Raw genomic sequence first — 261,468 nt, 5'->3', positions numbered from 1 at the left:
CATGGCCTATTACAGCCAGATTCAAGGGCTGTGTATATCATAGAATCCAGCTACTCCAGTCCAGTCACTTACATTTAATTTCACAGTTGCAGGCCTGAAGCGTCCTTCGCTATTCATGGGTGAAGACTTTGGAAGAGGGAACCCAAATGATGCACCATCCCATTTCCCAGTAATCACTTATCATAAGGCACATTTGAAATGTGTTTTACATCTTGAATGTAGCATATCATGAGATAATTTTAAAAATTCAGTCTACAGCAGGGTTTTTGTTTGTATGTTTGTTTTAACTTGAAAGAGGAGCTTCAGGAATATGTGAACACACAAAAACTATATGAAAATGGAAATGATTAAGTGCAATTTTGTGGGAAAAGATTCTGTAACTTCATCAGATTCCCAGATACGTGACTTCCCCTAAAATGGTAAGAACAGCTTTATGTTTATGTGCCTGTAAACTGGTATTTCTAAAAATTATTTTAAGCTCCGGTTTTATTCCATGTGAAATAAAATTTTATTATTCCTCTTAATCTATTTTGTCAATAAACAAAAGTTCAAAATTAATCTATTTCTCATTTTCTCCTTCATTGACCCTGTCCCTCCTCTTAAACTTAAGAATTAGGGTACTCAGCAACTGTACTCCTAGGACTTTACACCCAAGGGACATATATAAGAATTTCATACCAACACTATTCATAGTTAGCCATATTAGCCATACGTTCATAATAGTACTGGAAACAACCCAAATATCCATCAACAAAAATTGTGGTATATTCATCTACTGGTATATTTAACAGCAATGAAAACAGAATAAACTACACTTACATGCAGCAACATAGATGAATTTCACGTTAAGGGAAAGAAGTTAGAAAAGAATATATATTGTGAATTTCCATTTATATACTGTTCAAAATGGGTAAAACTAAACTCACATTTAGGGATGCATACTTACATAAAATATACAGAAAAGCAAAAAAGTGATTTCCATGGAAGTCAGTGTGTTGCAGAACTATAGGTGATTATTTTCTTCATTACGCATTTCTCTAACCTCAAAATTTCATACAATGAACATATGTAATCAGTAGGGGAAAAATAGATATTATTTTTAATAGTGAATAGAAAGGACGAAGATAGAGTGCTACAATAAAACTGAAAAAAGAATTATCTTGTGAACAGCACTATATAACTATATCAAACCTATGACTTTAGTTTCTAGTCCCTCAATTCCCATCTTTGTTTCCTTTTTGAAATCTAAAGAATTTCAAGTTCTGAAGAAAAAATAATCTACCATTTATTTTTTATTACCTAAAAATTAATTTTTGTTTTATTCCCTATCATTTTCTTAGATTTATTTATTTTCTATTATCTTCTTGGTTTGGTTAGTTTATTTTCATCTTATTTTTCATACTAAGAAAATGTTTTTAAGACTGTGAGTCTGAGGACTTCCCTGGTGGCGCAGTGGTTAAGAGTCCACCTGCTAATGCAGGGGACATGGGTTCGAGCCCTGATTCAGGAAGATCCCACATGCCACGGAACAACTAAGCCCTTGCACCACAACTACTGAGCCTGCGCTCTAGAGCCCGTGAGCCACAACTACTGAGCCCACGCACCACAACTACTGAAGCCCACGCACCTATAGCCCGTGCCCCACAATAAGAGAAGCCACCACAATGAGGTGCCCGTGCACCACAACAAAGAGTAGCCCCCACTCGCCGCAACTAGAGAAAGCCCGCGCGCAGCAACAAAGACCCAAGGCAGCCAAAAATAAATGAATAAATTTATTAAAAAAAAAAAAAAAAGACTGTGAGTCAGCCTCTGAGGTCATACATTGGCTTCATCCTATGAATTTTTATGTATAGTATTTTCATTATTGTTATTTTCTAAATAATTTGCGTTTAAATTTAAAATTTAAAATTTAAAATTTTCTTTTTATGTCAAGAGTTATTTTGGAAGCCTTTTAAATTTCCAAGTGATTTAAAAGTTGTTTTTTCTGTTCTTATTTCCCAGTTTAATAACAACACAGTCAGAAAATATGATCTGTACAACTTTGGGGAATTTATTGGGGTTTTTTATGTAGCCTAAAATATGTTAATATTTATAAAGTTCCCATTGCTGTTTTCTGTAGTGTACAAAGTTTAGCATACACATACCTTATAAATCATTATTTAGAACATTCAATTCTTTTTTTCCAACTTAATGTTTTTGCCTTTTGATTTTTCCAAGAAATCAGAGAAATGTGCACTCAGAGAAATGTGCTTCTATCAGTTTCTCCTTGAATTTATGGCCACTTTTCTTCATGTTATTTAGTACATAAAGCTTTATGAAGATTGTATTTTCATGTATATTGGATCTTTTCTCAAAATGAGTCTCTTTATCACATTTAATGTTTCTTTCCTCCTTAAATTCTGCTTTAACTGGTATTATTATTGCTATTCCTTTTTACTGTTAACATTTGCATCTTATTTCTTTTACTTTTCTGTGTTATTTGGTTTACCTATTTTTAATAAACAGTGTGTAATTAAATTTTATTCCTTGTTAATTTCTTTTTAAAAAGGGATGCAAAACCTTTGTAGGTATAACTGACAGTCATCTTTTTTTAATGCTATTTTTCATGCATTTTTGTTGGGTTTTCTGTTTGTTTTATATCTTTTGATACATGGATTACATTTTCTTTTGTTCTCCTCTAGTGTTTTGGCAGGTACAGATACTTTTGTTAACTAAATAATAATAGAACTTGCTCGTTCTAATTGTCACAAATGAAAACTCTGCCATTTCTTCCACTTGGCAACTAATTCAATTTCTATTTCTACCTGCTTCCTTTTTACCACAGTCTATTGATTTATAATCTCATCCTATGTTTAAATTTTTAGCATTATAAAAATTATTTAATACTTGGGAAAGTTTGTCACACAACTAATACATAGGAAAAATATTGAATACCTTAAATTTATAAGTGCAAGTCAAAGAATAAGTTCAATTATCTAAGTTTATAAATAGGACTAAATGTTTAACAAACGCCCTTTAAAGTAATTTTTATAATTTACTACATTTATAAATCAAATAATAAGATTTGTAAGGCTATTCTTAAGATTTTTTAAGTATTCCAACCCTAAACTTAAAAGTTAAGCTTAAGATTATAGTCTACACAGATTATTTAGTTATACAATTTCAAGTACATTCCTAAAACTAATCAGTTAGACATATGAAAATGCCAAAACTCTCTTAAACATTTTTATACTTAATTCTAAATCTCTTGTTTTTGAAAGATGTTTACATGCAAAGGAAACAATGATATCAACACAATTTGGGGGTTATTTTTCCACGTAACTCTTGGGGTCAGTTTATTAGCTTTCTGCTGTTTCTTAATGAACAGAGAGACTCCTGGCCCAGACACCAACAGGATTCTTTTCCATGACCCAGTGTGAGGTGAGTTTCCAAAGCAGTAAATATCCTGCTGAATTTTTTTCTACTTGAATTTCACTGGATATAGGTGAGAATTTCATATTTTCTTCCAGCCTGACTTGTCCTCCTTTGAGTCAACAACCTTCTTTATTTCTTGAAATGGTATGCTGATTGAAATCTGCTCTGACTGGGAACTCCTCAAACATTGTTAACTCATTCTTTCTCTCTTGTTACTGGAATGAACATTTTCTTTCTTCTATACCATTAATCTTAAATGTGGAAATCAAGTTCTATTCTAAACTTCTAATTTTAAATATGGTGCTTTAAAAAATAATTTCTAAAGTTAACTCTCATTCCTTTTCTAGACGTGCCTAGCCACCAGGTGTCACAAATGTGCATGCATTTTTTTTTTTAATCAAAAGGCTGTAGGGTTAGCAATAAGAGCAGGATTTTACCAAGGTAATGGTGAATTTTAAGTGTAATCTACAACCCAGGCATGCAAAGTAGCATGTTTTAGAGTTGGCAAGGACTTTAGAGCTTCTGGAAACTGAGGTCACAGATGTTAACGTTAGTTGCCCACACAGCTATTACTTTATTAAATATTTGTAAGTAAATAATATTGTTTTCTTCCTATTAAGAAATCACTTATTCCCCACTCCTTGTACTCCATGTGAAATGAGATTGAAGAGGAATGGGTTATTGAAAGAATCAGTGTCTTTGTAGAGAGAAAGACAGTGCCACTTTCCAGATAGATTTCATGGTTAGTTTGTTTGTGTAACTGGGTTTTAACCCAAAACATCTTTGCATCAAGACATATTTGTCTGTTCTCTCCTTTCACTCTCTCTTTCTCCACCATTGAGACAAGATTAAACTAACTTATGACACTTTCAAATGGTTGGATCAAGTTGATTTTCTGTTGAATATTTTCTAGTCCTTAAGGACTTCAGTAAATATTTTTGGAGAGACACTATGCTTTGTATATGTTACCAGACACTGTGCCCTTTACATATATTCTCAGGTAATCCTCACAACAATCCTGAAAAATGGCATTAATTTCATTTTACAGTTGGAGAATCTGAGGCTCAGATGAAAGAATTTCCTAAGCACATACAGCTAATAAGCGATAGAGCAAGAGTTCAAATCTAAGATCTCTGGCTCTTAAATCCCACCTCCTTTCCACTGTACCACACTGAGTGGAAATTTGAAAAGAGCAAGTAATTTTCTTACCAAATTCCAAAAGTAGAGGTAGTTTATTTGTCAAAGTTTTAAGTACCTAACAATGAACCTTCATAAGTTCAGGTCTTTGACATTTTGTAAGCTAATTACTGTAGTTTCAGGGCAGTACTGGGCATTTGAAAGAGCTACTCAACAAATGCTGTGGACTTTAATCCAAAGAAATGATATTTTCTCTTGAACGATTAATTATTAATTTCCTGGCAAGAAAGCTACCATGTAAAAGTTTCCAGCATCTTCTCCATATAGTAAATGACCTAGAAAGAATCACTTGAGTAGTTCTGTATTTGCAAGACAAATATGCACCCAGTTCCCTAGGGGAAGAGTGTAGTGGTAAATTTTCCATGACTTAAAAATGGCTGGGGCTTTCCTGGTGGCGCAGTGGTTGAGAATCTGCCTGCCAATGCAGGGGACACGGGTTCGAGCCCTGGGCTGGGAAGATCCCACATGCCGCGGAGCAACTAGGCCCGTGAGCCACAATTACTGAGCCTGCGACTCTGGAGCCTGTGCTCCGCAACAAGAGAGGCAGCGATAATGAGAGGCCCGCGCACCGCGATGAAGAGTGGCCTCTGCTTGCCACAACTAGAGAAAGCCCTCGCACAGAAACGAAGACCCAACACAGCCACAAATAAATAAATAAATAATTTAAATTAAAAAAAAAAAAAAATGGCTGCATCTCCCAATACCCTCTTGTGTGAAAATCTTGACTTTGGGGAGAAAATGTGCACATTTAATCTAGAACCAATGTGCTTCCAAAGAGCAAGGAGTGGAAGGCCTTGACTAACTTTAGAGTCAATATAAAACTTCTCTGATGAACTGAGATGGTCCCCACCAGGATATGCTGGAAGGATAGCTCCCTGAAGGACCCCCAAGGATGAGCACAGTATAAAGGAAGAGAGAGTGTGGTGACAATGGCCAGCATCTATGCTCAGCCTGGCCTGAGTGTGGAAGCTCTTCCAGACAGTATGCGATTACCCTGGAGTTACAATGGGGCTGTGTAACCTTAGGAGCACAAGCTTGGAACAGAAAACTGGAGAAAAAGACTTCTCCATGAAGCTAGATGATCAGTGGCTCTATCACAAACATAAGCAAGGGTGCAGAGGTAATGCAGGAACTGCTGTTTCAGTGGTACAGTGGAGTGACAGGAGTGGCTTTGGCAGTGACAGACACATCGGCTGCAGAAAAGGACAGTCCACTAGTGTCCTGTATTTTTTGTTTGTCACCCCCACTTCCAAGGTAAAAGTTACAGAATATCTGGACAATTATGTCAGATTAGGCTTTAAACAGGGGTCATACCAATTAATAAGCCAAAATAGACTATAAACAGTATTTTGTCTGTAATCTCATAACATCTGTGCCTACCTCTATTATAGCACTTAACCCTGTACTGCAATCACTGATTTTCTTACGAGTCTCCGTCAGTTTTCTGTGAGCTATTTGAGGGAAGGCACTGTGTTTTCCCCATGTCTGCGTCCCTGAAGCTCAACATAAAACCCAAGATAGCCATATTTGTTAAATGCTAAATGAATACTTGAGAAATTAATTCGTTTCAATGAACTTGGGCAAATTGTCATTCTCTCCAATAGAGGGCAGCTGTGCACACAGTACTGTACAGAGCAATCTGTTCATAAGGGCAAACCAGCATTCATAACTTGAAAAATTGTATACCCCTGGCTCTGTAATTACAGCAGTGCTGGCCAATCCCCCACTCCCACCCTAACCCATGGCTGGGTCAATACACGCAGGATCCAATCAGTCTGTGGGAAAGGCTCACACATCCTACACAATTCTTAATGTTCCATTGAAAAGCTCAATCAAAATCTCCTCTTTAGAAATGCAGAACTCTCCTACATGAAAACATTTGGAAAAAAAAAAAATCCAGGGACTACTCTGGTGGCGCAGTGGTGAAGAATCCGCCTGCCAATGCAGGGGACACAGGTTCAATCCCTGGTCCGGGAAGATCCCACATGCCGCAGAGCAACTAAGCCCGTGCGCCACAACTACTGAGCCTGCGCTCTAGAGCCTGCCTGCCACAACTACTGAAGCCCGTGCGCCTGGAGCCTGTGTTCTGCAACAAGAGAAGCCACTGCAATGAGAAGCCCGCGCACCGCAACGAAGACCCAATGCAGCCAAAAATAAATAAATAAATAAATAAATAAATAAATAAATAAATAAATAAATAAATTTTAAAAACCTTGTGCATGAATGTTCACAGCAGCATTATGCAAAATAGCTAGAAAGTAAAAACAATGCAAATATCCATTAACTGATAAATGCATAAACAGAATGAGGTATATCCATACTATGGAATATTATTCAGGCATTAAAAAAAGGGAAGTTCTGATACCTGCTACAACATGGATGAACCTGCAAAACATCATACTAAGTGAAAGAAGCCACACACAGAAAGGTCACATGTTGTATGAGTCCCTGTATATGAAAGGTCTAGACTAGGCAAATCCATAGAGACCAAAAGCAGATTCGTGGTTGCCAGGGGCTGAAGGGAGAGGGGAGACCGTGAGTGACTGTTAATGGATATGGGTTTCTTCTGGGGGTGATGAAAAATATTCTGGAATTAGGTATTGGTGTACCACGTAGTGATTATACTAAAAGCCACCAAACTGTACAGTTAAAACGGTGAGTTTTATGATATGTGAACTGTATCAGTTTAAAAAATAGGCCATAAAAGTTAAATTTCTTATTCTGAGACATCTTTTCACCTACAAAATCACGACAATGTGATACAAAAGATTAAAGTTTTAGCACAAGTTTCTTTTTATATTTATTTAGAAATGTGTATTTCTTTTTCCATAGGGTCGTTTTTCATTTTTTGGAAAGAGACCTACTTGCATTGGTGCTTTTAGTTGAATAACTTTTGATACCCAGGGTACTCGGCATTTACTTGGCATCAAGAAATATTTTATTGATTGATTCTCCAATCCCTAGTCTAACCCATAAGTTATTGAAAAATGTATCAGGCCATATACCTAAGAACGAAGAGACAAGACATAAATCTAGGTCTAAGGAGAAGGTGACACATGAACTCCGAGATGGGTCCTTCTCTGGTTGGCTCTTCAGCAGGCATCATCTAGCTCTGCTCTCAGACAGATTCTCCAAGTGAAAGGTGGAACTTGGAGGCAGATCTCACACCAAAACTCTTCAGAGAACAAGCCCTAGCAAAATGCCATGAGTGTGTTTTCCCAGGAGTTATTTCTGTTCTTCTTCTGAACAGCAGTTTCGTTTGCCCAGGTCCAGTTTCTCTCAGAGTTTGGATTCTACCCTTAAACCCAGAATAACACATTCAGATTTTATTTCCTACCAGTTCTTATGAAACGGACACAAATTGGTTTGCCTTATCCTTTTATCTCCTTGGAATTTCTTTTGCTGACAGTAGTAATGACTGCTATGAAATATGTGTGTATTTGAATATATGTGTTCAAATACTAAATAGGAGATCAAAATCTGTAATCCCATACCACAGAGAAGATCATTGTTAAGACTTTGATCTAGATAGGGCCATACTCATCCCTACATCTATATCAGTGGTTCTCAATCCAAGGCGATTGTGACCTCCAGGGGACATCTGGCAATGTCTGCAGACATTTTTGGTTTTCACTGCTGGGTTGGGAGAAAAGTGACATTGGTAATGGCATTTGATGTGTTGGGGCCAGAGGTGGTGTTAAACATCCTATAATGCACACGACAGCCCCCTACAGCAAAGAATTATCCAGCCCAAAATGTCAACATGGCTGATGTTGGGAAACCCTGATTTACATGATCACACTTTATGTTCAGTTTTATAGTCATGCTTAATAATGTATCATGGACACTTTCTCATGTCAAAACCTAGAGTTTTACCATATCTCTTTGTATTCTTTTTTTTTTATAATTTTAATTAATTAATTTATTTATTTTTATTTTTGGCTGTGTTGGGTCTTCGTTTCTGTGCGAGGGCTTTCTCTAGTTGCGGCAAGCAGGGGCCACTCTTCATCGCGGTGTGCAGGCCTCTCACTATCGCAGCCTCTCTTGTTGCGGAGCGCAGGCTCCAGACGCGCAGGCTCAGTAGTTGTGGCTCACGGGCCCAGCTGGTCCGCGGCATGTGGGATCTTCCCAGACCAGGGCTCGAACTCGTGTCCCCTGCATTGGCAGGCATAGTCTCAACCACTGCGCCACCAGGGAAGCCCTCTTTTTGTATTCTTAATTCAATAATAAATTTTTAAATGAGAAAGGAATTTTGAATTTTATCCAAATGTTCCCATCTATTGAGAGAAACATAAGTTCTTTTCCTTTAATATATTAATAGTGTATACTATGAATTCATTTTCTAATGTCAAGTCATTCTTACAATTCTCAAATAAGCCTTTGTGATAAAAATTTTTAATCTCCAAGAACTCTTTCCTTTCTCAACTGCCTTTAAAAAAATTTTTATGGCATTTTGTATCTTTTGCAGATTCTTTGTGTCTTTAAATCTCTCTGAGGACAATAATTAGAAGTTTTTAGATGGTCTCTTCTATTCACGAAATATCTCTTTCTTCTAGAATGGGTTGCTCTGCTTTGTTTATCTTAAAGCTTTTCTCAGGCTCTTGTTTTGCTTTGAATATCTGGGGACTCTAACTTGTTCATGCATATTTTTCAATGACAGACTTGGTTGTGCAGCATTCAAGCTGGCCCAGGTACCCCAGGGTACCTCCACAGTCCTAAAGGTCTGTTCCACCATAGCTCTTCCCCCAAATAGGATAGCGGGCAGGAAAGTGCTGACAGACAGTATTCCTTTTGGAGTGAGTGCAGATTGCACAGGTGGGAAAAGCCCAGCTAAGTTCAAGCCCCTTATTTGCTGCAGTAAGAAAGACCTAATGTGGCATCAGAGTGGTATTGTGTATTTCACCCCCTGCTCTTGCTCTGCTTCCTTTTTTCTTTGTGTCTGCTGTGGGGTTGCAAAGCTGCCCTGGGTTCTACTCAACTTCTCTTTTGGACTCCAGTGATCTCGCTGGCAGTCTTCCCCTTTTATTTAGATTTTTTTTTTCTCATCATATCTAACTTGGATGCAAATGTCTCCACTAGGTATTCTATCTACAAACAGTACAATTAATTATCCTATTCCATGACGGACTCCCCAACTCCAACTCAGTATGAACTTGGAGTTCCTGCTAGAAACCACTGGGGAGAGTGGTGCTCAGCTGTGTATCAGACCTCGATTTTGGACAGCAGGTTTCTTATTTACAGGTTCTTCATTGGGCAAAGAACTTCCTTTTATGTATTTTCTATCCCCTCAGTGAGATTTTGGCAGGTATGAGAGATAAACACATTCGCTTAGGTCACCATCTTGAACAAGTTAATATACAAGTTTTAAATTTCAAAACATATATTCAAAATCAAATTTCCAAAATAAAATCTGCACCAGTTTACACTTCTATCAACAGTAAACAAGAGTGTCAACTTCCCCATTCCCATGCAACCTCCAGGCAAAATGTCGACTTTAAATTCTTATCTTCATATATTCAAAATATTTTCTTTTTCTTTTGATTTGTATTTCTTTGTCAGTGAATTTAATATCTTTTCATCTTTGTAATAACTTCTTAGTTTCTGTTTCTGTGAATTTTCAGTTTGTTCCCCATTTATTGTTCTATTGAAGTGTTTGTTGATTTTTATTGATTTGAAAAATATTTGTACATACTGAGTGTATTAATTATATCTCTGCCATGTTACATGTATTTTTCCCAGTTTGTCACTTGTATATTGTTTTTATGGATGGCCTATTTTGCTCTAGAAGTTTAAAAATAATTTAAAAAATAAGTTTGATAATCAAACTTGTCAATATTTTCCTTTATGGTTTCTAATTTTAGTGTAATACTTAGAACATTCCTTTATTCTACTTTCTTTTGTTTTCTGTTTCTTGAGATAAATTCATAATTGATCAATATTTCTTATTTATTCATATAAATATTTATAGCATTGAATTTTTCTCTGAAAAAGGTTTTAGCTATGTCCCAAAAGTTTTGATAAGTAATGGGACATTGCTGCTATATTCTAAATAATCTGTAATTTCAGGGGGTTTTTTTTCACTTTTATTGTGTAACTTCAGTTTTAATTTCTCCTTTACCTAAGAGTTATTTAAAGGTGTCATTTAATATTTCCAGGCAATTTCTTTTTTAAAAGTTATCTTTTAGTATGGTACTGGCACAAAAACAGAAATATAGATCAATGGAACAGGATGGAAAGCCCAGAGATAAACCCACACACATATGGTCACCTTATCTTTGATAAAGGAGGCAAGAATATACAATGGAGAAAAGACAGCCTCTTCAATAAGTGGTGCTGGGAAAACTGGACAGGTACATGTAAAAGTATGAAATTAGAACACTCCCTAACACCATACACAAAAATAAACTCAAAATGGATTAGAGACCTAAATGTAAGGCCAGACACTATAAAACTCTTAGAGAAAAACATAGGCAGAACACTCTTTGACATAATTCACAGCAAGATCTTTTTTGACCCACCTCCTAGAGTAATGGAAATAAAATCAAAAATAAACAAATCAAAAATAAACAAATAAACAAATTTTGATTTTAAAAATCAAAAATAAACAAATGGGACCTAACGAAACTTAAGAGCTTTTGCACAGCAAAGGAAACCATAAACAAGACGAAAAGACAACCCTCAGAATGGGAGAAAATATTTGCAAACGAAGCAACTAACAAAGGATTAATCTCCAAAATATACAAGTAACTCATGCAGCTCAACATCAAAAAATCAAACAACCCAATCCAAAAATGGGTGGAAAACCTAAATAGACATTTCTCCAAAGAAGACATACAGATTGCCAACAAACACATGAAAAGATGCTCAACATCACTAATCATTAGAGAAATGCAAATCAAAACCACCATGAGGTATCACCTCACATCGGTCAGATTGGCCATCATCAAAAAATCTACAAACAATAAATGCTGGAGAGGGTGTGGAGAAAAGGGAACCCTCCTGCACTGTTGGTGGGAATGTAAATTGATACAGCCTCTGTGGAGAACGGTACGGAGGTTCCTTAAAAAACTAAAAATAGAACTACCATATGACCTAGCAATCCCACTACTGGGCATATACCCTGAGAAAACCATAATTCAAAAAGAATCACGTACCACAATGTTCATTGCAGCACTATTTACAATAGCCGGGACATGGAAGCAACCTAAATGTCCATCGACAGATGAATGGATAAAGAAGATGTGGTACATATATACAATGGAATATTACTCAGCCATAAAAAGGAACGACATTGAGTTATTTGTAATGAGGTGGATGGACCTAGTGTCTGTCATACAGACTGAAGTAAGTCAGAAAGAGAAAAACAAATACCGTATGCTAACGCAGATATCTGGAATCTAAGAAAATGGTACTGATGAACCTAGTGGCAGGGCAGGAATAAAGACGCAGATGTAGAGAATGGACTTGAGGGCACAGAGCGGGAAAGGGAAGCTGGAACGAAGTGAGAGAGCAGCATTGACATATATACACTACCAAATGTAAAATGGATGGCTAGTGGGAAGCTGCTGCATCACACAGGGAGACCAGCTCTGTGCTTTGTGATGACCTAGAGGGGTGGGATAGGGAGGATGGAGGGACACTCAAGAGGGAGGGGATATGGGGATATATGTATACTTATAGCTGATTCCCTTTGGTGTACAACAGAAACTAACACAACATTGTAAAGCAATTATTCTCCAATAAATATCTATATATAGAAAATAAAAGTTATCTTTTTATTGATAGCTTCTATTTTTTACTTTGTTCAGAGATTTCTACTTTGTAGAATTTATTATTTATTGACAATATGATCCCTTAATCTCTATGCAATTTCATTTATTCTGAAAAACTCATCTCTAACCATCCTCATGAGATCACTCACACTAATCATTACCTCCATTCATGGAGCAGGTCTTTCCCAGTCTCACCCAATCTGCTGTAATTTGATTCTCACTGGCTTCTCTCTCTTCAGAATGACTCTTCCTTTATACTTTCTTTCCATTTCTATAAACATGTGTGAAATTATCTGAGGTATGTAGATAATGGTCTTTTGGAGCATTGGAAGAGTCTTAGTATGGATCCAGACCACAGCCAGGTGGAAGCTTATGCAGACCTTGAACTAGACCTGCAAGATAATATAGACCCTCCAACAACAGATGCAGCAACGTCTGCTGGGAGGTTGGGAAGAAGTCCAGTTCAAACGGGCAGAACAAAGTGTTTAAGAGATCTAGAAAATCCAACACAATTGATCTCAGATTAGTCCAAAAGCAGGGTAGCAAGAGCTTTAAGAGGCTTGTAGAACAAATAAAGGTGAATTCTGGAGGCAATGGAAATCAGAGATAGGCAGCCAGAGAGATCAACCATGGAATCAACAATTGAGAAGAATTCTGGTCTCCAATCCCCAAAAGATTGCTGACCTGGAAAGGTGACCAAGAATTAGAGCACAGAACATGGTAGAAGAATGCTAGGCACTGCAATTCAGGTAAAGTATCGGAGGTGTGAAACAGTAAATGTGATGACATCAAGTCCAGTGTTTTGGGGTTAATGCCTTCTTTCAAAGATTAGAATTGGCCCTAGTGATGAGGTATCTCTTGGTTTAGGGTAGCGAGTAGTGGCAGGAGGGAGTGATATCAGGCATAATTTGACATAGCATATGTAAAACTTAATTATCCCACTGAAAATATCCCTCTGTAAATGGTGCTACACAATGGATTTTTTTTTTTTTTTGCCACACTGTGTGGCTTGCAGGATCTTAGTTCCCTGACCAGGGATCGAACCCAGAACCCCTGCAGTGGAAGTGCAGAGTCCTAACCACTGGACCGCCAGGGAATTCCTGAACATTATCTTTTTTTTCCAGTTTTATCGAGATATACTTGACATACAGCACTATATAAGTTTAAGGTGTACAGCATAATGACTGTACATATGTTGTGAAATGATTACCTCCATAAGTTTAATTAACATCCATCATCTCATATAGATACAAAAAAAAAAAAAAAAGAAAGAAAGTGTATTTTTCCTTGTGGTGAGAACTCTCATGATTTACTCCCTTAACAACTTTCAAATATACAGCAGTGTTAACTATAGTCATCGTCTTGTACATTACATTCCCAGTACTTATTTATCTTGTAAATAGCAGTTTGTACCTTTTGACCACCTTCATCCAATTCTCCCACCCAAACTCCCACCCTGCCTCTGGCAACCACAAATCTCATCTCTTTTTCTATGAGTTTTTTCCCTTTTTTTTAAAGATTCCACATATAAGTGAGATCATACAGTACGTGTCTTTCTCTGCCTGACATTTCACTGAGCATAATGCCCTCAAGGTCTATTCATGTTGCAAATGGCAGGGTTTCCTTCTTTTTTATGGCTGAATAATATCTGGAATGTTATCTTTATTAAAAATAATTAAATGTTCAATTCGCACATTGAAATAAATTGATAATAGAACTGATAACTATTTTTCAGCTTTATTGAGGTCTAATTCCTGTATTAAAAACTGTGCATATTTAATGTATACAATTCGATGAATTTGGACATATGCATACACCTGTGATAACACTGCCACAATGAAGGTAGTAAACTTATATCCATCACTCCAAAAGTTTCTTTGTGTCCCTTTGTTTATTTGTTTTTTGTGGAAAGAACACTTAGCATGAGATCTATCTTCTTTTTTTAAAAATTTAATTTAATTTAATTTTTAAAATTTATTTATTTTGGTTGCGCTGGGTCTTAGTTGTGGCAGGCGGGCTCCTTAGTTGGGGTGCACCACCTCCTTTAGTTGCAGCATGTGTACTCCTTCGTTGTGGCTGGTGGGCTCCTTAGTTGAGGCTCACGGACTCCTTAGTTGTGGCATTAGAACTCTTAGTTGCGGCATGCATGTGGGATCTAGTTCCCTGACCAGGGATGGAACCTGTATCCCCTGCATTGGCAGGCAGATTCTTAACCACTGCACCACCAGGGAAGTTCCCATTTAACAAATTCTTAAGTGCACAATATCGTACTGCTAACCTTAGGCACTATGTTGTACAGAGCATCTCTAGAGCTTATTCATCTTATATAACTGTGACTTTCTACACATTGAATAACACCTCCCCATTTCCCCTTCTACCCAGCGGCTGGAAACCACCATTCAATTTTCAGCTTCTCTAAGCTTGACTATTTTATGTACCTAATGTAACAGGAATCATAAAAGTATTGTCCTTCTGTTACTGACTTATTTCACTTAGTGTGATGTCTTCCAGGTCCATCCATGTTTTTGCAAATCGTGGGATTTTCTTCTTTTTTCAAGGCTGAATAATACCCCATTGTATGTATATACCATATTTTCTTTACCTATTCATCTGTTGGTGAACATTTGGGTTGTTTCCATATCTTAGCTATCATGATTACTGCTACAGTGAACATGGGTGTGCAGATATCTCTTTGAAATACTGATCTCCCTTCTTTTGGGTATATACCCAGAAATGAGATTGCTGGATCATATGTTAGTTCTAATGATAACTTTTATCTTACTATTGTACCAAAGTGTAAACTAAATATTAATATAGTTCCCACTTGACTGAGTAAAGACTTGAATGTTTCTATGGACACATTAAAAAAAAATGTAAATGAAAACCCCAGATCCTAACACACTGTAAGCCCTCAATAAATATTTTTGAATTAATGAATGAATAAATGACTTCGTGTAATGTGTAAGAGGGAAAAAAGGGAGAAAAACTAAAGATCCAATAGTAAGGTCATAGAAAAGCATAATACATTCATATTTTGTAATATTGTATGATCATGAAAAAATAATCAGATAGAACTTTTTGTACTCACAATGAAGCATGTTTATGATTTTTTTAACCCAGAAATAAAGAGAATATGGCTCTCCATGTATCCATTATCCAGATTCAACAATTATCAACATTCCGCAGTTCTCATTTCATCTGTCTTCCTCTTTTGTTCATGACATATTTGATGAGTGAAACACACAAATACACATAGCATCATCCAATTTTTGTTTAAAAAGTAACACACTGAGAGAGAGAGAGAAGGTGTGTGGGTGCATGCAGTAAGGGATCTGGGAAAAACATATCAGACTGTTAAGTGATTATCCCTAGTGTGTGGGAATGAGGTAGTTAAGAGTAAGATAAGAAGATAAGATTTAGATTTTTTACTTTATACTCCTGTGTTCTTGGTTGATTGTTCTAACAACATCATGTATTACTTTTGCAACTATTGATAAAATATTTAATGAAAAAAAGGAAAGCATTTTATATAAAGAGCTTAACAAAATAACCAACATTATTATTTTTATTAACTTCAGTGCTCAAGGAAGAAATTTAACTTAGCATTTAGGTATGGCCTTTGTAATATTTTCCGTTTTCTACCACATCAGATACAAACAATCCACTACACCAGTTTTAGTATACATGCTGTCAATGTAACCGCATGTAGACAACTCGTACTATTGCCAGAAAAGAAAACTAAGCTATCCAGGGACTTCCCTGGTGGTCCAGTGGTAAAGAATCCGCCTTCCAATGCAGGGGATGCGGGTTCGACCCCTGGTCAGGGAACTAAGATCCCACATGCCACGGGGCAACTAAGCTGGCTCACCATAATTACTGAGCTAGCACATCACAACTAGAGAGAAGCCCACGCACCACAACAAAGGTCCCCGTATGCCACAACAAAGATCCAACGCAGCCAAAACAAAACAAAACAAACCTAAGCTATCCAGCGACAGCAAAGCCCTGAGCAAAATGATGTGTGCAGCTGGGAGTTGTTAATAACTGATTTGATCAGTGCAGAGTGGGTTGTCACAGAGATGATGAGCAGGAAACCCTCTAGATCGCATTCATATAGAATAGGAGGTGAATTCAGGTATTGTGTGGTCCCTGGAGGCTGACAAGCCCGTTACTCACAGTACACATTGTGTCATGATGGCAGAGCTGTTACCCTGACAAACACTAATTCTTTGTTGTCTCTCTTCTGTGAATACATGAGACAACGTTCAAGAAAAGGAGTGAGTTTAGTGCATAATATTGAAAAAATGCTGAGGAAGTGCCTGTTACGGACTGAACTGTGCTCCCCTCCCCACAATTCATATGAAGCCCTAAACTCCAACGTGACTATATTTGGAGATCAGATCTTTAAGGAGGTAATAAAGGTTAAATGAAGTCATAAGGGTGGGGCCTTAATCTGGTAGGACTGGTGTCCTTTTAAGAAGAGGAAGAGACACTGGAGATCTCTCCATCTCTTTGCACTCACAGAGGAAAGGCCATGGGGACACAGTGAGAAGGCAGCTGTCTACAAGTCAGGAAGAGAGACCTCAGCAGAAACTGACCTTGCCAGCACCTTGATCTTGGACTTCTAGTCCCCAGAACTGTGAAAAAATAAATTTCTATTGTTTACGCCACGCAGTGTGTGGTGTTCTGTTTTGGCAGCCCTAGGAGACAATGTTCTAGCATCTTTCTTTAAGACTCTCTTTTTATTAAACTGATATCCCCTGTTGTCTTTTTTCAAGGAATTCTATTCAACCTTCCAGTCTCATCTCTATCTTTTGTTCTCAATCTTGTTCTCTTTCAATTGTTTCTTATCATTTTCGTACTGCTGAGCTTTTATTAAAATATAGTCTTTTGCTCTTTAGATAAGAAACTGAGAAAAATGTAGTACAATGTGATTTCATTCTTTGAAAAAAACTATTTAAGAAAAATATAGCTTAAAACTCCGGTTTAGAACCAAATTGCCAAAATACCTTAGTTTCCATGCACATTTTTATTATCTTCTTTATACTCTCTATATTAACTTTATTCATCTGAATCTATTTAGAAAACGGTGACCCTCACTATCAGCCTATCAAGATTACCATTTCTATTCAAGAGTTGTTAAATATACTTAACAGCTCTTTTTTTTTTTTTTTTGGAAACACCAGGAGTAAAGAATTCTGTCTTAAATATCGTTGTTTCAATTCCTAGCATGATCCCTGATAGAGATCAGCAGATATTTTTAAAGTTGATTTTAATTGCGTACACATTAATCCTCAAAATTCTCGTACGTTGGTAATAAACCCAAGTTAACAGAAAAAAGATCCAAGGGAATGCAACTGTTAATGATATATAAAATATACTAAATGTTAGGCAATTAGTTCTTAATCATAACTTGCTGTAAGACCTTTGGTAAGGCACTTAGCCACTGAGTTTCTTGTCTGTGAAGAGCAGGCATCCACTGCTATTTGTGTTTTTCCCTTTTCAGAGAAAAGGTTGAGGAACACTGGAAAAGATAATCTTTTTTTTCTTTTTTTTTAAGATATTAAGTTTATTTATTGATTTATTTTTATTATTTTATTATTTTTTATTATTTTATTTTATTTTTGGCTGTGTTGGGTCTTTGCTGCTGAGTGCGGGCTTTCTCTAGTTGCGGTGAATGGGGGCTACTCTTCGTTACGGTGTATGGGCCTCTCATTGCAGTGGCTTCTCTTGTTGCGGAGCACGGGCTCTAGGCACATGGGCTTCAGTAGTTGTGGCTCACGGGCTCTATAGCGCAGGCTCAGAAGTTGTGGCGCACGGACTTAGTTGCTCCGTGGCGTGTGGGATCTTCCTGGACCAGGGCTCGAACCTGTGCCCCCTGCACTGGAAGGCGGATTCTTAACCACTGCGCCACCAGGGAAGTCCCAAGATGATCTTTAAGATTCCTTCCAGTTCTAATATCCTTTCAGTCATATGTCATAATTCACAGTCCGAGCTGCATGGCATGCTGGGACATTCCAACAAGCAGGATCAGGGAACCTGGGCCAGAAAGTGACAGTGTTGTGAGAAACCCCAGGAGCCGGAACTCCTCCTGGGGAAAAGTTGTGCCATCAAATCAGCAAGTCCATGGAGATGCGGCAAACTCCAGGTGACTCTAGGTCAACAGCACTCTCTAAGAGGGGAAATTTGACTCAGAAAAATGGGCACAGCAGTGTGTGCAGGATTTCTGGACAGCAATGATTCTCAGCATCAGGTGGGCTTCCAGGATCGTAAGTCAGGGAGGACTCAGAGTCAAGTTATTGCAAGGAATAGCAAGAGTCCTGGAGGGAAGTGGGAGGAATAAACTTGGTGAAGGGAACCTGGGTTATGGTCTACCAAGCTGGGATTCAGGGTCAAGCTTTGTTCCCAGTGGGGAAGCTGCATGGGGGCAGAGAACCCTGGTGGACAAACCAGACAGGCTGGCTATATGTGGAAGTGGTGAGTGTGTGTGAGTGTGTCTGTTTGCTGGGTGTGAGGATTAGAGGCATGCTGCTGCTCAGTGCTCACGTGGACATCCAGGACTCTCTGCACCTTTGGAGTATCAATTATTTCCATACCCCCTCTCACTCTCGGGGAAAGCTTCTCACTTCTTGCCAGACTGGGTTTTCACGTGTTTGAAAACTGGGTAGGGTGAGCCTGCAAAGAGGAGGATGTGAGCAAGCAGTGACACTGACATTTGGCAAGTGGAGGAGGGAACCACTTCTCTGGGGCCACCAGAGGCTGGAGGTTTCCTGTTGGTCTCACCCTATCCATAGTGATGCTTTGGGCTAGATATGCCTGGGGACACTCACATGGGCCCGAGGGGAGCGCCTGCAGACATTACCCCTTTCAGAGTTAATATTGTGGCTGGACCAACCCTTGTGGTTCTTATTCTGATTGCAAGACACTCAGAGGTTACCAGGGAGAGTTTAGGGGCGAGGGAATGGGAGTCAGTGTTGAGTGGGTATAGAGTTTCTGTTCAGGAAGATGAAAAAATTCTGGAAATGGATAGTGGTGATGGTTGTACAACATTGAATATTCTTAATGCCACGGAATTATACACTTAAAATGGTAGATTCTATGTTTTGTATACTTTACTACAGTCAGCAATAACCGTCAGGGAACCTTAGAAAAAAACAAGGTTTATTGGGACTTCCCTGGTGGTCCAGTGGTTAAGACTCTGAGATTCCACTGCAGGGGGCGCAGGTTCCATCCTTGGTTGGGGAACTAAGATCCTGCATGCTGCGCGGCGCAGCCAAAAAATTAAAAAACAAAACAAAACAAACAAAAGAACTCCCCCCAAACCCAAGGTTTATTACTCACAGGTCCTGGAGGGCACACGGCACACCTGTAACCACACAGCAAGGTCTCTGGTAAAGAGAGAGAGTGTGAACATGGGCCTGGAATTCTGCTTTCTTTGGGGGTTGAGGCTGGGGTACCTAGGATTTCACGGGTTCACTCTTTATTGTTGAATTTAAAGCAGGAATTAAAGATGGCAAAGGGAAAAACAAGCAGTCAAATGGGGTCTGTTATCTAAGTCAACCAGAGAGCTCGAAAGCAAAGGAACTTCAGGGGTGGGGCGGCCTGGCTCTTTAGTCATGTAGCTGGCAATGTGTTTATTCGAGAAGACAGTCTTTGAAATGGATGTCTCAGCAATCAAAAGCTTCATGTCAGGCACTGGTATGACAATCAAAACGGCCAACTGTCAGGTGCTTACACTACACTGAGCTAGGACCACGTGGCAGAGCCATGTGAGGCAGACTTAGCCCACCACAGAAAAGAAGGTTGTCAGTTAAACTGTCCAAAAGTGAATTCTCTATCACTTAAAAGTTAGTTGAATTAGAGTTGTCTGAAGATCTGTAAGGGATACTATGGAGGGAATTCTTACCTAAGCCCTTAGCAAGCTAGTCAGCTCTGCCTCCAAAGTCTATCTGCAGTCTGACCACTTTCCCCCACCCTTTCCCCAGTCCGGACACCATCATCTCCTGCCTTGACCACTGCAGACACTTCCTCACTGGGCTCCCTTTCTCAGGAAAGGCCTAAGCAGTCTTTGAAAGGCTCACCTGATTAGGTCAGGCTCACCTCAGATAATCACCTTTTAAATTAATTCAAAGTCAACTGATTAGGGACCTTAATTACAGCTGCAAAATTTCTTCACCTTTGCCATATAATGCCACTTGATTATGGAATGATGGAGCGATAGTCCATCATAATCACAGGTCCTGCACACACTCAAGGGGAGGGGATCATACAAGGGTGGGGTCATTGGCAGCCATCTTAGAATTCTGCCTACCACAGGTGTATTACCAGCCTCAGCATAACCCCATGCGGAGCTCTGGAGTATAAATTACACCAAGCTAAATCAGCCTTGGTGTGAGAAAGCCAATGCTGTTGGGCCCTACAGTGCCTTCATCTTGGTCATCTTTGTTCAGGTACTAGGTGGCTGGTGATAGAAGTCTGAAATTTTGGGCAAGTCCTTAGTTGTTTAACACCTCTTCTGCAATGACTCTACTCTGGTGGGCGTTCATGGGGATACAAAGATCCTCTCACTTTAGCCCACTCCTGTAAGCCCCCAGGCTGTCATGTCCCCAGTCTTAATCCTTCCAGACCTCTGACCAACCAACTGAATTATTCACCAGAACCTATGAGGAATGGTGAACTACGGGATGAATGATGGAAGTGGCCCACTCCTGTGCAAGCAAGAAGGGTCTGTAGAGAATTTACATAGAAATGCTTAAAAGACAGTTCACTTTGTATTATCACTGGGCAGTGGCAATTCTAACAATATCAGTATTAAACTATTTCTCCACACCGGGGTGGACTGTTCCCACTACCCCCCCACCCCAGCTTGGTATATCCTAATAGTATCTGCCCAACAGTCCACAATACCATTCCTCCAGTCATTTCTCTCTTCACACACGTAGATGACCAGGTGTACTGCTTGAAACTCAGCCCATCAGGAGGGCTTCCCCTCACCAGTGTCTTTCAAGAATACTCCTGCATGGGGTTGTAGTGCATCCCATTCTATCTGTGGTTCCCTCTGATGAGCTGACCCATCCAACCTTGCCAAACATTACAGTAATTAAGTTCACCTTGTTGCTGGTGGTTAAGGTCTGCCACCTGGCCTCTACTGTTCTGGAATCCTACCACCCCATTGTTATTAAAGAGAACAGTTGCATAACAGCCTCTGGAACAGTCAACCCTGAGCAATGGAGGACCCCACAACTGTGTGTCTCAAGAGTGCTCTGTTCTCCTCATTAGTACATCATCCCTCATTGTGTAAGTGAAAGGAACATCCTCCGTGCCTTCACAAGGAACAAAGTGGGTCCTTAAGTCTTAAATAATTGATTCATTCATCTCTGAGCCTTTAGCTACTGTCCTTAACACTCTGCCAAAGCATTTCTAACATCTCCACTTCTTTTAATGTGGGCCGTTTCCCCCCCACAAATTCTAAAAGCCATCCCAATAGCACATTAGGACTGGCTTCACTGCCAGGAAGTTAATTCTTGAGTCACAGGATATGGACCTCAGATTAACAAACTCTCCCTTATCCAGATTAGTGTGCTGTCCCCCACTCAGGTGCAGCACCCTCCTGACCCACTCCCAGACCTGTTAGCCAGGACTTGAAGCTCCTTCAGTGAATACTCTCTCTCTCTCTGCATCAGGACCAGCTCTTTCTTAATCAGGCCACAATGAGATTTGTCTCTCCTTATTGGTCTAGTGGTCAGGAGGGAAGGAGGTTGCTGAACTTGAGGAGGATGGCAAATATTGTCTTGAGGAGCACAGGGCAGCTGCCACACTTGAGGCTTTAAGTGGTCTTCAGGCAAGGGGTGGGCTGCTAGTCTCTAGCCAGGAACCTAGAGACCACTTCTGCAGACTCAGAGGGTTCGAGGTTCTCAAGTGCATCTACCCCTATGTCATCAATCCAAGTCTCAGGTTTATACTCCTTCCTGAATAAGGCCCTGACTCTGATCTAGGAGACTTGACGAGGCTGAAAATACAGCCTTCTCTGAAGTTCTGCTGCTCTTAAAATTAGGTCCTGGCCTGGTCTTTAGCATGCTATGTCCTCTGGTTTTGGAATGTGAAAGTCTCTTTTTTAGTGCTTTCTGTGCTAAGGAGGCCTTCTGACTGTCACATCTGAGCCTATTTTATCTTCAATGTCTGGAAACAGTCAACCAATTTCACAGTCCTTACAATTACCATTTCCTTCTTAACTTCTCAGACACCAGAGAAGTCACACAAGCCACTGGCTCTCCTCCCACTGTGTCCTATCAGTTTCACCACAGATGAAAGTCTTAGTGATTGCAGCTCTGCAGTGTGCCAGGGACTATCGACACTGCACTTACCCCAGGGAGGATGCTCTGGTTGCCATCTGGCTGGCAAGTGACCCAGCTTAGAACCTATACTTAGAGTCAGCTTCCTAGGACCCCCTTCAGAACCAACTGTCTTAGGCTCAATTCCCCCAACGCAGACACTGAGGCAAGGTTTTGTAATCAAGTCATTTAATAAAGAGGTGCTTCCAGGAGAATTCTATAAGGAAATGTGGAAGCAGGATGAAAGGGGAAGAAGTGAAGCAAGCGTGCACTTTGGGGCAGAGTCTCAGCCTCAGCCTGTCCTTTTGGGATCTGGAGTATAAACTACCCTTAAAGTTAGAGTCTCTCAAGACAAGGGAGGTGGGCTTTCATACACCACGTGGGGCAGTCACAGGCTAAGGCCTCTCCAGGGAGAGATGAACTCCCGGGCCCATCTGCTTCCCTGCAAGTGTGGGTCGACCGGCCCCACAAGGTCAACTACGCTGATCAAAGAAGCGTCATGGTACATCTGTCAGCTATTCCAAGAGACTTCCCAGATTACCTGGGTAGTTGGACCTCTGGGTGAGGGAGGAGAGCAAACCACAGGCATATGAACAACAGGGCCAAACCAGTAGGTTTTCTGCGCTGTGTCTATTGAATTGGGGCGATGAGAATTCTATTTCATGTGTGTGTGTGTGTGTGTGTGTGTGTGTGTGTGTGCTTTTTGACTCCTCAGTACTGGCAGGCTTCTTCTGGGCACATGCTTGTATTCCCCATTATTTAATTGCCATCAGGATTAATGTGTCCACATTCTAATATTAGCATCATAAAGGAAGGGTGTAGCTATTTCTGTCCTTTGCTTCACAGTGGATGAATGTCTACCTTGTCTACTTACAGAAACACAAAGCAAATAGAACAGTGGATATAGACCTGAGGATTAATGAGCACCCATCAGTTTAAGGCCTGATTTACAGGCACCTTAGATGGCTGCACATATAACCATAGCTTAAAAAAACTGTTCAACTCTTAAGAATCATCCAGAATGAGAACTTTCAGGAACAGAGCAAGGTTAACTAAATGATATTTATTTACTCAAACATCCTGCACACCTATTACTTGCCAAGCGTTTTGTCAGGGGAGAGGCACACGGTGATGAATAAGGCACATTCCTTCTCCTTGAGCTTACAAATGAGTGGAGGAAGCACACCAATATATAGTTACATAATAGGAACACATACACATACAACCTATAGTTGTGCTGGATGCAAAAACAGAGGTAGATACAGGTTAAAAAGAGGGGTAGAATAAAGTTGTTAGAGGATATCTTGCTTCAGCCTCAGGAATACTTGATAAAACTGTGATGAAAAATTGCAGACAAAGAAACCTACAGAGTCACTGAGTTTTCCACAACCGGAGATGTGGTGGGAGTATTATGTTGCATCTGCTTCTGACTCCTTCCCAAGCCTTGAGTATGATGCAAAGAAGATGACTTAATGAGAGTGCCTGAAAAATGATTGTTAAGTCTTGAAGGAGCTATCGTCATCACCCCCAACAAATACTTGTTTGCTCCTAACACAAGAGATGCTGGGGGTGGGGTGAAGGATAGAGAGGTTAAAGGCCACCTTTACAAAGACTTTCCTGCTCTCTCCAGCTAAATATTTACCTGCACATTTTACCTCTTCTTTGGCACTTATCGCCTTATATATTACCATTAGCTCTATCTCTCTAACTCAATGGTCTGATTTTTGGATGTGGAGGCTACGTCTCACTTATCCTTGGCTCTTTAATAGTGCCTAGTGCTATAGCTTACATGTGAGTGGCTTTTACTAAATGTTGGTGTATAAATGAATGAATGAGTGAATGCAATGCGAAGACCTCGCAGTGAAGATAAATTACATACACATGAAAAAGTAATTATAATATTATAGGTCTAGATCATCAGTAGTATAGAATAATAAGGAAATGCTTTGCAGCTATACCATCAAGGACGGGTAGAATTGAAAAAAAATGAAGGCAGACATTCCGGAATAATTAATAAATGAATGAATGAAGTGAGCATCTACTAATGCAAGGCATTGCGTCAGGGCCTGAAGATACAAGAGTGAGCAAGACTGATATAGCCCTGCCCCACATGAGAAGTAGATACAAAACAAAGAAATACACAAATAGCTATACAATGAAAATTGTTGTAACACCACAGAAGAATGCAGTGAGGTTGTGTATTAGGGGGACCTAATTTGGGGGACCTATATTAGGGTGACATTTACGCAGAGACCTGAAGAGTGAGTTGAAATTATCCGGGTGTATTAGTTTCCTAGAGCCACCTTGCCAAATAACCACAAACTTGGTGGCTTAAAACAACAGAACTTTATTCTTTTACATTGCTGGAAGCCAGAAGTCCAAAATCAAGGTGTTGGCTGGGCCATGCTCCTTCTGAAGGCTCAAAGGGAGAATGCTTATTTGCCTCTTCCAGCTTCTGGTGGCTCCTGGAGTTCCTCGGCTTGTGGCTGCATCATTCAAATCTTTGTCTCCATCTTCACATGGCCTTTTCCCCTCTGGGTCTCCTCTATCTGTCTCAAGTTTTTCTCTCCTTTCCCTTATAAGAACATCAGTCACTGGATTTAGGGCCCTCCCTAAATCCAGGATGATTTTATCTTGAGATCCTTAATTACATCTGCAAAGATATTTCCAAACGTGCTCACACTCACAGGTACTGGTTTGGATACATCTTTTGGGGGACACAATTCAATCTATGCACTACATTAGATGAATGGATATCCTGGAGGAAAGGAAGGAGGAAGAGCCTTCCATAGACAGAAAACAGCATGTCAAAGACCCTGCTATAGAAAGTAACACAATACTTTTATTCAAGCAATAGAAAGGAGGACTTATTTTTAAACATACTGAACAGGTTTCTTTATAGCTTCCTCTGAAGATCCCACTAAAGTGACAGAAAATGAATTTGAAATATATGAATTCACAAGAATAAAGAAAAAGAGGCAATACTGGACTAGTGATGTCAAATTTTTGGAAAATACTAAGGAGAGGGAGGAGTCATTAATAACCTTAGTAGAACAGAAAAAACTGAATCCTTAGGTGCCTGTGTAGGAGGACGACAAAAAAGAGCAAAGCCATCTCCCATAAAACCACAGAAAGAGTCAGTTACTGGAGGCGACAGAAGCAGTGGAAGGAAGGGTAAATGATGGGGTGAAACCAATGATTAGTTGAAAATCTGTATGTAAAACAGATTCCCATTCCTTTTCCCCACGTTTCATAGTTAGGCAGCAACCTTTCCTCCCGCCTCTGCAGGACCCCAGAGGTTTATAATCTGAAGAAACTGAATTAGACAAGTTCCACACTTGAGGACACCAGGCAGAATGGAGGGTAGGTGCAGGAAGGATAGAAGGCAGAATAAGGGAGAATTTGCACATTGAAAGGCAGAGACCCCATCCCTACCCCCACCATGCCAGCCACCCTTCCTGCTCATCTCTGAGTAGTAGCAACCAAGGTTATACTTTCTAGGCAAAAAACACAAGGTGCTTCTCTAGAAAAACAGAATGGTCACAGAGAGGGGAAAAAATAGTTACACAAACTGATGTTTTCAGTTCTCTTAATTCAATGGGATCCTTGCCCAAAGGCAATTTGTCAAACCAGTCCATGCACACAGAGCTCCAGTCAGCTCCTGTATTCCAACTAAATATGAGCGGACAACCAAGTGTCGCCGTACATTGAAAGAAAGTCAGTATTATGAAATACAGAGACTAGGAAAGCAACTCAGAGGAAACAGATATTACGAAGAGCAGAAGAAAACTTCATAATATCCCCAGAGAAATCAAAGAAGATACTCCCTTTGTGAAACAGTTTTCAATTCCTGTAAAAATAAAATCAGAAGAAAGTGTGGGTTTGGAAACTGGCCCCCTTACATGGAGGGCAAGGAGAGACCAAAGAAAGAGGCAGACCACTAACAGGTTTAATAAGCAAGGGAACATGTTTATAAGGCTTGTCTTGGGTGGTCACAAGACTAGTAGCTCTCTGCACTCACCTGCCAGAATCTTAAAGCTTATAAAGAGGCCTTAACTGAGTTCAGTTACGTACATTGTCCAGATGGTCTCAACAACACCTTACTCTCTTAAGCCTGCGTCCTTGAAAATGGTTCCCATTGTGAGAAGAGTGGGCACAGCATACATTCTAAGGACAGGGGAGGGGATGAGGAACCTCTGATTACGTGGGTCCAGCTTGAGGGTCAACCTGTGCTCATGTCCTCTTGAAAATCCTCCAGCAGAAAGAGCATTTGGAAATTTAAAATATGAGAGATTAAAAACTTTCAGATATGGGACTTCCCTGGCGGCCCAGTGGTTAGGACTCTGCGCTTCCACTGCAGGGGGCACAGGTTCAATCCCTGGTCCGGGAACTAAGATAAAAAAAAACTTTCAGTATATAGACTGGAACATAAGGTCTGGAAACTCTCAAATGTATACCGTTTTTGCAAACAGATAGAACACAGGAGAGTAAATCTTTTTCAGAAAGAGAAAAAGAAAATCTAGGGGAGCAAATTTTCAAAAGAATAATACAAGTTTAAATTTTAGTCTGAGCTGTTTCAAGAATGAAACTGCCCTTTAAATTCCCAGGATAATGAGTGAAGAAACACCTACAAAGCAGGAGGTGAACATGGGATGAAGGAAATAGGGAATACAACATAAAAGAAGGATGAGGGAACTCCAAGAAGATGAAAGTCTTTGGGATAACAGTTTTACCAAAAGCTTAGAGAACACTAGTTCAGGTTGGAGTAGAAGACTAGTGGTCTCTAAAATACACATATACCCTATCCAGAACTGACACATTTGATGATGTGAAAAATAATAAGTGAGTTTTATAATTCTGTAAGGAGTTGGGAAGAAAAAAATTATTGGGTACATCATTTACACTAAGCAAAGGAATGGAAGAATCAACAATTAACTGTAGATAAAACCAGAATGAAAATATAATCAAGTTATACTTTTGGTTTAGCAGTAAACAGTAATTATATAGTTACAGTAAAGAAATCACAGTACTGATTTCTTTATTTTTTTAAGTTTTGATATCTCTAAATTGGTGGTATTATCAGGGGAGAAGTGTTAGGAGTGATGATGCTAAATCTTTATCGTCCATTATAAGAAGTTAACAGATAATATCTAAAGTTAATAACTCAAGCATAGAGCATAAAATAATAATATCTGCAAATACCACAAGAAATACTTAAAAGAGCTGAAATGCTTGCCTAAGTGGGATTGGACTGTACAGTGAGTTGAGAATTCTTGTTTTGTGTTTTGAAAACTTGTAGTACTACTTGACTTTATTTTAAAAGTTTTTATTGAGATACAATTGACATATAACATTGTATTCGTTTTAGGTGTACAACATCATGATTTGATATTTGTGTATGTTGGGAAATGATTACCGTAATAAGTTTAGTTAACATCCATCACCACACAGTTACAAAAATATTTTTCTTGTGATGAGAACTTTTAAGATCTACTCCCTTAGCAACTTTCAAATATACAACACAGTACTGTTAACTGTAGTATCCATGCTGTACATTACATCCCCAGGACTAATTTATCTCATAACTGATAGTTTGTACCTTTTGACCACCTTCACTCATTCTGCCCACTCCCTCTACTTGACTTTTAAAAAATTATAAAGCCTTATTTTTATTAAATATGAAAATTAAATATTAAAATACCAAAGTGGCAGTAGCATAGTAAGTAAGGATGAGGGACACTTGAGATAGAGCTGGAAAGTCAGGGGGAATTAAGGAAGAAGTTGTGTGACAGTACAGGAACGAAACACACACCCATACAAGCTACAGCAAGGTGACAATATTAGTACCTTTCATTTGTATAATACATTGTGATGGTGAATTTTATGTGTCAACTTGACTGGGCTAAGGAATGCCCAGATAGCTGGTAAAACATTTTTTGAAGTGTCTGTGAGGATGTTTCCAGAAGAGATTAGCATTTGAGTTGATAGATCGAGTAAAGACTGTCCCCTCTCACCAATGTGAGTCTTATCCAATCCACTGAGGGCCCGAATAGAACAAAAAGGCAGTGGAAGGGCGAATTCTACTCTCTCTTTTTGAGCTGGGATGTCCATCATTTTCTGTCCTCGGACATCGGAGCTCCTGATTCTTGTGCCTTTGGACTCCAGGGCTTAACATCATTGGCCCTCCTGGTTCTCATGCCTCTAGAGTTGGACTGAATTATACCACCAGCTTTGTTCTACAGCTTGCAGACAGCGGATGGTGGAACTTAGCCTCCATAGCCAGGTGAGCCAATGCCTATAATAAATCTCCTCTTATATCGTTCTATACATAGCCTCTGGGTTCTGTTTCTCTGGAGAACTCTTAACTAATACATAATAAAACATAGTCATAAAGCAGAATTCAATAGACAGAGAACTTGGTTAAAAAAAAAAGTAGTAAAAAAAAACCACTGGCAGTTCAGTGGTTAAGACTCTGTGCTTCGACTGCAGGGGGCATGGGTTCGATCCCTGGTCAGGGAACTAGATCTCACATGCTGTACAGTTTGGCCAAAAAAAAAAAAAAAATTAGGTTAATGATAATTAGCCTAACTTCACAGATTCATTTATCATATATGTATCAGGAAATAATGATGATCAGAACAGACATGATCCCTGCCTTATGGAGTAGTGTAGCTGGGAAGGAGGACGTTAAATAAAAAATCATAAAAATATATAACTACAACTATGATAAACAGTATGCTTACAGAATATATAGCAGGGAGTCTGTGATCTAGTCTGGGTGACGCAGAAAGCCTTCTTTCAGAGGAAACAAAAGCAGGCCAGGGTGCTTGAAGAAGAGAAGGAAGGGGAAAGTGGCACAAGATGAAAAGTTTGAGAGACCATATCAGGCAGGGCCACATGGGATATAACAGAAATGGGAGGGCTTCCCTGGTGGCGCAGTGGTTGAGAATCTGCCTGCTAATGCAGGGGACACGGGTTCGAGCCCTGGTCTGGGAGGATCCCACATGCCGCGGAGCGGCTGGGCCCGTGAGCCACAATTGCTGAGCCTGCGCGTCTGGAGCCTGTGCCCCGCGACGGGAGGGGCCGCGATAGAGAAAGGCCCGCGCACCGCGATGAAGAGCGGTCCCCGCACCGCGATGAAGAGTGGCCCCCGCTTGCCGCAACTGGAGAAAGCCCTCGCACGAACCGAAGACCCAACACAGCCAAAATAAATAAATAAATAAATAAATAAATAAATAAATAAATAAAAAAAAAAAGAAATGGGAAATACTGAATAGTTTTGCACAAGGGAGTGATGAGTTTAGATTTTTGTCTTTAGAAGATCACTTAATGATGCCATGCCTGTTATTTTAAACAGTATATACATATATGCTCTTAACACACTAGGAATAGAGGGGAACTTACTCAACTTTGTAAAGAACATCTACAAAAGAACAACAGCTGGACTTCCCAGTGGCGCAGTGGATAAAGAATCCGCCTGCTGGGCTTCCCTGGTGGCACAGTGGTTGAGAATCTGTCTGCCAATGCAGGGGACATGGGTTCGAGCCCTGGTCAGGGAAGATCCCACATGCCGCGGAGCAACTGGGCCCGTGAGCCACAACTACTGAGCCTGCGTGTCTGGAGCCTGTGCTCTGCAACAAGAGAGGCCACGATAGTGAGAGGCCTGCGCACCGCGATGAAGAGTGGCCCCCGCTTGCCGCAACTAGAGGAAGCCCTCGCACAGAAACGAAGACCCAACACAGCCAAAAGTAAAAAAAAAAAAAAAAAAAAAAAAAAAAGATCCACACCAATATTTAAAAAAAAAAAAAAAAAAAGAATCCGCCTGCCAATGCAGGGGACACAGGTCTGATCCTTGGTCCGGGAAGGTCCCACATGCCGCGGAGCAACTGAGCCCGTGTGCTGCAAGTAAGGAGCCCATGTGCTGCGACTAAGGAGCCCTGCCTGCCACAACCAAGACCCGGTGCAACCAAATAAATAAATTATTTAATTAAAAAAAAAAAACAGCAGCTAATATCATACTTAATTGTGAGTGTCACGGGCTGACTTGTGTTCTCCTCCCTCCATTCATATGTTGAAGTCTTAACCCCTAGTACCTTGGAATGTGACTATATTTTGGGACAGGGTCTTTAAAGAGGTAATTAAATTAAAATGAGTTCATTAGAGTGGGCCCTAATCCAATATGATTGGTATCGTCATAAGAAATGGAAATTAGGACACAGAGAGGTACAGAGGGAAGACCATGTGAAGACACAGGGAGAAAACAGGCATCCACAAGCCAAGGAGAGAGACCTCAGAAGAAACCAACCCTCTGACATTTTTGATCTCAGACTTCTAGCCTCCGTAATTGTGACACAATAACTTTCTGTTTAAGCCACCCGGTCTGTGGTACTCTGTTACAGCAGCCCTAGCAAACTAATACAGTGAGAAACTAGATGCCTTCCTAATAAGATCAGGAATAAGGCAAGGTGTCCTCTATCATCACTGCTATTCAACATTGTACTGAAAAAACAACAACAAACATCGCACTGGAACTCCTAGCAATGCAATAAATAAGACAAGAAAAGGAAATATGTATATGGAATGGGAAGGAAGAAGTAAAACTGTCTTTGTTCATAGGTGGCATGCTTGTCTATGTAGAAAATCCCAAAGAATCAACCAAAAAACTCTGGGAACTAATAAGCAATTATAGCAAGGTTGCAGAATACAAGGTTAATGTACAAAAGTCAATTGCTTTCTTATATACCAATAATGAACAATCAAAAATTGAAATTTAAAACAGAGTCATTTACATGAGCCCCCCCAAAATTAAACACTTAGGAATAAATCTAACAAAATATGTATAAGAGCTATATGAGGAAAACTACAAAGCTCTGATGAAAGAAATCAAAAAAGATCTCAATAAGTGGAGAAAATATTCCATGTACATGGATAAGAAAAGTGTCTCAATATTGTCAAGATGTCTGTTCTTCTTAACTTGATCTATGGTTTTGATTCAATCTTAATCAAAACCCAGCAAGTTATTTTGTGGATATATGTATATGCTTTTGTGTATGCGTAGACTATATTCAGAAAGATTCATTAGAAACTGCTAACAATGTTTGCCTCTGAGGGTGAGGAGCAGGGGACATGGGGGGAGGCTTGCTTTTACATTTTTTGTATCTTTTGAATTTTGTACCACGTCCATGCTACACAGATGAAAAAAATTCAAGCTAGAAAAGAATTTGTACAAGGTCACACAGGTAGTAATGGATAAAAAGGGACTAAGGTGGAACTATAAGGTGGAAAAGAGAAGGGGTTTCTCTTTGTGCAGGTTGATAGTGACAGAGAAAGATGGAAAGAGGATTATCGTAGGATTAGGAGTGGGCTAGGCAGAGTGCCAAGCTAAGGAGTGTGGACGTCATCCTGCAGATCATGGAGAGTTGTCCAAGTTTTATGCAGAGGATAATCTGATCAAAGGAATATTAGGGACTTTACTGCTCTCCTCTCCGACCACTGCCCAGAATCCACCTAGTTAGGCTTCAGAGGGGTGAATTAGGAGAAAGAGGAATTCTCTAAGAATTGAAAAAGTAAGATATAGAATGATTCTCTCTTAATAGAAGCAGACAGCTTATTTAAATAAGCCTCCAAGGGCTGCAGGAGTGATGGGAACACGTGGGAGCACAGGAGGCCATATAGGAATAACCTGATAAGTAGCTAAGGAGACAGCATACACATAACCAGTGAGCAATTAGGAGACAGCAAGCAGTTCTGGGAAAAAGCGTCAGGAGTGACTCTAACATTCCTAGCTACCCTTCACAACGATTGCTTTTTCTCTTGGACAAAAAAAATTGAGTAAGGCTGTGTTCAGATTAGAATGACTTCTCAGTGTTACGAGAGAATAGAGGATCTAAAAGTCATTGCATTTGTACATGGAAGCCTAGCTGTAATGCAATCATTTGCATTTATATAGAAACATTCGTCTAAGGCAGAAACGTGCTTCCCAGCATTAACTTATTAATCCTCACAACATCCTTGCGAAGGAGCTGGTGACTATCTCCATTTCACAAATAAGAAAAACTGAGCTGCAGAGAGGGTAAGTGATTTGGGTGATAAAAGGTTGGGTCTATATAGAGAATTAATACTTGTATTAATACAAGTCTCTTGAAAATGAGTTATAAATGATCGGTTCAACACAGCTTAGTGTTCAGATTTCTCAAAAGTTTTTAATAAATGAATATCTTGCTTTGGCTTTATAACCAGCAGAATCTGATTATTGTTAAGTCTTTATTCGCTCTGATGAATAACAGAATTTGTCTCTTGGGATTCAAAGCCACATTTATCCCTGACTAATAACTTTAGAGCCCAGAAGTCATAGACTCTGTGAAAGGAATTGCAAGGTCAGGGAAGTAATGAGAGAAAGTCACTTGGCTTAATAGGTTATTAGCACTTAGTTTTAGTTTTTGAACGACAAGCTCCTCACCCTCCCAAAAAAAAACCCAAGATAAAGATTTGGGTGCAAGTAGTTTATCCAGAGGACATCCCGAGAAGCTTGTTGAAGGAGAGGTAAAATAAGACAGGGAAGAGAGGAAAGTGAATAAAGTGTTCCTGATTGAATAGCTTACCGCTGTGGGAATGGCTCTCTCTATTCCATAGGGACCTGCGGTGAGACTGTGTACAGCACACCTCGGAATTGTCTCATCCAGGAGCAAGGAAGTTGGGTTTTTTATCCAGTAACTCCTGCACCTCTTTAGTTGAGCATTATTCCTGCAGCACTTTGTGCCCAGGCTGAATACCTCCTGGAGCCCGAAAGTCCTGAGGCAGAGAAATGCTAGGAAGCTGCAGGTGAAGTGCCTGACATTGCCGGTTTCATTGCTGACGTATCCATTGCAAAGACACCCACCCTGAATAAACAAATTGCCAGCTGTATGACACAGCTACTAGCAAAACGACTAGGTAAGAAATCAGGCTGCCCCGACCCTTGGAAGTCCCTTTTAGAAAGCCCTGGGTAACTTAGGTAACTAACTACTGGAGTGTCCCGGCTTTTCTTTTCCAAAGCCCTAATTCCCAATCTTATGTTTGAAATTAGCCACTCAAGAGTGAAACCAGGGGGCTTCCCTGGTGGCGCAGTGGTTGAGAATCTGCCTGCCAATGCAGGGGACACGGGTTCGAGCCCTGGTCTGGGAAGATCCCATATGCCGCGGAGCAACTAGGCCCGTGAGCCACAATTACTGAGCCTGCGCGTCTGGAGCCTGTGCTCCGCAACAAGAGAGGCCGCGATAGTGAGAGGCCCGCGCACCGCGATGAAGAGTGGCCCCCACTTGCCGCAAGTAGAGAAAGCCCTCGCACAGAAACGAAGACCCAACACAGCCATAAATAATAAATAAATAAACTTTAAAAAAAAAAAAAAAGAGTGAAACCAGGGACTTCCCCGGTGGTCCAGCGGTTAAGACTCTGTGCTTCCAAGGCAGGGGACACTGGTTCAATCCCTGGTGGAGGAACTAAAATCCCACATGCTGCACAGTGCGGCCAAAAAAAAAAGTGAAACCGGGAAGCCCTTAGGAACCCCGCCCTGGACACAGTTCTGTGCTTGCTCTTCCTGCAATTGTAATAAGAACCACAGGGCTTCCCTGGTGGCACAGTGGTTGAGAATCTGCCTGCCAATGCAGGGGACACGGGTTCGAGCCCTGGTCTGGGAAGATCCCACATGCCGCAGAGCAACTGGGCCCGTGAGCCACAACTACTGAGCCTGCGCGTCTGGAGCTTGTGCTCCGCAACAAGAGAGGCCGCGATAATGAGAGGCCCGCGCATTGTGATGAAGAGTGGCCCCCGCTTGCCGCTGCCGCAACTAGAGAAAGCCCTCGCACAGAAACGAAGACCCAACACAGCCAAAAATAAATAATAAATAAATAATAAATAAATTAAAAAAAAAAAAAAAAAAGAACCACAAGGGGCGGTCCAGGTACAACGTTGGCTCCGGGGAAATGTCTGGGGGCTGCCACCAGTATAATAGTTGGGGCCCAGATGACAACACTACACAAGCCTTCAGCAAGTAAGGGGTGTCACACCTGAAACTGCTGGTGACCTCAGGGCAGGTCAAGAGGAAAAGATTAAAGCTCTGACCGCATCTGCTGCACTATTCAACGATTCAACATTTACTGAATACCTACTATGTGCCACTTTGCTAGGTGTAGGAATACAACATAAAATGGCATTTCTCTGAAACAAATTCTGATCATGACACTCTTTTGATGCTCTTTAGTAGTTCAGATCTACTTCAAACTGCTACTGTATTATGAGAGATGCAGAGAAAGTTGTAAGCTTGAGATGAAAATACATTGAATAGCTTTAATATATTCTGTTCAATTTGGGTTGACTGAGGGAGTGATTTCCCAGGCTGCTTCTCCAATCTTATCCCAATATTTAAGCTATAAGGCTTTGGTTTCATGCGGGAACATGGCAGAATCCTCTCGCTTTATGAACCCACTTTCACCACATTTCAATTACTTCTTCCTTAATAGGGACAATATCTATTTGGCTTCAGTTTTTGCATCTCTCCTAGATTGAATCACAAACATACCGGTTTGTCCCTTGTTAATTTCTTTGCCTGTTTTTTTCTCTTTTCGATCTGATCCTCCCTTTTAAAAACTCTTTCCGATGACAGTGAGTTCATTTTGAGCTTTCCTTCCCTATTCCAGTGCTCTCATAATGACTGCTCCTCCCTGACAATTTCTGGTCTCCATTTAAATTGAATGATATTATTATGTAATATTGAAATTCCATGCTCTTTTCTGATTTCCAAGATAAAGCTAGGTGAACTTTTCCCTGGGTTAGTAGATTGTGAATGAGAAAAGACAAGCTCTGTCTCTCTGCCTCACAAACATATCCTAATAGTATTCATGGATTTTAAGCATGGCTCTGCCGACTGAAAAAAAATGCACAATGTGAGAGTTATGAATTAAGTTTTATTTGAGGCAAAATAAGGACTATAGCCCGGGAGAAAGCATTTCTGATAGCTCTGAGAAACTGCTCCAAGGAGGTAGGGGGGAAGGTCAGTATTTATGTGATTTTGGTGAAGGGGGATTACACGTAATCAAGCACATATTTTTCGCAGAAGGTTTCTGCTAGTCTCGTGAAGATTACTGCTAGGCATGAGAAGCAGATGTCACCCTGAGGGATTTTAGTGCTTTTCTAGATATGAGGAGATGCAAGAATTGGGCTCATTAAAATCATCTCCTGAAAATATCTAACTATCTGAAGACCTGTTCTGCCAGTTTTTCCCAGAGCGCAGAGTGCCTCATTTCTGATCTCCACCCTGAACTCATTTCAGGGGGTGTTGAAGGTCAGCAGCTGCAGTGGCTCATAATTAATCCTTGTAGAGGTAGATGGCAAGTGCCAATTTGTAGGTGACAGCTCTCAGGAATCAACCTTCCCCTTCCTGACCATTGTTTGGCCCAATGGAATAATGATGACAAGACCCTCAGTTTAACGTGAAGGCAAAGGTAATATGTTTTCTAGACATAATGCTGTATCTGCTTAGGACTTAAATCTCATTGAGTATATTTCCAGATAGTCTTGTGAAGAAGTGAAATAAAGTAGTTTGGTGTGGTGGGGAGGATTCAAGTTATATTTCTGTTAACTACGTGGTTAGCATCTATGCTTACTGTCATGCAACTCTTTCCTTGGCCATTCGTGTGCGTCCTGGTCATTGTCAGACATTAAGCATGCATGTGTGTACACACACGTGCACAAGTGCTCAGTAATAATCCAACAACAAAGTCAAATGAGCCTTGAGTGTTAGCCGTTGTGAATTATCAGCACCACATTGAGGAACTCCAAAAGCTGGGAGTTAATGCTCCCTCTGCTTGATTTGTCTTAGTTTGGACTGCTGTAACAAAACACTGTAGGCTTGGTGGGTTAAACAACAGACATTTATTTCTCACAGTTCTGGAGGCTGAGATGTCCAAGATTAAGGTCCCAGCTGATTCGGTTCCGGTTCCTGGTGAGAGCCCTCTTCCAGGTTTGCAGATGGCCACCTTCTTGCTGAATCCTCATATGGCAGAGAGAGATCACCTCTCTCATGTCTCTTATCAGGGCATGAATGCCATTCATGACCTAATTACCTCCTAAAGGCCTCACTTCCAAATACCATTGCAATGGAGATTAGACATTCAACATGTGAATTCTGGGGGGCACGTTCAGTCCATAGCACTAATGTTAGTATTGCAGAAAAGTACCTGTATTTCCAATACAAGAAAAACTTTATTAAGTAATGAAACTAGACTAAAACTCAAAATCAGAGACACTAGTGGATGTATAAACACTATTGCATTCCCACTGGCAAATCAAACCACTCCAGGTCCTTGAGACTATGATTTGCAGTGTCCTCACTCTTCTGAGCCTTTAAAAATAATTTTGAAAGCATTTTAAAACTTGGATAAAAAGAAAAACAACTTGGAGCAAAGAGAGTACAAGGCACTGAAGTGAATTGTTGATGGGAAATACATATTAGAATGTATTAAGGTGACCTTGCACGCACGCGTGTGCGCGCGTGTGTGTGTGTCTGGTAGTAGGGTGGGGAGGTAGAATTTAGAGAAAGCTGAGAAAGACACCATCTCAAGTTCATCTGGGTAGACCAGCGGTAGCCTTCATTTAGCATCCTAAGGGACCGTTGGAGTCCATCTTTCACTGCCCACCCCTCAATTATGCCTATTTCCTTTTCTCTCCCCATTGCCCCTCTTCTCTTTGTTGAATGACTTTCCCTCCCACGTGTGCTCTTTTCTCTTGCTTCCTTTCCTTTGCCTCCATCCTGCACTCAATATCACAAGCAGTAACATATAACATTTAAACAAGTCCCCAAAGCCTCTTAGAAATCCAGAATGAATCCATTCAGGTCAAGAATCTCCTTAATTTCCCAAAGGAAGTCAAGATTTGCCCTGTTCTCATGGCTGGCTGCATGGGAGTTCAGAAGTATTCTCTGTTACACACGCATGAAATTTCCTTGTCGATAGTGGATTATTGTGATTTCTGATATTTCAAGCCCTCATGCATCCTTCACTGAAAGATTCAGGAGAAATGATAATAGTCCCAGCCATGAATTCCTATTAAAGCTTAGTATAATGTAAGTATAATTTTTTTCAAGTCCTAACTAAGGACAGTGGAAGGAACTAGAGATCAAAGGCAATTAGGAGTAATTCACAATGATTAAAACACCTGCCCTGCTTGTTACTCTACATATGATTCTTTTGTGATGCTAAGGTTACTGAATTAAATCGAGATTTGGTTAATATGTTGCAGATGTTGGGGAATCAGACAGCCTTGTAAATAGAGTGAAGGTTTTCTCTGAAGGGATCAATTATTTCTGGTGTCATTTATCCAGTTGGACTTAATAAATCAGAACTTAGAATGTATAGCAGGGAACATGTGTCCCATTTGAGGTCTTGTTCTTTTCAGAGATAGATTTTAAAGGGGGCTTTCAGGGAGGTGAGTGTCTGGGTGTGGGATCCTGAGTAAGAGATGCAAAGATGGTATCTGTAGTAAATTTGACAATCATCTCTTTCCCATCCACAGTGCTGTTTTCAATATATCGTTCCACCCACAACCCCTGGAAAACACCATCCCCCATCACAGCTTGTAGGACAGGTTGTGGATACCCAATACTAGATAACATCAATTAGACTTTTGCTTTTGAGAAGTTGGAATTGTGACAATGAGAGTTTGAGTCACTTAGATGCTCATGGGTATTTGAACTGAAAGGTCATGGACAGTCAGGGCTGAAGCTGAATTTAGGGAAGCTCCATGTTCAAGCCAAAATTATAGGGAGCCGAGAGTTTGTCTTCAAAAGGAAGCAGGAGACTAGCAGAGCAATGTAGCCGAAAAGAGACTAGAGCTCAGGCAGCATCCCTGATTACTTAGGGGAAGTAATGCTGGCTGTAGTTTAGTCCTTTTCATTGCTGAACAGTATTCCATTCAATGTACTACGCCATCCCATAGTAAAGCACAACTCACTTATCCATTAATGAACTCTCTAGTAAGAAAACTCATTATACACCCAATAGATGTACCAGGTTGTTCAGGTAGAAAGATTCATAGCGCAAAGGGATTCTTCACTTTCAGAAGGATTTTCCCCAGAGATCCTTTAACTAGAAATGACCCTAGCAGCACTTAAAATGCAGATCTATTTACCGAAAATCAATTTACATTTTTTTAATGTAAAGATTTTAATTTACATATTAAATTCCAGAAGACCCTTGGTAAAATTCCTTGTTCTAGTCCTAAAGCTTATTGATACTTGTTATACATTTAATGGTTTTCCCTCCTCTTTGGGGAAAAAAATAGAAATACAAAACTGTGACTAACTAGTTTTCTCAAGCAAGTCTCACCAAGATCCGTGTGCACGTTTCTTGGGAAAATAATTTGTATTTTCATCACAAACAGAACATGTAAAATTTGCAAAGTTCCTACAGGAAATCACTAATATTTGTACTGATATTAATATAAAGTATACCATATTAATATTATACTAATATTTGAACTAATATAAATACTAACACCAGTACTAAATTATGGAGAGCGACCCACGTACTGAATCCTTCTTAACTGAGATGAGGGAACTACGATTAGATGTCACCATTGCCCATCTTTTCTGCATCAGAAGTTTTAAAAAGGGCCAGAAATGGAATTCCCTTGTGGTCCAGTGGTTAGGACTCCGAGCTTCCATTGTCGAGGGCGCAAGTTCAATCTCTGGTCGGGGAACAAAGATCCCACAAGCCGCAGGACGCGGCCCCAAAAAAACAGGGGGGCCTGAACGTTTTTTCCCTTTTAAGGAGAGGAAAACCACTGCGGCTTGAACCACTGTTTTTGCCTCTTGGAGTGTGGGGAGGGTAACATCTGATTAAACACATGAAAAAAGAACAGAATTCCCACAGGCAGAAGGCTAAACCTAGTCTGGTCATACTTGAATGTTGTTTCATTTTGTTTTGGTTAGAGAATAAATAGGTATTAAAATTTCTTTTTACTGGTCTCAGAGTCTTTTGGCATTTTTTAACTTTTTCGTATAATTTATCTAAAAGAATCAAAATTAGGCCTACTCCAAAAAAAGGGAGTGCTTAGCATAGGTACTAATTGATCCTCTTACATTTGTCTTTAATAAATCATCACTTCTCCTGAGCAAGTAGAAAAATAGTAATTTGCAAGATTGCGTTGTCTGCTTACAAGTGCTCACCTGGAGTGATGTCTCTCTCAGAATTCTCTTTGATTAGGTACCCACATTGCACATATCTTTCTTTAAAAAATAAGAAATCATTCAGCATTATTATTTTTAAGTAACAAATACTTATGTGCTAGATGTCAAGGGTACGGAAGTGAAAAAGCAATAAGTTTATCCTGAAAACAAATTGAAAATACTGTGAATGAACAGTTTGCAAGTGAGAAATGTGTCAAGCTGAGATTTTGCTTTGGGGGAAAAGATGCAGAAAGTGAGGAATAAAGACGTAAGGTGACACTTCTTAAGGAATGACATTCACCCTCACCTCCACAGGTTTGAAAAGTCTGGAGTTTTCTAGCCCAGAAGCTCATGTTTGGGATTAAAATCATCCTCATTCAGAATGGTCCCTATTTCCTCTCCCCAACATGGAACATTGTTTCTAAGATACAACACACAAAAAGTGGCATTTTTTTAACTTAAAAGAGAGATGGAAGATGTAGCTTGGATTTTGTGTACGAAGTCCATAGATCAAAGAGCAAAATAAAATTTGCTTTATCTTCATAGAAAAAGTGAATTGTATTTGAAATCATCCTTTCAAGGTAAAAATGGACAGAAATTCAAGCTTGAAGAAATACGTTGGGTATTTTTTTTTCTTCAATGAATGAATTTTGTTAGCTCTAACACCTTTCTACTATTTTGTGATGAGTGAGAAAGCCTCAAATATAAATGCTAAGCACTGGCACTGACCTTTTTCTACAGCTACCTAATCAGCGGACTTTGTCCAGAACAAGCAGGAATTGCCCCGAAAGACAAGAGCCATCCCTTGCTGTTTAAGTGACTACTCCTGTTGGCAGTAATTTTCATAAAGAGAACACAATGGCTGGAAGCAAAGGAAAGTTCTTTTCCATCATCTATTCCTCTATAACGCCAAAAATAATCTGCTGAAAGGCGGTAGGGAAAAAAAATCATACAGACAACTTGTGCTTCGTCTGTACTAGGTCAAATGATTTTTTTTAAATGAATTGATTGCAAAGAATGGTTGTTTTTGCATTGGGTGGAAACAACTTAAGTTTTTAAGATTTACCAACTAGCAGACTCTGCTAGCCCAGTAATGATGGTGGTGGTGGTGGTGATAGAAGATATTATTTATTGAATGTTTACAACATGCCTGGCATTATTCTGCCCATGATCTAATCCCCAATAACCTAACGTCTTTGTTGTATGATGAGGAAATGTCCAAGATCACACAGCTAATATGAAACCTAGCTGGAATACGAGCTCACGTTAATGAGCTTGAAAATACATTTGTAAAATATACCATAGAAGGGCTCATCTTTGTGAAAATTTACTTTGCAAATGCCTACAAAAATAATGTAACTTGATATTAAAACCTAATAATAATAGGCCCCAAATGCCTTGGATTTAAATAACCCTTTTTTCTTGAATAGTCATCTTTAGAAAACAGATTTATCAACACTATTTTATACCACTTAGTCATCTCATTTTGAAGAGATTGCAGAAGACGATTTTTATGTCTGAAAGTTCCTAAAAATTGAAAGTGGTATTCATCCATTTATGTAATCTTTCACAGCGTGTGTAACATACTTTTGGATGATAATGGTGGTGAAGGTGGGGATGGGGTATGAGAAGAAAATAAATAAGTTTGGAATGAGAGTAAGAAATAATGTCTTGTATAAATCTAGGCAAGCCAACCCATTGCTGAGGGGTTCAACATATGTATACTTGGAGTAATATAGTAGCATAGATTCCTGGGTTATCTGACAAAGATACATTAAAACAAAAGAGATAATGTACAAGAAGCATTTAGAATGCCAAGTATAAAGTGACCATGGTGCTGTATTTCACATGTATGACATATAAAACTGCATTCTATTTTTAGATATATATCCTCTTTTTTTGATATGACGGGCTTCACCTTTCTGACAATTGGTACTCTTCTTCTTTCATATCTTACATATTACCCAAACCCTGTAGGCTCTATCTTCAGGACATGCTTATTGTCCTTCCATTTCTCACTATCTCCACTGCTCCCCTGGTTCAAGCCACTGACATCTCTTGCCTGGGTTACTGCAAAACCTCCTAACAGGTTTCTCTGCTTCCCCCTTGCCCTCTTGTGGTCTTTTGGATCCTATTAAAATGCATGTCAGGGGCTCTCCTGGTGGCGCAGTGGTTGAGAGTCTGCCTGCTAATGCAGGGGACACGGGTTCGAGCCCTGGTCTGGGAGGATCCCACATGCCGCGGAGCGGCTGGGCCTGTGAGCCACAACTACTGAGCCTGTGCGTCTGGAGCCTGTGCTCCGCAACAGGAGAGGCCGCGATGGTGAGAGGCCCGCGCACCGCGATGAAGAGTGGCCCCCGCTTGCCGCAGCTAGAGAGGGCCCTCGCACATAAACGGAGACCCAACACAGCCATAAATAAATAAATAAATAAATAAATAAATAATTTTAAAAAAATGCATGTCATATCGTGACACTGACATGCTTAAAACCCTCCGGTAGCTTCTCACTTCACTCAGAGTACAAGTCCTTATGATGGTCTACACATCACTACAGGGTCTGTCCCCTTTCCCCATCAACTCTTCCATCTCATCTCTTATTCTCTCTTGTTAACTCTGTTCCAGCCACACTTACTTCCCTGCTGTTCCCTGAACATGCCAGGAACAATCCTGCCTCATGGTCTTTGCGCTTGCTATTTCCTCTGCCAGAAATGCTGTTCCCTCAGTATCCATACTGCTCATTTCCTCACTTCCTTCAGGTATTTGTGTAAATTCAGCACATCAGAGAGCGCTTCCCTAAGGGCCACGACCTTTTTTTTGGCTGCACCGCACAGCTTTTCGGGATTTTAGTTCCCCGACCAGGGATTGTAGCCTCGGCAGTGAGAGCACGGAGTCCTAACCACTGGACCACCAGGAGACTCTCCCTCCCCTGCACTCCTTATTCTTCACATTCTGCTTGATTTTTCTCCTCCATTAATTCCTAGCACTTTTCATCACCTGACAAATTCTTGTTTGCTGATTGTCTCTCTGCTCTCGAATGTAAGCTTCTGAGGTAAGAACTTTTGTTCAGTTCACTGCTGTATCCCCCAGAACATAATAAACACTCAGTAAATAATTGTTAAAAAAAAATGAGGGGCTTCCCTGGTGGCGCAGTGGTTGAGAATCTGCCTGCCAATGCAGGGGACACGGGTTCGAGCCCTGGTCTGGGAAGATCCCACATGCCACGGAGCAGCTGGGCCCGTGAGCCACAACTACTGAGCCTGTGCGTCTGGAGCCTGTGCTCCGCAACGGGAGAGGCCGCGACAGTGAAAGGCCCGCGCACCGCGATGAAGAGCGGTCCCCGCACCGCGATGAAGAGTGGCCCCCACTTGCCGCAACTAGAGAAAGCCCTCGCACGAACCGAAGACCCAACACAGCCAAAAATAAAGAAATAAATAAATAAAGTAGCTATTAAAAAAAAAAAAAAAATGAATGAGTGAGTTCGTCCTCATGGTGGTTCAGGATTGAAAGTAAGATGGAAAGGATCTTCCCCTTTAAAAAACTGGCTTGAAAGCAGATTTCTGTAATACAAGTTATGTTTGCACATTACATAAACTCTTACATGATTTAGGAAAAGTGGTTCTAAGTTTCCAACAGTTTCCAGTTTGAGTTGCTGATAACCAAAGTGATAAAAGAATACGAGAGGGACGCGTTAAAAGTTTGAGGCTGTATATGTATAACTGATTCACTTTGTTATAAAGCAGAAGCTAACACACTATTGTAAGGCAATTATACTTCAATAAAGATGTTTAAAAAATAAAAAAATAAAAAAAATAAAAAATAAAAAGTTTGAGGCACATCTATGCAAGCTCTATGAAAGCAGAGACGTTTCCTGTTGTATTCATCACAGCTTTCCTAGAACTTTGAACAGTGCCTAACATAGTAGGTGCTCAATAAGTGTTTATTGAACAACTGGACACATTTTGTACGTTCCCTTTATGCAAGCAAATAGCAACCTAACTCTTTTCTTTTGCTAATGCCCTTAGGCTGCTTTCCAAACAGTGAGTTTTAGTAGGTACATCTACTAAAGTATTTGTTGAGCACCGTCTGTGTGCAAAGTATGGTTTGATGCAGTTATTGGGCTTTTTGCAGAGCCCCATGAGGGGCAATGGGCCTAAACTAGGCTACTGGCCATGAGGGTATGTGGAAGGGGCAGAATGTAACTTCATTATGGCAGGAGTATGGCCCGGATTCGACAACTGATTGAATGTGAGGGGCAAGAGGAAGGAGGATTGACTTTTCTTGACCTTGTTGCTGTTCATCCCGCCCTTCAAATAGCTGTATGGAAAATGTCCCTGAACTCCTTCAACTTGAGGCCCTGTGGAAAGCCTGCATGCTATGCATGGCGTGAGAAAGCTTACAAACAAGTCTCAGATAAGGACTTGAGACTCCAGGCACAGAAAAGTTTATGACGTGATTTTTATGTGAGGAGGTCTGTACTTTGCTTGAAGATAATTCAGCATAGACTGAGTGTTATTATGTGTTTGTTACTTACATTAAGCTACAGCCTCGTTGCAGCTAGCATTCTGATCAGAGATGACCAGGGATGGCTCTCCTACGCAGGTGGTGTTTCCGTGATTTCGTGTATCTTGATCCACTCGTGGTCACTCTGCTACTTAGCAGAGTGAATGTCAAAAAGGTCATTTTACTGAGGTGTTAACTAGCATGAAGAAAGGTAGAAATGGGTAATTTCAAGATATATTGATTGGTGAAATATTTTAGAGACATTCCCCACACTTGCGTATATAGGATACAAGAATCAACAGAATCCTGTAGCATGTATCCTTAGGAATGTAACTGTAGGCTAAGAGGATTCTTGTCTATTGTTCTGCCATGTCTGTCCAGAGTGGTAAGAGAATCTGGAAAAAAAGAAAAAGAAAGGAAGGAAGGAAGGAGAAAGGGAGAGAGGGAAGAAGGAAGGAAGGAAGGAGGGAAGGAAGGGAGGGAGGGAAGAAGGAAGGGAGGAAGGGAGGAAGGGAGGAAGGAAGGAAGGAAGGGAGGAAGGGAGGAAAGAAGGAAGGAAGGAAGGAAGGAATTTCTTTTGAGCTCAGAATGGGTTGTGTGAACGGCTTCACGCTTGCCTGTTTAGTGAATGGTTCAATAGTAAATGTGTGTGTGTTGGCAGAATGAGGTCTGAGGGCTCCTTTCTTCATACCCAGGCACCAACGTTGCGGTAGATCGCTAATCTTCATTCAAGGCAAATTTTTGGGCAGCTGCTGTCATCTTTCTAAAAGAACCCCAGTGTTCCAAAGTGCCTTGGATCAGCTTGCAACACCTTACCACCTTATGGTATAAAATAAAGCAATCCTAACATAAAATAAGTGTAAGTCAGTCCAATTATTTTAAAATTTGTACCAGGATAACTATTAGATGATTTTTGAAAACATTAAGCATATGATTATTTGTATTTCTTCTTGTCTGGCATCCCTGATGTTCTGAAGCCTTAATCAAGACTGTTTGCCAAGTGTACAGCCCAGCAAAGCCTGCAATGATGAGGCTGCCACTTTGAGCTTCTGGAGAAGAAAACGTCACTTGGGGAGCTTCCCTGGTGGCGCAGTGGTTGAGAATCTGCCTGCCAATGCAGGGGACACGGGTTCGAGCCCTGGTCTGGGAGGATCCCACATGCCACGGAGCGGCTAGGCCCGTGAGCCACAATTACTGAGCCTGCGCGTCTGGAGCCTGTGCTCCGCAACGAGGCCGCAACAGTGAGAGGCCCGCACACCGCGATGAAGAGCGGCCCCCACTCGCCGCAACTGGAGAAAGCCCTCGCACAGAAACAAAGACCCAACACACCCAAAAATAAATAATAAATAAATAAATTAAAAAAAAAAAAGTCACTTGGGCAGTTTGTGCCTGGTCACTTGCGTTATCTTTCTCTGTGCAAGGTGCACCTGGTGATACGGGAGCAAATCAAGGCCAGGGAGAGAAGGCAACTGAAAGTCAAAGGAAGGTTAGAGCAAAGAACCATGAAGGGACCTATGAAACACTGAGAAGAATTAGGGTGAATTGCTGAACGGTATCATTGCTGTCTGGTGCCCCAAGGGCAGCTGACAATCAGCATGATATTTTTCCTGTTTCTTTTACACAACAGAAAACCCATGATCTTGCTTTGTTTATGAGGCAACTGAATATTCTTACTCTAAAATGAGCTTTCAGACCTCTGGTATTTGATTAAAGGAAAGCAAACTCTTCATCTGTTTTCAAGCACCTATTTTCTCTGGCCCTTCAGCTTTTTTTGTGTGTGTGTGTGAATGGATTCAAATTATTAACTTTCCATAATATCTATGAATTTTGAGAAATGGAGAAATATCAAATCACCAAATTTAGGGTATAAAACATGTCTTGCTTACTTTAGTCTTTTTGTCTTTTTTTTTTTTTAATTTATTTATTTTGGCTGCTTTGGGTTTTTATTGCTGGGCATGGGCTTTCTCTGGTTGCGGCGAGCTGGGGCCACTCCTCGCCACGGTGCGCGGGCCTCCCACCGCGGTGGCCTCTCCCGCCGCGGAGCACGGGCCCTAGGCACATGGGCCCCAGCAGTTGCGGCACGCAGGCTCAGCAGCTGTGGCTCGCGGGCTCCAGAGCGCAGGCTCAGCAGCCGTGGCGCACGGGCTTAGCTGCTCCGCGGCACGTGGGATCCTCCCGGACCAGGGCTCGAACCCATGTCCCCCGCATTGGCAGGCGGACTCCCAACCACTGTGCCACCAGGGAAGTCCTAGTCTTTCTTCTTAATTATCATTTTCTAAACTTAAATTATACAGCTGTCTATAAAAATGTGCAAATAAAAAAAAACCGCACCTTGACACAATCAAAACAAGATATTTTGGTACCTAACTAAATTATATGTTTATCTTCAATATACCTTATTCATTACCTCACAAAGAATATTTTTAATTTTGGTGTATTAAAAAAGCCTTCTTTGTAAATGAAGTACTGATTCATGCTACAACATGGATGAGCCTTGATTCCATTTATATGAAATGTTCAGAACTGGCAAATCTATAGAGACAGAAAGGAAATTAGTAGTTGCTGGGAAGTGGGGCAGAAGGGAGGGGAGCGGGTTGGTGGGGATAGGGATTAACAGCTAATGGGTATGGGGTTTCTTTTATAAGGGATGAAAATGTCCTGAAATTAGATTATAGTGATTTTGTGAGCCACCTTTTATTTTCCTTTAAACCGCAACAAATTTGCACGTAGGAGCATATATCACGTTAAGTACTGACATAGCAAAATCACATAGTTGCATTTAGAGTTACTCAGTGGTGAGACACACTGTTTATACCTCATCTTTCACAAAGTTGGAATATGGCCAGTGATTTCAAATCCATACACAAGGTGCAACAGTTTTCCTGTGTAATTAACAAGTGAGAGTTTAAATGAAGGATGCTATGTATCTAGTTTTAGCTCATCTACAAACCATCTTTTAGAACCAGGAACTACAACATAAAGAAAGAAATTATATTTAAATAACAATGCTCCATCTGTAGGAAATCAAAGCCAATTACACTTACCCTTCATTTGCTCAGTCCTCAATGTTGAGGATCCAGGCAAGTCAAGAGGGATAAATCCCTGTTAGAATTTTTTTCTCCTGCTACCAGTTGTGCAATGAATGAATAAATGCACACACAAAAAAGAGATACAGTAAAGGAAATCACTTATGTGAAAGAAAATAACATTGTGTCTAGCATATGGTGCATATGTGATAAATGATATGGTAGTTTCTTAATAAGTAGGAGGGGGTGTTTTCTGCTAAATAGAAAGTAGGCTTCAGCTTGAAGCTCTTCACTAATACGTAATTGCTATTTCGCTATATGAGGGATTCAGAATTTAATTAGTGATTTTTCAATATTTAGACCTTTGCTTATTGGGCAAGAGTGAGAGTACAGAATGTAGAAAGGGGGCTTCCCTGGTGGCGCAGTGGTTGAGAATCTGCCTGCTAATGCAGGGGACACGGGTTCGAGCCCTGGTCTGGGAAGATCCCACATGCCACGGAGCAGCTGGGCCCGTGAGCCACAACTACTGAGCCTGCGCGTCTGGAGCCTGTGCCCCGCAACAGGAGGGGCCGCGATAGTGAGAGGCCCGCGCACCGCGATGAAGAGCGGTCCCTGCACCGCGATGAAGAGTGGCCCCCACTTGCCGTAACCAGAGAAAGCCCTCGCACGAACCGAAGACCCAACACAGCCAAAAATAAAGAAATAAATAAATAAAGTAGCTATAAAAAAAATTAAAAAAAAAAAAAAAGAATGTAGAAAGGAGATGATTTTGTTAGTATCTACACTTTGCAAGCATGGAGGAAAGAACATTTAATCTGTTTGGTAGGTGTGGGTGTTTTTAACCTTTCACTCTCTGGTCTCCTTGGAGAACTGTCAGGAAGTTTTAAAATTCTCACACTCTGCTTTGGGACCTACAAATCAGGAAGTTATAGAAGTCCTGTTCTGAGACACGAGCACATTTTCCAGTGTGGCAGACCAGCCGTCAAGCTGATTTGAGAGAGGTGTTGAGGGCACAGTCATCAGGCCAAATTGCTTTGAACTGTAATAGTAATGGGTGACAGAGAGATTAGAGAATTCAGAGAAAACACGAAGCACAGCAAGCCATCTCTGCAACATCATAAAATATCCCTGTGTTGTCCGTCTTTGTCTGTCCCATTCCTGGCACAGAGCTCCCAAAACCCTCAAAATTGCCTAAGTGCTAAGAGAAGGGATAAAGGTGTCTTTTGTTATTCATTACAAGCCTGTTTTAACCACACCTGGGTTTATGTTAATGACCTGACTTCTGGAAAGCCCAAGTGGAAGGGGGCTGGTTGCCAGGGGAACCAACCAGGCTGAAAGGGGCTGGAGATTGAGCTCAATCACCAATGGCCAATGATTTAATCCGTCATGCCTGTGCAATGAAGTGTCCCTAAAAATCCAAAACGACAGGATTCAGAGAGCTTCCAGGTCGGTGGACCCATGGAGGTCTGGGAGAGTGGTGGGTCCAGAGAGGGCATGGACTCTCTCCACACCTTGTCCCCATACCTTGCCCTTGAGTTTGGTCCAATTTCACTAGGAGTCAGATTGGAGAATTATTTAATATTTGAAGATGTATAGGGACTTCCCTGGAGGTCCAGTGGTTAAGACTCAGCGCTTCCACTGTAGGGGGCGCGAGTTCGATCCCTGGTCAGGGAACTAAGATCCCACATGCCACGTGGTGCAACCAAAAAAAAAAAAAAAAAGAAAAAAGTTGTATAATATGGATCACTAACCCCTACAACCTTTAGGTCTTTAGGGGTAGAATCAGTCTCTGCCATTCCTCCCTGGGATACGGTATTGTTTTTGATTTATTATAGTATCTTTGCTGGGGGAGGGGAGTAGTTTCAGAGACTTCCACTTGCCTTTTTCCATTAAAAAATTTTTTACCCCACAAACCAAGGAGCCAGTGTAGGATATTCTGCTAACTAGTAAGTATATCTAGTCCAATAATACATATGCATATAGATAGATAGATATAGACATTGGCAGGATACAAATTATAAAAATTCAATCATATACAATATATACAAATAACAGTTGTATTATAAACTAGGAATGGACAATAAGAAACAAATTACAGGAACATGATTTATAATATCAAAATTATGAAATACTTAATAAATTTGAAAAAAAGATGTGCAAGGCCTGTACATTTGAAACTGTAGTTCACAAAAGAAATTAAAGAAGAACTAGATAAATGGAGAGATACAAAATATTCATGGGTTGGGACACTCAATATTGCTAAAATGTCATTTCTCCCCAAATTGATGTATAGATTGAATTCAATCCCATCAAAATCCCAGCAGGCTTTATTGAAGAAATTGAGAAACTGATTCTCAAATTCATTTAGAAATGCAAAGAACCTAGAATAGCCAAAACCACTTTATAAAGAATAAGAGAGTTGGGATACTAACACTTCCTGATTTCAAGACTTATTAATCAAGACATTATGGTAGTGGCACCTAGATAGACAAATATATCAATAGAACAGAATAGAGTCCAACAACAGAGCCACATGTATATGGACAACTGATTTTTCAACAAAGATGCAAGGGTAAGTCAGTGGAAAAGAATAGTTTTTGCAACAAATGATGCTGGAACAATTGAATATTCTATTGCAACAAAATGAAATTTGATTCATATCTTACACCATGTACAAAAATTAACTCAAAATGGATCATAGACCTAAATGTAATACATAATACAATAAAACTTGTGAAATAAAATATTGGAGAAAATCTCTGAGATCTTGGGTTCTATAATATGGCACCAAAAGTATGATTCACAAGAAAAAATTGATATATTGGACTTCATCAAAATTAAAAGCTTCTGGGACTTCCCTGGTGGCACAGTGGTTAAGAATCCGCCTGCCAATGCAGGGGACACGGGTTCGAGCCCTGGTCCAGGAAGATCCCACGTGCCTCGGAGCAACAAAGCCCATGGGCCACAACTACTGAGCCTGCGCTCTAGAGCCCGCGAGCCACAACTACTGAGCTTGCGTGCCACAGCTACTGAAGCCTGTGTGCCTAGAGCCCGTGCACCGCAATGAAGAGTAGCCCCCGCTCGCCGCAACTAGGGGAAAGCCTGTGCGCAGCAACGAAGACCCAACGCAGCCAAAAAATTTTAAAAAATTAAAAAAAATAAAAGTTAAAAGCTTTTGTTCTTTAAAAGACATTGCTAAGAAAACGAAAAGGCTAGCTCCAGAATGGGAAAATGTCTGCACTCATACAGCTGATACGGGACTTGTACAAAGAACTCTTAAAATTCAAATAAGGCAAAAAAAAAAAAAAATTCATATAAGGCAATCAAAAAATTTGCAAATCAAAAATGGGAAAAGATTTGACACTTTACTGAAGATTCTATAGATAGTAAATAAGTATATGAAAAGATACACAGAGTCACTAGTCATTAGGGAAATGCAGATTAAAACCATGTGAGATACCCCTGCATACCTATTCAAATGACAAAAATTAGAAAAACTGATCATACTAAGTATTGGTGAGGATGTGGAGGAATTGCTGGTGGGAATGTAAAATGTCACAACCACTTTGGAGAACAGTTTGACAGTTTCTTAAAAAGTTAAACATACACTTACCATATGATCCAGTCATTCCATTCCTAGATATTTAGTAAAGAGAAATGGAAGCAAGTGTACATAAAATACTTGAACACAACTTTTCACAGCAGCTTTATTTTTTAATAGCTAAGGGCGGCAAACAACTCAAGTGTCCATCAACAGATTAATAAATTTAAAAGTTTAGTATATCCATACATTGAAATACTATTTAGTAATAAAAGGAATGAACTATTGATAGACACAACAATTTGGTGAATCTCAAAATAATTATGCTGAGTAAAAGAAGCCAGACAAAAAAAAGTATATATTGTATGACTCAATTTATATAAAATTCTAGAAAATGCAAACATCTATATTGATGGAAAATAGGTTGTAGTTGCTGGGGGATAGAGGAATGGATGAGGATGGGTGGGAGAGTGGAAAGGAAACTTTTGCAGATATGCTTATTATTTTGATTGTAGCGATGATTCCATGGTTGTATACAAAATCAAAACTTATTGAATTGTACACTTGCAATATATACAGTGTGTTGTTGGTCATTTATGCTTTAATAGAATAATTAAAACACTCATCTCTTTCAAACAAGTAACTTTACTTCTTTTACATATTTATTTGTAAAATATATTTAATGCTTCATTAGTTGAAATTGTAAGAGACTGAGAACAAAGCAATGTCCATTATTAAGGGATTAGTTAAATAAATTTTGATGCCTTCATACAATGGAATATTAAACAGTTTTAAAAAATAATTTTGTTAATCTTTAGACACAGAAAGATGCCCAGGATATTTTAAATATAAAAAGTAATTTGCTTGCTGGTGTTGATGTAAAATGGTGCCACTGTGGACAACAGTTCCTCAAAAAATTAAATTCAAAATTACCATATGACCCAGAAATTCCACTCCTAGACGTATATGCAAGAGAACTGACAACATATGTCTATGTAAAAACTTGTACACATATGTTCATAGCAGCATTATTCATAATAGCCAAAAAGTGGAAACAACCCAAATGTCCATCAACTGATAAATGGATAAACAAAATATGGTATATCCATACAATGGAATATTATTCAGACATAGAAACGAATAAAGTACTGGTGCACGCTATAACATGGATTAACCTTGATAATATTTTGCTAAGTGAAAGAAGCCAGACACAAAAGGCCACATATTGTATGATTCCATTTTTCTGAAATGTCTACAATAGGCAAATCCATAGAGATGATAAGTAGATTAGTGGCTAACAGCCCTGGTCCGGGAAGATCCCACATGCTGTGGAGCAACTAAGCCCGTGCGCCACAACTACTGAGCCTACACTCTAGAGCCCGCGAGCCACAACTGCTGACCCGGCGAGCCACAACCGCTGAGCCCGCAAGCCACAACCACTGAGCCCGCGCACCTAGAGCCCGTGCTCTGCAACAAGAGAAGCCACTGCAATGAGAAGCCTGTGCACCGCAACGAAGAGTAGGCCCTGCTCACCACAACTAGAGAAAGCCCGCGCGGAGCAATGTAGACCCAATGCAGCCAAAAACAAACAAACAAACAAACATAAACTTATTTTAAAAATATCTTTTTTAAAGTCTTAAAGTAGTTGCTTTTTTGCAGTAGAAATTTGACTATTGAGCTTAAGAGTACTCACGAACTAACACACCATTGTAAAGCAATTATACTCCAATAAAGATGTTAAAAAAAGTACTCGTGAATATTTTAACATTACTTTTATTACTTATGGTCAGTTCAGACTCCAATTAGGCTAATCCTTCTCCCCGAAATTTGAGTATAAGGATCAAAATTACCCCTCTCTCAAAATGAGCCAAATAAGCATCAACATTTCATCAGTGGCTGAGATGAGCTCTTTGTGATGCAAATGCCTCTCTGCAGTGGGGTGGCAGCCATGAGAATATGCCTCCCAGATCTCCTAAAGCAGAGATGATAATGGACCAAAGGCACCAGCTGCTGTGCTCTGACTTCCATCACTGTGTTCACGCCAAGACCCCATTCCCTTGGACTGTTCCCGGTGACTGCTTGTGGCAGGGACACGAAGGCAGGGACACGAAGGCAGGCCCATTTCTGAAATACACAGGATTCCTCTGAAGGGCACCTTCGGCTTGAGGTCTCCCTGTTGGTCTTGCCAAACTTTCTTGGAACAGTGTTGAGTTCTAAGATGTTCCCCCTCTCATTCCCAAGGGCTGTATCAGCATTGGTCTGAGGGTTCTGCCCGCCTCCTTCAGCTCCCCATTTTCCTTCTCCAGCATTTGCCCCAATAAATCTCTTACATCTCTAATCCTGGCTTAGCTTTTGCTTCTCAGATGACCTGGACTAACACAAGCAGTACCAAGAATGATCCAATACAAGACTGACGTTTGAGACTGGCCCCCTAACCATGCAGCGGGCACAGAGGATGATGACCTGGTTGATAGGTGGGGCACGGATGGCCCCTGGTGTAAGACGGTGACTCAAATGCTAAAGATTTCATTGATGGTGAGCTGGGGAAAGGTCCTGGAGGAGGAGAATGCTGTTGCAGATGCGATGATTCAAGTATTGGAAAACTCTGGAGAGAACAATATACTCAAAGACAGCAGAGTTGGCTGATTGATGCTAAGCTGTATTGATGCCAGCAGAGGGATAATGAGGGACTCAGAGCCATTAACAAGCAAGTAATGGCTAAGTGTGAGAGCCAGAGGGTCTCTTTGGTAGCTTCCAAAGAGGCCCTTACCTCCTGTAGAGTGGGAGAGCAGACACAGTTGAACAGGTCAAAGATCAAATAGAATTGTAGAGATTCCTAGATATTTGAATACTCAGCTGAGAGAGATCTGTTATACCAAGGTCAGGGTGCTGGTCACGGAAAACCTGGGACCCTGAAAACTGGGATGAGGACATGTAGATGGATGTCCCTGAGTATATTTTCTCTGCAGGACTACCCCTACCCCCATCCTTTAGGCTTGCACAGGTGTCCCATCCTTCCCTGGTAAGAGCTAGCACTTCTATCATGCCAGAAGATGCTCCAGAAACCTCACCCTTAGGGAGGAATATGAGCTTCCCTCAGTAGCCACCCTCACCTCCTCCCTGTCTGATAACCAAGGTTCAGTCTCAGCATAACCTGGGTGGGTACATATTGGAAATGATTAAGAAGGAAGGACACGATACACCAGGAGAGCTGCAAGAATTAGCTAGTGTGTACCAGCAGGAGCAGAGGTGTATACCTGGGACTGTATTTTGAGAGTGATTGGAAAGGGGCCTGAAATGTAACTTTCTTAGGACCTGAGATTCAACACCTTGGTAAGGACCCCAGGGAATGGGGCAAATTCACTGCTAGGGTGGTTCTTAGAAGTTTGGGTAAAGCAATGACAACACTCAGTGAAGTGGGAATTTCTGAGTTGCCCTCAGTAGGAAAGGCTTCTGCAAGAGGTCCAGGCTGCAGTGCCAGCAATACTGCTCACTGGTCCAGGGGATCAGAGGAAGGGATAAAGAGGCTGAGGGAAGGGGGAACTCCAGAATGCACCCTGTGAACATTCAGACTCCTGCCACTTCAGTGAAGTTTTTAGGGGGTCCAATGGTCAGGAGCATGCGAGGACATCTTCTCAAAGTAAAAGACATATTGTTGCATTTTGCATTCCTACTACATAAGGAAGGCCAGAACGCTTACGTGGCTTTTCTGGGCTCAGGAGACAACACATTCCACAGATGAAAATATTGCTCTGGCCCATATCTACTACATAGATAAATGCCAGCTTTGAGTAGAGATCAGAGCAGGAAATACTCTACACTAGGTACAGCAGCGCTGCTGCTTGGTCCATATGACTGGGCAAACCCTATGGCTTTGGAAGGTGTCAGCGTTGGGAAAAGATGCAGTGGGAAAAGATGAGTCAACTGCCATCGGCTGCCTCAGAACTGACATGAGGGAACGGGGTGGCCATGGTAGCAGAGACAGAGGCGTCCAATCAGAGGACCCACTTCACCCTGAAGGAGGTGGATGGAGTAGGCCTACGACATGAATATCACACTATCTAGAAGAAGCCAGCTTCACAGAATGCAGAAAGTCTTCTAAGGGCACAGTTGAAGTGCTAACTTGAGGCAATACTCTGGAAGCATAGCGTACAATCCTTCAAGAGGCAGTACATGCATGAAATCAGAGGCCTCCAATCTGGGAATCAAGAGGTGGAAGCAGGTAGCTCCACTTACTGATCTCAGAGAGGCATCAGTGGGTGGTGACGTGAAGGGAGTCTTAATTCCCTGCCCAGGAATTGAACCTGGGTAGCCTGAATGAAAATCAGGAATCCTGATTTTTACTGGGGGCAATGCATTTCTCACAGAGGCAAAAACTGTAAAAACAGGTACACCGTTTGTTATTAGAGACATAGCACAGCAACAAGTGGGAGAGCACACAGAGAAACAGTTTGTTTAGTTAAGACAGAAGCAAGGCAGAGATGCACACCCAGAGAGAAAGGGGAGGTCCTCCCTAAAGAGGAGGAGCCCATTTAAGAGGCGGTTAAGTCATTTACATAGGGCAGTTCTTCCAGGTCTTTGTTTACCTCTGGCCAGTTATCTGGTTTCTTTTCCCACACACGACCCTAGGACCTGCCCCAACACGTGTGCGCAACTTTTTTCCAAGATGGATTCCAGCCCAGAGGCCTTAGCATCACATATTATGGGGTGGTGCCCCCTCCTTTGTGACACCCCCAAGGAGCCTTTCTGCGCATGTGCAGTGTCTCCCTTGCCCCAAGGATGGGAAATATATGACTTCTTTTTTTTTTTAATATAAATTTATTTATTTATTTTTCGCCGCTTTGGGTATTCGTTGCTGCGCGCGGGCTTTCTCTAGTTGCGGCGAGCGGGGGCTACTCTTCACTGTGGTGCGCAGGCTTCTCATTGCGGCGGCTTCTCTTGTTGCGGAGCACGGGCTCTAGGCACGCGGGCTTCAGTAGTTGTGGCACGTGGGCTTCAGTAGTTGTAGCTCGTGGGCTCTAGAGCACAGGCTCAGTAGTAGTCGTGGCTCACGGGCCTAGCTGCTGCGTGGCATGTGGGATCCTCCCAGACCAGGGCTCGAACCCGTGTTGTCCCCTGCATTGGCAGGCAGACTCTCAACCACTGTGCCACCAGGGAAGCCCCTATATGACCTCTTGATCTTTTCCTCAAACAGGGTTTGGCCCCACTCTGTCCCTGCCATGACTGTTATCTTAAGGTGTCCACAAGAGACAAAGCCTGGCTATTTACCCTGTTTCTGTTGTCACTCCCATTTCAGAGAGCAAACAGGAGGCTGATTGTAAATGCCTAACCTGGAGCCCTCATATCTCTTGTCTCAGGAAATGCAAACAGGAGGCTAGTTGTAAGTGTCCGGCCTGAAGCCCACTTTTTTCCTGCCTCATTAACACTATAGGGGAGGAAAACTTTTCCCTTCTTCCCTTCCCTTTTCCCTCCTTTCCCTTTGGTTCCCTTCCCTTTGGGAACCAAAAAGCTGTCTGTTCATACCTGATTCTATTCCAGTCAAAGCCTTGGTAATATAACCAATGTTTCCAGCTGTGTCTTGTTACAAGGAGAACAGATTCTTTTGAACATATGTAAATAATTATATTACCATAAAAATAAGAACACTCATTAAGAGTTTTTGGATTCTAAAGGAATCAGGTAGGGAGAAAAAGATAAGTGTTTTTCATCTTTGTTCACAAAGATGTATTTTACCAAACTGCTGATTACTTAAGAGAAAAAGGTATCCTTAAATCTGGAAAAACAAAACATAAAAGAACCAACATTTCAAACAAAAAAATCATAAAAATTATAATCATCCTCATCAGTTCATTCAGTCCCATGTAATTAATTCTTCTTGATCTTGATCCTTTTTTAGCAGTTTTACAAAGCCATTAGTTTCTCCATTAGAGTTCTATAAATTCTTACTCAGTTCACTCAGTATGAAAGTTATTAGAAATCTGTATTCTAGAGTACTTGTCAGAGTCGTTTGCATGAATCCCTCTGAAGATGAAACACTTCTGCAAAAACATCAGAGTAAAACAATAACCTCTGTAAATGACAAAAGACTTTAAAGTGCCCATGGTTAAAGATCTGATGAGAGCTCATTAAAGTGTTATTGACAAGGAAATTTGGTTATTTCTGTGACTTACATCTCAAGATAATAACTAGAATTACAAATGATGACATTATACTAGGACATATCAGATTTCTAGGAATTTCATACAGTTTCTGGAACACTTACACACCTATACAAGTAAAACATAAAGAAATTTGATAATGCTTCCCATGTAATTTAACATATCAAATAAAGCTAATTAGTTTAACCCCTCACCCTCTCTCTCTTTTTTAATAAGGAGAGAGAGCAAATTTTGTTTTTGAGATGTTCCAGGGGCTCCCAGAACTAAATCCCATTAGTTAGAGGTCAGAAAGACTTCACTTAGAATTTAATTTTTTTTTTTTTGGAAGGGATAGAAGTTTGCCAAAAATTTTTTGATAAAAAGGTTTTAAAACAATTAAATAGGCTCATTGGTCACTGTGAAACAATACTTAGTTATCCATTTAACCAAAGTGACAAAGACTTAGCAGACAAATATAGAAAGTTACATAGTTGTCAAAAAAAACCCTTAGCTCTTTTAATAGAGAAGACTTGGTTTTATGTAATCAAAGACCTGATGAAGACAGTGTGAAGCATAGTAAATTTTTTCAGTAAGACATAAAATCTTTGCTTTTGGGCTTCCCTGGTGGTGCAGTGGTTGAGAATCTGCCTGCCAATGCAGGGAACATGGGTTCGAGCCCTGGCCTGGGAAGATCCCACATGCCGCAGAGCAGCTAGGCCCGTGAGCCACAACTACTGAGCCTGCGCTCCGCAACAAGAGAGGCCGCGATAGTGAGAGGCCCGCGCACCGCGATGAAGAGTGGCCCCCACTTGCCGCAACTAGAGAAAGCCCTCGCACAGAAACGAAGACCCAACACAGCCAAAAATAAATAAATAAATAAATTTAAAAAAAAAAAAATCTTTGCTTTCCAAGCAGATTACTTAAAAGGTAAAGAAAACCTTTCATAATCTTTTCAAGAACTGACCAATGGTCCAAGAAAATTTTGAGCTTTTAGTAGATGAAAGAAAATTAAATTTTAGTTTTACACAAGCATAAGTATACTATTGATATTAAAGCTTATTTAAAAACTATTATAATAAATTCATTACATTTTTCGCCAGCTTAAGTACACAAAGTAAAATTCCCTTTTTCTCTCTCCCTTTCTCTACCCAACTTTTTATATTTAGTTTGTCCTTTACTTTCCTCTTTCTCATTCAGAATTAACCAGTTTTACTTTAGGGCAATTTTAATTTCTTTTCTCTTAACAAAAATGCATCTCCAGGGACTTGCTTGGTGGCACAGTGGTTAAGAATCTACCTGACAATGCAGGGGACATGGGTTGGAGCCATGGTCCAGGAAGATCCCACATGCCGCAGAGCAACTAAGCCCGTGCGCCGCAACTACTGAGCCTGCGTGCCGCAACTACTGAAGCCTGCGTGCCTAGAGCCCGTGCTCTGCAACAAGAGAAGCCATTGCAATGAGAAGCCCTCACACCGCAACGAAGAGTAGCCCCTGCTCGCTGCAACTAGAGACAAGCCCGAGCGCAGCAACAAAAACCCAACACAGCCATAAATAAATAAATAAATAAATAAATAAATAAATAAATAAAACGCTCCCAATCTTTAAAAAAAAAAAATGCATCTCCATAACTCGTACATTTCTTACCCAAAAACACATCCTACTTTCTTTGCATACAGTTATTTCCCTTATTATTTCTAGTAGTTTTAATTACAGGTATTAATTAAGTCTTATTCCTTAAAACCTTAATTTCTAGTGAAAACTAAGAAGTAAGCAACTGTGAAGTATGTTATATAAACATTCTTTACATTGAAAAATTTATGAATACATTTCATAATTTCTAGATGCATACTCTTCCTCATAGTATAATTTTTCAATGTAGCACGAGGCACGTTTAACTAACAAAACAAGTATCTTTAGTTTCTCTGTTAATAGGCAGCCCAAAGTGGACAAGCCTATGTTCAATAATTAACATTCCTGTGTTTTATCTTATTTGGAAATGATCTAGGTATTCAATGAATTTCCAGCTTTGAAGTTAACTTAGCAAAACTCTAAGGGTATAAGTTACCAAAGAGATTTGGGAAACTATTTAAGCAGACATATCATAGGACATACTTACTGTTGAAAAGTTCACTTAAAAATTTTCATCCCACTTACATTTATTAAATTCAGTCTTTCCCACCAATCATATCTAGATTACTCATGAAAACTTCATGAGACATCAAAGCAGCCGGTCATCACCTTAAGTTATTTTTCTTGCTGACTAATTTGGCAACAGAGTATACATGAACTTACTTGACTTTCAGTAAACCTAGGCAGAATAAAAGTATTATACTAAATATAAGCTCTAAAGACATGCCTATTTAAGAAACCAACAAACTTAAATTAGCTTTTACTTTACAAAATTATTCTAGATCACATGAACTTGAAAACATTGGGTTATTTTTTATATTTCTGAGATCATAATTTATATAGCCCTTGTTTGTCTTTAAGCCAATTAAATAGAACTCTTTACAAATTAATTTTGGCAATACCACTCGAAGGTAGAAAAATATCATATATATAAAACATGTATCCATAGACATACATAAACACACAGACAGACACAGAGATCCTATAGCTTTTGTTCCAAAAATTTAGCTATGAATCAGGTACAACAATACAAAACTCATTAGTTTATAAATAACAATTGGAATATGTTAAGATTTCCCTCTCAGATGACTAAAGCTTTTTACTCTTTGTGGAGAAGACTTTTAAGATTTGTATTTTCCCTTGACAAACCTTATGGAGGCTACGGACTAGAGTTTGGGCAAAAGAGCTTTTATAGCAGTCTGCATATATCAAGGCCTTTTTTGCCCCCCTTCAGTCTCAGGTGTTTGTGGGCAGTGTTTTAGTTATCTCCTGGGATGTTTACATTTCAAAGACATGGTGAGATGTATATCTTCAGTGGTCAGAGAAAGAAGGTAAGTTTTTTCCTGGGAAGTTTGGAGTATATTTGTCTATCATCAAAAGTCTAGGAATAAAGAGGTAGACATAGAAAATGGACTTGAGGACATGGGGTGGGAGGGCGAGAAGCTGGGGCGAAGTGAGCGTAGCATCGACATATATACACTACTGAATGTAAAGTAGTTAGCTGGTGGGAAGCAGCAGCATAGCACAGGGAGATCCGCTAGGTGCTTTGCGATGACCTAGAGGGGTGGGATAGGGAGAGTGGGAGGGAGACTCAAGAGGGAGGGGATACGGGGACATGTGTATGAATATGGCTGATTCTCTTTGTTGTGCAACAGAAACTAACACAGTATTGTGAAGCAATTATACTCCAATAAAGATCTATTAAAAAAAAAGTCTAGGGTAATTACTATTCTAAAATGTCCATCTTTTTCTTACATGCAGGACAACTGTACTTCCAATGTCCTGATTTTTTTACAATATCTGCAGATGTCTGAAGGCAAAAAAGGGGGTGAGTGGACCTTGACTTGTTCTCAGAGTTGGGCTTTTGTTTCTCTAAAGGTTCAAATTGCAAATCAAGGATTTTTGATTTTAACTTCTTTTTTCTCTTGCATTCCTGCAAGCTATCTTCAAAGAACTGGGTAGCTGCTTCTGTGATAATGATAGCAGTTTGACTAGCCCACCCAACCACAGTAGTATGAATTTGCCTTTTTATATCAGGGAGAAAATTTCCTACTAAAGCAGAAATTAAAAGATTTCTATGCTCTGGAGCTTCACGGTTTAGTGCAGTATGCCTTTGAAAAGTCTGTACAAAGCATTCAACAAAGGCCTTTGGATATTCTTCTTTCTGAGTGCACAATTCAAACTTCGACCAACTCACCCTAAGGGAGAAATCTTCTATTATGGCTTCTATTAGATCCTGAACCTCGGCCTGCAGCTGATCCATTTCCCGATAATTTGAAGGAAGGAAGACCTTGGGAGAAATTCTGGTCATCTGTTTCCTCTGTGAAAGGGCTTTTGAATGGCCACTAATCTTTCTACTTCCTCTCTCTAAATTTGGTAGGATCTTCTGAAAGTGGAGGTAAAAGGGCTTTATAATTTAAAAGGTCTGTCACTGTCCAGGGTACATAAATTCTTGGTCAAAGATACATCTGTAAAGGATATTGCATAGGAAGGCCTGATGTTTGCAGAGCCTGATTTAGAGCCTAGGAAAATAGGAGGAGTTGTAAAAGACAGTCAAGTGAGCCTTACTGACCTTCCCAGGTGCTTTTGCTAAATTCACTTTCTGGCTTTGAGCATTGACATGAGTAACCTGTGTACCCTGGGCGTAGAGACCAGGCTAGAGGGCTGTCTGTAACTGGGTGTTTAAGGGATTTTCTGCGAAAGGTGGGGGAGTTTTGAGAATTTGCTAAGGAGACGGTACTGGATTTTAAGGAGGGGAATTTATTTTGGATGACAACTTTAATTTTTGTTCTAAGTCTATTTTCTGTTCTTTCAGCTTGTTAAGGGATTCCCTCAAGCTAGCCTTTATAGTCTTTTTTTCTGAAATCTTTTTCATTTGGTCTTTCCACAGATATCAATAAGATAATTGTTTAGGATGAGAGCTCGCTAAAAAATTTTTTTTCTTTCAGATGTGGCCAATTCACAGGATCCATCACCTGGCCATTGATGAATAGGATCTTACAGTAATCTCAACAGTGACTCAAACCAATAAGCCTTTTTATGGCTTAACCATGAACACAAGAGGTATCTCAAAGGACAGTGCAAAAGATGCAGCCCTCACAAGGTCCAGAAAGTTCATTCCCAGAGTTAGCCTAAGAAAGCAAAGGCCTTTGTTGTCACAGGCAGTAAGACACCTGTAGTGCAAACAGTGTCTTGGGTCTCCCATGAGAATGTGAGATGCCTCCAGTCACAAAACTGCTAATCTGTGACACTGGGCTGGTGCTACTGGAATGGGACATTTCCAGCAATAACAAGACAATGAAGGTTGAAATGACAAAGGTCCTTTATGGACTGGGACACCTTTTGACAAATTCCCCTGAGAGCTGGCACAGTCGGACAAAGAGAATGCTGAGACTTTGTGTCTCAGAACCCCTGTCTATTTGACTGGCCATCAAATGCAAGCCAGTACTTGCATCTTGCAGCTGGCAGAGACCACAGAGAATATTCTCACTGGTCACAAAGCCAAGCTCTCAGGACAAAGAACAAGATGAAAGGAAACTCTCCTCTGGTTTTTATATATATAGGAGAACCAGAGCAAAGTTTGCCCAAATAGATGCTGGTCTGGTGAGAACTGTGAACTCATCGCCTTGAACAACAGACTTATAGGACGTACACCTGTGTTCTGCCCTATGGTTTTCTTCCTTATGACAAATGACACAAAAGACAGAGACAAAAGAAAACAATGACCATCTCTGGGAGGAAAGGGATCAATCGAAAACAAGCGTACTCGTACCAAATCTCTACCAGAGTTGCTACACCCAAGTAACCAGTTCACACAAATATTTTCTCCTGCTAATCTAAATTTAAGAAAAAGAAAAGGACTCTCACACGCTCACTTCCAACAGACCCTGCAGGCAGAGATGAGGGAGACTGACATGGTAAGAATTCTTACCTTCTGCCGGTGCTTGTCAGAGGTCGTGGGATCTCTCAGCTGCTGCAGCCCCAGAGCAAACAACGACCAGCCTGTGGAGAGTCCCACGCCGGGCGCCAAAGCTGTAGGGGAGGAAAACTTTTCCCTTCTTCCCTTCCAGGTTCTTTGGCTGGTCTGATAATTAAAGTGACACAAGATAGATTAACAGGAGAAAAACAAATTTAATTTCATACGTTTGGGAGTCCATAAAAATATGAGACTCCAAGAAGTGACCAAAACAGGCAGCTTTTGTACCTTTTTAGACAAGGAAACAATTTGTGATGAATTGACAGAACAAAGGGATCTGGACTTGGGGTAGCACATTACTGAAGAAGTATCAAGATTTGTTTACATAGCCCTCTGAGCCTTGAATTCCCTACTCTGTTGATAAGGATGCCTTCTACACTCCTGCTACAGGGAGGGTATCTTCACGTGGGAGATTTCCTGCTTTCAGGGGACAAAGGAGGATCAGAATGTCCTTCTTGCGCTGGCTGTTTCTTAAGTAACTTTAATTCAAAATGATCGATATGCCAAAGTGGTACATTTTGAGGTGACATATTCAGCTCTCCTTCATCATCACTATCAATGACCCACTGGGGGAGTTCGCCTCCCTGTTCCCACAGCTCTGGTCTCCAAATGGGGCACGTTCTTGCCAAGGAACATAGCCAGGATCCATTGAATTACAATGTAACTAACAAGTTACAGCTGCTGTCCTGGCACTTTGGATTCCTTACGCCAAGGAACCAGCAGGTTAGAAGAGGAGTCACCACGTGGGCAGGGATCATTGACGCTGACCAGAAGAAGGAGATAGTGCTGCTTTAAACAAGGGGCCATGGCGGGAGGAATGTGTATGGAACCCACATGACCCACTCAGGCCCCCCCGTTTCTGCTCACGAACCTGGGCAGCAACCACAGCCTGAGAAAGGTATGCTGCTGCGTTTGATCTCAGGGCCACAGCTGGAACTCATCCCCTTCCTCTTCCATCATCCATTCTAAATTACCGCTCGCCCCAGCCCTCGCCTTGGCAGGAATCAGTGGCTTACCTGGTAGTAAGACTCAAACCTTCATTCCCAAGGGGTCTGATCTCTTGGTAGTCATAGCTTTCCGGGGTGACTGTTCTGATGAGCTGGTGTGATTATTTCCGTTTCCTTGGCAGGTTTGTATCATGGAGCCCATCATAACATGATGCTATTCATTAATATTACTCATTTCCTTCCTATCTGATTTTATACTTGTCAAGGAACATAGTTACTAGGTTTTATAAGTAGATTTTTCTACTAGAAAGAGAATTGCCAACTGGTCGACACAGGTATTCTAATCTATCTAGCATTTAAGTCCTTCCTTTAAAAAAATCATTTTTAAAATTATAAAAATAATATATGATTATCATGAAATAATTTAAAAAGTATAGAAGCAAAAATTGAAGTCCACTTCTTTTTTTAAAAAATCTATTTATTTATTTATTTTTGGTTGCATTGGGTCTTCGTTGCTGTGCGCAGGCTTTCTCTAGTTGCGGCAAGTGGGGGCTACTCTTGGTTGTAGTGCGCGGGCTTCTCATTGCGGTGGTTTCTCTTGTTGTGGAGCACGGGCTCTAGGCACGTGTGCTTCAGTAGTTGTGGCATGTGGGCTCAGTAGTTGTGGCTCACGGGCCCAGCTGCTCCGCGGCATGTGGGATCTTCCCGGACCAGGGCTCGAACCCGTGTCCCCTGCATTGGCAGGTGGATCCTTAACCACTGTGCCACCAGCGGAGCCCCTGAAGTCCAGGGGCTTATGCAGTTTCCTTTTAATCCTACTCCATAGGACAACACTATTTTTTGTTGTAAATTAATTGTTTTCTCCATTGGATATCTGACACTCAAGGTGTTATTTTAATGACCTTGTTTAAAAGGGATCTCTTGTGTATTTACCCAGAATGAACTAACAAAACTGAGTTTTTAAACACACAAAACTGAGGGTCAACTCTTTCATTCAGAGTCCTTTTTAATCTTCACAAGCCAATCTTTTAGTAAGTCTTTTAAGATGGCAAACATTATGCCTTGCAAAAAGGGTACACTTCAGTTACCACTCAGAATGAGAGATCATTTGGGGAGAATATGTATAGTGCTGTGCTTACTCCATTTCAAAGTTTATTCAGTCTTATGAACTATGACTCATTTGTTTTGGTGTTAAATTACTTTTTGCTTATTTTCTAGAAGTCTTTTCATTTCCCCAAGGATAAAGTGGGGGGTAAGAAAAGTGATTTTCTTTTTCAGTGTGAACTCAGCATGCACCTACTTCAATAGTTTTAAAAAGAATGGGTAAAGACAAGTCTGAAATAATTTAGGTTATAGATTGGCTTTTTAAAAAAAAGAAGGTCAAGGGAATTCCCTGGTGGTCCAGTGGTTAGGACTCGCACTCTCACTGCCGAGGGCCGGAGTTTGATCCCTGGTTGGGGAACTAAAAATCCCACAAACCTCGTGGTGTGGCCAAAAAGAAATAAAAAGAAAAGAAAAAAGAAGATTAATATTACTATCATTGGCCATTTTCAAACTCAAAGCAATTCCTGATGAGAAAAACTAGTTCCCTAAGATGAGTAAGGTTAGGCTGTTAGCGTACATGAAATTTAGCTCAAAAGATGTTCTTCAACGGAAAACATCTGGATCTTTATTAAAGTGTTTTCATTCAAGAATTTACAAATGACACGAGCTTAAGATCTCCGAGGGAAATTATTGTTTAAGGAACAGAAAAAGCAACTTACCAAAATAAGGTTGATAAAACTGTAAAGGCAAATATAATTTTGTACCTTTAAAAAAACCTCAATGATGGTTTCACTCAATGAGGGAGGGACTACATTATTCTCACAAACAGCCAAACTTAACAAAGTGTAGTCATTGTATTACTTTTCAGTTATAAAGGGCAAATGAGTTTTTGAAAATAATTTCATACTAAAAAGGCTGATAAAAAATTTGTGAGAACAATTTTTTAGGTGGGACAAACTGTGATGAACTGTGATTTATAACTATGGTTGACCATGGGGATAAAAATTAGAGATCTTTCCATGTAGATTAAAAAGTAGACTTTTAGGGGCTTCCCTGGTGGCGCAGTGGTTGAGAATCTGCCTGCCAATGCAGGGGACACGGGTTCGAGCCCTGGTCCGGGAAGATCCCACATGCCACGGAGCAACTGGGCCCGTGAGCCACAATTGCTGAGCCTGCGCGTCTGGAGCCTGTGCTCCGCAGCAAGAGAGGCCGCGATGGTGAGAGGCCCGCGCACCGCGATGAAGAGTGGTCCCCACTTGCCGCAACTAGAGAAAGCCCTCGCACAGAAACGAAGACTCAACACAGTCATAAATAAATAAATAAATTAAAAAAAAAAAAAAGTAGACTTTTTTCCAAAAGAAATTTATTTATTCTCTTATCCTTTCATAAAATTAGAATTAATTTTCTTTTGATTACCAGGCAAAATATTACCACAGAAATAAAGATACCCTAAGACTTTCTTTGACCTTTCTCTCTCTTTTTTATTGAAGAAAACCTGGAATTATTTTATAGTACATTTACTAATTGCCAGTTTTCATGAGCTGGAATCCTGTAAAGGTAGTTACAAAAATATACAGTAGAAATGTCTTTGGGGGGACTTCACTGGTGGTCCAGTGGTAAAGAATCCGCCTTCCAATGCAGGGTACACAGGTTGATCCCTGGTGGGGGAACTAAGATCCCACATACGTGCGGCAACTAAGCCCACACACCACAACTACTGAGCTCGCACGCCTCAACAAGAGAGCCCGCAGTGTTGCAAACTACAGAGCCCATGCACCCTGGAGCCTGCGTAAAGAGAGAAAACCCGCACGACACAACTAGAGAGAAGCCCGCGTGTCACAACGAAAAATCCCGCATGCCTCAACGAAGATCCTGCGTGCTGCAACTAAGACCCGATGCAGCGAAAAGAATTGAATGTAAATAAATAAAATAAATATTTAAAAATAAAGAATCCGCCTTCCAATGCAGTGGACGCAGGTTTGATCCCTGGTTGGGGAACTAAGATCCCACATGCTGCGGGGCAACTAAGCCTGCATGCTCTAGAGCTCGCGCGACACAACGAAAGATCCCGCATGCCTCAACTAAGACCCAAGGCAGCCAAATAAATAAATATTAAAAAAAAAAAGAAGAAGAAAGAAATGTCTTTGGGGAGAGGTTGTGATTTAGTAAATACTGCATTTGTTCAAGATAGTCATGGAGATGCAAACCCAGTGTTCATATGGGCTCTGTTCTCTAAACTTAATTTTCTGATATTAGAAGTTAGACATGATTTAATAACTATTTGAGGCAAAATTACTGTAGCTTACATTTTTTATGTAATAAAGAACCACAGTAGTATTGGAATGTCATTTCACTCATGGACCCACTCGATTAGGTGAGTAGGTTTGATCATTTTCTATTTGAGACCCATGATTGTTGCTTGAGGAGCTTTACAGATTTATCTTGATCTTTTCTTTTAAAATTTAAGATTACCCATGGGTTAGGAAAAATACCAAGGTCAGCATGCAAATTCACACACTGCCTTAATATTGAGTTTATCTCTGGTTTAGGAGAAATAGTCCTCTGTCCTCATGAAGATACAGGAGCAACTTCATTTGTCCTAATGCTGTGATTCTTAGTACAAATGCTAAAATTAAAAATCAGTGAACCCCCTGCATGGGCTTATCTATTATGCCATTCTGGCATGTGATATCAGCTTGTCCTGGAAAGTTCCAATTTGATTTTTTTGTCCTTATTTTCATACACCTGGAGAGGAACTTTTAATATAAGCATTTAGGAATGGCTTTTTCAATGTCTTTGTGTTTCAGTAAAGGTTTTGAAGGCCTACTTGCTTCCATGTAAACGTTATTTCATGGACCAGATGATATCAACCTGATGATAAAACTTTATTAATAAAGTATTAAAATAGACACTCAGGATGTTTGTGCTCTTCTCAACTTACTTATTTCCAGGTTTGATAGGTCTAGTTTTTATAGATCTGATCTGAACTTGATTTTAGAAGCCAGGCCAACTGGATTTAAATTCCTAAAGATACCATAAATTTTGGGCACAAATAACAAAATAAACACTACAAAAGGTCTACTTTTGGTTGATATGAGGGCCCAGCAGAACTAATCTGCTTTCTGAAAAATAATCGAGAATACAAACTAATCACACATATAAACCAGTTTATTAGATTGTCAGTGATACTTTGAGACAAATTCAAGTTATTTCATTGTACTTTATATAAACAGAGGAAGGGAGGAAAGTTTTAAACGTGAAGCTTTGTTCAGCATGTGTGCAGTTAGCGTCCGCAAAAGCACCATTGGATATGGAAGAATTAGCACCACAGAATTTTAGGACCTAACTGTTAACATGCATCACAGAAAAATTTGGGACATGAAAACTGAAGTAGTACATGGTATGGTCTATTATAAACAATACAAGGCAATTGATGACTTGTTTTCATACAGTACAATACAATCACCAATCAATGAGAACCTTTTAAGTACAATACAGGACAAAAAACACTTTGTACCCTGTTAACACTAAAGCAGTTACAGATTTAAAAACATGTTTCTTGTAAGAGGCGGTGGGTTGAAATGATCCCTCCTCCTCAGTTTTTAAATTCAGAGTTATATAGTTACATGATCTCTTAAGAAAGTATTTTCAAATCTATGTCCTTCTACCTCAATGCTGACAAATGGTTTTTTGAAAACGGAAAGGCTTGATGAATTAAAACAGAACAAAACAAAACAAAAAAAACCCTGATCGAGTCAAGAAGTACTCCAGTGTGGTGGAAGATATTCCACATAAGATCGGTTTGAAAATGATGCCAGTGGTGTTGACACTTGTCTTCCCTTCCGCGGAGGAATGTCAAGAACAGAAGCCTTGCATGCACGATGAACTTCGGTTCATTTCTTTCACCGAATGCCTTTATTCTGAAGTGTGACATAAGAGACTTATTCCTTATTCCTCAACTGTTTTTGTAGTGTCATAGGGCTGTTCCTTATGCTGGATTTGACAACAGTGAAAAGGGTGGATATTCCCTCTGGATTTAGGGTAATTTGTGAGCTAAAGAAAAAATATTAATTTAAATTTAGCATATATGAAATTTTAAAGGGAGTTTCACTATTTTCACAGTACAAACCTATAATGAATACCTTTCTGTTTCATTGAAAACCTTTCTGTTAGAAAACATGTAACAAACCCTCAATTTTAAGTCACGTCTAGGCCAATTTTGGCGCATTTGAAGATACTGTATAAGAAATGTGCAATAAGAATAGATATAGGTATATTCAGATCTCAGTGCATTGATGCCAAGGAAAATATATTTTTACTCCCCAAGAGAAGAATATACCTTGAAGCATCTATGCAGACACATGAATCAATCATATATCTGCCCAACTTCTAATTCTGGAATAGTGATAACAGGGTCATTTAGGAAAAAGTACTCAATTACAGTATGGCAGCAATTTTATGTTGTATATATTTAACAGCAAAAACATTTTTGAAAATAGAATCAGTACTATATGGTAAGTTTACAATTCACTATTTCTATACTTGTAACACATGCATTTATTGGTTTTCCCAGTTTTTAAAAATCCCACTAGGACCAACATCTTTCAGAACAACAATCTAACATTAAACAAAAACCTTCTAAGGAAAATAGCTAGCATCACAGAGATTTGAGAAAAGTCTGTTACTCAGCATCACAAAATACTCAATAGATCTACATTTAAGATTGTTCATGCCATGACATTAACACACCTTTGGGTTAATATATCTTACTTAAAAAAGAAAACAAAGAAACAAACCAAAGAACTGACATGGAATTTATCTTTAGTTTCTCCTTGGTAAGAGTAGACTTCTGATAAACTTGACTCCTTTCTGTACCATGTAGTGATGACTACATCTATGAAGCAGCATTTACATTTAGCAAAACATTTACGAGTAATGATAGGAAAATGGCCACTAGAGAGAAAGAATTAAAAATAAGTAAAATTATAGAAAAGTGGGTTTTTTTCTTAAGTAAACTGCCCCCAAACAAACAAAAAAAGCACAAAGTTTGTTTGCTTTGAAATATTCTTCTGTTGAAAAACATTTTTGGACACAAGTTAGCCTATCCTTATAAATGTCAGAGAGATGTAAGGTGTAATTTGAGAAAAAATTTAACTTTTGAAAAAAAATCCTATTATTTTTTCTGTTGAACCAAATCTATTGTTTAAATCAAGTACTAATTTTCTGAAGAGGAAACAGGTATACACAGCAGCACATCCACATTACTGATTTAAATTTGATAATTCTCCAGGCATGGCTGACTTGAGCATAGAAGAAGCAACACTTATTTCTTAACGTTTTAGGGTTACATTAAAAAAAAACCTCAACTAAAACAAAATTGAGTAATGACAGGCTGGCTTAATAGTTTTTATTGACCTTATCTTTGATCAACATTTCAAAACAAGGTAGTACCAATTAAAAATAAGATTTAAAAAATAAAAGCTGTCTAAAAATTGTTCAGTGAAAAAGCCTTCAAATTTTACAACATTTTAACCTCAAATGATTGTAGACTAACTTAGACTAACAGTTTTGCCATTATCACAAACACTTTTGTTACGCTTGAGTTTTTTTCTGTATTGTTCATTGGTTGTATTACGTAATACAATTTTCTGTTAAGTTAAAATAGTTTGAATTATTACATTTAATTATAAGAACGTTTAGAAAAACACATAAGTTGGATAAATTTATAAAAGGATAAAGAATATTTTATGGGATTTTAGACAAGTTCTATACAGACAAATAGCTTAGTTCAAGGTAATAAAGTGCCTTCATTTCCAAGTAATTAATTTTTCACTAAAATATTTTAAGGCTTTATAAGAAACTTAAAGTTATCAGAAGTTTGATATGGGGTTATGCTATTAATTAGCATTCTTTCATAGTCCTTATTTCATTTACTCTTTTGATCCATATTAGGTATTTTTAATAATTAGCAGCTTAAAACGATAAAATTTGAATTACAAATTCTGAATTCATTTTGTGAGGAAAAGGAAGATGTATAATTTCTAAATGCTGTGATTTGTACATAAGACACACATATTGCTTGTGAACAATCTAAGTTTATGTCATAATATACAACAGCCAATGCCCCCCAAAATTCAACAGAATATTTAATCCCATGGCAAACAGGGTCATCATTTCATTCATACATATATTCTGTTGTGTTTACATTTAAAATGATTGTGCAGCCTTGAATGAAAAAGGCCACAGAAAATCTAACATAAATTCTTCAAATACAGGCACAATTAATATTTTTATTGCAATACCTTATGCATAATCTATATTGATGCCAATATCTAATATTAAAGCATTTATATTTATTTTCATTTTGCTTCTAATACCCATGGATGTATCACAGTAAAATACTGGTAACCTAATCGAAGTATATAGAATAGCCATATCAGACAGAATTCTATTTCTTCTTGTGATTTCTCTTTGGAGGATATGGGGGTATTTTAAGCACAGCTGTGTCCTTAGTTCTCTTGGCAGCTGCAGATTTTAAGATAAATTATGACTGTATGGACATCAACTACTCAATTGGTTACAACCAATGAAAACAAATTAAAATGTTTGAATATTCTTTTTCAGGAATTTAGTTAATTTTATCAGAAAATTACTAAAGTCAGGCACCAGATTAAATGGCCATGACATCTAAAATGCTTTTCTAATTACCACTGGATTAATTTAAAATGTTCCTTAAATTCAAAGTTTCTTGAGATTAGAATGGAGGAGGAAAGGTAAAACTCATTGCAAAAATTAGTTTATGTTCCATATAATTGGAAAAACAGGAACTACCAGTAGGAAAAAAGTGCTGATCTTAAAATTGGGTTTGGTTTTGAATCTAAAGCCTAGTAAGAGTAATTCCTGGGAATTAAAAAAAATTAAAATGGCATAAACTTTTATAATTGCACATTCCTTTACCAAAGTGCCACAAGTTACCAAAAATTTTAAAAAATGTACGAGTCTACTTTTCAAAGTCTAAGTATATATAAATTTACCTTTCTTTTTAATAGTATAGTACAAACTTAGCACAAATATAAGCAGGAAGATGAATTATAACTTTCTAAAAACAGTATAGTGTGTTTTAAAAAAATAACTATTAAGAACCTTTGTCATTATGAAGATTCAAATCCAAGTATAGCCAAAGCATTCCCATAAAATCTGAAAATATCATGAGAGATTATCTAGGCAAATTTTAGTAACACCCTGCCATGCAATGCACAGACATCATATGCTTTTTTTTAAACGTAGTTATCCTGTTTTTATCTGATTACATATTATACTCAGTTTCTTCCATTGCTGAAGTGACAATATATGCAATAGCTGAGTTTTGAAGACAGTATTAAACATTAAGGTTTCTAGTCTTAAGTGTTCGTTCCTGTTAAGCACAGCAAAAATGTTTGATGCATGGGTAATTAATTTTCATGCTTCTATCTCTTTATTCTAAATCGAAATGTGAAATGGAAATGTATAGACGTAATATAATAAGGACAAAAGGACATTAGAGACAAAAGCATCAACATATGGAACAAATAATAAGCAGCTGTGGTGGAAGCTCTCCATATTATTAAATTTGGTGAATCAGGGAAAGACACAAACAAACAAACAAAAAAACAAACAGAAGATCCCTTTACCATGTAATAATTATATTAATATATATTTTAAAATAGATGGTACCCACGTTAGGTTAGAATTTTAATAGTTTTGTTGCTTGAATGTGATGAAGTTAAACTAGGGAGGTGTCGCATTCTAAACTGAGACCAAAATAATTTTATTATTCAGAGGAGAGAGAGAACGTAGGATCATGATTCTCAATGACAGCTCACCTGTCTTTTTTGTTATGCCACAGGCTAAACAGTGTGGTGTAGTGTCTCATTTAATTAGGGTGAAAAATGCTGGTAAAAACACACAATAACTTATGTTAACATCAGGATTAGTTCATAGTCATGGAATATTAAATGACTAGCAAAAAAGGACCCCTTCTTTTTTCTACAGTTTGAGACTCTCCCTTGGGTGTAAAAATGACCACGTAAAAGCATATGAAAGAAATGCCCAATTCTATAAATTCTTTACCTTCTGAGGATATAGAACGGGATATAAAAATTGGTATCTTAGTCCTCTGAGAGAAGTAACAAACTTTAAAAACAAGTAAAATCAGAAAGGATCAGGCATGATAAATCGCTGATGACAACTCCCCCAAACCCAACATATAAAAGGTTAGTCACAGAAAGGACAGATATCCTTCCTATATAATTTAAAGAGCCTTCTTGTAGTTTTTGAATATGAGAATATAATCTCTTATTGGTAAGTAATAGTCTTGGATAGTGGTAGCATTTAACAATAACTAGAGAAATACTTCAAATAACACTGAAATGTATAATATTCTTAATAGAAACTACAGACGTGTAGAAACTCCACACTATATATGATATTCCAACTATATATTAGCTCATGTAATACCCAAAATAATATGATTCCACAATCTTTCTTGCTACAACACACAGATTTTTTTTTCTTGATTTTGCAAAAGCTAGGCAGTTGTATTTACCTAATTGAGCTTTTCCCTGGTAGCACTGCTATAGTGATGACGTAAGTATTGAATATACTGATGAGGACCGTTCCTATCATATAATTAATCTTGCTTTCTATTATTCAGCTCTTTTATAGCACTTTTCATTTCCAAATGCCTCACAATCGGTTATAACAGTGACTTCTCATTGTATCCCTATGAGGAAGGCAAAGTTAATAAAGTGCTTGAGCAGTGGTAGAACTACACAGATATATCTTCTCCAATCCAAAGGCAGTTGTCCTATTCTATTTATCTATACCATACACTCTCTGAGGCCGACGACTGGATCTTGTCTGCTGTACATCTAGACCTAGCCGACTATCTAGCTCATGCTGTATGCAAAATAAATATTTGTTGACTTAATGAAAGAGAAATGAGATTGAGAAAACAGAACAAAGAACTTCAACTCCACCGCCCAACTGAAAAGCTGTGCTTGTCCACTCTTGCGTCTTCTCTATTACAGGAAGGTAGGTAGTATTATGCACGATGGCAAAGCCCATATTGTACATGCCCTCCAGAGTATCGATGACGCGGCTGTTACTACAACTACTCCTAACACTTTGAATGATTCACCTTGCCTTTTGTCAAATATTTAAATGAGAAGTTGTACTTTTATGTACAATAGACTATCCTTAAGCTAATTCAGGCACAAAGAACCAAGGAAATAATCCTCCCAGCTGCAATCATTATCATGACTATGGAGAATATCAGAAGGGAGTGGAAAGACAGTTACACAGATAGGGCGAAAGGAACTGAGGACTAGTGTTCTTCAATGTTTTGGAAATAAGCGCAGGAAAGTTAAGATCCTTGAGAAGGCAGAGATTTTAGTGAACTAGGTGAATGGTGAGATTAAACTAGATATCAAAGTCTTTTCCAGCTCTAAAATTCTATGTTGTGCTAACTGGTTCCTCCTCTGATATGATGGGAATCTGTATGGTAATCAAAATATATTTTATTTTTAAGAAAAAAGAATAACCTTGTAAAGTTTAATATTCTGGAACACCTGAACAACTGTGAGTATTAAAATTTTCTTTAAACCATCATTAGGCCTCCTTTTGCAGCAACACCATGTAAAGCCTTTTAAATCTTAAATAAATCTACTTAACTTATGTCAATATAGTGTGGATATTACAATATGTTATGTCGTCAGCACGATTAGCAGCTAAGAGCTTGCTCCTACTCCCACTACTTTACCTGAACTTGTCCTCTAAAGAATAGGTCTTGGGCTTCCCTGGTGGCGCAGTGGTTGAGAGTCTGCCTGCCAATGCTGGGGACACGGGTTCGAGCCCTGGTCCAGGAAGATCCCACATGCCGCGGAGCAACTAGGCCCGTGAGCCACAATTGCTGAGCCTGCGCGTCTGGAGCCTGTGCTCCGCAACAAGAGAGGCCGCGATAGTGAGAGGCCCGCGCACCGCGATGAAGAGTGGTCCCCACTTGCCGCAACTGGAGAAAGCCCTCGCACAGAAACGAAGACGCAACACAGCCATAAATAAATAAATAAACCCAAAAGTTAAAAAAAAAAAAAGAATAGGTCTTACCAGTTAAGTACAACTCATGCCCTCATTCCCACTTTCAAAGAGAGAAAGGTGAAAGAAATGATTTCTTGTAAAAATTAGAGTTATGGTTTTAAATCACATCAGTAAAAAACACTAAATGGTAACGATATCAAGTTTGAATCTCTAAACTGCTGTACATGTTAATAAAAACAGCACTATTAATTTGAACATTTTGACTGAGAAGAAAAACATTATTCATTCCAAAATTAGGAAGCAAAAATCTAATTTTTATTAGCCAGAAGCATAAATACACAGGTGGAGGAAAGATGATTTACTATCAGCTTTAATTTCTGCTAAGTTGGACTTTTCAAAACTCTTCAAGCTGCATGTACTCACTGGGAACTCAGGCTTATAATTCTTTATTTCACAACCTAAGACCTCTTTACCCTTTGAACATTAAACTCACGTCATTACACATACTCAAATGATAACCAGGGCCATATCCTCACGTTTCCACATGGCAACAAACATTATTGGCAGTTAATTAAAATTAATTACTACAACCAAAAGGATGATGAACTGCTTAGAGAATTCATGCATACTGCTTGAAAGTAGTTAATCATCTTCACAGTTTAGAACATATATCCTTGAAGCTGAGTATGATAGCACTTCAAATCCTCCTTATGGGTTAAATTACACTGACGAGATTCTCTTGGTAATTCAAATGTAACTGTCTTTTCATGAGAAGTAAGACTTAGGCCAAATTCTACATTAAAGTAGGTCATGTTAAAGGGGAGTTTCATTTCAGTATTTTTGGAATAATCAGAATGAAATATGAATGTGGTACAATAATTTAGGAACCATACGGAGAAAAATAGCTATCAGAGAGGAGAAGGAAGATATGTGTATTTAGTGGCAGGCAGAAAGGTAAAAGAAATGAGAAAATAAGTAGATGAGAGGGATTCAGAGAATGGGAATACTATGAAATGTTATTAATATTCTCTCAATAATCTGGCAAAATATTTCCTTTGAGTGTCTGTTTCCATAGAACTGATACAGCATTGTAGTACCATATGGTTACTCTTTCTCTTGCTGAATAGTTGTATAAACATTGAAAATGACTTACTACCTTCCCATAAAGTTAAGAGAAGCCCTGTTGGGTATGCTCTTGGTATGTGACTTAGTGTTCTGGGATCTCTTTGTGGTTCTGCAGCTCCTCCTTTTAGAATCTTAAAGGTGGACATGGTATGGATTGGGATGGACTAGCCAAAGGCCAGCTCAAGCCTCTCCTTTATTTAGTTACGTCAAAACTCAGACCCCTCTTTGGTAAGAATAGGATTCTCTTGAAAAAGACAACAGCAGATAGTAAAACTTCCTCCTTTCAATCTATTGGTACACAATTTACTAAGGCTCACTAGAATAACAATATTATCTTCCCTTAAATATATTGCCACTCCTCAGAATCTCAACTACTCTTTGCTTCAAATGGCAAAATTTAGGTAAATTCAGTTAGAACTTTCAGAAAAACAAAAATGCAATCTGGATGTTGCTTTCATTGTATCCACTCTCTTTCCACGTATAAAACTATGGACCAATGTGAGTTTCCAATAATAACTGATTCATAAGGTCTACGTTATATAATTTTAAGAGTGCATAAAAGCTACTGAGGCATTACCATATTGATAAACAATGAAAGCATTCCTTCCGGCATGCTTTGATAATAGAGATATCATAAGAAGTATCTCCTCACTTGGAATTATTTTTCACATTACTTTCTGAGGTCGAAGCAGAACTGTGAAGTAAAATAAATAATAACCATTCTTTGGCCATTGCAATTGCTGAAGTGCACTAGCCCATTATCTCTGTTTTTAACAGAATAATTTAGAGTCTCTCAAAAGAGTATGCACATAACTAAGGTGAGAGAGTTGTTTGAATGTTAGGAGCAGTTATTTAATATTAATATTTAAGGGTATTTTGTCCCCTCCATTCTTACTACAGGTTTGCTGCCATGATTCAACTAAGATACTCAGTGAAGATCTGCTTATTTTTTGCCTGTTTAAAAAAAGCATCATTAGCAATAAAAAGTCACTATCTACTGATAAGCTCAACAGATGATCTCAAAACTACTAGGCTGAGTGAAGGAAGTCAAATACAAAAAATACATGTTAATTTATATGAAATTCCAGAATAGACAAAAGTAGCCTATGCTAATAGAAATCAGATCAGTGACTGCTTCTGGAAGTCAAGAGGAGGGGGAGAGTGTGGGTGGTGACTGGGAAGGGGTACATGGGAATTTTCTGGGGTGAGAAAAATGTTCTATGTCTTGATATTTGCCAAAAATGACTGAATGGTATAATAAGAGCTGTATGTAAATTATACTTTAATACAAAATGTTCAACAACATTACAACTAAGCAAAATACTTCTGCTGAAGAAGCATCATGAAGGCTGGTGTCATTCTTCTTTTTTCACTTCAAAACTTCTACCCTCACCATGTCCCATAGAGAGCAACATATCCTAGAATGGGGTCCATGACTAATACTCTGCAGAGGACATGGATTTTATATCAGGGCACCAAACCAAAACAGGCTCTTTATAACTGGAGAAAAATTAAGACACATTCTTTTATGGACCATAGTAAATGTGTCAGCTCTAAGAAAAGATATAAAACATTTTATGTTCAAAAAATACCCTAGAGGGCTTCCCTGGTGGTGCAGTGGTTAAGAATCCACCTGCCAATGCAGGGGACACGGGTTCGAGCCCTGGTCCGGGAAGATCCCACATGCTGCAGAGCAACTAAGCCCGTGCGCCACAACTACTGAGCCTGAGCTCTAGAGCCCGCAAGCCACAACTACTGAGCCCACGTGCCACAACTACTGAAGCCTGCACGCCTAGAGCCCGTGCTCCGCAACAAGAGAAGCCACTGCAATGAGAAGCTGCGCACTGCAACAAAGAGTAGCCTCTGCTCGCTGCAACTAGAGAAAGCCCGCGCTCAGCAACGAAGACCCAACACAGCCAAAAATAAAAAAGTAAATTTATTTAAAAAAATACCCTAGAATGTAAAAGATTTTCCAAGTCAGTTTTATTGCTGTGAAAATACTAATTTATAAATGCAGAAAAAAAATTGATAAAATTTTGGCTCAAATGCTACTTAAAAGTAATCATGGCAGTTTGGCCTTCACTCTTGCTTTGGTTCCCCAAGGTGTGTGAATACTGGTGTGGCAACAGTGTACCACTACTACCTAAAGCAGACAGATGAACTTAAAACATTCAGGCGGGAAGGAAACAAGATTTTACTTTTTGCTACCTGGTGCATAATCGAGTGTATATATAGTAAATCACATTTTAAAACCATTTTGAATGCCAGTGGTTGGGGCCTAATTTTTAATGATTACCTCACCACTTCAAATCTAAGGGGCCATGCTCATCGACTTTAAAGAGGTTACAATCAGAGTTAAAATATTCAATGAATTCCCAACTTCCTACAGAAATAACCTTATTACACTATCGGACGATTCCAAAAATGAAGTGAAAAAGGACTATTGGTTCTGAGAAGAAAATAGTAATATCCTGAAGAGAATTCAGGGGCAAGTGATGCCAAGTATTTAAGTGCAAAATTAAAACTGTAATCAAAAGCCAGATAATTATTTCACCAAATTATTTCTTTTTGTAATTCCAATTCTAACCCACCAAAGGCTTATGCTGTCCTAAACCCATGTATCATACAAAGATATCTAAAATATATAATTTAACTACTATTCATCATTTCCACTAGAGAGTAGAAGAAAGAAATGGAGAAAGTAAGAAATTTCCTTAGCACAATGCCTGGCCTGTGGGAGGAACTCAATAACTATTTGTTGAATCAGTGAATGAATGTTTTCTTTTCCTTGGAATTGTCATTTCTTACCTCACATAGTTGCTTCTTACTATATGTTAAAAATTCAGTATGACTGAAAAGGAAAAGTACAGGCACATACTTAGCAAAAAAAGTAATGCTCTGAAACCCCTAAGTCCCATGTCATTATTGCTGCTACTGCTATTGTTGACAAAAAAATCGCATAAATATAAATTGACACAGTTGGAAAACAACAACAATAAATTGATACATGATAATGTTATTTTTAACTATAAAAAATGTTCTTTTAAAAGCTCAATTGACACTAAAGGACACTGTTTGCTTCTCTAGAGGCAACAATAAAAACTTACATAATTAATAGAATGGGTAGTTGTGTGATGTTTCATGTAAATAGTTTCCGAAATAGTGAGAGGTTTATAAGTTCATAAGTACCAAAGAAAAACAGAATGCTAAGTGCTAGAAGATAGAAAAAAATATAGTTTAAGATTATATGAGGGACTTCCCTGGTGGCACAGTGGTTAAGAATCCGCCTGCCAATGCAGGGGACACGGGTTCGAGCCCTGGTCCGGGAAGATCCCACATGCCGCGGAGCAACTAAGCCCGTACGCCACAACTACTGAGCCTGTGCTCTAGAGCCCGCGAGCCACAACTTCTGAGCCCACGTGCCACAACTACTGAAGCCCGTGCACCTAGAGCCCATGCTCCACAAGAGAAGCCACTGCAATGAGAAGCCCGCGCACCGCAACAAAGAGTAGCCCCCGCTAGCCGCAACTAGAGGAGCGCACGCAGCAACGAAGACTCAACCCAGCCAAAAAAAAAAAAAAAAAAAAAGCTCAGTATTGAGACGATGTTCTGTAGGGGCCTCAATTATAACGGCTCCTTTACCATCTTGAAACTAAGGGTTAAAGTGTGTATCAACTATCAAAAAAGCTATTTTTCAGAATCAAAAATGACTCATGAACATAATCTTGTAATAGTTTTCACCTTTAAAATAGATAGGTGAGAAAATTCTTCCAGCTGAGAGAAGAAAACAAACACATATTCTAAATGAATCACACATACCATCTCCGACTGATTCTGAAGCAAAATAATAGAGAAGTAGATATTAGGTAGTGGAAAGACCATTTAATAAGGTCTAGCTCAAGTTCTGAAATGACTAGTTAAATGATTTTGAACAAGTCACATGATATCTTTAATATTTTTCCTATTTGTTATAAAATGAGGGTGTTACATTACTCCAAAGAGTCCTTCAGGCAAAAAAAAAAAAAGTTGATGGCAGATTAAGACAAGAAAATCATAGGTTGTTAAGTTACTACGGATACTTACACCAATACTAGAAAACGGGTGATTAGAATCCTTTTAGCAGTGGGGCAATTTGTCCCCAAATTATGCAAACTGCCTAATGATCATCTTTTTAAAAAACGAAACAAAGCAGTTCTGTTTCCCTCTAGCAATAAAACCATACTTTGCTATTTCCTTGTCTGTGGATAGCTTATTCATTTTCTTAATGGTGTCTTTTGATGAGCAGAAAATTTTAACTGCGGAGAAGTCTAGTTTTTTTTCTTTTATAAAAGTTAGGGCTTTTTGTTTCCTGTCCAAGAAATTTCTGCCTACACAGTTGTTTGCTTTTATATTTTACTGAAAATAGCTTCAAGGGATTATAACTAGCCCAACTAACTCCCTTGCCACTACTCTACCAGAGAGCTCCTCCGGTAAAAGGAGGTGTCCTTCCAATTTTGCATACGTTTGTTATAGTTTCTGGGGAACCATCCATTTTATGGGTTGGGAAGAATTAATAATGATGCTATTAATATTTATTAAATGCTTATTATGTGACAGAAACTTTGCTAACAGCTTCAGGACATTTAATTTTCTTTAAGAAAATTTTGGCTGACTCTAGGTTCTGTGAAGCAAGAAACTTTATCTGTGTTGTTGTTGATACATCCCCTGGCCCCCAAAAACAGAGTCATTAGTAAGTATAAACTGAAAGCTGAGTGAATAAATTCTCACAGTAACTCTATAAAGTTATAAAATTTGCCCCAAATTACACAATATGTGACAGAATTTGAACCTGAACCCAGGACTGGCTGATATGAAAGTCTGTTCTGTACTCTTTACCATTCTGTACTAGGCCACTGACACTGCCTGATAACTCTGTGGGGAACCAGTGCCTAGAAATACAGCTGAAATTATTGCTATTATTTAAGGGGGAGGAGGAAATTAAGTAAAATTAAATTGTTTTAAATTAAAATTGTTGTTTTATTCCTCACAATGCAAAAAGCAAATGTGGAATTTCTATTAAGCTCCTGCATGATAAGCCTAGACATATTGACCTTCTTATATTTATAGTTATGTGATTATTTATGCAGATTGAGCCAACATGAAACTTTTATGGCCACAGGAATATATATAGAGAGAAATTCAATCTCCATGTAAGAACTGAGAATTCAGCCTGCTAATTCCTCAGTGAGGCTACAAACCCATGGTTAACTGGGAATGCCAGGAGCAAGATCATTTATTCAATGGAATTTCCTAGTCAGGAGAGCTTTAACCACAATGCTTTTGATCCTATTGAAATTCAAATATTCCTAGTATGTATTATTTTGATTTTCTGCTTCAATAAATACAACATAGTGAACATGATTAAATTTCGTGTGTGTGTGAAGGAGATTACTGCACTGTTAACTGCTGTAACGTTATAAATGAAGATGTGGGTTCTTGAGTTAATTTGATAAAAACTTGGAACATCCCTTTCAAACGGGTTTTTGAAAAAGCTTGCTTCTAACTTATTATGTGGTCATTTATCTCTTGTTCATAAGAGTGTAGGGGGAAAAAAATCACTAGTTGATTTTTCATTATTAACTGAATTTATTGTACAATGAAGTAGTTTTATCTCTTAAATTCTCTAAATAACATTTTTTGAAGGCTACACTGCAATGCAGTGCCATGACAAGACATGTGTTAACAGGACAGGAAGGGATCTGTATTCTAGCTATTAGGATCCAGTTCTGGAAGGTTCACTAAGGTGGGAAGTTCAGGAAAGAGAGGGTCAAAGTCTCAATAACTAGAGGCAAAGAGGCTGAATCCAGGCAAGTGGTTTCTATATAGACATGAACACCAATATAATGACTTCATATGCCTACTGCCAGGGCCAAAATGGATTGTAGATTCAGTGCAGAATTGAGGCTAAAGATACAACAAAAACAGGAAAATACCTAGAACGTGTTAAAAAAAAAAACTAATTTCGCTATAAAAACATGTGTTTAATTCTAACAGATTTTGATTTCAAGTTTACCATTTAAATTTTCTATAGTGTTAATTATGAGGCTTCAACGAGCAGTGGGTTCCTTATAAACCCTGGTATTTTATTAGATCACTAGATGATCTACAGCAAATCATTTAACCTGCCTTGGCCTGTTTTCTTCATTTGTTAAGTGAGGTTAGTGATATTGACCTAAACTAATCTAACTCAATATTTTCATCAGGATGAAATGAGATCTAATATATGAAAGAACTCTGAAAAATATGTCAAATTATATGAAAAGTATTATAATTTAAAATTCTATAATTCTTCTAACACTGAATTTAATTAGAAAATATTTCAGAACTAATGATCAGTTATAGAAAAACTTTCAGGATAAATGAATCTTTCGTACCAATAACTAATTGAATTTACCCATTAATGGATTTTCACTGCAATGCATCTACAGTGAAAATTATTACAACTTGTGATTTACAAAGACACAGTAGAATCAGGCTTATTCCATTCAGCTAAGACATTGGTGAGTAATTCATAGTTGAGAACACTGATGGATTTTGTAAATCCAGACATATGGAGAGAAAAGTTTATGAAGATATCGTATATGCAATGAGAATGCAATAAAATTAAAGCGAGGATGAATACAAAGGCCTGGAGCAGGGAGGGCAAATACGTGACATGAATGTTACTATTCCTTGCCTTCCTCATCCTTCTCCCCAACTCAGTCCCCATGGACATACAGAAATCACAGCAGTCTTATGACGAACCTGAATGGGGTTTCACAATTTCCAACCTAGAGCTCAGGAAGTCATTACCATTTGAACACAGGCACATGAGATGAAAGAGAATTATTATTTTCATCCTAGGACATCAAAAGAGACTTGGAATGGAGAAGACAGAAATATTGTTTAAAATAGTATCACTGTAGTTCTCTAAATTTGCATCAATGAAATATACTTTGAACACTATAACAGAATGTAGATCATTCATCATATGTAAAGAATAAACTGTTTTCAAGGGAAAATAACATACAGCATTTTATAATAGCTCCAAACACACTTCTCGTATATACCAACACACTGCCTGGCCTGTGGCAGATAATCAGATGAGTATCTGTTGAATGGAAAGAATGACAGCTTGATTAAGGCTCCAACAGCTGCTTTGAAGCAAATAACTTTGGACATGGCACACTTAAAGCTAATGGCAGTGGAATATTTTCCTTTTGTAGCTCATTGTCTCTCTAGTCCCTAGCAAAAGGGCTGGCCCAGAGGAGCCGCTTAATAGTCACTGCATGAATACAAGAACAGGATCATTTATCTATTAAGCAAGGGAAAAGATATTTCTAAAGTAAAATTTAGGATGGGTAGGAAACTAAAGATCTCATATTCTACTGAACCTTAATTTGTGAGTCAATCTTTGAAATAAAATGACATAGTATTTCTTATCAGGTTTTTAAATTATCACTTTCATTCCCACTTGTCGCCATTTTGATTTGTCTGTTAAGTACCGTGATCTTGAAGCAACAAGATTTCAAAGGCAAAACAGGAACAGGAACACTTGTGATTAAGTGAAGAGGGATGATTTAAGTCATCAGCCCGGGGCTAGGTGTAGAGGGGAATAGAAAAGAGGAAGAAAAACAGTCTCTGGTTTTAAACTTAAATTCAAGTTAAAAAGATGGGATTTTTCTATGGGAAAGTAAGTTTAAATTTTTAAAATATATTTAATCAAGTTTTAGGCTGTGTCTAAAAAAAATCTTTTGGAAATGGAAGAATGGCCTATTTAAAGCTTTTGGCGTATAGGGCCGAAAGATAAGTCCACACTTTACCAAAGCAACTGTAACTAAATATGAACGATGCCAAGAAGGAAAGTATGGTCAATTAATGTCAGATAAAATAGAGAAGATACAGACAAAATGAGAAAAGCCCAGAGAAGGAAGTTGAAGGTAACTTTAGGAGAAGTTTCACTGACTCCATGGATATAGAAATTGAAAGGTTCTTCTGATCAAGGCCCACACTGATAAGCAAGCTGGAGTCTCCAGCAGTGAAATGACCTGCCCCAGTCCTATCTAGAATGCACAGAGCCAGGGTTTCTGAATGATAACATACAACACAGTACCCCTAGCCTCTACACCACACCTCTGCACACCAGGAGGGCAAAGGAGAGACCTTAGGATTCTTTAAATTCCATGAATGCTTGAAATAATAGTCCAAATAAAAAACACCTAAAATATTCTGGCTTTATAAATTATAGCACAATTATACAGTAGTGAGTAATTTGGCATCCACATTCATTTTATAGTTATTTTTGTAACAAAATTATTAAAACGAACTTGTCATTTAGAATTGAATTATTAAAAATCTAATTTAAGAATCAAGTTTCATGTTTACCTAGATTAATTTTTTCCCACATAAAACATAAAAAAATTTCCATCAAAGTGTAGATTTTCTGTAATATGTCTCACATCAGAAGCAAATCACCTAATGGAAGGTACTGCTTGAATCCCAGCTTGGCAAGTCATTAAATGGAATATTGGGGTCTTTTTCAAACAATGAGTCAAACAGTAAGTGGTGATTAACAAACCAAATTGCACATGGTTACCTAATGACCCAAAGGATCCTTAAATAGGAGTATAGTTTAGCAATGTTTGAAGAACAATAATACAAACTAGTTTTAGTTATTATAAGTCACACAGGGATCCCTAATTCTAAGTAAATTTAACATTATAATTGATAAAGTAGGTAAGCAGTTGTCAGAAAAAGGCTCAGAACTTGGGGAATTTTCACACGGGAGTTTACTACATTAAAGATTCCTATTGGGACTCCCCTGGCGGTCCAGTGGTTAAGACTCCGCGCTTGCATTTGTAGGGGGCACAGGTTCGAAACCTGGTCAGGGAACTAAGATCCTGCATGGTGTGTGCAGTGCAGCCAAAAAAAAACCCGCAAAGATTCCTACTGGCAAAATATTAATGCCTAGCTTATGTCAGAGACTACAAAGAGAGGAGAAGTTAAGTTCTGGGTTTTTGGCAACATGTGCCCTGAGGACTGCATGATGCTAAATGAAGTTCTGTGATTTAGGGGTGACAACAGTGGGCAGTGGAGAAAGATCTTAAAATGATGGGAGCACTGCAAAGAAAAAAATCATTGCTTAGTATGTTACTGAACCAGATGCACCTCAACTCTTTCACAAAATCTTTTCAACTCAAAAAAAATTTTTTCCCCTTGCTGAGAAAACATTTTTGATTTTATAATGGAAATCAAAGGAATAATGAAATTCAATTTTAAAGAATTTTCTTTGAAGTAAATATTATCAATCTGTTGCAACAGATCATTGAAGAAAAATATCTGGGTGCTACAAAAATTATGGAGTTATTTTAAATGTTCTCAGTAAACTGCATTTTTTCTGAAAAAATCATAAGAATACATTGATATTATGAATTGTTAAATGCATAAAATGAAGAAAAGTTCAGTTATCATTATCCAAGAATCATGGTCAACTAGTTTTTCTGTTAGTTCCAAAATAATTTAAGCCAAGAAATGGTAGGCTTTTTCCTTACGTCAAGATCATAAGCATAAAACCCTAATTATAGCATTTCTGGCTATTTAGATGGATATTGCTTACAGGATTGCAAACTTTATTGAGTTCTTAAAAAATTTTAATAACAGAGTAAGAGAAACTTTTTAAGGAAAAAACTGAAAAAGAAGAGTTTTAAAAATGTTTCTTGTGTTGGGTTTTTTCTCAACTGCCATTGATTTTGAAAACAGCGTTTGAAACACTTCATTTGCAGAAAATGCATTATTATTTATGGCTAGTCCTCCCAAATTATGTTTCTAATGAAGCTACTTAAAGCTAAGCAGTTTCATACTGTACTAAGGGAAGATTCTGAAATTATTTAGTGAACATCAACACTGTCAAACACCAGAAAAGTTTCCAATCTACTATACTACTATATACGTAATGAGAAAACAATCCTAGAATGTACATAGGAAAAGTCTAGGAAATTCCAGGATTTAAGCCTAATTGCCCTGGTAACTCTAACCTCAAACCTGCCACAAACAGGCACAAAGATTCCATTTGGAGTCCCCTAGGTCTCAGGAGGAATAAAGTGCTACCTTTCCCTGTAAATCAGTGGAAAGCTTCCAGGATAAAATGCCCTTCATTCAGTCACCCAAAGATTATAAAGGGCTCTTAATATAAGCACCATTGCCCTGTAATTGTAAATCTTTTTGCATGACAATTATAACAATACAAGCTATCAGGATTCTACTTGGAGAGCTAGGTGGCAATAATTATAAACCCATTATTGGTGGAAGAAGGGTTCAGAAGATATCTTGCTTATTGAAAAGTAAGGTTGAGAGGAAACTAGAATGGTGTTGCCAGGGGATGGGGATGGGGGAATGAGGAGTGTTTAATGGGTATAGAGTTTCAGTTTTGCAAGATGAAAAAGTTCTGGAGATTGGTTGTATAACAAGGTGAATATACTTAACACCGATGAACTGTATACTTAGAAGTGGTTAAGATAGCAAATTTCTTGTTATGTGCTCTTTTAAACACACACAAAAAAGTTGAACAAGATCAGAAGTGAGGCATTCAGATTGATTAAGGATATATTTTCTACTTCTATTAAACTTTAACTTCTATCTGAAAAAAAAGGTTGAGAAAAGTCATTCAAGACTCTGAGGGTCAACTTGTGAGAAGGCAAAAGACAAATTACCTATGGACTTGATTCAGGCTGGAAAGACTCAGAATGTTTTGGTTGTGAAATGTGGGGAGTATGCAACCAGTGGTTATATGTCAAGTAGTTTGAATTTGAATTTAGGAGGTGGTGGAAAACTGGCATTCCCAGTGATCACTGCCCAGAAAGCTAGCCAATATGATAGTACACAATCTTAAATATTTGGATTTGTGTATTCAGCCTCTCTGAGTTTAGTGAGCCGTAGCTATTACTTGTTAATAGCATAATCAAAAAATTATCTTCCCATGGTGTTATGGCTGACAGTATTATAATTTAAGTAATTCCAGCTAGAAAAATGATATGGGAGAAAGGATGCAAGTCTAAGACCATGACAACAAATGACCTCCAGACCATCTGTATCAGAATGAGAAAGAGCCAATTTCAAGCCCCACTCTGGACCAACAAAATCAGAATCTCTGGGGATGAGGACCAAGCCTGCATTTTTAATTGCTATGTACACTAATGTTTGAGAATGACTGGGCTGAATTTGAAAAGGAGAAACTGTTGTCATTTTAATGGAAGTTAGAACTCATTAAAGGTAAATACAGAGTTTAATGCTGAAGGGTATTCTTGATGACATCATCATGGCCATGGTTCTTTGAGTTCTTCAGAGGCACAGAAGAGATTCTCTGCTGTTTTAAAGGAGGGATCATTGGATTAAAAAAATCTCTTTGGGGATTTCCCTGGCGGTCCAGTGGTTAAAACTCAGCGCTTCCACTGCAGGGGGCGTGGGTTCGATCCCTGGTCAGGGAACTAAGATCCCACATGCCGCGCAACACGGCCAAGAAGGAAAAAAACCCCATCTCTTTGAAGTATTAGAAGAGACATATTCCTAGGTGAGTCACAAGACAGTTTGTGCTCCAAGAGCCAGCTGTCTGGCTAAGCTTGAAATTTTCAGAACTACAATGAGAACATTATAGCTCTAAAGCAGAGATGACAAATAGCAAATATTTGGCATGAATGCTGTTCTTCTCTCTTTCCCTCTAGATGCAGATTTCAAATTCTCAACACCGCACTTTAGGGCAGCCAATCAACTGTAGTAACAAACAAGATGAAACAAATTTGTTGTTACTTCTCCAGGGTATGGAAGGGGATGCAGAAAGAACTGGTCTCTCTTCATAATTTTATACACACACACACACACACACACACACACACACACACACACACACAATATTTCTGTAGAGGAGTAAAATTTACTTAGCTAAATATTTAGAAATGTATAATACAGATATAGTTTATAGACTTTGGTGTAATATATTTCAACGTACTCAGGTCTCTTTCTTGAAGGTATTATTAGTTGTCCTTTTGAAATTTGGAAATGTTACAGAATCAAAGAAAGCAGAAACAACTGAAGAAATGACAAGAAAAAAGTGGACTCTCCAAGTGAGAACTGAGTTTCATACTGATTCATGCTAGATCCGTGAATTTAGATATTATTGCCGCAACTACCCTTCTGCCTTTTACAAAGCCTTGAAACTCTCCAGGAGAGAATCACATATTATTTGCAACAGTAATCAATTTACTTGGAAACCTGACCTCTAATACAGATTATCTGAGATGAAATTAGTAAACTTTATGGTTTCTTTCCATCTTAAATTAGTAGTGCAAGAAAAAAATGAAGAGTGAAAATATTATTTTTTCGCTTCAACCTTTAAACAGAATTTATTCCGGATTTTTATGAAGAAAACCTTCATTGGATAATATCCAATAATTTGGTTTTCCAATTTACCATACTATCACTTACATCTTTCCAAATAAACCTGTAGAAGGTACTTTTGAAACAGCAATATAAATACTAAACTTATTCCTTCATATAATCCTTTCTGAAAAGAATGATTAAAAGTGAAACATTTCTTTTAAAAATTATATGCTATACTTCATTTTGTAGCGCAAATTTCATGGAACTTGTCTTAACTAATTCATTTAAGTAGTAAAGCTCATGAAAATTTGAAAACTGGTTCTTATGTTGTTTTGCAATAACAAGGGGTGCGAGGAAGTGATAAACTTTTTCTCTTTTCAGAATAATACTAGAAAAATTGAAATCACACTTCTTTATCAAACCTGGTAAATTAACAGAAGACCTGAATGCAAAAGTTCTAAGTATTATTCCTAAGAAATTCTCTCTGAGTTGAAAAGAATTTTCAAAGTAATAACAATCCAATTTTTTTTCTGATTTATTAATTCCCTTTATGCATCCTACACTAAGTGTATGTCTAGTCTCTGCCTTAAATAATTCCAATAACAGGGGTGGGGGTAACACTACTTTTTGAAGCTAGTCCTCATATTGAGGTGAATCTTCTATAAATCTCTATTCTGTCTGAAGCCTACTCAGATTATAATTCTAAGACAAATATTTTAAACCTAAAATTTTAATTGTTGCTATAATACAAACAGGATAGAGAATATTAAAAAAAAGTTACACCACCTGTAATGATCCTTTTGAGTTGTTGAGTATTTCTGTTACATCAGCAGTGAATCTTTTTCAAAATTAGGAATTCATTCATTGTTTTTGGAGCACTAATCACTGAAGTTGGAAATAGAAGTTAATGAACTTGCAGAACTGCCAAGTGTCTATATGTGAATTAATTTAGTGTTTCTGATAGGATGTGATCCACTAAAATGATAGCTGTTAAGTGGCTATGTAGTCATATATATTAATTATACAGATTTATATATAAAATATGGTTTTGTTAATTATGATCAACACATTAATTATAGAATCTCTTCAGGTTGGCAAACATAAATTATTCTTAAATATGTTAGTTATGTTTTCAAATAATATTCTCAATGAGTGGGTGAAGTATCTCTAAATTTAAATCAATGGGTCCAATTGTTAATTAGAAAAAAGTACCACAAATATACGATAGTATATATATAATTCCTCTATCCTATGCATATAGATAGGACACAGGAAGGCAGTGAAAATATTACATGCTTTTAAAAGAAATTTATGTATTTCTATCCACATATATCTTAAGAGCCAAGCAGCATTTTAAGCTTTAACCTTTATTTTCTGTTTACTTAGCCTATTTTAGTAATTATGAACCATTTGAGCTACATGGAGTATGTCACAAAACGTAAATTTAAGGGGCTAAACTAATTCCAAGGTCCCTTCAAGTCCTAATACTTAATATTCACTAAAACTTGTATTAACAATTCTTGAGTACAGAAATTATTCACTTTCCTTTAGTAAGACTTGTACACCACAGTTATTTAATAAATTAAAAATATGCTTCAGTCTCCATAAATTTGAAAGCTAAACTTTTCATATAAGGATTCATAATTGTTAATTCCTATCAGAATTATCTCAAGATAGCTGTAAAAAAATCAGAGGGAACTAATAAGCGTTATTAAATGTAATGAAAGGGTAAAAAAGAGAGGAAAATAATTCTTTACCTAACCTCTAGTCAATTTATAAAAAAAAGGTTGCTTGTTTTAAGATTTGTAAATTTCTCAAAGCAGAATGAGTAGCACTGAATCTTTTTCCTACCAAGATGCTACAGTTGTTTTGACCCAAGTTTCTGCTTTATTATCTTTTGTAGCTAAGGTAAAATCACATCAGCCTAGATTATTGGTTCTTAAAGTGTGGTCCCCAGATCAGTAGCATGGGGTCACCTGGGAATGTATCAGAAACAAAAATTCTTGGTCCTCTCTTCACTCCCCATAACTAAGGAACAGAAAATCTAGGGGTAGGGGCCAGCAATCTGGTTTAACAAACCCTCTAGCTGATTCTTAATTCCCCTAAAGTTTGAAAACCACAGCCCTAGAGTAATGGAGAAAAATGTGGATCTGTAAACAGGGCAGTCATCACAATTTATCCCTCTGGAGGTAAGGAAAAAAAAAAAAAAGAGGAAACGTGGTAATTAAAATATGAAAATGAATGGAATAATGCAGAAGGAGTAGGATGGCAGAAAAAGTTGCAAAAAAAAAAAAAATCACCCAGTAAAACTCTCACCAATATTGATAAGATTTTTTTTAACATAACCAGTTGACTTCGCTTCATGAAAAATTAACTTGTAGACCCACTGTGAACAGTAATTTGTCTCTTCTATGCCCTTAGGGTAGAATTGGGATAATCATCTATATTCTCATCATCTGATCCCTTTAAAAAATTATTCACACTTACTTGAAATAGTTGGTTGGGATTAGAGGTTCAATCTGTAAGCTATACTAAAAATCAAATAAATTGGATTTATTAGCACCATACAGCCCAGTAATCAGAGGCAGATTTATTTACAGTGGTGGCTGGGGTTGATTGTGCTTTATTAGTTGGGAGTTAAATCTCAGAGTAAGTCTTAGAGGCAGTCTGGTCTAACTGAGCACAGTCTTTGGCTTGGTGCCAGTAAGGATTCAAATATATTATATTCTGAAACACAGAACCAATTTCTGAACCTCTGGAAAATTATATTAAAATGGGGATAATACGAAGATTAGAAATAGTAGATATAAGGGGCCCAACAAAGCCTAGAACATGGTAGGTATTCAGTAAGTAATAGTTATTAGTACTGATAAATCTTGATTGACTCTTCCTTTTGTTACCACCTTCTATTTAAAAATGGTCATGGTGCAATTTTCCTCGAGGCTAAATTCATTTCTGAAATGACCTGTCAATCATGCTAGTCAAAATATTTTCTGAAGACCTACTATGTACTGAAAAGTAGGAGTAACTGCCCCTTTAGGCCATATCATCCCAAGTGAAATATTTTCTATTCATCTTAAACTGTTATACAGAAAGTACAGTTAAGAGTGTTGAAATTAGTTAAGTAAAGTGAACCAGGAGCCCTTCTTTCTTAGAGTCCAAAGTGTAGTTCATAGGGCAATTTATAAATTTTCAAAGATCAGCTTTAGTCTTTCTTTATAGTGTTTCAATAGTCATCTGAACAAATAAATAGGATGGAGTGGGGCTAAGGTAGTAGTGGGAGAAATTAGTGTTCTCAACCACTTTCAACAGGGTACAGTGTACAGAAGGGAGGAAAAAACAGGGACGGAGGTTATTTATGAGTGATGGGGTTTTAGAATTCTATTTTTACCCCTGATGATAGCATGGTTTACCCTTTTGGGGGAATTTACTCAACAGTGATAGATAAAATCCCATAATAACTCAACTGAACCTTCAGACTATTTTACCCTATTGAAATTTCTAGACTGACAATCATTGGTATAAATCACACTGCTAGTCTGAAGGACCTAGAAATAAAATACAGTTTCTGAAGTAAATTAGCAAATGATAAGGAAAGTTATCACGCTAGGTGTGATACACACTAGGTGTGTACACAGTAGGTGTCTTGTATTCCTAAGTCATTATCTCATGATTCTGTTGTTTTATTTGCTGGGTGATTTTGTCACTTAGGTGTGTTCTTTTGGTAAGGTTGCTTGGAGTGTTTGAAATGGGAAACTGAGGAAAATTTCTACAAAATGGCCAGGGTAAAGGACTGCCAAACTAAATTAGTCCCTCCCATCCCACTTAGATTTAAAACTACACTGAAGAAGAAGCAATCAAGAACCTAAAATGGATCTGCTATTTGAGGAGAAAGAGAAGAGAGGAAAAAAACTTCTACAACAGCCAATTCACTCTATAGAATTTGTTGATCAGATGGCTAGTGTGAACCACCACCAGGCTAAAGACTGTTTTATTAAACGTTTCTGCAATCAAATTTTATGTGCACAGATATTATTATTATTTTTTGAAATTGACAAAACACACATGTATACATGCACTTCAAAATATGCTTTCCTTGCCCATAAACACTGTCTTTGATAAAGAAATAGGCATCCAAAAGACAGGTTTAGGGAGAAAGGTGTCACTCTTAAAATCCCCTCTGTTGACAGTGGTGGTGGCACCAATGACTGGAGGACTGGGATGCCTAAGTAAATGCCTCTGAGACAAAAATCTGTGTGATGCTTCTCCTCCCCTCTCATCATCAACCTCTGTAGTTTCTCAAGGCTAAAAACAAACAAATAAACAAACAAACTCATTATGTTTTATCTTTGCACACCCTAGTAGGGTAGGGTCCTCTATAGCAAAACTATATTGTGCGAAGTTCAGCGTTCTTGATTTTCTTTGTTAAATGTCGTGATTTGTAACATAGGATGTTCAAAAGGACCAAGGAAATTGGGGTCAAAGGAAGGACCTGATTCTCGGGGACCAATGCAATGATAGTTGCAGTGTATTGTTTAGCAATGTAATTTATGGTTATTTCAGGAACAATGGCATTTCAGAAAGTGATGTTAACTTTAAAAATTCTTTTGTCACATGCAATATAGAAAATGATTATAAAATAAGTGATGCTACTTCCAAAAAATGAGACTTCATATAGATAAGAAAAATATTTTTTAAAAAAATTAAAGCGGGCTTCCCTGGTGGCGCAGTGGTTGAGAATCTGCCTGCTAATGCAGGGGACACGGGTTCGAGCCCTGGTCTGGGAAGATCCCACATGCCACGGAGCAGCTGGGCCCGTGAGCCACAATTGCTGAGCCTGCGCGTCTGGAGCCTGTGCCCCGCGACGGGAGGGGCCGCGATAGAGAAAGGCCCGCGCACCGCGATGAAGAGTGGCCCCCGCTTGCCGCAACTGGAGAAAGCCCTCGCACGAACCGAAGACCCAACACAGCCAAAAATAAATAAATAAATAAATAAATAAGAAAATCCTTTAAAAAAAAAAAATTAAAGCATAGGATAGTTATATAGTAAGTATATAACAATTTGGTCTTAGGACTAGGAACAAAATTTTATTGTGTGGCTAGAGAGGTACATGTGTTATAAAACTAACACTTCTGCATGTTCTTTTGGGCATCATCACAGGTTGGTGCATTATTATAGTTGTTTTTAATAAAAAGAGAGAATCTCTTACTCATACTTTCTAATCCGGGTATTATTCTTCTATTTTTTCTTTCACATTCTGTTAATACAGAATTTAAGAAGTTTAGAGTAGGAGGGAACCCTAGCTTCTAGTACAATCTTGTTCATGTTTCATATAAGGAAACCACCCAACAAAAGTGAAATGATTTGCTCAGGGTCAGGCCATATGCTGGCAGAATTAGGTCTTATTATTCTTTCTCAAAGGCTCTTTTAAAGGTTAAGTAAACAGGGATTTAGTTTTGAGAATGACTTGTTTATCTCATTTCTATTAGATTGATTTCTTTTGTTATAAGCAAGCAAAATAATCAGCCACCACCTTTCTCTTCTCTATTTCTTCTTTTATATTTGCCGCCTCTAGGCAACAACTTCATCAAATCCACAACAAATCATAAATAAAATCCTGAAGAAGAGTATTATCCTACAGAATCATTTGTTCTAAGAAAAATAAAATACTGAATATTTCCAAATATAGGCGTCTCAGATAAAGACATTTGGCCTCTAATCAGATCAAATAAAGTAATCAGATTTATACCGTTATTCTGATAAAGACTAAAACCAACAAAATCACTTTCCCTCCAATTTTACACTTTGAGCGAATCTAGCTTTTAAATACTATGAACACTTTTCTTAGGGATTACTTTCTCTTTTCTTTACTCCTAATATTTCCTGGGAACAATGAATACTTGGAATAGAATAACACAGAAACTAAGTATAAAGGGGTAAAATGAAAGTACAGACAATGCCTATTCAATCTTAGAAAAAAGTCAACACTAAAGAAGAAACCGTATATTCCACTTAAATGAGTATTTTCTTCATATTCACATTACAAACTAACCTCACCGTAGCAGCACTAATTCATTACCAATAAGCTTTTATTTATTGGTAGATGCCACTGGCCTCAGTAAGACTATGCAATTTCTCACAAAGGATATTCCAAAGAAGGTAAAGTTTGGAAAACAATTTACCAGAAAGCACCAACATGGGAAACTCCTTAAGGATGGAAAATTAATTTTTTTAGCCTAAATTTAAGCAAAACTCTTCCTGAAGGTGAACTACTTTCCTTTTGATCCCTCTCTTTAAATAAGGAACAATACCTATAAACCATTTTAAGCTTCAACAAGTAAATACCTGGTGATCTTTACCAATGTTACGGATTCTGCAAAGGATAATGATTTATTCATCACTAAAATAAAAGAAGCAAACTCTTTTATGCTTTAAAAATATATGTTTAAGAGAATCTTTTTTTCTAACAACACTTTTTCCATGTTACAAACAGAAAATCATGCCATCAATTATGGAGATATTATTCTAAAGTTGAAACCAATGCTTTAATTTTTTTTTTTCAATGCTTTAATTTTTAAACCTTTTAACATTTTCATAGAGTTTACACACACCAACCCACATACTCTTTAATTTGAGAAATTCTTTCTCAACCCACATACTCTTAATTGGTTGCTTTAATTCATAACTATATAGGACCCTTCAGGGTTCAAGTATGGGACCTTTAATTTTTCAGATAATAATTTTTTCTTGGTGGTTATTAGAAAAATGACCTTAAAGTGCCTCCTTGATGTGAATGAAAAGAGAACTATGACTTTTGAGGGGGAGGGGTTGGGGAACTATTAAAGCAACTTTGTTTATATTTTCAGGAATAGTAATTACGCTAATTTCATTTTCAAACAATTATATTTGCTATTTTATATTCTTACAGCAGAAAATAGAGATGGTTTAGTTGTACTTGTAACCTCATAGCCCTTACGTTTTTAATCTTTTCCCAAATCATCTTAGTACCTCTTGGTCCCAAGGAAATCTGACGGACTCTGGGTCCCTCAATGGGGAATCAATGCTTTAAATAATCAGAAGTAGTGTTATCCCTTTGCTTAGTCTTGGATTTGACAAAATGCTAAATGAATTATTCATTAATAACTATACTTTTTCTCATTATAAACACTCATGTTAATAAATCAAAAGATTTCAGCAGGATCATAACCTTTTGCTATGGTTCTAGTACTCATTTACTCTTACAATGGCAAGGTCTTTGGATAAAAATAATAGTAACAGAAATAGTAAAAACTGACTAACAGTGATGATTTATTAAAGCTTTTAAACATGGGTGTTTTTCATTAGAGGACACAGTTAATCTAAAATAAACTTTGGGTAAATAACTTAACATCCTGAACTGTATTACCTCAGGAAAAAGACCAATACTTTTTTGAGGGAAGGAAGAGGGGGAGCTAGGAGGGCAAAGTGGTTTTGAATAGGGACAGGAAACTGAATATTTATACATTTAAAAATTGATATATACATATATTTGCATTTTGAGTAAATTCCAATGGGAGTCATTTGAAATTTCCTTGAGGTTCCCTTGGTGTCATAAATAGTTCAAATTAAATGTAACTATCTATGCATTTAATTGATCTATGGTAACTAGATCAAGTATGGTATCTAGGTAAAAGAGGACAAAATTCACTTATAATAACAGATCTAAAATTGATACTACTGGGTACAGGAAAGTGTATACGGTATGTTTTCAACTGTATGTTTAAGAAGAATATCTGTATATATAATACATATGCTTGTATATGCAGAGTAACTCTAGAAGGAGACACAAGAAATTGGTAACACTGGTTGCTACATTTCAGTGTCTACCCATCTGGCCCATTTAAATTTTGTACTATATGCATGTTTTCCTTATTTAAAAATATTGACTAAATAAATTTAAATTACTTAAAAAATCATGTCAAATTAAGGAAAAAAAGATTATTTTTTTTAACATTATACAAGAAAATATACTAACACATAAACTGTTTTTCTACATAAATTTGGGTATGACAGAGTAACTGTGATCTAAAAACTCAATTTTCACAAGACGTGAAATTGGGAAAAACACATTTTCCCTGTACCTCACTGCTACAGTATTGTGGACTATGGATTGTCTCAACAGCATACTAACATCCCTACTCTCTTCCTCTAATGGGCTAGCCATGAGCCAATATTTCTCTATGAAATTCAAGAAATCTTTAAGGAAACTCCAGAAAGATTTTAAGAATCTTATTTGGCAGTGATAAATATTATACCTGTATTATTCTGTTGGCATAGAATCAATTTTAAATTCTCTTTGTGGTTTACTTTAGATTTTATCCTGCCAAAGATGTTTGGTGTTTTGGTAAAAGAGAAACTTCAAACTATGTGATGACTAAGCAAAGCTCTTACATAAAGCTTGGAATAAGATTTTACAAATAGTTCCAGTGAAAGACATTTGGAAATAAGCAGGAAAAAAGAAAATCTCACACTTATGAAAAAATTATTTCCAGAACACTACTTCAAATTTGCAATTAAGTCCTATTTACTTAAGTATTAAAATAAACCATAAAACAAATTCTAAAGGAATGATAGTACATACATCAACTTTCAATGGTAGCTGCTTATTAAAACTGAGTGTCTGAGTGTGTATTCCAATTTCATCCTCTTCAAATTGTGCAGCTCAGATAAATGTTTATTTTACTGAAAATATTTGCAAAATTACAATATAAATACATGATTATATTAAGATAGGATCACTATATATAATGTATTCTTATCCACAAATATAAAATGAATGCAGTAAATATAGTATACTCTTGATGAATTGTTAGTACACAGTGTTGTTAGTAAAGTACATACAACCTATTATTAAGCAACAATTATCTAGTTTTCAAATGTATATCTTAGGAAGTTTGCAGGATGGAAGGATACACTAAGTCCCCTAATACCCTTTTTGGTTGGTGAAAGTTAGTTCTTCTGCAAGTTTTGAAATAATATCATATTTATTTTAGCAATTGTTCTTAGGCTCTTTGCATTTCCTTAATTTGAACTTTCTTTAGTCTGGGTGTTTTCTTAACGATGCCATATCAGCCAATCATACTTTTAATTCTAATACAGTATCATGCACTGTCTTTTCATTACTAATTTAAACACACATCAACAATGAAACAGAATTGTTAAAAATTATTTTGTCTGCACAAATTCCCAAAATTAATTTTCAGGGTATTATGGGGAATCTCAATTAGATATAATCTCAACTGTAATACTAACCTGGGCTAGAAATAGTTTTTTATTGATTCTAGTCCTGAAGAATACAAATATGAACTCTACTTTAAAATTCTTTGTTAAATGTATTGGGATTTGCTTCAGAAACATCTTCTACCCTTCTCCATTACACTGATTTAATGGAAACTTGTTACTACAGCAGTTCCAACACAAACGTATGCATGCAAGAGCTCACCCTACAGATTCTAACTACATAGTTATTGAAACACATCCCACCGGTCAAGTGGCATAAATGTACATCTTTTATATACAAAAGGTAAAGTGCATTATTAAATTAGTGAACTGACAGATTGTCTGCCTGGACCATATAGCTTTCAAATAGACAAATGTGAAATTCTCCCATTAGAACCAATTATTTCAAGAGGTTCCAATTAGCTTTTCCACCCTGTCATTTATTTTTTGGCCATGCTCTTTAGTGCAAATAAGCTTGTGTTTGACTCAAGTTTAAGGGACATGGCAGTTTGGGGCTTTAACAAGGAAAATTATAAAATGTGGCAGAAGTTTAATACTTTTATAATACATTGCACCTTTTGCATATAAGCAACAGATTAGTGCTGCTTTCAATTGGTAGGAGCACACTGCCAACGATTATGAGGGACCCGTTTCCAAATTTCATACTATCAGCTTATATTATTACAGTTTTGAGTCTGTACCACATTATGCTTGGATTATTATGTGCAAACATCATCAGTGTTTTAGAATTATATAGTGAACTAGTAATTTTGGTTACTAACTTTAATGCTCACTTTTTGACTTCTAACATCCAGTTGCCTTAAGAGTTTTATGTCTTCAAGGCAGGGATCCTATTATTTTGAAGAGTACCATGTACACTTGCAGCTCCATTTATGTTACAAATGACAATAAATAAAATGTATATTGCACAGATAAGAATAGTAGCTTATTTTATAAGATACATCTCAATACATGTCCTAATACCAGAGTTTTGGACTGGATCTTATTTGATTATGGCTAATGAATGACTGGAAATTTTAAGTATCAAAAAAAATCACAGCATCATTTCATTTTTCGGTGAACATTAACTTTGAAAAAAATGAAACAAAAGGACTGGCAGAAGGCTTCATGATTCTAAAGTATATTCAACTGCCGGTACATATGCATCTATCCAGTTTGTAGCTTTGAGATGGTAAAAACTCTGAAGTATACATACAATGTAGAAAATTTGGCTGCCTAACCAATTTTTCACTTAAATTATTAATGCAAAATTAAACTAATAATATTTATATACAATGAGTTAAAGATATTTAAGTCTGACATTGTATCGTGTGTATGTATATATATATAACACACATATATACACACACATAGATGTGTGTGTGTGTGTGTATATATATATATACATATATACACTCAAACCTTACCAGACTAAAAACCAAGAAGGAAATTATTTAGACTTAACAGATATAAATATTTTGGAAGGGAAGGTTTTAAGAGAGAGTATACAGTCACAGCAATAGTGATAGGAACACTCAAATACTGGAATATTCACAGCTCCAGTTTGCCAAAATCTGACAGGTTGATTATTATTAATAGGCACTATGATGGGCAGCAAAGCAATCAGTAGTACAGTAATTCAAGTGTACACCACTCCTTCATATACCCCAAAACTACTTTTTATCAAGCCTAGAATAGTTATTTTACAGTGAGGACTGTTTAAAGATCCTTGCTACTTTTAGAGTCTCAACACCCTCCATGAGCTATTAACTCTAGTCCTAACACCATCTTCTAACCTTCAGCTGGTCCATAGTGATCCAGATGGCCCACAATTATAATGAACTGGGGAGATTCCTTCATACTACTTGAGGAAACTGGAAATACAATCAGTAAGCCAACACCTGTATGTATGTCTAGGTTACTGCTTGCTTGTTCTTAAGTAACGTAATCAGTGAAATTAATTTTCTTAATTCATATCATAAAGTTTTCTTAGTGACCTTACTTAAGTGTATTTGGGGACAAACCTCTGGAGGAAAAACAACTGTTAAAATAATTGTGAATTACTTATAGCATATAAAAGAAGAGCTACATTCTGAACTCAATCCAGGCAGCCAGCGCTCATCAATGAGAGCTATATTTGGGGGTTGAAATCAGTGTCTGGCTTTTAAACATGATTATATGGACTCATTGTGTGGGAGGTGAATAAAGCCAAGATAAAAGACAGTAATTTCTTTCAGATAAAATGCAGCTCAACAGATAAAATTTCAGTCAGTTAATACAGGGTGGGTTGGTACACATATACATTATATCCACTTGTTTAAAAAATTGCTTAGGTGTTGAAAGATTGCTGTGGCACTTCCTGGAAAGTAATTTTTAATACCAGTAAGTGGGTGAGTCTTGTGTAAAGTAAACCTTGTGTAAAGTATCATAAAGAGCACCTTGGAAAAATGCCTGAATTATTCTTTCAAATATGTTTATATCCAATCTTCAAATTATATTTTTCCAGGCTGAAATTGTACATTTATTCTAAATGCTTTTTAGAAAAAAACTTTTTTTTTTCCTGGAATTAAAACACCTTTAAAAGTCAGGTTTATACTGGAAGTGTTGAAATGGACTTCAGGGTAGCAACTGCAAAAGTGCTACTAAAATATATTATTACAGATTATTTTTATATCAGGTAACTGGTGCACCAACCCTTCTGAAACAGTGTTAAAGCAGCAGCATAAAATATAACACCTTGAGTCCATGATGTATTTTGGGAAAGAACCTCTCACAACCTTCAAATTAGCATGAAAAGCTAAAATATCAAGATTTCCATAGCAAAGCCTCCCACGCAACAGTGACATAAAAGTAATTCCTGAAACTTTGGAAAGTCAATAATAATATATGGTACAATAATCAGAGGTGAAGATGGGATTGTAACTAGTTTAGAATAACCAATTGAAACTCTCTCATGGCATTGATATGGCAAGTATAAACTGTAGGGTCACCACAAAATTTGAAATTATAGAATACTATAGTAACTCTAAGATTCGATTCTTTAATGGTACTGTTTAATATTCAGTTACCCAATGGACATTTAATATACTTCTACTCGTACTTTTGTAAATAAATATATTTATAATAGAAGTCAGTTTCTGTTTCTGTGGTAACTGTCCTACAGGTAATCCTAGCAGCTTTTAATGAAGTAGGAATGGAATACTTTTTTGGGGGAACTTGTTAAATAGAAATTCACACTTACATATTAGGTATATGTATCTTTTTTTAGGCTTATGTCATACTGCAATGTTAATCTTAGTTATGGTATCTAGAAGGTCAGAATGTCACACTTTGTGCTGATTTGCATACTTCAATAGTCTGGAGCAGCTGAAGCAGCTAAACTATTTAGCTCTGGGAAGGTTGAAATTCCCATAAGAATTATAGTGTTTTATGGATAACATAACATGAGAATCAGACTCCTTGAAGTATAACTACTAGAGGTATTACTCATAACAAAGGGCCAAAAAAGAGGAAAAATTTCTTCAAATGATTATGGATCAGTACTTTTAGCCAATTTATGATTTTAACTTTTGCCTGATGGAGTTCAATTTCATTCTAGTCGAGGCATTCTTGCTCTTCACCACTGGCCCTTCTGCCATCCATCCTCTTTTCTTTATGGCTGTTGAAAATTTTCCTCATCTCTTCTTCGTACTTGATAAAATTCTCCCCAAACCTTGTCCAAGCTTTGAATGGAACAGTAATAGTATTACGGTAAGGTGGCCTCACCTCACTTACCTTCAGGAAAATTCCATATTTATTAGAGCCCACATCAAAGTAGAACCTTTTATTGTCCACTCTGAAAGAAGTCCCCTCTGGGAGTTCGACTGGGTCATCGTCTCCACCTCTGCGTTCTTCTATGTCCCCTTCGCCATAGTCTTCAATGAGCTGAACCAAGGCATCCCGAAACTCAATCATCCCTTGTGCTGGGAGTACGATAGTCTGCTCTTGGCCCAAAGTGTGGCCAAAATAACCTATCATGCCAGTCCCCCGGATCATGGTTTGTCTTATCCTTAGGAAGCGACCCCGCTGATTTTCCTTTAGGTCTAGATAGTATTTCCTATTGTCCCTCTCTATGTAATCTGTTTTGAGGACACTGTGAGGGTGCTCTTCGGACCCCACAGAGACTGGTGGGGAGGGTGCTGCGTGCTTCTGTCTCCTCCTGGAGCTTTGCTCTTTGCCGTGACCATGCTCTTGTCGGTGGCCTTTCAGGCCCAGGTGGGCATAGTGGTCAATGAAGTCCCCTAGACAGTCCTTCAGCTCCGCGGCCACAGACAGAGAGAGGGTCAGTTTACTCTTTCTGATATTGTCTTGCCGGCCTCTCCCTATCCAGACTTCGGCTATCTTTAGGAACCGGCCCCGGGAGCTTTGCTTCACGTCTAGGTAAAACCTCTTTTTCTGGATGTCCACCCTTTTGGAGGCCAGCTCCTGGATTTCAGCTGCGCCCCCGGCCTGGTTAGGGGTGGCTGAAGCCGCGTAGTGGGGGTAGTGGGAGTGCTGGGCCTGGGGATAGAGTCTACTCTTGCTGAGGCCAGAGCCCCCTACATTCTTGCCGCCGCGGCCACGGCCGCCGCCGCCGCCGCCTCCCCTTCGCCTGGCTCTTTCCATCTTCAGCTGCAAGTGACAAACAGACACACGGGTGGGGTGGGGGAGGAGTGTTGAGAACAATCGCAGACGCCCCTCGGCCTGCGCTGCCCCAGCCTCTGCCCGGGAACCCCACACCTGGCCGCTCTTTGCGCGGCGCCGGCCGCCGCAGCACCAGGACGGTCGGCGGCGGCGGCGGCGGCGGCGGCAGCGGCGGCGGGCGGCGTCTCCCGGCTCCGCACCGGGCACACATCATCCCTCCGCCGCCCCTGGCCTCCCGCTCCCGCTCGCCGCCGGGCCGCCCGCCTCGGGCTGGACAGCCCCCGGGGCCCCAGCCAGCCCACACTCACATCACCACTGTTGCCATCACCGCCTCCGCCGATGCCCTTCGAGGCCGCCGCCGCCGCCTCCTCCAGCTCTCGGCCCCTCTGTTGCAGCCGCCGCAGCCGCCGCCCCCTGCCTGCTCCCCCGCCGCCGCTCGCACTGCCCCACGCCGGAGCAGCCGGGCAGGGGCATCTCCTGCGGCGCCCACCGCCGCCGCCCCTCCTGCGGCTGCTGCGGGGGCCGCCGCCTCTCTTCGGGCACCGGCCCGCGGCCCGCCGGAGAGAGGGGGGCGGGGAGGGGGGCGGGGAGGGGGGCGGTGGGAGGTGGGCAGTGGGCCCCGCCTCCTCCAGCACAGCCCGCTGAAGGGAAGACCCGGTCTCCGCTCTCCCCTGGGGCCCGCCCTAACGGAAGCCCAGCGCGTGGGATCGGAGCGTGAGCGCGAGGTGACCGGACAGGTGTGAAGGTGGGGATAAGGACCCGGGTGGCGAGAGTGTTCTGACTTCTCCAGGTTCCGCCGGGACGTAGGACTCTGGAGGCCCACCGGCACCCACAAGGAGACTACACTTCCCGGAGTGCTCAGCGGCGGCGGGAGTCCTCCGCGCATGCGTTTCGCGTAGCCCGCCGGGCTGGGGTGGGAGGGGCTGCAGCGCGGCGCTCTGGGAGTGGCGGACTGGGGGCGGGCGGACCCCGGAGGGAGGGGTGGGAAGGTCCGTGTCCCAGAAGTGACGTGTGCTGTGTGCGCCGTGACGCTCCGGCGTGGACTCTTCCCCGCGGGAATAAGGTCGATTGAATTGTTGGTGTCCAGCCTGAGTGACTGAGTTCCAGGCAATGCTGTTGGGTCGCTGCACAAGTCGTCCAGCTGAAGGAGAAGTCCCGTTGAACTGACTCTCCTCACGGTAACGTGTCCTCCCCAACCCTGCTTCCACCTCCAGACCCCTGAGGTATCATTCTAGCCTTCTCCGACACTGGCGGTGCTCAGTCCGGCAGAGCAGGCCTCTGGGCTGTGTGTGGGATATTCCTTAGAGACGGACATCTTCCTTCTCCCTTTCCACCTCCCAGGCACCCAACCCATTTTGTGTAGTGTAACAAGTTATCCATTTTGTGTAGTGTAACAAGTTATGTTGGATTTTTTGAGCTCAAAGCATCGAATCCTTAATGGTTTGTTTTGTTTTTGTTTTCCCTGGTTGAATTTGAGTTGTTTTCTGGATATGTTTGAAGATGTAAAAACTCTCCCTATGGAAGAGGATATTAAAATCCTTAGGATGCTAATTTAGTGGTCTTTAAGTCAGAGTACTAAGGATTTTGTATAGTTCGGTGTGTTAACTTTTAGGGAGCTGAAGGTCTGTAGGGGTGAGGCATTTAGATTTTCATGCCATTGAACAGTGGTCTCCCTTTGTTAATTCAACAGACATTTATTGAGCGCTGCTCTAGGTACTAGGGATACCATCAATGAACAAAACAAACACAAATCGCTCGTTTTTGGAGTTTGCATTTTGGAGAGAGATAGGCAATGAGTCAAAAGCCTGGTATATCAGAAGGTGAAGAGTGTCGGTGGGGGTAGGGAGCTGCAGTTTTACAGTAGGTGGCCAGGGAAGGCCTGGTTGAGAAGGTAATTTTTGAGTAAAGACCTGAAGGAAGTGAGAGAGCTAGTCCTGTGGCTATCTGAGGGAAAGGAAAGTGCAAAGGCTCTGAGGGAGCCTGCATGGTGTGTCCGAAGAGCAGCCTAGGAGGCCAGTAAGTTAGAGCAGAGTGAGATAGAGAATTGTAGAAGATAAAGTCAGACAGATTGTGTAGGACCTTGTAGGCAATTTTGAAAATTTGGGTTTTCATTGTGAGGGAGGTGGGAAGCTACTGGAGAGGTTTGTCAGGGAAACACCATGATCTGAATGATCTTTAAAAAAAAAATTGTGGTAAAATGTATATAACAAAGTTTGCTAATTTAACTATTTTTTAAGTGTACGATTCAGTGACATTAATTACACTCACTGTTACAACCGTCACCATTATTTCTAAAACTTCTGCATCACCCCAAGCAAAGTCTGTAACTGGTTAATTAAGCAATAACTCCCCATTGCCCCCTCTGCCCAGCCCCTGGTATACTCTCTATGAATTTGCTTATTCTAGGTAGTATATACAAGTGGAATCATATAATATTGGTCCTTTTGCATCGGACTGATTTCACTCAGCATAATGCTCTCAAGGTTCATCCGTGTCGTACCATGTATTAGCACTTAATTTCTTTTTATAGCTGAATACTGTTTCGTTGTGTGTATATACTATATTTTGTTTATCCATTCATCTGCTGACAGACAGTTGGGTTTTTTCCCCCTTTTGGTTATTGTGAATAATGGTGCACTGAACATTGGCTTACAAGGATCTGCTTGAGTCCCTTTTTCCAATTCTTTTTGGGTCTGTACCTAGGAGTGGACTTGCTGGATCATATGATAATTCTATGTTTAGCTTTTTGAGGAACTGCAGAACTGTTTTTCACGGTGGTGGAACCATTTTACGTTCAACCAGCAATGTTATAAGTGTTCCAGTTTCTCCAAATCCTCTCAAAAACTTGTTTTCTGTTCCTTTTTCTTTTGTCTTTTCTTTTTTTTCTTTTTTCTGTTCCTTTTCTTTTCTTTGTTTTCCTTTCTTCTCTTATCTTTCCGCTTTCCTTTTTCTTTCTATTATAGCCATCTTAGGTGGTGATGTGATGTGGTATCTTATTGTGGTTTTGATTTGCATTTCCTTAATGACTAAAGATGTTGAACATCTTTTCACATGCTTATTGGCCATCGGTATATCTTCTTTGCAGAAATGTCTATTTAAGTCCTTTGTCTGTTGTTAAATTGAGTTGTTTGTCTTTTTGTTGTTGAGTTTTAGGAGATTTTTGTGTATTCTTACTAAACCCTTATCAGATATACGATTTGCAAATATTTTCTCCCATTCTGTGGGTTGTCGTTTTACATTTGGATAATGTTCTTTGATTCACAAAAGTTTTAAATTTTGATAAAGTCCAATTTATGGATTTTTTTTCTTTTGTTGCTTGTTCTTTTGGTGTTCTATTTAAGAATTTGTTCCCAAATCCAAAGTCATGAAGATTTACCCTTATGTCTTCTTCTAAGAGGTTTACAGTTTTAGCTGTTATATTTGAATCAATATATTTTGAATTAATTTTTGCATATGGTCCAACTTTACTCTTTTCCATGTGGTAATCCAGTTGGCCCAACATCGTCTGTTGAAAAACTCCTTCTTTCCCCACAGAATAGACTTGGCACTCTGTCAAAAATCAGTAGTTTGTCCAGAAATATAAGGATTAATTTCTGGAAGCTCAGTTCTGTTCCATTGATCTGTATGTTTATCTTATGCCATACCACTGTTTTGATTACTGTAGCTTTGTAGTACGTTTTGAAACTGGGAAGTCTAAGTCTCCAACTTTGTTCTTTTTGAAGACTGTTTTGGCTATCCAGGGCCCCTTACAATTCCATGTGATTTTTTTTTTTTTTTGCAGCACCAGGTGGCTTGTGGGATCTTAGATCCCTGACCAGGGATTGAACCCAGGCCACGGTAGTGAAAGTGCCAAGTCCTAACCACTGGACCACCAGGGAACTCCCAATTCCATATGAATCTGAGGATTGGCTTTTCCATTTCTGAAAAAAAGGCTTTTGGAATTTTGGTAGAGATTGTGTTGAATCTGTAGGTAGCTTTGGGTAGTATGACATCTTAACAATATTAAGTATTTCTATCCATGAACATAGGTGTTGTTCCATTTGTTGCAATGAAACTTGTCTTCTTTTTTTTTTTTTTTTTTAAAGAAATTCACGTTCTTTTATTTATTTATTTATTTATTTATTTATGATTGTGTTGAGTCTTCGTTTCTGTGCGAGGGCTTTCTCTAGTTGCGGCAAGTGGGGACCACTCTTCATCGCGGTGCGCGGGCCTCTCACCATCTTGGCCTCTCTTGTTGCGGAGCACAGGCTCCAGACGCGCAGGCTCAGTAATTGTGGCTCACGGGCCCAGTTGCTCCGTGGCATGTGGGATCTTCCCAGACCAGGGCTCGAACCCGTGTCCCCTGCATTGGCAGGCAGATTCTCAACCACTGCGCCAACAGGGAAGCCCGGTCTTCTTTTTTAAAAATTAATTAATTTATTTATTTTTGACTGCGTTGGGTCCTCATTGCTGCGCACAGGCTTTCTCTAATTGCAGCGAGTCGGGGCTACTCTTTGTTGCGGTGCGTGGGCTTCTCATTGTGGTGGCTTCTCTTGTGGAGTACAGGCTCTTGTTACGGAGACAAGTCACGAACTTGTCTTTTTTATGAATGAAATGTCTTCTTTAATTGGCAGCAATGTTTTGTAGGTTTTGGTGTACAAGTTTTTCACCTCCTAGATATTTTATTTTATTCTTTTAGATGCTATTGTAAATGGGATTGCTTTCTTAATTTCCTTTCAGATTGTTCATTGCTGTTGCCTAGAAACACAGCTTATATTTGTGTGTTGATCATGTACCCTGCAACTTTGCTGGATTTGCTTATTAAATCTAGTAGGTTTCTTGGAATTGGTGGGACTTCCCTGGTGGCGCAGTGGTTAAGAATCCGCCTGCCAAGGCAGGGGACATGGGTTCGAGCCCTGGTCCGGGAAGATCCCACATGCCACGTAGCAACTAAGCCCGTGTGCCACAACTACTGAGCCTATGCTCTGGAGCTTGCGCGCCACAACTACTGAGCCCATGTGCCACAACTACTGAAGCCCGCGCGCCTAGATCCTGTGATCTGCAGCAAGAGAAGCCACTGCAATGAGAAGCCCGCGCACCACAACGAAGGGTAGCCCCCACTCGCTACAACTAGAGAAAGCCCGCACACAGCAATGAATACCCAACACAGCCAAAAAAAAAAAAAAATCTAGTAAGTTTCTTGTGGATTCTTTGGGTTTTTTTTTTTTATATACAGGATCATGTCATCTGTGAGTAGAGGTAGTCTTACTTCTTCCTTTCCAATTTGAATGACTTTTATTTCTTGTTTATATCTAATTTCTCTGGCTAGAACTTTCAATACTGTGTTGAATAGCATTGGTGGAAGTGAGTATCTTTGTCTTGCTCTTGATCTTAGGGGGAAAGCTTTCAGTCTTTCACCACTGAGTATGATGTTAACTGTGGGTTTCTCATAAACCCCTTTATTGTGTTGAAATTCTCTTCTATCCCTAGTTTTCTGAGTTTTTATATCATGAGAGAGTATTTGATTTTGTCAGATGCCTGTGTCAGTTGAAATGATCATGTGTTTTTCCTTCATTCTATTAAAGTGACATATTACATTGATTTTCTTATATTGAGCCACCTTTGCATTCATGGGATAAATCTCACTTGGTTATGGTATATAATCCTTTAAATTGAAATTTCTTTTAACAGAATCACTCTGACTACTGTTTTGAGACTAGACTATGGAGGCAAGCAGATAAGAGGTAATGTGGCTTGAACCAAGGTTTTAGCTGTGGAGGTGGTGATAGGAGGTAGGATTTCAGCTTTATTTTGAAGGTAAAACTAACAATATTTGCTTATAGATTGGATGTGAGGTGTGAAAGGAAGAGAGGAGTCAAGGATGATTCTAAGGTTTCTGGCATGAGCAATCAGAAGGATGGAGGTGTACCTACTGAGAATTGTAATTTATGGAAGGAGCAGTTCGGGGAAATTTTATACCTATTAAGTACAATATGTGCATTAGACATTCAAGTATCTAGTAAATAATTGCGTATACAAGTTTGAAGTTCAGAGGAGTGCTCTAGGCTGTTTATATAAATTTGGAAGTCACCAGTGTGCTGTAGGTAATTTTAAAGTCATCAGGCTGGATGTGATCTCCAAGGGAGTGAATGTAGATGGAGAAGAGAACAACCAGGTCTGTGACCTGAATCTTCTGTGATGTTTGGAGATTGGGGAGGTAAGGAGGGATGGGCAAAGGGTACTGAGAAGGAATGCTGACTGATGTAGATGGAGAATCAAAAGTTGTCACAGAAGCCTAATAAGGTTTTTCAAGAAGGTGAGTGTGACTAATTGGGTCGTATGCTGCTGGTGTGTTGAGCCAGATGAGGACTGACTGTAAGATTTGGCAGCATGAAGGTCATTGGTAACCTTGATATGAGTGAGCCCTTTTGGTGGGGTGGAGTGTCTTTTAAACACTGGGAAGAGACAATGGAAGGAGTGGAAGTGGAGACAATGGAAGGAGTGGAAATGGAGATGCTAGTATAGATGACTCTTTTGAGTAGTTTTTCTATAAAGGGGAGAAGAAGAATGGAGCAGTTAGCGAAGTCAAATTTGTTTGATTTTTTTAATGATGGGAAAAATTGCATATGCTTATATACTGATGGGACTTTGGGACTTTTCTGGTAGACTAGTAGAGAGGGAGAAATTGATGATGCAGAAGAGAGGTGAAAAATGCCCTTGACTAGATGAGAGGATATGGAATCTAGTGCACACAAGGAGGGGCTGGATTTAGGAACACAGATAAGTCATGGGGGATATCTATCTATCTACCTACCTACCTACCTCCATAATAGCATGGGCCAATTCCCAATTTTTTTTTTTTAATAAATTTATTTATTTATTTATTTATTTATGGCTGTGTTGGGTCTTCGTTGCTGTGCGAGGGCTTTCTCTAGTTGCGGCAAGTGGGGGCCACTCTTCATCGCGGCGCGCGGGCCTCTCACTATCGCGGCCTCTCTTGTTGCGGAGCACAGGCTCCAGACGCGCAGGCTCAGTAATTGTGGCTCATGTGCCTAGTTGCTCCGCGGCATGTGGGATCTTCCCAGACCAGGGCTCGAACCTGTGTCCCCTGCATTGGCAGGCAGATTCTCAACCACTGTGCCACCAGGGAAGACCTTTGCTGTACTTGAGTTTAGATATAAATTACATTTTTTAACTGATTCTTGCTCGCATATAGAAAAGTATCTTAATTTGTATATGCTTATCTTGAATCTGGTCATCTCAGGAGTATTTGAACCTTTTAGTCCAACTGATAAAATTTGATAAAATCAAATCACCTCTAAGTGATACTGGGGGAAAAGTATTTTGGAGGCTTTAGCTCTTTGATAAGAGTTAAGCTTACCTCATGTGAAAGTTGGTTAGTCATAGCAGTCAGCCTCTTTTATTTTTCTATTTTTTTTATTTATCATTATCACCATTTTTATTGTTATCATCAACACCATCTTTATTCTGCAGTACTGCCCTTGGGGATCATAGAGGTTTATCAACCTGTGTCCTCCTTCACAGCAGAGCAGTCAGCCTCTTTTAAAGGTGATTTTATTTCTTTTTTGATAAATGCCTTATATATGGGAGGATTAAGAAAGAGGATGGTTTTTGAATAATTTCTTCATTGGAAAATAAGCAATTAGAATAGTTTCACATTCTCCCCAAAATAATTGGAACCAGTGACCTTCCCTCCCTTCCCTTCTTTAAGGCTTTGCTTCTTTCTGAGTCCAGTGTTGTTGTCCCTGCATTTTATGATCTTCCACCTTTAGTCTGATAGGCTAGCTCTTCAGGGCAGGGCAGAGATTCACCCTCTCTCTAGGTCTCTTTGAGGCCGAGAAGGTAGAGATATGGGATCTTCCTAGTGTATGGTAGGAATAACAGGAGCCGTTGGAAAAAATATCAGAGGTTTGTTGCTTCTCCTGGAAATTTTGATGTGTAGCATGAGACATCACCTATTGGCACCTGATCCTTTTTTTTTTTTTTTTTTGAAAATGATAATGCACAGGCCCATGGTATTTCTTTACAGAACAATTAGAACTATATGGCAAAGTCAAAAGGAATACCCATCAATCATTATTTGGCTAGAACACCAGGTTAGTAAAAGTGACTAGGACAGATGAGCAATGTTTGAACATATGTCACGGTATTTCACAATGGACCCTATCTGTGTGCTAGATCATCAGTGTCAGGGAAGTCTGCTGTTTAATAATGAATGTTTCCATGCCTGGCAGTAGGAACCTGATCTGCTTTTGCTGTTCATTCATGAAATGAAGGCACTGGAGTGTGGTGGTAAGATAATTGGACTGGAAGATAACTTTTGCCTCTGGGAGGTGTACAATCACAAGATTGCTGATTTTTCCTTTTACTCATTTCACGTAAACTTGCCCTGTCTGAATAGGCTAATTTGAAGTTCTTATGAAAGATTTGCATTGAGTAAACTTATGGTTGCTTTCAGAATTGTATATTAATTTTCCAGTTTCTTTTTCACTCTGTCTCTATTTTTATCTTTCGCTCGTCCTCCCACACTTAAATTGGTCTTATTGTAAAATACTGCATTTTTCTTTCTACCTGACAATGCTGAATTTCAGCTCAGTACAGAACTTTGCATCCTAAAGTTAAATATCACTCCCATTTATTTATGTTATTGTTTTGCCAAAAACCTTACTTTTGGTTTCAAGGTTCGTAGGATTCGCTGGCAAAATAACCACTCGGCACTAAGTTAAGCAAAAATTTAAAGAGTTTATTGAATTAACACGAGAATACAGTATATTAATTAAGAAAAGAATAGTATAACTAATTAAGAAAGAATAGTAAAGACAGAGGTTTATACATCACCGAATTGGGGAAGCGCCTACATCCATATCCAAGCAGCACTGGGAAGTCTCTGGAACAGCAATCTGGAGTCCCAATTGCGAAAAGGCCCCAGGCAGTGCGTGCACCCCACGGGTGAGACTTCAGTTTGCTACACGAAAGAGTCCCACTATAAGCACCAGGACGAAGGCTGATAATAATCAGCCTGCGTGCAAACTTGCAGCCCTGGTATTATCATAAATGTCTTGGTCTTAACTCGAAAGTCTTGGAATGTTCTCTAATCCCCGGGGGCTGGCCAGGGCCTCAAGGTTCAAGAAGCCCCCAGACTTACTCCCTGTCTTACCTAATGATTTACAGGGTGTGCTGGCGTCACCCCTGCTGGCCTGTATGTAGCTCAGCAGTTTGGCACGTAGCCAGTTTTTAGGGTCGTTGCCTGTTCAGAGAGAGGCCTAGTGCCGCCTCTGAAGCCTGAACAAGACTACTTTACTAACTTCCCCAACAGTTATAATTTTCTGTTACATTGCTATTTAATGTTATTTTATTCTTATTTTGATTTAAAAAGATTTGAAACTCTGTGAAGTTATGAAACTTTTGGTATTGTATCCTTTGTGTGGCTAGTTTTTTTATTGTTATAATTTATTTTTTGTAAGATAAGGGGTTAAAGAAAGAAAAGGATTGGCCACATACTTTTATTTTCAATTATATTTGTGTATTAGCATGCAAGCACAGAAAACTGGATTCAAACAGGCTTAACAAATAAGGAAATTTATTATTAAAATGGAACTTGAAGGCTGAGGTAGGGCTGACTTGAAGACTGGTTTAGTCCATCTACCGTAGCTCCATTTCTCATCTTTGCTGTCTTCTGTGTGTTGGCTTCGTCCTCAAGCTGGCTTCCATCATGGTGGCAAACTGGCTGTAGAAGGCCCAGGCTTCCCATTTTCAAATATAGGGCATCTCTTCTGGTACTTTCTTACAAGAGCAAGACGCGTTATTCTCAGAAACCCCCTAAACACCTTCTCTTGTATCTCATTGGCCTGAATTAGATCATAGGTTTTATTCTTAACCGAAATTCAAGGGAATGCCTTGAGTTTAGGCCTGAGTTTCTGAATCATCATTGTGGCAAGGGGAATGGGATTACATTCAGATCAGTTGGATTTTCCATGGGAGCTGGTAGTAGGGGCAGCTTCCTTGAAGCACATTGGCTTTGTGAGTAACTGGTCATTATCTCAATTAAATTTGTGGTACTGTACAAAGGGTACAGGGTGGAATGGATGCTGGGTAGGCAACCTTCAATGTCCTCTTGAAAATGAGTCCTATAAAATTTCATCTCAGGCCATATGAAGTAAGAGTAAAAAATAAAAAGGAAAAATAGGCAGCCTAAGCAAGTTTTAAATGGACTTACTTGAAAACTTTCTCTGCAGTTTCTCAGTTTATAGTGGTTGATTTTAGCTGACTGGCTATTGCTACTTACAGAACAGAGGAAATTCATTAAAAATAATGAATTATTCAGTTGGATAGTGAAATTCAGTTATAAAGCACTTCACTGTGCCATGGATTCAGTTCAGGTCAAGTCATGTTCCTGGTTTATGGGCAGTGCGGCTTCTCACAGTGACACAGCACAGAGAGAGGCTTTTATTCTTTTCCCCTGTTGCTAGCATTTTAATGGCATTTTATTGTATTTATTTGTTTCTATTTGTATTTTATTTCAGTTGAGTATTAATACAAATTTTAATTTATACTTTGTTATTATAAATTATATATTACATAATACTTGACAGTTATGAAAATTTGGTAGATGCCTATAAAGAAATAGGTCTCTCAAAAAAAAAAATCCCACTACTTTTAAAATTGCCGTGATTTACCGTGGCTGGACCAAATGCTAATGGTGGTTTTATTTAGCTTTTCTTGTTTGCTTGCTTGGGTTATTTGGAGCGAAATTAAGATTAGCCGAAATCGAGCAATAGATTAATTAAAGCCTCTTTTATTAGGGAATTTAATGAGGGCTTTGTCATGGATTCTTTGGTCCTAAATTTTTTACTCTGCCCCCTCCTGTTCCTATTAGTGCATTGAAAAGTAGAAAGGAATTCTCAAAAAGAATACAGGAGAATACCTTATATATTGTATCTTCTACAATAAATTATAGATTGTACATGCATGTGTATATATGCATGTGTATATGTGTCTATACAGTATATGTATATATATATAAAGTAGTTGCTAGTATCAATATACTGGTTAAGTATAGATAAACTCATAGGGCAAGGTTACATTTTCAGAAACTATGTAATATAATACAAGAACTCAAACCCAGAATTTTTAAAGTTTGTTGCATTGTTGATAACATTTGAAAGGCTTTTTGACTGGAAACTGCCTCTTTTAGTAAAAATAACATAATTGTATAGGTGAAACCCAAAGTGTCTAACCAAATTTAGGACATTGATAACCAAAGTGAATCATTTAAGCTGCTTTAGTCTTATAAGCTTTTTGTTAGGTTATTTGAAAACACTTACTAATCCAATCTTATAACTTATCAGTCTTTAAAATTTATTCTTTTTCTATATTCTCATCTACATACATGAAAAGTTAGTTGAGGGTATGTATATTACTGTTGTAACTTGGATTGTAGTTGGAAACCTCCTAAATATAATTTGTGTAATATAGTTACAGAGAAATAAAATAGATGCATTTTGAAATTTAGTACTCCTTGGATCAGATCTGATGCGTAAGAATGAAGTCTTTTTGGATAAATGAATCCATTTTCTTTTCTCTATTTGGATTTATCATTTAAAGGAACATTCTGCCTATGAAGCACTTCAGTGTTTAATTAACTTTTGATAAATTTATATACTTAGTCTAATTTGTATGGATTTGATCTCTCTTTCTGTACCCATAGGTTCTTGATCCTTCTCAGTATACTAAAGAGAATGAGGTATAATAGCAGTAACAGATCTATCACTACTCCTATCAGTATGCCAACTCATGTATAGCTGCAGTTTAAGAGATGTCACATCAGGTTTATCACTGTTGATCTTCACATCAACCCCGTGGTCAGTAGGGCAGGTAATATATAATAATAATGTAATATAGTAAGGCAAGTAATATAATGGCAATTTAATCCCATTTTACAGATGAAGAAATGAAAATTTAGAAAAGTAGTGCCTTGTGCAAGATCACATGGATACTAAGTGGCCAAGTGTCACAGCATATTTTTCTAAAAAATTAAAGACCAATTCTCATACAAATATACAATGAGCACATCACATTTGTTTAATTCATTAATGAGGGCACCAACAGGAGATAAAATTGGTTCAAAGTGGAGCAAAGATTATATAGGTATAGGGTTCTTCAGAAAAAATAGAACCAATAGGATATATATATAGATATAGAGAAAGATATTTACTGTGAGGGACTGCCTCATGCGATTGTGGAGGCTTAGAATTTCCACAATCTGCTATCAGCGAGCTGGAGGCCCAGGAAAGCCAGTGGTGTCATTCTAGACCAAATTTGGGGGCCTGAGAACCAGAGGAGCCAATGGTGTGAGACCTGCTTAGAGTCCAGAGGCCTGAGAACCAGGAGTGCTGATTTGCAAGGGCAGGAGAAAATGGACATCTCCGCCCAAGCAAAGAGCAAATTTCCCCTTCCTCTGCCTTTTTGTTCTATTGAGGTTCACAACAGATTGGATGATGCCCACCATTGGTGAGGGCAGTCTTCTTTACTCTGTCTACCTATTCAAATGCTAATCTCTGGAAATACCGTCCCAGACACACCCAGAAATAACTGTTTTACCAGCTCTGGGCTGGTAACCCTTAGGGCAGTCAAGTTAATACAGTTAAATTTACCATCACATAAAGACATTGGAGAAAGAACTTTGAAACAATTGCTAGCTTAGGTACAGAGCTGTCCTACAGGGCAGTAAAAACCATAGGCTTTGAGATTATCTTTTCTGCTGGAGAGAATTCAGTTGCATTTTTACTAGATAAAATTTTACAAGTTAACATGTAACTTCATAGAGTCTGAGTTTTTAATCAATAGTAAATAATGAGTTAAATAAATGTATATTCCGTATGAAATAATCATTGGGTGGGCTTGTGCTCCTGTATGACGCTGAAAGGACATATTGCCTTCTTTTTGTCTTACTTATAACTTTTGGATAATTTTTCTTGATACAACGCAACATTGGAGCCTAGGTTTTCTGACTCCAAGTCTAGATTTCTTTCCACTGTACTTCCCTGCTTCTTCATAGTATAATTTTTAATGCTAGAGCACTCTGCTGACCTTTGCAAAATCAACTAGCCTTTGTTATTAGTTTTCCTTTGTGTGTAGTGATGGTGATACAGCTTTTTGTTCCTTAGAGAAACTTTGTGAAACTCAATGGATATTTGTAAAATTTGCATCAATGCCCAAAGTGAGAAATTGAAATTTTAGCTTGTTTACCGTGACTTCTCTTTTGTGACATTTTGTTAGAAAATTTTAGAATAATTCTAAAATTCTTGCATTTTTGATTAAATAATCAGGTTTGTAAAATAGTGTATTTCATCAGGTTAGCCTTCATATATTTTGAACAAAACAGAATTGAACCATTTTAGGTAGTAACTGAAAATTTGTCCACATTAAACAATATAATTGTCTCTCAGAGTGAGGCATTGAAATACTTACTGATAATTTTTTCCTGGACTTGAAATGGTTTTCTGTATGTGCCATTTAACTTAACAGTGTAGTGTTTTTTTGTTTTTTGGGGGATGCATTTCAAAAAGGTTGGGATTCTTTATTAGCCCTCAAGCAATTAGGCAAGTCAGTTACTGTGGTAACAGTAGGCATTAATTTCCTTACCTTACAGGTTTTAGGAACAAAGAAATCTCTGAGCTAATCCACTGAAACCCAACTTTCTCTTGAGACTGGTGTGAAGTCTGTCGGTTCTCTAGAAGATGACACCATTCTAAGGGAAAAATGTGCTTTTGAGATGAATTTTTACTCTGCCAGAGAGAAGTGTATAGTATGGTTTAAAAGCTATGTGGTGAAAAAGTTATCCCTTCTTAGCTAATTTGGAACTGCGATTGGTCTTAAATTTTCTAAATCTGTTACTAATTTAAATCTTAAATCTTATTGGTGTGATTTCTGTTGACATGAACTAGAAGTGGTTTGAGTGGATAGCTTATCCTACTATCTAATTGCTGTCAAATAAAATCACCTAAGATGACTTCTTTCAAAACATAATTTGTAATTTTGGCAGATAATCTCTTAACATTGATTTGGCTAATATTACTAACCCTATAGTAAGCTCACTCATTTAGCTATAATGAGGTTCATTTTGCAACTAATTTATCAAAAAGCTTTTCTTTTCCAAGAAGTTGCATTCTTTTTTTTTTTTTTTAATTTTTTAATTTATTTTATTTATTTATGGCTGTGTTGGGTCTTCGTTTCTGTGCGAGGGCTTTCTCTAGTTGCGGCAAGTGGGGGCCACTCTTCATCGCGGCGCGCGGGCCTCTCACTATCGCGGCCTCTCTTGTTGCGGAGCACAGGCTCCAGACGCGCAGGCTCAGTAGTTGTGGCTCACGGGCCTAGTTGCTCCGCGGCATGTGGGATCTTCCCAGACCAGGGCTCGAACCCGTGTCCCCTGCATTGGCAGGCAGATTCTCAACCACTGCACCACCAGGGAAGCCCGAAGTTGCATTCTTATTAGGTATTTTATGAATGTATTGTGGTGATTTAAAAAAATAGCTATAGTGAGTTGTTAATCACAGCAGCATTGGATATTAGAGTCTTAGAGCATTTTGTCTGTGTTCTATAGCAGCAGTTGGCAAACTGGCTAGTAGGTCACATCTTACTTGCTGCTTGTACTGAACATGAGCCTAATGGTTTTTATGTTAAGTGGCTGAAAAAAAAAATAAAAAGAACAGTATTTCATGAAATTTGTGTAAATCCAGGTTTCACTGTGTATAAATAAAGTTTTATTAGAACATAACCATGCCTATTTCTTAAGTATTGTTTATAGCTTTTGTGCTATAGTGGCAAACTTGAATAGTTGGTGACAGCAACAGTCTACCTGGAATATTTACTATCGGATCCTTTAGAGGAAAAGTTTGCTGACTCTTGTCCTATAGTATAAAAAATTTAACCTTGATTGTTCATTAAACAAACAAACAAAATCTTTCCCACTTTTATTGGCATACGTTTCCCCCGATTGCAAAAAGGTAACATGTGTTCTTATAGAAAATTTGGAACATATAGAAAAGCATAAAGAAGAGAATTAAACGCTATCTGCATTTGTGGGATAACCACTTATATTTTGGTATACATTGCCAAAGACCTTTAAAAATGTGTTTGTGGGGACTTCCCTGGTGGTCCAGTGGTTGAGACTTCACCTTCCAATGCAGTGTTGTGCGGGTTCGATCCCTGGTCGGGGAGCTAAGATCCCACATGCCTCGCGGCCAAAAACCAAAACATAAAAAGAAGCAATATTGTAACAAATTCAATAAAGATTTAAAAAATAGTCTACATCAAAAAAATCTTAAAAATGTGTTTGTGTGTGTGTGTATATATATATATATATATATATATATAATATGTTAATATATACATATAGACAAATACACATACATCTTTATTTTCTGAAATTAGAGTCTAACTTGCTTTTTTCACTTGATAAATTTTAAGAACATCTTTTTAATGACTGCATAGTACTCTGTTTTATGGATGTACCATTATTTATTATTTAACCATTTTTCCATTGTTGGATGTATAGTCTGATTTCAACTTTTATTATTATAAATATTATATATTGCACTATATAATATATATTTTAAATATTGTGTATAACAAGGATGACTATCCTTGTATATAAATCTTTCTGGGGAATGCCGGTTATTTTTGTAAGATTAATTCTTAAAAATGTAACTATAGGTAAAATGGTGTGAAAACTAGAGAAGTATTTTGAAGGGATATCTTGGTATTTTGTGAAGAAACTCCCTTGGCCTGCCTTCGTGAAGATGGCTTATCTTCCATTTACCCTAGGTTCTGTTTAGACATACTAATTTTCACACTAGACCATCAAACTAGTCCTTTTAATAACTTGGCTGTTAAAGCATTTGATTGATGCTGATAGTTGATGGACTGGAAGAACTGGGCTAGTGCCCCACTCTGGGTTCATAGTTTTTCCTCACAATTCTACAGATGGGAAGGTAAATGATTTGCTGTGTGAGTGTTCCTAGCATCATTGTGGAGGCCATAGAGTGGAGTAGTGCTCCAGGCCAGTATGAGTTGACATAGTAGACTCAGAAGTGGTTAGAAAAAGGAGATGTGCTCCAGTCTTAGGAGAATTCACTTCCTACTCCACTAATTAAGTAGATGCCCCAGACTACCACCCTGTCTCCTGTGGGCCTCTTGAAGGAAAATCCATTTGTTGGCATATTCCTACTCTTTCTCAACCACTCATTCAGTAGTGCACCTACAAAAATGTACCCAAGTATTTCACTCAAAGGATTATTTATGAAGGGGTATTGACTCTTAAAATTTCTGGGGATACTCACATCAGCTGCTAGTATTGATCTGTCTACAGCAGAGGTTAGAATTAAGAGGCCTGCAGGAAACTGGGTCTTGGAAGTTGATATCAGATGGAAGATTGCATAGTAACATCCAGTTCTTTTGAAAAATTGGAAGGTCTGGCAACACTGGGTCCATACTGACTGTTGGCAATAGTTAACTGGAGCAAAGTTAGTGCCTTCCAATTTGTGCTGCAGCATAGTGACATGGGTTATAGGTAATGCAAGATTTTGATGGTTGCATATTTTTTATAATTTTCAAACATAAAAGCACTTTATAAGGCAAACATTCAAAGATTTATACTAGGTGAAATTATATTTGAACACTTTTTTTAAAAAATACATTTATTTATTTTTGGCTGCATTGGGTCTTCGTTGCTGCACTCGAGCTTTCTCTAGTTGCGGCGAGCGGGGGCTACTCTTTGTTGTGGTGTGCGGGCTTCTCATTGCCGTGGCTTCCCTTGTTGCAGAGCACTGGCTCTAGGTGTGCGGGCTCAGTAGTTGTGGCTCGCAGGCTGTAGAGCACAGGCTCAGTTGCTCCGCGGCATGTGGGATCTTCCTGGACCAGGGATCAAACCTGTGTCCCCTGCATTGGCAGGTGGATTCTTAAACACTGTGCCACCAGGGAAGTCCTGAACATTCTTTATGTAGATCCTTTTGTTAGCTACTTGAGTTCAATAACATGTACGGTTATGCATAGTAAACATGGTCAAAAAGAGTTGTGTTGTGGCTGTATCATGTAGTACTTCCTTCTGACTTTCCTGTTAAATAATTTCCTGTCTATTAATCACTTTAATTGGCTGTGTGTATGTTATTTAATCATTGGGAAAGTTATGGGCATTCTTTAAATTTTATTTGTCTTAATTTTCATAATTTTACTACTAGCATAGAAGAGAGCAGGATTATTAGCTAATTATTAGTGTATGATATTTAGTGTTCTCTAATAGATTACAATTAATTTTATTAATTTTCTTATTATTTAATTTTTAATTATTTATTCGGGCTTTTGATGTGACAATATTGCAAACCCTGATTTTGATAGAATTTCATAATGTTTGTTTTTAGAATTTAAAGAACTAGTGTTTATGTCTAAAAATGATTAATTGAACACATGCAACTCATTTGATTCAATAAGGAAATATAAGGCTTTGTAACTTCAGAAACTCATTTAAAAATATATTTGATTATCCTGAAGTATATTTTGTGTACTTTAAAATTTTTGATTATTAAATTAAATGAAAATAAGTTATTTCAGTACCCTTAGTTTTTGTTTAGTCTCCTTAATTAAAACAATTTTTTTTTGGATAGGATTTGTTTAGAAATATTCATAATGCAGACAGGCTAAACAATTGACAAAAAACTTTTCCCAAGGAATTAAAGATCTGTAGTATTTTAAGTACTTTATATTCTAATAGATTTAATTTCTATAGATACCTGCTTTCCCACTATGACGTCTAAGATAGTGATTAAAGCTGGAAAGTCATCCGATTCATGAGTTGAACATAATAGTTAAGTATTTAATCAATAATTAGGCAGTAAAGGATTATTTCAGAATTGGATTTGGTCTTCCCATAATTCTTCACTTTTCAGCCTAAATCAAATGAGGTAGGGATGTCAAACAAAACACTCTGGTACCTTTTCATAAAACATCTATTTTACTAAACAAAAGATCTGAACTTTTGAAAGCGTCTTTGAGCAAAAAATAAGAACGAATTTAAGAGACTGATAAAGGAAATAATCAGATTGAGCTCAAGAAGCTGGTTACAGGATTGCACAATGAATAAAGCTCAGATTACCTCACTAGTTTGCTAAATCTGCTTTTTTCCCCCACCCCCTGCCTGTGTGGAACACTATGTTTGGACCAGTGGGGCAAAGGAAGTGGAAGAGTTGCCATTTTTCAGTTATTCTATTAGAAGGTATGTTGAAGATTTGTCAAGGACACAAAGACAACATTAATCCAGAAGATTAATGAAAAAAGTGTTCATCGCAGTTACGAATTCATAAATATTGGCAATGGTCCTCAGTTAAAAGGCTGTATAGAATCCTTGAAAAATGCCTGGAAGGACATTATTTGCTTGGTAAAGAAGTTCCAAAACCAACCGGGAATGAAAAATGAAGTGAAAAATGAATATTTTGAAACATATGAGATATTATGGAAACAGTGGAAATTTGGGACTGGTAATAACAGGAAGGTATAAAGGCTTTATGTTAAGTTTCAAGGTAAAAAACCTGATATTCCAAGTAATATGTTGACTTACTCACAGAGAAGCTCTTGTATATTAAAATTTGCCTGTAGTTCTGAATTCTGCATTAAATGATGTCATAAAAATGGTGAATCTAATGAAATCCAAGCTGCTACAGTACCTTCTTTTCAGCTTTAGGTGAAGAAATCTGATTAGCTATTTCATTACTGAAGTGTGTTGACAGTCCAAAGGAAGATTTATAAGCTAAAGGGAAAATTTCAAATTATTCTATGTGAATGACTCTTACTTTGCAGATTTGTTGAAGTATAATAATTGGCTTCAAAAAATGGTATCCTTAACTGACATTTTGAGCACTTGAATTAACTTAATCAAAAGTGCAGTGATCGTGTGGAAAATATTAATATATTCACATGTACTGACAAAATTTATGGATACAGAGTAAAAATTCAGCTTTGTCAGAGTGAAGTTAAAATAATTTTAGAAGTGATTGTTTAATTGGTGTTATTTGAATTCTAAAGAAGGATTAATAATATTATTAGAGCAAAGCCAGTGTGTACCTGAGACAGAGCTTTTTAGCATTATATTGAAATACTTGGTATAAAAACATTCATTTTTGAAGCTTATTTACATCATCAGAAGAAATTAACGTATTTCTCAGTAGAAGAAAAGGAGAAGCATTAGATTTAAAGACTTTCAGCATCCTTGAAGTGCAATTTAAAGGATCGAATTGTTGGAATGCTGGTTAACAGTGAAAAAGGAGTCTTCAGTATATTGGAGCAAAGCCTCCTCTTTTGCCATTTGCTACCACTTGTGCTAACAATGCTTCTTTGTGATGGTTGCTCTACAGAATATTAAGAATATGTTGTTAAAAGGTCTTAATCAGGAATTGTATATTTTAAGCATAAAGCATAACATACAAAAGTTATTTCATCTAGGACTTCCCTGGTGGTGCAGTGGTTAAGAATCCGCCTGCTAATGCAGGGGATACGGGTTTGAGCCCTGGTGCGGGAAGATCCCACATGCTGCGGAGCAACTAAGCCCACGTGCCACAACTACTGAGGCTGAGCTCTAGAGCCGCAAGCCACAACTACTGAAGCCTGCGCACCTAGAGTCCGTGCTCCGCAACAAGAGAAGCCGCTGCAATGAGAAGCCCGCGCACCGCAACGAAGAGTAGCCCCCGCTCGCTGCAAGTAGAGAAAGCCCGCGCGCAGCAACGAAGACCCAACGCAGCCAAAAATAAATAAATTAATTAATTAAAAAAAAAAGTTATTCCATCTAAATGATTTCAAGTTTGTTTTTAAAAAGTTTGAAAATTTTAATTTTATAAAAAAGATAAAAGTTTCCCAAAATTTCATATTCGCACTCCCAGATCCCCTTCCCAGCATGCCGTAAAAATAGTTTCATTTTCTGAACGTGCCATGAACTTGAAGATGTTGTCAACTTCCGTATAAAACTTCATTTTTAAATGAAGCAGGCAATTGAGAGTCATCATGTATTTGAGTAAAATCAACAGATATCAAGCTTACTAAGCTGAATAGTTGACCCTTGATTAAAAAAGAATTTCTACACAAAAAAGAACTTAAAAGTCCCTGTAAGTGTTATCAGTGGATTCAATAGGAAATACATTAATCAAAGAACTGAAAACGGTGGAAAAGGAAAATTGGAGGATAAGAAAGGAACTAAAACATTATTTCCTAAATAAAATACTCAATAGAATTACTGTGGTAGAACAAATATGGCTGAAAATTAAATCGGTATTTGTTGAATGCACTGAACAACTCATTGGTCTTAGGAAGCCTACTTGATCTATCCTGTCTTACAGGACTTCCAGAGGAGTTGTACTGATGGGCTCAGTGTGTTGGTGGGCTAGACCTTGAGATTACAACTGGGGAGATCTGTGAATAGAGATACTGCCTCCTAGTGCTTCAGTGGAAGACTTACAGTCTTTGTCCTCAGTTTGCAGCTTCCTGAGGGACCCTAAGAGCTGAGACTGCTGGTGGTAAATAGAGTTATACGGGTAAAGTAAAATAACAATCCACCCAAGGAATCCAGCATAGGGGAAAGAAGACCAACAGAACATCCAAAATAGGAAGCTCCCATTGACACAGATCTTTGAAATAGTTATACTATAACTTTTACGAAAGAAAGAAATTATAAGCACATTTAGGGAGACTCAACTAGAGTACAAAGAAACTTTCTGAAACTAACAATCGAGATCTCAACATTATAAAAATTCGGGAGGCAAATTGAAAAACGACTATGAAATGAAGTTGAGAATGTTGAGAATGAAATTAGCATCTTGGAAATCAAGTGGAAGAAGTCTCTTTGAAATACAGAACAAAATTAAAGAGGATGTCGTCAGGTAGGAATAAATAGACACCAGCAGAAGAAATTCGGGCAAGAAATTCACTGGAATGTGAATAAATGCTGTAGAAGGAAAAAAGGAATAGATTATGGCAATTAATAACTAAACTAGTAACAGGGGTATATTAGTTTGCTACAGCTGCCATAATTAAGTACCACAAACTAGAAGAGTCAACAGAAATTTATTGTTCTACAGTTGTGGAGGCTAGAAGTCCGAAATCACTTTGTTGGCAGAGTTGTTTTTTTTCCGAGGGCTGCGAGGGAAGGGCCTATTTCTGGCCTGCCTTCATGGCTTGTAGATGACTCTTTTCCATGTGTTTCTTCACATCATCCTCCAGCTACGCATGTCTTGTCTCTGTGTCCAAATTTCTCCTTTTTATAAAGACACCACTCATTTTGGATTAGGGTCCTAATGACCTCATTGAAATTTTGTTACCTCTGTAATGACTGTATCTCCAAACAAAGTCACACTGAGTTACTTGGAGATTAGGACTCCAACCTATCTTGTATTGGGGAGAGATACAATTCAACCTATAACAAGGGGAAAATTTTCTCATCTTAAGTAAAGACTTGGAAAGGAGTCTTTTCCAAGGACTCACTGATTCCAAGGAGAGTAAAGAGTGTACACTTAGGCTCTTAAAAATATGAAAATCCTTAAACATCTTTAATGCTCCCAGATGGGAAAAATATTAGTCACAATTGAAGAAAGCATCAGAAAAACAATGGACTTCTTACTTGTGACATTAAAAGGCAGAAGACTGGAAGAGAACATCTACAAACTGCTGAGAGACTGTTATGTTCAGCTAACACATCATTTTCTTACCTATTTGAAAAATAATTTTTCACATATGCAGGGGATCAGTGCTTATCACCTACATATTCTACTTGAGGAAAATAATTGAAAAAAACCTCTGAACAAACAGTTGAATCAGAACAGAGATTCAAGGTTGACAAGATTAAGGGAAGAGGAAACTATAGTAAGCAATATATACATTTACATATATATTTAAATTTATATAAACATACTAAAATGGATGATGAAATTGGTAACATAAATGTTTAGAAAATAGTAAGGATTCTTGAAACAGAAGAGCAATACTAGAAAACAGGCTGTAGCCAAAACCGTATCAGCAAAAAAAAAGTAGTTAGAAGGATGGGGAACTCAAAACATTCTAAGAGTTTGCCTTGCTGGGTAGAGGGACAGTGCAAACGTCAGGTCTTGGTGGGGAAGGGATATAGTTTTACTATTTTGCTGAGATAGTAGAGTAATAGGATGGAAAAAAAGTGAAATTTTAACACTGGCAATGGTAAAAAAGAGTTTGAATGGTAATTTCACACAGATGGAAAAAGTGGACAAAGAATAAGAGGAAACTGAAGAAAGGAAGGTAAATATTAATCAAAGTAAGATGAAAGGGAAAGCTCAAGTTCTTACACTAACTGTGAATGAGATGACTCTCCTTATTGAAAGAGATGTGTTCAAATTGGGCTGTTCAAAACCAAAACCAGAAAAATAAACCACAACAAAAATCCCAGGTGTATGTTGTTTAAAGCCAGCCTTTAAAAAAGTGATAAAAGTTGAAAAGTAGCAGGTAGTGGTGGATAGATACGTGAGATTATTCCAGGAAAGTCCAAACCAGAACAAATCAAAATATATTATTTATTTCAAAGAGGAGCTTATTATCTTTTAATGGCTCAAAGTGAAGCATTATGAAATGATAAGACTTGATTTTAGTAAAAGACGTGTCAACGTTGTTCATACTCAACAACGTAACAGCTAAATACATAATTTTAAAATTCTATTATTCAATGACTTGAATCCCTCCCAAGAATAACCTTTATCTGATCAATGATTAAAATCCTCATGTAGGGACTTCCCTGGTGCTCCAGTGGTTAAGACTTCGCCTTCCAATGCAGGGGGTGCAGGTTTGATCCCTGGTTGGGGAGCTAAGATCCCACATGCCTAGGGGCCGGATAAACCAAAACATAAAACAGAAATAATATTGTAACAAATTCAGTAAGACTTTAAAATGGTCCACATCAAAAAAAAAAAAAATCTTAAAAAAAAGAAAAAGCTTTCAAAAAAAAATCCTCATATATGCTGAAGAATTTCCCTACTGCTACAACTTTACTTTTCTGTGTGCTTTTTATCTGTCCCAAGATCTAAGTAAATTTGACACAAATGTTAGGTTTGTAAGCAATTTTACTTCCAAATTCTTTGCCTGGAGACATCTAGACAGAATTTTGTATGCAAAAAAGGATTTAGGTCTAAAAATTAGACATTTTAAATTAAAATGATTTTAGCGTTATAGGTGGCTGCAGGGAGGAGTTATTGAAGTTTATTTCTGTTTTGGCAGTGTGGATGAATTACTTACAGAATTCCAAGATTTTATAGTTGTTTTATAGAATTGTTTATTATTTTCAGAAAACTCAATTTTCTGGCAGTTTTGCAAATGATCTACTCTGCATGTAGCAAAAGCTTGTTTTCCAGTTTAATAAAAATGTATTTTAAGGTTAAGAATAGACTCTCCTTTCCTGTGTGTGTGTGTCTGTGTCTGTGTGTGTATATGTATATGTATATACACATACTTTGGGATCAACTTTTGACTGTCAAGGGTTTTGGATTTGTGGCAAATATAAACTTATTAATAACCACTAACATTTGTAAAATGCCTTATAATGAATAAAGCATATATAGTTTATATATTTTATCTTATTACATATAATGCAAGTGGTAGCACTAACATTTGCGTTGTCAGTTCTGGTTCACTGAATCATAGATCTTCCCCAATGCCAAACTTTGCTAATGATTCAAAGAGCACCAAGTGCAGGTGGAATATTCTTTTTTTTTTTCTTTTTTTTTTGGAGGAACCCCAAACTCTCACACACAAATTCCAAAAAATGTCCTTTTCTTCTGCATTAGTACATGTTATGGTTTTGGATTAGCAGAATAGTTTTGAGCAATGTGTGCAAAAAAAAAAAAACTGCGCAAAGGAAGTTTTCATTTTGAAACTCCTCTGTTTTATATTTTCTAAATAACACAACTTACTGATGTTGACTTAAAAAATATGTACAGCGTGAGAGTTGTGAATTAAGTTTTATTTGGGGCAAAATGAGGACTATAGCCTGGGAGACAGCATTTCAGATAGCTCTGAGAAACTGCTCCGAAGAGCTAAGGGGGAAGGTCAGTATATATGTGATTTTGGTGAAGGGGAAGTACATGCAATCAAGCACATATTTTTTGCAGAAGGTTTTTGCTAGTCACGAGGGCAGACGTCACCATGAAGGATTTTAGTGCTTTTCCAGATATGAGGAGATAAAAGAGTTGGGCTCATAAAATCGTCTCCTGAAAAATATCTAACTATCTGAAGACCAGTTTTTTCCAGAGCGCAGAGGGCCTCATTCCTGCTCTCCACCCTGAACTCCTTTCAGGGGGTGTTGAAAGTCAGCCGCTGCAGCAGCACATGGTTTAATCCTTGTAGAGGTAGATGGCAAGTGCCAATGGCAAGTGCCAATTGTAGTTGACAGGGCCCCCTCATGATCATAAATTGGACTATGATTTGGGAGGCATTTCATGACCATTTTGTCCTGTGGTGCTAGGAAGGCTCATTCCTAGGTCTGGCGAAAATTTCGCTGATAGGCCACTCAGTGTGCTATTACTGGACTAGGTCTGATTAACAATAGTCAAAGGACCACCTGTCTTACTAGTCTGTTATGGTCCAGAAAAAAATTCCGCCTTGTGGCATCATCTTCCCATATCTAGATTTGCACTATTACAATTATTGTTCTCATATAAAGCTATGTATTTTTGTTGGAGGCTCAGTCACACATTTGGTAATGCAAGAAACAACAATCTTATAAAACAGGCAAAATACAAACAACATAGCTAGCAGTATTATTAAAGTCGTAAGTAAGAATTTTTTTAAAATTAATTAATTAGTTTATTTTTGGCTGTGTTGGGTCTTCATTGCAGTGCGCGGGCTTTCTCTAGTTGTGGCGAGCGGGGGTGGGGGGGTGCCTTCTCGTTGCGGAACGTGGGCTCTAGGCGCACGGGCTTCAGTAGTTGTGGCTCACGGGCTCTAGAGCGCAGGCTCAGTAGTTGTGGCTTGCGGGCTCTAGAGCGCAGGCTCAGTAGCTGTGGCCCACGGGGTTAGTTGCTCTGTGGCTTGTGGGATCTTCCCAGACCAGGGCTCGAATCCGTGTCCCTGCATTGGCAGGCGGATTCTTAACCACTGCGCCACCAGGGAAGCCCCTGGATTGATTTTTTAAATTAACATAGGATCATGCCCATGATAGGAAAACATTTGATTCATATGCAGAGGTCCAAGAAGTCAAAAAAATGTTATAAAGGATCATACAAGCCAGGTCCAGGATCTTGGGCTAACTGTCTACTTCTGATGTCTTCTTCCTCTCATCCTAGTGTGAGTGTAGTTTCTCCTCCGAGCATTGTTTTAAGGTGATTTTGAGGTCAGCCATAATCTCTATAGGTGAGTCCAGTGTAGGGACCCTTTGTAAGTGGGAATTAATCCGAATCAGTTCTTTTCAGTTTCAGTGTGCATGAGCTAGTTAAGAGTCCCTGATAAGAGTCCTTCTGTCTAGGTTGGAGATAGTCCTTTAAATTATGTCTTTTCCAGTATGCATAATCCCCTGGTTGCAGGTCGTGGGGCATCTGATCTTCATCCAAAAGATTACTGAGATAAGCTTCAAAACCAAACTTAGAGTGCCCTTTTAATAATTTAATTAAACTTTTCATTAATATAACCTAACAGCAAGGAACTATCTAGGAAGTGAGTCTTAGTAAATACAGACCTCCATTAACAAAACTGGGATTTCTGGGATTTAATATTCATTGAAACATAATCTGTTTTCTCTCTAAAATTACCCTCGTTTCTTCCAAATATAACCAAATTAAGACCAATTTGTTTGCAAAATAAGTCTGGTCTCAATAAACTTGGCCTGATGATTAATATAACTATAATTGATCATATAGACTTTTTTGCTTTGATGAAACTTTTATAAGGAGTCTCAAACTGCACTTTTAAAAGACCTCTCAGGGCTAGGGAAGTCATGACAATGGCTTATCACAGATTTCGCCTATCAGATCTAGGTGAATTCCTTCCTTTTCAAGGTCCCCCAAATACCTTGAGATTTCTGTCTCAACTCTCATGTTGTGCATTTTTTTTAAGTCTATACTGACTACCCCCCATTTTCCAGACATAATTAATAAAGCCAGAATTCCAGGCTTATTTAGGATAAGCAGCCTAGATAGGTTAGTTGTATCTGGCTAACATTTTCTGGATAGATACTCTGGTATTTTTCTGCTAGTGGATACCATTGATAGATTTACAAGGCTACCATCCAGTTTGAGATCATTAGCACATTTGATGGTTGAGGTCTTTCATTCCTTCTTCCCCAGTAGGGCCAGTGAGTTCCCCTTTCCTGCTGTTAATCCTTTCCTTCCCAGTGCATAAGAATGATGGAGTTTGTTCTGTATGGAAAATTTGTTTGCCAAAGTAATCTTTAAAAATTTTCTTTCATACATTATTACTGTTCTCAGTTTTGGGGGTTTATGCTTGGGAAAATGAGCACTTAAATGGATACTTTCTGGATATTGTTTAATTTTTTCAGAATTTGTATTGCTAAATATCAGTAGGGGGACTTCCCTGGTGGCACAGTGGTTAAGAATCCGCTTACTAATGCAGGGGACAGGGGTTCTATCCCTGGTCCGGGAAGATCCCACATGCCGTGGAGCAACTAAGCCCATGCGCCACAACTACTGAGCCCACGTGCCACAACTACTGAAGCCCATGCTCCACAACAAGAGAAGCCACCGCGATAAGATGCCCGCGCACCGCAGTGAAGAGTAGCCCCTGCTCACCGCAACTAGAGAAAGCCCGCGCACAGCAACAAAGACCCAACGCAGCCTAAATAAATAAATGAATTTAAAAAAAAATCAGTAGGGATAACAGGCTATCCCATAATCATAAATAGTTGCTTTGATTATTTCATATTGACATTGTTTCATCATAAGAATCTTCAGGTGTATACTAAAAACTGCTGTGCCTTTACTAGAAATTTGAGATAACGGGAACTAAGGTTGGGGTTTGAAGAATTTTATTAAGAACTTAAGGCCACTTCAGTTTAGTGTGTTAAGTCACATGAGAATATGGATCTGTTTTATCTTTAACAGAAAGAGTATGTCATGGTTTTCCTATTAATTGTATTTTCTACAACCATTCTTGAAGTGTGGTTTATATTGAGTAGAGCCCTCAAAGCTTGTAACAGATTTTTAAAAAATATTCTCAACGAAACTCTTATTCTTAGGGAGACTGGTTCACTTGTTAGGCCAAGAGTGTAATTAAAAACCCTTAATAAAGAAAAGCTTATCTGTCTCAAAATTCTCTTCAGGTAGACTTGTGAACAGTTTAACAGTTTGATGAGTTTACTTAGATCTTAGGAAAGATGATAAGAAAATTAAAGTTGTCAAAAAATTTATAGCAGTTTATACACCCAGATATTCTCATTGTAAATGAGATAAAGATTATTTTTTAAAAGGATCAAAGTCAGAGAATAATAAAATTTTGAAACCGCTAGAACCTTAGAACTCAATTAAATTGGCTCAATTATTTTGAAAAGAAATACTAAATGTATGGTCATTAGAGCTAGCATGTTGTATGTTTCTTTTTCTTTTGCGATTCCAGCTCTTATAACCTATATTTGGGCCTAGATGCCGTAACTTAATTTAAACATGTATATTTGGATCTTCAATCATATTGATAGGTCTATCTCTGAGTTTTCTTACAAAGACTGTATTTATTAACAAAGTAATTGTTTTTTGGATTTTGCAACTAGAACCTTTTAAAGATGAATGAACAAACATTGGAAACAACACAGCAGCGGAAACTTCCTGAATGGATGTCTATGCAGAAGAAGACATATACTGTAGAAGAAAGAAAGGTATGCCGTTCATTGATTATTCTTTAAGATGGAAAATTTAATGTGCATTTGACTGTAAAATGAGTCAATCCTAACTTGTAAACTTCAAGCCATTATTTACGTTTAGAGTTGCTGTTGTGTGAATGAACCAGAATCTAGTCATTGAATGGATGAATGGGATTAAATTTTAACTGGGTTTACAAAAGTGAGAATTCTTACTCTATACTTTCCCTTTTTATCTAGTTTACATGGTTGACCTTGCCAGTTTGTTCCAATTCAGATAATAATTTAGACAGTATTTATTTTGGTGAATTTTTATGGTTAAGTGAGTTTTAAGTCTTCATAGATTTAAGCTCCATCAACCAGTCTTCAGCATTTTATGGCAACATTATTGCATGTAGAATACTAATATAATTGAAGAAAAAATTTAATAAAATAAATGCTTTTATGAAAATAGGATTAGAAGTTTGCAAATAAATTTGTTAGAAAAATAATTTTACAGTGGGTAGCTTTATCTTTGTTAAATTGTCCATATGACTTCATTAATCTATAAAGCATTAGTTGATAAAACTTAGAACTATAATTTGAATGCTTCAGTGAACTTTATTATTTCAGTGAATATTTATTATTTAATGTGAATTTTATTTGTGCCTTTTCGGAATTTTGTTTAACTCAAGACATCTATTCAGAAGAGTGTTTTGGAAGATGACCTCCCCTTCTTAGAATTCCCTGGATCCATTGTGTACAGTTATGAAGCTAATGATTGTTCTTTCCTATCAGAAGATATTAGGTAAAGATTTAAATTTCCTACTTTCATTTGAATTTGGACCCTTAGAATATAACTATTATGGTAATATTTGTATGTGTATTGAGTTTTACAGTTGAGGTGTGTTCAGTACGTAATTACTTATACATGTAAAATATCACTGATAAGTTCTAATTCTGCTTTTTAAATAAAAACTTAAAATCACTGAATTAAATTTGTAATGTACCTGTTTGTTCATTCATAAGCCTTTCTATTACTCTAGCTAATTTTTTTGACTTTTCAGTACTTAAGATGTTATATATAGAACACACCAGTTTAGGAAAAACATGCAAAAATTCTTCAACCTCTAAAACGCCCCTTTCTATTTCATTAAAAATACCAACATAGTAATACTGAATAGTGATTGTGATTGTCTCTGTTGCATTTAGTTAGCAACAATTATAGCAAATGATCCTTAAAAAGAACACTAAAAATGACTTAGTATTTTTTAAATTGTCTAGTTAAATTAGTACTCTGCAATAATGCAGTCTAAGGCTCTTAAAGCATTTTACAAGGAAAAATAGGGAATTCATTCAGATCTTTGAAGTTATTATACCTGTCCTTTTTTTTTTTTTTTTTTTTTTAAACTGTTACATATTGGCTTAGAAGAAGCAGAGGTAAGTTAAGCTATTTATTCATGGTCTCCTGGTAGGTGTATTCTAGAAATAGCATTCAGGTGTCCTCCCTCCCACTATAGTTATCTGGCTACTTTTGGGACTCATTAAATAGAACTAAATTGTCTCACAGAGAAGGTAAAATCTGTTATTTATGATTATGTATTAACTCTACCATCTTACCTTTGACAATGCTATAGTATGTCCTATCTGAAGGCAATAAGCGTGTTTTGAAGAGTGTAGTTCTGATGAATTGCATGTTTTATGGAAGGCAGGCAAGTGTTTTTTATTTTCACCTCCTTTGGTTACTTTAAAGGTTTTTGCTATTCCAGGTTTTCGGCAATTAGATTACGATGTGCCTTTGTGTAGTGTAGTTTGTGTTTATCTTGCTTGGGGGTTCAGTGAGCTTTTTGGATCTGTGGGTTTATAGTTTCATCATATTTGAATAATTTCTTCAAATGTGTTTTTTCTCACATCCTGTTATTCTCCTCTTTTGCCACTCTCAATGCAGATAGATTAGATTGCTTGATACTGTGTTGTTGGTCACGAGGCGCTTTCAGTGTTTAAATTTTTTTCTTTCATTCTTTTTTCTCTCTGTGCTTCAGTTTGAATAGTTTCATTGGCTCTGTCTGCAAGTTCACTTATTTATTTTTTTATTCTGTAGTGTCTGTTCTGCTGTTATCCCATCCTGTGAATTTTAAATTTTGTTGTATTTTTCATCTCTAGAAGTTCCATTTGTTTCTTTCTGAAAATATCTTCTAGTTTTGCTCTTATCATATTCATGTTTTCTTTTAAATCTTTGAACATGTTCAGCATGTTTATAATAGCTGTTTTAATATCCTCTTCTGTTAATTCCACTATACTAGTTATTTTTCCTGTTAAATGATTTTTATCCTGCTTATGAGTCATGTTTTCCTGTTTTTTTTCCCATGGCTGACAATTTTTGATTGGATGTTGTGATTTTACCTTGTTGAATGTTAGATTTTATTGTCTTCCTTGAAGGAAAGGAGCTTTGCTCTGTCAGGCAGTTAAGTTACCTGAAGATCAGACTTACATTTTGAGGCTTATTTTTAAGCTTTTTTAGGGCCTATCTACGGTAGCCTTTATTCTGGACATGATTTAGCCCTGTAATGGGTGTGACCTTTCTGGAGTCTTTGTTACTGCCCCAGGTGATCAAAAATAATCTACTCCAACTTTTCAGAACTTTAATGCCTCTTACCTCTATGTAAGCCCTAGGAGCTGTCCAGCTTACAGTTCCCTGGTTTTTCTTTGTCTAGCCTCGTAGTGTCACTGCATGCTTGCACGTCCTTTCCTGCCTAGCTCCCTCCTCTCCAGGACTATACCCACAACTTATAGCTGCCTCCTCTTCTCTGGCTCTGCGCTCTGTCTCCCAATTCAGTGCTCTGCTTTGGACTCTCCTCCCTGTTCTGTTATCTGGAATGTTCCAGGCAGAAAGCTGGGGCAGCAGTAGGCCTTACCATTTATTTCCTTCCCTCAGAGAGCATAGTCCTGTACTGTCCATTGTCTAGTGTCTGAAAACTGCTGTTTATATATTTTGTCCAATTTTCTATTTGTTCATGAAAGAAAGTTATGACTGATCAGTGTTATTTCATCTTAGCCCAAAGCAGAGGTTGAGTTTAAAAAAATTTTTAAAGTACATTTTTCACTTTTAAAAATTGTGAAATAGTCATATATAAATAATAATATAACAAGCACCCATATTCCTTCCACTAGCTTTATCAAATCTTAATATTAATTTTCTTCAAATCTTTATTAAGACATGAAACAATAAAATACAACTGAAGCCCGTGTATGCCCTTTCTGATTCCCTCCTCTGCAGTCCTCTGAGAGAACTTCTGTCACGAGTTCAGTGTTTAGCATTCCCTCACATATTTTTTATAATTTTCATAATTTTCAATCCCCAAATATCATATACTATTACTTTGCCCATTTAGAAACTTTAAAAATAATGCTATCAAACTCTGTTTATATTCTGCCACTTGTCTTTTTCACTCAACATTTTATATTCTTGAGAATTTTTCTTTTTGGTTTGGTATATGAAATTCTATTTAAACTTTTATATAATGTTACATTGTTTCAATATGTTACAATTTGTTCATTCTCTTGTTGATGGAAATGCAGTGTGTCCCTTTTTGCCAGTTGGAACAGTATTGCAATGAACATTCTTAAACATTTCTGTCTGTGCACATATGAGAGTTTCACATATTTATGAGAAAAACTTGTCAGTTCATGCTGTTTACACATCTTTAGCTAGATATTGTCAGTGTTTTCCAAGAGGATTTTATCAGTTTAAACATTCACCAGTATGTGAGTGGTCCCACTGGTAGATACCCTTCTCAGCATTTAATATTGTGAAGCTTTAATTTTTGTCAGTCAGGTAGATGTGAAATTGTATAGGTTCAATTTACATTCCTCTGAGTTCTATTGAGATTTTGTATCTTCATATATGTATTTGAATTTATTGGCCATTTGGATTTCCTTTGGGGAATTGCCTGTTCATATTTCCCTCCTTTTTTTTTTGCCCCCACTGGATTACTTCTCTTTTTCGTACTGACTTTTCAAGGAATTTTTAATATTTTCTGAATATTCATTATCAGTTATATGTATAACATATCTTCTACTGTCTGTGGCTTGTCTTTTAACATTTTGAATGATGTCTTTAGTTATGTAGAAATTAAAATTTTAATGTAATTAATTTACACTATTTTTCCCCGTTTAGCATGAGTGTATCTGATGGAGATGTGGTAGGATTTGACATGGAATGGCCACCAATATACAGTAAAGGGAAACTGAGCAGAGTTGCACTAATCCAGCTGTGTGTGTCAGAGAGCAAATGTTACTTGTTTCATATTTCTTCTATGTCAGGTTGGTATCTCTTTTATTTGTTTCATTTTTATATGGTTGATAATTGTATTATATCAACTTTATCCATATAAAATTAAACTCTCGAATTAACTGGTGCTTCTCTCATCACCTTATGTTTACTTAAGTATTTATGTTCTACCTGATTCACTCATATCCCTGTTTTATTTAATTTTTACATCGTCTCTGTCAAGCGTTGATATTATTCCTGTTTTAGAGAGTAGAGAACTGAAGTGTAGAGGGGCTAAATTTTAGTGACAACAGAGGTAGCATTTATGTTAGTTTTTCTGTCATTTATCAATCAGGACTTTTTGATTTAGGCAAGAAAAGCAACACTCAAGTGTGTTTCTGAATTTAAACTTAAACAGAAGTTTAAGTATAAACATAGAATGTGTAAGAAGTAGAAAATAAATCTATCAAATTTGATAGAACCTATGGAAATAATAAAAAAATGTTACAGTTTTCCCTCAGGGATTAAAAATGTTGCTTGAAAATGAAGCAATTAAAAAGGCAGGTGTAGGAATTGAAGGAGATCAGTGGAAACTTCTACGTGACTTTGACATCAAATTGAAGAGTTTTGTGGAGCTGACAGATGTTGCCAATGAAAAGGTAGATATAATACGTATATTATTTTCACAAACAAGAAATTTGTGTTTCACAGAATGTCCCTTCGGTTTTAGATTTTTTTGAAGAAATAATGTAGGCTATATAATGTTCTTGTAAAAAAGAAGTCCCCAATGAGTGTTCCATAATGAAAACCTTCAGTTCTAATCCATTGCCTTAGCAAACAGTTTCTTTAAGCAAGCACCCTCTCCCATATTTAGTATTATTTCACTTTGTTTCATATATATGCAAATTTAAATATTGTATTTTAAGTTTATCTCTTTAATCCATCTATATCAATATCTTTTTTTTTTTTTAAGAGCATAATGCAGCTCTTGTGGTATGATGCTCTTAGTGGAAGTTTGACCATCACTTCCATCACCCATATTTCACCTATTTTATTCATGTAGTCATTAAGTTAAATTCTCATATTAGCCAACTATTCATTTGGCTGAGAAGTAGAAAGCCTACCAACCTATTCAACTTTTGTCTATGAATGATGCTTCAACAGTCCAAGAATTTTAATACCTACGTTGGGGAAATTCCAGAATTAAATTCTTATAATGTGAACTGCAAATGAGGTTTTTAGTGACAGGAAATCTATTAAGGACTATCTCTGCCTTATATTTTGGTGTAACATTTCCAGCTTTATGTGTGACATGATCATTTGGTATCAGATAATTAGGAATATCTGAAAATAGAAGGAAATAATTTTTGCTGAGTTGGTTTTTCATTGCTTTTAGTTGAAATGTACAGAGACCTGGAGCCTCAGTGGTTTGGTTAAACACCTCTTTGGTAAACAGCTTCTGAAAGACAAGTCTATCCGCTGCAGCAACTGGAGTAAGTTTCCCCTCACTGAGGACCAGAAACTATATGCAGCCACTGATGCTTATGTATGTACCAGACATCTTTAGACTATGATCTGTTTGTTAAACTTTATAATAAATTACTTTATAAAAGTTTTATTGTGGTAGTGGCACAAACTTAACTAAAATCTTTTAAATCAGTTTGGCATTAAAAATACTTAGGAAGAAATTTAGTGAAACTTGTAATTCTGAGTATTAATTAGCAAGTACCAATCAACAGATTGTTTAATACTAGTTATTTTTATTGTCATGAAGCCAAAATAATGTCCAATTTGTATGTAAAAAATGTGAGTTCTCTGAAAACATGGAAGGCGAATAAGCTCAGACTGAGCAAGAACAAATGGTATTGATGATGTATTTTATTATAGGCCACTACAGAATAAAAATAACTGCAATACAGTTTCTATATTGAAACTGGCCTTATTTCTTATGTTTATATTTAAAATGTGGTAAAAATTTAGAAAAATTGCCTCCACAATTAGCTTTCTACTGCTGTTAGTCAGATGTATTTTCATATTTATATATTCGTACATAAGGAAATCTGGCCATATATATATATATATAGCACTATTGTTTGTTTGTTTCCAAGAAATGTATTTTATGTCCCAATGGGCTTTTTTTCCCCTTATACTTTTATTTGTAGATGAATATCTTATTGTTTACTTTTTTGCATCTGTTTTTATGAATGGAAGCTCCTTTTATTTATAAACAGAAAAAATTCTGTTTTGTGGGGAAATAGAAAGATAATTTTCCTTTATGTTCTGTTTAAAAAAATCAGAAAACTTGTTGAGAACTAGTACAAGTTCTGTAGCATTTTTATTCATGAGAAATCCGTGTGACTTGATTATTCCTATTAACAGTAGCTAGAAGGAGGACTGTATATACACTGACTAATGGCTAATAATGAGATAATGGGGAATGGGTATCTGTAGTCAAACAGTTTTCTCTTACTTGATTGTATTTTGTTAGATTCCATTTATATATATATATATTTGATTTCGTTACCTGCTCATAATATTGGACGTTAAAATGTGAAAATTTGTATTTTAAGGTGTAGACAGCTGCTTTCTGCATTCTCACAATTGGTGTGGTGAATAAATAAAGACATTTAGATCTTTGCATAACTTAATAGGTTGAATTCAGCTTTTTGGGTGCCTTGGGAATCATTGTTTTAGATTTTTGTAAAGATGGGACATGAAATTTTATTTGGTGATCTTTAGTATACTGTTTTCATTTTTTTGTTTTCCTGTAGGCTGGTTTCATCATTTATCAAAAATTAGAAAATTTGGGAGATGCTGTACAGATATTTGCTATGCATGAAGGTATGTTATGGTCTGAAAATAAAAGGTAAAATTTGAATTTGCTCATTTGTGAGGTTTATCTCCAAAAAGTATTCACACATGTGCAAAATATTTAGTATTATTACAACTTCTTGATTGTCTGAGCAGTGTTGACATTAGGATGAGGTCTATTTGGCCAAAGCTTAGGGCTTCAGGCATGTTGGTTGTAGCAAAGCAGGACTTAACTACTTTTCCTTTGTAGCATTGCTGTTCATTAGGCTTCTAGAGTTGGGTCTTAATAACATGAGTGATACAACCACCCACCTCTTAGTCTGGAGATTATACATCTTTGCTATAAATATTTGAAGTATATAAGATGCTTTATAGTGCCCTGGTTTAAATTTCTAAACTTTCTCCAGGATACGATAACTCTGCTGTTTTTCTCCAAACAGAATGGCCACTTCCTCCCTCCCTCCCTCCCTCCCTTCTTTCCTTCCAGCAGTGTCAACCTCACCTTTCTCAAATTTCCCCCATGTATATACAGACGATATTTTCAAATGACCACTTTTGGTTTGTATTATAAGTTTGTGTTTTTTCTTTTATTAAAGGATACAAGAAGATTAGAACATCAGAAAATAAAAAGATGTTTGCACATTGTTTCTCACTTAAAATACTAGCTTATTCCCAAGATGGTAGCTAATAAACACTAAATGATATAGTAGTTAAATATATTTTTATTCATTTATTAAATATTATCCAGCCCTTTACGAATGGAGATCCAGCAGTGAACAAGACAGGCACGATCTGTTTCTTGAGAGGGAAACCTACAACTTTATGGGGGATATAGGTGAACCAGAAACAGGCAGTGTAGGAAGATGAGGCTTATGATGTGGGGAAAAAGGTGTTACGGTTAGCATATAGGAGAGGGATCCATGCGTATCTGGAGGTATTAGAGAATATTCTATGGAGAAAGTGATGTTTACGGCAAGACCTGAAATATGAGCAGGAGTCAGCTAGCTGAAGAGCAGAGGAGAAGTGTCAAAGGCACAGGAAATAGCAGGGGCCAAGTTTCAGAGGTAAGAGGTATCTATAGGAAACTGAAAGCAGTAAAGCGTGGTGAGCTATTGAATACGACAGGGTGAGGGGTGTAGGAGAAGCAGAAAAAGGAAAGCAGATAGGCCATGTTAGGGGTTTACATTTCCTCCTAAGAGTTATTGAGGGTTTTAAGCACAGGAGTGACGTGAATTACATTAAAAAATACGAACTTGGACTGTAGAGCAGAAAATGGGTTCTGGAGGGCAAGGGTCACAGTGGAAAGACCTGTTAGGAGGCTGTGCCCATAATCCAAGTGAGAGGTGATGGTGACCTGGCTTGATTGGTTATATTGAGGACGGAGAGAAGTGGATAGATGCAAAAGACATTTAATAGGGCAGTAGAATGAAGAGAATTTAATGTGATGGTGTGAGCCATGTGCCAAGGATCAGTCCTGTGCTGTTGGCATGAGCAACAGCAATGAGAAACATTGCAGAGGAGGAGCAGGATTTGGGGTCGAGGAGTCATACCATTGATTTTAGGCATGTTAAAGGAAGGAAGCCTGCGAGCTAGCGAAATGGAGGTGGTGGCCCGTAGGCACTTAGATACCCAGCCTGTAACTCAGGGGAGAGTTTGAGTTAAAGGTAAAGAATTAGGAGTTTGAGATAAAGAAGTGGGGCTGAGAGTCTCGAGGAACTCTTAGTATTTAATGCTTGCATGGAGGAGGGGACACCAGAGGAGCTGCCATGGGCATAGAAGGAAACGAGGAGGCGGGGTGTGCAGCAGGCCAAGGAAAGAGCATGTTTTTTGTAGGAGGGTGTTATCAACTGTTTTAAATTTTCCTGGGAGTCTCAGAAGCTGAGGACTCAGAATTAGTCCTTGGATTTGGCAATGTGGCAATCATTTGTAATCTTTTACTGCAGCAGCTTTGGTGCACTGGGTGACAAAAGGGTATATCGAGGAGAGAGTGGTCATGGGGGCACAAAAAAGGGTCACAGGCTTGGGTACCATGAAAGTACTGTAACCGAAGCAAGAGTGGAGTAGTGGAATGATGTGGGAGAAATCACGTTTGCGTGAATAGAGGACTAAGATGTAAGGAAAGAGAGAAAGCTTGTGTAAGTAACTTTTTTTTTTTTTTATTTAAGAAGCTTGGTTTGGAAAGGGAATATTTATTCATTTATTCATATACCATATTTGTTGGGTGTTTATTATGGGTCAGGCAGTGTACCACTTGCTGACGAAAATGCACTGAACAAAACCGACCAAACCTCTTTACTTCATTTGTCTGAGTGAGGGAATGATGCCCAAGGGGAGAACATGGAAGGCGTGAGGGGAAGAAAGAGCAGAGTGTCCGAGGGACAGTGAGTGTAACTGAGGTGAAATGAGTAAGGGTGAGAGGAATAGGAAATGAGGCCGGAAAAGTAGCTTGGGCCAGATCATTTAGGGCCTTACAGGCTGTGAATCTGACTTCCTATTTTATTAATTAAAATAAATACAATGGTGAGTGATGCGAAATCCTTATAGGGTTTGGAGCAGCAGAATGATAACGATTAAATTTTTATCTTAAAAGTATTTTTCTGGACGCTGTAGGAGGGAAAGTGTTTAGGCAGGGAAGTCGGTTTGGAGGCTATTATAATAGTCCAGACGAGATGATAATTGTGTGGATTAGGCTGGTAGCAGCAGAGGGGGTGAGAAGCGGTAGAGGGTGTATGTATTTGCTGATGAATTCTCTGTGGGGGGTGAGATGTAGAGAGTGAGAGAACAATCAGGGTATTTTGGTTGGATCCACTGAGTGAATGGGAGGGTCAGTCACAGTGGAAAGATTATGAGGAGAGCAGATTTGAGTGAGAAAAATGTAGATTTCTGTTTTGGCCATGCTAAGTTTTAGAGGCTTATTCATATCCAAGGAGATATCTTAGTTGGAAACATGATTCTGGAGTGCGTTCAGGTGGTTGGAGATACAACTTGGCGGTCGTCAGCATACAGATGGTAGTTAAACTGGAGAAGATAAAATAGGGAGCGAGTGGAATAAAGAACAGAAGAGGCCCAAGTATTGACGTCAAGGGCACACCAACCTCTAGCGGTCAGGAAGATGAGGCGCATGCAGCAAAGAGGCCTGTGAAGGGGCAGTGATGGAGGAGGAAACACAGGCGGGTGGTGTTCAGAAGCCAGCGAAGAAAATGTTGTGAGTCCGAGTAAGTCATCTGTTTTCAGTGCCTCTGAGAATTTGAGTGAGATGAGCAACTAGGATTAACCGTTATATTTGACTGTGTGGAGGCTGTCGGTAACCTTTCTAAAAGCAGCTTTTGGAAGAAGCTTAGTGGGAGTCAGTTTAGGAGAAAATGGAATTAGAAAATTTGAAGACAGTGAGTATGGACAATTCTTTCTTTCAAGGAATTTTGCTGTAAATGGGAGTAGTGATACGAATGCAGACTAATCAGCAGATTGGTGGGGGAAGACGAGATAATTCTCATTGTTGTTTCTGTTTTCTTAATGAAGTAAGAAGTGAAGTTGTTCTCTGAGTAAAAGGAGGGACAGGCAGGTGTTGGGGGCTTGAAGAGAGAGAAAGAGGGATGAAATAGTCATCTTGAGAGTGGGAGAGTGGGAAATGTAGAATAACTAGCAGTCATTACTGAGGGTTCGTCGAGGTCTGTGCATGAATTTAAAGCAAAGTGTCATAATCATAATTGTGTTTTATTTTCAACTATAGTCAACTGTTTGGGTATAGGCATCAAGTAGGTAAAAAAAAGTGGGTTTAATTAGAGTAGTGTTTTGCCATAGAGGAAGGAAGGAGCAAAAGTGTTGAGTCCACAGGAAGGAATGATTAATATGGGTAAGGAAGGACCGTAAGACATGGGTGATAGGGGGAGTGACAAGGGTAATGGGTAAGGAAAAGGCGGTAGGTCAGTGGACTTGGTTCTGAAAGTGTGAAAGAATTGTTGTATTGGGGAAAGCGTGTTGGAAGGAAAGATAGCATGCAGGTGTTCTCAGTATGGAATGCTTGTAATTGAAGTTTGGAAATGGTGACTTTACTGGCAATTGTAAGATCAAGGGTATGGTTATGGGAAGGAGTGGCTGAGGTCAGTTGAGGAAAAGATGGTTGGAAATGGAGGGAATGAGGAACTGAAAAGGCCATACTCTTAGGTGACCAGGAATTATCAAGTTACCTGTGAATGTTGAAGTTACCAGGAATTATCACAGGAGTAGTAGGGAAGGAAGAGACAGTGAACCAGGTGCCGAAATCTTCAATGAATGATGTAATTGTGAGATCACAGGATAACTGCAGCAAGCAGGAGTAGCTAATGGTGTATCCTATGTCCAGTGCTTCAGAGGAGCCGGGTGGACTTGTAAAGGACACAAGAAGTGGTGATGAAGAGTAAGAAATTCTAAGCAGGGGAAGGGTTTGTGGTGTTGATGGAGACCCATCAGACAGAATGAAGCTGCGAGTTTGGAAGATGATCACTGATTAGAAAGGCTTGCATTTTATTTTGTGATGACTGGTAATGAGGGCAGTGAGGAATGGCTGTCGGGTAAGGTTGTTTACCAAACTGTATTTAGTACGTAGCCTCCCATGTGGTGTTATATTGGTTTCTGATTTTGAAATAGTGCAGATGGGTTCCGAGTCTCATTTCTGCCTTCACCTTCTGCCTAGGTTGATAACCACTGGGTTGTACTATGTATGAATGCAGATCGCTTAGAATTTAGTCTGAAATTTTAAAGAGCAAAAATTTGGAAGGGAAATAAAGTGACTGAGGTGATTTGGAGATAGGTTAAGGAAGTCTTTTTGTTGGAATTCATTTAAAGAAACAAAATGAAAATTTAAGCCCTAATACTGTTTAAATAAATGTCTCTGCTTTGTAGTTTGAAAATTAGTACTGATTCTTTTGTTCCAGAGGAAGAAGTACTACCTAGTGATGTGAAGAAACAATTGACTTCCGTCTCCGAGGAGATGATGGATCTGGCTCAGCATCTTCCTGATACTTTTGAAAAACTGGAAAATCCACAGAGGTTAAATATTTCTCTTTTTATCAGTTCTGTTTGTTCTTATTGCATTTTCCTATATATAGTGAAGAATTACTGTTCATTAGGGTAGACTCATGCTTGCATACATGCACACAGACTGATGTATAAATTTGAGAAATATCTTTCCAATTGTTAAATTGTGCACAAAAAGTTTGAGGCTTTTCTGTCTACTTTGTAGGATGTTTTATGAAGCAAAGCAAAATAAAACTCCTAAGTTCACATGAAGGAAAATATTGAAGATTCAAAGTTGTCTCTTTCTTTCTGTTTATGCTCATTTTTCATTTAATTATATTAAATAATATGTTTCAAGTTTGGTGACTTGAAATTTCAAGTTTCAAATTTCAATTTCAAGTTTGGTTACTTGAAATCTATAAATAAAAGCAACTTTTAGTAGCCTCATTTTTCTGGTTATTAAGTGGTTATTATATAAAGAAGTCTACCTAATCAGCAGACTGTTAAAACAAGAGACATTTAGATTTTAAAGACTATTTTATAGCCGAAGCATTAAATAACTTGAGATATTTGGATTAACAGACATTGGGCTACTGGTGCCCAGCAGCTGATTCTTCTTGGAATCAGGCCTGTCTCTGTCCTTAATTGCTGAATGACTCCCTTGTTAAACCTCTAGAGGCAGGAGTGCTCTTGAACAGTGATTGATTATAATGTGGTAATATAATTTTGAGGCCAAAATCCTTTGTATGAATGTGAAGCAGTTAGTTGAAATAGAATTCTGACTCTGACAAAACGCAATGTTAATGTATTCTTTTTTGGATGAGATTTGTGATAGATTTTGATGGATTTCAAAGTATGAGATAGAAATTCAGCTCTTTTTCAAAGTGATTTTCCCCCTAGCAATTTGTTTCAGTAGTTTTTATGTAACTTTGAGAATTTCTGAAAGAAATAACTGTCAACTGGGGAAAGGTACTAATAAAGCTATTTCATATTCATTTTTACATTTTTCCCTCCATGGAAGAAGAAAAATCACCATTTACATGAAAAATTACTGTTCACATGCATTTCAGATTTTTTCTAGGAATTAGAATATCTATTGAATGTAAATTACATGTGCTTAATGCTTTGCTTTGTAATATCAAAGCTAAGTAGTTTTCTTAAAATTTGAGAATGGGGAATACTGGATTCATTTTTTTAAAAAAAGATTTATTATTTATTTATTTATTTCTGGCTGTGCCGGGTCTTAGTTGCGGCATGCGGGCTCTTTGCTGCGGTGCACGAGTTTCTCTCTAGTCGAGGCGCACGAGCTCAGTAGTTGTGATGCACGGGCCCAGCTGCCCCGCAGCATGTGAGATCTTAGTTCCCTGACCAGGGATCGAACCTGCATCCCCCGCTTTTGGAAGGTGGATTCCTTACCACTGGACCACCAGGGAAGTCCCTGGATTCATTTTTAATATAGGTAGATCTTGTAAAGTTTTAGTGTCAAAACAAAAACTAGTTAAATCTCTTATTTCAGGTTCTTTGTCAAAGTCTCCGGTATTACTTCACTTATTTAGATTACACTTCTAAACCAGGGGAGAACAAAAAAGGCCCCTGAACAGCCAAAATACATGCCATAAACATGAATTCAAGTTCACTTAACTGCACTTCCAGTGGACTGCGTGAGGCCACATTCAAAGCATATTTGCTTTTCATTTATAAATACAGTTTGACAGGCTTGGATATCTGCTTAACATGAAAATCAGGTATGGATAAGGAATGACACCATAAACAATTAGTTTGGGACCAAACACTACTGACACTTTAGTAAGCATGCAAGTCAGCTGTTGAATGTAGAAGTACCTTGCTGTACTAGAGAGTAGCCCAGAAGCTATAAGCATATAGGGTATAGGTATTAGGGTATGAAGAGCATCTTTAATCCAGTGTGTCCTTTAAGTGAAGATCTTCTTCCTTAAAAAAGCATTAAAACTTGTCCTTAGAGTTAACACAATTAAAGTTGAACTCACCTTTCTTAAAATTTTTTTTAGGGTTTCTGTACTATTGAAGGATATTTCAGAAAATCTGTATTCATTGAGGAAGATGATACTTGGTTCTACTGAGAATGAACTGAGGCCCAGCAGTAATTTTCACTTATTATCGTTGGAAGAGCCCACTGCTGGTGAAGTACAACAGAAACAAATTAGAGAACATAAAATTTTTACTAACGTTGAAGATGAAGCATGGGACACAACACCTGATAATTTAATTAAACATGATGGAGAAAATGTACTTGCAAACGAAGTAAAACAAGAAGAAAATGGATTTGAAGATGGACTCGAAGATAATAAGTTGGAAGAGACTCCAGAAAGAGCTTGTTTCATGTCATTAGATATTACAGAAGATGAACTCCAACGTTTGGAACAACAGGCTCAGGAAAAACATCTTGGTGATGTTACTTGCAAATCTCCTGAGGTACTAAATACAGTAAAGAGAAAACAGTTTTCATTCATGGTAGTGGTTGGCTGATTTTTTCTGTAGAGGGGCAGATAGTAAATATTTCAGGTTTTGCAGACCACACAGTTTCTGTTGTTAACTGCCCAGTTCTGCCAATTCAGTGTGAAAGCAGCTATAGACAAATAGTCTGTCTGCGTTTCAGTAAAACTTTATTTACAAAAGCAAAAAGTGGGCTGGGTTTGCTACTCCTGACTTACTATAATAAGCAGCATTTTATAGTGGAAAGATTTTTAGTGTCAATACACATTTGTTATAATTTGCTAAGCATTTCTCCTACCTAATATATACCTCTTCTTTTTGTGGATTCCCTACATATCTACTAGGGATTCTCTTCCAAACTTGAATTTTGAGAGTAGTTTTATTTCTTCATATGGGTTTTCTTTACTTGATAGTCTGAGAGGGTTTCTAATAAACTGATGTTTTTGCTTGACACTAACCTTTACTGTCATCTAGAGTCAGAAACCTACATTTTTTTCTTGATGGATTATTGTTAAACATTCTGTATTTTCTCTCAACTTCATGTTTAGGTTTCTAATTATTATGTTCCGATTTGATTAGTTTAATTTGTGAGATTATGTTTTTCTATTGGCTAACTTAAGCATATTTTTTGAATTAGTAAAGTTGTATTAGAGGAAGCATTGTGTTTCTTTTATTGTAAAGACAAAAGAGACATCATATAGCTGTATACTTTTTACCTCATTTGTTTTTCATTAATTAAAAAAATTACCTATGTTGCTTATATTTGGTAGAATTTTATACATTTTCTTTTATAATAACTAAGTTTTAAGTTTTTAAAATTAGATTTAAAAGTCATTTAATAGGATTATTTCCTCAGTTTTCTAATGACAGAGTCTCAGTATTTCTCTGTGTTTGGTAACTATATTAGTAATCACTTCTATCCGTATATGAATGCACTTTATTTTAACATTGTTTTCAAACTGTTTTCATACCAACCATTTGTAAAGCACACTCCTCTTTTGGGGAATATCTTTTGCTAATATCTGCATTACCTTTTGATTTTCTAGAAATTTTGTATTAGGTATTTACTTTAAAGTGATACGTTTCATACAGTGACATAGAATTGTGATCAGGATTTCATGATCTGACTCGCATCTTTTACCCCGATTATTGCCATTTTTTATTGTGTAATAATTATTAGCATTTAAAAAATTCATTAAAGACCCACACAGCAAATAAATAAATAATGATTTAAAAAATAAAAGATTTTTTCTTTCCTTGTATAAAACTTTAAAATCTTTTTTAAAGCTTAATTTTTGCAGGTTAATTAAGGCTGTACTTCCTTTTCCTACTTCCAATTTAAAGATTAGCCTTTTTTTGGGGTCCTTCTGTATTTCTTTTGTGGGTTTCTTTTGTACAGGTTTCTATCCTTGGACACCTGCTTCATGGGGATTGCCATGTTATTGTAGTTTCGTCATAACCAGGTATTGGCAATAGATGAATAAATAACTTATCTGACCCTGTTTTTCAAACACCTGTAGATGCTATTTGCAAAATAACAATATTTAAAGGTATTATTACAATCATAGTAGCTTTTTTTTAATCCTTTAAAAATCAGTGGCTATAAGAGAACAACTGTAGTTCCTGGCTTTGTACAGAATTTTTCAAGATTGCAAAGAGGTTCTTGTACTCAAAAAGTTTGGGAAACACAGTTTGAGATTTTTTTAACCATAGGTGAGCTTGTCACTGTACTCTCATTTAGAGAGTGTGGGCTTTATTTCATGTCTGTTTGTCTATCTTGTTTTATCTTTCCAATTATATTTCTTTTTTTCTCTTTTTACTTGGTTCTTTGTTTCTTTCTTTGTTTCTATGTTTATTCCTCCCTACCATCCTCTCTCCCTTCCTTTCTATCTACCTGTCATATAAACATATAAATATATATTATAAATTTATTTATTAGAGAAGAATAGGAAGTAGTCTAAAGTTATTTAGCATATAGGGACTTTATTTCGTGGAAAAGAGGGTATGGAGTCAATTATACTGGAAATTAATGTTTGAAATTTTTTTTTTTGTCTTCCAAGGATAACGAAGAGGATATATCTTATGTAATTGAGAGTGATGAAGATTTAGAAATGGAGATGCTTAAGGTATGTTCAACATTATGGAAAATTACTTTCAGTTGTTTCCAAGAGACATTAATTAAGTAAAATATTGCCTAATTCTAAACTGGTCCCACCACAGTGAGATTGCTATCACTTATGTAACATTAGATTTTGTTTTCCATTTCATATTTCTTTATACCTTGGTATGGTCTATGAATAATGTAGTAGTAGTAGGAGTAGTATACTAATTTTTACATACTAGAAAACATAGAAGTATGTTTTTTGTTCCCTCTTAGGTCACTTACTTTTAATCTTTTCCTGGAACATGGGTAGTGATTCAGCTCTCCAGTATTGAAACAGGTTTCTCTTTCTTCCCATCCATGTGTATCCACTTTTATTTGGAAGTTCTGTTTTTATACATTCCATATTCTTCTTTACTTCCTTTGGTTTTATTTGCTGTTTCCTATTGTATATAATTTTCTAATGTTTTAAATGGTTCAGTTTTCCCCTATTTTGTTATCAGAGTTGAAAATATCATTTTATAATTTATGTATTTTCTACTTCACCTGACCTCGGGTTTCTTTGTCAGGTCTTATGAATCAAGGATGGAAAATTAGAAAGAAAAACCTAAATTTTGCTAAATTAAGTGAAAAATGAAGAAAAACACAGAAGTTCACCATTATGCATCCTTGTTAGTCCTCATCTTTAGGTTGATGTGATTTTTCTTTTTATGAAATGGGATTAAGTTCCTGGTTCTTTAATTTTGAGGCAGTGTAGTAGTGATAGGAATGTGGATTCTGAATGTAAATGTGGGTTCAAATTCTAGCTTCTCCCTTTATTAGCTGTGTGACTTTGGGTGAGTTTCTTAGCTTTTTGATACTCAATTAACAGTCGTATTTATTATTAAGGTGTTACTTTTAAAGAGTTTACTAAAGAGCCTGGCATTTCCTAAGTGTTTATAATAAACATTAGCTAACAATAATAAAAGAATGTACATACTAAATCATATTCCTTTAGTGATGAGCCATTTCTCCGAGGAGTGCTGTTAAAGTAGTGCATTTATAGGGTAGTTGTGGACTTTCACAAATTTATATTATATATTGAACCTCTTAGAAGACAACCTGGGTGCCCATATGAGAGAACTTTATTTCCAAAATGCTTTTCTAAGTCTGTTTGTTGACTTGAATGAAAAATCAGGAAGAAAATCACTTGTTTTTCCTTTTGTAGGCCTGAAATTAATACACTTCTAAAAAAACCTTTAAAGTCAAACTTACTAAATGGAAGGTTTAATATAAAGAGAAAATGAGAACTGTGGTTTAATAATTCTTCCTGTTATTTCTCAGTTAGAAATTTTACAGATGAAACAATTTTAAAATAGCCTTAGATTCGTTAAATACATAACCTTCATTTAGGGGAAGAAATCAGATATCAAGCCAAAATGAAAACAAATAAACTTTATTTCACATTTGTAATATTCCTTTCCTAAAATTATTTCAATCTTTTTGTTGTTGTTGTTTTGACAAGTCCAAAAACACATTTATTATTTGCTTATAGTTTAAACCTTATGCTTACTCAAAAAGAATGTGACTGACATATGATATAGAGAAACTCATTACAAAAATAACATTAAAACCCACATTTACCACTTGGGAATTGAAAGCATTGAAATATGATAAAGAAAAAAATGTTTTAAATAATCTAAATTCAAAATTTATGGTAACTTTCCCTGGGGGCAGTTCATTATATGGTATTAATGAACCCTGTTTATGCTGGCAGTATTCCTCTTTGGCCTTGTGCCTTAGAAACCATTCTTGAGCACATATTTAAACTGGAGCACACATGTTCTTTTGTGGTATTGCTTGCACATCTGCCAGCTTTGAACAAAATTGTAGGCTCTGTTAATAATACTCCTTTTGTGTTTGCTGAAAAAGATACAACACTGTCAATGATTTTGCTTTTAAAAATTCTTTTAAACGTTCAGTCTTTAGAAAACCTAAATAGTAGCACAGTAGATCCAAATCATTCAGAATGCATAGAAATGGAAAGAAATCTGGGTCTTCCTTCTGAAGAAGATGATGAAGATGAGAATGAAGCTATTGAAGAGGAAGAAGTTGTTGATGAAGGTAAGCCCTGTAATATGTTTGAAATGACTCATCTCTGATACCTAGCACTGATTTTAATTTAGGGTCCAGGTTTTAAACATTTTGGAGGTCAATGATTTTGTGGCATGTAGTTAATTAGGTCCTAGAAACTTGTCATTAAATCCCTTAGTGCTTTGGTCTTCATAAAGCACAATGTTACTGTTTAGAAGAGTAAAGTAATAGAAGTGTTGTGTCATTTGGTGAACATGGTGATGTGAAACTTTTCATCCTAAATTTTATATTTTGTCTGTCAAAATCATTAATAAGAAATCATAAATTAATTACTTATATTAAACATTATTGTAAATGGCATAGGTACACAGTGTCTGTCCTTCAGGAGCTTATTACTTAAAATAAGTGACACAGTGTCAAATAGCAAAATGGACTAATTTTCATCCTGTATATGCAAACTCTAGTAAAGAATCCACTAAGTGAATCTTCTGTCATTTAAGTGATATGGTATTCATTATGACAAGCTGTGGGTGTCTTCTCATAGAGTAGAACTCTCTAGAGCTAGATTTCATCAATGTTAAAATGTGGAAAATATAAAATAATTTTGTAGATGGAAATATATGAAAATGTTAAAAAAGGTTTTTTTCCTATGTTTTCTTGTATTAAATATGGACAAATATTCATTTGTTTAGAAATTAATTATCTTGACTCTTTGCTTTGCTCTTTCTCGGCCCCTCATGAACCCTTCAACCTGAGGAAAAAATGAAAATCAGTGGGGTAAAATTAATGTCATTCCATTCTGCTATGCAGTTGGAATTTTGGTCAAAGATTTGGTGGAGTGGTAATTAAAATGAAGATCTTGTTTTATCTATAGATTGTATTTGTGACAGTGATGTAATTTCTGCTTACTATTGATTGAAAGTTGGTTATATTATAAAATTTGGATTGGCGTTTTGCTTGCCATTGTTGGCTCTAAATGTTAGTTTTTTTTGTTTGCTTTTTTTAAAGTATGCTTTTTTAAAAAAAATTTTTATTTATTATTTATTTTTTGCCGTGTTGGGTCTTCGTTTCTGTGCGAGGGCTTTCTCTCTAGTTGCGGCAAGTGGGGGCCACTCTTCATCGCGGTGCGTGGGCCTCTCACCATCGCGGCCTCTCTTGTTGCGGAGCACAGGCTCCAGATGCGCAGGCTCAGTCGTTGTGGCTCACGGGCCCAGTTGCTCCGTGGCATGTGGGATCTTCCCAGACCAGGGCTTGAACCCGTGTCCCCTGCATTGGCAGGCAGATTCTCAACCACTGCGCCACCAGGGAAGCCCCAAAACATTGTTTTTTTACAGGGCTGGCAAACTGAATCACAACAAAGTTCTAATCCTTAGTATTAGGTAATTAATCAAAGGGTTTACCTGGAGTCATGACTGGTACCCAGAGGACAAAATTGGGTGGATTTAAAAGACAACAGTGACCTTTGGTACCTACCACTATATTCTTTAAAAGAAGTCAATGAAATAAAACTTACTCCCTCTCACTTTGTGTACTTCTATTTTAACATAAATGCCCATTTTATTTTAAGACTGTTGGTTACCAGGACCTACTGCAAAGCAAATTAATTGCCTCAAGACCTACTTTGGCCATTCTAGTTTTAAGCCGTGAGTATAATCTCAGTTAATTAAATTGCATATTTACTGTTTTCTTCACAAAGGAAAAAAGGCAAATAATCCATCCATTTAACAGTAAAAGTACAACTTCATTATAGTTTATACGTGCCACACTATATTTTTTCTAAGTGACTACAAAATTATTTTGAAGTAATATTTATGTAAAAGTCATATCTGCAGATTGCTTTTATAAGTGTGGAAAATGGTTTTCCTTACTATAGAGAGTTCTGGGTAGAGACATTAATAAATTAATCTTAATTTAATGATGACTTGTATTTTATTATATACGTATCTATGTGCCTGTTTTGTGCATCTCATTGTCCAAAGCATGTTGTTGTAATAGAAATTCATGAGACAATAGTTTGAAAAACAGTGATAATCATATCAGTTTGAACATATTCAAAGGTATTTACATCCAAGGGGGCACATTTATAAGTATTAAAATGAGAGGAATACAAATGAGATGAAGAACAAGTAAAGTTGAATAAAGCTAATAAGAATGTAAAACTCTAGACTGTATTTTTTCTATTCTGGGAATTTAAAATTTAATCCATGGAAGCATTTCTTTCATTTTTCCTTTTGATCTTAAAAAATTAAAAAAAAAATTAAACTATGTCCTACACATAGAAAAATGCACATAAATGTACATATCAGTGAATTTAAGATCACCTTTCCAATTGATTTTTCCCTCAACATTTTATTAAAAGAAATTTCAAAGATACATTAGAGTTGTTATTTTTTTACTATGAATAGTTGTATATTCACCATTAATTCACTATTAACATTTTATTATACTTGCTTTATTATATATTGATTTTCTCTCTATCTGCTTTTTAATCCATTCAGTTTTTAAAATGCATCTCAAGGTAAATTGTAGACATCCTTACACTTCCCCCTAATTACTTTAGCATGTAAATGATTAACTATAGTTAAATATTTATTTATTTATTTATTTATTTACTTTTGAACTAAAATTTACATATAAGGAAATGGTTAACCCTTAGGTGTTTAACGTTTGCAAATCTTAAGTGTACATGTAACCTAAACCCTTTTAAAAATATGGAACATTACAATCACTCCAAAAAGTTCCCTCATTTCCCTTCTTGGTCAATCCTTTCACCTAGAGCATTTCTCTTATTTATTTTAAATCAGTGACTCTGTTGGATATCTAGGATGAAGCTGGAATTTATGTTATACTTTAGCTATATGTAATAAAATTTAATACAAATACGAACAGAAGTCCTAGTTGTTCAGTCAGCTTGAATGGGAGGCTGGTCAAATGGGGCTTTTGTTTTCAAGTTCCACGGTTCATATATTTTTATTGAAGCTCAAAAATGTAAACAAAATTCTGGAGGAAGTGAAAAAATTAAATGGATTTCAACTTGTCCGTTGGGTTTCTTGTTAGTAAAACAGAGCAGCTTTTTGCTTTCCATCTTCCAGGGTTCAGTGGAAAGTGATTCATTCTGTACTGGAAGAAAGAAGAGATAATGTTGTTGTCATGGCAACTGGTAAGTTGTACTTAAGCAAGTAATCTAATCCTTTAAAAAATAAAACTTCAAGGTTTTGACATGCTTAGTCTTTCCATAAACTCTCAAAATACAAATATGTATACAAATGGTGTAAAATATAGAAGAGAGTGAGCTGAGGGTAGATGCTCAAATTTATGCATGAATTAACTCTTAGGAAGGTAGCACATTAGTAGTGACTGTTCATCTCATACAAGTACATTGTAAGAAGAAATCAAAGTACCAAGGATTTAGTTTTATTTGTCTGAATGTATTATTTTTATTTTAAGGGTATGGAAAGAGTTTGTGCTTCCAGTATCCACCTGTTTATGTAGGCGGGATTGGCCTTGTCATCTCTCCCCTTATTTCTTTGATGGAAGACCAAGTGCTCCAGCTTGAGTGAGTCATGCTTTCATTGCCACATTACCACCCTTTGTTTTTCCTCCTGTGAAGGAAATACTTGATTTATCATGTATGTTAAAATCTAGTTCGCAGTAACGCATTGCTAAAAGTGTTGCTTTGTCTTTATTAATAATAAATGACACTTCAGTGGAAGAGCTTATCTTCTTTCTTGAGTTCTCTGTAATTCAAGGCTACCAGATGGCCCCGAAAAAAATTTTTAAAAAGCAAATTTTATGCCAGTTTACACTACATATCACAAAATTCTTTTCTCTTTTGGTTACCCTTCTTTAGCCTAGTGTGAAGTATATACATGGATGTGTAGTTTTTAGTTGTGAAAAATTTTAAATTTCTTTAATCTGAGCCTGCAATCTTTTTGGAAAACCCACCTTAACAGCCTGTCTTCTAATACAGCCTTCGAAGGAATTTATTTATCAAATTAGTGAGTTACAAAAAGAGATTGCAAAGACGAGGATGTACATCTTTATATTTCTTTGTTCTTTCTCACTTAAAAATGAAGTTGATATTTGTAGTGTGCACATGGTTCCAGAATATTTGTTTTTCTTCTTACAGAATGTCCAACATTCCAGCTTGCTTTCTTGGATCAGCACAGTCAAAAAATGTTCTAGAGGATATTAAATTGTAAGTAATTTATATGATTTCTGATCATGTGGTCAGGTGTCTGTGGTATGTGGGAAAATTTTGTACACAAAAAATTTTTATTTAATGCATGGGCAAAATATCCATAATTTTAAAATATACTTCCTTTTTATAGTATATTTACGGAACTGTTAATTTAAAAATCTTTCAAACTCAAAGAAATCTGTTATGTTCAGTTCTTGGACTGGAAGGCTAGCATTATTATGATAGAATCATAAAATTTTGTTTTGGAAGAGAACTTGGAGAGTATCTAGTATTGTCTCATTTCACAGATGAGGAAACTGAGGCCCAGAGAAAAGAATTTGCCCAAAGTCACCTAATGAATTAATGGCTGAGTGGGGACTGGTTTCTAGATCTCTTGCCCCACCAATCCTGTCATGACATAATTCCTAACAAGAATAATGTCTCAGGCGCACAGAGGTGTGTGTATATAGGTATTAACATGTATATGCATATATATTAATACACATTCACACACACATACATTTACTGAGTTTTAATAAATGCATACAAATATGTAACCTAAACCCCTAGCCAGATACAGAATATTACTGTCACTCCAGAGAGTTCCTTCATGTTCCATCCCAGTCTGTCCTTCTATTCACCATCCTAAAGTGAACCACTGTTTTAATTTTTTCTACCATGCTTTTGTTTTGTCTGTTATAGAACTTCATATAAATGAAGTCATACAATGCGAACTCTTTTAAGATTTCTTTCCTTCAGCATCATGTTTTGACAGTTCCCCATGTTCTTGCATGTATCAGTAGTTTAAAAAAAAAAAAATCAGTGGTATTTTATTATATGAAATTACCACAGTTGTGTTTTCATTTCCTTATTGATGGACACTTAAGCTGTTTCTAGTCTTGGAAAATTACTAATAAATCTGCTATGAACATTCCTATATATCTTTTTATTTTATTTCTTTATTTTTATTTTTTATTTTATTTTTGGCTGCGTTGGGTCTTTGTTGCTGTGTGCAGGCTTTCTCTAGTTGCGGTGAGCGGGGGCTACTCTTCGTTGTGGTGCGCGGGCTTCTCATTGTGGTGGCTTCTCTTGTTGAGGAGCACAGGCTTCAGGCGCACGGGCTTCAGTAGTTGTGGCACGTGGGCTCAGTAGTTGTGGCTCACGGGCTCTAGAGCTCAGGCTCAGGAGTTGTGGCGCATGGCCTTAGTTGCTCCACGGCATGTGGGATCTTCCCAGACCAGGGTTCAAACCCATGTCCCCTGCATTGGCAGGTGGATTCTTAACCACTGTGCCACCAGGGAAGTCCCAGTGTATACAGATTTTTGTATGGACATATATTCTCATGTCATTGGTATAAACCAAGGAGTGGAATGACTGGGTCATGTAGTGGATATATGTTTAACCTTTTTATTCTAATTGAGGTAAATCTACATAATATAATATTCACCATTTTAATTATTTTCAAAGTGTACAGTTCAGTGGCTTTTAGTACATTCACAATGTTGTACAACCATCACCACTATCTAATTCCAGAACATTTTCAGAACCCACCCCCAAAACCTCCATGTCATGAAGCAGTCACTCCCTATTGTCCTCTCCTTCACTCCCTTCCAGTCACTAATCTTTCTGTCTCAATGATTTGCCTATTTTGGACAGTTCATATAAATGGGCTCATACAGGATGTGGCCTTATGTGTCTGGCTTCTTTCACTCAGTGTAATGTTATCAGTACTTCATTTCTTTTTGTGGATGAATAATATTCCATTGTATGGACATATATTTTATTTATTCATTCATCAGTGCTGGACATTTAGGTTGTTTCTACTTTTTGGCTGTTATGAATAATGGTACTATGGATATTTGTGTATAAGTTTTTATGGGAACATATGTTTTCAGTTCTTCTGTGTACATGCCTAGGAGTAGGATTGCTGAGTCATATGATGATTCTGTGTTAACTTTTTGAGAAACTGCCAGACTTTTTTGAGAGTGGTTGTACCATTTCACATTCCCACCAGCAGTGTCTTAGAGTTCCAATTCCTCCCCATCTCTGCCATCACTTGGTATGGCCAGTCTTAATTTTAGCCATTCTAATAGGATGTCAGTGTGTTTTTAATTTTCATTTCCTTAATGACTAATGATGTTGAGCATCTTTTCATATACTTATTAGCCATCTGTATATCTTTGAGGAAGTGTTTATTAGCATCTTTTGCCTGTTCCTTATTGTTTTTTTCTTATGAATTTTGATAGTCATTTGTATATTCTGAATATAAATCCTTCATTTGGTATATGGTTGGCAAACATCTCTTAGTTTATGATTTCTCTTTTCATTCTCTTAACAGTTCCTTTAAAGAGCATCACTTTTTCATTTTTATAACGTCCAGTTTGTCGATTTGTTGTTTTATGGATTTTGCTTTTGCTCTTGCTTTTTGGTGCCTCACTCATGATCACAAATATTTTCTTTTTTATTTCCTTCTAAAAATGTTATAGTTTTATGTTTTACATTTAGATCTATGACCCATTTTGTGTACATTTTGTATATTGTACCAGGTATTGATTACAATTCTTTTTTTTTTTTTTTTTGCATAGGCATATCCATTTCTTCCAGCTCCATTTGTTGAAAAGACTATCCTTTCTGCACTGTATTTCTTTTTTTTTTAAATTTTTTTTCTTTTTTAATTAATTAATTAATTTATTTATTTATTTATTTTTGGCTGTGTTGTGTCTTCGTTTCTGTGCGAGGGCTTTCTCTAGTTGCGGCAAGCGGGGGCCACTCTTCATCGTGGTGCGCGGGCCTCTCACTATTGCGGCCTCTCTTGTTGTGGAGCACAGGCTCCAGACGCGCAGGACCAGTAGTTGTGGCTCACGGGCCTAGTTGCTCCGTGGCATGTGGGATCTTCCCAGACCAGGGCTCGAACCCGTGTCCCCTGCATTGGCAGGCAGATTCTCAACCACTGTGCCACCAGGGAAGCCCTGCACTGTATTTCTTTTGCACCTTTGTGAAAAATAAATTGACTAAATATATGTGGGTTTATTGCTACACTCTTTATTTTCTGTTCTATCAATCTGTTTGTCTGCCTGGATTGGTGTCTTGAGTACTATAGCTTTATAATAAGCCTTGAAATAGGTAGTACAAGTCTTCCACGTTTGTTCTTTCAAAAATATTTTGTTTTTGGTCTATTCTAGGTCCTTTGTATTTCCATAAGTATTTCAATATCACCTTTTCAATTAAAATGCCAGCTGGGATTTGATTGGGTTTACCTTGAATCTAGATATCTAAGAATTAGTTGTCTTTATAATTCTTATCACTGTTTTACACTGAAGAAACTGAGGCACACCGAAGTTAAGTACTTGTCTAAGATCACTTAGCTTGTAAGAGGTAGAACTGAGATTCAAACCTGAATAGTCTGGCATCAGAACTAATTATTTATATGATTTCCTGTGTTAATTAGACTACTGAGTTAATTTCATGGGATTAAAAGTGTATCTGGGGGCTTCCCTGGTGGCGCAGTGGTTGAGAATCTGCCTGCTAATGCAGGGGACACGGGTTCGAGCCCTGGTCTGGGAAGATCCCACATGCCACGGAGCAGCTGGGCCCGTGAGCCACAATTGCTGAGCCTGCGCGTCTGGAGCCTGTGCCCCGCGACGGGAGGGGCCGCGATAGAGAAAGGCCCGCGCACCGCGATGAAGAGCGGTCCCCGCACCGCGATGAAGAGTGGCCCCCGCTTGCCGCAACTGGAGAAAGCCCTCGCACGAACCGAAGACCCAACACAGCCAAAAATAAATAAATAAATAAATAAATAAATAAGAAAATCCTTTAAAAAAAAAAAAGTGTATCTGTTCTGTTCTTAATTGTTTTGTTCCAATTCCTAGTGAAAGCACCATGCCTAGCACACAGTAGATTAAATATTTCATAGTCTTTTCATATAGAACATTATTTCATTTTATTTAATTTGATCTGTGTCTTCATTTGGTAGAATGGAAAAGAGACTCTATACATATTTTGCCCTAGCCCTAACCTTTATTGCATACATTGTCTTAATTAGGATTCTATCTGCCCAGAATAGAAATCAGTCACATTAGTTTAAGCAAATACTGAATTTTATATTAAGGATACAAGAATGTCTTGTGGATCCCTCTGAAAAGAAATTAGCCAGCCCTCAGGAAGGGACTGGAATGGGTATTAAAAATACAGTAGGGCTTTCTTTTTATCCATAGCCTCTGTGTGTATTCCTCATTCTTCTCTCTGAGGAGGTGAGCATTCTCTGCTCTTCTAGTCACAAAATAGATTGCTCTGCAGCTTCTTTTTTTTTTTTTTTTTTTAACGTGTTACAGGTCTTGCCACTTGGAGACTGACTGGTTGTTTCTTGGTTAGACCCCCAAATTCTAGGACAGAGACTAACTGACTTGACTTTCATATGCTGTCTGTCCCTGGCCCAAGAAGATGTAGGCAAGACAGCAGAGTACACAGGAGAATCATGGGTGCTATGGATTTAATCATGGAGATGGGAGTCAAGGGTAGGATAATGGGTGGATTGCTAACACATAAAAGGTTTACTCTGGGCTTGATCATTTAACTCAAGCCACTGTGGTTTTGAGGTTAGACTGCTGGAAATCAGAATCTGGCTTCTAATGGCACCTTATGCTGAGTACTCCCTGGCTGGTGTTGCCAACGTTTGTTTTGATGCATTGAAGTGAAATCAAAGAACCAGAATATGTGCATCTCTACACACATATAACATTCATTTTGTTTTTAATAAGTGGCATAATACATTATTTAAACAATTATCAGGTGTTATGGTTTTCAGTTGTATTCATTGGGTGATTGTTTTTATATTTCCTGTTTCTTTGTTTGTTTTTACAGAGGCAAATACCGAATCGTGTACATAACTCCAGAATTCTGTTCAAGTAACTTGGACCTACTCCAGCAACTGCAGGCTAATATTGGTAAGTGGTATGATAGACTCTTTATAAGTATTTATTAAGTTGAGATATTCTTTAAAGTTAAACTTATGAATGGATACCTGATTTTACTTCTCTTAAAGTTTATTTCAAACCTTATCTCCTCCAGGAAATTTCTGCCTCTCCAACATGGTGTCTCTCCTGTCCTATCCCGAGGTATTCTATAATTTCCTCTGCCATAGAAATTAGGCTCCTGCATTGTAATTACCTGTCTATATATCTGTTTTCTTCTGCTAGACTGTAAACTTTTCAGGGAAAAATGCCGTTCTTATTTCTTTATATTTCCCGAGTGCAGTGCCTGGCACATAGTAGGCATTTAAATGTATTGTTGAATAAATATTGAATCTTAGATTCTGTGAAATAATAATTTCCTCTTTTTCATATTCTGAATCTGAATTAAGTCAGTGTAGTGGTTCTCTACCCTTGTTGTTCATGAGAATCACCTTTCAAACTTTAGAAAAATGTCAGATCCTCAAACCTTGAAAATTGTGATTTAATGCACCTGGCACGAGGCTGTGGCAGCTGTAGTTTTTTCACAGGTGATTCTGATGTGTAGTCAGGTTGGAAACCACAGTACCTTTGATTATTTGCTATCAGTGAGTATGGTTAATTAAAAAAATTAGATAGTAAGTCAGAGCCTGTGTCCTAGAAAATGTAAATATAGAATTAGTTAAAAGCTGGTATCATTTTTTTTTCTTTTGTGATTAAAACATTTCTGTCAGTTTTTCGCTTCTTGATGGTTAGGCTCAGCTATCCAAGAGTTGCAGTCACGGCTTCTATTGTAATTGCACATATTTCAAACATTCAGTTGAACCAAACAATCTTAGCTTTCTAATGTAATATGATCTCATTTTATAATTATATATTAAAATAATTCCTAACAGGTAGTTTTTTAACATTGCAGTGTCTCATTTAATGGTTACTTGCATATAACTCTAGGAAAGCATTTAACAATTGTTCTAACAATATAGTGAAAACAAATACTTATCTTTTTTTTTTTTAATGTTTTTGTTTTGTTTTTTTTGTTGTTTGGTTTTTTTTTATTATTATTTATTTATTTATTTTTGGCTGTGTTGGGTCTTCGTTTCTGTGCGAGGGCTTTCTCTAGTTGCGGCAAGCGGGGACCACTCTTCATCGCGGTGCGCGGGCCTCTCACTATCACGGCCTCTCTTGTTGCGGAGCACAGGCTCCAGACGCGCAGGCTCAGTAGTTGTGGCACACGGGCCCAGTTGCTCCGCGGCACGTGGGATCTTCCCAGACCAGGGCTTGAACCCGTGTCCCCTGCATTGGCAGGCAGACTCTCAACCACTGCGCCACCAGGGAAGCCCAATACTTATCTTTTAATATGTGTTAAATATCAACAAAAGAATGAGGGCAGAAATTAGCATTTGATTAAATACATTATCAAAAATTGCATCCATCAGCTGTTAAACTCCCCTATTGGCATGTTATATTTTTGCCTTAAATGGAAAACAAATTTGGTGTGTGTCCTATTAGGTTGTATGAAGTTCTTATGAATATTTCACTTTCGATTAAACCCAACAACCCTAGATATATAAATTCCATGGTTTTACTGCAAAAGTTAGGGTCTATGTCCATAGTGGTCTGGATATGTGTTGTTCCATTTTAGTATTTGTTTTGTTTCTGTGGTGGAGTTAATCCCGTATTTACTTAGATCCTTTTGACAGGTAGTTCTATTTCTCTATTTTAATTTTTTTCTAAAGCATTAAATTATGAACACTGCAATTATTAGAGCTGCGTACTCTGCATAAAATGGATGAAAATGCTCTTTTTGGTTGACTGTCAATGTTGAACAAAATAGAATAAATTCTTTCTGAAATACTTTTATTTAACTTTTATTTGCAGGAATTTGTAAAACGCTTGTAGCAGTGAATATACTTAGAATTTTATTTGTACAATAGTTTGACATTTAGCTATTCAGATTTATGATTTTTATGATGTGTTATTATTTAAGTAATATGGGTTTATAACAGAAGCAGCAAACAGAATTTTACATAGAGACCCCTTAGAAGCAAACCCACCTGTAATTGTCTTGTAACTTTGGAAGTAGGCTTGAATGACAGGTGTGCCAAAATGAAATATGTCCTGGACCTGGGCAGACACTTGAACTTGCATGTTTAATGTGGAAGTTGGCAGAAGCTTGCCTCAGCTGCTTGTGAAGGGCAAAGTTTAACTCCATTAAAAACTAGTTAGTTGGACTTCCCTGGTGGCGCAGTGGTTAAGAATCCACCTGCCAATGCAGGGGACATGAGTTTGAGCCCTGGTCCGGGAAGATCCTACATGCTGCGGAGCAACTAAGCCCGTGCGCCACAACTACTGAGCCTGCACTCTAGACCCTGCGAGCCACAACTACTGAGCACATGTGCCACAACTACTGAAGCCTGCATGCCTAGAGCCCGGGCTCCACAACAGGAGAAGCCACCGCAATGAGAAGCCCGCGCACCGCAACTAAGAGGAGCACCCGCTCGCCGCAACTAGAGAAAGCCCACGCGCAGCAACAAAGACCCAATGCAGCCAAAAATAAATAAATACATAAAATAATAAAAATAGATAAATTAATAAGTAAAAATTCTTATTAAAATAAGCTAGTTAGTCAAACCTATAATTATAAGGAAGGTTTTAAAATAAAGGAGGAACTGTCATCTTTGTTTTAATTTATTTAATTTAAAATCTGGGTCATGTAGTTTCTAAACCCAAATAAGTATAGTGGTAACATTGAATTTGTCCCAGCCACTCAGGAAATAGAAATTTGATGTGATCAACCTGTACTTGTTCATATTTAGTAGGTTTCTTTTTTTTCTTTCTTTCTTTTTCTTCTCCAACTCATTGTACTTGGTAATCTCAATGAATTGTAATTATTTGCTTGTCTGTCTCCTCTTTTAGAATTGTGAGCCCCTCAAAATCATGGATTGCATTTTACTAATCATTTTATACTTAGAAAAGTGTTTGGAACATAGTGGGAATTTAATAACTATAATAATAATAGCTTATTTTTTTTTATTGAGCTGTCTTTTATGCCAGCCCCTATCTTAGCATTTTACGTGAATGATCTAATTTAATCTTCAGAGTAACTAAAAAACGTTAGGTACTTTTATTACCTACCTTATACTTGTGGGAAACTGACACTTGGAAGCTTAAGTAACATGCTTAAGGTAATATAAATAGTAAGCCAGGTTATGCATCTAGGTAGTCTGACTCTAGAGCACATGTTTTTAATCATCTCACTAGTGGCAAAACATCATAAATTCTCAGATAAGCATCAAGTAGTGATCATCCCCATTGAAGGGAAAAGTTATTTTTGTCTTAAGTATTAATTTGGTGATCGAGGGCAAAAGCACTACTGTCACTACTTTGAAATATCTGAAGACGTTTTAGTGAATGATTATATAATAAAGCCCTTTTCTGAAATGCATTACTACACACTGTTGATTCTGTTTCAGTGTGGGTATGTGGCGTGAGGGCAGAGTAGAGGCGTTGCTAGGGGAAGAGAACAAAGTACATTCCTTCTTACCTACTTTGTACATAATGAGATTTAGTTCTTCCCTTACCATTTTATATTAGAAAACGTGGATGTCATCCGTCTTCCAGAACTGGCATTACAGAGGAACTCTGCAGTGTAATATGTGATCAGTCACGGACAGTGATGCATTTAATCTTAGTATGAAATATGCTGAGTCTTTCTATCTCTCTTTTTTTTGTTGTTTTTACTGTATTTACTTACTTATTTTATTTTTGGCTGTGTTGGGTCTTCGTTGCTGCGCACAGGCTTTCTCTAGTTGTGGTGAGCGGGGGCTACTCTTTGTTGTGGTGCGTGGGCTTCTCATTGAGGTGGCTTCTCTTGTTGCGGAGCACGGGCTCTGGGTGCACGGGCTTCAGTAGTTGTGGCACACGGGCTCAGTAGTTGTAGTGCACAGGCTTAGTTGCTCCACGGCATATGGGATCTTCCCAGACCAGGGCTCGAACCCGTGTCCTCTGTATTGTCAGAAGGATTCTTAACCACTGAGCCACCAGGGAAGCCTCTCTATCTCTTTTGATAGCTAATCCATGAGATAAAATTGAAAGTATTACCAAAGAGAAATAGAACAGCTCTTTTTTTTAGGGCATTATCGTTGCAAATGAGTGATAGCTTTGAGGACAAAGTAATAGTAAGTAACTAATTTCTCTGAGGAAGAATGATGAAAGTTAAAATTCAATAAATATGTTGTTTGAAAAATATATATTTCTCTCTTTTATCCATATGCCTTTTATCCATATATCTCCCTTTGCCTATTTTCAATAATGATTTTTGGCGTTATCTGATGTTATTTATGCTTATATTTTTATATGAACCAAATACTTTGATTTGAATTATTTATACTACTTTCTGTAATATTTATATATTCTAATGAAGATGGTGGTAACAATTTAGATGCGTGTATTACTTTTTTTGAACTTTATTTTCTCCATTTACATATTTTTCTTTTTTTATAGGTATCACACTTATTGCTGTGGATGAGGCTCACTGTATTTCTGAGTGGGGACATGATTTTAGAAGTTCATTCAGAACTTTGGGCTCCATAAAGGCAGTACTCCCATCGGTAAGCTTTGCCAAGTGCAATGTCTTGAAATGACTTTCTTACCAAGGGAGAGTCCAGGATTGGGGAATGGCCAAAAAGCCGAAGATTCCTCTATGAAAGGGCAAATGGATGATGTAAGCAGGGGAAAGATTTTTTTTAAAAATTCTAACCTTGACTTCCTTCTAAGGTTGGCATGTAATTTATTGAGGAATACTACAGAGCAGGACTTGGCAAACTTTTTCTGGTTCTCACACTTTCTTTCCTAATTATAAAGAACAGGAAAGTTTTACCTGAGTGTTCTATATGAATGGCATATTTTATACAAAGAGCTTAAAAACTTATAATATTGGCAGCCATTTTATTTTTTATTTTGAAAAATCATGGATTCACAGGCAATTGTAAAAAAAAAAAAAATGTACAGGAATGTTCTATGTACTGTTTCCCCAGTGGTAATATCTTGAATAACTGTAGTATAGTATCAAGTAGGTATATGACATTGCTACAGTTTGTTCTTAGTTCACTAGCTTTATAAGTGTGTATGGGTATGTATGTATATTGTCCTATACAGTTGTATCTCATATGTATGTTTGTATAACTACCATTGCAGTCAAGGTACAGAACTGTTCCGTTACCATAGGCTCCCTGGAGCCGTCCTTTTACAGACATACCCACTGTCCCCATCACCCCTAACCCTAACCCCTGGTGACCACTAATCTGGGCTCCATTTGTATAATTTTGTTATTTCACCAATGTTAAATAAATTGAGTTGTATGGTTTGTCACCTTTTGGAACTGGCTTATGTGAGTAAACCAAAAAAAAAGTATTAGAAATTATTTGTTATTCTTTTGATAGATTATCTAGTTCAACCTCATTTCTTATTAAGCGTGCTTTTTGAGAGCTATCTTAAATATAGTTTCTTTTTTGTTAGCTCTTCTCATAAAGATTTGATTGGAGCAGACATTACAATAAAACAAAACAAATGAACAAAAAACTTGAATGTAACACTTAGTAAGGATATACTGGAAGAGAATCAAAGTAATGTGAATTGAGCTCCAACTATGGGACTGGCCTTGGGTCAGTGTTTTTATCTTGGTTAACCCTCATAACAATCCAGCAACATAAATATCTTCATTACTTTCTTCTTTTTAAAAAAATTTTTTTAATATAATTTTTAAAGGTTACACTCTATTTACAGTTATTACAAAATATTGGCTCTATTCCCTGTGTTGTACAATACATCCTTGAGCCTATCTTACACCCAGTAGTTTGTACCTCCCACTCCCTTACCCCTATGTCGCCCCTCCCCACTGCCCACTAGTTTCATTACCTTCCTCTTGAAACAGTTCTTCTCTTACCAGTAGGATAGCACACTCTCTGGTTCTCTTCCTTCCTTATTATCTCTTCTTTCTCAGTTTCCTCTGCTTATTTCTTTTCATCTCCCTGCCCTTTTAACATTGGCATGCCTGAAACCTTAGTCTTTGGACCTATTCTCTTTCCTCTCTGTACTTACTTCCTTGGTCATTTCATCCAACATATGGTTTTAACTAAAATCTATATGCTGACAACTCCCAGATTTATATCCTCACCCTGAATTGATACCAGCAATGTATGAGTGGTTCAGTTTCTCTCCCTCCTTTTTAGCATTTGCTGTTATTATTACTACTTTTTATTTTAATCATTTTATGGATTAATATACGTATATACACACACACACTCTTACATAAACGTTAGCTGCCTGTTCACCGTCTCTCTACTTAGATGCCTGACAGGAATCTGAATCGTAAGCTGTTCTTAACTTCCTGATATTCTCCCCATCCCAGAACAGCTCTTCCCTCAATCTCCCCCATCTCATTGAGTAGCAGCTGCATCCTTCTGGTGCTCAGGCCAAGATTTTTGGAATTTTCTTCCACCCTTCTTTATCTCTTACAGTCTGCCCCACATTTAAACAGTAAAGAAATCTCATGAGGTCTTCAGAATATGTACAGAATCTGATCACTTCTCTCTTGATCCCTGCTACCACCCTGGTACAAGCCACCGTCTCCTTTCACCTGGCTACTACAGCAGTCTCCTGGTTGGTCTGTTTTCACTCTTACCCTCCTTAGTCTATTTCAGTACAGCATCCAGAGCGATACTTTGAAAATGTAAGTCAGACAGATCATGTCCTCTGCTCAGAACCCTCTGGTTGCAGACCATTTCACTCTAAATAAAGACACTACATATCTTAAATGATCTGGCCTTTACTTTCTCTTTGACCTCATCCTCTGCTACTTGTCTCCTCATTCACTGGCTTCTAGCCTCACTGTTTGTTTTCATTGATATTCTTCAAAGGTGCCAACCGTGCTCCTACCTTAGGACTTTGTTCCCACTCTTCCCTCTCCCTGAATAATTTTCCCCTGGGTAGTTCATGTGTATCCCTCACTTTTCTCAAGTCTGCTGAAATATTACCTTTTTTTTTAGGCCTCCTGGGCCACCATATTCAAAATTTCAAATTAACCCCTCTCCCCCAGCCATCAGCTTTCCTCATATTCCTTTCCTGTTTTTAAAATTGCACTTATCACTGTTTAACTTAATGTATTAATAATACATTTTGTCTATTGCCTGTGGGTCCCCACTAGAATATTCTTTGTGGGGAGGGTTTTTTGCTGATTTGGTTTATAAAATCTACAACAGTACCTGGCACATAGTGAGCGTTCCATAAGTAATGGGGTAAATGAATAAATGAATTTCGATGAGAAAGCTGAGAATGTGAGAAGTAACTTTCCCACACAGGCAGTGAGTGGTAGGGCCGGGCAGTGCTCCACAGTGGGACACTATGCTAGTTTCTAAAGCAAATGATTTGAAAGAAGTTTAAAATAGTTTCTGCCCTAAAGTAGCACATAGTCCAGTAAAGGAGTTTAGATTCAGAATTACCTATAAAAGTAGAAGCAATAGTACCAAACAATAAATGGTGTATGGAACAGTATGAATAATATAGAAAGATTAATAGTGTTAATAGTACCTGTATAGAGAAAGAAGATATTTGTATGGTGAAAGTCACTAGGCTCAGGTTCCTTGAGGACTGCTTTCTATTAATTTAGAATGGTTTAAAGTAAGCTTTTAGAAACTAGGAAGATTGCTTTCTTTAATCCTTTCCTGGGCCTTTGATTCTAGAAGGATTGTGTTAGAGGAGTTTTAAACGTTTTATGCAGTTCTGAAACACTTTTCAGTGTTGAATTAAGTCTTTTATTATGTCAGGCTGTGGACTCCATTAGATTCTTTTCATTTCATGGGATGATTCACTGTAGCACAGGATGTTTGTCAAGCAATGGCTGAGAAAACCTTTTTCCCTTAATGTTTTCATGAATTCTCTTTATTAGCTAAGTGGTGAGAAATGCCACCTGGTGGTTGTAGGACTCTCATTTTCCTCACTGTTCTCAGTGCTTTTTTTTCTTCTAATCACTATCACCCTGGGACAACTGGCGTAAACCCACAGTGCTTCACACCATATTATTTCAGTAAGTTCAAAAATAGCAAAAAATCATTAACTCATTTTGCATAAAGATTCCCATTTGGAGAGAATCTGACAAAATGAGTCTCAAGAAAGAGCAGCCAGGTAGAAAGCTTTACATCAGCCTTAAAAGTCTATGAAATTCAAATAAGAGGAACTGTGAGAAATGTGAGACATGTTGGATCTTCCCATTACTTTCTCCCCAGCCCTTTCACAAAGATCAGCACATAGTAGACACTCAGGAACTATTTGGAGTTAGTGAATGAATGAATGAATGAAGCATGATATTATAGAGTACATAGATTAACTATACCACCCAAATTTAGAAGCAGATATAGTTCTTTGAATTCATAGCTGTGACACCATTGAAGTACATGTCTAAGGCATTCCTAAATTTATAGTCACAAGATTAATTTACATTTTGTTGCTTGTTTTAACCAAACTTGGCACTTATTACCAAAGAAACCAAGATTTGCCAACTGAAAGAACAAGTTTCATGAGTTAAGAACTTGATATAACTGACTGACAGGGTAATTTATCACCCACACCAGTTTGCTTTTGAAAATTAAAAGGTGTAAGCTATTAATAACTATGCTGTGATGACAGGATAAACTGAGAGTATCCCAGCAAACCAGGCTGTATGGACACCTTTCTCCTAACCAGCCTGTGTGTTGTTTTTACACTTCACTGTAGTTTATAACTCTTAAGCACCAAAGATTCTAAGGGAGAATATTCTGTTCATTTCTGAAGTGAAAGTAAATATTGTTCCATTAAGTTTAATACATTCCATTACTTTATTCTGTTTTCTAAGTTGTGGAAGCAACATTCTTAACTGTGACTTTCTAGAACGTTGGCAAAGGAGGGAATTTATAATGATTTTTCCTGTTAGCAGGTCACTAGAATAAGGAGTTTCTAGTGGCAAAGTGGGAATTTTTAAGTTAGAAGAGAGGTTAACGTCCTGTAGCCCTCTCCATCTCATTTTGATGAAAAAACTGAGGCCAAGAGAAGTTAGCCTTTTCCAAAGTCAGTGGCAAGTCTGGGAGTAGTGGCCATGTCTCTGCAGTTCTTTTGTAGAATTCTTTTCAGTTGTTGCCGTAATATCAGTGATAGCTGACACTTCTTGAGTGCTTACTAGACACTAGACCTTTGTGTTCAGCACACTAGACCTTTTATCCCATTTGGTCTTCACAGTGACTTTATGAGGTTGTTGCTATTATTACAGCCATCTTATAGATGAGGATACCAAAGTTTAGAGAGTGAAATAAACAGCTCAAGGGACTTCCCTGGCAGTCCACTGGTTAGGACTCTGCGCTTCCACCGAAGGGGGCACGGGTTCAATCCCTGGTCAGGGAACTAAGATCCCGCAAGCCGTGTGGCGTGGCCAAAAAAATATATATGTGTAAAAAAAATAAACAGCTCAAAATCTCACATCTAGTTAGTGGCAAAGGCAGGCTTTGAACTGAGACAATTGATTCTAAATGAGATTTTTACACCACTGTGCTGCTTTTTGCCAGATTTTTCTACTAACTTCTTCAAAATGTGTTATGGTTCGCGCTTATTTCCTTCTTTTCACAAAAACATTGCTCGTCCACTCATACATTATACTGCTTAGAAACAAACCAGGCCCTCTTTTCTTATAGTCTCTATCCTGAAAAATTCTGTCTTTATGTGTGTATGCAGTTAAACAACAAGCATTTTTTAGTGCATTTGTAAATTGAGTAACGCACTTACATTGATGGAACTCTGTTGTTGTGAGGGTGAGAATATGCATGTCCTAAGAACTTCAGTGTTTCAACTTCCCTTATTCTCAGCCATATATTTGCTATAGATATTTTTATTTGCTATTAAGACATAAAGCAGGTATATACATATATATTAAGCCTTGATTAGAGAAACTAACTTCTTTATAAATTGGCATATTCATATATAAGTTGTTAGGCAGACACTCTCTAAATTCAGAGAACAGTCTGATTCTAAGCCAAAAATCAATTAAGTTAATTTGGGGTATTTTTAAAATAATTTCACAGAATTTAAGGATAGAGAATACAAAAATGCCAATTACCTGGTCACATTGATTTTGATATAATTTTTTCCCATTTAAAAATTACTCCCAAACTTAATTGATTTTTTTTACATGAGCTTTGAGATAATTTTTAGTTCAGTAAAGCTATATTGATTGTAAAAATAGTTTTTAATAAATTGTGTTTTTCAAATTCTGTAATTGCTTTTTTACAAATTGCACTTAAATTTTCATGTATGTACGATAATTGCTTAAACTGATTTGTGAGGTAGATGTATTGTGTCTGAAGAACTATGTTATGAGGATATTATTTACTGTATTTGTAATAAGCTAAAAAGAGTATTAAGAAAGTTGTAATCTTGGATATTGAGCAGCTAATGATATAGGAACAATTTTTCTGATTATGAAATAATAGCATAGTTGATTAGAACTCCTTTTGATAATAGTGACAGAAATATTAAATCTAGTTTCATGGGAGGTGTGTTGTTATCCCACTTTAGAACTTCTGAAAGATCACATGCTCATGTTTTTCCTGGTACCTGCTGTGCCTCCGGCTTTGGCTGCTAGCGCCGTCAAGAAGTCTTCGCTAGATTGAAAACAGAACATGACTCGGTTGCTCAAGGAATCAGTTAATAATAGATGTTTCATTCTCTCCTTTTTTCTTTTACGTAGTATGCCACGATTAACCCACTAAAACTGGTGAGAGATTATCCAGATCACTGAGAGCTTTTCTTTTACAATAGATCTGAAAAGCCATCGACCAGTATATTTAATATAGGGGACAAAAAAGACTTGGGCTTTGTATAGGTAGATTTTCAGTGAATGAAGGGTTTATAATTTGTGAATGATAGATTAATGAAAAATAAGACATAACATACCCCTCATTTGTACCAGCACTATTATAAATGTAAAAATAATAAATGGAGAGGTAGATAGTTAATAAATTGACTTAATTTAATAAGGTAGATTGCATTTAGAAATCTTACAAATTTAGTGTTTTATTTGAATGATTTCTCAGAAGGCTGAGAAACAAGTATGAAGGAAGTGTTTCTCTCTTCTTTGAAAGAGAATAATTTTAAAGTTGCATTTTTAACCCTGTTCCTCTGTTCCTCCTGTAATTGTCTTCCAGTCTCTTTCTAAGAGGCAGTAGATGTTGGGAATTATTGAGCTCTTCCCTTGGTTAAAAATCACTTTTACTTATTTCAGGTTCCAATTGTTGCACTGACTGCTACTGCAAGTTCTTCAATCCGAGAAGACATTGTACGTTGCTTAAAACTGACGGATCCTCACATTACCTGTACTGGTTTTGATCGACCAAACTTGTATTTAGAAGTTGGACGAAAAACAGGAAACATCCTTCAAGATCTGAAGCAATTTCTTGTCCAGAAGACAAGGTGAGAATTTCATGGTTGATAAATTTTAGTAACTATTTTCTTCTTTTTAAAAAATGTATTTTATTTTTTAAAGTTATTTCCTTCTAATGTATATTTAACATATTTCAAATTCTGCTTAGCTTTGGTTCCAGTCAAGTGTGATGTTATATAATCAGTGACTGAGAAAGGTAGAAACTAATTCTTCTAATATTTTTATACTCCATACTGTTACTTGAAGGGGACATAAACTCTTAATAATTGACAAACAACAAAAACAAATGAGTCTTTTATCTGAATTCTGCCTAGTTCACTAGTTATATGACTAACTTGAGTATTAAGGAATTTAAAAAGTCATCTTAATAATAAATACTTTTTGAGCCCATATCATATGCCAAGGACTATCGTAGGTGCTTCATATAAGTGATCTAGTTTGATCCTTGTAACTGCTCAGTAAGCTACATATTCTTTTCATTTTACTGATGAAGAAACTTTCACTAGCTCTTCTTCCTATGTATTTTGCTTGGAGGCATTTTATATGTATGCTAAGAAAGCTTCCCTGAGCCTTATTCCCTGATTTGTCTTCTCAGTGAAAAGCTTATAACTTTCGTGTTATGAAATGTGTTTTTAAGTCAGAGTAGATGGAAATAATGTTTGTCCTACCAATATAAACAGAAAACAAATATAGGAAAATAGGGTTTAAAGAATATCATTAGTGTTTTCCTTTTCAGAAAGGGGTAAAAAGAAGATTGACCCTAGGTAAGGAAACCCTATGGTAACTCTTGGGGTCCTTTAGGATGAATTTAAATGTAGAGTTCACTCTTGGCTTGACTGTCCTGTATTCACATTAAAGCAAGAATGTAATGAATATACTCTGGGTGTTCTGCCTGCTCTAGGGATCTCTCCAAAGTGAATATGCATCATACTTCACTTTCTTTCTGTCCTAAAGGTAAAACTTTCTCTTGAAGAAGGCTATTTATTTTAGGTTAGAGTATCCACAATCAGATCCTTATTTACTTTCCTAATGTTTGATCCTTTTCAGTCCATAGTATTCTCAATCTCTATGGCATTTCCCCCTAACCCTCTCCTTTTTTTTTTTTCCCTGACATGGTGATTGTATTGTCCTCTTATGATATCTTATGTAAATAATTTCTTCTCACTATCTTTCATGTTAATTCTGCTAACTGAGGTTTTTATTACTTTTTAGCTCAGACTGTTATAGTCTCTCCTAACAGAAATCCTTGCTCCTCAGGGCTCCCTGATTTTCTTATCATCTGAAAGCACATCCCTGGGTCATGGTGTTCCTTTCCTGTGGACTAAAGGCCAGACTCCTTAGGCTAACATCCAAGACCATCCAAAGATTTTGATATTGAATGTGACAGTGGTTTTTCTAAAAGCAAATCTGGAAAGATTTTGTACCCATTTTCAATCCTCCAAGAAGAGTTGTGGTAGCAGGGAACCATTCAGAGTCAGAATGCTCTCTGCAGATCTTGGGCAAATAGAAATTTACCTCTTAATGAGCACTGACATGGAGGGTAAATTAAGACTTCAAAGTATTGCCTTTTATTTTCATTTTCTTCCTTTCATTTAATTCTGCCATTTGTTTATCAGTATTCACATTTTTTCTCTTCATTGAGCTAACATGTTTCTTAAACTCTGATCTTATTTGTTTTCTATATGCATGGTGCATTTAAATTAGATCAGCCCCTCTCACCTATCTAATTTAATGGTTAAATGATGATAGATTTTTTTCCCCCTCAGGAAATTGTTATGAGGAAATAGCAGTCTTTAGTAAACCTCTTGGCAAAGTAACGAATCCTTTTGTAATAGTGAGGTGAGAGATAGGTGGGCTCCAGGCTGAGCAGCTGCAGCCAGTCTCCTGCTGACACTTTGAGATAAGATGCCAGGAGGAGCATTGGGCCCTGAGACCACAATTTCCTCATTCTGTGGTCAAGGGGATTTCTCAGCCTGACACATGTGCAGAGAAAGTCCTCAGTCATCCCCTAAGGAATTTGGGATGACACAACTCTAGGGGAGGGGCCAAAGGAGGGAGGAGATGCCAGCCCATAATACGTCCTGCCAGCCTCCCAGAAACCTTTGTGCTGGAATCCATCTAGACTGAGAGATGCGTGTGATGCCCCAAGAAGGACCCTGAGTCAGGCCAGATATGGGCAAGAGCAAGATGATTGGCCAGAGACAACTTGGAAGACTGCTCCCATGTAAGTGATCTAAGCCACCCCTATTGGGTGCAGCTCACTCTGCGAGTTCGCCCATGTGCTCTTCTGCACCAGCCTTTTGGGCTGGTTGAGTCCATGCAGCCGGGTTCTGAATCTTTTAGACGCCTGGTCCCGGGGGATACACCCCAGTGTAAGAAAAATAATCATAGGATAATGACTATATAATCAAAATATCCTCCCCAAGGAATCCCTGGCAACTGCAACATTTTTCTCTGCGCAAGGAACTAAGTTCAACCAGAGACGTCTGATTCAGGGTCGATGGGGATCTAGGGGACACTCTGGACCCGTTCCAAATTAAAGCCTCCTGGTGAATGTTTCCAGGACACCGGATTCCTTTCCTAGGTGAGCCTCTTTGTCCTTGGTTGCAGCTTGCTCAACATGGGAGGATCCCCTTCTAAGCCAGAAGAAACACCTCTGGGATGTGTCCTTAAGAACTGGAAGCTTTTAAAATTAGACGGGCTAAGAAAGAAAAAGCTTAAGTTTTACTGTGAGACTGCCTGGCCTTTATATGTTGGGGGATGGAGAAACATGGCCCAAAAATGGGCCTCTAAATTATAAAACCATCTTGCAACTGCATCTTTATTGCCGTAGGTTGGGAAAATGGACTGAGTTTCCCTATGTCCAGGCCTTCGTGTCCCTTTACCAGAATCCTGCTCTATGCGGCTCTGGTAATAAGAGGCCTGGAGAATCAGAGAATTCTCTTGACATTCTAGACGGTCCTCATTTAACTCCCCCAAACTCTCAGGAGGGAAACCGAGCCTCTCCTACTCCTACAAGTACCCTTGCTTCTCAGGATCCTCCTGGCCAATCCCAAACCCCGCCTCCCTATGCCCCTCTATACACACTGGTACCCCAGGATGAAAAAGCTAGTCCCACGGGGGTAACCCGTAGTGGGACTCCCTATCACCGAGGATCAGGGAGAGTATGCCCTCTTGGGCAAGTGGCAAATGGCGAAGGCACAATCAGAGTACACGTGCCCTTCTTCCTAACCGATTTAGCCCATTGCAAACAAAGGCTGGGCCAATTTTCTGAAGACCCTAGTAGGTTTATTGAAGGATTTCAGGCCCTAACCCTGGCCTTTGATTTAACCTGGAAGGATGTCCAAATAGTACTATCTACCTGCTGTACCCATGAGGAGAAAGAAGCAAAGGATTTGGACAGCAGCCCAGGGGCACGCTGACCAGCTCTCCAGGGACCAACCCAACATTTATGATATGGGTGGGGACGCAGTCCCAAATCAGGATCCCCCTTGTAAGTCCCTGGGGGGAACGAGGGCCAGGAACCACGTGATTCAATGCCTGTTAGAAGGAATGAGAAAATGTATTAGAAAACCTATCAACTATGAAGAGGTCAGGGAAGTGACCCAAGAGAAAGAAGAAAACCCAGCCTTCTTTCAGGGATGGCTTGTGGAGGGTTTTAGAAAATTTACTAACATAGACCCCTCCACTCCTGAGGGTCAGTCCCTGCTTGGACAACATTTTATCAGACAGTCTGCCCCTGATATTAGGTGAAAACTCCAAAAGTTACAATTAGGCCCACAAGCTCCCATGCCCCAACTCCTAGAGGTGGCCTTTGGGGTATTTAATAATCGAGATCAAACTGAGGAGGAGGAAAGAACTCGGCGTGAGTTGAGGCAGGCCAAGGCTCAAGCAAGTTAAACTGATAGGCCTTGCTGTCAGACACACCTTTGAAGTTGAAGTTACCTTGCAACTTCAGGGCAACCCAGAGGGGCCAAGAAGCTTCAGCCATCAGTCTGGAGGTAAGACCAACAAGGGGGAGTGCTCCAAATGCAAGTCAGCCGGCCCCTGGGCCCGTGAATGCCAGAGAAGCCCCCCAGGCCATGCCCAGTCTGCAAGCAGACTGGTCATTGGAGATGGGACTGCCTTTGGCCCCGACAGGGAAGAGGGGCCCCCACTCCTGAGATGGCCGTGCTGGGCAACTGAGGTGGCCCTGGGATTCTGGCAACCTTCCCCCGTGAGATGTCTGTCTCCATCAAGGAGCCCTGGGTCGTTCTTGATGTGGCAGGTAAGAAGATCAATTTTTAAATTGATATCGGAGCCACATACTCTGGCCTAATTTCTCACGCTGGACCCCTTTCCTCTAAAAGCTGCACAGTGACGTGTTGACGGAAAGCTTCGCACCCATTGCTTCACTGGGCTCTCGCTTGGCAATTTGAACAGTGTTTGATCTCACATGCCTTTTTGGTTGTCCCTAAGTGTCCTGTGCCACTATTGGAGAGAGACCTTCTGGGCTCCCTTGGGGCCATATTACGGTTAGGAGGCCCCAAGCAGCCCCTTATCTTGACCCTGACTAAGGCAGATCAACAAGAAGAGCAAGGGCCTGTTCCCAGCCATATTCTCCAACCAGTGAACCAGTTTGAGACAGAGGAGTCCCTGGGAGGGCCATAAACACCCAACCTGTAAAAATTAGCTTTAAGCCAGAAGCCACTTACCCTAACAAGAGACAATACCCCATAAGATTGGAAGCAAAAAAAGGGTTACAACTCCTTATAGATAACTTCTTAAAACATGGCCTCTTCGTGCCCTGTCAGTCTCCATGTAACACCCCTATTCTGCCAGTTGTGAAGCCAAATGGAGAACATAGGATAGTGCATGACCTCAGAGCAGTAAATGATGCTGTGGTTCGCATACACCCCCTTATGGCCAATCCTTGTAACGTATTAGTCCAGGTCCCTGAGGATGCTAAATGGTTTACTGTGCTCAACCTCAAGGATGTCTTCTAGTTCATCCTAGTTCATCCCTCATCACAATATCTGTTTGCCTTCTAGTGGACTAACTCCCACTTGGGCCAGATGCAATACACCTGGACAGTACTGCCTCAGGGGCTTCAGGACAGCCCACACTTGTTCGCCCAGGCCCTAGGAAAGGAACTAAGGGAAATACACCTAAAGGAAGGGGCTATTCTACAGTATGTAGATGTTGATATATTAACATGTAGCCCCTCCATGGAGGCCTCAGATCAGAACACCACTGAAATTCTTAATTTCCCTGGGACCCGGGGTTACAAGGTCCCCAGAAAAAGGCACAAATCTCAAAGCAACAAATTAAATACCTGGGATACATTATAAACCTTGGAAGTAGACAACTATCTCCAGACAGAAAACAAGCTATATTAGGCCTAAGTGCTCCAAAGACAAAAAAAAACCATCTCTGTACCTTTTTAGGCATGGCAGGATTTTACAGAATCTGGATCCCAGGATTTGGGCTAATGGCTAAGCCCCTGTGTGAAGCTACTAAAGGCCCAGATACAGAACCATTACTTTGGACTGGGGAACAGGAAAAAACTTTTAATAGTATCAAACAGGCCCTCACGAAAGCTCCTGCCCTGAGTCTTCCCAGTTGAAAAAAGCCATTCATCTTGTATGTGGCTGAAAAGCAGGGTTCAGCCCTGGGGGTCCTAATACAGAAGCTGGAAAAGTTCCTCAGCTTATAGGCTATTTTTTCAACAACTAGAAGTTGGCCTGGCTGCCTTCGGGAAGTAGCTGCCTCTGCGTTATAGGAAGAAACTAACAAGCTTACCTTTGGACAGCCACTGGAAGTCCAGACCTCCCATCAAGTACAAGGGATCCTGGAGATCAAAGGCCACCATTGGCTAACTGGAGGCTGCCTTACTAAGTACCAGGCTTTGTTCCTCGACTCCCCAGAGGTAACCCTTAAAACTTGTTGCACCCTCAACCTAGCTACACGGATGCCTGCTGACAGCCCAGAACTAATACGTTCCTGCCTCGAAACCCTTGACCAAGTCTATGCCTGTAGGTTTAATCTAACAGATCAAGCCATAGAAAACCCTGAGGAAGAATGGTTTACGGACAGCAGTAGCTTTATTAAGGACGGGGTCAGGAGGGCAGGGTATGCTATCATGAGCGCTCATAGTGTCACAGAAGTGAAACCTTTGCCGCCCAACACTTCAGCCCAGAAGGCTGAACTGATAGCTCTAACCCGAGCCTTAACCCTAGGGGAAGGAAAAATTATAAATTTATAAACAGACTCAAAATATGCCTTCCCTGTTCTACATGCCCACATAGCTATCTGGAAGGAAAGAGGACTTTTGAATGCCAAAAATTCCCCTATAAAATATGGGATTGAGAGCCTACATCTCATAGAAGCGGTTCAAAAACCAAGACGAGTAGCAGTCATTTACTGCCGCGGACACGAAAAAGGAATTTCTCAGATTACCCAAGGGAACAACGGGGCAGATCGGGAAGCAAAGAAAGCTGCCCTGATACCCACAACAGAAATGGCATTGATCCCATCCCTTGCCCCTTCTAGCATTGTACCCAGATACTCAACTCCCGAAGAGACCTGGCCACGAGACCAAGGGGGAACCAAAGGGAACAGATGGCTGGTGGCACGTGGATCAAAAGTTGCTCATACCTCTTTCTGACCAATGGAAAATTATTAAAGGGCCACATGATTCCTCCATCTGGGGGAGAGAGAATGAGAGAGAAAACCACTCCATGTCTGCTGTGGTTTTCCAGCTTTTTACAGGAAAGGGCTCCCAGAGACAATCAGAAGGGTTACTCGAGCCTGCGCCCTCTGCACCACCCATAATCCGGAGGCAGCCTCAAGCCGCACCCCCTCCCCCTCTCGTTAGCCCAGCCCAGTGACGTGGGACTTACCCAGGAGAGGACTGGCAAATGGGTTTCAGTCAGGTGCCCTCTTTCCAAGGCTTCAGATACTTATTAGTATTTAAAGACACTTTCACTGGATGGGCAGAGGCCTTCCCCAGTAGGACAGAAAAGGTAACCGAAGTGGCTAGAGCACTTCTATCAATAAAAGAAATCACTCCTAGGTTCAGGTTACCCCGCCACCTCCAGAGTGACAGTGGACCCTCATTCAAAGCCAGGGTTACCCAACAGCTCTCACAGGCTTTAGGAATCAGGTACCACCCGCATTCGTCCTGGAGACCTCCGTTCTCATGAAAAGTAGAACAGGCTAATCATACCCTAAAGAAAACCGTGGGCAAACTGTCAGGAAACATCAGAACCGTGGTACCGCCTGCTGCCAATAGCTCTCCTGAGGGTCAGGGCAGCCCCTAAAACAACTATTAAGTTGAGTCTCTTTGAAATGACACAGGGAAGGCCACTCCTCACCCTGGACATACTAACTGACCCAGAAACCAAGCCCATCTTAAATACATTACAAACCTGGGCCAGGTCCAAACGGCCATAAAAGAACATGGAAACAGAACCCAGCTCTCCCAGATAACAGCCCCAATCACTCCATTGTAAATCCTGGGGACTGGGTGCTTTTAAAGACCTGAAAGAATGAGTCCTCCTGCACCCAGCTACTCCCAAAGTGGAAGGGTCCTTAACAAGTCCTGCTGAGCACCCCTACAGCAGTTAAGCTCCAGGGAGTCACGAGTTGGGTCCGTCTGTCCAGGATTAAACCTGCCTCCACTGATACGTTACAGGAACCCGAAGACATATATCCCAGCTATTCCTGTGAACCTACCTAAAACCCTCAAATACCCCTTCTAGAAGGTGATCCCTGAGCCAGTGACAACCGCATTGATAAGTAAACTCTCGCTTTGACATTGATTCCTTTGGGACTCTCCGGGTGACAGAAACAAGACAAGTGAGGGTAGGCTGGGACTCCATAATTGCTACTGGGCTTTCGTTTACTATATGATTTCTTTTGATGTTTCTTTGCTACTTGCTATCTGGTTGCTTCCAAAATTAAAACCCTGATTGATGCCATTATGAAGTTGTCAGTCACCCTAACTTTTCTCTCCCTGTTTTGGGGATCCACATCAGGGGAATAGGAATCCAACGCAATAGTAAATCTCTCAAGAATTATAGCTCAGGGATAAAATCTACCCCAGTGCTGGATCTGTCATCCCCATCCTCAGAGCAATGCCTGTGGGTTAAAAACAAACTAATCTTTACACCTAGCAGTGACGACCTTACCTTACTGAGGGTCCTTCTAACCCTACTCTTAAAGTTCGTATTCCGTCCCTAGCGCAACTTCCATGCTTAGACCTTAACCCCTCGCGTCAATAGATCTGATGAGAACCACACACTTATTTTAAATTGCAATAAGACTAGCTTGTCTTGCTGCCACTGCCCCTATGCAACCAGCATGAAAACTTGCAGTAACACTCTGGGGAACCTTCAGAATCTGATCAATGCTTCTGTTACTCCACAATTTAATTGTTCGCACCCGCCCTGACAAAGACATACAGGTGGAAATCTCACCCATTGGTGCCCTCACCACAAATACAATCAAAGACTAAAAAACAAGGACAAAGCCCAGATGGGATATGCACTTACTGGGCAGGAAAAACACCAATTGTCTGGAGTGTAATGTAGGCTCCCCCACCCAAGGCCTACGGAAGGGTCCCCACCCCTCATGCACCCTCATATAATGGTGGGCCTCCCTCCCCAAGCTGTAACGGGATCCCCTCTTGGGCAGGCTCTCTAGAGAATTGGTTTAATTCTACAGCAGTGCATCAGGCATGTGCCCCTTCTGGATATCTGTTCCTTTGTGGTCTAGACATAAACCCATTGCCTCATCAGAACAACCCCAATCCCTCTTTCCTTTTCCCGGGATTAGCTGTAGCCTTTCCTTGTATAGACAGTGCTCTGTTTACAGGACAGTGTACGTTAGACCAACTGAGTAATCAAAGGAACCTAGGTATTACCATCCATAATATCACCCACCCCTGTGGCAAAAGGGCAATTGGCCTCATTTTGGCAGGGATTGGAGCTGCTACTGGGTTGGCGTCCCCTTGGGAAGGCTTTGCTTAGCATGAAGCAGTGCTCCACAGACTTTTGGATAACCTTGTCAGCTCTGAGTAGGTCCACAGGGAATGCACTTTCCAAACTTTCGTTGTCTGTTAGTTCCTCAGCTGATGTAGTGATGGATAACAGACTGGCCTTGGACTTTCTTCTGGCTGAACAGAGAGGGGTATTTGCAGTTATTAATAAGATATGTTGTACCCACATCAACACCACTGGGCTAGTAGAAGAGGACATCAAGAAAATGTATGACCATGCCAGATGGCTTCATTCCTTCGGACAGGGATACCCAAGCACTGACTCTATCTGGACTGCAATCAGAGGAATGTTACCAAGCGCAACCTTGTTCTTACCCCCGTTTGGGCCTCTAGTTGCAATAATCCTTTTACTGATCTTTGGCCCCTGCCTTTTTAATCTGCTTGTTAAGTTTGTCTCTTCCAGATTGCAGCAATTCCATATCAAGATGATGGTGGTGCAGGGATTCTAGCCACTCCCTGACACAGATCCTGCTGGGATAACAGCAGAAGCCTTTCTGGGGTCCCTTGACAAGGCAGGGCGAGAGTTCCACGGCACCAGTTAGGTAGGGTCCACGAGCCCAATGCCAGCCTGAAGAAGCTACAGAAGACGGACCTTCCCCCTTCATCCTCCCAATAAAGATTCCTTGGGGTCCACACCTCTCAGACGGGGTTTGAAGTAGGCGATAGATGGGCCCCAGGCTGAGCAGCTGCAGCCAGTCTTCTGCTGTCACTTTGAGATAAGATGGTAGCAGGAGCATTGGGCCCTGAGACCACAGTTTCCTCATTCTTGTGGTCAAGGGGATTTCTCAGCCCAACACATGTGTAGAGAAGGTCCTCAGTTGTCCCCTAAGGAATTCCGGATAACACAACTCTAGGGGAGGGGCCAAAGGAGGGAAGGGACACCAGCCCATAATATGTCCTGCCAACCTCCCAGAAACCTTTGAGCTGATCAGGAAGGAACCTGAGTCAGGCCAAATATGGGCACAAGCAAGATGATTGGCTAGAGAAAACCTGGAAGACTGCCCCATATATGCGATCTAAGCCACCCCTATTGGGTGCAGCTAACTCTGCGAGTTTGCCCATGTGCTCTTCTGCATATACTTTGCTTCTCATAAATGCTGTATCTGCTTCACAATCTTGGTCTCTTTGCTGAATTCTTTCTTCAAAGAAGACAAGGACCGAGGTCCTTTTACCAGCCATTTCACTGCTGTAATCAATAGGAATTTTTACTGCTTTGATTTTTCTGCTCTATAAGTTCAGGTTTTTGTGTTTTCTGTTTTTTTTAGGGTAAAAAGTGATCCATATTGTTTGTATCAATTTGAACAACACAGATGCATGTAAATTGAAGAGTACGTAGATTTTTTTTCCAGTCCCATTCCTCAGTTATTATTACTGTTGATATTTTTGCATTTAGCGTTTCAGGTGTCTGTTCTTTGTACTGTGCAAATATGCGTTCCCAGTTGTTGTTGTTATTGTTGTTAGGTTGCTATAGTATGTCAGTTTTTTCTGCAATTTTCTCCTGTTATATAAAGTATTGCTATCTTTCTATATATTATGTTTAATGTTTAGGATGTTACAATATTCACATTTGGTGCACAATTTTTCCTTCTTTGAAAAATGTTTTTTAAATGAGATTCTTATACATTTAAAAGATATTTTGCATTTTTTTTTCACTCCATGGAGTTATCTACTATGAATTTTTGACATGGAAGTCCATTTGGTCACTCTCAAAAATTGCTTTGAGTAGATTATTCAGTAAGACTCGTAGAGTAAAATTACTGTCTAATTTTTCCCCTCTAAGTTTTCAGTGACTTTTGCCATAGTCCTTCTTAAAGGTTTTATATACATTTAATTTTTAAATATTTACTTCACATTTTGTAGTATGAATGTATATGATCATGAACATTTAGATTATTTTTCACTAATATAGTTTTGTCGTGAATATTTGTGTATATATATCTTTTGGCAGATGTGTGTGTTTGTAAAATAGATTCCTAAAATTGAAATTGTATCACAGGTTATGCACATTAAAAATTAAATAAAATAACTTTTCCTAAATCTAAATAGTATATTCTTTTTATATTGGTTAGGTCAGCATAAATGAATGTATTTACGTAAATGAATATGTTGACGAATTAAATAAATGTTCTTTGGAAATCATTATTTATACTTTTAATAAGTAAGCGCAAGTTTCTAAAACAGGCTTTCTAACAGATGTTATTTTCTATAATGGTCATATAGTCTCAAGATACTAGTAAATACTTCCTTGAACTATAAAAATGATCTTTTACTATTGCATGAAAGTTCTTGCTTTTTTAGTAAACAGATATAGAAACTCAATTTTACGATCATAAGAGGGAATAAGAATAATATAAATTTTATTCCTTCTCCTATGTAAACATTACATTTCTTATATAAATGAAGACTAATTGTTAATCTAGTGCTTTGCAATTCCAAAGGACGGTAATTGCGTTTCCATTAGTTTACAGGTTTTTAGCAAGGCTTCCGCTTCAGTAAATAAACTTGTCTCTGGTTTTAATTTGAACAAAAAAGTGAAGTTAAAGGTGTTTGGGTTTAATATAATTTATTTCCACATTTGAGTGTCTAAAATGTTTCAGGCATTTGTTAAATATGTCATTGTTTTTTATATGCTTTCTCTTTTTAGTTTTTACTAAAAGGAAAATTAAAGTTTAAAAACTAAATTAAAATGAAATTAAATTAAAATTTAAAAAGAAAGGGAAAATTAAATTAGGTAAAACTCAAACTGGTCTGAAGCTTATATGTATATGTTTGTCCTTTTGCTCTTCTTTTTCTTTAGTACTGCTTGGGAATTTGAAGGTCCAGCTATCATCTACTGTCCTTCTAGAAGAATGACAGAACGAGTTACAGCTGAACTTAAGAAACTGAAGTTAGCCTGTGGAACATACCATGCAGGACTGAGTATTACCTTAAGGAAACAAGTTCATCATAGGTTCATGAGAGATGAAATTCAGGTGTGAAGATTGATCATCATTACTGTCTGTTCCCCATAGTGGAAACAGATATTTCTCTAATATTTATTTACAAGATCTTTATTGAATACCTTCTTCTTCTTTTCTTTCCAGGAGGGACAATAAACTTTTTTTTTTTAATTTTTTTTTTTAGTTAAAAATGTTTTAAATTTTTTTAATTTAAATTTTATTTTATATTAGAGTATAGTTGATTTACACTGTTGTTAGTTTCATACTATATATAAAATAGATAACTAATAAGCACCTACTGTGTAGCACAGGGAACTCTATTCAATACTCTGTAATGACCTATATGGGAATAGAATCTAAGAAAGAGTGGATATACGTATATGTATGACTGACTCACTTTGCTGTACAGCAGAAACTAACACAACATTGTAAATCAACTATACTCCAATAAAATTAATTAAAAAATTTCTTTAAAGTTGGAATTGAATTTCATAATTTAAGTCTAATCGTGAAAAATACTCATTTTTCGTTTAAAAAATTGAAAACCAAAAAGGTATATAAAAACATTTCAGGTGTACAGCCAAGTGATTTATTCATACATATACATTTGAATACCTTCTTTCTGATGAGCATAAAGCAGTCACTCTGATAGAATCAGTATATAATGTGGGAGATAGATATGTAAGAAAACTATTGCAGGCTAGTATAAATGGCAGCCTGTACATAGAATAGTGTTTAGGTGCACAGAGGAGGGAATGCTGGCTGTTAAGTTAGGTCGTGTAATGGGGTTGGTTCACCCAGGAAGAAGCAATCTGAATAGAATCTGAACAAGTGAATAACAGTTTGTCAAGTGTGCAAGGCCAGGAGGTGATGAGGGAAAAGGAATAGGTTATAGCATTCCAGGAAGAAGGACTGGCATGTGCAAAGGCACTGTGATATGAGAGAGCATACTGGGTTCAGGAAATTGTGAGTCGTTTGCAATGGTTGGAGAAAAAGGGAGTATGGAGTAGGAAGGGCACAAAGTATAGGTAAAAAGGCAGGGAGGAATGGTGGAGACTCGTAGCAAAAGAGTTGAATGGGTTGTTTGGCCAGGTTGTAGAGGGTCTTAAAACTTGCAGAGGCAAGCTGGGATTGGTGTGAAGTTTCTCTAGTTTTTCCAGACTACTTTAGCCATAGAATTCTTTATTTAAGTGAAATTTTATCTAATAGGTAAAGCAGATTAAAGTAGAATCATTCTTGTTGAAGTTGATGTGAGGGATGAAGGGGTCCAAGAGCTTCCCTATCTCCAAGTCAGTCCCTGGGGGTATTTTAGAATGCTCTGAGTTCTGCAGAACAGAATTTGGAAACCACTGTGACAGACTACTCTATATTTTTGAGCAAGATAGTAGTATTATAGAAACATTAGACTGGGAGCACCAAGTAGGATTGATCTGAAGGAGAAAAACTGAAGAAAGGAAGGGTATTGATGAAGTTATTGTGAAGTGTTACAGCTGAGATTCATATAATGACTGGAATCCTGTTTCAGTGGGTGTCATACAGATTATTTGGGAAGATTTAAATTCAAGCCATGTGAGTAGGTTTAAATCAACACTATCAACATCATTTCCACACCCTGTCGCTCTAAGCCTGGACTAGTCATCTCAAATTGAGAAGAACTTAACTTCTGCTTTGCATTTTCTGTCAAATAGGTCATCCGTTTCCTCTGTATCTAGATCTGTCTATGCAGTTCACTGTGCATTGTCATGATGCAATGCATACCTGCCTGAAGGCATCTGTTCTCTTTCTTCCTCTTCTTTCCAAAGTTAGGAACAGCTATCACAACTGCCTGGAGTAGAGATTTTATCCAAATTCTTAAATGCTTACATGTTTATTCTGTTATCTCTGGAGCTTGAAAAGTATCAGATAAAATTTATTAGCTGCTGCTTATTGAATCTTAACAATGAATCTTCGAGCCAGTAATTGTCCAGTTGTTTCTTCTATCTTGGTGTATTACTAATTATTCATTTAGATAGAAACATCTCCCAAAGATATGAGGGAGGCAAGATTTTTTTTCTTTCCTATTATTCATAACCAAATCTAACCACATTTGGATGTAGATTTGCATTTTGAGTTTGTGACCATTCATTCTTTTAATCCTGACTTTTAGTTTTATGTCCTTTTGTATTTTATTTGCCTTTTCATGATGGTTTGAATTCCTTTCCTTTCTGGAATGAGGTTATGAATAAATTATTGGATAAAATATCTTCATTTACACCTGAGTGTCTATAAGGATATTTTGAAAATCATGTCTGCAGAATAGGTTGATCTCATCTAAAAACAGTATCATATGATGAAAATTAGATCTTAAAAGTTCTCATCATACAAACACACATATACACACAGACACAGATACATACACACACAGTAATCATGTGAGGTGATGGAGGTGTTAAGTAACCTTACTGAGGTAATCAATCATGTCGCAATATATATGTACATCAAATCATCATGTTATATATTTTAAACTTACATAATGTTATATTTCAATTATATCTCAATAAAGCTGGAAAAAATTGAATAAGAAACAACATTTAAAAAAGAAAAATTGGAATTATTATATTGCTTATTTACTCTTAAATACAGTAAAACTGCCTAGTTTTATTCACTCAGAGCTTTTTCTTAATATTATTTCCATCCCTATATTTATTTTTCTTTCATCTTTCTCATATTTCCCTTTATTTGTCCTCCCTCCCTCCCTTCCTTCCTTTCTCTTTTTTCTACTCTTGGTGCATCGTAACACATTTTTAAAAATGGCACTTTAATATTTATCAGTTATACACACACATAGTTTAACAAACCAAATCGTTCTCCAGTGCTTACAATGAAAAGCGTCAGCCCCTCATTTTTTCCCCGCTTCTTTTTCCTACTCCCAGCTCTTTTAGCTTATTAGTCTTTTGGTGTTTGCCACTGTATCTTGCAATAATTTGCTTATACTGCTGCTACTTAGTTTATTTATTTATTTGCTTATGAGATTTAGGCATTATCTCTTGTTTCCCTACTATGAAAGATGAAGATGTAGCTCTTTCACATCCCTTCCTGCCCTTCTCACCCCATCCAGAGGTTTCTACCCCCTTCACTTCCAATATTAATATCATAATTTTGGTTAGATCAGTATGTATATTCAAATATTATATATTTATGTATTCTCTATAAATGTTTTTTATCTGTAAGGCATGTAGTATATTTACAGTTACTTGTACATATTTTGTATTCTTACTATTAATACTTTAAAAAAAAATTTGTGTAGTTTTTTTTGGTGCTTACCACTAATTTTTCCCTAAGATTTCCTCTAGTCATGTAAATCTGATCTTGGTATACTCATTCATATTAGCTATTCTACCAATTTTATCCTTTTAAATATGCAGAGATAAATTCATGATTCATTCTACCATCTTTAATGAGAAGCTTCCTTCTACCTTAGAATAATGCTAGAAAATATTAAGATACTATGCAGTCTTGAAACTTCATAATATTATCCCAAAGGCTCATTTAATATAATAAATAGTTTAAGAGCCTCTTTTGTGTCTTGTACTCATATGCATTCAGAGAAACCACTTTATTTGCTTCTTTTAATAGAGAGGGAACAAATCCTATTTTATGGTCACCATTCCTTAATCTGTAAATTGGGCAGATAATCTTTTAATCTATAAGCGATTGGCTGAAATTATATTAAATTCAGTTTCATGCCATGACTTTAGTTAACTAATGAACTAATTATTCTTACCAAAAGGTAAACATGTAAGGTTTTAGTTCTACTAAATGATTGTCAAACTATGTTGTTATTTTATTCTCAGTGTGTAATAGCTACCATAGCTTTTGGAATGGGCATTAATAAAGCTGACATTCGCCAAGTCATTCATTACGGTGCTCCTAAGGAAATGGAATCATATTACCAGGAGATTGGTAGGGCTGGCCGTGATGGACTTCAAAGTTCTTGTCATGTACTTTGGGCTCCAGGAGACATTAACACAAATAGGTAAAAACATTTATTGCTTTCACCCTTGCAGATTTCTTTCTTTCCACCTAAGCTTCGAAAGTATTTGAGACAACATTCAAAATTTAAAGTAATGTGTATAAGTGCATTTAAAACCAAAAGAAAACAGAAGACGTCTAAGAAGAACTTTGCGGTGTGTTGCTACCCAGAGGAGATGACCTAATTTCTTCTATACCTCATTTAGTGTGAAGAGTTAACTAAAACAGCACTATACTGGGAATGTAACGTAGACCTTATGGAACACTTTTTAATATTGTTCATCAATGAGCTGTTTTTCTCCTCAGGTTCTCTCAAGTTTTGATATGTCTTCAGCCATCGTTACTTTAGATACCATTTATTTTGTTTTTATTTTTTTCTTCTCACGCTGCCATGGTGCTTATTCTAAATGACTTCTACCAATCCCAGTTTGTCTCTAATTACCATTTTTGTTTCCTTTGTTAGTTCTAGGAGAGCATGCCAGCTCTCCTTGGCAGTGTGTGAATGATCATGTTGCCCTGTACTGACTGACTGCCATGGAAAAAATATTGTACTTAGTGTTTAGATACAGGAAAACCATTCCACTGACATACTAAAGAGGTATCTTGTTGGCACTTATGTTCTGTGAGATTGATATTGAAAGGAAAACTTCATCTTGCAAAGTTTTAGGGGCAGGGTTTACCAACTTATTCCTTCATCCATAAGAAAAAAAATTCAAGAAAAAAAACCTATACGTGGTAACTGATGGACCTGCCGAGGTGAGGTGTTTTCAAAATGCACCTCCCTGTAGCTACATAAGTTGAGCTCTTGGGTGGACCTGTTAGCCCATCTTATTAAAATGATGAGATATCTAATACAGTTTTTGTTTTTATTTATTACTCAACGATGTTTTTTGGAGTACTCACTATGTTCCAAGCATTATGCTTTGTGCCGGGGATCCAATGATAAATAAAAGCAGATATAGAACCTGTTTTTATAGAGTTTACTGTATAATGGGAATGGCAGGTCTTAATCGCAGAAGCATACAACCGTGGATACATAGGGTTCACTTTACTGCTCTTTTGTGTTTGAAAATTTCAATAACCAAAAGTTTTTTTGAAAAGGATCATGCAAATTTGTATAAAATTATAACTGTGTTAAGTGCTATGAAGGAAATTTGCATTGAGTAGTGAGTATATTATGGGTGTGTGTTTACCAAGTTATAAAGGTCAGATAAGGCTTCCTTGAGGAAGTAATGGGTTAACTTGAGATATGAAAGAATAGGGATTAATTAGGTAAGAATGTTTGCTATAAATTTTAAGCTTCTTTTAAGAGTAGTCACTAACTTTTGCTTCTTAACATACAGTCAATAAACCATCTTCTTAAACAGAACAATTATTATTTTCCTTTTGACACTGGTGTCTATGTGAAGCTTTTTATAAACTAATTTAAAATAATTGGGGTAGAACACAGCTGTGCATGCTACAATTAAATTTGGGATTGCATCAAACATAAGTTGATTCCTACCAGTTCTGATTTTATTTGTGCATTGTGTTAAAGATGCTGAAGACTTAACAGCCCAAGTTTTATATTGTGGCTTGGCAGGTTCATCAGTAGATATAGTTCCTGTGTATCTGAGTCTCAAAAGATATTTTAAATGGTTATCTCATTAAGATTTAACAGGGAGTAACAGTGATTAGTAATCAAATAGTGTTGCCAGGAAATCCATTCTTGAATCTTTAGTACAGACAGGTTGTTCTTTGCATCCATATTAAAGGAAATAAAACTATAGGGTTAATCAGCATTAAAAAAAATTTCAGCAAGGATTGAGGCCCGGATCTCTGCCATCCTTGTGACAAACCTCTTCTATTAGAAAAAACAAAGTTTTAGAATAAATGGAATAGCTGGTTTTCAAATGAAAAGATCACTGTAATTCACGAAATTTTTAGTCTGTCTTATGCTAGAATCCTGTGACTGAGAGAAGAAAGTTGTCCAGTCATCAGTGTAAATATGCAATTTTATATTTTTTATTGGCAAAGTCTCAATGTCTGCACCTGCCATTATTTAAAACAGTCAAACCCAATAGTTACTGTAGTCTTTGTTTAAAGGGAATAATTTGCAAATTAATCTCAGTTTAACAAATCTTCCACTGGCTCCACCTGATTTCTATGGTATTGTTTTTAGAATATTTCTTCTTTTTCAACTTGTTTTTATTCTGTGGAATATTATACTTTAACTATTTTGATGGTCCTAAAAGAAGAATAAATATTCATTTGATTTGTTGTTAGAGACTTGTTACTTTATTTTCTTCAATTTGTTACTGAAGCTGATGAGATTAGTTAAATGTAGATCATGGGAACCAAACATAAGGGAAGGTCTAGCTCTCTGAGTGTGGGCATTGTTTCCTTTGTTCTTTCTATCTGAGGAGAAAGAGGTGAGCTAAACAAACAAAACAGAGCAAAAAAGGGAACTAATATTTAGCCCATGAGCTAGGAATAATGAGGTTAGATAGTTAACCTAGGAACTAGAGTCAATCGTTGGAAGAGACTTTTTAGGGAAATTACATGGAAAGGCATGGTGTTTGGTGGTGTCAAATGATAAGAATGTTTTTGAATAAGAGATCATTTGTGTGTCCAGACTTTCCAGAACTCACTTAACTGGATTCCCTGTTGGTGTCATCCTTGAGAATTGTACAGAGGTATTTTTATCAGTTAGAAGGCTGTATAGTCAAAACATGAGTGATGAGGATCAGTATTATCACTTAGATCTTGTGGATAAATTATTGTTTTCTTTTGAAATATTTGAAACCTATTCAACTCAGATTTCTCTTTATTCTCGGAAAGATATGCAAAGACTATTTGGAAGATTGTCATCATCTGATATACGATAGTCATGGAATTTCTTCACAGGAGAGTAGAATTAACAGATTCAGGATGAGGTATAGCAGCATTAACTTAAAAAAAAAACATGTCTTTAGTGTTATTTTAAAAGTTTATATAAATTCAGTATTATGGGGAAAAAAATGGTTAGAATTGTTTGAGGAAGGAACTTAATTCTGATACTTTATTGGTGTCCTATAATACCCCATAATACAAAGAGGTAGTTTTTAGAGGGCTGAGAAGTTCTCTGAAGAGCTAAAGTGATGAAGGCTCATATTTAGATCATGAGTCTTTTTCAGTATTCCTTATATAGATTAGATGCCTTTAGTTTCTCATATAAAATAACTTAAAGAATAACCTTTTACTGGGAAAAGGTAAAAAATTCACGTATAATAGAAAGATTGCCAAAAAAGCAAGTAGCATATAAGTCAAAATGAAGAACTTTAGGGTTTTAACAGTTTTTCATAGGCAGCTAAAAAATTGATGCTTGGACATGGGTAGAATTCTTTCAAAAGTAATTTTCATAAAAATCAGAAAAATGCTTGCCTCTTATGGGGGCATTGACTGGGAAGGGACACAATAACTTTCTGAGATGATAGAAATGTTCTTTATCTTGTTAGCACTGTGGATGTTATAGGCTATGAAAAATAAACAGGAATAAATAAATGAAATAAAACTACTAATACAATTTTAATAGTACTGTGGTATTTTTAATTGACAGGCGCCTCCTTAGTGAAATATGCAATGAAAAGTTTCGATTATACAAATTAAAGATGATGGCAAAGATGGAAAAATATCTTTATTCCAGAAGGTGTAGGCGACAGTAAGTATTATTTACTTTATATCAGTTAATAACAAGTATTTATAGATAATACTCTTAAGAAAAAAGTTTTACAAAGTAATTAGAAGTATTTAAAAAATATTTGATGGTGTTACATATGTGCTGAATTTTTAAGGCAACTTGCTTTGTGCCTCAGTAAACTGAAGCCAAATAATGAGGTCTCAGCTGAATCAATTAATGTTGATTTCACCTCATTATTTTCAACAATGAATTTAACATATATGTTTTTGTTCTTTTATTTAATTTAAAATTTTCTCTTGGGTAGACTCATCTTGTCTCATTTTGAAGACAAACAGCTACGAAAGGCCTCCTTGGGAATTATGGGAACTGAAAAATGCTGTGATAATTGCAGGTCCAGGTAACGTTTTCTTCTTCTAGATGGACATTCTAAAAGTCTTTGTTTCTCTTCCTTTGCAAATAATTTTCAATTGAATTTTTGTTGAGTGATATGTATTGCAGTTTTTTTAAAACAAAATAATGAATTTATTTATTAAAAAAGAGGACAAAGCAAACAGTATTACAATCTTTTACTTTTATAAATAGATAAACCAATTAATGGTAGACCTAAATCTAAACGTATCAATAGTTATATTAAATGTAAATGGTCTAAAAATACCATTTAAAGGCAAAATTTGTTAGAATTGGTTTAAAAATATGACCCAACCAAATGCTGTCCACAAGAAATCCACTATAGGTATAATTATATAGGTAGATTAAAAATAAAAGGATAAAAGCTGTATACCATGAAAACATTAATCAAAAGAAAGCTGGAATTGTTACTTTTAATGTCAGATAATGGAGACTTTGGAGGAAGAATATTAGCAGGGATAAAGAAGGACATTACATGATGATAAAAGAGTCAGTTTACCAATGTATCAGTCAGGGTTCTGCAGAGCAATACATGCACATATGTGTACACACACACGTGCACACACACACACACACACACACACACACACAGAGGTAATGAGAGAGGGAGAGAGAGGTTAATTTTAAGGAATTGGCTCATGCAGTTGTAGGGGTTGGCAAGCCTGAAATCTGTAGGCAGCCTAGCAGGCTGGAGAGTTGGGCAGGGTTTCTACATTACAGTTTTGAGTCACAATTCCTTGTTCTCCAGCCAGTCTCAGGCTTTGCTCTTTAAGGCCTTCATCTGATTGGATGAGACCTGCTCACATTATCAAGGGTCAGCTCCTTTACCTAAAGTCAACTGATTGTAAATGTTAATCCCATCTACAAAATACCTTTATAGCAACATCTAGGTTAGTGTTTGGCCAAATGACTGGGTACCATAGCCTAGCCAAGCTGACACATAAAGATAACCATTATATCCAAGAACACCTAATCCTACATGTGTATATACTTTAAAAAGAACTGACAGAATTGAAAGGAGAAATAGAGAAATCCATAAGTAGAGTTGGTGACTTCAGCATCTCTCAGTAATTAATAGAGCTAGTAGACAGAAAATCAGTCAGAAAATAGAAGAAATGGAACAGGACTGTCAGCAAACTGTCTAATTGACTTTTATAGAACATTCCACCTAACAGCAGCAGATACATGTTCTTTTCAGGTGCAGATGGAATGTTCATGAGAATAGACTCTATTCTGGATCATAAAACAAACCTTAACACATTTAAAAGATTTGTATTTATATAGAATACATTTTCTAACTAAAATGGAATGAAACTAGAAATCAACAGCAGAAAGATAACAGGAAAGTCTCCAAACACTTGGAAATTAAGTAACACACTACTAAATAATCCATTAGTCAAAGAGGAAGTCTCAAGGTAAATCAGAAAATATTTTGAACTGAATGAAATGAAAATACAAAATGTATGGGGTACAGCTAAAGTGATACTGACAGGGAAAATTAGAGCATTAAATACTTACAGTAGAAGAAGGGTTTCAAATTAGTAATTAAGCTTCCACCTTAAGAAACTAGCAAATAGGGGTAAAGAAAACTAAAAGGAAGCAGAATGAAGGAAAGAATAAAGATAAGCACATAAATCAATAGAAAACAAAAACAGTTAGAGAAAACCAATGAACTCAAAAGCTCATTCTTTGAAAAGGTCAATAAAATTGATAGAAAGTTCTAAAAAGAAAAAAAAAAAGAAGAAGAAGAGACACAGATTACCAATATCAGGAGGGAGAGAGGGAATTTCACTCTAGCCACAACAGACATTAAAAGGATAATGAGGAAACACTATGAATAGCTCAGTGCACATACATTCAGTAATTTAGGTGAAAGGGACCAATTCCTTGAAAACCTCAAACTAATAAAACTCACTCACACACACACACACAAAAACAACAAAAAAAACCCTCACTCACAATGAAGTACATAACCTGAATAATCCTACAACTGTTGAAGAAATTGGATCCTCGTTAAAAACTTCCGAAAATAGAATTCCCTAGCCCAAATGGTTTCAGTGGCAAATTCTACCCCCCAAAAAGAAGAAGTAATGCCAGTTCTACTATTTATGTGATATTCTCTCAAACATAAAACTGCACTGTAGAGATGAAGAAAAGATTAGTGGTTGCCAGAGATTAGAGGGATGGGGTCGAGGTTATGATTACAAAGGAATAGCACAGGGAGTATTTTGCAGTGATGAATTTGTTGCATGTTCTGATTGTGGTGATGGTTAGAAGAATCTATGTGTTTAAATTTGTAGACCGTAACACACACGCATAGACATACAATCAATTTAACTGTATATTAATTGAAAAAATAAAATACAAATGGTGTATGTAGTTGAGCTAACCATATACTAGGTGTGGTAGCTGTATTACTGTTAGACAAACGGAGTTTTATTAGGGATGGAGATGTTCTCTATGCAGTGATAAATGGTTCCTCCACCAAGAGGACAGAATTGTTCTATGCACCTTAAAAAAAAACCCTACAACTATGTAAAGCAGAGACTGACAGAACAGCTGGAAGATATCAACACTTCCACCATCAAAATAGGAGAGGTTGATATAATTTTTAGTTATTGGTAGGTTAAGCAATCAAAAAATTAGGAAGCAGTAGAAAATCTGGTCAATATGGTAACAAGTATGATTTATTGGACATGCAGTACGTAGAAGCCTTTACCAAGCAATTAGAGTAATGTATCTCAAACATTTTTACTTCATGACCCACATAGTTAATGGCTAATTGAGTCTAGGTTCTGTTCAGAACCCTAAGGTCTCAAGGGATTAACCTTCAGCACACCTATAATCCATTTGTAGCACACGGGCTGGGAAGCGCTGAATTAGAGACTACACTTCTCAAACATAGATGGCATATTTATAAAAATGAACTATAGGGACTTCCCTGGTGGCACAGTGGTTAAGAATCCCCCTGCCAATGCAGGGGACACGGGTTCCAGCCCTGGTCCGGGAAGATCCCACATGCCGCAGAGCAACTAAGCCCGTGCGCCACAACTACTGAGGCTGTGCTCTAGAGCCCATGAGCCACAACTACTGAGCCCATGTGCCACAACTACTGAAGCCCGTGCGCCTAGAGCCTGTGCTGCACAACAAGAGAAGCCACCGCAATGAGAAGCCTGTGCACCACAACGAAGAGTAGCCCCCGCTCGCCACAGCTAGAGAAAGCCCGTTCGCAGCAATGAAGACCCAACGCAGCCAAAAATAAATAAATAAATAATTAAAAATTTAAAAATGTACTATATATTAAAACAGTGGGTGGCAAACTATGGCCCATGGACCAAATCCATTCACTGCCTGTTTTTGTAAATAAAGTTTTTTTGTAATACAGCCATGCCCTTTTGTTTATATATTATCTATGGCTGTTTTTGCAGAGTTGAGCTAAGTAGTTGTGACACAGAGATTGTCTGGCCCACAAAGCCTAAGCTATTTACTGTCTGGCCCTTTATAGGAAGAGTTTTCTGACCTCTGTACTAGACTGTAACCTGTCTCAAGTTTTCAGTGTATTGGTTTCAAACACACCACATTTTCTGGCCAGAATGCAACAGAATTAGAAGTAAACAAGAGGATAAAAAGGGAAATTCTCATTCATTTGGAAATTTAAAATAAGGCTCTAAAGTAACTCGTCAATCAAGGAAAAAACTCAAACTGGAAATTAAAACATTTTTAGAACTTAGTGATAATTACAGCAATATACATTAAAACTTGTATGCTGCAGCATAGGTGATACTTGGTGGGAATTTGATAGCTTTAAATACTCGTATTAGAAAAGAAAATTAACGAACTAAGTAGCCTACTAAAGAAGTTAAAATAGAGAATAAACCTAAACATAGCCTTTTTTTTCCCTAAAAATATATTATATCTAGAATACTGACTATATTCTTATTGCTATTTCAAAGATATTTATTATAAAGAAAGCAAGTGAATTAGGTAGTTGAACTATATTAGTTGATTTTCTCTGAGTCCTTTTGTTCTCAACATGCCATAAAGAATTCTCATTTGTATTAATGAGAATTAATACAAATGAGAATTTCATTAATTTGTGTTAATGATAATTTCTACCCGAAGGATGGCTTAGGAATTTAACTTCTAAATGGACTTACATGAAAAGCTTATAATCTTTGGTCGTATTTTAGAGTATGACTTTAACAACTTCTTGCATAGGAGATGTGTTTTTTCAGTTCAGAAGTTTTGCGGCAGGGGTGGGGGTGGGCAATAAACCTTTTCTTCCATCAAATCCTAACACAAAAGTCCAGTATTTATACAGTCGATCAAGTGGAGCTATTTGAGCTGTAATCCTGCGTTCTGCTTGCTTGAACCTGTTTCTCTCTATGGCCCAAGGTACCTCCTGTGAAACTTGGATCCTAGGGCACTAACGTCGAGAACCATTAATATAACATACCTGTGATGCTATATTATAGTTTATATTTCATGTTTTACATATTTTACATGCTCTCGGCTGTATTGAACTTTATTTGTAGCTTCTGAAGCAGTTGGCACATTTGAGATATTTTTTTACTGGGCTAATTGTTATACTAAATCTTTTTATTTCTAAAGGTACATGCCTTGGCTAAGCTTTCTTTACATATTGTTTTTATTTAGATTGGATCGCTGCTTTTCCATTGATGACTCAGATGATATGTCACAGGACTTTGGTCCACAAGCATTCCAGCTCTTATCTGCCGTGACCATCTTAGGCGAAAAATTTGGAATTGGGGTTCCAATTTTATTTCTCCGAGGATCTGTAAGTATGTCTGTGAGTCACCTTCAAAGTTCTTTTACTCCCATTACACTTTTCTTCAGAGGTTTGCTGTTTTACCATTGTAGCTTTGGCTTTAGTTATCAGAACTCAGAGAGTCATATTAAGTTCCATTTAAGCACTGCGTTCATTACCTTTGACAAAACCTGTGTGTGTCATTAAGACAATGCTTCCAGGCTGTCTGTTTCAGTTTATTACATTGCAGTTGGATGAATCTCTGGACTGGTCTTTTATAGGATAATTAAGAAAAGTTTACTTTCATTGTGTCAAGGGGCAGGTAGAACAAATTTGTATCTTTTGGTGCCTTGTGAAGTGGTACATTTTTTGAGAAAAATTTAAATTTCAGTGATTATTTGTAAATGTCTAAGTTCAATAATAAAATTTGGTAGTATATTTTTTCTTTCCTTCTATTTTATTTCTAATCAGAAGTATTTAAAATTCTAAGAAAGTTTTTTTTCTTCACCAATGAATAGTTAATTCTGCTACTTTTTTTTTTTTTTGAGTGATTCGTGTGCCAGCATTATGCTAATAATTGCAGGTACAAATATGAGTAGGTCATGACCCTTACAGCCAAAGAGCTTTTTCTGTAGTCCTTTTGTTTATATGATTTCATTCCTGATTTAGAAGTCTGTAAAGTTAAGTATTATATATTGACGTTAGTTGAATAAACCAAAAATGGGAGATAGAATCCTTTGCAACTACGTATATTTATTAAAAATATACTAAAAGTAGAGATTAAAATTCTCACTTTTTTGTATGTAGAATTTTTTTTTTAAAGTTTTGTTTTCTTTCTTTCTTTATCTATTTTACTTATTTATTTTTGGCTGTGTTGGGTCTTCGTTGCTGTGTGTGGGCTTTTCTCTAGTTGCGGTGAGCGGGGGCTACTCTTCGTTGCGGTGCGCGGGCTTCTCATTGCGGTGGCTTCTCTTGTTGCGGAGCACGGACTCCAGGTGCCCCGGCTTCAGTAGCTGTGGCTCGCGGGCTCTAGATGCAGGCTCAGCAGTTGTGGCTCAGAGGCTTAGTTGCTCCACAGCAACTAATGTGGGATCCTCCCGGACCAGGACTCGAACCCGCATCCCCTGCATTGGCAGGCGGATTCTTAACCACTGCGCCACCAAGGAAGCCCTGTATGTAGAATTTTAAAAATAATTTAGGTCAGCATTCATTTCTTAAATTCTCAAATACTTTGTGTAAATATTTACTTTCTGAGTTTTTGTTTTGTTTCGAAAGGGACTTACTAAGTTAGCCAGTTGTGAAATACTTTTAATGAAATGTTAAAAATATGTTAACTTCAGGTACTGATGTTTTTAGATTATGGAGTTTAAAATTTTGTTCTTAAATCTCAAGCTTGGTTAGAAATTTAACGGTAGAAGTGTTGCCTAAGGAACTTCGTTTAGCTGATATGAGTGCTGCTATATTTTTTTAAAAAAAGAATTTAAGTTGCAAGGGATAGATTTAATGTAATTGAGATCTATGAAAATTTCTTGTCTCTGTCATCTTTAAAACCTGTGCATCCCAGCTGAATGTATAATTTATAAAAATTATCCTTGTTTTAATTTGGTGTAATCCAGCAGTATCCAGTATCAACAAATAAGTGGAAGTGGGCTCCTAGACAAACTTGAACTGGTCACAAGACGGATCAGATTTCACCTATTATTTGAAAACCAAGTCAGACCGCTTATATCAACAGTCTCTTCTGGGAGTCTGCAAATTAAGAAGTTTATTCTTTGTGAAATTTTATATTACCCTTGCTAGATAAAGGTGTAAAACTTTTAAAAAAAGTACCACTTAACAAAAATTTGTAGACATTAACTACAGTGAAAATAAGGCAAGTTTTTTTCCCCCAATTTCAGTGATCTTGGTATCTACTGGGATATCATTTTTTAAATTATAATTGTATTTCCTTTGAGAATTTAGTGAATCGTCTACCTTAACTAATTTAGGAAAAATTAATATCTTTATAGATAATTTTCATTTGTAAGATGATTAAGTATCTTAAACTTGAAACTCTTGGAGTTTATTTAAAGAGATAATATTTGTACATATAAAACAAATATTTCAGCAGCACATGATTCTCCTCTCTTACATAGGATGTTTAAAAATAGTATAAATGATTATTCAGGCCATTCAGGTGTTTGTGAATGGAGTTTAAAATTTTGTTTTTAAAGCATAAGTTTTGCTGGAAATTAAATAGTAGAAGTATTGCCTAAGGAACTTTGTTTTAGGGGTCTAAATAGCTCACCACATAAAAATCTTTAAACGCCTTTGTGAATTAAGTATTAAGATATGCAGTTATCTTAATTTTACAGATTAGAAAACAGATACAGTCATTAATTTGCATAATCAGGAGATTAAGTGAAACCTCTTTCCTGATCATGTTATCAAAGTACTAAACCTTATCATGGCTCCAGAATTAGAGAACACTTTTGATAAAAGATGCTTTGACTATAGGCAGCCATTGGAAAACTATTGTTAGTTTTAATCACCCTTTATAATTTTCAAACTTTCTAACAGGAGAGGGTTATCCGTTTAATTTTTCGGACAAGCTATTTCATCAGGTTGAAATATATTCCTAGAGATAATTATTGTAACTTTATATTTTGGCTTTATTGTTCACATAGAATAACAGTCCCAGAAATGACCTTTTTAAGCCCTGAAGCGGCAGCTGTGAACTTCCTTGGCCTGTAGGAACTGGGAAAGAGGCAAAAGAAAAAAAAAATTAGTTAAAATATAGACAGAAACTATGGACTTATATTGTACTTTAAGAACACAGGAATCTACAACTTCTAGAGTTAAGAGTTTATAACTATTTTTTACTGCTAGTTATTAAACTTTTTTTTTTTTTTGGCCACGCTGCATGGCATGCGGGATCTTAGTTCCCCAACCAGGGATCAAACCCGTGCCCCCTGCAGTGGAAGCGTGGAATCCTGACCACTGGACCGCCAGGGAAGTCCCAAAACATCTATTTTTGTGTGAGCCACTGTACTCTGTTTTGTGGGGAATTCAAAGCGGAATTAGATGAGACATCATCTAGTATGGAAGGTGTTACTTGAGAATAAATAAGTATATTGCAGCATAAAAAGAGATCGAGGACATATGAATAGATATAAAGTATTATTTAAGTTCTAAAGAGAGAGTGCTTGTTAATGGCTGTGAAACTAGAGAAGTCTTTGTTATGGTATCACTGGCGCTTTCTATTCTGTGGATGATAAGAGGAGATTTGGGCATTCAGAGCCGACCAGAGGGAAGAAGGTGGAGAGGAATGTGGCATTCCCAGCAGAAAGAACTACCACAACAAGCAATTGTGATTTTTAAAGAAGTTAATTCAGAGAAGTGGCAAGTTCGTTTGTTTTCTCTATCAGATAATAGTGCGAAGATTTGGCTTTTATTAGAAAGTGATCCTTTGGGACTTGTGCTCTGGCCAGTCGGCTCTCTTTATTGTAACACACATCGATCCGTTCATAGGTTTCCAAACTCCCTGATGCATCCGTTTGGTACCCTAATTTTTCCAACCTGCTTTTTAAAGGAAAAGAATGGGTTGATAATTTCCATTTTTGAGACTTTGTCCCATAGAAGTAGACTCTTAGAGCAAAAGGATTATTTAACTCTACCACCTTATTATACAACGGTTAATACTAAGTCCCAGAAAGTTAAATGACCTGTGTCATGTCAGGTCATTACTTTGTGCCAGAAGCAGGATGAGCGACAGCTTTCCTAACTACCGTTCTAGTGCTATGTCTGTCTTATTATGCTGTTCACATGCAGTTTTAAATTTGTATTTTTTGGTTGAATGATCTAGAGATACTAGAATGAAGATTTATGATTGGTAAGGGATATGTGCATGTATAATTGTGCACTCCTTAAAATCAGTGCCCAAATCCCTATATCCGCTATGGCAGCTTTCTCATCCTTAGCAGTTTTACTTTGTCAGTGGGTTAACCTGGAAAATTAAGTTAACTAGAACATATAAGTAATTAATGGAAGATGCCTCGCTCAGAGTAAGAAATTGTTAGACATTTGTGGTTTTTTTAGACATTTGTTGTTGAAAATCCTTATTCTGTTTTTTCAAAAATATTACTTGGGTAAATTTGGATTTCTCGTTGAAAAGGGAATATGATTTCTTTAAAACAAAATGATCTGTGTTGAAGAGCAGAAACATTTCGTTTTGTGTATGGTGATTGCCATGGAAACATGACAGTGTAAATTTATTCACACAGTACACAGTATTCACAATGATTATTGATCATGAGGGAAAGGGACAGTTACCCCTACTGATTAGAAGAACATCTCATTTCTTCATATCAGCAAATGTGTTCATTCACTTCAGGTTGTTTTCTGCTTACGAAAGGGAAGGCTAGAGGAATAATTTTTAGTGTCCAGATTGCTAATAAGTACTAGTTAGGCAACTTAATATCTTTGGTGTTATTAGTTTGCAAGCAATAGATTCTCCTACTATAAAGGTAAGCCCCCAGCAGGTGTAGAATGCCATTACAAGTGTTCTGGGAAAACTGACTCGATACTGAGTCAGGGCTTTTGCTTTTATGTTAAGGAAGGCAGGCTAAGTTAAAGGATCAGCTGTTAACTCATAAAAATAAAGTTAATATTATTGAGCCAGGCTCTGTCCTGTCCTGGTTACTCAATCTTCACGGCATCCCCAAGAGACAGGAAGTATTATTATACCTGTATAGCAGCTGAGGAAATAGAAGCACAGGTAAGTTAAGTAACTGACTTGACCAAAATCCAAAAGCTAGTAAGTACTGGAGCTGTGACTTGAACCCAGGTGGTCTAGCTGCACTAACTACAATCAGTATATGTGTATATGTGTGTATATTGGTGTCTGTGTGTGTATATATCCCTGGTGTAGTGGTCTGGAGGACTGTGTCCTAGTTGTACCTCTATGACCTTAGGCTACCACTTAACATCTTTGAGCCTCTGATTGTCTGTATCTGAGTAAAAATGACTAGATAGATCAATGAGCTCCAGTGTTGCTTCCAGATCTGAAATTCTATGATGTTTGATTTTAAACATTCTACACAAATCAAACCAAAGTCAGTTAGTGTAGGTAGTAGAGGTTGTTATGGAAAAAGGTGCCACGTTGTACGTGGGTGTTTCTGTTTCTCTGAATCTTGTTCTAGTACAATTTTTGTAAATATAATCACCATGATACTAAAGCTTTATTACTTAGCTATTTTAATACAAAATTCAATTTCAATTTTTATTTTTAGAATGCATGTTACAGACCCTGTTAACTAAACCTGTAAGAAGCCTGTGTTTTAAAAAAGCTCAGTGTATCTAGGCACTGATGTGTTTCTGATGGGAACTTTCCTTATCTAATCTAATTTCAGCCTAGATTTCTTTATATTAGGGATCAGTCTTTTTAGGTTATTTCACTTGTATTCACATTTTTAACATTCCAAAATGATAAACTTGTAACCATAACATTTTCATCACTTGAACAAAACCAATACATTTGTAATATAGTGAGGCTTATAGTGCCTGAGTTATGTCTGCTGGAACTCATTCTGTATATTCTTTTCATTTTGATCCCTGGATTTGAATATGCACTGATTGTTAAACCATCATTAGAGTATAGATGAAATATAAAAATGTTGAGTGACAGGATGTGCCTATTTCTAAAATTTTAGATTGCATTTCATATTGAAAATTTTAGAATACAGGAACTTCTTGACATGCTCAAGGAGTGAATGTTTTTGAAACATGAATATAACCTAAAATACAGTATTTGTTATGAAGCTCATGATCAGTCTAGCGAATTTAAACAGAAAGGTATTTATTACTGGGTGTTAAGTGGCTTAGAGTATTGTTGATAAGATTATACTGCAAAGTAATCTGCCATGGAAGCAGTTGCCTCTTCTGAGGTTAAGAATTTATCTGTCAGTGCCTGACCCCAAACTGCACTGAATAGGGAGCTGTAACAATCGGGAAGGTTCTACTTCTGCTTGATCTGGGAGCTGCCTTCTATAATCTGTATCAACAGAATGAATGTCTCCTGTTACTTAGGAAGCTACAAGCTGTATGCTAGGTTCTTTGCTAACACTTTCTCATAAAAAGCAAACCCCTCCACAGTCATGCATACCTGCAAATATAGCAAAGTAGTGCCCTTTGCCTCACTTCCTGTGTGTAGATGTCATGCAAAAATACCTTTGTTTAGTGGAACTTAAATCACATCCAGAAGCCTAGTTGAAAGAAAGTTTGAGAAATAGTGTTTGTAACTTCCCAGATTCTGTGGTAGAAGTCACAGTGGAGGAAGGGCAGAATGACCCTCGAATTACAATCTGCTATATTCACCGCAAATACATTAGATAGGAGCAGTTCTCCAGAAAGCGCTATGTTCATATAGTACCATACACATTTAAAAGTAGTATTTAGATGTGTAGGATGGATGAAGGAGGTAATCAGGGACTTCCCTGGTGACACAGTGGTTAAGAATCTGCCTGCCAATGGAGGGGACACGGGTTTGAGCCCTGGTCTGGGAAGATCCCACGTGCCACGGAGCAACTAAGCCCGTGCGCCACAACTACCGAGCCTACGCTCTAGAGACCATGAGCCACAACTACTGAGCCCGCGTGCCACAGCTACTGAAGCCCGTGCGCCTAGAGCCCGTGCTCCACAACAAGAGAAGCCACCTAGAGCCTGTGCTCGGCAACAAGAGAAGCTACCGCAATGAGAAGCCTGCGCACCGCAACGAAGAGCAGCCCCAGCTCACCGCAACTAGTGAAAGCCTGTGCGCAGCAACGAAGACCCAACGCAGCCAAAAATAAATAAATAAATAATTTTTTTAAAAAGGGGTAATCAGAGGGCAAAGTGAATAGAAAAAGTTCTCTGTGGAGAGTGAAGGTGGGGAGAGTCATTTCCATTAGAGGACAAGAGAATTGCATATGATGGGCTAGCTTCCCCAACATTTCTAGACCTTGATGGCTATGAAGAGTCTCCGATCGGAATCCTCTGGTCACTTAGGGAAAAATATCTCAAAAGCATCAACTGTCTAGCATGCACCTGCTTTTTCTGATATATCTCAGTGAAGCAGCTAAATCAGAAATGATCAAGTAAACTTTGCTGAAACATCACGGACCGAAAGCACAGTAATGACAACAACGCAGTGGAAACCTGAGTCTTGGCACTGCACTCACTGATTACCAGCTATGGGTCACACTGCCTTTAACACCCATGCTTCAAGTCTTGAGCTGTAGATTTATGATCACGGTTTTCAAACAATAATGTGAGTATGTTAATAAAAGGTCTAAATAGCAAAGGTTAAATATTCCAAATATATCCAAACCTATGCATTGGGAAATGCATGTGATTTATATATGAAATTTCCTGCCGTTATTTAAAACAGAAAAGGAACACTATTTTGAGTGTATTTATTTGTGACTTAAGTAATCAGAGCAAGCAGGAGGGGTATAAAAATGTCGTAGGTTTTTAAAGCAGAAATTTAGTGTTAAAGCCAAAGAATCAGTAGACGGTTTCGTGTTTTACATCTCCTGTTTAATTAAATAAACATTTTAAGAAATTGATTTTATTCCTAATTTCAGAATTCCCAGCGTCTTGAAGATAAATATCGCAGTCACAATTTCTTTGGCACTGGCAAGGATCACACAGAGAATTGGTGGAGGGTTTTTTCCCATCAGCTCATAACTGAGGGATTCTTGGTAGAAGTTCCTGGGCAAAGCAAATTTGTAAAGATTTGCACCCTTACAGAAAAGGTAAACAATGTAGAAGTCTGCCTGTTTGGTTTAATTTTCTCACTGTGCATTAAAAGATTCTTCTTGTGTTCAATAGGGTAGAAATTGGCTTGCTAAAGCCAAAACAGAATCTCCTCAGAGCCTTATCCTTCAAGCTAATGAAGAACTGTGTCCAAAGGAGTTTTTTCTACCAAGGTTCATTTTTCACTTTTTTTTTTTAACTTCTGGGTTTTCTGTTGTTTAAATGATTCATTTTATACCAATTTACAGGTACCACACAAAGTAAATTGAGTAAAGATAATCATTTTTGCATACCTCTTTTAGTCAGTTTGGGGGTGGGAGTCAGTAGGGAGAATGATAAATCATAGAACACTGTCTTGGTGAATAGGAAGTGGATGACTGTAGTACTTAGAAAGCTGCTCTCCTGTTGATTAAAGAATTGTATAGCACAGGGAACTATATTCAGTATCTTGTAATAAACTATACTGGAAAAGAATCAGGAAAAAAAAGAATATAGATATATACATACATATATGTATAACCAAGTAACTTTGCTGTACACCTGAAACTAACACAATATTGTAAATCGACTATGCTTCAATTAAAATAAATAAATAAATAAAATAAAGAAGCAGCATTGAGTTCAATGTTGAAGACTCTATATTCCATATTTCCTTCTTATGTATAGAGGACGGGAAAGGAATACACGTGTTGCCTACTTTTTAGTACCGTTACATGTTATCGATCATTTTTCAATTTTTTTTTAATTGAAATATAATTGACATTTAACATTGTGTAAGTTTGAAGTGTACAAGTATTGGTTTGATACATTTATATATTGCATTGTGATTATGGCAGTAGCATTAGATAACACTTTTATCACATCACTTGAATAGCACTTCTTTTTTTTTTTTAATTTTTATTTATTTATTTATTTTATTTATGGCTGTGTTGGTTTTTCGTTTCTGTGCGAGGGCGTTCTCTAGTTGTGGCAAGCGGGGGCCACTCTTCATTGCGGTGCGCGGGCCTCTCACTGTCGCGGCCTCTCCCGTTGCGGAGCACAGGCTCCAGACGCGCGGGCTCAGCAATTGTGGCTCATGGGCCCAGCCGCTCTGTGGCATGTGGGATCTTCCCAGACCAGGGCTCGAACCCGTGTCCCCTGCATTGGCAGGCAGACTCTCAACCACTGCGCCACCAGGGAAGCCTGCACTTCTTTTTTGTGTAGAGAACAATTGAGATCTAGTCTCTGAGCAACTTTGAAGTTTATAATACAGTATTATTGACTATAACCATTATGTTGTGCTTTAGATTATCAGTTTTACTTTTAAACTTAAAAAACTTTAAAGAGTTTTAAATCTAGACTTTGAAGAGCTTAAGCTCTTTGGAGGGGAAAAATCAATTTAAAAAAGCATCAGTTCTAAAAGAGTAATATAACCTTATCTGCCTTTCTAAGAGTGGAGGTGTGATGATTCATGTATTAGATAATTACATTTTAACATTTGAGATAATTTTATTATTTTTCAGGTCTAAAGCTGTATCTTCTGGCACTGAGCAACATTCCTCTAATCAAGTACCAATTAAATTAACTTCAGAGGTTTGTTTTTATTAAAGAGATGGTTCTTATTATTTCATTCTTTATTGATGCAACTCCTGTTTAAAATTTTTCTGTTTTATTTCCACTCAAAGAGGAAAATGCCATCTATAACAAGACATAAAATGTGGAAAGAGAAATGATATGAACAGAATAAAATATGCAATATATGATTTCTGGGGTTAATAGAACAGTTAGAAGTATCTGAGAAAGTAATGTTTTTTTTTTTCTTTTAAGCCTATTTTATAACTCATTTGGCTTGGATATTATAACACTTTTTATAATATCTTTTTTTGGATATTAGAATACTTTTAGTTGATGGAAAAATAAGCCTGATTCCTAAATGTTATCATTACAGTTACATAGACACATACACATACACAAAGCTTTTCCTGCTTTGTTTTGGATCTTAGGTAACTATCACAGATTAAATACTTATCCACAGGCCAACTTCCACTAATGAGGATACTAGGGTGATGGGGTGATGGAAAAATGTGCTGAATTAAATTTTCTGGTGAACTTTTTCTGCTTTATTAAAGTATACACAATGTAATTGAATCATTTTTGTGACTTTGGCTCTTGCTATATCTCTAAGAATTCTTTTGATCATATATTCTCTATAGATTTGGGAGGAATGGGATATTACATTGCATTTCTAACTGCCCTAGAAGTTGATAATTCATGAGCTTATTTTCAGATGATTTATTTGATGAGTAGGTTAGTAAAAGGAAAAATTATTGTAATATTTTGTATCTTATTTTCTTCATTTTTAAAAGTTTTTTGAAACTTCTCTCTTTTTTTTTTGAATGGACCTTTATATGTTTAAAAGCAGTCCAGCTTGTATAAGATGTATTCTTACAAAGCATGTGATAAAATTTCTTCTGGGAGTAACATTCCTCAAAAAAGGTACAGAATTCACATTTTTATTTTCTATACTCACTTTATTTGCACTTTTTCTCATTCTTTCCTAGAGAGAAAGGTCTGTCAGATGTTGGGCTATTTCACTGGCAGAAGGAAGTTAAAACATAAGCCTCTGGTATTATAATTATTAAAGCAGACTTATAAAATGATAGTTTTAATGTTAATTTAATAGCTAACACTTCTGGGCATTATTATTTGCCAGACTCTGTGCTAAATGCTAAGCATTTTATAAGTAATATCTCATTTAATTCATATAGTAACCTATGAGTTAGCTACTATTATTTATCCCCATTTTACAGTTGAAGAGACTAAAGGTTAAGAAGTTAACTAACTTATTAGGAGCATCCATCTAATAACAGAGCTGACTTTCAGATCTATATTTGTCAACCTCTAGCATCTAAACACTATTATTATATTATATTATATTTGTATGAAATATATATATTCCCACTACATTTTCAAAAAAAAACGATCTTATGGCAACATAAAATGGTAGATATTGGGGTTGGTAGAGAATAAAGGTAATGCACCTATTGTGCTTTCAAGCTTAATGACTTTCTGACTTAATAAAAGTGTAGAGAATGTACAGAATTACAGAAGGTCTGAAAATGGAGAATTTAAAAAACTTGCTAGGACATATGCACAGATTAAGTGGACTACACTTACATACATAGCAGGTGAAAGAAAATGGTTTGTTCTTTAATGGTTTGCTAACTTAGATAGGTAATACTACTTTGGATCTGATAGAGACATTTACCATAATACCAGTCTTCCACCCCAAATAATTTCTTTTTGTTTGGATATATATACTGTGTTTCATGTAAACAAAAGGTTTAAGGAGTGTACAAAACAATATACCTGTTCAATATGCTGAAGCATTTCTTCACTTAAACATTCCCTGTGGCATCTTCTTTGTGCCATGTACTATTCTAGGCACTGGGATTCAGCGGAGGATAACAGAGACATAGTCACTGGCCCTCCCAGAGTTTATATTCTAGTGGGATATACACGTAAGGGAACAGAAAATTACAATCCAGGGTTGTAACACTTTGGAAACACTTTGGAAGTGACACTTGAGGCTTAAGTAGCAGTTGGGTGAAGTGAAGGGATGTTTTCTAAGCAGAGGAATGGTCCACGTACTAAAACCTGAAAGCAAGAAGAGGGTATGACATGATTGAGGGATTCAGCAGTTTGCTAGCAATTCCCTGATAGAGGGAAGCAAGGGAGTGGGAAAATTTAAGACTGGAGAGTTGAACAGTGTCTCCAATATCCAGTTCCTTTCAAGCACTCGATTTGATCATAAAAGCAGTTGGGCGCTAAGGAAAGGTTTTAGGCAGAACAGGTGACATGATGAAATTTATGATTGAGAACAGGGGTTGACAAACATGAAGGATCAGATAGGAAATAATTTAGGCTTTGAGGGCCATGTGGTCTCTGTCTCAACTGCACAGCTTTGCCGTTGTGGCCTCAAACCAGCCATGGATGATATGTAAATGAATGAGTGTGGCTGTGTTCCAATAAAACTTTATTTAGGGACACTGAAATTTGATTTTCATATAATTTTCACATGTCACAAAATGTTTTCCTCTTGATTTTTTTAACTATTAAAAAATGTAGAAGAAGCCATTCTTAACTACAAGCCTTACCAGAACAGACAGATTTGGCCTGTGCACCCCTAGCATGCCGACCCGTGGTAGATGGCTCTGGCTGTGGAGGGAATGGACTGCAGGAGGATCATAGTTGTAGAGACACAAATAGGGAGGCTATTGCTGTGTTGTTTGCAAGAGGCTATGGTAGATTAGTCAAGGGAAGTGGCAGTGGGTGGGGAGAGAAAGAGATTTGTAAGATATTTAGGAGATGGAATTGTTAGGATTCAGTGATTGAAAAGATAGGCAGGTTAAGGAAGATGGAAGACTTGACTGTGATGCTTGGGTTTTTGTCTTTGATGGTGGGTGAGTGCTGCCATTTCCTTCACTGGGCTATGTAAGAGGAATACAGGTTTGAAGGGCTGAATGTTTAGGGGATGAGGTTAAATTAGGAGTTTAGTGATAGACATACTAAGTTTGAGATACCTGTAGAGTGGTCCAGAAGTTAATTTTAATATACGGGCTTAGTGTACAGAAGTGAAAAAGATGCTTACATATCAATAACTATTATTTTAAATTTCATTTGAATTTTCATTAAAATAATACATGTGAATGTTTTTAAAAGTCAGTTGAGACTTAAAGGCATATAACAAAGCACACCAGTTCACACCCTTCTCAAACCCATTTTGTTCTGTTCTATAGAAGCAATCACCCTCAGATCTTCTGACCAGTTGCTATGGTATTGGCCTCCATACTTCTTTTTTTAAAAACACCTTTTTGGGACTTCCCTGGCAGTCCAGTGGTTAAGACTCTGCACTTCCAATGCAGCAGGCGTGGGTTCGATCCCTGGTCGGGGGAGAACTAAGATCCCACCTGCTGCGTGGTGCGGCCAAAAAGACAAACACCTTTTCAGCATATATTTTATTAATATTTATTGTACATTTCCCTGACTAGTTCTTTGAACTGGAGTTTTCTTTCCTCATGTTCAAATCTCTTTATTCTAGTTATAAAATCTGATAATTGTAAAAATGAAGTCTTACTTTACACTGTAAATTTTTAATTCTTGAAACAGGGAAATTTATAAACATTTCTTATACATCAAACATGTTCTTCTCTTTCCCCCCCAAAAGCAGAAATTTATTTAAATTTGACACCTTTTACATAGGCTATTCTATACAATTTCATTTTTATAACTTTTCCTCTTTATAATTAATTTATCTGTGAAATTGCCCTTTGTAGAACCTGGTTTTCTATCTAGTTTGCTGCCTTGCACCTTTCATACCATGTTAATTGCTAATTGGGTGTTTTAAATTCTTCTTTCGAGGAGTCAAAGGCAAAATTACTCCTTTTGGCTTATTTTTTTAGTTTGATTTTGAAGAAAAATGTGAATAATTTGATTAATTCCATGCTAATGTTCCTCAACAGCCAAAAAATAGTGCTATCACAAGAAGAGTTATAGATTGTATCATTCTTGGTTAGAAAAAATTTTACTTTGGTATAGATAAGGAGTAATTTCTTTCAAAGTATTTGATGGATGAGGAGGAGGCAAATGCTGTGCTTAATTGCACCAATTTTGTGATTGACTCAAATCACAGTTTACACTTTACCTATATAATGAATGTATTTGATACAAAATGTTTAAAATCTAGGCTGTCATTTAAGTAACAGTTGCCTTACTGGTATTGTGACAAATAAATGTTAATATTGATTGGGAAAGGTATTCTCATCTTGGGGGCAAAATAAAAAGTGAACTTGGAGAAAGAAAGGCTTTTTATCATTTCTTTTCTTTTAAATGTTTTAGCACCATGGTGCCACCACCAGGAAAATCCTGCAAGTCCTCAGAACCTGTTATTTCAGCTGAAGAGCAGGAGACTCAGGTGTGGCTTTTGTAAAAAGGCAGTTAGTTTTTGAGAAGGTAGTTACGAGTCTACGCATGCTTAAAATTCTCTTGCCAGTATTTTAAAAATTGTTCTATAGCTAAGAGTCTAAGATACAGTTCATTTTTCATCCTAAGGGGGAAATGTAATATCTGAAGCTCTTAACAATAAAGGGCTGGATTTTTCTAAGTACATTTAAACAAATGTTGTTTCTTTGCTTTTCGTTCAGACTACATTATACGGCAAATTGGTGGAAGCTAGGCAGAAACATGCCAATAAAATGAATGTTCCTCCAGCTATTCTGGCAACAAATAAGATACTGGTGGATATGGCCAAAATGAGGTAAACTATTTGCATATTTCTAACTTATTTTCTTCTAACATAATAGATTTGTAAAATACATCATTTAGCGATAATATGACTATGGCTCCAGCAGTCACATCCAAGAGGTGGTTCCCAAATCTCCCGTGTTGCTGCCAATGATCTGTTTCTTCACTGAGCTTTGGTCCCACATGAAACCAACTGTTTTCAGCAATCAAATCCAGTGTATATAAAATCTAACTCACTACCCACCAACCCTCCTTACATGCATTTCATGCAAATGCCAAAACTCTTCCTTCTGAATTCCTTATTTTTGTTAGTCATACTATCATGTTCCTAGTCACGCCTGTTTAATACCTCTGATATTACTTTTACTCTTCTAACATATATCCCCATCTTTCTCTTATTATATAGTTTTTAGACTTTTTCATTTCAGTGTTCCTTCTGTGTCTGTCTATGCTTTTCTTCCTTTTTTTAGTGACACCATGGTAGTTCAGACCATTACCCTTGGACTGTTGCAAAAGCCTCTAACTAGTTACTCTTTCTTCAGCCTCTCTCTCTCTGTTTCATCTGATATATGAATACCAAATTAATCTTTATCCTGTTGTACTTCCGCTTAAGTAGTTTCCCACCGTCTTAACTTATTTAGCTCACAATTCAAGGCCTTCCATTTATGAACTTAAACCTTCTTTTCCATCTGAGTCACAGAATTTTAATGCTTAATCTTGCCTAGATTGTTTACCATTTGTTTAAGTCTCCTTTTCAACTTCCATATACTTATTTACAATGTTGCTTCTGACTTGTAGTTTCCTTGATTTCCCAAAACTCCTATTAGGAAATCCTTTAAGATCTGGCTTTATTGTTATTTGCTCGATGAAGCCTTCCATGTTCTTAGCAGCAAAGTGATTCCTCTGTGGAATCATAAAGGACTTTTAAATGTAAATTTAAAAGATGATTCTATGGCACTTATTACATAATGCTTTATTTATTTTTTTGTTATTATTGGTATTCATGTATATGTGTCTTCTAGATTTTAAACTCTGTGATGAAGATGTTATATTCCTCATCTTTTTGTGTTTTCCAAAGCACCTAGCCCAACGCCTAATAATCACTAGGTGGTCAATAAATATTTAGAAGAAATTATTTCCAAAGAATTGTTGCTTGGTAATTGTACTCATCTTGTATACTTCCTTTTCAAAAATTGTTTCTGTTGCTAAATTTCATTCAAGAGATGTTACTTTAGAGAAGAATTTTCTAATAATGTTACATAGTGCATATATCTTATAATAATTATTTCATTAAAATAAATATTCAAAGACCACATTTTAATATTCAGTGAAGATATTTAAAGGAAAAGGAGTAATCATTAAATTGGCAGATTTTTAGAAAGAAGACATCAGACATTCTCTTCATATTGGACACAATAAGAAATATTAAAAGCCTGAAGTAGTTAGTTAGCAAGTTTATTGTTACAGGTAAAAACTTTGTAAATAATGAATGAGATTTTCTTCTGAGTTTCTTAGCCTCTTAGTTGTCCTCTAAGAATCATAAAACAAAATTACTTGTTTTATACATTGTTTTTGGTTGCTGGAAAAAAATCCATGTTTATTGAGTGTCAGCATTGAAGCTAAATATCTATCAGCTGTGTTGCTGGAGTGGTAACGTTTCAGTGGTTTCTTGACTTTTTAATTTTTTTAAACGACAGACCTACTACAGTTGAAAATGTGAAAAGGATTGATGGTGTTTCTGAAGGCAAAGCTACGATGTTGGCCCCTGTGTTGGAAGTCATCAAACATTTCTGTCAAATAAATAGTCTTCAGGTAAAACACTATGGTTTGCAGGACCTCTGAGAGAATAAACTTTTTTTGACGATTACAAAACACCCTTCAAAAGCAGCATTTTTCATTTCTATGCTGGACACTTAGAAAATGAATCAGATAGTTTCTATAGTAAATCAGTTATAAAAACATGTTAGTTACCTATTTTTTTTAATTGAAGTATAGTTGACTTACAATATTATATTAGTTTCAGATGTACAACATAGTGATTCAGTATTTTTATATATTATACTCTATTTTAAGTTATTATAAAATATTGGCTGTATGCCCTGTGCTGTACATTACATCCTTGTAACTTATTTGTTTTATACCCAGTAGTTTGTACCTCTTAACTCCCTTCCCCTATCTTGCCCCTTCCTCCACCTCTCTCCCCACTGATAATCACTAGTTACCTCATTTTTAAGATGATTCTGAAGTAATAGTTGTCAAACCTGCTTATGTCTGTTTATTTTGTTGAGAGGTTTTGTTTTTAAATCTGAATAAGTACTGTATTTTAGACAAAGAAATTATTTTACTTTCAAATGTAGATAGAAATTAAAGCTTCATTCATTCATTTACTATTCACTTCCAGGGGATTAGGGGACTAATTTAGAGGCAGAGTGGTCCACATTATAGTTCATTTTTAGTCCCTCTTATTGGCTTAAAGGGAAGACTAGGAATTTCTAGTTTTACAACCATGTTTGTAATTACAAATATTTTATTCAAAACTTATTCCCTCTAGCCATATTTTACCTTTTAAAATCAATATGTAAAAATTAAAAAAAACTTTTTGAGCTCCTCATAAAAAGGGAATTTGGGGCTGTTCCTTAGAGGTTTTATTTGTGTTATTTTTTTCCCTAATAGCTAATGATCATGTTGATATTCTATCAATCATTATATTGATATTATTTTTGATCATTTGTGCTACATTTAAAATTTTGTAGACAGACCTCTTTTCAAGTACAAAACCACAAGAAGAACAGAAGAAAAGTCTGGTGGTGAAAAATAAAGCAAGCTCACTTTCACAGTCTGCAGCCATCACATATTCTTTATTCCAAGAAAAGAAAATGTGTTTGGTAAGTGTTACTTTCAAGTTAGAGGGAATTTTTAAATTTATCTAAATGTGTTTTATCAGCTTTTCAATATCAAAGTTGAGACTTGGGATAAATTTCTTCTAATTCTACAATATTTTATGTTATTTCATTTTATAATTAATTTTAGAACAGAATGTCATTTGCTTTTTCTGCTAAGCCCTTTTCTGTTAATTAAGTAAAAACAGCAAGTATAGTTTGACCATGATTATCTTATAGAGGTTGTATCAGAGGTACTGATAAACACATTTATAGCTTAGGGATATTGGAGCAGCCATATTCTAAGACTCCATTTTTTTAATGGGATTAATAGTTAAAAAACTATTACTGTATGTACTGATAAGAGATAATCTCCAAGATACATTGTTTTTTTTTTTTTTTTTTTTTTTTAATTTATTTATTGATTGATTTTTGGCTGCGTTGGGTCTTCATTGCTGTGCACGGGCTTTCTCTAGTTGCGGTGAGCAGGGGCTACTCTTCGTTGCGGTGCGTGGGCTTCTTATTGCTGTGGCTTCTCTTGCTGCAGAGCACGGGCTCTAGGCACGCGAGCTTCAGTAGTTGCAGCAGGCGGGCTCAGTAGTTGTGGCTTGCGGGCTCTAGAGCTCAGGCTCAGTAGTTGTAATGCACAGGCTTAGTTGCTCCAGGGCATGTGGGATCTTCCCGGACCAGGGATCGAATCCTGCATTGGCAGGGGATTCTTAACCACTGCACCACCAGGGAAGTCCCCAGATTCACATTTTTATAATCTTAAACATCATGTAAAGATAATGTCAGCTCATTTGATAAGTAAAACAAAATGAGAAGTGTAGGAAATTCAGATTAACTAGTTTCTTCACGAAAAACAAATCCAGATCTTATGAAAAATAGAATGTATACTTGTATTATATTTAATATAAGATGGAGAAAACAGAGATAGCTATTATTTGTCTTTTGTAAACCAAAATTATTAAACCAATTTAAGTAATTAATTAAATTTTTAAATAAATTTATTTTATTTATTTATTTTTGGCTGCGTTGGTCTTCGTTGCTGTGCACAGGCTTTCTCTAGTTGTGGTGAGCAGGGTCTACTCTTCGTTGCGATACATTGTTAAGTAAAAAAAGGAAGATGCATAGCACTGTGGAAAACATACATAAATATGTATGTATATATATTTGCATGCTTATATATTCACATATCCTTGGGTATGTATACAAAAGTGCATAGAATATCTCTGAAGGATGTTGAAGAAGCTAGAAATAAGTTAAAAAAAAAATAACAAACTTGCTTTTCACTCTATCTTCTCTAGTGTAATGTTCTATTTTTTTTTAACCATGTCTGCTTGATGCTCTTTAAAAAAAATCTGATTACTGTGAAAAATGGCCATACTTAATGTTTCTTCATTGTTTTGGCATAAGTCCTTAAGGCTGTTGAGATTTTTTAAATATACAAAATGAAGAGGATATCTTAGTGGAATAAGGACAGAATGAGGCTTCCAGCTAAGTTTCACTAATTTGCATTCCTGTCCTCTCTGATGTTAAATTGGTTTAGATTAGGCTGTATGGTCCAGGGCCTGCTTTTCCTGTTCTCTGTGTCTCCATCCACTAGGCTATGTTACACACTTTCTATTCTGGTTAATATCCAATATAAATAAGAATAAACAGTCCATAGCTTATCTTAGTCACTTAATATATGTTCTAGTTACATAGCCAAAGTCCTTAATTAAAAGTAAAAAAGCCATTACACAAAGAACCAAATAATTCCATTGAACTATTTTTGAAACATATTACATGATAAATAGGAATTTTAAGTTCAGTCTCTTATTTAAACAGTAACTTACATGTACATGTTAAACATGCTTGTATATACACAATTTGACCGAATATGTATGGTCTAACTGTATAAAGAAAATATGGAATAGCCTCCAAATTTTTAAAATAAATTGTATCCTCATACTTAGCCAGGATATGAAGTTTCATGTATTATATTACATATTCATGGATAAAAATGTGAAGAGTGGTATATCTTCATTTGTGTCTTTTGCTATTATTTGGTTGTATATTATTGTGAAATACTGTGGTGTAATTATCTGTACTTCCCAGGAGTCTGAGGGGGTCTTGCCAGTTAACTGCAAAATTAAACATGCCTAAGGACTAATTAATCAGAAGGAATAATACAATTAGTTTTTGGTAATACGATGCCTGGTATCAAATAACCCTGATATCATGCACACATGATACACATCTTCTAGTAGAAAAAGTGTAGACATTTAGTGAAAGTAACATAAAACCTTCCTTTGAAGGATGAAAATATTGCTTTAAATGCTCTATTTTGTGAAAATATCAACATTCATACAAATACAGTCCAAATTCAGACTTTCAAGGTGTGCTAAAAAAGAGTGTCATGAAATAATTTAGAGCTGAGTGACTAAACTTTCTGAATGTTTAAAAGAATGTTTTATCTAACAGACATCTTAAATGGATTTGGAGCTACATTTGTTTAAAAGCTACATAAATATGTAACAGTGTCCTTAATTTAGCACAATTCATGTTAAATTCAATGCTAGGCAAATGATGACAGCCACTTGTAAATTGTTATTATTATTTTATGAATAGAGCCAATTTAAAGCACTTTTTAAACTCTTCTTGAGAACCTTTTCTAGAGTACATTTGGAGCCTTATGTTATTGCTAAGCATTTTACGATTCGTCTTCCTGGAAATTCATGTAACTGAAGTACCGTGTGTTATTTCAAGTATATACAGTATTGGGTTACAGTTTACTGTATTTTTAAAAGGTTGTGGCAGCTATTAGACTTACGTAGAATGACTACTCTCTGTCACTAATAGGTTTTTAAGGTGAATAATTACAGAGGGATGAGGATTGATTTCTTAGCTAAACCTGGGTGATTTTGCTTTATTCAATATAATAAGTATAAAAAGTAGCACCTGTGGAGTTCTAGCATGTGAGTCATTTTAAAGAATTAGTTAAAATGAGAAATTTAAATGAAGGTTTAGTCCACTGTTTATTCTCAGTGAACATTTACTACCTGAAGGTTTTGGACCTTGTATTTCTATACAGTACAGTGGAAACTTCAAGAAAACTCACTGGTTGTTTTGCTGCTATTTCTCTAGAAGAGTGTAGCTGAGAACAGGATTCTGCCTCTCTCAGCAGCTGGCATGCACTTGTCCCAAGCGGTGCAAGCTGGCTACCCACTCGATATGGAGCGAGCAGGTCTGACTCCAGAGATTCAGAAGATTATTGCTGATGTTATCCGAAACCCTCCCATCAACTCAGGTGATAACCATGACCCTCGTCTGCAGCCTTAATGACTTGAGTCATTGAACCCAGATGAAGTAAACAAGCAATCCACTAATATTTTTCACTCTGATCGCATTAACCCTGTATGCTACTATGAAAACTTTACTTTTGTAATGCTTTTTATTGTTTTAGAAAAACAATCTTTCTTCCCATTATCACTCAGAGAAAAGTCTGAGTCTGAGAAATTCTTGCTTTTTTTTTCAGTTTCAGATTACAACTTCCACCCCCATCCCCCAAACAGTGCTCTTTCATCCTTTTCTAATTTGTACTTCCTCACTTGAAAAAAACACACATTCATTCCCCATAGCTCACTGACTCTTAGCTTTTCTCTAAATCTTTCTGATTCCCTGTCACTGGTTTTACCTAAGTAGCCTTTCTCATCAATGCAGGCAATAGTGTCAGGCACTGTGGTGTTGAAGGGATGGACTGAGTTCTCTTGGGACCCTTGTAGAAGGGTTTCCTCCTGTCACTTTGCTACAGAACCTCAACTGTGCTCATGGAGATCGAGCCCCTTTGTTTACCTTGCAGAAAATTTAAAAATATGCCTATTTTAAAATTATGATCCCTTTTTTACAGAAGTAAAGATGAGGTGGATTTGAAGGATTTTCACACCCTAAATGTACAGATGTAAACTAGGTGTGTTATAATTCAATAAATCTGATAAATTTTTTTGGACTGTTAGGACAGAGCAGTGGACATACAAAAAGCCTTATCTCCAAAGCTGCAGTGCAAATAGTTAAACTTTTTATTACCTCAAATTCTTTCCCACTCAGGAACAAGTATACAGTTCTTCCCCCAAATTTAGAAATAAGGGAAAACAGATCACAATTAATACTATACTTAACTGATCAGAACAAAGGTATTTAAGTCACCTTCAAAGGCAGCATTAGTTCTAGGCTTGAGCAAGGCTTGACTGAAGGACACCTCCATCTCTCCTTCCATTGCTCAACCTTGGAGGCAAGGAGAGAGACAGAGGCAAGTTTGGGCAGTGGTCCTCTAAGTTAGTTCCAGGAAACCGAAGTTTCTCTTTTTACTATACCATGTTAAAGTTGTACTGCCAACTATTTAAAGGAAAGAAATATGCAATTTCTAATCCTGGTCAATGAGACTTCCGAGTGTTTTCAGGGCCTGTTGATAGCTTATGTCAAGATCTTATTTGAGGGAGATACCTTAACAACTAATTCTGCTTCTGTATCACAGCTTTCTGGCTATGATTTGATTTCCCATGTAGGTCTGTCTATAGGGAAAATATGCTCTAGTCTTGCTAATCTGGGTACTTATCTATATGATAGTTGTGAATTCATAATTGGAAATTAATGAATTGGCATTTTGTGAGCTTGGTTAATGTGGCTCTATTAAGGTTAAAGTAGGTTTGTAAATCTGAAAACGTGAGGGCCAAATCCTGTACTGGGATAAAATATCCAAGGTCACTTAGCTGTGAGTCATCTTGTGAGGAAGCTAGCCAGCTCTCCTGGTCACTCTCCAGTCTTTCTAACTTCAGCAGCCATTTTACTAGAAATTAAGGAAGAGGAAGGACCACAGTAATTAATTGCAGGGTTAGAATTGGGATTGTATAAAATCTCTCTTTCTCCAATGCAGAATGAAATAGTATTTTAGAGGGAGTCAGAGACTCTGATGCCCTCTTGATTTTAATACCCTAGAATTATTTTTTCCTTTATGTATGTATTATCTCTCAGGATTTAGAGAAAGATATATCTTTTTTATTTATTTATTTATTTTATTTTTGGCTGTGTTGGGTCTTCGTTTCTGTGCGAGGGCTTTCTCTAGTTGTGGCAAGCGGGGGCCACTCTTCATCGCGGTGCGCGGGCCTCTCACTGTCGCGGCCTCTCTTGTTGCGGAGCACAGGCTCCAGACGCGCAGGCTCAGTAGTTGTGGCTCACGGGTCCAGTTGCTCCGCGGTATGTGGGATCTTCCCAGACCAGGCAGGGCTCGAGCCCGTGTCCCCTGCATTGGCAGGCAGATTCTCAACCACTGCGCCACCAGGGAAGCCCCAGAGAAAGATATATCTTTGACGAGCTGTTTGGTACTATGCAGTATTCTCTGAAAGAGTTTGTGCACTTTTTTTCCCTTTTTCCTGTTGTCTTTACTATTATACACTGAGTATAGCAAATAAATTTTCATTCAGTTAAATATTAAATTGAAATTCCAAAGAACAATGGAATTTAAATTATACTTATTAAACACTTACTTCATCTTTCTGTCAATACACTGTATATATAGGTTGTACAAATAATACGAAAAAATATATTATTATAATTTTCTTCCAAAGCCAAAATTGAGAAAGAGAAGTATCATGAGCTCTAAACTTTATTTCTTTTTATTGTATGGTTATAGTCTGTAATATATCATTTATTGATGTGAAATTTTATTTTTGAATTCTTATTTTTCCTTAATAAAATTCTATTTGTTCTCTTACTGGAGGAAGCATTGTTGAGTTATAAATTATAATAAGAAATGAAGATATCCATGCCACACTAATGATTCAGATATGGTATTTCATCTTTTACTTAACTGTAGCCATATCACATAATTTGGTGTTTTAATGAACAAGTTTGTTGGCATTTAAATTTTGCACAATCTTGAATTGAGAATTTTCTATAGTTTATTATGGCATAATCTTAATCTTAAAAATAGAGTATTTGTGAATTGAGAAATTATATCTATTATTTTCATGCTATCTTATTTGCTAAGTAGGTTTTGTCCTTGTAACAATATTTTAAGGAATTCTGTACCTTTTTATTCTTTTAGTTTTTTCCATGTTTACATGACTTTAAGCTTCTTCTTTTATGGAGTTGAGATTCTAACTATGCTTAATAATAAATGAAGCAGAGTATTTAATGAGGTACCTGGCAAGTATTTTTAATAATTTTGTTCTTTCATTCTTTATGTGCATGTAACTAGAAAATTAAGGGTGGCTTCCAAGGGACCTGCCACAAAAGTAGGGGTAATATGATCTCTTTTAAGCACTGAAGGAGTGCTGGCGGTACTCATTATTTCACTCTCCAATAGATATTTTCAGCACTTACTTGTGTGGAAAGTTAGGGCAAATAAGATCTGAAAATAAAATCTATCTTTCCCAGAAAACTTATTTAAATAATAGGCATTTTAAATAGTTGATGTGTTTTGTTATGCTTCGATAGCCATTGAAAGAATCCTTTTTATTAGCATCTTATTTACAAGTATGATTAGCTTCTATTTTAAGGATAAATTATTTTCAAAAAATTAACTTATAATTGATATTTGGAATTTCTTTGGATGGTGGTTTTGATTCTCAGGGCAGCCCTCAAAAGACGGTTTGGAACAAAAGTTAAGCAGAGTTGATAGCCTGCCCTGACTATGGGTCTTGGAGGCAGGGGTGTAGGTGGTGCAGGAGTGAGGGGACATGTTTTACTCTATTTCTGTTCTGTAAGGGGATAGGCATTTGAAAGAGGGACATTTTCTTTGGCCACCTTCCTCCTTCCTTTCTACAAAACATGTCACTATTTCCAGCTCATAGGTTTTCTGCAGTGTTCTGTGTAATTTATTTTTAAATCTTTTTTTTTCATCCTTTACAGATATAAATAAAATTAAACTAATTAGAATGTATGTTCCTGAAAACATTGACACGTACCTTATCTACATGGCAATTGAGATCCTGGAAAAAGATTGCGACAACAGGATGCTATGCCAGTCTTCATGTGATTCCAACAAAAAGAGATGTTTCCCCAACTCTGAAGAGAGCTGTTCAAATTCTAAGAGGAGCAAGGAAGAAGTGGGCACTAATACCAAGGTGTTAATTATATGTAGAATTTTCATATAGTTTCAGATTGTTCAATTTGCATATCTTAATACCAGAATGCTGTATTTTTTGAACTGTTACAAATTCTGATAGAAGGTTACTTTTTAGAAAATCTTGGTGCTGTACTTCCGTTGCTTTTCATAAATCCGATCTGAGAAAAGAGATTTTTTAAACACCAAGAAAAGAGGAATATAGTCCATCTATTTAGCTTATTGAATGGGAATGTCAGCTTAAATTTTACCTCTACCTTATATTGACTATATAGTCTGGAAATTCTCTTTCTTTCATAGATATATTTAATATTGGCTGTAAGCATATGGTAGTTTATGTGGTTAATGAAAATAAAACCAAATTCTATGATATATACCTCCCCAGATATTGGAATTTGTCTATCATTCTGTTACTCCTCAGTCTCTGTTCCTGTTATATTGAATCTCTCAGGTACAAGGATAATTGTTGCTCATGGTCCTGGCCATATCCCAGTGCACTTTTGCATGATCAGAGAAAGACCATGAGTTTAGTATTATTTTTACATGGTATATTTTATTAAAATCAAATGCTTTGAATATTATTGCTCTCTGTGTTATATGAGATAAATAAATAGTAATCAGAGAATAACTATTCTTTGACATTGTGACTCTACTAAATGATTGCAAAGACTTGAAAATTTGACCTTTAATATCTTCCAGGCCTAAAGTTCCATGATAAAAGTTTGTGAAAACTATAATTAACTCAAAAATTACTTTAGTTCCTAGATGATAAATTCAGCATGGTGATAGGTGGTTGCTACTAGTTATATTAGAGAATTAGGGACTTTATTTCAGTTCTAAGTAATCTTTATAGGATTTCCAACAGTTAAACTCCTTTTCTCAATAGCTTAAAAAGTAAGAGGAACTGATCTTTTACAATTCTGTCCTTCAGTTAGATTTGTATATAGTCATGTACTAGATAACCTAATGAAATTTGATTAACTGGAATTCTTTACATTATTTTGGCAATTGAATTAGCTATAAGAAGGGCATTACTAACACACCACTGTAAAGCAATTATACTCCAATAAAGATGTTAAATTTAAAAAAAGGGCATTAAAGGAGATATACGTTGGGCAGGTGGTAGTGAAATTTGGCTGCTATTCCCAGCCTTTTATTTCTGAAATCTATATCAGGTGCCTAAGACCTTATTTTTTTCCCAGCTGTATCTGTCAGTAGGAAAAGGTGTAACTTGTTATTTTTCCTGAATATTGAAGCACATTTATAGTGAAATACTGTTTTAACCACACATTAATATTATTGCTTTCCTCCTATTGAAATAACATCATATTCTGAAAAAAGAGTGGGGGTATTTTGGGGGGGTGGGTATTTAAGTGGGTGGAAATTAAGCCTACCGGATTCAGCCTTTTCTTTTTCCCCATTTAGGGGAACAAGAATATTGGGGCTAGGAAGTAGATTGAGGGGTGAGTGAGCCAGCCAAAGTGTTTTTCTTTTGTCTGCCTTCCAGTATAGAAAGCTACTCTGAACACTGTAGAGTCTGTTGGAGGCCTGGTTTCGGGATCCTTCATATGTTAACATTCATCTTCTCTACTGACCTTGGGTTGTATCCCTTAGTCTATTTCATCTTATGATTATGAGGTTTCTAATAAAAAATAATGTCACAACAGATTCTTCTTATTAGTTGATGCATTGTTAGGTTTACATCTGTTGTGACTGCGGTTAAGATAGAAGCTCAATCATGCCTACGTTTACTGGAGGAAGATTATGTCTTGATAGTGGTAGTTCTGATTCAATATACGAAGGTACACAGTGGAGTCTTTAAATATGTAGTTTTTTTTTTTATTTCTGGAAAGTTTTCTTAAATTGTAGATTTTAAATTTTTGTTTATTTCAGGAAGTTTTTAAAAATTTTACTTTTTAGTATTTTTGTCCCATTGCTTTGTAGTTCTCCTTAATGGACTTCTGCTCTCTATGTGTTGGACCTTCTTTACTGAGCTACAATATCTGTCACTTCTCATGAATTCTTTTTGGCTTTTCATTTCTCTTTAAACTTTTCTTCTTTTTCACCTTCTATTTCTGTTTGGACACAATCTGTTGTATTTATTGCTATGTTCCTTATAGTTTAATATTCACTTCTATAATTTTTTCTTTTATTTCTAATTCTTTCCAGAGCTTTTCCCCTCACTTTTGAATTTTTCTGATTTTAATTTATGATGTTTGTTTTGAATTATTTTCTTAACGTTTTTCAGCTCATTTTAGGTTACAGTTTTCTATATCTTAGCAAGTCGGTGTCAGATTTGACTTTCATAAGTTCCTGTTGCTCCTTTTAGTGTGAAATTAGTTTCCCTGCACTTTCAAAAGACGGCATGCTTCAGGATAGTTTGTCCAAGTTCCCAGAGCTCTCCTGTTGTTTTTGTGTAGCATTCAAAATAGGGAAACTTGGTTTATGACATACCCCGTTCTGCCGCTTGTACCTGGGCTTTCTCTTCCCTTTGCCTCTATTATACCCGTCCTGCTTGATTTTGATATAACCCCAGCAGTTCTCAGTGCCGGGCCTTCACCTGGAAGTTCATAGGTGCCAGCTGCTCTAGTCACTTAAGACACTGCTGTGGACCCCTTTCCGTCGCCTGCTGTTGGGTTGGGCAAAGGCCCTCCCACTTTTCAGATGCTGTTCTCAAATAAACCTTTCCAGTGTATACCTGTGGGCTGTTTGGTTCTCTTGTTCTCAGGCACCTCACTGCCCCTGCTTTCTCGCACACAGATGCTGTACCATGCAGGTCTTAGGGCTGTTGGTGGTTTTTCCTCACATGCTTGTGGTTTCGGTTTCCTGAGGATACCTTTAATACACTTAGTTTCTTTGTAAATGTAGATGGTGAATTTTTGGTTTTGCTCCCTAATTCTATCTGTTTTAATGCTGGGATTCAGAGAGATTAAAAAACTATGCTGCTGCTGCCACCATCTTCCCAGAGCCCTCCCCTCATATGTCACTTTTTTCCATCTTATTTTTCTTGACTGCCTGAGAGAGAGGGTGGGGGGGGGGAGAGAGAGAGAAAGGTCTCATGCCCTGCCACTGAGTTTCATTATAAATTAAAACATACAACATTTTTATACACTATTTTAAGATACTCAGGAAAAATGCTGGGGGGGTAATATTATTATAATCATTATTGTTAAAATTCAGTACCTCAGAATAATATGAATTTTCTTAAGCTTTGCTTTTTTAAGCATAGTGTGTTTTTTTCCTAAGGAAATAGTGCATGTAGTAACTATTTTGTATTCCACAAATATCTTAAAGGTTGATGGAAAACGTTCTTGTGATTTTTCACTGAAAGATGAGAGTCACAGAAATTCACTAAAACTAACTTCCTGGAATCAGCCATTCAGCGATCCCAAAATAGAAGATTTCTTTGTAGATTCTCATTCACAGGTAAAATTGATTTAATGAAATAGTTTTCATGACAAATATATTATGCTTGATAACTAATATACCTAGATTTATCTTAGTTTTTAGATGAAGTTAAATGCAAATATAATGTATGTATTTGCTTACATATATATGGGTACATATAATCAGCAAATGAGTTAATGTTTTATATTCTCAACTTAATGATAGTGGCTTATTAATAGAACTTGGAGTACCAAAAAGACGTAAATACTTACTTAAATTTTATTATGATTGCTGGGAATTTTAGCCTTCTACTAATGAAGGAAATAGTCACTGAAAAGCGTTGTTTCTGTTATTAGACCTCATAATTAAAGTCCTCCAGATACTTATTGTTGAGACTCAAAAGATACACTCAGTGTAAGCAAGCGTTTTACCCCTTTCTCAATGAAATAAGCTCATTTTTATAATGATAGGATAAATGCTGAAGATCATATTCTATCAATATAAAAATGTTATAGGAGAAAAGACTTGAAATGATATTAGCTACCAATTAATACCAAGAATAAATCAGGATGTGTTTTGATATTTTGTAACTCTCCAAATAATCCAGTGATACAGTATTTTATACTGTTATTCTCTTTTTCTGTGTGAAGAAATCAAGGCTTTAATAACATTCATAAGGTCATACATGTAGTAAGTGACTCAATTCGAACTCAAACCTAGTTCTGTTTTTTTTTTTAAGTTGCTTAGGCTTATTTTTTTATATTTATTTTTAATTGGAGTATAGTTGCTTCACAATGTTGTGTTAGTTTCTGCTGTACAGTGAAGTCAGTCAGCTATATGTATACATATATCCCCTCCCTCTCGGACCTCCCTCCCACCCCTCCTCCCCCATTCCACCCATCTAGGTCATCACAGAGCCTGTCTGGTTTTAAAGTCCCTGCTTATTCCGTAGTATTCGGCTACGGCTACAACAGGACTTCGGGTTTTTTCCTTGGCTCTGTTATTGTTCGGATCTTGTACTCTGTTTTACTTTTTGGCTTCGTTATAATTTTAACTGGTTTCCTTCCTCCAATTGCCCTTAAACTCTAATTGCAAGCAATGATAGTTGTCTGTGGCTGCAAGGGATTTTGATAATAAAATTCTGGGGGGGAAGAGTATTTCTGGGCCAATTTTATCTCAACCCAAATGCCCTTTATCCGTGCCACTTTATATCCCTAATACTTATTATTTCTAAGTCAAACATTATAGTATAATACAGTGTGTATAAATCCAATCTGTTCTCCTGGTCTTCTCTTCCCTGTGAGGAAATAGGTGCCTGGGAGAAAAGTTGCTATCTTGGCTGTTTTTTTTCTTTAGCTTTTGCTAAAGTGTGAATAGCCCTTTCTTCGGCACTGGATTTATTTAAGTTGGAATAGCTAACAGCTTTTACCTTTTAAAAATATAAGGTCACACAGTTTTTTTGTCAAGGATTTTTTACTTTTTTTCCCACCTTTAAATATTTTGAACCCATTGTTAAACACAGAAAACATAATAAAACATAACAAGCAGTTGACGAACAATTCATAGATGTAGTCTTCATTCTTGAAATGGAATAAATTATACTTGTATACCTTAGGCTAACAGACACATTGTAACTTAGATGAGACCACCTTACCTTAAAGCCCTCAAATAGTTCCAATAAATAAATTAACTCTCCCAGATTCCAAAGTATAGTCATGTCAGAATGATTTCTCCATCATATTGGTTTGAGGAGCTAGAGTTCAAGCTGAGATTACACAAATTAATACCATTTTGAGCTTATAGAACTTACCTATTAAAATTTTTAATAGGTATTAAATTACCTATTAAAATTTGTTTAATGTACAGATAATATAGTACACAACCACTGCCTTTGGGTTTAATTTTGTTTTCAGGGACCTTTAACTAGGGTTCTGAAGCTTCATTTTGTGCACAGTTCTCCTAAAATTAGGCAGAATATCGTGCATGTGTACGTTTGTCTTTTTTTCTCATTAGTGGACCTCTAGTTTTAGCAGATTCTCAAAAGAGTCTATGAAACAGAACCCTTTTTTTTTTTTTTTCATTTATTCAGCAAATGTTTTTTCAGTACCTGTTATCTCTCAGCAACTCTGCAAGGTCCTGATGATGCTTGAACCACTCTCCTAGTCTGTCTACCATTGTAGATGTACAAGTCGTATGCTTTTTTAAATGCCTAATATAACTGTGTGTGTGTGTGTACACATGCTTAGGCAGATGCCTTCCTTGGAACGTTAAATTCACCATTTTGGCCAAGCTAAAGCAAATACACCATGGGACATAGATCTGAAATAATATACAGTTCTTTCCTTTCCAAATGAGAGTCTACACTTGAGTGTCTAAAAATAGGTAACAGGATGGCAGGTAATTGCCTAAAAAAATGATATAGTTGATTTTGTCTCTCTCTCATGTGTTTATTTTTGGATCCAGAAATAAATTCTGTAGATCTCATTATTTTGTTTTATTTGGAAAGGGAAGGCTTGTGGGTGTATATTCAATAACCTGTGTTACTTTGCAACTGAGACACATTTTCAGCAGTACAAATATATATATATATATATATTTTTTTTTTTTTTTTTTTTTTTTTCTCTCTCTCTCTTTCTTTCCTATAGACTTCATCTGAAACCTCAAAGAGAAAATTACCTGGGTGGTTTGCCAAAGGAAATGAGACCTTACCTGATGCCAGCAAGAAATCAACGGCCAAAACTAAAAAGAAGGGTCTTTTTAGTTAAACTGGCAACTGCCATAGGAATTATGTGTGTCTTGCTGTATTATAAGAGGGAAGCTGTATTTCATTTCTGAAGAGTGGGGAGTAATATGTTTGTTTAAAAATTATTCTAATCTGAAAGTAAAACTCACCTATTTATTGAACAGCTGGTGTCTTAAAACAGCCTTGTGCAATTCACATAAAGTTGAGTCTTCTGAGAGCCTGAGTGAGTACCTCATAGAACAGAATCTTAGTTTCCTATGAGATAGCTTTAAGAAATCATGTTACTGCCCTGTTTTCTAATCTCTTTACTTACTTCAGCAGTATGTTTAGAATATGTAATGTGTGGTGATTTAATACAGATAACAGATTATCAGTTGTAAGTGATTATGTGTGTGATATGAAATATTCCTATATTACCAAAATTCTGTCTTACAAATGAAGAACGCATAGTTATTTTACAAATTGTTTTTTCTATTGTTAGAAGAAACTCTTATACACATTTTAAAATGATATTAGTGGACCAGACCAGTGAAAATGAAACATTTTGGGTTCTGTGTAAATAGAGGAAAGAATATAACAAAGGAGACCAATTGCACTAGACAACTATGCACTTTGTATGTTATATACGATTTCTATTATTTTTCAAATAATAAAAAGTCCTTAGTACTGAATATTATAAAGATATGTATTTTAAACTTTCATATACTGAATTACCTTGAGCACCTTTAATTTTTGATGATGTCAGAATTTGATTCTAATATCTCTTTATGTAGCACATGTAACTGAAATATACAAAACACATACTGACACTGAATTGGGTAAATCATAGTTGATATAACTTTAAGCAGTTCACCATATGGCATTTAATTGACTTTTTTGTAAATAAAAATAACTGTCATTAATAAAGAAGAAATATATGTTTGCTGTAGAAGAATTAGAAAATCCAGAAAAGTGAAAAAAAATATCACATAAGTTCCACTGGTAGGTAATCAGTTAACCCCTTTCATGTATCCTGCCAAGCCTTTTATTTATTGATTGATTGACTTTGGGCCACACCGTGTGGCATGCAGGATCTTAGTTCCCTGACCAGGGATCAAACCCATGCCCCCTGCAGTGGAAGCACAGAGTCTTAACCACTGGACCATCAGGGAAGTCCCCTGCCAAGCCTTTTTATATTCACTTTTCTTAGTTTGTTACATGAATAATACATGAATGAATATTCTTTGTAAAGTGTTCAAGCTATACTTAAAACATAAAAGTCCCCCATATTCCCGTTTCCCCACATCCCATTACCAGCCCCTTTCCAGAAGGTAACTCCTATTGAATATATGACGTGTCATTCTCTAGTCATTTCTTCTGCATTTATGTGCCTCTGCATGTGTAGCTACACATACATTCTTGGTTTTTTTAATTTTTATTTTTATATTGAAGTATAGTTGATTTAAAGTACTATAATCATTTCAGGTGTACAACATAGTGATTCAATATTTTTGTAGATTATACTCCATTTAAAGTTATTATAACATATTGGCTATATTCATTGTGCTGTACAATATGTTCTTGTAGCTTATTTATTTTATACACAGTAGTTTGTACCTTTTAATTCCCTACCCCTGTATCTCCCCTCCCCATTATCTTCTTCCCTCTGGTAACCACTAGCTTCTTCTGAATATGTGTGAGTCTGTTTCTGTTTTTTATATTCATTCTTTTTCATTGTTGTTTTTTCTACATATAAGTGATAACATACAATGTTTGTCTTTCTCTGTGTGTCTTATTTCACTGAGCATAATACCCTCCAGGTCCATCCATATTGTTGCAAATGGCAGAATTTCATTCTTTTTTATGGCTGAGTAATATTCCACTGTCACTCTGCAGATGACATGATATTTATATATAGAAAATGCCAAAGCCTCCACCAAACAACTGTTGAAACTGATAAATGAATTCAGTAAAGTTGCCGGATACAAGATTAATATATAGAAATCTGTTGCTTTTCTATACACTAATAATGAGCTATCAGAAAGAGAAAGTAAGAAAACAAAAGTTTTAAAGTTCCCGGAATAAAATATCTAGGAATAAACTTAACCAAGGAGGTGAAAGACCTATACTCTGAAACCTAGAAAACATTGATGAAGGAAATTGAAGACGTTACAAAAAAATGGAAAGATATCCTATGTTCCTGGATTAGAATGTTAAAATGTCCATACTACCCAAAGCAATCTACAGATTTAATGCAATCCCTATCAAAATACCCATGACATTTTTCTCAGAACTAGGACAAATAACCCTAAAATTTACATGGAACCACAGAAGATTCTGAATAACCAAAGCAATCCTGAGAAAAAAGAACAAAGCTGGAGGTATCATACTCCCTGACTTCAGACTATACTACAAAGCTACAGTCATCAAAACAGTGCTGTACTAGCACAAAAACAGACACATAGATCAATGAACAGAATAGAGAGCCCAGAAGTAAACCCATGCTCTATGGTCAATTACTCTACAACAAAGGAGGCAAGAATATACAATGAGGAAAATATAGTCTCTTCAGTAAGTGGTGCTGGGAAAACTGGACAGCTACATGTAAAAGAGTGAAATTAAAACATTTTCTCAAAGCATATATAAAAATAAACTCAAAATGGAGTAAAGACCTAATTGTAAGACTAGGATCCATGAAACTCCTAGAAGAAAACATAGAACACTCTTGGACATAAATCTTTTTTTTTTTTTGCACAAATGAGATCATGCTGTATGTAATTTTCTGCAACAAACTTTTTCTACTTAATCTATCATGAAGATCTTTGCATGTCAGTATATATATCGGTCTAGTTGTTTTTTATAGCTATCTACTATGCTATTTGGTGAATATACTATAATTTATATAATCACCTCCTATTGGTGCTTTTGTCATTTTTCCGTATTTCAGATTGTTTCTAGAAGTACAGTTAAAAGAGTTAAGCACAAACATATTCTTTGTTACTTATATTTCACTTGAATATATTATGAACATGTTTTTTCATGTCATTAAATAGACTTCCACAGGATCTTTTTAGGGGCTTTCTATAGTGCAGTGATTCTCCAAGTGTGGTCTGCAGACCGTTAGGAGTCCCTGAGACCCTTCAGGGGATCTGCAGAGGCAAAACTATTTTTATAATACCAAGATGATATAATATTTGCCTTTTGTACTATGTTGAGATTTGCATTGAGGGTGCATAGATGCAGTGAGTAAAACCACTAGCAATTTAGTGCAAATCAAGGCAGTGGCAGCAAGTTATTGATTTTATTAATTCTCATTTCTTAAACACATTCTTTCAATATTCAGTGTGATAAAATGGCAAATACACATAAAGCCTCTGTGCTGTATACCAGAGTATGATGGTTGTCTTCTAGAAAAGCACTTGTTTGATTGTTTGAGTTGTGAATTGAATTAGTTGCTTTTTTTCTGTGGACTATCCTTTTCACTGACAAGAATGACTGATAGAAAATATGACTGGTCGTTGCTCCTAGGCAGAGGCAGAGGCTTCCTCGATCCCCAAGTTCTCCATTTTCCATGAGCTCCTGCTGGGTTTTCTTTTGTCCTCCCCACCTCCCTCCTCGCCTTGCCTGACACCCTACCACCAGAGTGTGTTTTGGAAGCTGTGCCATATATATCTGCCTCATCACCAGGTGCAAATAACTGGTGCAAAATGACCTCAGCACATTACAGAGTGTTTACCGTAAGAATGTACGGACTGAACTTTAACTTCCTGGATGAAGCATCTTTCTTCAGCAGCCTCAGGCCTCAAGTTTGCCTCAGGCTCGTTCTTAAAAACAAGGAATTTCTTTGATTGATTGATTGATTGGCTGGGTTCATTCTTAAAAACAAGGAATTTTACTTACTTACTTTATTTATTTATTTATTTATTGGCTGGGTCGTGACTTGCGGGGTCTTAGTTCCCTAACCAGGCATTGAACCCGGGCCACGGCAGTGTAAGGCCTGCGTCCCAACCATTGGACTGCCAGGGAAATCCCCAAGGAAATTCTTTTAGAGTACTATTCTTATGCTGTCTCCTCCAAAAATATTACTTACTTTTTCTTCTGTGTTATTTGTCATTGGACCATAGGACCATGATAACAGAGTCAGACAAATCCCTGACAGTTATTTAGAATTCAGAAAACTGTGGTCTAGATAGTTAGAAGGCGAAAAGAATAGAAGATTCTTCCTATTCAAAGAGGTAGCTTTAGAATTAACTGAGAGCATGAAAGATCCAGTGGAATGACCTTAAAGTCATTTTAGAGCTAACTAGACATTCATCTATCTTATGGGGAGCAAGGAAATGCAAAACCAACAAAAACACTGTAAGAAAGTTAGCTACAGTCTTGATGGGAGCTGCGAACTGAAGCCATCTCAGCTATCTGAGAAGATGTCCCCATCATTTTGCTTGGGAAGGCAATCCAAAAATCATTGGGATAACGTAGTTAACTTCCTTACTGGGTAAGCATGTTTAAACCTCAGAAAAGATGAGAAATAAGTAGAATACAGAGTAAATTAAACCTTTGGTTGTAATATTTTAGGGTTAAGGAATGATAAGTACATATTTGATATTGTAAGCATTTGTAATGCTTGAGATATTTTAGCTTATTAGAATAACAGATTATTCTTGTGACTCATTTAAAACGTATCATTGAAAAATTAGTAATATATGCTTGTTATTTTTAAGTTGAAATCCTACCAAGTTTGAAACATTATTGGGATATTTAATAAGAGTTTTTAAATATGTTATTGCATAGAAATAATATCATCAACAAATTTCCCTTATAAGAGAAAGAAAAAAAATCTAATATTATACTTACTAGTAATACTAAGGTTAATATTAATATCTATTCATTAAACCCAGAGCTTTCATTGTTTTTCAGAAAAATTAATAAAACTTCAGCCTCATGTCCAGCTTCATTTTCTAACTCAATTTAAAAAGGTTATTGAGGGCTTCCCTGGTGGCGCAGTGGTTGAGAATCTGCCTGCCGATGCAGGGGACACGGGTTTGAGCCCTGGTCTGGGAAGATCCCACATGCCACGGAGCGACTAGGCCCGTGAGCCACAACTGCTGAGCCTGCGCGTCCGGAGCCTGTGCTCCGCAACAAGAGAGGCCGTGATAGTGAGAGGCCCGCGCACCACGATGAAGAGTGGCCCCCGCTCGCCACAACTAGAGAAAGCCCTAGCACAGAAAAACGAAGACCCAACGCAGCCATAAATAAATAAATAAATAAAATTAAAAAAAAAAAAAAAGGTTATTGAGAAGTATGTACTCATTATGTTTCAGTCAATAAATATTTGCATTTATAGTTTGCAAGACAATATGCTGACTTCATAAAAGATGGAACAAATAGGAGAAGACGAAGCAATATGGTTCCCATGCTTCAGAGAAGGGAAGGTTTACTCTGTGAAGAATTAATAGAAGAGCATCTCACAAAAGTACTTTCTTACAGGAAGCAATATTTTTTTTTTTTTTTTAATTTTTGGCTGTGCAGTATGGCATGCAGGATCTTAGTTCCCCAACCAGGGTCGAACCTGTGCCCCCTGCAGTCCACTTAACCACTGGACTGCCAGGGAAGTCCCCTGGAAACACAACATTTTTAAGAAAATATTTATTTCACATACTCAGTAAGATATAAGAAGAAATGTGTGAAAGACATTTTTCTCTGTAAAGGAAAAAAAAAAAAGATCATAGGAAGGGATCATAATGATAGCAGTCATAACTAATAATTTATTTGGCATTTGCTGTGTGTCACAACCTGTGCAGTTGACCTTCAGGATAACATGTAGAGTTGGAGTCATGTACTGGCCTGTTTGTGTACACAGAATATACATGTCAGGAAGGAGATCACAGTTCATGGATATGTAACCAGGTGGGGTTAGAGGTCAAGTGGGACTTTGCCTTTTTTCAAGTGGAACTTTCATTTTTTTTTCCTGACTTTTGACTAAACCTAGAATTGATAACAAAAGATACTAAATGCTCCAAATTCTAAATTCGGAGCCCTTCTAGCTATTCGAATTATAGTGTCTTTTTAGCAAAACTGGTACCATCACTTCTCCCTCGTTCGCACTTTGCAAAAGAACAGTACTGGGTGAGAGGGAGAACTTGCTTTGCAAGGGAACAGAGGGCAACAAACCTTTCATTCTTTCTTTACCGTGAGGAAGGAGGCTTTTCACTTGGGCCTCCCATCCTTATTTCTAGAAGACTGAAGGTGCTGGAACCAGGCCCTAGATTAAGGAGTGTGATGGTGTCTTTCTGGAAGCTCTGACCTGCTGGTCCAGTGGAGTACCTGATGCTTCTGGAGCCTCAAAATACGGTGGGGCTGAGAATACAAGGGCCAGCGGGACAGCCTGCCCTCCACCACATGACACAGCAAGAATGTGTGTTTCCCGAGGCTTGAGTGGACCCCTTGGAAGGAGCTGGGTTTAAAGGCCATCCTTATGATCCCCTCAGAAGAAGGCGACCTGAGGGGTGAGTGCATCCCAGCAGCAAGAACACACTTGGCAGGAGTTTGGAGAGGGGTGAACCCCCTTGAACCCTTGGGGGGACCAACGAATAAACCCCAAAGAGAGCCGACATTTGGATAACCTGCCAACAAACTGAGCAACCTCTAGTCAATTAGTCAGAGAAGGAACCACAACCGAAAGAAAGGGACTAAGCAATCCTGCTGGTCAGTGATACGCTTTTGTTTTTCTTCCCTTTCTCCCCTATTTTAACTCCAAAAGGTAAGTGCATGGAAGAGGGAGGGGGTGTGAAAGAGACAACTGGAACCACCTGTCTAGTCGGAGGTGCATGTGACGAGAACTTGGAAGCAGATAAGCGATTGAAGACTCAAAAACTGAACTGATGCTGTTCTAACGTCCCCAAATGATAGAAAATTCTGAGATTGGGCTGAGATATAAAGGGGGCCACCACCCAAGGGGAAAAGCGATTTGATACTTGGTAGAAGTTAGAAGAAGTAAAAGTTGATGTTTATACCCCAACATGTCCATTCGATATATGTTTGTAGGAGCCTAAAGTTGTAGACTGAAACACTCCTCATTACTCAGTTAGTGGCTGGGTGTCCAGAGGGAGGCGGTCTACCTCCCTACATAGTGTTTGGTGGACACGACTTGCAGAAATCACTGTGGTCCAGCATGTGCCCCTTACTGTGTTTGCTCAGAAATCGGGGGTGTCAGTGCCCCAAAGTGGCTCCTTCTTTAAATGGCAGATTCAGCCTCTCATCCAAGTTGACAGAGATAGAAGTAAATATTCCGCAAATATTTATCGAGTACCTCCTATGTTCCTGGCACCGTTCTAGGTGCTGGGGATATAACAATGACAAAGGAAACAAGTAAAGCGTTGTGTCTTGGATGGTGATACGTGATAGAGCAAAGCAGCTTGGAAGGGGTAGACGGTGTTTCAAACGGTGTCAGGGAAGGCCTTGCTGAGCTTTGGAATTAGCCTGGGTTTGACAACTTGTAACTGCGACCTCGAGCAGATCAATCCTCCCTAAGCCTCATTTATCAACGTTATTTTACAGACGAGGAAGCAGGCTTAGAGTGATTGGAGAAGTAATTAAATGAAGTACAGCCTTTATCATAGTTCTAAGCATGCTGTAGGAATAATAAACATTAGCTGTTCTCATCCTTTGCCTATAGGAAGGCTACAGGGGAAGCCACATTACATATAATCAGAAGCTGCCTAGTGGTTTGGTCAAAGAAAGGGGAGTTAGGTAATTTTAATATTTAAGGGCACTGGATAGATTGTACCAAAGTAAGTATTTTTCATTTAACAAAAGATAAAAAGGGGTGGGTATTCCAGAAACTTTTAAGAAGATAATTGGAATAAAATATTTGGAAGTTGATGAAATACTTTGGTTCATGAATCGGTTATCCAAGGCACGGTCTTAACATTTCTGAATATAAACTTTAAAATTTCCTCAGAGGTTTATTGCAGCTGGTTAAGGGTAGGGATATTTAAGCTGGGGAGTGCAGAGTACCCAGGAGAGGAACAAAGAGAAAAGGGGGCTGCTGGAACCCTAAGCCTTAGAGGAGATGTGGGACTTGGCAAGGCCCCTAAACCCCCTTTGTCTTAGTCCCTAATAGGGTCAGTTCATTATTTTTATAGACTCCTTTGAATTATACAGTTTTAAGCACCAAGAACCCATCCGTTTCGTTCTTTTTGAACCTTTGTCTCATCATTTTCCGCACGGGGAGTAACTAAAGGAATATTGACCTCAGTGGTTCAAGAGCACCACCTAGTGCTCACGTTTGGAAATGTCAGGTGATACGGTACACAGGAAAATCAGATATAATTTGCTTCGGTTTTCTCTTCACGTGGTGCTCGGCTAATGTGTCAAGATTTGGAGGGAAAGGGAGAGTTGTTTACTCTGAGCCAGTTTTTATAAGCCACAGAAAAACTGGGATCTGTTTAGTCACTTACAGAGCAGCCAGAATTTGAATCTAAGTCTGTTCATCAGTTCCTACCTGCAGGGCATGAGATTTACTTACCTGATCTCAAGTGGAAATCTTCCTTTGACCTGTATTGACAAAATTCTGTGGCGCCCCACAGTCTAGAAAGGAGCTTCTTAAACTTTCTTTTCTCATCTACCCCGCCCCCCCCCACCACAGAGAACTCAACCCACAGCCTCCTATACAGAATGAGAGCAATGCTTAGTCATCACTTCATGAATCTCATGATTATGTCGTCTCCACACAGATTCTAGGTCTTGAAGGTAGAACTGCACTCTGGTAGAGAGCATCTCTGAAGCCTAGGGTAGGTATCACTTCCATCTCCTCTCTCCTACCAACACCAAGAACTGCATCACCCAGCCATTCTCTTTCAAGGACTCTAGATTAATTTCAAATGGCAAGGTGATGGTCGTGGTGGTGGAAGGGCTGGAGGACGACTGCGGAAGTGATTCCAACAGTACAGCAAGATCAGCAAAATGGAATTCCAGAGGGATTACTGAGCGGCTGGGCATAATGGGGGTAAACAAAGTCCGAAATTCTTAGTTTTCCCAGGTGACCATCAATTCCCAGAAATGCTCTGGGTTTCCACTGTAACTTTCTAATTAATCAGATGAACTCTGCCCTTCAAAAGTGTTATGACCAGATTGTTATATCCTTACCAATTACTCCTGCTATGTACCTTGGCAGGTCTCCTCCATAATTCATGTGCCAGGATCCCTGCCTGCTGATTGTTCAGTAAGTCTGCTCAGAGTTCTGCCAAGTGAACTGAGGTATTGACGTATAAATAAAATAAGGTGTTGCCTGGCTTTAACGATATTAAAAAGGTAACTAATTTTTCAAGTGTGCTAATTCAATATAACATAATAAAGAAAATTGCCTTGCATTTAGAGATACGTGATTTCAGAAGCTACCAGTTAGCCTGCTTCCAAAATTTCAATTTCCCTAATGGGGAAGAACATATTTAATTCAGATAGCTCTAACCCTGACTTTGGTGATGAAATGCCCTATTCAGAAGTTTTTTGGTTTTTTTTTACTTTTTTTTTTTTAAAAGGAATTCCTTTATTTTTATTATTTATTTATTTATTTATTTATTTATTTATTTATTTATTTATTTATTTTTGGCTGTGTTGGGTCTTCATTTCTGTGCGAGGGCTTTCTCTAGTTGCGGCAAGCGGGGGCCACTCTTCATCGCAGTGTGCCGGCCTCTCATTATCGCGGCCTCTCTTGTTGCGGAGCACAGGCTCCAGATGCGCAGGCTCAGTAGTTGTGGCTCACGGGCCTAGTTGCTCCGTGGCATGTGGGATCTTCCCAGACCAGGGCTTGAACCCGTGTCCCCTGCACTGGCAGGCAGATTCTCAACCACCGCGCCACCAGGGAAGCCCTAGGTTTTTTTTTTTTAATTGGGTATAGTTGTTTTACAATGTTGTGTTAGTTTCCACTGTACAGTGAAGTGAAGAAGAGTTCCCTGTGCTATATAGCAGGTTCTCATTAGTTATCTATTTTATACATATTACTGTATATATGTCAATACCAATCTCCCAATTCATCCCACCCCTCCCGTTTCCCCCTCTTGGTATCCATACGTTTGTTCTCTACATCTGTGGCTCTATTTCTGCCTTGCAAACTGGTTCATCTGTGCCATTTTTCTATATTCCACATATGCATTAATATATTTGTTTTTCTCTTTCTTACTTCACTCTGTATGACAGCCTCTAGGTCCATCGACGTCTCTACAAATGACCCGATTTCATTCCTTTTTATGGCTGAGTAATATTCCATTGTATATATGTACCATATCAGAAGCTACCAGTTTTATGGGCATTAAAAAAAAAAAAATTATTTATGTATTTTTGGCTGCGTTGGGTCTTCGTTGCTGTGCGCAGGCTTTTCTCTAGTTGTGGCGAGCGGGGGCTACTCTTCGTTACGGTGTGTGGGCTTCTCATTGTGGTGGCTTCTCTTGCTGTGGATCACGGGCTCTAGGTGCGCAGGTTTCAGTAGTTGTGGTGTGCAGGCTCAGTAGTTGTGGTTTGTGGGCTCTAGAGCGCAAGCTCAGTAGTTGTGGTGCACGGGCTTAGTTGCTCCATGGCATGTGGGATCTTCCCGGACCAGGAATTGAACCCGTGTCTCCTGCATTGGCAGGCGGATTCTTAACCACTGTGCCACCAGGGAAGTCCTTTATGGGCATTTTTTAAGTCAGGTAAATGATTTGCAATGAGAAACAGAAGTAAAGTCATCTTTATCATTTTTGCTGGGATCCAGTGCTTACTGGGTGTGTGTGTATGTGTGTCTGTGTGTGTCTTCATGCACATGACTATACAAATTCCTATAAATCAAAATCTTGAGACACAGTGAACCAACCATGAATGCCAAACTTGAACCAGTCAGGTTAATTTCTGGAATAATGAATTGAATTGCACCTTCATAACAATTTCTTAAACCCTAAGCCAAACCAACTTTAAACAAACAAACAAACAAAAAAGGTCCTAGTTTGATTTTAAATGTATTTCTTCTTCGTTTTTCATTTTTATTTTCTTTCTCTTCTCCTTTTACCTCCCCCACTTCCCCAATATATAGTGCCAGAAGACAATGGAATAATATCCATAAAATTCTGAAGGAAAGAAATTTTGACAAAAGAATATTATAGCCAATGAAGATGTCCTTCAAATAAAGACTTCTGGCAGGCATTGCCTAACATAAAGCATGCAAGACATGCAATACTCAAGAAAATTTCTTTATCAATGAATCTAGAAAAATAAGAGTTGAATCAAAATAAAGGACATAAGAATAGACACCCTGTGATAAAAATCACTGGTAGGTACATTGAATCCATTTAAATATAGATCTCACACTAAAACCCATAAGAATCATGGTTACAGAATACAAAGTAAATGATATAAATCTGAACAATGTAAAACAATAATATAACTAAGAAAAATCAAGCAGTTGGAAGAAGGGATATGGGAGAACTTGTTCCTTCATAGCAGAGAGTTAGTCAATTATGTCTAGAATTTAAAAATAAAAGAAAAAAAAAAGAGTGACTGAAAGCTAAGTTTTCCTCAATCTTTTTTCTTATCCTTGGAAGGATATTTTAAGGAACAATATCTCTTGAGAAGAAAGAACACTGACTTGATTTCACAATTTTCTGTCCATTAAATTCAAGTGAAATTAAATTCAATACATTTTCAAAAAGTGGTGTGATCCCATTTAAATAAATGTCATTTATTCTATCTTTCCAGTGAAGGATACATATGCACAGACAATTGCCCCCTTTGGGAAAGAGGTGACAGTCTTCTTTTCTAACTCTAATTTGCAAGGGTTTCCATGGAGCCAACTGGACAGCTTTGAAATGTGTTCCCCACAGCTGGGAGACACAGAGGACTGGGGTCTGACAGCTGCACGGGAATTCCAGAGGGTGGGAGAAGGACTCAAAGCTGCTCTGGTGTCAGAGCTGGGAGAGGTGCTTGCTGTGCTGGGAGAAGCCTTCTCCCCTAGAGTTTGAGTAAAGGATGTGTGATTGTTTCCTGTGGATACATGTTGACCAAGCAGGAGAGATGCCTGGTGTGGGGTCTTTTGGGGGCCTGTGGTGTAGGGTTGACTGACAGAGTGAGGAAAACTCAGCACGAGGAGGCTGGTAGTGTACCTCTGGATGCCCAAGGGTTGAAGGCGTTGCCAGGGAGCTTTCTGGGGTCATGGGAAATTCAGGGACCTTCTGATGAGCCCATGGAAAGTACCACCACAATCCATGTGTAATTAACAGCCAGACCCATCTGGAAATACCAGTCAAGCAAGAATCTAGCTTGACTGCCACCCACTTTTGGCCCCGGAGGGGTTATACTGTAGCTTCCCCGTAGGAGAGGAAGTAGTTAGGAGACAGTAAAGGGCAGAAGAAACACACACGCCCTTCCCCACTTCTGACCTGAAGGCAGCAAAATTTGAAGGATGGAGAAAATGTATCACTAAGTCAAGTTTTGGGACTTTCACTGTTAATATGCGATTAGGTATTTTAACTTTTGAATTGAGGCTATTTTTATGACTAAAAGTAACTGAAGGATATTTTGTTATCTGTCAGGAGTTAAGAAAAATCGATAGCTTCAAGATGGCGGAGGAGTAAGATGTGGAGATCACCTTCCTCCCCACAAATACATCAAAAATACATCTACATGTGGAACAGCTCCTACAGAACACCTATTGAATGCTGGCAGAAGACCTCAGACTTCCCAAAAGGCAAGAAACTCCCCACATTCCTGGCCGGGTGGCTGACAGAGTCTTGGTGCTCCAGCCGGGTATCAGGCCTGAGCTTCTGAGGTGGGAGAGCCGAGTTCAAGACATTGGTCCACCAGAGACCTCCCGGCCCAGGTAATATCAAATGGCGAAAGCTCTCTCAGAGATCTCCATCTCAACTCTAAGACCCAGCTCCGCTCAATGACCAGCAAGCTACAGTGCTGGACACCCTATGCCAAACAACTAGCAAGACAGGAACACAACCCCACCCATTAGCAGAGAAGCTGCCTAAAATCATAATAAGTTCACAGATACCCCAAAACACACCACCGGACACAGTCCTGCCCACCAGAAAGACAAGATCCAGCCTCACCCACCAGAAAACAGGCACCAGTCCCCTCCACCAGGAAGCCTATACAACCCACTGAACCAACCTTAGCCACTGGGGGCAGACATTAAAAGCAATGGGAAGTATGAACCTGCAGCCTGCTGAAAGGAGACCCCAAACATAGTAAGTTAGGCAAAATGAGAAGACAGAGAAATACACAGCAGATGAAGGAGCAAGGTAAAAACCAACCAGACCAAACAAATGAAGAGGAAATAGGCAGTCTACCTGAAAAAGAATTCAGAGTAATGATAGTAAAGAGGACCCCAAATCCTGGAAATAGAATGGAGAAAATACAAGAAACGTTTAACAAGAACCTAGAAGAACTAAAGAGCAAACAAACAACGATGAACAACACAATAAATGAAATTAAAAAATTCTCTAGAAGGAATCAATAGCAGAATAACTGAGGCAGAAGAACTGATAAGTGACCTGGAAGATAAAACAGTGGAAATAACTACTGCAGAGCAGAATAAAGAAAAAAGAATGAAAAGAATTGAGGACAGTCTCAGAGACCTCTGGGACAACATTAAACACACCAACATTCGAATTATAGGGGTCCCAGAAGAATAAGAGAAAAAGAAAGGGACTGAGAAAATATTTGAAGAGATTATAGTTGAAAACTTCCCTAATATGGGAAAGGAAATAGTCAATCAAGTCCAGGAAGCACAGAGAGTCCCATACAGGATAAATCCAAGGAGAAACATACCAAGACACATATAAATCAAATTATCAAAAATTAAATACAAAGAAAAAATATTAAAAGCAGCAAGGGAAAAGCAACAAATAACACACAAGGGAATCCCTATAAGGTTAACAGCTGATCTCTCAGCAGAAACTCTGCAAGCCAGAAGGGAGTGGCAGGGCATATTTAAAGTGATGAAAGAGAAGAACCTACAACCAAGCTTACTCTACCCAGCAAGGATCTCATTCAGATTCGACGGAGAAATTAAAACCTTTACAGACAAGCAAAAGCTAAAAGAATTCAGCACCACCAAACCAGCTTTACAACAAATCCTAAAGAAACTTCTCTAGGCAGGAAACACAAGAGAAGGAAAAGACCTACAATAACAAACTCAAGACAATTAAGAAAATGGTAATAGGAACACACATATCGATAACTACCTTAAATGTAAATGGATTAAATGCTCCAACCAAAAGACATAGACTGGCTGAATGGATACAAAAACAAGACCCGTATATATGCTGTCTACAAGAGACCCACTTCAGATCTAAGGACACATACAGACTGAAAGTGAGGGGATGGAAAAAGATATTCCACACAAATGGAAATCAAAAGAAAGCTGGAGTAGCAATTCTCATATCAGACAAAATAGACTTTAAAATAAAGACTATTACAAAAGACAAAGAAGGACACTACATAATGATCAAGAGATCAATCCAAGAAGAAGATATAACAATTGTAAATATTTATGCACCCAACATAGGAGCACCTCAATACTTAAGGCAAATGCGAACAGCCATAAAAGGGGAAATCGACAGCAACACTATCATAGTAGGGGACTTTAACACCCCACTTTCACCAATGGACAGATCATCCAAAATGAAAATAAATAAGGAAACAAGCTTTAAATGATACATTAAACAAGATGGACTTAATTGATATTTATAGGACATTCCATCCAAAAACAGCAATACACTTTCTTCTCAAGTGTTCATGGAACATTCTCCAGGATAGATCATATCTTGGGTCACAAATCAAACCTTGGTAAATTTAAGAAAATTGAAATCATATCAAGTATCTTTTCTGACCACAACTCTATGAGACTAGACATCAATTACGGGAAAAAAATCTGTAAAAAATACAAACACATGGAGGCTAAAAAATACACTACTAAATAACCAAGAGATCACTGAAGAAATCAAAGAGGAGATCAAAAAATACCGAGAAACAAATGACAATGAAAACACGATGACCCAAAACCTATGGGATGCAGCAAAAGCAGTTCTAAGAGGGAAGTTTATAGCAATACAAACCTACCTCAAGAGACAAGAAACATCTCAAATAAACAACCTAACCTTACACCTAAAGCAATTAGAGAAAGAAGAACAAAAAACCCCCAAAGTTAGCAGAAGGAAAGAAATCATAAAGATCAGATCAGAAATAAATGAAAAAGAAATGAAGGAAACAATAGCTAAGATCAATAAAACTAAAAGCTGTTTTTTTGAGAAGATAAACAAAATTGATAAACCACTAGCCAGACTCATCAAGAAAAAAAGGGAGAAGACTCAAATCAATAGAATTAGAAATGAAAAAGGAGAAGTAACAACTGACACTGCAGAAATACAAAGGATCATGAGAGATTACTACAAGCAACTATATGCCAATAAAATGGACAACCTGGAAGAAATGGACAAATTCTTATAAAAGCACAACCTCCCAAGACTGAACCAGGAAGAAATAGAAAATATAAACAGACCAATCACAAGCACTGAAATTGAAACTGTGATTAAAAATCTTCCAACAAACAAAAGCCCAGGACCAGATGGATTCACAGGCGAATTCTATCAACCATTTAGAGAAGAACTAACACCTAACCTTCTCAAAATCTTCGAGGCCACCATCACCCTGATACCAAAACCAGACAAAGATGTCACAAAGAAAGAAAACTACAGGCCAATATCACTGATGAACATAGATGCAAAAATCCTCAACAAAACACTAGCAAACAGAATCCAACAGCACATTGAAAGGATCATACACCATGATCAAGTGGGGTTTATCCCAGGAATGCAAGGATTCTTCAATATAAGCAAATCAATCAATGTGATAAACCATACTAACAAATTGAAGGAGAAAAACCATGTGATCATCTCAAGAGATGCAGAAAGAGCTTTCAACAAAATTCAACACCCATTTATGATAAAAACTCTCCAGAAAGTAGGCATAGAGGGAACTTACCTCAACGTAATAAAGGCCATATATGACAAACCCACAGCCAACATCGTTCTCAATGGTGAAAAACTGAAACCATTTCCACTAAGATCAGGAACAAGACAAGGTTGCCCACTCTCACCACTATTATTCAACATAGTTTTGGAAGTTTTAGCTACAGCAATCAGAGAAGAAAAAGAAATAAAAGGAATCCAAATCAGAAAAGAAGAAGTAAAACTGTCACTGTTTGCAGATGACATGATACTATACATAGAGCATCCCAAAGATGCTACCAGAAAACTACTAGAGCTAATCAGTGAATTTGGTAAAGTAGCAGGATATAAAATTAATGCACAGAAATCTCTTGGATTCTTATACACTAATGATGAAAAATCTGAAAGAGAAATTAAGGAAACACTCCCATTTACCACTGCAACAAAAAGAATAAAATACCTAGGAATAAACCTACCTAAGGAGACAAAAGACCGGTATGCAGAAAACTATAAGACATTGATGAAAGAAATTAAAGATGATACAAACAGATAGAGAGATATACCATGTTCTTGGATTGGAAGAATCAACATTGTGAAAATGACTATACTACCCAAAGCAATCTACAGATGCAATGCAATCCCTATCAAACTACCAATGGCATTTTTCACAGAAGTAGAACAAAAATTTTCACAATTTGTAAGGAAACACAAAATACCCCGAATAGCCAAAGCAATCTTGAGAAAGAAAAATGGAGCTGAAGGAATCAGCCTCTCTGACTTCAGACTATACTACAAATCTACAGTAATCAAGACAGTATGGTACTGGCACAAAAACAGAAATATAGATCAATGGAACAGGATAGAAAGCCCAGACATAAACCCACACACATATGGTCACCTTATCTTTGATAAAGGAGGCAAGAATATATCATAGAGAAAAGACAGCCTCTTCAATAAGTGATGCTGGGAAAACTGGACAGCTACATGTAAAAGAATGAAATTAGAACACTCCCTAACACCATACACAAAAATAAACTCAAAATGGATTAAAGACCTAAATGTAAGGCCAGACACTCTAAAACTCTTAGAGGAAAACATAGGCAGAACACTCTATGACATAAATCACAGCAAGATCCTTTTTGACCCACCTCCTAGAGAAATGGAAATAAAAACAAAAATAAATGGGACCTAATGAAACTTAAAAGCTTTTGCACAGCAAAGGAAACCATAAAGACGAATAGACAACCCTCAGAATGGGAGAAAATATTTGCAAACGACACAGGATTAATCTCCAAAATATACAAGCCGCTCATGCAGCTCAATATCAAGAAAAACAACCTAATCCAAAAATGGGCAGAAGATCTAAATAGTCATTTCTCCAAAGAAGATACACAGATTGCAATCAAACACATGAAAGGATGCTCAAAATCACTAATCATTAGAGAAATGCAAATCAAAACTACAATGAGGTATCACCTCACACTGGTCAGAATGACCATTGTCAAAAAATCTACAAACAATAAATGCTGGAGAGGGTGTGGAGAAAAGGGAACGCTCCTGCACTGTTGGTGGGAATGTAAATTGATACAGCCACTATGGAGAACAGTATGGAGGTTCCTTAAAAAACTAAAAATAGAACTACCATATGACCCAGCAATCCCACTACTAGGCATACAGCCTGAGAAAACCATAATTCAAAAAGAGTCATGTACCACAGTGTTCACTGCAGCTCTATTTACAATAGCCAGGACATGGAAGCAACCTAAGTGTCCATCGACAAATGAATGGATAAAGAAGATGTGGCACATATATACAATGGAATATTACTCAGCCATAAAAAGAAACGAAATTGAGTTATTTGTAGTGAAGTAGATGGACCTAGAGACTGTCATACAGAGTGAAATAAGTCAGAAAGAGAAAAACAAATACCGTATGCTAACACATGTATATGGAATCTAAAAAAAAAAGGTTCTGAAGAACCTTGGGGCAGGACAGGAATAAAGACGCAGACACAGATGTAGAGAATGGACTTGAGGACACAGGAAGGGGGAAGGGTAAGCTGGGATGAAGTGAGAGAGTGGCATTGACATATATACACTACCAAATGTAGAATAGATAGCTAGTGGGAAGCAGCCGCATAGCACAGGGAGATCAGCTTGGTGCTCTGTGACCACCTAGAGGGGTGGGATAGGGAGGGTGGGAGGGAGATGCAAGAGGGAGGAGATATGGAGATATATGTATATGTATAGCTGATTCACTTTGTTATACAGCAGAAACTAACACACCATTGTAAAGCAATTATACTCCAATAAAGATGTTTAAAAAAAAAAAAAAGAAAAGTCTGTGCACCTGCACCCAACCACGTTTGCCATGGTGCCTGGCACTTTTATGCTGCTCTGTCTTTCTAGAATGCTCTCCGTCAGTTGAAACCCCGCACTCCCTTCAAAGCCCAGTTCCAATGTCACCTCCCCTGTGAAACCTTAAGGGATCTGCTGAAATGAAAACTTCTGCTGACTCCTCTAAACTCTCTGAGCACCTTAGTTATTTTCTTGGCTTAGTACAAAACAGACCTTAGAATTTCACAAAAGCCTACGCTAAGCACAACTGGGGCGATCTGCTAACAATGAAACAAACCAGTTCTCTCTTTTGCATTGATGTCAGTCTCTCTGTGCTCATGGGAAAAGGAGAGCAGTATCACTTCAACACTTGATGGAAAAGCAAATTAAATTCTTAGCCCTGAGGCCGATGAAATCGTGAACCGTCACCTTCACCAGCCCAGCAAGGGTCCGCGCTTTACAAGACTGGCGTTTAGGAAACAGGAGCACAGCTGAAGTGATCATTTTTTATTTGCCCTCCCTGCCTGAGACAGACTGCATGCATCAACGTATCCCTGCATTTTCTGTGGGCGTTTTGCCTTCTTTGTGATATGGTACTTTGCTCTATGCCGAGAGTCCCTTCCTGCCAAGTGATGTCTGCCAGGGGATACATAATACTGCACAAAATGGAACGAGTTATAGAAATAGGTCATATAAAATTTCAGGACCTTGTTGAGGTGGAGAAGTCGCTAAATTAGAGACACCGTGACTGTGAAATCCCAGGGTCCCAGAATGTCGATGAAACTGGGGTTTTACTTTGTGTAATATTTTATGGTCACTGGGGAATGTCTGCCTAAGTGAACCCATGTTTTTATATCTATGAAAATAGTAACAGTACTGTCACCTAACACTAAATAAAGAAGTAAGACATGCCACATTTAGAGATGACACCGTCATCGCCAGGGGAGGCAGACTTGGTGATGGTGTTAGAAGCAGAGTTTGGTAAGAAGGAAAGGGAATTAGAAACTGTCTCCCTGCCCCCACCCCCTACCGTGAAAATTTATAGCACATTCTTGGCTAAATGGTTCAACCTTATGAATTGCTTCAATAAAATTTCCAGTTTAAGTATGTAAAAAAAAAAAAAAAAAGAAAAAGAAAACTTTGATGGCTTAATACAAAAGTGAAAGTTTCCCTGCACCAAGGAAGGAGGCTCTTCTAATATCAAAATAAAGAGAAACAAAATGAAACAAAAACCTCTTCAGAAGTGACCACAGGGACTTCCCTGGTGGTGTAGTGGTTAAGAATTCGCCTGCTAATGCAGGGAACCCAGGTTCGAGCCCTGGCCCGGGAAGATCCCATATGCCGCGGAGCAACTAAGCCCGTGTGCCACAACTACTGAGCCTGCGCTCTAGAGCCCACGAGCCACAACTACCAAAGCCCGCGTGCCTAGAGCCTGTGCTCCACAATAATAAGAGAAGCCACTGCAATGAGAAGCCCGCGCACCACAACAAAGAGTAGCCCCCGCTCACTGTAACTAGAGAAAGCCCGCGTGCAGCAATGGAGACCCAATGCAGCCAATAAATAAATTTATTAAAAAAAAAAAAAAAAAGAAGTGACCACAAAGAACAACTTTGTGCAAATAACCAATATTTAATTGGCTCCCAAATCCCTATGACATGTCTTAGTAACCTTTAATCATTATAAGGATCCCTCATATATTCTAAGCTTTTATTTATTTATTTTTTTTTTATTTTTATTTTTTTTAATTTTTAATTTTTTATTTTTTTTATTTTTTTTTCCACACACACACTGTATTTTATTTTTACAAGAGATAAATAGACTGACACCAAGCATTGTACATGGATGACCACAACAAAAGCAACAGTGATTGCAATTACCAAACATGAAACACACTCATACTATGTCATAATATTGACATTCAGTCCAGTAATCCTCCACTGTAACAGCTCCTTTACTTTGCAGTGAAAATTGATTTGTATATTCTTTGCCTCTGAGTCCTTGTGGGATTTTTTTTTTTTTTTAATTCAGACAGAAAGTCACAAAAATTATACTCATCCTCATCAGTTCACTCAGTCCCATGTAATTAATTTTTTTTTATCTTGATCTTTTGTTAGCACTTTTATGAGTTCATCAGTTTTTCATTAGAGTTCTGAAAATGCTTATTCATTCAGTTCAGCAGTACAGTCAGTTACCAGAAACCTGTACTTGTCAGAGTCTTTTCCATGAATTTCTTGAAGATGAAACCCTTTTATAGGAACATATTTGCAAAATCATCAGAGTACACCCAGAACTGTCTGTAAATGACAAAAGACTTAAAAATGACCATGGTTAAAGATTTGATGAAAGTTCATAATAATGCAGTTGACAAGAAAATTAGTTATTTCTGAGATATACATTTTAAAGTAATAACTAGGATTATTACTTATAACATTATACCAGAACATATAAGATTTTTAGAAGTTTCCTGTAATGTCTGAAACATTTATATTAACATATTTCCATACATATTTCCATACAAATACAAATATAAGATTTTTAGAAATTTCATGTAATGTCTGAAACATTTATATTAACATATTTCCATACAAATACAAATATAAGATTTTTAGAAATTTCATGTAATGTCTGAAACATTTATATTAACATATTTCCATACATATTTCCATACAAATACAAATATAAGATTTTTAGAAACTTCATGTAATGTCTGAAACATTTATATTAACATATTTCCATACAAATAACCCAATGAAAGTTTAGTATTAGTTGTTTTGTTTGTTTTTTTATACTGCAGGTTCTTATTAGGCATCAGTTTTATACACATCAGTGTATACATGTCAATCCCAATCGCCCAATTCAGCACACCACCATCCCCACCTCACCGCCGTTTTCCCCCCTTGGTGTCCATATGTCCATTCTCTACTCTGCGTCTCAACTTCTGCCCTGCAAACTGGCTCATCTGTACCATTTTTCTAGGTTCCACATACATGCATTAATATACGATATTTGTTTTTCTCTTTCTGACTTACTTCACTCTGTATGACAGTCTCTAGATCCATCCACGTCTCAACAAATGACTCAATTTCGTTCCTTTTTATGGCTGAGTAATATTCCATTGTATATATGTACCACAACTTCTTTATCCATTCGTCTGTTGATGGGCATTTAGGTTGCTTCCATGACCTGGCTATTGTAAATAGTGCTGCAATGAAAATTCGGGTGCATGTGTCTTTTTGAATTACGGTTTTCTCTGGGTATATGCACAGTAGTGGGATTGCTGGGTCATATGGTAATTCTATTTTTAGTTTTTTAAGGAACCTCCATATTGTTCTCATAGTGGCTGTATTAATTTACATTCCCACCAACAGTGCAAGAGGTTCCCTTTTCTCCACACCCTCTCCAGCATTTGTTGTTTGTAGATTTTCTGATGATGCCCATTCTAACAGGAGTGAGGTGATACCTCATTGTAGTTTTGATTTGCATTTCTCTAATAATTAGTGATGTTGAGCATCTTTTCATGTGCTTCGTGGCCGTCTGTATGTCTTCTTTGGAGAAATGTACTATATTTAGGTCTTCAGCCATTTTTGGATTGGGGTGTTTGTTTCTTTGATATTGAGCTGAATGAGCTGTTTATATATTTTGGAGATTAATCCTTTGTCCGTTGATTCATTTGCAAATATTTTCTCCCATTCTGAGGGTTGTCTTTTGGTCTTGTTTATGGTTTCCTTTGCTGTGCAAAAGCTTTGAAGTTTCATTAGGTCCCACTTGTTTATTTTTGTTTTTATTTCCATTACTCTAGGAGGTGGATCAAAAAAGATCTTGCTGTGATTTATGTCAAAGAGTGTTCTTCCTATGTTTTCCTCTAAGAGTTTTATAGTGTCCAGTCTTACATTTAGGTCTCTAATCCATTTTGAGTTTATTTTTGTGTATGGTGTTAGGGAGTATTCTAATTTCATTCTTTTACATGTAGCTGTCCAGTTTTCCCAGCACCACTTATTGAAGAGACTGTCTTTTCTCCATTGTATATCTTTGCCTCCTTTGTCATAGATTAGTTGACCATAGGTGCGTGGGTTAATCTCTGGGCTTTCTATCTTGTTCCATTGATCTATGTTTCTGTTTTTGTGCCAGTACCATATTGTCTTGATTACTGTAGCTTTGTAGTATAGTCTGAAGTCAGAGAGTCTGATTCCTCCAGCTCCATTTTTTTGCCTCAAGACTGCTTTGGCTATTCGGGGTCTTTTGTGTCTCCATACAAATTTTAAGATGATTTGTTCTAGTTCCGTAAAAAATGCCATTGGTAATTTGATAGGGATTGCATTGAATCTGTAGATTGCTTTGGGTAGTATACTCATTTTCACAATGTTGATTCTTCCAATCCAAGAACATGGTATATCTCTCCATCTGTTGGTATCATCTTTAATTTCTTTCATCAGTGTCTTATAGTTTTCTGCATACAGGTCTTTTGTCTCCCTAGGTAGGTTTATTCCTAGGTATTTTATTCTTTTTGTTGCAATGGTAAATGGGAGTGTTTCCATAATTTCTCTTTCAGATTTTTCATCATTAGTGTATAGGAATGCAAGAGATTTCTGTGCATTAATTTTGTAACCTGCAACTTTACCATATTCATTAATTAGCTCTAGCAGTTTTCTGGTGGCAGTTTTAGGATTCTCTATGTATAGTATCATGTCATCCGCAAACAGTGACAGTTTTACTTCTTCTTTTCCGATTTGGATTCCTTTTATTTCTTTTTCTTCTCTGATTGCCGTGGCTAGGACTTCCAGAACTATGTTGAATAATAGTGGTGAGAGTGGACATCCTTGTCTCGTTCCTGATCTTAGAGGAAATGCTTTCAGTTTTTCACCATTGAGAATGATGTTTGCTGTGGGTTTGTCATATATGGCCTTTATTATGTTGAGGTAGGTTCCCTCTATGCCCACTTTCTGGAGAGTTTTTATCAGAAATGGGTGTTGAATTTTGTCAAAAGCTTTTTCTGCATCTACTGAGATGATCATATGGTTTTTCTTCTTCAATTTGTTAAGATGGTGTATCACATTGATTGATTTGCGTATATTGAAGAATCCTTGCATCCCTGGGATAAATCCCACTTGATCGTGGTGTATGATCCTTTTAATGTGTTGTTGGATTCTGTTTGCTAGTATTTTGTTGAGGATTTTTGCATCTATATTCATCAGTGATATTGGTCTGTAATTTTCTTTTTTTGTAGTGTCTTTGTCTGGTTTTGGGATCAGGGTGATGGTGGCCTCATAGAATGAGTTTGGGAGTGTTCCTTCCTCTGCAATTTTTTGGAAGAGTTTGAGAAGAATGGGTGTTAGCTCTTCTCTAAATGTTTGATAGAATTCACCTGTGAAGCCATCTGGTCCTGGACTTTTGTTTGTTGGAAGATTTTTAATCACAGTTTCAATTTCATTACTTGTGATTGGTCTGTTCATATTTTCTGTTTCTTCCTGATTCAGTCTTGGAAGGTTATACCTTTCTAAGAATTTGTCCATTTCTTCCAGGTTGTCCATTTTATTGGCATAAAGTTGCTTGTAGTAGTCTCTTAGGATGTTTTGTATTTCTGCGGTGTCTGTTGTAACTTCTCCTTTTTCATTTCTGATTTTATTGATTTGAGTCCTCTCCCTCTTTTTCTTGATGAGTCTGGCTAATGGCTTATCAATTTTGTTTATCTTCTCAAAGAACCAACTTTTAGTTTTATTGATCTTTGCTATTGTTTTCTTTGTTTCTATTTCATTTATTTCTGCTCTGATCTTTATGATTTCTTTCCTTCTGCTAACTTTGGGTTTTGTTTGTTCTTCTTTCTCTAGTTTCTTTAGGTGTAAGGTTAGATTGTTTACTTGAGATTTTTCTTGTTTCTTTAGGTAGGCTTGTATAGCTATAAACTTCCCTCTTAGAACCGCTTTTGCTGCGTCCCATAGGTTTTGGGTCGTCGTGTTTTCATTGTCATTTGTCTCTAGGTATTTTTTAATTTCCTGTTTGATTTCTTCAGTGATCTCTTGGTTATTTAGTAACGTATTGTTTAGCCTCCATGTGTTTGTCTTTTTTACGTTTTTTTCCCTGTAATTCATTTCTAATCTCATAGCGTTGTGGTCAGAAAAGATGCTTGATATGATTTCAATTTTCTTAAATTTACTGAGGCTTGATTTGTGACCCAAGATGTGATCTATCCTGGAGAATGTTCCATGCGCACTTGAGAAGAACGTGTAATCTGCCGTTTTTGGATGGAATGTCCTATATATATCAATTAAATCTATCTGGTCTATTGTGTCATTTAAAGCTTCTGTTTCCTTATTTATTTTCATTTTGGATGATCTGTCCATTGGTGTAAGTGAGGTGTTAAAGTCCCCCACTATGATTGTGTTACTGTCGATTTCCTCTTTTATAGCTGTTAGCAGTTGCCTTATGTATTGAGGTGCTCCTATGTTGGGTGCATATATATTTATAATTGTTATATCTTCTTCTTGGATTGATCCCTGGATCATTATGTAGTGTCCTTCCTTGTCTCTTGTAACATTCTTTATTTTAAAGTCTATTTTATCTGATATGAGTATAGCTACTCCAGCTTTCTTTTGATTTCCATTTGCATGGAATATCTTTTTCCATCCCCTCACTTTCAGTCTGTATGTGTCCCTAGGTCTGAAGTGGGTCTCTTGTAGACAGCATATATATGGGTCTTGTTTTTGTATCCATTCAGCCAGTCTATGTCTTTTGGTTGGGGCATTTAATCCATTCACGTTTAAGGTAATTATCGATATGTATGTTCCTATGACCATTTTCTTAATTGTTTTGGGTTTGTTTTTGTAGGTCCTTTTCTTCTCTTGTGTTTCCCACTTAGAGAAGTTCCTTTAGCATTTGTTGTAGAGCTGGTTTGGTGGTGCTGAATTCTCTTAGCTTTTGCTTGTCTGTAAAGCTTTTGATTTCTCCATCAAATCTAAATGAGATCCTTGCTGGGTAGAGTAATCTTGGTTGTAGGTTCTTCCCTTTCATCACTTTAAGTATATCATGCCACTCCCTTCTGGCTTGCAGAGTTTCTGCTGAGAAATCAGCTGTTAACCTTATGGGAGTTCCCTTGTATGTTATTTGTCGTTTTTCCCTTGCTGCTTTCAGTAATTTTTCTTTGTCTTTAATTTTTGCCACTTTGATTACTATGTGTCTCGGCGTGTTTCTCCTTGGGTTTATTCTGTATGGGACTCTCTGCGCTTCCTGGACTTGGGTGGCTATTTCCTTTCCCATGTTAGGGAAGTTTTCGACTATAATCTCTTCAAATATTTTCTCTGGTCCTTTCTCTCTCTCTTCTCCTTCTGGGACCCCTATAATGCGAATGTTGTTGCGTTTAATGTTGTCCCAGAGGTCTCTTAGGCTGTCTTCATTTCTTTTCATTCTTTTTTCTTATTCTGTTCCGCAGCAGTGAATTCCACCATTCTGTCTTCCAGGTCACTTATCCGTTCTTCTGCCTCAGTTATTCTGCTATTGATTCCTTCTAGTGTAGTTTTCATTTCAGTTATTGTATTGGTCATCTCTGTTTGTTTGTTCTTTAATTCTTCTAGGTCTTTGTTAATCATTTCTTGCATCTTCTCAATCTTTGCCTCCATTCTTATTCCGAGGTCCTGGATCATCTTCACTATCATTATTCTGAATTCTTTTTCTGGAAGGTTGCCTATCTCCACTTCATTTAGTTGTTTTTCTGGGGTTTTTTCTTGTTCCTTCATCTGGTACATAGCCCTCTGCCTTTTCATCTTCTCTGTCTTTCTGTAACTGTGGATTTTGGTCCACAGGCTGCAGGATTGTAGTTTTTCTTGCTTCTGTTGTCTGCTCTCTGGTGGTTGAGGCTATCTAAGAGGCTTGATGGGAGGCTCTGGTGATGGGTAGAGCTGACTGTTCTATTCTAAGCTTTTATAAGTTGAACTCCAAACAATAAAACTAAGAGGAAGAAATAATCCTGTTATATAGCACAAGGGTTATACTTTCTAACATCCTTCCAATATGAGTGTGCTTCAGATTACCTGAGTTTTAGCTAAGTCTGTGTAAGAATGACTTTTTAGAAAATGATACGAGAAGTAGTTGTAAGTCAAAAAAGCAAGTTTCCAAAACCTGCCTGAAACTATAAAGACTTCAGCTGTCTGAGCAGGAGACCAGGAGAACCTAAATATTTTGCTAAGAGACCTGTGAAAAAGTAGAAAAATCCAAATCGCAAACTATTGCACTTTTGGAAGAAATGTATGCTTAATATTCTGAAGGGATCTTTCAGTATCATAAAGAGAAGGATCTTCTATAAAGATATTTAGAAAATCTGAAAGATGCATTTATTGGGCTCTTCAACATTTGAAAAACTCCATTTTCTCCCACAAATGGTATAATTCTTTTGGTAGGTGAAGCATTTTGAGAAAATGATCTCGTATATGAACTTTCAAAGTTATTTTCTGAACTGTTAAGCGTTTTTCCCCCTGCATTGAACACTTTGTTATAAAGAGCAAATCACTTGAAAAATAGATAATTCCTTTTCATAGCCTTACTTTTAGTGTGAATTGAAAAGATTGCTTTCAGCTTTCCCTACTGAGTTATTATGGGGTGTTACTCTTCCTGGCTTTGTCTCTCACCCACTTTCTTTATTATAAGTGGGGAGGGTTTGGTTGCATGATTTGTGTCTTTCTGTAGATTATTTGCTAAAAGTGACGGGTAGGAAATGTTATAAAGGTTTCCTGCTTTCTCCCCTAGGACAATGCTGGCCGGTAGAATAATGTTTTATTCTCCCAAATAAAACCAGCCTTGGTAGGTGGGGAGAAGGGCATATGATCTGTACCAGGAAATTACTTGCAAAGCCAACTTAATCTTAGAGCCATGAGGAAGAAAGAATCTTGAAATGTTTTCTAATCTGTCCCTGGTGTTCAGGTAGGACATTGTAAGCAGCCTCCCTCTTTTTAGTCGTACTTTACTTCTTTTTTCTCCCTTCTCCCTTTCTCTTCCCTGTAACCCTGCCCCACTCCCTTTTCTTCTTCCATTCTGTTGCTCCGCCCCCCTCCTCAAGGAGCTTTCTCAGTCTCTTTCCAGATCGCCACTGAGTTACCCAGAGTTCAAGGGAGAGGTCCCTGGCTCAGGGATCACAAAACTTATACCTCGAGTAGGTAGAGAAGCCCCTCTTAAATCCAAAGGACTCACTGACCTACCCATGCTCTGGTCTAACTCCAGTTCAGGAACCAAATCTCATGCACTTATACTGGTGTCCTAAGGAAACTGTAAAGTTTGCGGCGTGCATGAGGATCAAGCTGGGACCCAAGATATCTTCAGAACAAACTGGGGCAATAAACCACCACCCCTGACATTTCAGGGTACATATTTCTGTTAGTTCACTTACCCAGACGGCTGTCACATCTGCATTCAGGGGTTGTTCCTTTTGGGCTCAATTGCTTGCATCTTAGTGCAGCCAACTATGACACCACCAGCAATTAGCACCTTAAAGACCTTTTTTAAATCGTTAGTAGTTTCTGAGGAATAATTTCTTAGAGCTTCTGCTCTCTTAAAGATATTTTCTGCTTCACACATATTTTCTGTCATTGATACTATGACACTGATTCCCCTGTATTCTCCCAGCTTCTGGGAGTGGGGCCAGAAAAGCCTGTAGCCTTCGGCTCCCTCTGGAAATTACCCACAGCTGTTGTTGGGGGCAGCCTGATCTATTGACCAGTTTCCAGAGGAACAGAAGGCCAGACGCCCTTGCTGTAGTGCAGGCCGACTCGGAAGGGCCATCGCAGCTTCCTTGTGCCCCAGGGGGCTGGGGGTGGCCGAGGCCTTTGTCGAGGCTGCATCGTAGCTCAGCTTCTCTCCCATTCCCTCCGCATTCTGCTTCCCCCCTCTGCCTCACACAGGGGTTGTGTCCAAGAGCTTTCTCTAATACACTTACTGCATACTAATCTCTGTTTCGGGGTCTGCTTCCAGGGAACCTGATCATAAAAATTCTCCTTTCCTAGTCTTATCAGGGAAGACAATCACAAACAAAACTAAAAAAAAAAAAAAAAAAAAGATTTCATTAGTTACTAATGTAACAATACACTACATAGCCTTGTGCTTTAGCATGCCAAAGTCAAGCTCTCATCTTCTTTGGCTGAGCTGCAAAAATGTGTGGGAAAAAAGAAAAAAAAAGGCAATTCCCTGGCAGTCCAGTGGTTAAGACTCTGCTCTCTTACTGCCGAGGGCCCGGGTTCAATCCCTGGCTTGGGAACTAAGATCCCACAAGCTGTGAAGTGTGGCCAGAAAAAAAAAAAAAAAAAAGGTGGGTAGGACCCCAAACAACTGGGGAGAAGAACAGAGATTTAAACTTTTTTGCAGGAAAGAAATTTCCAGAATGGACCCACCACCAAGACGGGAACATTGGAGGCAGCTGCCTGCGGGGCTGAGGGCACAGACTGTAGACAGAGTGCCTTAGTTTGAATTCTTGCTCTACCATTAACTGTGTCACTGTGTCACACTCTGCTCATTTGCAAAAAGGAGAATAATAGTACCTCCACTATAAGGTTGTGAGACACTGAATACACAAAAAGTGGCCAGACCATATGTAAAAACAGAACTCTGACCCACGATCCACAGCAGCTGGCCCAGGAAACCAACCCATCACCTACCCGAAGCCAGTGTACAATCTGCAAGTCAGACTTGTGGGTATCAGACTGCTATTTTCTAGCCAACAATCCAGGAAGCCAAACAATAAACCCTGTAACAGTTGGCCCCAAACAACCAGGACTTGATTGCTAACCTAATTTTTGTCCCTGCTTCCAACTTAGGACCAACTAGAGAAAACCAATCACCTAGGATGCCCACCCCCCTAGTTAGTCTTTCTGCAGATTCCGCCTGCCAGCAGCCTCCAGTCAGGGCGTACTTGAATCCGTTCCTTTGTCCGCTGTAAAGCTTTCCCCCTCCTCTGCCTGCCTTCGAGTCTCTGCCAAACGCAAGTGATGGTGGTTGCCTGCCTTGCTCCAGCAGGCTCCGGATAAAGAGCCGCTGCTTGCTCTCATTTTGGTGGTCTTGGTTTATTTCACAGTTATCCTGAGGTCCCGCAGAGACCTGGTTTGTGCTGTCTGTCACTGCAGACCCCAGCCTTCACCCAGGGTCAGTAGCACCCACAGAGACCCCCGTCCCTCCTGCTGGAGGCTTGTCGAGTCTGGGAGGACATGGTCAGTCAGTACTGGGTCTGAACTCCGCTCTCTCCGCGTTGTTTCTTGACTATTTATTCTCAGTTTGGTACCGGGTTTCATTATCGGTTCCCATTTGTTTAGCATCCTTGGCGGTGTCAGGCCGTTCCTTGTCATCACACCTAGCTGTCTTTCGTGTTGCTGTTTTGTGTTGTGCCGTCTCAAAGTGTTTGTCCTAAGGAGAATCACAGTAGAACACACAGAACACATAAACCTGCTGTTAGAACCTACCTCACAGACTTTGCAGTTCTCACTGGACTGGCATCTGTTTGGACAAACTTTGCTGTGAATCACCAGTAGAACCAGCTGAGGTTTTGCTTTCCACGTCCATTTTGGGTCCAGAGAGCTTGGCTTTCACGCAGAGAGAGCGTGCTCTGGTTTTCCGTCTGGGGTCGGGGGTTAGGGGTACAGATTGCCAGGTCTACGTTTTCACTTTGCTGTGGTTTCAGTTACTCGGGGTCGACCGTGGTCTGAAAATATCCATCTCAAAGGGAAAATTCCACCAGTTTTAAATCGAGCGCGCTTCTGAGAAGCGTGATGAAATCTCGCGGGATCCCACTTGGTCCCGCCCAGACGGGAGTCATCCCTTTGCCCAGTGCGTCGTGCCGTTTGTCCCTGAGCGCCTCGCGGTATTGCAGTGCGTGTGTTCAGGTGACCCTGATTTTACTTAATAATGGCCTCAAAGCGCCAGAGTAGTGACGCTGGCAATTCAGATATGCCAAAGACAAGCCGTGAAGTGCTTCCTTGAAGTGAAAAGATGAAAGTTCTCTGCCAAAGAAGGAAAGAAAATCATGTGCTGAGGTTGCTGAGATCTACGGTAAGAACGAATCTTCTCTCTGTGACATTGTGAAAGGAAAAAGAAATTCATGTTAGATTTACTGTTGCACCTCAGAGTACAAAAGTTATGGTCGCAGCGCGTGATAAGTGCTTCGTTAAAGCTGGAAAAGGCATAAATTTGTACAATAAGATATTTTGTGAGAGACCATATTTACATAACTTTTTATTACAGTATATTGTTATAATTGTCCTGTTTTATTATTAGTTATTGTTGTTAGTCTTATTGTGCCTAATCTATAAATTACACTTTATCATAGGTATGTACGTGCCGGGAAAAACGTAGTATGTATAGGGTTTAGTACTATCCACGGTTTCAGGCACCCACGGGAGTCTTGTACCTGCAGATAACGGGGGACTACCGTATGTTCATGCCGACCGTCGCCACATTTCATGGGGTTGTTTAAGTCTAAATCCTCTCCTTTGCCCGGAAAAACTCCTACATCTTCTATGTGCTCTTATCAAAATACTAATTCTTATGCTTCTCTTTCTAAATGGTATAACTTTACCGGGGTTGATTTGGGCCTTCGGTGGCCACTCAGGGAACATTTGATTTGAACAGAATTGTTCACTGAAGAGATGCTTTAGAAAAGAAAAGGGAAAAGGTTTCAAAGGCCCAGTGGGCTGCGTTGTTTGGATTGGTATGCAGAGGCCTCCCCAAAAATATTCTGAGTAAAAAATTGCTTCATTATAAGATTCTTTGGCCAAGGCTATTGAGCAATTGGACAAACGTAAGCAAGAACAACTAGACTCACTCCCCTGGTAACCCGCCCACTCTTGTTTTCCTCCCTGTATCCTCCAGCCCTCTTGCCCCTTAACCTTCTGATTTCTCTCCTTTTCCCCAAGTCCAGACCCTACCTTTTTCCAGCAATGCTCCTAAAAACCCCAAATGTCAGTTGCTTCTGAAGATCCATCCTTCCCACGAGCCAGGTATGAAAGCAACCGTAGAATTTCAGCTTTGGATCTGAGTTGCATTAAGAGCTATGATGAAAGATTTCCCTAAACCCAAGCATGACTAGAAAATATTCACAGAAGAATTTAGAATTCTTCTGGGTGCATAGGACCCAGGGTTATCTGACTTGCATCAGCTTGTACACATGTTAGGGGGAGCCTCAGATGCTAAATTCTGAATGGCTAAAGCTGATTGGACTAACTCAGAGCCCCGGGTCCTGTTGGGATCTGTAGGATCCCGCTTTTCACAATAAACCTCAAGGTCCAAAAAGGGCTAGAAAATTAGGTCAAAGTCTCTTAAACCCATACCTGAAACATTTCCAATAAAAATTGATTGAACCACACAAGTCAGTCAGGCAAACAAAAAGATGAAACTATAGAAGAGTTCTGGGATAGACTAGAAAATACCTTCCAACAACATTTGGATGTTAAAGAAGGTGCTGATGGAACAGCATCCTTTCATCTCATTTTGTTAGGAGTTAAACCTAAAATTGGAGACTTAATTTAAAAGCAGAAATTAGAAAATGTGATGGTTAATTTTATGTGTTAGGTTGACTGGGCCATGGGGTGCTCAGATGTCAGTCATTGTTCTGGGTGTGTCTGTGAGGGTGTTTCCAGATGAGACGAACATTGGAATCGATAGACTAAGTAGAGCAGATGGTCCTCCTAGTGTGAGTGGGCCTCATCCAGTTAAGAGCCTGAGTAGAATCAGTTAAGAGCCTGAATAGAACAAAAGGACTCCCTCCCGTAGGAGGGAATAGCTCCTGCCTGACTGTCTGCGAGGTGGGACAGCCGTTTCTTTCCTGTCTTTGAACTTGAACTGAAACATTGGCTCTTTTGGGGTTTTGAGCTTGCTGGCATTTGAATTGGAACTATGTCATCAGCTCTCCTGGGTCTTCAGCCTACTGACAGCAGGTCTGGGGACTTGTCAGCCTCCATAATCACATGTGCCAATTCGTTACAATCTTTCTCTCTCTCTCTCCTCATATATATGATATAGATATGTAGATGCATAGACAAAGATATAGATAGCTCCTATTGGTTCTGTTTCTCTGGAGAACCCTGACTAATACAGAATGGGAAATATCTCCTTTAGCTGAACAACACCACCTGACAGAACATTCCAAAAGGGCTTTAGAACAAAAATGAGACGCAAACTTGTGGCACTGCAGATTAAACAGCTTGGTGGTCCACTCCCCAGCCAATCACCTACTGACAAAAACATTTGTAGATAGTGTGAACAGAAAGGACACTGGAAAAAAAATTGTTCCATCCTATGAAAGAAAAACCAAGACAAAGAAAAATCCCTCAATTCGGATCAATGAGGGTGCTCTATGAATGGAAAAAGCACCCTCATTGATTCCTGGTAGACGTAGATTGATTTCTCATCTATTCCTGGTAGTATGGGTGCTACTCTTTCTGTATTAAGACCTGTAGCCCTTTGCTAACCCTTTTTTTTTAAAAAAATTATTTTTTAAATTTATTTTTATTGGCGTAAAATTGCTTTACAATGTTGTGTTAGTTTCTGCTGTACAATGAAGTGAATCAATTATATGTATACCTATATCTCCTCCCTCTTGCATCTCCCTCCCAACCCCACCCATCCCACCCATCTAGGTTGTCACAGAGCACCAAGCTCCCTGTGCTTTACAGCAGGTTCCCACTAGCTATCTGTTTTACACATGGTAGTGCATTTATGTCAAACCTAATCTCCCAATTTGTTCCACCCTCCCCTTCCCCTCCGTGTCCACATGTCCGTTCTCTACGTCTTTGTCTTTATTCCTGCCCTACAAACAGGTTCATCTGTACCATTTTTCTAGATTCCACATATATGCATTAATATACAATATTTGTTTTTCTCTTTCTGGCTTACTTCACTCTGTATGACAGTCTCTAGGTCCATCCACATCTCTACAAATGACCCAATTTCGTTCCTTTTTATGGCTGACTAATATTCCATTGTATATATATACCACATCTTCTTTATCCATTCATCTATTGTTGGACATTAGGTTGTTTCCATGTCCTGGCTATTGTAAATAGTGCTGCAGTGAACATTGGGGTACATGTGTCCTTTTGAATTATTGTTTTCTCAGGGTATATGCCCAGTAGTGCGATTGCTGGGTCATATGGTAGTTCTATTTTTAGTTTTTTAAGGAACCTCCATGCTGTTCTCCATAGTGACTGTATCAATTTACATTCCCACCAACAGTGCAAGAGGGTTCCCTTTTCTCCACACCCTCTGCAGCATTTATTGTTTGTAGATTTTTTGATGATGGCCATTCTGACTGGTGTGAGGTGATAACCTCATTGTAGTTTTGATTTGCATGTCTCTAATAATTAGTGATGTTGAGCATCTTTTTATGTGCCTCTTGGCGATCTGTATGTCTTCTTTGGTGAAGTGTCTGTTTAGGTCTTCTGCCCATTTTTTAATTGGGTTGTTTGTTTTTTTGTTATTGAGCTCCATGAGCTGTTTGTGTATTTTGGAGATGAATCCTTTGTCCGTTGCTTCATTTGCAAATATTTTCTCCCATTCTGAGGGTTGTCTTTTTCTCTTGTTTATGGTTTCCTTTGCTGTGCAAAAGCTTTTAAGTTTCATTAGGTCCCATTTGTTTATTTTGTTTTTATTTCCATTACTCTAGGAGGTGGGTCAAAAAAGATCTTGCTGTGGTTTATGCCAAAGAGTGTTTTTCCTACATTTTCCTCTAAGAGTTTTATAGTGTCCAGTCTTACATTTAGGTCTTTAATCCATTTGGACTTTATTTTTGTGTATGGTGTTAGGGAGTGTTCTAATTTCATTCTTTTACATGTAGCTAGCTGTACAGTTTTCCCAGCAACACTTATTGAAGAGGCTGTCTTTTCTCCATTGTATGTTCTTGCCTCCTTTGTCATAAATTAGGTGACCATAGGTGCATGGGTGTATCTCTGGGCTTTCTATCCTGTACCATTGATCTATATTTCTGTTTTTGTGCCAATACTATACTGTCTTGATTACTGTAGCTTTGTAGTATGAAGTCTGGGAGCCTGATTCCTCCAGCTCCGTTTTTCTTTCTCAAGATTGCTTTGGCTATTCAGGGTCTTTTGTGTTTCCATACAAATTGTAAAATTTTTTGTTCTAATTCTGTGAAGAATGCCATTGGTAGTTTGATAGGGATTGCATTGAATCTGTAGATTGCTTCAGGTATTATAGTCATTTTCACAATATTGATTCTTCCAATCCAAGAACATGGTATATTTCTCCATCTGTTTATGTCATCTTTGATTTCTTTCATCAGTGTTTTATAGTTTTCTGATTATAAATCTTTTGCCTCCTTAGGTAGGTTTATTCCTAGGTATTTTATTCTTTTTGTTGCAATGGTAAATGGGATTGTTTCCTTAATTTCTCTTTCTGATTTTTCATTGTTAGTGTATAGGAGTGCAAGAGATTTGTGTGCATTAATTTTGTATCCTGCAACCTTACCAAATTCATTAATTAGTTCTAGTCATTTTCTGGTAGCATCTTTAGGATTTTCTATGTATAGTATCATGTCATCTGCAAACAGTGACAGTTTTACTTCTTCTTTTCCAATTTGGATTCCTTTTATTTCTTTTTCTTCTCTGATTGCCGTGGCTAGGACTTCCAAAACTGTGTTGAATAAGAGTGGAGAGAGTGGACATCCTTGTCTTCTTCCTAATCTTAGTGGAAACGCTTTCAGTTTTTCACCATTGAGTATGATGTTTGCTGTGGGTTTGTCACATATGGCCTTTATTATGTTGAGGTAGGTTCCCTCTATGCCCATTTTCTGGAGAGTTTTTAATCATAAATGGATGTTGAATTTTGTCAAAAGCTTTTTCTGCATCTATTGAGATGATCATATGGTTTTTATTCCTTAATTTGTTAATATGGTGTATCACATTGATTGATTTGCATATATTGAAGAATCCTTGCATTCCTGGGATAAATCCCACTTGATCATGGTGTATGATCCTTTTAATGTGTTGTTGGATTCTGTTAGCTGGTATTTTGTTGAGGATTTTTGCATCTGTATTCATCAACGATATTGGTCTGTAATTTTTTTTTTTCAGATATCTTTGTCTGGTTTTGGTATCAGGGTGATGGTGGCTTTGTAGAATGAGTTTGGAAGTGTTCCTCCGTCTGCTATATTTTGGAAGAGTTTGAGAAGGATGGGTGTCTGCTCTTCTCTAAATGTTCGATAGAATTCGCCTGTGAAACCATCCGGTCCTGGACTTTTGTTTGTTGGAAGACTTTTAGTTACAGTTTCAATTTCATTACTTGTGATAGGTTTGTTTATATTTTCTAATTCTTCCTGTTTCAGTCTTGGAAAATTGTAACTTTCCAAGAATTTGTCCATTTCTTCGTGGTTTTACATTTTAGCTAAACCTTTTCTTCAGAGTGAACATAGCATACAGTGGTGGATATTTCAAATCCCCCACAGATTTTCCCTCTCTCCCATCCCTCAACTGTAACACTTGGGCCTTTGATTGAAAAACATCTTTTCCTGCTCTGTGATACCACCTCTGCAAATTTAATAAGGGGAGATTTACCCAGAAAATAAAATAATATTAAGTGCACACCCAAGGGACTATTTCTTGAAGTTCCAGAGGGTTCTTCTACTCACAATCAAGTTGTGTCTGCTCTGGATATAGCTTTGCATCCTCCATTATATTTAACCTACGCCCCAGATAAGGATCTCAGTGCTGTATCTGACGCTCTATGGGCTAAAAATTACACTGACATTGGCAAAATAATAGGATCAGGACCTCTAAAAGTTCAGATAGATCCTACCAAACTATTACCTAAAACCTCCTCAATATCCCTTGAAACCAGAAGCAAAGGACAGAGCAGACATACAGTTGCATGCTTTATATCCACAGGTCTTCTCATGCTCTGCACTAGCCCTTGTGACATTAGTTTTTTTAAAACATTAAAAAAACATTAATTTTTAAAATTTTCTTAGATAATTCCCTCTCTCTTTCTTCTTTTTTAAAGAGGTACTATTTTTCTGATTTAAATATCCTAATCTGAGATGTTAATTTTCTTACTAAGCTTTATTTCCCATATCATTTCTTTGTCTTCCCAATCTGTCTATTGTATTTTGGTTTTTGTATGTATAGCTCTGAGGCAAAGCATGATAGGTATACTGTTCTTCCTACTACATGAAGGCAACTGCCTCTGACGATACTTGTAGTAAGAATGAAAAACAATTGCTGTGTGCTCGCTCATTGCCAGGGGCTGTGCTAAGTTACTCCAGTGAAATAACACCACATCGGAATTGCAGCAGTAATCGCCATCACTAACTGCTCCTGTGTGTGATAGTCTAGAGTCCTCTTTGCTCCCTCTCTGGCTTTTCCACTGGGCAAAAACCGCAAGTGTTAAATTGTGTTGTGTTATGAATACCATCCCTGGTTTCGAAAGTAGTCAAATTCATAAAAACAAAGTAGAATAGTGGTTGTGAGGGTTGGAGGGAGGGGGGGATGGGGAGTTGTTTAGTGGGTGTCACTTCAGTTTTGCAGGATGAAAAAGTTCTGGAGATTTGTTACACAATAATGTGAATATACTTAACACTACTGAACTGTACACTTAAAAGTGGGTAAGAGGTTAATTATATGTTTTGTGGTTTTTACCATAATTTTTTGAACAATTAAAAAAAAAAGAATACCATCTCTTATATTTCTCACGTGCTTGATTTTGGAACGAATTGCTGCAGTTACACCAGGGATGTGATATGGTGTTTGGTTTACTATCTTGGAAAAGCTTCGATTCTGCCCTTCCTATCCAAATAGCCTGTACTTCACAGGCCAGGGAGCCCAAGTGGAGATTCTGCTG

General features: G+C 37.7%; 2 protein-coding genes across 10 annotated transcripts; one reads left to right on the top strand and one right to left on the bottom strand.

Annotated features, from left to right (window-relative positions):
- Positions 1-67,864: 67,864 nt before the first annotated feature.
- On the bottom strand, positions 67,865-102,619 carry PURG (purine rich element binding protein G). 3 transcript variants are annotated; one of them, XM_057537153.1, is made up of 3 exons: positions 102,532-102,619; positions 101,336-102,211; positions 67,865-68,767 (listed from the first exon to the last, which is right to left on the bottom strand). In XM_057537153.1, exons 2-3 carry the CDS (start codon positions 102,203-102,205, stop codon positions 68,663-68,665), a joined length of 975 nt encoding a protein of 324 aa, XP_057393136.1. In that variant the 5' UTR covers positions 102,206-102,211; positions 102,532-102,619; the 3' UTR covers positions 67,865-68,662. The 3 variants fall into 3 exon arrangements, with proteins under 3 accessions (XP_057393136.1, XP_057393137.1, XP_057393135.1); XM_057537154.1 differs by lacking the exon at positions 67,865-68,767 and adding an exon at positions 87,199-87,695; XM_057537152.1 differs by lacking the exon at positions 67,865-68,767 and having other exon boundaries at positions 94,689-102,211.
- Positions 102,620-102,844: 225 nt separating this feature from the next.
- On the top strand, positions 102,845-226,113 carry WRN (WRN RecQ like helicase). 7 transcript variants are annotated; one of them, XM_057537149.1, is made up of 35 exons: positions 102,845-102,960; positions 129,993-130,097; positions 130,754-130,866; positions 134,236-134,381; positions 134,839-134,987; positions 135,725-135,874; positions 137,100-137,169; positions 142,053-142,167; positions 144,162-144,585; positions 146,667-146,732; positions 148,669-148,810; positions 150,348-150,423; positions 151,873-151,940; positions 152,228-152,336; positions 152,910-152,978; positions 157,821-157,903; positions 162,410-162,516; positions 169,209-169,396; positions 181,205-181,379; positions 185,180-185,361; positions 188,935-189,036; positions 189,320-189,412; positions 194,080-194,221; positions 201,793-201,963; positions 202,040-202,137; positions 203,467-203,536; positions 204,363-204,439; positions 207,842-207,917; positions 208,147-208,259; positions 209,944-210,058; positions 211,000-211,131; positions 214,255-214,417; positions 218,017-218,231; positions 221,525-221,656; positions 224,263-226,113. In XM_057537149.1, the coding sequence occupies exons 2-35, from the start codon at positions 130,005-130,007 to the stop codon at positions 224,380-224,382; spliced, it is 4,344 nt and encodes a 1,447-aa protein (XP_057393132.1). In that variant the 5' UTR covers positions 102,845-102,960; positions 129,993-130,004; the 3' UTR covers positions 224,383-226,113. The 7 variants fall into 7 exon arrangements, with proteins under 7 accessions (XP_057393132.1, XP_028020303.2, XP_007174132.2 ...); XM_028164502.2 differs by lacking the exon at positions 102,845-102,960 and adding an exon at positions 103,253-103,401 and having other exon boundaries at positions 204,366-204,439; XM_007174070.2 differs by lacking the exon at positions 102,845-102,960 and adding an exon at positions 103,253-103,401.
- Positions 226,114-261,468: the final 35,355 nt, after the last annotated feature.

Source organism: Balaenoptera acutorostrata, chromosome 21 (assembly GCF_949987535.1).
Source record: "Balaenoptera acutorostrata chromosome 21, mBalAcu1.1, whole genome shotgun sequence".
NCBI lineage: Eukaryota > Metazoa > Chordata > Mammalia > Artiodactyla > Balaenopteridae > Balaenoptera > Balaenoptera acutorostrata.
The sequence above is the reverse complement of the archived record's forward strand: the minus strand, read 5'-3'. Positions and strand labels throughout refer to the sequence as shown.

What these genes read in the sequence shown, in the direction of transcription:
- PURG (XM_057537152.1), bottom strand. Translation starts at nt 102,205, where the DNA reads ATGGAAAGAGCCAGGCGAAGGGGAGGCGGCGGCGGCGGCGGCCGTGGC.
- WRN (XM_057537149.1), top strand. Translation starts at nt 130,005, where the DNA reads ATGAATGAACAAACATTGGAAACAACACAGCAGCGGAAACTTCCTGAA. An exon ending in TGTTGTTGTCATGGCAACTG is followed by an intron (nt 151,941 to 152,227) that starts GTAAGTTGTACT and finishes TTTTATTTTAAG; the next exon opens with GGTATGGAAAGAGTTTGTGC. An exon ending in TTGTAGATTCTCATTCACAG is followed by an intron (nt 221,657 to 224,262) that starts GTAAAATTGATT and finishes TCTTTCCTATAG; the next exon opens with ACTTCATCTGAAACCTCAAA.